This window comes from Leishmania major, chromosome 23 (genome assembly GCF_000002725.2).
Source record: "Leishmania major strain Friedlin complete genome, chromosome 23".
In the NCBI taxonomy this organism is placed as follows: Eukaryota; Euglenozoa; class Kinetoplastea; order Trypanosomatida; family Trypanosomatidae; genus Leishmania; species Leishmania major.
The window spans coordinates 410,222-636,006 of NC_007264.2; the positions used below are offsets into that span (position 1 = coordinate 410,222).

Consider the following 225,785-nt stretch of genomic DNA (forward strand, 5'->3'; position numbering starts at 1 on the left):
CCTGCAGACACGCACACAAGCACAAATTCGAAAGGCGACGGTAAGAAACCCTGCGTACCTGCGCGCGTGTCTGGGTGCGTGTTGGTCAGTGCTCCTTTTCGTTTTTTGTTTCCGTGGGGGTGCAATGACTTCTCACGAAAAGGACAGAGAGAAATGCACTAAGTGTGTGTGTGTGTGTGTGTAGCTCTGTTTGATTGGGTTGCAGGGGGAGAGAGGAGGGCGCACGCACGGGAAGCTGCATGAACAACAAGACCCACGCAACGACGGCTTCACGCACACACGCACAAGCGCGTGTATGCCCGCTTATGACCACAGCGAAAACAAAGGTGATGCTGGCACGCTGGAGAGAAGAAAAATGACACCACCCGCAAAGCCTGCACAGGGAGAGGGAGAAAGACAAGCCCACAGATAAGATGGCGAGTGAATATGGTGTCTGCGTGTTTGAGTGCGTCCCTATCGCCTTCCGTGTGCTATGGCTCGCCTCGATGTGCAAGGAGGGTTCACGTCAGCGGGTATACGTCAAGAAAGGAGGGTGGAATGTGTTCTTGGGCAAATCCGCCCGCGCATACGCACATGTGTACCTGCGCAGGTGCGCAAGAAGTACCCCCGGGAAAGGGAGTGGGGTGCACGCGCGTATGCGTTCGCGCAGTCGGGAGTGTTTTCACATGCGCACACGTGCGAGGGAAAACAGAAAGAAGAAGATGGGTGTTGCGAAGAGGGAGGATGAGGTGATGCGCATCGCGGGGAGGGGAAAACCAAGAGAGAGAGAACTAAGCATACACATAAGCATATATGTGTGTGCGTGTGCAGGTTTTGCATGGAGAAAGAAAATGAAGAGAGACATCACCCCGCTTGGGCACACGCACCCAGCGAAGGGGACGCCAATAAGCTTTTGTTTTTTTGGTTGTTGCTTCACTGAAGACGGAGGCGCATTACGCGCCATAAACACAAACAAGCATATATATATATATATATATATATATATAGCTAGAATACTCCTCGGTCACGCTCGTGGAGGAGAAATAGGAAAATGGGGAAGAGTCCAGCGGTGTGCCGCCATCGTGACAAACAGCGTCGCCCAGCTCCCTCCGCCAGAAGCGAATCGTCTTACTTTCCCTTCAACAGTGTGTCCCCCTCGTTCAGCTCCCCACCACCACCACCACCACCCTCACCGTTCGGAATTGTCCTGGACAGCACGTGGTGGTGCACCCTCCACTGCCCGCTTTCCATCAGCTGCAGCACACTGCTGTCGCGGCATCCCTTCATGAGCACGTCGAGCACGTCGTCGAACCACGCTATCGTCCCCGTACAGTACACGTACAGGTTGCGCTTCACAGCCTTACAGTCCCACGACTCGCCATTGTCAGCCTACAGCGTTGAGAAGGCAGCAGAAGAAGCCTTGTCCCGGTTCTCTGTCGTGTCCGTGCCGAGCCAGTGTGCCACCACAGTCGCTGCCTTGCTGGGCGCGGATTCGAGCGCACGGATAGTGAGGAGAGGAGAGGGGTTCGATAGGGAGAGGTACTTTGCGTTGGCGCATGTGTACGTGTGTGAACCACAACCAGCGCCAGAGCCAGTGGTCGTCGTCGGAGCTGTGACGATGAGGAAGAGGGCGGGCGATGAAGCGAAGGAAGCAGGGATGAAGGTGGTGGGGGATGGTCAACACACACGAAAAGTAGTGTACTCGACCGTGGAAGACGTGTAGGTGGTGCCAGGGGACGAGGAAGAAAGAAGGCACATGCATGGGATGGCAGAAACGGCGTGCGCGCACGGCACATTTTGCAAGGAGGCATCTTGCGGGAGCTGGTGAAGCGGAAGACAGAGTCTCCACCTGCACACCCCACAACCTTCACCAGCAAACCGTTGAATTTTTGTTCGTGTTGCTGCCCAGCACATGACATCGTGCATGTACCGGGCGACCATCAGTTTAAGGATTGTGGTTACGTTCATTACCATCGGTGCTCCCTTCATCACTTGCTCGCGTCTGTGCATCTGTGCGCGTGCGTGGATGGAAAAGAGTGTTGCACTTGCACTGCATATTCCTAGTGCTTCAGCTCTCTCATGAAGCACACACACAAAGGCAGGTCTTCTTCTTGCCAAGGATGGCTTGAACGACAAAATGTCGGAGGGGGAGGGCGGAGAGGGCGAAGACGGCAGAAAGCATATGCACTTCGGAAGCGAAAGAGAGAGCGAGGGGGAAATGCTGGTGCAGATGTGGAAGCACATTGCAAAACAAATGAAAAAAAAACTGATGAGACGTGCAGAAGGGAAATGACGGAGGCAACGCGCATAGCACTGTATAACAAGACTGCAATACGCGATGATCTTCGGAACAATCAACAACAAATAGCACAATAAGCAAAACATGTGACGTAAATACGAGGAGGAAGACACCATCATCATACGGGAGCAAGCGCTCATCTCTACACATTTCTATATATATATATACATATATATACGCGTGTGTCGGTGTGCATGTATGTATAGTTATAGCTGTATGTAGAGAGACATAAATTAGAAATATATATATATATTCAAAAGCAAGAAGACCCTTGATGTATGCCATGGGCTTATGAAAACACACATCCCCAGCCGAGGAGCACGTGCACGCACGCACGCAAAGATGGAAAGGGGCACCTTTGCAACGGAGCACATGCGTAAAATGTGCCAGCGAAGATAAGGAGAGAAGGACCACACGCGTCTCGTTGTTTTCGTTGCCCCGTTCTGTTTGGTCTTGTGTGTTGGTGCTGTTGTTTGCATCGGGGCGATGCAGAGCTGTCATCGGCACACGAGGCAAATAGCACCTCATCGCCGTCACGACAGAGATAGGTGTCGTGGCGGCGTCACGCAACGTCGAAAAGCCGCTCAAGGGAGAGAAAGCAAAACAGAGAAGTGAGCGTGCGCGGAAAAAACAGAGGTCATCACCGCCGAACGAGTGTTACGCAACTGCTTGCTCTGCGCGAGTGGGGCAAAGGTAGGAAAAGGCGCGTAGGTGTGCAGCTCTACCCGTCTGCATGCAGACACACGCCAAATATACATCCTCTGAACATGCCTACCAGGAAACCGACAGCGCGCGCGCGCGCGAGAGAGAGAGAGAGCGAGAGCGCTTAGGCGTGAAGAGCAGCAAACCGAAAGAGCCAGAAAAAGGTTCACAAGAAACCACGACAGAGGATTCAAACTTGATTAAAACAACAAGAGAGGGAGACGGGAAAGAAAAAGATGGCAAAGGGGAGTATAACATCGCACCTCCTCGCTCGGCCGTGTCGCCCTGCTGCATGTGAGCGCCAGTACGCGTGACCCGCTCTGTCCGATCCTCGTACCGAATTCGCCTGCAAGTCTTGTGACACGCTCTAGCCTCCCTCGCTTGGGCTCTTCAGAAAGGAAGCGACCGGATGCTGCTACATTGCGAGGACAAGTGCTGCTCACAGCAGAGATGAGGAAGTTTCCTGCTTGAGAGAATAAGTCAAGAGGAGGGCCGCGAGGCGAGGCATCGAGCCGCATCCCCTCATCACCACCCGGCAGATGAGACAACCACAAACCTCATAGGCGGAAAAGGTGACGGAAGCAGCGACACACGTACAGCATGGAAGCAAACGCGAAAACAAGGAAGCCGAACATACCTCTTTCACGCGTTCTCCCGCGCCCTCAGCGCGCCCACTTCGCTGCCCAGACAAGCGTGCGGCCAACGCCACGCTCGAGCCGCCACCCGCCCGCCGGCCTGCCACACGCCCCCATCGCCTCGTGCAATGCAGCCGTCGGCACACACGCGGTACAGCAATGCACCGACTCAGTCAGCCCAGCGCCGCCTCTGCCTCAAACTCTACCCAGCACCCGCCGCCGCGCAGGTCGCCGCGCAGCCGCTCCCATCGCGCCACCAGTCGCCACCCCACGTGGTGCAGCCCGTTCGGGGTGGCACTCCGGCCCCGCACCAGTGAGCAGTGCGAGGGCGGGGGGTGGCATACGCGCAAGTCACGCTGGCACGCTGCCCATCATGTGGATGGTACGGACGTGCGCGCTGTCGCAGGTCGCTCCGACGCACCGCCGTCCAGGGCCAGACTCTGCCACTACCGGAAGGTGGCGCGGCATCGGCAGGGGGTAGCGAGAGGATGGGGGGGCCGCATGGCTTCCCCACACACACACAGAGAGAGTACGGGGCTGCCGGTTCACGCGATACCACGCGCTGAGGTGTCCCCCGTGTCATGAGAGTTGCAGCTAGCAAGCAGAACAGTACAAGAAACTGCCAGGGCCGGACAGCGCAAAAGAGAACGCCGGCTCGTCGTTGATGTGGGAGAGCCTAGAGCACACACGCAGACTCCAGCACACAAAAAAATGCATGGCCACGCAAACATTCACAGAGATACACACACACATATACATATAGAGGGTCAAGAGAGACAGAGACACGAGATATACACGGCGTTCGTTGCTGCCCCTCCCCCTTCCCCCTTTCTGTCCTGTCCCCCGTGTAGAGAAAGATGGAAGTCGCACATGGGTGACGAGGGACTCGTCACTTAGTTCTTTGTTTCTGAAATAGACAAGCAAGCCAAGGGTCGAAAAGGTAAGCGGAAGATGACAAAAACAGAGAAAAGGAAGGAGTGCCTGCTGTCGGTAAAAGAAAGGTATGGGGAGTGGCAGCACGTGTGAGCGTGTGCGCGTGCGCTTGTGTCTGCGTGGAGTGGTGTATACAGCGCCCGAAGAGGGCCGGCCAGCCCTTCCTCGCGTACACGCACGCGGCAAAGCTGGACGGAGGCGCACCTCCCCCTTCCTCCCTTTTTTACATCGCTCGCCGGTCGGGTATCTATGGGGCTCATTTCACAAAACCCCCGGCCTCCCGCCCCCGCCCTTCTCTCTCCCCTGCCCAGGCCGAAGCGCGCATAGGCATGCGCACTAAACAGCTTTCGCCGTGCTGCCATGCGCGCCACGAGCGGCAGATCACGCCCACGTAAGACAAAAAAGGCCAACGCGGAAAGAGAAAGAGGGGTCAAGGTGTTCAGTGTGCGGGAGGGGGTGAAGGGGGAGGGGAGGGGGGTGTGAGATCAGTCGGAGTGTGCACCCGAAGAAGGACGAAAAAGAACAAGCAGAAGTAAGGCAAAATGTCATGCTGAATGCAAACGCGCATACAAAAAAATCCCACATACGCATACACATGCGCAGCATGAGGCGCATGACACATGCACATACATCTACATACAGACAGACACACACACACATAGATATATATATATATGTACATAAACATTGCACACGCACATGCAACACAAACTACAAGGCGCAAGAACGAAGCCGAGTGAGAGCGCACGCAGCTGAGCACGCGCCAGTGCGTGTAAGTCCATTCACGCACAAGCACACGCAGGCAACACAGCCGCACATACGCCCAGAGGGCGAGACAGAGAGCATGAAAGCCTGAGACGAGAGATGCGCGCACATGATCGCCACAGCCCATTCAGCCACATCAAGACAAGGAAGCAACCGGGAAAGAGGAAAACAAACAAACCAACAACACCGACACCAAGAGATGGGGCGGAGAGAACAACATGGGAGTACAGTCCACCACCAAGAGGTTCAAGTGAGTACATGAGGGAAGCAAGGACGACAAGGACAAGAGCACGCAAAAAGGGGCATCGGGCCAACACAACGAAGGGAAATATACACGAAACACATACGCACGCACACGCGCGCACGTGAGATAGGAAAATGTTTGAGGACGGGAGACAGAGAGAGAGGGGGAGGGGAGGGGGAGCGCGTGCAGGCACACACATACACGAACACAGAAGACTTACGCGGTCATACACGCAATTGACGTGCAGGTGTGCCCTGCACAGGCAGTTCGCAAAGACGGAGAGAAGGCAAAAGAGAGAGGGAGAGAGAACAGCAGCAGTAGCAGAGAAGCCATAAAGTGAGTAGAGGATAACAGCGAGACACTTAAAGAGAGAAGGACTCAACCGTCACAGATCTGTCGTAGGGACTCCATCTCAGACATGGACGACTCGCAAGGGGGCGAGAGAAACTGTGTCTTCCACGCAATCTCTACCCGCCCCCGCCCCCCCCCTTCCCCTCCGTCGCTCTCCTGCTCGACTTGACGGTTTATATGATCCCGCCACCTTACTGTTTGGGGAGGGGGAAGGGGGTCGAGAAAATGGGAGAAAGGGCGGGGCCCAAATGTAGATGAGGTGCATGACTCATGCTACCTAGGTCACTCGCACAGATGAACACGCATGCACGTGTTAGCATGGGGTGAGCGTGGGTGCAGGGATGTGGTGAGGCCCGAAAAGGCTCGCACGTCTGCTCAGAGGCGGACATCCTCTCTCGGCGGAGCACTCAGGTGAGGCGCAGCCCCGTGCAGAATCGGTGCATCGCGGTGGAAGCCGAGGGGTGAATCGGCGGCGCTGGTGACACACAGCTCGTCGGTTTGGGCGGAGCAAGGATTGTCGCCAGACGGCGTCGAATAGGGTAGGCAGGTGGTGGCACCTCCTGCCTTAGCGTCGACAGCGCTGTCCGAATTTGGCGAGATACGCTGACTTAAGCTCAGCTGCGAGTCAGCAGAAGTCTCCGACTCATTCGCCGGCGCTCCGGTGGCAGCAGCGACGGGCACAGAGATCGGCTTGCGTACGCGGTACCGCATCGGCCCCCTCGCGCGGCATTTAGCTTTGGCAGCGGCGGCCCTGTGCGCGAGTATTGCTGGTGCTGGCGGCATCGTCCTCGTTGCTACCCGCCGGCGGCGCGGTGGCTTTGTGCCGCTGTTCAGATGTCCCCTTCGTCAGCATACCGCTGGACGTGGCCGCGGCCAGCGGGTCATTGCAAGCCTCGTTGGGTTCCACAACGTCGCTGAGGCAAGCGCTCTTGCCAGTCGCATCTGTGCTCGATGCGCCGTGGCCATCCGACATAGCGAGCAAGCACGCCGCTTCTGAGTAGCCCGACTCCCGGCACGTGAACTACCCTTTGGCGGGGTCGAAAGACGCATTCTCAGGCGCGCCGCCCCGCTTCGCATCATCCATGGAATCCTCCCCGTCAACGCCAGGAGCCAGGACGCTGCGAATGTCTGCGAGACATTTCACATGCACGTGTCACGGGGCGATGCTTGCGTGCGAGAGCGTAGTGCGCTTCCTGTCGGCGCCGCCGCCGATGAACTGCGGGCAGCAGTAGCAGAAGCTTACCGTGATGATGATGGCGACAAGAGACGCGCCGATGATCAGGACTGACATGACAATGATGCCGACGATATCTTTGCTCAGCCGGACTCTGTAGTCGTAGCTGATGCTTGTTGTGGCGATCGAGCCGGGCGAGGCCTCGTAGGAGGCCGCCAACAGAATCGACTGGGATGCCGTTGCAGGTGGCCACTTCGTGTACCCCTCGACCGGACCGCCACCCGAGATGTAGAGGGCTTGTGTCGCGCTGTAGTTGGCCTGCAACAGCAGCGGTGCCACCTCCTCAGGCGACCACGGGTGATTAGAGATCACCGTTATGCCCTGCACAACACGGCAGAGCACCTGCAGTCCACCAACATTCACCGAATCATTCGGCAACGTCTTGGCGGAGGTAACAAAGGCCCTGTTCACGAAGATGCGACGATGCAGCTTGGCCTCAACCGCCTCCTCGATCGATTTCGAGACGGCATCGCGGCTTTTCTCCCACACTTGGCCCCACCTGTCGGCATCACCGCTGAACACGAGAAGGTAGTCGCCCGTTTCATTGGCCAACACCTCAAAGATTCTATCCGGGTCACTGTCGCTGTTGTCTTCGAATGGGTTACCGAGCGGCGGCGTCCGTGCATGCACCATGGTGGGAAGGAGGTCCGCGTAAGCCTTGAGACTCGGGTAGGTGTCCATCACGGTTTTCATGTACGTGTTAAACAAAGGCATCCTAGACTTCATCGCGAATGCTCTGAGGTCGGACGGCGTACTCGGCGTTACCTCGGCTCCGGGGAAAGCCCAGACGTTGTACGACACGTACCAGCTCGACACGTTCACTTGGTTTGTCAGCGGAGTTGTTTCGATCAGGAACTTCCTCACGGTAAAGTCCACGGCGCTCTGGATGTCCATTTGCAGTGGGTACATGAAGGCGTCGACGCTTAGAGCATTTTGGGCCATGAGCGTACCGAGAAGCACCTGCCAGAAAAAAGTCGACCCCGACACCGGCAGCAGCACCGGTCCGACGGCTCGCATGGACGGCGGCCCATCAGCTGCCAGCACCTCTATCGCTGCGTTGAACCCCACGGACTGGAAGATACTGTTGATGCTGCGAAGATTCGAGCTGCGCAGCGCCGAAAACACCTCTTCCTTGTTTAACTGTGTCACCGCAGAGAACTGAGCATATGCGCCGTAGGCCGGACCACCGGCCCACGCCTTCTGCGACTTCATGGGCTTCAGCGACGTCACGACGACTTCTGCTATGCTGTCGACAACTCGGATTGCAGAGACGAAATCCTCTTTCACCGCCTGAATCATGGCGAAGTGTGTCATCGGGTCGCTCACGATGGCATCCCACACCGACGTCGGCGCGCTCAGCCATGCGTTCGCTTGTATTTCGGCCTCTTTGGCACAAGCAGCGTGCATGCACAGAAACAGGAGAATCAAGGCGAAAAATCGGCGAAGCAGCAGCTGCGGCGGTCGCACCACGCAACCCCAACCACGTCGTTGGCCCGTCTTCATGATGGTCCGTGTGTGTGTGTGTGTGTGTGTGTGTGTGTGTGTGTATACTTCGCTTTGGTGGTGCGTTCTGCTTTGCGTCTCTGCTGCTACTGCGGCGGCGGCGGTGGCGGCGGCGGCGGGTCGTTTATATCAGCCAATCACGCCTGTCGGTGTGTGGGCGTGTCTCTGAGATGGCGTACAGGTGCAGAGCAATGCACAACACGCACAAAGCCAATACGAAAAACGAGGAGGAGGGAAGGACGCGTAAATAAGTATACGCCAAGCTAGCACGCAAGACGAAATCGTCTACTCGGCGTCCCACAGTGTTTCGTCGGCCTGACTGATGAAACGGCGGGAGTGATCGTGGATAGGAAGAGGGCTGTAAGTTGTCGCTGGTGTGCCGAAGAGGGGATTTGTGGTGCTTCCTCCTTCTCTTTCGTTCCGCGCCCCCGCATCGCCGCGTGAGGTACAGGGACGAGAACGCGCAGGTAGTGAAGTGGGAGCAAACACAAATGTTAAGCGAAGCAAACGTGTGCCGAAGTGGATAGCGTGCAGGGAGGTGGTGGTGGTGGGTAGAAGAGAGAAGACGAGGGGGTGGAGGAGATGAGGATGTAAGGCAGTACACGCCGACAAGGGGGAGAGCCATCCGGGTAGCATAGGAGCAGAGGTGTGCAGGCGTGCTTGATCGCGGCGACGGCGCGCACACATGGAAAGAGCGGAAGAGGAGACGATGAGTTCGCCACGCAACCATATTTGTTCGCGCTTCCGGCGTACTTTTTCGCTTCGCTCGATTCATTCGCATTTTTTTTCGGGGGGAGGGGGGAGGGAGGGGGCACTTCCCAGCCGAAGCCACGCAACGGGACGCGTGCGTCGTGAGAGCCGCAGCGGGGAAGGGGAGAGTAGAGCGAGGCGGTGGAGGAGCTAAAACGACGAAACAGTAACAGAAGACGGCGAAGTGAAAAATGTGCGGACGGGCCCCTGCCGTCGTCCCCCCGCTACAGTCCTCTCCTTCTTAGGCAGCAGCCGACAGCGCGCGCCTCGTTGAGCTGATCCGTATCATGCGCTCCAGCTCCCATAGGATCGTCTGCCGCTCCTCTCGCCTAAAACCGGCGATCTGAAGAATCGTCTCCTGATCGCCAGCGCCCCACCGCCACAGCTCTGCCATAGTGGGGAGCCGGTGAACGCGCAGGCGCATGTCCGCCTCCTCCAGAAGAGGCGTGAGCAGCGGCGGGTAGAGGAGTAAGCCCCCATCGTCATGGCGAGCGCGCTCAGGGTGATCGTGAGAATGCGAGTGCCGAGGTGGTGAAGTTCTCCTTGAACGCCCCATCGATGGCGTCCCCGTGCGATGGCCGCTTGCCGTCCGATGATGCGAGAGGCCATCGTGGTCTGAGCGGCGTGTTCGCGCACCATTCTCAACATCGGTGGTGACATCCTCGTGCACAGGCGAGTCCACCAAGCCGTTCTTGCCTTCCATATGAACGCGCGACGCGTCAGCGTCGCCTTTACGGAAGCCGTGCGCACAAGCGGCAGCCACGGCCGAATTCGCATAAGAGAACGCGCTATGCTCTGGGGCAAGAGACGGCAGTCGGGCGTGGTGCAGCGGCGCAGAATCAGCCTCGAACTCTCCCCCCCACCACCCTCCGCTGCCCCGTCGACGTGGTCGTTCAACTGCCACCGCTGGCCACGCTTCCTTGTCGTCGTCGTCGCCATCATTATCACCGCAGCTCGCGTCGGTCGAGGCGCACCCTATGGTCGAGCGTCACCTCTGTCTCTTCCTCTGCGCACACGGCCACGTCAGTGCCCGCCCACGACGTGCCTCTGCCGGTGCTTTCCCTTTTTGCCCATGCGCCTCTCGGGTCAACGCCCTCGACAAGCAGCCCCTCCTCGGCCTCTCCCACGCCCTGCAGCACCGCGTTCAGCCCTCGTACCGACGTCGTGTGCAGCGGCGCATGCTCCGCCCAATACAAGTGTCGCTCATCTGGGCGGAGAGGCAGCCCGGTGATGCGATGGGTGGAGTGCGGCTGCGCTGACCGCGCCGTCGCGCGCGCCCTGCGCTGCTGGGCAAGTCCGCTGAGCTTGTCGGCCCAAGCGAACGCTCCATTTCTGATCCGCCGCTTCGTCGGTACGGAGCTGGAGTTGGCTGGTGCATCCATCGAGGCGTGAGGGTCACCATCGCCGTGGCGGTAAGACACCACCCTTGCCGCTGCTCCCTGAACGGAAGGGGCGGTGCGAAAATGCCCCCGCGCAGCTTCCGCCGCTATGGACTGCAGATATACAGCCGGCACCTCATTTGGCTTTCGTGGCAGTCCCGATACGGGGTCGTACAGCTCACTGGGGCGCGAGGCTCTAACACGCAGCCGTGTTGCCGTGCGCGTCAGACTAGCGCCGCCACCGCGACCGCCGTCGTCTGCCCGCTCCACGATCGACTCCCTCAAGCCGCCTCGCACACGATCGTAGCAAGCGCTCAGCGGGCCATGCTGCAGCTGCGCCGGGTCAATACCCGTCTCGGCAGCTACGCCTTGTCTATACGCAACCAGCGCAGGTGCGGACGCGTGGTTGCTGGCTCCGTATATCAGAGAGCGCGGGACGGCATTGACAGCGCACTCGATGGCGTGTCGATCCGCCGCCGTCTGCGGCAGCGCCGCAAGACCATTCCAGTTCGTCTGCACTGGCACCGCCGTCCCCGCGCCGCGTCGTGGAACAGCGAAGCTGCAAGGGTGGTCGACGCTCTCCTGGTACACGCGAAGGCGGCATGTGGACGCAGCGGTGGTGTCTAACACGTTGCTGAGCGCCACGCGTCGTGATATCGCCTCCGCGTCACTGTCAGACGCTGTCTCTGTTGACGACGAGGTGGTACGCAAGGTACCCCGCGGTCGCATCGAGTCCACGGATGGAGACGTAGAGATGATGCCATGGAGAAGAGGATATCGAGAAGACATATATCCGGACTGCCGTCCAAGTCGGTGAACCGGAGCACACGCACTGCGAAGCCCGAGAGCAGCCCTCGAGCTCCCTGTCTCAGCATCGCCAAGGCGATACGCGCCAGGGTCTACAAACGCCAGCGGCGACGCACCCCCATCTGCCTCCTGCAGCTTGTTAGAAGAGGTGTTGAGGTGCGCCTGCAACCGGGCCGAGGGCGAACGAGGCCGTGGTGGACAGCCCTTGCTCGCGCTCCGCGCGCATGATCACAGCGGTGGCGGAGCCGGTGTCGATGGCGATGGCCGCCGGTACTCCTCGCCGAGGCCTCGCTTTGCCTGTCCTGTGTGAGGCATTGCATCGTCAGCGCCGGCCCTCCGCTGAAGCATGGAAGGGGAAAGATAGTGAGTCGCGCCTCTCACGAGAAGATCACCGTCTGCCTCTACTCATCTAGGCAACCACCACGGCGGCGTCGGATATCGCTGCCCGGCCCTGCCCAGGTGATGATGGTGAAGCTGTTCAGCTAGGTATGCCTCCGGTATAACCGCGTGCGCAGAGGATGACGGCACTTGTCGGTGCTGCCGTGAGGTTTTGGAGAGCGGCATTGAAGCTCTCGTACCCATACCAACCGACGAAGAGCTGTACATATGTGATACGGAAGTAGTACGCGACGGCCCCTCCGGTGATGCTGCCGCCGCTGTGTGCCGCTCCCGCCCTGCTGCCTGTTCACAATCGCGATCACGCGTAGGCCGCTGGATGCAGAGAAGGACAGCAGCGGGCGAGGATCGCCCATCTGTGACAGGGGAGTCTCTTTCCACGGGACGTTGTGAGTTCAGTGCAAAAGAAGGGAGCAGCTGCAAGGGACGGGGACACGGCGCACAGAGCATCATCCCGGCTGAAGCATCCGCGTAGCGTTTTTGATTCGGCAGGACGAAGATACGCCGGTATTAAATACGTGCGGTGCGGTGGAGGCCGGCGCCGCAGCGGGATGGGCCGCGCACGAGGCCACTGTGCTCTCGCAGCAGTCGACCCATGCGCCACTAGAGTGCGGGAAAGAGCGAGAAGGTGAAAAATCGGCAAGCACAGCAAGGAACGCCGTCGGCGACAGGGTGCCGAAAGCCGGAGAAGAAGAGGCCGCACAAAACCGTCCAGAGGTCTACACACAGACAAGAGACGCAAAAAGAAAATCCATAGCAAGCGGGGGCGCAGCAAGAGGCGGCTTGTGTGTATGTGTGTGTGTGCGTGCGTGCGTGCATCTCTGTATCCGTGAGTATATGCATATATATATATATATATATATATGTGTATGAGCGTTTCCTCGATGAAGTGCGTGTATATCTAAGGCATCTAGTCTAGTTGTGCACAAGCTGGAAAACAAGAAGAGTGCCTGCGTATGGGCGGGTGCACAGGCAGAGGGAGAGGGGGCACGCACCCACTCCTACAGGCTTCGACTTCAATGGAAAACGAACGCGCCACGTTTGGGCTAAGTCGAGGAGGGGGAAGTAGAGGGGTGAGCCAAGTGAAGGGTCACTCGCGAATAAAAGTGTGTGCTGTGGTGATATGTGCACGGTGTTGCTGGGCGTATCGGTTTCTAGTGGCGGGGGAACGCACACGTAGCCGGTGACGGCATCAAGGAGGCAAATCGAGAAAAAAAAATACGCAACACACACACACACACACATATATATATATATATATATATATATATATATATATATATATATATATATATATGTATATGTATGCATATGTGTATGTGTATATGTGTGCGTGTGTGCGTGTCAGGGATGCACAAAGGCGCAGCAGAAGGGAAGGAATGCGATATCACGGAAGTGTAAGCATAGCAGGAAGAAGACACGCGCGCGAGCGCGTGCCAAATCGAGTCTCCCTCGGCATATCTGTACTATCTAAAAGTGCACACGCACGAAAAAGCAACCGCGTAGCCAAGGAGAGGGGGATGAAAGGGGGGGGGGCGTTGTACAACAACAACACGCAACACCAGAAGCAGCTGATTGTTCCTGTCTTTCTCCTCAGGAGGGGTAGAAGAATGGGACAGAGGTGAGGCCGCCGTTGCCACCCCGCTCCACCCGTCCGCCACCGCCCCTCCCCGATCGCCCCTCCCCGATCGTCCCTCCACGTCAGAATATTTCATTTCGTCGGTGGAGACTCGGTGTGCAGCATGCCGCTCTGTGACGATATTGAAAACGCGTGCAGGCAACGGGCCTTCGCGTATCACATCTCCTCCAACCTTCGCGTTCTACTCCGAGCGCTCACTCGCGAACCGAACGACTCTCTCTCTGTCCGTCTCTCTCCCTTGTGCACCACAGCGTTGGAGAAGGACGGAAGAGCTCTTTCTCCTCCTCGGCGACGCCTGTCGCTCACCGCTGCTGTCGCGGCTCCATCATCTGCAGCTGCCGCAGGAGCTCCCTGTCATGCGGTTCCACTTCAGCCGGTCGCATATCCGGCTGCTGTGCGATAAAGCGAATGGGCCCGTCCCGAAGCGGGCGCGGCTCCTTGTCGATCGGCATGGAATACGTCGTCGCCTGCTCCATGCGCTCGAGAAACTCTTTCATGGCGCGCCCCGTCTCCTCAACCAGGTCCTGCGCCTCCGGTGTCTGCTCATCCAGTGCCGCAATCTCGGCAGCCGTTGCGACCATGTCGGCCTCGCTTGCCCCTTCCTCCACCATGTAAGACATGAGCCGGTAGCGATCCATCATGCGGTCGCACAGCTCGTAGCGGTGCGCGGCCTTGTAGAAGTTCGCCAGCGTAACGATGACCCGCACGTTGAACGGCTCTAGCTCCATCGCGCGGCGGGCAGCGATAATGGCGTCGCTAAGGTTTCGCTTTGGGTCTTCCTTGTGCATCAGCAGCGCTAGCGTCTCCCACGGCGCGGCGCACACCGGAAATTCAGCCATGGCTTCCATGCACAGCCGCCGCCCGAGTGCTGGCGAGTCGTGCGCGCGGTCGCTCACGTACTGGAAAAAGGCCTCGCGGTAGTTGGCGTCCTGGTCGTCGAGGACGTCTGGTGGCTCGCTGAGCCGGCTGCTCTCTGCCGGCAGCACCTCCTCGGCAACGTCTTTAGGGGCCGCAGCAGCACCGCGACTCGCGTTGGCTGCCTGAGGTAGCAGTGCCCCTGCCTCGGTAGCACATCCCTGCGCCTCCACCTCGGTTGTCGCAGTCGCCACGGGCCTCGTTGCAGAGGCACCGAGCATGCTGCTGCTCTCGGCATGCAACGACGACGGCGCAGACGATCTCAGAGCTACGCTCGACGACGCACACACACGAGCGCGGTAGACAGACGAGTTTGCCCGATAAAGTTGCATCAGCTGCTCGCAAATTTTGTAGCTCTCATGCACGCGGCCAGCGCTGCGAAGTGCAGAGTGCAACTTCACGAGCGTGAAGAAGTGAAATCGGGTCGACTCAGGTAGCATTTCATGAATGCGGCGCGCCATCAGAGCCTTCAGAAACGCGATCACGAGGGAGAGCGCAAACGTGCGAGCCGCCGGGGCAATGTCAGCCGAGTCGAAGCGCACGGCAAAGTGCTGCTCATCGACAGCGCGGAAGAGCGCTTCGAGCAGTCGACATGCGTAGTCGCGGTCGAGGACCCGCACAATGGGCCCCATCACTTCGATGAAAAACCGCGACGCGGCGCCCTCGCCGTCAGACGAACACTTCTGCGCGGCCGCCTCGACGATGAGATCAGACAAGAGGGACAGCGCCACCTCCACTGGGGCGACCGGAGGTAGCGTCGTGTAGGCTGGCGTTGACCTGCGGGCAGCACCCGTACCAGCCGTCGTCGCCACGGCGTCCGCGGGAGACACTGACGAGGATGGTGACGAAGATGATTGTTGCGGCGTTGACCTTGACGCCGCAGCAGCGTCCGGGCTCACTGCCGCGCAAGGCTCCTCGGCGCAATAGGCGTCCACAACCGGCACCTTATTGGACGCAGAGGCAGACTGCAGCCGTCCCTCCTCCACCGCCTTGGTGTACTCCTTGGCCAGGTAGTCCAGCAGCACGCGTATCCGCGGTACCCATCCCTCGATGCCCGTGTACAGCTCCAGCAGTGACTCCACGGCGTCCACGTTCGTGACATCGTCGGCCAAGATGTCGTAGAACATCCTCTCCGCCTCATCACACCGCTCCAGCCGGCGGTACGTGAGGCCCAAGAGGTAGCGCACGTGGTTCACATCAGCAGTCGTAATGATCGTCTTTTCAGGGATCAGCGCCTCAGGCGGCAGCTCCTCCGCCTCCACGGCCTGTGACAAGTATGCGTCATCCGTCTCGTGCGCAGGTGCCTGTGGCGTGTCGCGGCCCGGTCGCTCGATGACCTCCGTGCCGTCCGCGTGTGGAACCACGCGGTAAGCGGGTGTGCTGGGCACGTTGACCTGGAAAGCGTTCTCACGGTTCTGCAGGCGCTGCTGGCGTTGCTGCCACTTCAAGAGGAGAACCCGCTGCGTGCTCATCGGCTTCTCTACCTCCTGGCCGATCACCTCGAGAAGGGCACTTAGCTCCTCGCGCAGCGCGTCTGCCGCGTGCTGCAGGTCTGCCTGTGTGCTTGCCTTGCTTATCACCGTGTGCTTCAGCTCTTGAATGCGCAGAGTTGTGTAGCCAGGGTAGGCCAGCTCCTCCCGCTCCAGCAGCTCACGCTCGCGCTCCATCGCCTCCAATGTAGCGACTCCGACGCGGCTAACGCTGTCGTACCGCGGCATCGTCACGGGGTGCGCTCGAGGGTCTTGTATGTAGCCCGATGGCGTATCGGCGAGAGTGTTGCGTACGATGTTGCGCTCGTAGCAGACACGCGTGGCACGCAGCCACCCAGGGCCAAGACCAAGGCCGCCTCGTACATGTGCTGGCACTACATGGCCACTGCAAAGTCTGCGCGCGGCGTCGTACTGTGCGTTTCTGTGCTGCTTCACCGCTGATCGCGATGCCGCACTGCGACTTCGCTGCCGCAAACGTAGAAGAACGTCCACAAGTGAGGTCACGAGCAGAGACGGAGTTGGTGGTGACGATGATGCGGTTGCTTGTGCAACGGCGAGAGCGCTAGACCCTGTCATTGCTGGAAGCAAGGTGATGGATGCACCACGAGAGTAAAAGCGCGTGCGGAGCCGGTCGCTCATCGTCACGAAGGTAGTCGAGCAGGCACTGAACAGAGACGCTACACGCTGTGGCATCATAGAAGAACAAATGCATAGGGTGGGTGGGGGAGGGGGGATGAAAATGGGGTGAACGTGCGGGAGGACGGAGATGCACACCAGACTGGAAGAAATCGGTGACTCGCCAATGCCGACAGAAAGGTGAGACGCACCGGCATGGCGGGTGTGCAGAGGCGTTTGCAGCGGCAAGGCACATTCCATGTGCTACAGACATACGCGGGGGCCAAAGAGTTAGAGTCGAGGGGAAAAGAAGGAAGACGGGAGGAGCTGTTGAGGCACATGGGTGGAGTAGTTGGCTGATCCCCTGTGTTACTTGCGTCACGTACGTGCCCGGGCTCACAGGTGCACAATTCGCACGCCGCACTCTGTGCCTTGGTTAGGGGTCTTCGTATTGAATGCCGTCGTTGTCGCGTCATACCGCCAAAGGAAAGCGAGGGAGGAAGAAGGGAGGTGAGCCGAAAAGACGCTACGCACATGGCGCGCGTGTGCGGAGGAGCACCTAACGATAATACGAGCTGAGATGTGTAACGGCGGGGCTGGAATACACGAGGATCGGGTGCAAAACACATCAAGTGACACCCCCACCCCATCTTCTCCCCTTTCCTCGAGTGAAAAGGGAGGGGGAAAGCACCCACTAGAAACTTCCTCAGTGTTTTTCCTGGGTCCAACCTCTTTCCTGGTCCCTCCTCGGTCTACATGCTCAGCTTTGGTGGCTCGCTAACGGACAAGACCACCTTGCCGTGGCCGTGGTCCTCCGCGAGAAACCTATACGCTTTGGCCACCTCCTCCAGTGGGAAGGTGCGGTCCACGATTGTAGAGATGATGCGTTCGCTCATGTAGGGCACAATCTCGCGCTCGAAGGAGGTGACGAGGTCGGCCTTGTACTGGTCACTGCGGCAGTGCAGCTTGGAGAAGGTGATCTTCGCCTCCTCCCGAAAGAGCGGCAGGGCGTTCATGTGCACCAGCGCCCCACCCATAAAGGCAATGACAATGAGATGCCCGTTGGGGGCGAGCACTTGGGCATTCTCACTGAGGTACGTTCCACCAAAAACCGGATCGACAATCACGTTCACACTCTCCTCGCCGAAGAGGCGCTTCAGCTTCGGCGCAAAGGCCAAGCCAAGCTCGTCCGGCGTGCGGCTCAGCGTTACGCTGGCGTGCGCCCTGCACATGTCCAGCTTCTCCTCAGAGGAGGTCGTGATAGCGGTTGCTTTGAAGTACTTCTCCGTGATCTGTGCCAACGCGCTGCCGATGTCGCTGGCACCGGCGTGAATCAGCACGTTTTGTCCCCGCTTCACCTTTCCATGGCGATGAAGAATCTGCCACGCCCTGATGAACGCCTCTGGGATGGCGGCGGCCTCCGTGAAGGTGTAGCCCTGCGGCATCGCCATCACACAGCCCATGTGCGCCACGGCGTAGTCTGCGTAGCCACCACCGCGCAGCAGTGCCATAACCCGGTCGCCCTCCTTTACCCTACCTACCGCGTCCGAGCCTACCTGCTCTACAATACCTGCCACCTCCAGTCCTAAAAGTTCGTTCGCACCGTCAGGTGGCGCATAGTTGTCGAGCCGCTGCGACACACCTGCGCGATTCACGCCAGCTGCTATGACCTTAATAAGCACATCCGTTCCCTTCTTCACGACCGCCTTGGGGACCTCGCTGATGGACATTGTGTCGATGCCGCCGAGGCCCTTCAACGTCACTGCACGCATCATGGATTTCTCAACTAAAACGCCAGCGTCTCGTGGTGGTGGTGGTGGTGGTTGCGTGTGCGTGTGCGCGTGTCGGAGAGATAAGGACTCGCAGACAGCGACCGAGGGAAGGGGGGTTGACGGGAGGTTCGTCTGCTTATGGGCGCAGGCACTGACAGCGAAAACAGCAGAAAACAAATCAACTCGAAAGAACTGCGTACGTGTATAATCAGGGAGGATTATGTTGAGGAACGCATCGCATTTCTCTCATTAGCTGTGTGTGTGTGTGTGTGTGTGTGTGTGTGGACAGACAGAGAGGAAAACGGCGGAGGACAAGTATCGTATGTACACCTCTCCCTGTCCTCGCCGTTACACAAGCACGACCTCAGCGGAGCCAAAGAAGGACGAAAGCCACGGAGAAACAAGCACGGACGCGCCTACAAGCTTCCTTTACCTTCACGCGCTCTGCGTATTCAACGATGCATAACGTAGCGATCAGCTGCGTTGAGGGTAGTGTTACTCGCAAGAAGGCCTGTAGGGACCGAAGAGAGAGGTGATGATGATGAGCGCTCAGACAGAAGCGCAGTCAGGGAGTGGGGGAAGACAACGAAAAGCAGAGGCACACGTCGGCCGCTTGGAAACTGTGCGGTATGATGAGTTTATATGCGAACGTGTATTCTTCAGCGCTTCCGATGCAGACTTCTCTCTTCTCCTTTTTAAGGTGAGTACCTCCTCCCCTTCGCCAGCGTTCCGGACACAGAGAGAGCGCACAGGAAAAATGGAGCGAAAATGGAAGGCGGGAGAGAAGAGGAGTGCGTTGCACCGAGGCCATTAAGCGAGTCCACCTGTTCGTCGCAGTCCACCCGACTTCGAGGGGGCGGTGTCTGTGCAGTTGCGCCGCCTACACACCGAGAGGGCCATACCAGCAGGCATGGAGCGTGTCTTTCATGCAAGAGCATACATACGCGTGTATATGCTGGTGTCTGTGCACACAAACCGCCACGGAGTCACATGACTGTCAGCATCCTGTCTCACCAGATGGAGCCCTGAGGAAGTTCACACGGCAAGGGGGTACTCCCAACATACGGACGACACCACTCGCAAGACCGAAAGGGCGGCAAGGTCGCTGCGGCCCTTTCCCTGAAGACATCGACACTAGAACTCGCGCTCACAACAACGACAACGATGTCGTGTCCGTTACACATTATCTTCTCCGTCCTCAGCGCGCCCACTTCGCTGCCCAGACAAGCGTGCGGCCAACGCCACGCTCGAGCCGCCACCCGCCCGCCGGCCTGCCACACGCCCCCATCGCCTCGTGCAATGCAGCCGTCGGCACACACGCGGTACAGCAATGCACCGACTCAGTCAGCCCAGCGCCGCCTCTGCCTCAAACTCTACCCAGCACCCGCCGCCGCGCAGGTCGCCGCGCAGCCGCTCCCATCGCGCCACCAGTCGCCACCCCACGTGGTGCAGCCCGTTCGGGGTGGCACTCCGGCCCCGCACCAGTGGGCAGTGCGAGGGCGGGGGGTGGCATACGCGCAAGTCACGCTGGCACGCTGCCCATCATGTGGACGGTACGGACGTGTGCGCTGTCGCAGGTCGCTCCGACGCACCGCCGTCCAGGGCCAGACTCTGCCACTACCGGAAGGTGGCGCGGCATCGGCAGGGGGTAGCGAGAGGATGGGGGGAAGGGCTGTGGGGCTGCCCCACAGAGTGGGCACTGGTCCCTGATGCCGCACCAAGGTGGCCGGCAGCATCAGGCGGAAACGAAAAAGTGGTACGAAAAGAATGAAGAGAGGCACAGAGAGGTGCACACTCAAGTGCAGACACCCGCGCATGCATCCGTACGCACACACGAGTGCGTGCGGGCATGCTTGCGCTGGTGCAGGCCTCTGCCGTCCCCCCGGAAGCCGGAAAAGAGAAGCGACAGCGGGTGAGCAGTGGCAAATCGAAAACAGCGACGACAACACGCTCCCCGAGTGCACACACACGCGCGGGGGGGGGGGGGCTTTCGGGCCTTCCTCTCCGACCCACTCGGCCCCTTCGCGTGCTTCACCCGTTTCACGTAGCGCGACCACGGATTGGGGCTGCAGCGAGAAGAGCGGAAGGCACAAGGAGGGGGAGGGCGGAGGGGGACGGCGGAGTTGTCTAGCGGGCGATGGGATCTCCCCACAGCGTGTGCACCGGAGGGGCGGGCGGGCGGACCAGACGCGCAAACAGAAAGAAGACGCAAATCGTTCGGTGCGCGACACCGCCGACGAGGTCGAGCGCCACACAGGCGCAAGCCTTCGCGCGCAGAGCAGAAGGGTTCAGTGCCTCACCGTCGCCTTCAGCTTCCACATGGTACCGCCCACCATGTCCGCAGTCCCGTTGACCGAGAAGACGCGCAACGCTCGGTCGCCCTCGTCCGGGAAGACGCGGGAAGAGAAGGTGGCCTCGCCGTTGTTCACGAACACCTCAATCGACGAGCGGTCAATGAACACGTGCAGCTGCAGAAGCAAACCAATCGGCAGCTCGCAGGAGCGATACCCACTCAGCATGTGTTGCGGGTAGTGGCGGTTCAGCACCAGCCGTTTCGACTGCGCGTCCACGTACAGCTCCGCCCCTGAGCCGAGCCACAGCCCGTACTTCTCCGCCGTGCTCGTCTCCATGTTGAAGGCAATATCGAGCTCGTAGGCAGTGCAACTCTCCACAAGAAGCACGTCGGTGCTCTCCTGAATTCGCTGAGCGAGAATGGTGGCCTGCGCACACCGCAGCTGCAGCAGCTCCTTTGGCGGCACCATGCGAACACTGCCCGTGAATGGATCTAAAATCAGCTCCCGCGGCAGCGTCAGGCAGCCGCTCCAGCCGTGCCCGCGCGTTGGCATGGGGCTCTCCCACATGTCCATCCAGCCTATGATGAGCCGCCGCCCATCCTTGGTGAGCAGTGTCTGCGGTGCGTAGAAGTCATGGCCGCGATCGATCTCGCGGAAGCGCTGCGTCACGTCGAACGAGGCCAACCAGCGGGGTCCGCCAATGGCGTGACTACCGCTAGCGGTGCCCTTCGGCGAACCTGCTTCCCGCTCTGATAACGCCGCCGTCACCAATGACATGTTCCACGAGCCGAGCAGGTAGCCGCTCTGGAAGCGATTGCGGTAGGCGTAGTCGGCCTTCCGCATCCCCTGCGGCGAGTACAGGAAGACGTTCATCTGACCTAACCGAAACATGTCGGGGCACTCCCACATGAATACGTTCTTGTCCTCCGTCATCCCCAGCACCTGCCAGTTCGTGTCGTCCCACTTAAGCAGGTCTTCTGTGGTGAAGAGCAGCAGCTGGCCAAGGTCCTTCGTCACGTCACGGGCACCACACACCATCCACCACCGCCCATCCTGCTGCCACACCTTCGGGTCACGGAAGTGCACGTACCCCGGTGGCGGGCGCACGACGGCGCCGAGCTTCTCAAAGTTCACGCCGTCGCTGCTGACGGCGACGCACTGCTGCTGGTAAAACGATGCCCCGTCGCCCATGGTGCCGTTTCCGCTGCCTTTCTCACTCTCAGTGCGCCACGTGTGCCCGGTATAGAAGATGTATAGCTTATTGTTGTAGCTCACCGATGACCCGGAGAAGCAGCCATCATGGTCAAACAGCTCCCCTGGAGCAAGGGCGATGGGCTGGTGCTGCCAGTGCACAAGATCCTCGCTCGTCATGTGGCCCCAGTGCATTGGACCCCAGTTCTCACTGAAGGGGTTGTACTGGTAGAAAACATGATAGAAACCGTTGTGGTAGCAAAGGCCGCCTGGCACTCCCATCCACCCGGCCAAGGAGGCCATATGGTAGTCCGGGTACCACATCTTGTTCAGCAAACTCCATGCCTTCACGGCCGTGTGATCGGCTACCTTCAGCCGCTCCTCGTGCGACGCCTCCTGCTTTAGGTTCGCGATGCCGCTGCTAGTGGCGGTGGCCGTCGCCACAGCTGAAGCAGCTTGCATGAGAGAGGGAGATGGGGAGTCGATAAGAGAATGGGGGCACACCCTGGTGGCTGCGTCGTCCGCTGGGACGCGTTCCGACGCTCGCATGCGTCTCCTCGAAATGTCACGTCAGCACTCACGCACGGCGAGAAAGAGGAGATGCGAAAGTGGAAAGCACCACGAGAGAAGGACAGCGGCGAGGTGGAAGGGGAACGTACGATCACGTGGATTGGGCAACTCAGCCTTAAACAGCACACCGGTTTCTTCAGTTCTTCGAGCTCCTTTCCTTCTCTATGTATGTCGTTCGCATACCTTTGCGTCCCCCCCCTCAGCCTTCGTGTCTCGTCGTCGTCGTGTATGCCAGTGTGCTGCTGTTCCGGGGGAGCGAGGAAAAGAAGGCAGAAACGAAGGAGAAGGAATGAATATGGATGAGGGGTGGGGTGGGGCGACGATGTCGCTCGCTGTGACGTGAGCGCAAGCGTACAACAACACAACGAAGGAAGAAGACGCAGCACGCAAAACAAGATAACACACGGAAGAATCCCGTGAGAACGACGAGAAACGAAACGGAACAAGAAGAAGAGGCGCAAGACAACGTCAAGCGTACAGAGCCGTGTCACGCGGCACTTGCGACACAGCAGAGGATTCGCAACGACAGAAATCAAGAAAAAGGTTGGAGATACCCAGGGCACAGGACCTCAATCTCGAGGAATGGAAGGGTGGTGCAGGGGAAAAGAAGCGACGAGAGCACGAGGGATATGGCCACAAGACGCGCACGAAAAGAGAAGCACGAACCAGGGCAGGGGGGTGAGGGGAGAGAGGAAAAGGTCTGGATGCAAGCACTCACCAACACCAACACCCACACCCATACACACACATATACATAGATACAGATGCACACTTACAAACAGCGCAACAAGCAACCCCAGGAAGTGGAGGGGCAACCGAAAACGAAAAAAAAAAATCGGCCTCCGCTGTTCGTGGTGCGGCCACCGTAAACAGCGAGAGAGAGAGGGAGAGGGAGGGGAAGGGGGAAGGGGGAAGGAAGACGCTCGTTGCACTGGGAATGTGCCACTTTTTCTGTGCTTGTTTGCGCTTTGTGATTGACCTTCGTTCTCTCTATGATTTGTGTGTGTTGTGTGTGTGTGTGTGTGTTCTCCTGCGTGTGTGCTCTGCGGTGATGGCAGCAGTCGCTCGGAGATCGTGGGGGGGGGGGGGGCGATCGGATGCGGTTTCGTTTGGCCACGTTACTTTTTTTCCTTTTGGCTCGCTCTTTTCTGGTCGAGCGTCCTGGCAGAGAAGAAGAGCACCGCCCCGCCCCGCCCCGCCCCATCACCCCCACAAGACACCAACGATGATGATGAGAGCGGGAGAAGATGCAGGCACACCACAGATAGAGAGAGGGAGAGGCAGAGAGACAAGCACAAGGCACTGTCCCTCTGTGTGGGGCTTAAAGTAGTGTCTTTTTCTCCCGCGAGCGCTCGACGAAGGCAGAAGGAGCGTCACCGCGTGTCTGTGCGACTACAAGCAGTATGGCTCGTATGGGGGGTATGCGTGGGTGGTGAGATGGCCGAGGAGAGGGGGATGAGCGCGTCGAAGAAATGGGGATCGGGGGGTATGCCGCTGTAACCGCGCGTATGCAGAGCCGCGTGTATGTGCACACGCTTCTGTATGTCAAAACGTCGACGCCAACCAACAGGTCCAACTAAATATTGTGCGGCAAGGAGGAAGAGGCTTGTGAGCGCAAGGAAATCCGAAAGAGAGAGAGAGGGGCATGTGCGGGCTGACGCCGTATTCAGAATGGCTCGCTCGCGGCAGAGACCTTCGCTGGCAACGCGGGAGGGCGGCGGAGAAGGCTACGCTGTGCTACAGATGTAAGGCGTAGAGACCTTTTCGGTTGCTTTTTCACATGATACGTGCTAGCACGTTTTCTGAACATGAGGGCGTGTTCGAAGAAGAGCGCTTGTGCAAGGCGAAAAGGACAGGTAGGGGGGACGCGCGCGTGTGTGTGCGTGTGTGTACATGTGTGTGACCTGTCGAACAACAGAGAGGAAGGGAGAAAGGGACTCCAGCATGGTGATAAAAAAACCGCGCACCAGCCGATGCACGACGCTCACTCATCGCCTCTGCGGAGGATGCGCAACGGCGACAGACTCTGACAGAGAGAGAGAAAGAGAGAGCGAGCGAGACCCTGCGCGGTATGGAAAAGGACCGGAAGACACTCGAAAGAATACAAAAAAAAGTGAGAAGAAGAGGAGCACAGGTAGGAGTTGCTTTCTCCCGTGTCCTCAGCGCGCCCACTTCGCTGCCCAGACAAGCGTGCGGCCAACGCCACGCTCGAGCCGCCACCCGCCCGCCGGCCTGCCACACGCCCCCATCGCCTCGTGCAATGCAGCCGTCGGCACACACGCGGTACAGCAATGCACCGACTCAGTCAGCCCAGCGCCGCCTCTGCCTCAAACTCTACCCAGCACCCGCCGCCGCGCAGGTCGCCGCGCAGCCGCTCCCATCGCGCCACCAGTCGCCACCCCACGTGGTGCAGCCCGTTCGGGGTGGCACTCCGGCCCCGCACCAGTGGGCAGTGCGAGGGCGGGGGGTGGCATACGCGCAAGTCACGCTGGCACGCTGCCCATCATGTGGACGGTACGGACGTGTGCGCTGTCGCAGGTCGCTCCGACGCACCGCCGTCCAGGGCCAGACTCTGCCACTACCGGAAGGTGGCGCGGCATCGGCAGGGGGTAGCGAGAGGATGGGGGGAAGGGCTGTGGGGCTGCCCCACAGAGTGGGCACTGGTCCCTGATGCCGCACCAAGGTGGCCGGCAGCATCAGGCGGAAACGAAAAAGTGGTACGAAAAGAATGAAGAGAGGCACAGAGAGGTGCACACTCAAGTGCAGACACCCGCGCATGCATCCGTACGCACACACGAGTGCGTGCGGGCATGCTTGCGCTGGTGCAGGCCTCTGCCGTCCCCCCGGAAGCCGGAAAAGAGAAGCGACAGCGGGTGAGCAGTGGCAAATCGAAAACAGCGACGACAACACGCTCCCCGAGTGCACACACACGCGCGGGGGGGGGGGGGCTTTCGGGCCTTCCTCTCCGACCCACTCGGCCCCTTCGCGTGCTTCACCCGTTTCACGTAGCGCGACCACGGATTGGGGCTGCAGCGAGAAGAGCGGAAGGCACAAGGAGGGGGAGGGCGGAGGGGGACGGCGGAGTTGTCTAGCGGGCGATGGGATCTCCCCACAGCGTGTGCACCGGAGGGGCGGGCGGGCGGACCAGACGCGCAAACAGAAAGAAGACGCAAATCGTTCGGTGCGCGACACCGCCGACGAGGTCGAGCGCCACACAGGCGCAAGCCTTCGCGCGCAGAGCAGAAGGGTTCAGTGCCTCACCGTCGCCTTCAGCTTCCACATGGTACCGCCCACCATGTCCGCAGTCCCGTTGACCGAGAAGACGCGCAACGCTCGGTCGCCCTCGTCCGGGAAGACGCGGGAAGAGAAGGTGGCCTCGCCGTTGTTCACGAACACCTCAATCGACGAGCGGTCAATGAACACGTGCAGCTGCAGAAGCAAACCAATCGGCAGCTCGCAGGAGCGATACCCACTCAGCATGTGTTGCGGGTAGTGGCGGTTCAGCACCAGCCGTTTCGACTGCGCGTCCACGTACAGCTCCGCCCCTGAGCCGAGCCACAGCCCGTACTTCTCCGCCGTGCTCGTCTCCATGTTGAAGGCAATATCGAGCTCGTAGGCAGTGCAGTTCTCAAGGATCTGAGCATCGCTGTTATTCTCTACAAGAAGGCTAGGCACAATCATCATCTCGGGCGTACGCAGGCCGACCAGCTCACGCGCCGGCAGCATGCAAAGCTGCCCTGTCGCCTCATTATAGCTTAGCTCCCGCGGTAGCGTCAGGCAGCCGCTCCAGCCATACTGCTTTGTCGGCATGGGGCTCTCCCACATGTTGCACCACGCCATCAACATTCGCCTCTGGCCATCGGCGGCGAGGAACGTCTGTGCTGCGTAGAAGTCATGGCCGCGATCAAGCTCACGGAACTCCCGCTGCACCGTCCACGGACCGCCAGGCATCCACTGCCCGACGGTATACCCATTCTGGAAGCGATTGCGGTAGTTGTACTCGCTGGCCTTTTTTCCTTGAGGGCAAAAAAGAAGCAGCTTCATATCCTCGCGGCTGCCGATCGTGAAGTAATCGGGGCACTCCCACATGAACACGTTCTTGTCCTCCGTCATCCCCAGCACCTGCCAGTTCGTGTCGTCCCACTTAAGCAGGTCTTCTGTGGTGAAGAGCAGCAGCTGGCCAAGGTCCTTCGTCACGTCACGGGCACCACACACCATCCACCACCGCCCATCCTGCTGCCACACCTTCGGGTCACGGAAGTGCACGTACCCCGGTGGCGGGCGCACGACGGCGCCGAGCTTCTCAAAGTTCACGCCGTCGCTGCTGACGGCGACGCACTGCTGCTCAAAGATGGCGTCCGGGTTGCTTGGCGTCGCCGCGTCAAGCGCGAAGTGGCCCGTGTAGAAGACGTACATCCTGTCTTCGTGCACGACGGCGGTGCCAGAGAAGCAGCCGTTGCGATCGCACGCGTCGCCTGGTGCCAGCGCCACCTTTTCGTGCTGCCAGTGCACAAGATCCTCGCTCGTCATGTGGCCCCAGTGCATTGGACCCCACTCGGCACTGTACGGGTGGTACTGGTAGAAAACGTGGTAGTGATCGCGGAAGTGCACCAGCCCCGTCGGGTCGTTCATCCACCCCATGTACGGTGCAAGGTGGTATTCGGGATACCATGTCCAGTTGGTCGAGGAGTCCCGTCGGGCAGCGGCCTCCCGGTCCGCGGCCGCGAGCCGCTCGGCATGGGTGTCGCGCGGAGCGTAGGCTGGCGCGCGCTGCTGCGCTTGAGAGCTCATCGTCGTCCTGTCGCTCTTGCGGGCGCAGAGACGAAGGGAGCGGGGGCGGAGAAGTGCACCAAAAAGCGCGAGGAGACACCGGGCATGTGATGATGCCAATCTTGCACTGCGCTGATGGCCAGCAGCAGTTGGGCCAGCAGCAGCAGCAGTAGAGGACGTGTGGTGACAGACGCAGGTTACTGGCCAGGACGACGATGCGCGTGAGTGCGCGTCTTGTGCATCGACGCAAAGCAAAAGGAGTTGGAGCAGGGAATGGGGTCGCTGAGGAATTGTTGCGGTGATGGTAAAAACGGCCACCTTGCGGACTGTGCTGGTATGACGATGATCGTTCCTTTCCCGTATTTATTGTGGTATTTTTAGTTCTTTGAGCTCCAAGATGGGTGTGGCGTTCGCGGCTACACCGCCTCGTCCCAATTCGAATGCTGCCGCGTTGGTATCTTCCACGTGATCGAGCACATACAAACACGTGTATGTGTGTGTGTGTGTGTGTGTGCGTGTGTGCCCCTTGGGAAGGGAGGAGGAGTGCAGTGGGTAGATAGATGTTTCAGAAATGTGACTCGAGAGGCGCGCGAGACGAGCGGCAGCAGGGGGAGTGCCAAAGCACGAGCATTGGTGTTGAATAGGAGTTACGAGGGAGGGGCTCGGTGAAGCCTATTTCACACGCAGTGGCAGAGGCGGCGGCCACGTGAGCATGGGTACGTATTTGTGTGCACAACGGACAAGCTACGGGGAATGTTGCTCCTCTACGAGAGGATTGAGGATGCATACTCCTCGTCGTGGTGCGCGTGAGGCCCCCTCCCACTGTTACCTACACATATACATACGCTAGCGTGTATGTGTGTGTGAGTGTTCTAACTCTCCCCACTCCGCTAGGCACAAGCAGGCTTCATAAAAGGGCGCCCAACACTGTATGCATCGGCCTACCGGCCACCCCTCTGCGGCAGCGGAGGCAGAGGCATCTCAGCAAAGAAAGGTGACACGTTCGGGAAGTTTCGGGTCTGGAACGCGAACACCTTGTAGCTCTCTCCCATCTCCTCCTTGTCCATCAAGCGCCGGTAGTTCTGCAGCACTTTCATTGCTGTTTTCGTCTCCTCGTCCTTGATCACGTGCGCCAGCCGAATGTCAATGCCGTTCTCGAGCAGGAAGTCGTGCTGTGTCATCACGGGGAACCACTTGAGGTGCTGCCGCGCCACCTCCAGCCGTTCAAGGGCCCAACGCAACTGCCGAAAGCTCACCCAGCACGAGAGATCCACCTCGCCGGGCGACAGCAGCGGGTCGACGAAGCGGTGGCCACGGATTCCGCGCAGCGTGCTGTGCATGTGATCATCCTTGCCGTAGTCAATCAGCAAGCACGCAGCCTTCTGGCAGTCCATCATCTTTTTCATGAGCGTCTCTATCGTCTGCATCCCGACCGTGTTCACTTCGACACAGTCGCCGGTCTTGCCCTTGGTGCGAATGTCGTCAGGGATGAGATAGGCGGACATCGAGCCGGACGGGGCATGGACAAGGCGGAAGTGCGCCTCCGTGCCGGGGTCGGTGTCCACCTCCACACACGTCTCCACCCACCCGCGCTCGGTGTAGCGGAACTGGGCTACGGGTAGCGCATCAAAGTACTCATTTGCCATGAACACGGTTGGCTCGAGCGAAAAGGGCAGCGATTCCAGGTTCATCCACCACTTGATCTTGCCCTGAGCCGTCTGGAATTCGGCCAGAGCTCGCTTCTGCTCCTCGCGGCGCGCTGCACCAACCTCGACGAGGTGTATCTGCAGAAAGTGCAACAGATGCGGGTTCGAGTACTGAATCTGCTTCAGCATTGTCCTCATCAGGGTACCGCGGCCCGGCCCCATCTCCACAAGATGCAGCACGCGCGGTGTACCCATTTTCTGCCAGGCGTCCATCACCCACGCGGCAAGCACGTCGCCAAAGAACGGGATCTCCGCCGCGGTGATGAAGTCTGCCTTCTCGCTGCCAATCACGTTTTTCTTCGCCGCGTAGTAGCCGTACTGGGGGTGAGTCAGGCAGTCCTTGACGAACTGCGACATGGGGTAGTACCCCTGCGCGGTTATCTTGTTCACCAGCTCGTTGCACAGAGCCGTCTTGAACTCCTTCTTGTTGGCGGAGTTCACCGTGGCTCTGTCCGGAGTAGACAGATCACTCGCATGGAGGTTCATGGCGAGGCGGACCGGCGTGCTGCGGAGGAGGCCGGCGCGGTAGTGCCGCATGAAAGGTGCAGCAACAGAGGAGCCCGAGGATAAGGGGCCCATCGGCGTCGATACCCCACCAAGAACGGAAGCCGCGGCTGCTACTGAGGAGGGCCGCGCAAGACGCTGCTGCATCGCTCTAAATAAGGAGCGTGGAGACGGGTCCGTGCTGATCGCTGATGAGAGCTGTGACGCAACACAACGTCGCTAGTGGCCTGCGGCAGATGTCTCCGGTGCGCAAGCGCATGTGGCACAGCGCCTTCGCTGCAGACTTCAAGCGCGGGTGCAGGTCGGCGAAGAGACAGAGAGAGAGAAAGAAAAAGAGGGGGGCAGCGGCAGCAATAGAGGAGACGAGCAAAACGGTGCACGTCTTCGTTCTCTGCAGCTCGAGCAACGCGAGGGATGCCCAGACACAGACACACGCACACATAACATACAACCGCAACCAAAGAGAGTGAGAGAGAGAGAGAGGCGGGGTGTGCAGAGAGACTCCGCCCACCATCCGCGACCACGAAGAGGAGAAAGAGGGGGTGAGAGGCCAGTACGGGTGGCATCGCGACGGCACCGCAAAGAGGGAAGGATCGTGCTGACGAGAGGGCGATGTGGCACGTGGCTGCGTCGCTACACCCTCTCTCTCTCGCCGCCCGCTCATCGTCCTCGGCGCGCCGCAGCTGAGATCAGCTACTGAACACCTCGCGCATGGGCTTGGTGCCACCGTGAAATGCCTGTCCTTCCCTCGTCTTGCCCTCGCATGGTTGCTGTGTTCCCTTTTCCTTGTCCGCTTGCTTGATTCTGCTCTGTGCGTGCTGTGCGCTCCCTGAGGGGCTGGGCCGCCCATGTGCCCGTCTGTGGGCCGGTGTGCCTGCCTGTGTCTCCCTCGCCGTGTTTGCGCAGCTGGAGCGTGCCCTAACACCGAGGGAGGCGAGGAGAGATGGAAGGAAGGGGTGTGCATAGACGTCGGCTCGCGAGCATCGTGGGTGCAGCGAGCAGTAGCCCACCAGGACGAAAAAAGTTGACCGATGCGCTTCGCGCGTCCCTCACGCTCGCGCCCCGTTCACTGTCACAGCGGGGTGACATCCTCGACTTCGTCAAGCAGGTCATCGAGGAGTCGGTGCCGCGGCCGCTGCAGCTCTGCCTCGCACACCCACGGCGGCGCTGGCTCGTCGACATCAACCACAACCCTCTCTGTAAGCGTCCCCGGCACAGAGGTGATGGGCACGACACCCTTCCTGGGCGCAGGCGTGAAGCTGCTGCTCGACCGCAAAGCCTTATGCGAACCACCAGACGACCACGGGACCGAGTCAACCGACGCCATGGCAAGCGCCCCGCCTACGTCCTCAGTGCAGTAGCTGGGACTACCCGGTGTGCAAAGAGGCTCCAGCACCGACGGTGCCGCCTGCATCTCCAACGGAATCACATCATCCACTGCAGACGAACGCAAACAATGCGCTTCGTAGCCGTTCGAGGTCGCATCAGTGTAGCCGTCCCATGGGGGAGTCTGCAAGGCTGCACTCTCTCCCCTTACCGTATTCCTGCTGCTAGCCGTAGTGTTGGCAGATAAACTGCCCATGCTGAAGCGCAATCCGTGCTGCTCGTCATCGTCTGTTTCAGGCACACCGCCTAGCACCCTGGACTCAAGCGGCAGGTCGGGAAAGGCGTGGAAGGTCATCGGAGTCGGCGGCATCGACGCGGCCGTCATCATGGTACTCGGCGCGTAGCTGCAAGTGTCGGTCCTCGCGTTCACCGCCGCATGGCCAAAGCCCGCGCCCCATGCGAACGGCTCCAACGAGAATGAGGAGGCGGTGGTGGACGACAACGAAGGGTTCGAGCGAGACGCTGACGATGATGACGACGGTGACGAAGCTGACTGTGCTGAGGCCGAGGCAGAGGAGAAGGAGTGGCATGTCGCCGTAGCGAACACCGCAGACGAGGGAGACCAAGGAGACGCGATGCCTTCAGTGTCGACATGTCCTGGCCGCATAGCCCTTCCGGCGCGCCTCAACACATCGACTACTGTCGCCGTGGCAGGGAGGGCCTTCTCGCATCGGTCTTCGCTGGCAGGACACATGGTCGCGCCCAGATCGCAGGCGTGGCGCCGGCGCCGACGTCGGCGGCCGCCACCACGGCGGCTTGCCCCAACCTGGCTCTCAGCACCTCTTGCCTGCTCTGTCAGCTCTGTAGCCACCGAGTCCTCGATGGCCGGCAGCAGCAGTGGTTGCTGGGAGCTGCACAGCGCGGCGTTGTTCGACATGCGCCAGAGCAGCGCCGTCAGCATCGCGCTCACGCTAGCCGACAGATCTGAGGCGGCGGCGCTGAAGCTGGTGTTAGTGTAGCCAACCGGGACATCCTCCTCCGCGCGGGCGAGGTCGCGAAGATGATCTGGCGGACACACGCATACGCAGTGCGGCCAGCGGTACGCCCCGAGTCCACGGCTCTCTGGCACGCTCAGCGTAGCTGAAGGAGTGTGGGGAGAGGACGGGGATGTCAATGCATCAGCCCCTTGCCACTCTGGCAGTCGCAGCACACCCTCACTGCACACCAAGCACTTCGACCCGTACAAGCAAGAGAGCACGAGGGAGGTGACGTAGCCGCGACGGCTGAAGTACGCCCGCGGATCGACGCGGGCGAGTGTGTAGGGGGCCACGTTCACCGTACACGGCCAGTCCGACTCCTCCCATACCTGCGGCGCGTCATCCAGCACAGCGATGCTGCGCGGCTTCGGCAGGCGGTTGGGCCAGTCGCACCACGCCGGAGCGCGCCACGCGCGACGAGCCGCTGTCATTGCGGCGGCATCCAAAATGAACTGCACAACGCGCCGGGCGCCTTTGCGGCATCGTGCAATGCGCTCAGCCGTGCTCTTCGGTGCCGGCTTCTGCAACGGGACCAGGCGCGCGTGAGCTGAATTGGGCACGCTTGATGTTGCAGACCTGCTGTGGCCCGCTGGCATTCCTCCCACGGGACCAGCGAAACCGACGTCTGACGCCGCAGACGCCTCCTCATCCGTGCCGACGTCATCATGACGCCTTTCTGCGTCATCGCACCAGCGAAGCATCTCGTCCGCCGTCACCACGCTTGATCGCATGTCGGGGAAGAGTACTCTGTGCGGGTCGAGCACCTGGCGCAGAATGGCCTCGGTGCGGCTCCGCGTTGACTTTGTAACCAGCACTACCGGAATGTTCCACTGGGTGGCAACACGGTAGAGGAACTGGCGCACACCGGGACGCACGTACACGACATCGAGCAAGTAGCGGGCCGGAGGCGTCGCAGCCGCAGTCGCTGAAGTGGTGGCAGACTTCGCGGTGCTCGACCTGAGAGCATCTGCATCGGCGCTTGACGCAGATGACGTTTCTCGCGTGTCGCGGCTCGCAAAACTGCTGTAGCCGTGGCCGTATCCGCTCTTGGACGGCGAGTCCACTGCCGAAGCCGGCCCTAGTGCAGATGGGGAAGCAGCAGTGTATCTGACAGCGCCGCATTCTTCGTAGTGCACGATGCCAAGACTACGCCGCTGCGATGCGGTGCGGCGCATGAAGCACTGCAGCAAGCAGCCACTGGAGAGGGCAGAGGTGTCGCCCGTCGTAGCCTGTGCATGAGACAACAGGGGCTCAGGAGTGTGCGGAGGCCTCTGTCGTATGGCCGGCCGCAGCACACAATCGTCCTCGACAGCCTCGGTACGCCTGTGTGAAAAATGGAAAGTGCCGTTGCTGTGGAGGTGGTGTCCCCTGCTGTCCAGGTGCAACACGCCCTCCTGCTGCCCATCCGCCCCTCTCACCATCGACTCGGCAAGCTCCTCTGCCGTTAGCGGCGGTGCGTCGTTGCGGCCGAGTCGGAGCGGCGCGCCGGCGAAGCGCTCGGACGACGGCGTCGCCGGGTATCGGCGCCAGAGCACGCACGGGTTTTCAGCCCCCGCCACGCCTTCAGCAGCCGCCACGACGCGGCGTAGATGACGGAGGTGACGCTGCCGCTCGACAGCCGAGCGCTCCGTGATGGCGTTGTCGATGAGGGTGCGGTCCATGTCTACCAGCACCGCCTTCTCCTCTCGCAAGTGCCGCCATAGCGGTGCTATGTAGTGGGTGAAGCCAACCACGATGTAGACGCTGCGCTGCACCACCTCCTGTGGAGACGGCGCGTCCGCGGCCTCGGCGCCAGCACGATGCCGCTCTGTGCATCGCCTCGACGGCACCCCCTCGTCGTCCCCGTCGTCGTCACCGCTGTAGACGGCGTCCGAGGGTAAGCCAAAGCACGCACGTGGCCACGACCAAGGAGCCAGCGTGATCGCTGCGATCGGGCGGCCATGGGTATGGTCGACGAGAAGGCAGTCGAGGCACCGCGATCGGGCCAAACGGAACTCGCTCTTGAGCAGCTCGCAGCGCCACTGCTTGTGGTCATTGGCGGGAAGTTTCGGCCACCGCCACTTGGGCATGTGAGAAGAATCGGAGCGACGCACGTGATCCTGGTGGTGCGTGGCGCCGCTAATCCCTTCCGCACCGTGGGGCGCGCTGTCCTCCGTCGGCACCGCCATGGTCATCACAGCCTCGTCGTCACTCACGTCCGCCGGCGAGCTTCCAGCCTCCTCTTCGCGCGAGATGTCTCCTTGAGACCAGCAGACGATGCCGCACACGCCTAGGTGCCGATGGGTGTCAAAGGCGAAGGGGTTCCGTCCGTCACGGGAGAGCGTGCCGGCTGCAACACGAAAACTGCACCCTTGCGCCGCAGCAGCAGCAGCCATCCACGGGTTCACGGTCGTAATCCACGTCGATTTCGATGGCGTACCAGTCGTCGGTGTCACCGCCGCATCAGCACGCGGGTCGTGACCTACCTGGCCTGCATCTCCCTCCGAGCGCACGCCGGCTCCGTTCTGCGGCGCGGCGGATGCCGAGGTCGATGAAGGCGGTGGGGGACAGCGCTGATGAAGCACGTCGTGGTAACCCGTGTGGGCACGGCTCTCTCGCACGCCACACACCACCACCTCTGTGGCCTCGCGCAGAGCCTCAAAGAGAAGCGCTTTGCCACGCGCATTGACGGTCATGAGAGACGGCAAGCGCGGGAAGCTCTCACCTCCCTCATCACATTCCTCGGCGTCTTTTGCGAGAGGATCGTCCGCTTCCTCCTCCGTCGCGCCACTGCTCCCTGCCACCCTCGACCTGCGCTTCGTCTGCCGCTCGTCAGCGTGCGCGGCACGTCGACGCTTCCGCACCTTGGTACCCGCCCTCGGCGGCGCTTGCAGCGCCTCATCTGAAAGCGCAATAGTGCCGACCGTGCAGTGGAGCAGGCGAAGTGGAAGCTCGATAGCGTTTTTCGAGCTGACGCCGTCAGATGCGTTCATCGACGAGTCCGGCGACGACTGCGATGCTTCGCCTGGCACCGGCTTGTCGCTTGTTCGTGTGCCTGGTGCTGCACGACTCATCCCAGTCTGCACTCTCCTGGGAGCATCGACCCCTGTGGCGTAGCTGGCGAACGGTGCCGCTGGGTGCTGACGATCAGCTTCCACCAGCTCCTCCAGGGTCTCCGTGTTGCCGGCGCAGCTGTGAGAGGCAGACGGCGCGCTCCACTTCTCCCCCTCAGGGCGTTTGTGGCTTGACTGCCGCGTCCACGAGGGATCAATGTAAGCGCTTCGGTCCTGGCCGCGCAGACTCCAGAACTGCAGCCGTGCATACAGCTCCGCAGCAAACGCCATGTCCCCCTCTGATGGCTCCACCGCGGACGTGCCTGCAGCACACAACGCGTGTTGGCGATGACAAGACGATGTGCCTTTCGGCTCGGGGCCACTGTATTCCTTCGCAAAGTCATAGAGCTTGGACTCCTCGGGGTCCGGTGGCGAAGACACCACGACTTCCACCGGCAGCGCACCAGCATCTCCAACGGTGGCGGCCGCTTTATGTTGTGCTGCAGCAGCTTCAGCACCTGCCGCTCGAGCACGCGGGCAGGCAACGCCAAGCGGCGCATCTGTCGGCTCAGCTGCCCATGCGGATGGCAGCGTCGGAGAAAGATTCTTCTGCTCCATCTCAATCAGTGGAGCGCGAGGATGAGCAGCTTCACCATCACCGCCGCCGCTGCACCCGCCACCCACCCGCCTTTCGTGTCCACTCCCAGGCGGCAGTAGCACGCGTTGCTCGAAGTACGAGAAAGGAAAGTCCGCGTCTGCTGCGCAAGGCACGGAAGAGCGACCCGACAGCCCCTGCACGCTGTCCCCCAGCGGCGCACTCGGCCATTCCAGCGGCGTATCCAGCTGGCGTCGACGTGCGTGACTACGCTCAAAGAAACTGGGTGTCGCTGCTGTCGTGAACCACGGCGATGCCGCCGCCGCGGGCTCTGTAGCCTCGCCAAATTCGCTCGTGAGGTCCTGTGCCCCACAGCTGCAAAGGACCGAGTGCATAACGACAAAGGCTTGCGTGCTGCTGCTGCCAAAAACTCCTTCACCGTCTTCTGCCGTTGCATCTTCCTCCTCCGTGCTCCGCTCATCATCTCCGTCCGCGATGCGATCCGGATACGCTGCGGTGAACCCGTGGCGTTGCTGCAGACAACGGGCGCGATCAGCGGCGTCTGCATCCTGCGCGTCGTCATCGCTGTCACTGAAGGCGGCAACAAAGGAAGAAGAGGTGAGCGATGTGGAAGAGGAAGCCCGGCATGGCAGAAGCGCCGAGCCTGGCATGGGGTGTGTAGCGGAGGCGGTGCAGCGCGTCGCAAGGCCACCACCCACAGCATGCCGGCTGGATTCCGTGTGCAGGGGCTTGAGCGCAGATGCGCAGGAGAATTCGGCCTCAACGTCTTCCTCATCGGCAAGGGCGTCGTCTCCTGGAAAGACACTCGCCGTCCCTTGCAGCAGTGGTGACAGCGGTGAGCATGCTGGCATCGATTCCGCCCGTGCGGCGAGCGACTGGAGAGAAGCATCCGACACCAGGGCGGCACTGCTGCGCGCGTCGGCCCTGATCGGCTGTCGCAGTGCGGGGGCCAACGACGCTATGGTGGATGCCGTATATGCACGGCCTGGTGCAGCAGCAATGGCGCAGTCGGTGAAAGAGGCGTCCTGCGTCGCCGAAAGCGTCTGCGTAAATAACCGCTTCCCATGTGGCGAAGGGGCTTGCCGCGTCAGGGCGCGCGTCCGCAGACGTTCCTCGGCAGTCGACGACTGCAGCGCCGCAGCGCCGAGCGCTGCGCCACTCCACGCGGTGGACGCCGTCGCTTTCATCCCACCGGCCGCTGTCGAGAGGCGCAGCCGCATCGGCGAGTGCGGCTGTCCAGACAACGTGCATTGCACACTGCCGCTCGGAGGTGTCGATCTCGGGGACGAAGGCAACGAGTGCGTTGCCGCCTCCGACGGTGGCCTGCGTGACGGACCCGCTTCGGCGACGCGACCGCGCTCGCCAGTGCCGCTCTTCTCAGTGGCGTCACGCTTGAGTCGATGTGCGTCGTGTGCACTGAGAGCGCTGATCCCGCGTGCTGGCGACGGCAAAGTCAACTTGTCCATCCGTCGGCTGTGGGAACAAAAACGGGAAAGGGGGAGGTGGCGTCGGTGGCCCTCGGCGGTTGCAACCATCCCAGCCGTCGAGGAAGTGGAGGCGGAGGGCGGTGTCTGCGCATCGGTACCTGCAAGCCTCTCGGCCTCCCCTACCGCCTCATTCGATGTGCACGTCGTCGCATCTGCGTCAGCCGATAGACGTGACACGTGAGCGGGGTGCCGCTCTTCCTCCTCTTCAGTCGCTTCCGCCGATGCCTCGCTCCCCTCACACGCACCCCCGTCGCTCTCCGCGCCCGGCATCGCCTCTCGTAGCAGCGCCTCGGTGTCATGGCAGCGGACGAATATGAACTTGTGGTTGCCGAAGCACATGGCAGTGCAGGCGCAACCACCGATGGCACGCCGGGCGATAACCACGTAAAAGAGGCCGAAGTACTCCCGGGCCGGCGCTTCGCCGTCGACCCCCTCGGTCGCGCCCTCATCGGCTCTGCCCACTCCGCCGCGCACTTCTTGCCAAGCCCCTTTCCCATCTGGCGCGACGTGGAGCGGCACCGCCTGCTCATCGTCCCCGCTCCGGACGTGCTGGGCGAGCAGGACGCATCGCGACATGAGAGCGAAGGCGCAGTGCGTAGGATCGAACAACACGCACGCCTGTAAAAACGACTTTAAGGGCATCGGCACAGCGAGCGTGCAGTCGTCCAAGGGGTCGTGGGTGCTCAGCCCAGAGGAACTCCGACTGCCGTCAGTTGAGGCAGTCCGCCGTGCAGCTACACCGTCACTGTTGGTCCCCTCACTGCTTGCGGTGGCGGCGGCCCCGCCTCCATCAACGGTGGCAAAGGATGCAGGACCTCCCGCACCGACGGCGCCTCGCGCGGCAGCTGTGGTTGGCGGCAAAGGAACGCTGGACGCGCTGCCGTGCCCCATCGCCAGCGATGCCACGACGATGCCAGAGTCGCCACTACTGCTGCTGCGCCTCCCTGCGCCACGGGATGGGCCCGCCGCAATGCGAGCGCGGCCTAGCACATACCGCAGAAGCTGCACATCAGCAACCACCTGCACAGCAGCTTGGTGCTGAAGCGCGTGCTGGAGAGACCCGCCCCCCTGGGGGGCCGACGCGCTGCGGCAGCGCTGACGATAACCTTGGCGCAGCCACGTCTGCCGCGGGCCAGCGCTGCCACGGCGCACCGCAAACAGCCACGGCGAGAGCCATCGATACAGAACCACGTCGTGGTAGCTAGCCTCGACCGTGACTTGCAAGTATTGCTGATACAAGGCGTTGACGACGAGGCCGCGAATATACTCCACATGCTGCCCTGCCTTGTCCTCCGCCTCCTGCGCATCCAGCCACAGCTGTTGCAGAGTTCTTTGCACAAGCTGCCGGCGGCGCTTGTGGGCAACGCGGCTGTGGAGACCCCCACGACAACGATCAGAGGGCGACGGCAACGGTGGTGTCGCTGCTACGTCAGCTTGCAGGTGTTTGCTGGATGATGTAGGGGAGTCGACGCAAGGCAGGGCCGGTGCGCTGCCATCGCTGGGAGTGTTGGACGGCTGCTGCGACCTCCCCAGTCTCTGATCCGTCAGAGCCACGTCCGAGCTTGCAGCCGCTGGCGTCGCCTCTCGGGCCAGTCGGCGGCGCTTGTGTGAAGCGGCTGCCGAGTCGAAGAGTGCTGCAGCAACAGCGGGGGACGGTGACGATGCAGCAGCTGCTGCGGTGACTGGCACGGAGCTGCACCGCTTCTTTTTCTCTCCTGCTCGCCTTCGCGATGAGCGCCTCGACACCCTCATGAAAGCCCCGTAGCTTTCGCTGGCCTTCTTCGTCAACGATGATGCCCTCAAATGTGAAGTTTTGGTTCGCTTCCATTGATGAGCTGCCCACACCAGCGCGTGCTCATACCACGTTCGCGCAACTGCGGCTGCTGTCACCGCCTGCCAAGCCCCGACGAGCCGCCGCGAGAGATTCAGGATCGCCTTTGTGTAGTCCGGCAGGAGCGTCGTGGCACTGCTAAGCTCCGCGAGGACGTAGCTGAACACCTGCAGTCGGCGTGTGCTGAGCCGCAGCGGAGGGCCACGCTGCGCAGCACTCTGATCACGCTCTCCAAAGGTGTCGTGGCCACCACCGCCGTGACGTGGGCGGCGTGCAACGAGGACGCCATGGCCGGTGGAGTCAAAGGCGTGTGGAGAAAACGGCGAGGAGCGCGCCTCGCTGGAGAGATGCGCGGCAAGTGGGTAAGGTTCCATGTCACTCATCCGTGCATTGTCGTTGTCAGTGGATGACGCCAACCACCCGCTGTCTATCCCTGTACGGCTAACCCGACGGCGCCAAAGTTAGCAAGATGCACCAGAGAGTGTCTATAATGGTGCAGGTGGGAGGTGGTGTTGCTGTATGTGTGGTAATGCGAGAAAACGAGAGAGGAGGTGACGTGGGTGGGGTGGGGGTGGGGGTGGGGAGAGGCTGCTGCTTCTCCTATCCGTGCAGCGAGGAGCCAGCGGCCGCGCATGCAAGCTGTTCTCTCGCACCGCAAGTGTCTCCGCTCACGCAGCGCTCGGTTTTTCGTCTCTTTCTGCGTTGTCGCTCCCCCTCCTCCCTCTTGTCCCCTGTGTAGTCGGACATGCGCCACGTGGCTGCTCTCCTCATCATCTTTCGCCCTCATCAACGGCGCTTACGCCACCACACAGACAGCGGATGAGGAAGAAAGGAAGGGCTCATGGAGGAGGAGGGGCGTAGCGCACGGTCCGCGTGTGCCTCATCATCGCATGGAGGAGGGGTATCCTTCTTTTTCTTTTCATCTTCTCCAGCTCTGTACGCCCACATGCTACGCATGTACACACACACGCGCACACACAGACAGAAAACTACAGTTCGCGGCCAAACAGAAACAACAAGGACGAGAGAGAGAGAGAGAGAGCTCTCATTCATCAACGCTGCAAGCACCACTGTCACCACCACAACGGCGTACCCTGCGGCTCCCATCATCATCCACGAGAGCCGCCGCCGCACCTCACACTCACCTTCGCCATTTGATTTGTATCGAACACAACGCCTCAGCACACGCCACTACCGAGGCCCCGACCTCAGCCAACCTTAGACTGAGCGGAACATGTCCTCCAGCACATGCCGCTCGCCTTTGCGGCGCAGCAGCACCTCCTCCAGTCGCTCACGCATCGCAAGACGATGTTCGGCCGGCGCCTGTACACGTGCCGTCGCAGCCGCTACTGCTTCACCCACCTCTGCGGCCGTCATGCTGGGGTGTGGCGGGGGAGCAGTGAAAAGCAGCGGCGCCGTCGCAGGATTGGCGAGTTTCCTCGCGTTTCCAGCAGGGTCAGCTGCCGGGTCACCACGACCCGCCTTGCCGCCACCCTCCTCACTGTCGTCCTTTTCCAGCTTAAACGATATGTGGCGACGGCGTCGGCGGTGCGGCAACAGCGCACACTGCGGGTTGACATCCCCTGCCACAGCGACAGAGATCTCCCCGTCCGCAGCGTCCGCCAGCCGCCCGCTTCCTTCACTCTCCATCTCGGTTTTCACCTGCTTCCTCGGCGCAGACGACATTGCCCGCGCCCCACCACTGCCGCCGCTGATGAAGACACAATGCAAGTCCGTCGACTTCTGCGCCGGGCTTGGTGACGCCTTGCCGACCTCCTCTGTGTCACTATCGGCGCCGCCCTCGTCCTTCAAATCACACCTCGGAAAGGTCATCGGCGGGAACGACGCGCACGGGCTCGGCACTGCCTCCTCCCTCTCCTCCTCGCCGCTGTCACCCTGCGTGTCGTCTGCCGTCCGCGTCGTTGTGGTCCACTGCTGACTAAGCCGGGAGAGCGCTCCAGCCCGAAAGATACCCTGCAGCGCCGCCTCGCGCTCGTGCGCGGAGGAGTGGAGGTCGTAGCAGCCGGCCTGGACCACAGCCCGACCTAGGTCGTCCTTGGCCTCGTGGATGGCGACGATGTCGTGCTCGATGGCGTGGTCGATGATAAGGCGGAAGACGCGCACCTCCTTGCTCTGTCCCACTCGATAAACCCGCGAGAGCGCCTGCGCGTCCCGCTGCGGATTGTAGTCCACATCCAGCAGAAAAACGGTGTCCGCCGCCTGCAGGTTCAGCCCCGCACCGCCGGCAACTTTGCTGATCAGGAAGCAGCACGGTGTTGCCAGCGGCAGCGACGAGCCGTCCTCTTCATCGCCCCGGCCATCCGCGTTTGGTGATGGCCCGCCTGTCGTGTCGGTGCTGGCGCGCTGTCGGCTGTTGCGTCGCGGTCGAGAAGTTGCGGCGTCGCCTTCCGCATCACCGCCGCCGCCACCCGCTTCCTCCACCACGCCGTTTCCGTTGGCCACGGACCTGTTGAAGCCCCGTATGTTTGCCTCCCGCTGTTTGACCATGGTCCTGCCGTCCAGCCGCACGTACGGGATGCCGCGCATGCCGCACAGCGTCTCCACAATGTCCAAGATCAGCGTCCATCCGCAGACCACGAGGAGCTTGTGCTGTGTGCGCTGCAGGAAGCGCATCACGAAGTCCAGCACGAGCAGCTTTCCTGACGTGCACACCACCTCCTCATCCACGTGCAAGAACGACTGCGTTGTGTGCGGGTGCAACAGGATCTTGCGGTACTGGATATGTGGGTTACCCGAGAGAGTGCCGGCGTGGTGCTTCCGCTCCACCTCCTTCAGCTGCGCGCTCTGAAAGGGGAGCAGTGGGCACAACACAGCGTCGTCTCGGATGGGCGGCAGCGCCGTCTTCAGGATGCTCCTCTCACGCCGCAAGATGAACGGCATCGGAAGTCGATGAGCACGGCGGCACAGGAGGATGCGCAGCTCGCGATCCTCCAGCGCGCTCGACCGACTTGCGGCGAGCAGTGCGCTATCCAGCTGCTCAAACAACTCACTCGAGACGAACGTGTGCGGTGCCGGAAAGCGCAGGAGCACGGCAGCGCTCCATCGTGTTGGTCTGCAACGGTGTGCCCCGTCAAGACACGCCGCGACACAGAGTGCAGCCCGCACACCTTCTTGAAGAGGAAACTGCGAGCGCACTTGATCCGCTGGGCCTCATCAATGGCCACAACTTGCCAATCCACACGGCGGATCTGCCGCAGAGCCCCTCTGAGAGGCTTTGTCAGCATATCGTGGGGGATCACCACGACAGGGGTAGCGGGTGTGGCGCCGGAGGCGCCGCCGGGTGTCGGAGGCTGCTGCGTCAGTCGCTCAACGTGCGCGAGGAGCTCGCCCATGCGAGACTCCCGCTCCGAGCGTGGGCCGTTCAGCACGTAAACGGTAAAGCGCTCGGCAGCGTCGACGCCGCCTGGGCACGGTGACACTGCGGCAGCGGTGTGGCGCCGGCTAAAGCGCTGGAACTCGCTGGCCCAATGTGGAAGAGTACTGAGCGGGGCGATGATGAGCACAGGGCGAAAGGTGCGGAACTCTCTCTCCAGCTGGCGGTTCATCGGCAGCGAGAATGTGGGCACGTGTGGGTTCGAGGCCACCATTTGCGCGATGTCCGCTCTGCCGATCTGCATCGGCGGCCGAGGGGCCACAGTCTGCGCAGCCGCCGCGGCAGCAACAGCCATCGTCGCCGACAGGCTCTTGGGTGGCCGACCACGGCGTCGCTTGACGGGCAGCGCGGCAGCGACGCCAGCCGTCGCAGATGCGCGCGTCTCCTCGCGCTCCTTATCCTCCCTGCGTCGCCGCTTGTGCCCCGCCAAGGACTGCCACGGCACGCCATTAGCCCTGCCACAACTACCCGCATGAATGACGCCCTCGTCCCTGCCCTCCTCCAGCTGCCACAGCCATTGCTTCACCTGCTTCACAAGTTTTATGAAGCCACCACGCGCGCGCGGCTGCCAGCTCGGGTGTGGCGGCAGTGGACGCAGGCTCGACCGTTGCCGCAAGTGGCGCGGAAGCAGCGATAGAGTCTCCGTGAGCAACGCCCCTCATCAGCGGCTGAATGGTGCTGCTGCTCCTCTGTAGTCGCCCCTCCGTTCTCCTGGAGATGTACTCCCCTTTAGCCGTGGCTTCAGCACACCACGTCAGCCAAGACGGCATCTCACCTTCCTCGACGCTGCCGGCTTCCCTCGCCAGTGCACCGCTGCCTGTGGCTGTCACTGTCAGGCCTAGCGCCCGCTGGCACAGACGCGCGTGGCGCTGCTCGAGCTCCTCCAGTAAACCTTGTACTACCCTCTCCACCATATCCTTGTAGCAAGACAGGTACACGACTGTTTGGGCTGTCTTGCCAAGGCCCATGTCGTCAGCGAGGATGCCGCCCATATGCTCCACCGCGGTCAACCGCAGTAGCCACCGCACGCCCTCCTGCTGATACGGGAGCAGTTCGCCTGTAAAGGACTCGACGCGCCGGGTAGCATCGGCGATGACAGCCTCGAGGATAGCGGGCTGACGCGCGGCGAAGCCATCAGTGAAGTGGTGGTGGTGGTGGTGGTCTGCTACTGCATCGGCGGCGCGCACGCGCTGATCGGCGGAAGAGCTCTCCGATGGAAACGTCGGTTGAGACGCGTCTTTATATGCGGAAGCGAGATGCCGTCGCAGTGCCGCGTCGATGGACGCGACCACGCGCAGCACCTTCGCCTCCTCGTCCGACTTGCTTGGGTTGAGGCTCTGCAGGTAGGCCTCCTCGTCAGCGGCGATGTGGTCCTCGCCGAGAGCTGCTTTTGAAGGCGCCGATGGCGCAACTGCGTGGCCTTGGGCAAGGGTGCCGGATGGCGCCGGCGTGGCTGCGTCACTATCGGTGCCGGATAGCCCGAAAAGCAGCCGCATGCGCACCTCGTGTGCCTTCATGTACACTTGGTTGTGCACTTCGTGGCAGATGCGGCGCTGACGCTGCGCGCGCACGTCCTCCTTGCGCTGACGGAGTGCGAGCGCCGCTGCGGCGGCGCGTTGAGTCGAGATCTGGTGCATTACAGGCAACAATGCCGCCGCCTCCGTCGCACCCAGAGCTGCAGCTGACGCAGAAAGAGCAGGCGCGGCAACATCGGCGTAAAACGGAGACGTGAAGAGCGCAAGGCTGCGGCGAGACGCGACATTGAGTGGCGCAAGTGCCCGATCGGTCTGCTGCGCCACCCCAGTAGAATCGCCGCCGCTCGTGGCAATGCCCGCCCGTGCTTCAATCACGAACTCGGTCCTGGGTGGTGTGGATGCCGGGCAAGCCGCGATCGAGAGCTGCGCGGTGTGCACGCCATGGACGCTGTTCGCTGAGGCACGAGGTGCGCCGCCACCATTGGCGGTGGCCCGCGTGCTCGCATGAAGAGAGCTGCAGTTCCGTGTAACTCCGCACCATCGCACGCGCAACTGGGCCGCGGTCAGGCGTGCAGAACAGCCTGCCAAGCTCGAGCCATCTGCTGATTTCAAAGTGGCGCCAAAGCTGCCTGTCACGTGCACGGCTGCCTTCGGAGAAGACACGTGCAGCGCACGCCACGGCGAAGCTGAGTCCTTCGCGAACCAGATAGAAGGACCAGCTGTAGTGCTCGCCGCAGTCCAGTAGTCAATCGCCGCCTGCGCCTTAGAGAGCGGCGCGTCCGTGGGCCGAGCTCCGAGACGCGCGCGGCCGCCACCACCGTCGCCCCCACTGCCGCTGTTCACGTGCAGTGCAGCTTTCGAAGCGGAAGCAGAAGGTTCAAAGAACGAGTTCGTGCGGCACCCGCGTGCAGCAGTGGAGGCAGAGGATGAAGAGGTGGCAGCCAAGCTCAAGCGCCGAATAAATGGCGGCGGATCACCTGGCTTCGCGGACGTTGCCGAACTCGCCTCACAGGCGATTGAATAACCTGAAACCCGCGGCAAACCGCTCGTGGCGACACCGGTCGGGGATTGCGGTACAGAGCTCGTGCTGCTGCCTGAAGCGCCGCCATCCTCGCCGCTGGTGAGGCCCAAGAGCCGCGCCTGGCAACGAGTAAGCATCACACCGCAAACAGTAGCGTGAGAACAAGACGCGCCACTGCCGACCTCCCCGCTCGCCCACCCCACCGCTCACCTTTGAAAAAAGTGACTTGGGAGCAACGCAGTCCAGGCAGGGCTGCAGCGACAAGCTGTCAGGCACGGCGAGAAACCGGGCCTCACGGAGAACGAAAAGCACACGTCCGTGCGCGGCTGCGCTTGCGTGTGCGTGTAGTTTATGGATGTCGTTTCGCTTGGTCGGCGGTCCGCGTGCCCGTCCCAGGCTCAACCGGCCCCCCACTCCTCCAGGGACGCAAGACAAAGGTGGCAAGGGATACGGAGAGGGTAGTTGGTGCGTGCGCACGAGGCTTGCGTCCATGATCGATGTATGCCATGTGCGCCTGCACGTGTTCGAGGAGGCGCGGTGCACGTAAGCAGCAGAGAAGGGGAAAAGAAAGACGAAGCGCTGTGCAGCAGATAAACGCAGCTCCACGCACAGAGAGCGGCACGGCACCCCAGCCCCCGTTGCGAAGGAAGTAAAACGCACAACGCGGTGGGCAAAGGCACATGGCAAGCGTGCTGTCCACTTGCTAGCGTTGCCCCGCGTGCCACGGATGGATAGTTGGGATGAAAAGGAGCCATCCACAACACCGAGCGACGTCGACGCCGACCAAAGAAAAAAATGTTTGTCGGCTGAAACGCAGATGTACGCACGCGCACATCTTTCGCTCCTTCACGGGTGACTCCATGTTGAGAGAGGAGAAAGGGGGGGGGGCTTGAAGGAGCCTATATGATGCAGCTTCATTTCTTCACCGTACAAAGTTGAACCTGTGAACAGATACTGCTCCCCAATCATCCGCACCTTGCGGGCCGCACACGCATCGCCACGCACCAGACAGACACACCGACACGCACATGCATACGCATACCCACAAATTCAGGAAAGACTCTTGAGCAGCTCACTCAACTTTTCCGCCTCCTCACGTTGGCGCCGCACTTCCGCCTCGTCAGCGACGGCGTGCAACTTGCCGATGATCTCTCGCTTCACGCGCATGAGCTGGTACGCCGGCAACTCTTTGGACGTGTCGCATTCCATCAAGTTGAGCACCTCGCGTGCGTTCTCCTTCATTGTGCGCTCCTTCGCCCCGACTGCCGGCGGCAGTAGGACACCGCAAACAACGCTGAAGTACACCGTGACGCCGAGAATCACACCGATCATCGAGTTCGCCACGATGCTGTTCCGCTCCAGAAAGCGATCCAGCTGCACCTTACGCCGGTAGTACCGGTGATGACGGCGCAGTATGGGATCTAGAAGGTACCAGAAAGTGTAGGTGGCCCACTTCAGGGTGGCAGTGGTTTGGTGGCCAATGTCCGGGATGCGGGACCTCAGCGGCACGGATGAGCAAAACATTCTTGCTGTACTCTCTTTGTTGCACACCCAAGCACTCAAGCGCACCAAATCGTATGCACCGACAGCTATGTGTACGTGTGCACCTGGGTAGCTTGTAGGTAGGCACGGAGTGCCAGCCACGGAGGTGAAAGGATAGAGGAGAGAAAGAGAGGGGCCGGCGCGCTCCGCACCAAAGCCAAGCCGCAGTAGCTGTTGTTGTTGTCGGTGTCTCTCTGTGTGTGGATGTGAGCCACAAGACGCCGCTAAAACACCCCTTTGTCGCAACTGCGATTTGAGGTGGTGTTGTTTTGCGGCGCGACGACGCGAGTCTTGCTCAGGCCCAGCTGGTTCTCTCGTCGCGTGCACAGCCGTAGCAGTCACGCTGCGTGCGAAGACGTGAGATGGCGGACTGTGGCGATGATGGTGATGGACATGGCGGGCATAAAGTGATAAGCAAGCGGAGAACCGAAGATGAGAAGTAGGAGGAGAGAGGCAACAGCAGACAGCGTTGTAAGTGGGATGGGCGTGGACGCGCGACAGCACACGCATGGTGACCATTCGCCATGCAACGAAGTCAAGGGAACGCCAGAGAACCAGGGAGAGAGCCGCTGCCTTCATGACTCGGTCCACCACTGCTTTTTTTTTCGAGAGAGAGAGCGCGCGGTGTGTGTGTGCGTGTATGTGTATGTGTATGTGCATGTGTATGTATGTGTGTGTGTGTAGGGGAAAGGAGCTAGGAGACCACACGCCCATGCGCACGCGTGAGGACACGTAAAGGCCTACAGAAAGAGCACCAAGAGCGCAAGAAACGAAAGAAATCTGTGATCGCACAACGGTGCATCCTTCGCGTCTTAAGGCTTGTTGTGGCGCAGGAAGTCGACCAGAAGCTGCACACCAAAGCCCGTCACACCAGCCGGCTCGTAGCCCTTGGGCTTGTCTCCGACATCTGCAACGCCGGCGATATCGAGGTGCGCCCACTGCACCTCCGGCTCTACAAAGTTGGAGAGGAACGCGGCGGCGGTGCAGGAGCCGGCCTGCCGACCGGGAGCAGCGTTAATCAGATCGGCAATGCCGCCCTTCATCATGTCCTTGTGCTCGTCACCGATCGGCATCGGCCACAGCTCCTCCCCGCACTGAGTGCCGGCAGCCATTAGCGAATTCGCCAGCATCGCAGATGGCGAAAACAACCCGGCGCGGCGCGAGCCGAGACCGACAATAATGGCACCTGTGAGCGTGGCAAGGTCGATGATGCGGGTAGGCTTCTTATCGAGTGGTGCGTACTTCTGCACGTATGTGAGCACATCTGCCAGTACCAGGCGGCCCTCAGCATCAGTGTTGAGCACCTCCACCGTGAGCCCCTTGAGGCTAGTAATGATGGAGGAGGGGTGGTAGCTTTCGGGGCCGATGGCGTTCTCCACGAGTCCGACCGCGGCCACAACGTTGATGGGCAGCTGCAGTTTCGCGATCGCCTTGAGAGTGCAGAACGCGGTGGCCGCCCCCATCATGTCGCTGTGCATCGTCTCCATCGAGGTATAGGGCTTGATGTTCAGGCCGCCGCAGTCGAAGGTCACGCCCTTGCCCACGATGGCCGTCGTCGCGCTCGAGCGGGGATTGCCGATGTACTCCAGCACCACCAAGTACGGCTCATAGCGGGAGCCGCGGCCGACGTTGTACATGAGGTGCAAGCCCGCCTCCTCGAGCTGCTGTCCGCGCAGCACCTTGCGCACCTTGATGCCCTCCGGTATCATGTATTTCTTCGCCCACTCCGCATAGAACTCCGGCACACCTTCGTCCTCGCGCAGGTTGCCGAGGTTCCGCGCTTCGTTGACGCAGTGCCCGATCACCTCACCCGCGCGCACCGCCTGCGCATTGCTCGACGCCACGACAAGCTCCATCGGCGGCTGTGGAGCAGCGGGTGGCTTAGCCCGCGATTCCGCCCGCCTCGCGCGGGTTCTGCCCGTCTGTGCAGAATCCTTGGAGGCGAGGGTGCCCGATTTCAGGCGGTCGTACTGGTACGCCCCCGTCACCGCGAAGATGGCGGTTTTTTCCACCATCTCGTGGCTCTTCAGCCGCTGTGGCGGGTGGTACGGGTCTGTCATGGTAAAGACATCTTGCTTCGGCGGGTGCAGTGACACCCACGCGGCGTTGCACATCTTGGCTTTGCGCACGGCGGCCGTGACCGCGAGGCGGTAATCCCGCACCGTGGAGTGGGCCCCCATGCCAGCCACGAGCTCGGCAGGCTTTTCCGCAGCGCGCCTGGCCCCGGCTGCCTTTCGGCCACTCTTTCTCAGAACGCTCTCCGCTGTGGCCGGATCCTGCGCGGTCGTCCAGAGGGTCTGGAAGTCGACCTCCCCTGCCTTGCCGGTAAAGCCTGGTGGAATAGGGGCGCTAGCATCACCGGCCGCCGCTGCACACTCGGCGATGGTGAGAAAGTGCACATGAACTCCACGGCTCTTGGCGAGCTTGCCCTTGTTCACCGTCAGCTTCGACGTGGGGCCCACCGACAGCGACTGTGGGAGTGGGCCACGAGACAGCACGCGACGAAGCATAGCTTCAGGGGTGCACACAGAATACGCTGGGAATCCGAATCGGAAGCTGAGGCGAGCAGGGGAGGCGTGAAACCTCCGCGCGAACACGAAGCGAAGGCACACGCACACACTTACAACGAAATTAATAGTATCGACGCTGTATTCGTCTCACGCGGCACCAGCAGCCGGAGCAAATGAAGACAGAGAGGGGTAGGAAGGGAGGGGGCGATGGAGACTGTAGGACTGCTGCGTATGCGTGTGTGGCGATAGAGGGAGAGAGAAGGTAAGGTAAGGGAAGGGAAGGGAGTAGGGGAAGTGAAAGAGGAGAGGAGAGGCGACTGTGCGGATGTGGATGAGACGGAGAAGACAATCGCAGCAGGTGGGAAAGGAGGAAGAGAACTGGTCGGTATGTGACAATGAGTCTATGAATGAGTACCGTACCTCTGTGTGTGTGTGTGTGTGTGTGTGTGTGTGTCTATGGGAATACAGAGGTGTGCCGTGTTACGAAAGGAAAAAGTGGAGGAGGTTCAGCCACGGGCGTTCGTTTTCGCCTTCGCTATTTTCGCCGTTTGCAGCTCCGCTAGCCTTGTCTATGTGAGGAAAGTGATGAGGAATGCAGGTGTCTGTGTGCGTGCGGGCAGGTTGCTTGTCTGAGTACGCACATGTCCTTTCAAGCAAAGAGCGAGCGGCACTGCGTGAGAAATGGGCACGTGGAAAGTCACAGGGGGTGATGAACGAAGCAGTATCAAGTGCTACGTGTAGTCGTCTTCCCTTGGCGTCTTCAGCTGTGTTTGCTAGTCTCTCTGACATATACTCTGTGGACTCGATGGGAGGAGGAAATCCGTCGCGAGATCAGAACAACGAAAGGAGAAGACAGTGAGATTGAGAGCGGGGTGAGAGAACTGGCCTTTCCTTTTTCGAGGAAAGCTCTTGTGGCTGCAGCCCTGGTCGTTGTTCAAGGACGTGTGTATGTGTGTATGTGTGTGCAATGCGTAAACGCATGCATGTATACATATACATCCATATACATATGCACCTATTTATGTGTGTATTTCGGCTTGTGTGCGCGTGTTGGTTTCGATGGGCGTGTGTCCATAACCGAAAAGAACCGCAGCATCGATATAGATCTCTCTATCTACATACCTATATCGATAGAGAGAGAGAGAAAGAGAGAGCACACAATAGAATGAGAGATGGCCACGACACGCACAGGCACACAGACATATATATATATATATACTTTGCGTCGCTCGAGTGTCGGTGTTCGAGCCAGATACGCATGCGCGCAACCCAAGGTCCGAAGAAAAAAGAGTCAGGCACCAGAGAGACGCAAAGGAAAAAGGCAACAACACACCAGAATCCTTACAGTGTGGCCTTCTCGCAACACATGTGTGGGTTTGGGTCGCGTGCGCCGCACAACGCAGGCGGTTGCCGTCCCGGCGAAACACAGAAGCAACGCACGCCGAATGGCATTGTCCTTCTCCCCCCCCACACACACACACCACCACACACCACCACCACACACCACCACCACCCATTCCTCCTTCTCCAGCACACAAACACGCATGCTCGCAGGCGCATGCCGCGAAAGCGGCACTGAGACGCCATTAAGGAGGATCGCGATCTGCTTAGCTGCTGTTGAAGTAGAACCCGCGATGAAAGACGCCGCCGTAGCGGTATCCCAGCAATCTCCCACTACCCAAGCAGCTACCTCCCTGCGCGCCTCTGTCGCCGTACAAGGCTCCATCGCTGCCCTCGAATATTGGCAGGAAAATACGCGCCGTCACGTAGACCTGCTGCGTCTCCATGAGCGTCACGTGAATGTGCTTGCCAGGTTGATAGATGCAGGTGTGCGCACCGTCCCGATCGCCGACAATCGGGCTCGCATGGTCGTCTCTCTTGCCCCGCCGACTGCGCCCCTTGTCACTGTCGTGTGTGACGCCGCCGGCGCCGTCGCCCATGGGAGCAGCGCACGCCGGCGGGCTCACGTCGAACAACGCTGGCTCGGTGTCGTTCAGTGTGTAGGCGATGAGGCAGTTGGCTGGTGGGTCGTCAAAGATCAGCTGCAGCTCGCTGCACGACACGCAAATCACCGGCGGCGGAAGCAGCTGCTCAGGACGGATGTTGTACCGCTCGATCCGTCGGCGACTGAGCTTGCCGCGCTCAGTCGCCCCCCGGCTGCAGTCGTAGATGACTGGCACGCTGCGCACGCGATCTTCTGCGGCAGCTTCAGCGCGGTCACTGAGCCCCTCCGCAGCAGCAGCGCTGCTCATGACTGTCCACGCATGAATAGTGGCGACGCTGTCCGTCAGCGCGACAGGATTTCCGTCGTAAAGCTGCGCGCGCTGTCGACTAAACTTCACCTTGCGCCGCGCCTCGTCGACGAAGACGAGCTCGTAGAGCGTCTGCGTCTGTGGCGGGTTGTCCGATTCGTCAAAGTACAGCGTGGCACGGGTGGCGCGTAGCCGCATGGACGGCGTCGGCACCTGTGGGTCAAAGTACGAGAGCCCAGCAGGCCGCACCAGCAGCACAGCGCGAGAGATGGCGCTCACCCTGCCACTGGCCAGCCGCGAGCATGCCGAGATGGCAGCGGAGCAATCGCCGGACGCCGCAGCGGCAGCGTGCACGGCGATGGCCTGCACAATCACCTGAAGGCGCTGCGAGGGAAGCACCGACGGTGGCGGCAGACTCAGTCTAAACGGGGCCGTGTAGATCAGCGTGGGGTAGCTACCGTCAAGGCTGTACCGTAGCTGATCGGGCGACGTGCTCAGCTCGTGCGGTGTAATGACGATCTCTGTGGACGTGGTCACCTCTCCCCCGCTGGGGGAGATGACCGGTGGCAGCGGCACGTCACTGACGGCGTCCGCTGAGGGCTCCACCGTAGCGGAGGGGGCTTGCATATGCGCAGGCGGACTCACGTGCGAAGTCTGTCGAAGCTCATCCCTGTTAGCCTGTGCCCGCTCCGCCTGTCGCCGTGCAATGTCAATATCAATCGAGCTTGTGTTGTTGTTTGCTGAGCTACTCTCCGCGTACGTGAGCAGGGGCGGATTCGCCGGCGGTAGTGGCGGCGTCAGCCCACTTGATGGGGCCACCCCAGTCACCACGTAAGCAAACTTGTGCACGGCGCCGACTACCTTATCAACGGGGTGCACCGTGTGCGCCTGAATCATGTACAAGCCTGGTACACGAAACTCCAGCGGTGCCGTGTAGAGAAGAAAGTCGTTGTGGTAGTAGCCGTCGTTGCCCAGGATTTGGAAACTGCTGCAGTCAGACGGCAGACTGTCGCGCAGCCGATCGACGGTTACGAGAATGTCACAGGCATCCGTGTACACCCGCTCGGCACGGACGCGCAAGTAAACGACTAGAGGTGTAGGGAAGCTAGAGGCGCTAGCGGGCGGCGGTATCGCCTCCAGCTCCTCCCCAGCGTAACGCTCAAACCCGCGGTAAAACGCCGCCGCGGCGCTGCCGTGCAGAGCAACTGGGCTCAAAACAGAGCTCACGCCCTCGGTGCCCCACGCATCATTATTCGCGTATCGCTGCTGGCCATCAGTAAAAGACTTGAGGCAGAGGCGGCGCCTCAGTCGCGCGGCGCGCCGCCGACGCTGACGGAGAGACAAAAAGATGGTGAGGGAGACGACCACGACCAGCAGCACGGCACATGATACCCAGATGGCGATCGCGGTGCTCTTGTGCTCCACAGCCATTCTCGACAAGTACCTTGGTCTTCGTGTCTTTCTGCTTACCGTAATGTGTGGCGCTGCGGTGCTGGCATACGGTGGAGCAGCCCAGTGCGCTGTTGTGTGTGGCCCACACCTTCGCGTGAAGCAGATGGCGGTGCGCGGGTCAACGCGAAATCACTATGCGTATGCGGCTCCCGAGCGGTGCCTTTAAGTGGCCTTGAACCGTTTTATGTGATGCTCCTTTATGGGCTCTGTTGTTCTTTTAGCTGTGTCTATCACGCTCTATATCAGGGCCGATCTACTCACGCACACAGATGCAGACACACTCTGCAAGACTGCAGTGAAGTGTCTCAGTGTGTGTGTGTGTGTGTGTGTGTGTGTGTGTGTGTGTGTATCTGTGTCGATCGTGTGCGAGGTGCCGCAGCTCGCTGCAGTGCTTTAGGATCGCCAACGCAGCGCCTCTTTTCATCCACGAGCCTTCCCTTCTTGACTGCTTGCTCAACCCAAGGTCGGTATGCTCGAAAAGTGTGTCGGCGCTGGAGAGGACGGAGAGACGCTGGGGAAGGAGCGGTGGGACACCGGTGATGGCGCGAAGATCTATGAGAAAGCAGGTATATGTGTATATGTGTATGTGTGTGTGTGTGTGTGTGTGTGTGTGTGTGTGTCTATCAGTGCCTGTACGACCGCGTGAGGACGTCGTTAACGCGGATGCCACCGAAAAGAGCAGAAACAACGACGAGGAGAGAAGAGACAAGACGCGGGCACCGAAGCCACACGTGCCCGTGTGCTTCGTCTCTCGTATTGCGGTGCCCCTTTGCTTCCCGTGCCTTCGCGTGTGCTCCTCACGTCAGCAGATTCGTTGCGGGCGAATAATGTATCCGAGTGCCACGTGCTGCGCAGTAACGACACACGCACGCACGCACACAGAGGGAGAGAGAGAGGGAGAGAGAGCGACAGAGATACCACAACTCCACGTGCCTACCCTGCCCCTCCCCCGCCGCTCGTGGACGAGAATGCCCACAAACTGAAGTGGATACGAAGAAAATCGCGCCTTGAACAGGCAGCAGTCGCAGGCACGAGAGGGGCCCCACCCACCCTGGTGGTTGTGGCACCTACAAATGTATGTGTTCGTGTGTGTGTGTGTGGGGGGGGGGGGGGGGGCCGCCGAGGATGCGGCGTTGCCTTTGCCTTGTATGCGCGTGTGTGCCTTACACTTACGGCAGAGATAGGGGGAGGGAACTACGGTACCAAGCTCGCAGCTATCACAGAGCGGAAGGTAGAGAGAGAGAGAGAAAGGACAGGAGAACAAAACGGCGTGTGGAGGGTCAAGAGCGGGGGAGGCGCACGCGCGCGCACAAGCACGTTTTCAGGCAACGCGGCGTTTGATGAGCAGGGTGGATGGAAGAGGGCGTCAGTATTCAGCACTGAAAAAAAGGGCAATGGCGCCTCACCGGCCTGCTGAGGGTTCCGTCACTGCACCTCTCTTGCCGCCCCCGACGACGTTCCCCCGTCTGGGAGGGTATCGCGGAGGAGAAGCAACGAAACAGGTCTCGAGCATGTGTAATTGTGTGCGTTTTACACTAACATTCGGATTCACCAGGGCGCGTCGGCACGGTCTCGGCACACGGGGCCATCAATGGGGCGGCTGCCACTTCCTGTTGCAGATTTCGCAACGGCGCTCTCACTTCCGCTCCCTAGGCTATAGCTGCATTCTCGTCGTTTTCGCTGCGGTTCTAGTGGAGAAAAGGCTGAACCGCCGTCGGTTTTTTGAGCGCTGACCATAAGTGTCTCACGCGTGCGTATGTCTGTGGGTGGATGTGCGCTTGCCTAGCTGTTTTTGTGTGGGGGAGGGGGGAGGGGGGAGGGAGTGTGAGCGAGACGTAAAGGCTCGAATACAACCGCGAACGTACACGTGCACACTTAGTGCCTCCACTGCATCAAGATGCACATGATAGACCATCACAGCCACGAAGCAAGCAAAAAGAGGGAACCGAACAACGCGTCCCCCGGCCTTGCGACAGCGCATGCGCGCATGTGCGGCGTTCGGGCAAGAAGGCCAGCTCCAAACGACCAACGCGCGCAACGAACTGGGGTCCAACCACGCATGGTGCGCTGATGACGCGATTCTCAGACGCCAGCGTACCGCTTGCTTGACCGATGCGCTCGTGCACGCCGCAGCAACGTCTTCGCCGCCTCCACTCGCATGGCCTCCTCGGCAGCAAAAGTGTCCGTCTCGTCCTCGGCGTCTTGGTGGTCGCCGCGGTCGCCGACATCGCGCCTACCCGCAGCGTCTGCTCCACTTTGCCCCTGCTCTTCAGACGTCGAGTTCGCCGCGCTGCCAAGTGTGCTGAACGCTTGCCAGCGCCGCGCACCCCTCTCCGGCGTCCTGTTCGTGTGCAAGGGCTGGAGAAGCAGCAGGCGCCGCTTGCGAATGGAGATCACTTTCTCCTGCAGGGCCAACTTTTCGATCTGGCCACGCACAGCAGAGGAAAGGCCGATGTGGCTCGACAACAATGCGACACGCTCCTTCTCCTTGGCACTGTAGAGGCCGTCCGCCACACACGTGCATACAGCGTCGTAGATGAGCACTCGCGCAATGGAAGACGGAAACGCGGTAGCGGAAACGAAGGACATGATCGACTCCACTGCAGCCGCGTCATCCTCAGCCTCTTCGGCGCGACTGCGCGCAGCAGCGGCGGCGGCGGCGGCGGCCTCAGAGCCGAGGCGACCCAGTGCATCGCAGCCCTCAGGATCGCAAGCGGCGTCCCCCATCGAATGTCTATGGCTCCCGTCGCTGCAGCCTTGTAGAGGACGTTGCAGCGCCCTGCACTCGTCGTGCAGTGGTGATGGCGAAGACGCACAATACTCTGCGTAAATGGCCGCAGCCGTAGGGTCGTCACTGCTGGCATCGCCGTTGCCGCGTAACATGAGCGCCAGCACGGCCTGGTCCTCGGCCTCCTCCTCATCGACCGTTGAGGACTCGTCGTTGCCGCTGGCGTAGCGATCCATCGGGATGGCGTCGACAAACTGCAACAGCTCCAGCTTGGTCAAGTTGTCCTGTGACACCTTCGATGGCAGAAGGAGCTCGACGAGGCCGTGGATGTAGCGCCCCTCGCGTAGCTTGAGGCCATTCCCGGTGGCGCACAGTAAAATCGTCTTTACGTAGACGTACGGCATGCTGTACAAGCCCAGATTGGCACTGTACTTGGAGCCGTAAAGTGTCTCCACTAGAAAAGCACACCCCACAACCGGCGTGTAGCGGCTGCTGCGAGCCACGCGAGACAGCCTCAGCATCGAGCTCGTGCTAGAAGGGTACGGAAATGCAGACGCGACAGAGCAGGAGACGGCCGAGGAGGGGGGTGGTCGAAAATACTGTCGCGCCGCCACGCGCAAGAGGAGCACGCGCCGACAGCAGAAACAAAACAAAATCAGCAGGCAAGCGGCACACGGCTCTTCACGACAACAAAATATTCAAAACACAAGATACTTGCAGAAAGATGAAGGGAGGGAGGGAGGGAGGGAGGAAGGAAGGGATGGGGGGGGGGGGGGGCTGAGACAAGAGGCACCGTCTCTGATAAACATCCGATCTTCCTTGGGGATAATTCAGCGTGTGTGTGTGTGTGTGTGTGTGTGTGTGCGCCGCTCTGTCAGTAGGCAGATAACAGATGGGAGCTTGAAATACAACGGCAATAACCGAAAACAGAAAAAAAGACAAGGCTAAGGCGCCCGAATCACGAAGATGACATCGTGCGCTCTCGAGCACGGCCGCTTGATGCGGTCGGAGGTGCGAGGAAAGGAGGGAGGCGGCGGTAGTGCAGAACAGTTCCAAACCAAAGCGTGTGGACGCAGGGAAAGAGAAGCAAGTGTGAACGAGAAGATCGGAAGAGAAACAAGTCACAGGATCGTGTATATGCATGGTATGGGTTAGATGGTCTGTGCAAGAGCCGCTGTTAAGCAGAAAGCCTCGCTACCGTGCACTCTTGCTGTGCACCACGTCGCAGTGGATCTGCCGTTGCGTGCGGATAGCCACGGCGACGTGGGCGTACGGGAATGAGGCGCGGGGCGAGCGAGAGAGAGAAGATCGAGACCCTCTGCACCTCCATCGATATCTTTATCATGCCCCCTACTTCACCTTATGAGGGTGCCAACACACGCACACGCACAGCCGCGCCGCAAAGAAGAGGGCAGCGACACGACACAAGCGAATAGAAAAAGAGCACGCTGAGGATATCGATAATAAACATTACGAAGAGAGCCACCCCGCGCCATCACCATCTAGCTCCAGCACCAGCAGCATCATCAGCAAGACATCTTCCTTCGGTTTGTTTTCTGTTTGCATTTATTAGACCAAACTCGCTGATTTAAAAGAACGATGACGAAAAGGGTAACTCAGGGAAACAGACAAGCGTGCTCGAGGGCACGTGGGTAGGGGTAGGTAGCAGTCGCTTCTCTCCGCAGTGACTGACTTGGCGGTACAGCCCTCCTCCAGTCAGGTCGTCCGTGAGCGTAGCCACTCGTCTGCACGTGCAACACAGCTGCATTGGCATGCACTCTAGCAGAGGAAAAGGCAGCTCCGTGGCGTGTCGTCCTCCCGCGTGGCAAGCTTCCGCCCCTGTGAGCATCTCATTGTCGTATCTTTGTACGGCCGATCACCGGGCCACCCGACGGCAGCCCTGCCTTCCGATTTTTTTGAGGGCTTTGTTGCGGCTGGCTCTGCTCCTCGGCGCGGAGAGGGCTGTCAGGATTCTCTTCAGCCCGTTAGTGCCTCTGCTGCGGAGTCCGCCCTTCACCTCTCAAGCCGTGCAAGACGGCGTCTGAATCCGCCTGATACCGGACTCGGTGTACCCAACATGCTCGACAGCGGCGGTCTCTGTCGGGGTGGTGACTGGTGAAGCGATGAGCCGAAACACTCATTCTGTTGAGCTGGCGTGTCGTCTACAGAAAGAGAAGGGAGGAGAGACGGCACGGAGCGAGAGGGGCGTGTGTGCATTGTAACTGCCCTGCTGTGCGAGTAAAGAATAGCACAGACGCCAGAGGCCATGCAGGCAAGGAGGGGGCGGGTTGCTGGATGACGAAACCGCAACACATCGTGGCCCTATCCCTCGGCCCTACGGAAACGCCATGACGCGTCGTCTTGACGGCTGCCACTTGCTCAGTCTGTAAACAAGCCCAGCAGTGTGTGAACGATCTGTGACGTCTCTCATCTTCAGCGGAGATTTGAAATACAAGAGGGCAGAAACACGGGTTGGCGGGATGCCGGCCGTCAACCTGCAAGCAGCATTGACAAGGGGGAGATGTGCACCATCTAGTGCCTCTTCGAGATACGTTCGCTGCCCTGCATCTGTTGGTGTCTCGCCTTGGTGCTGCCTCAGAGAAGAGCCTCCACACCCCAAACTCAACTTTACAACTCGCACGCAGCAGAAAGAGAGAGTTAGCCAAGAGACGGAGAGTGCGTGAAGAGCGGGAGTGGTGGCAGCGGAACCCGTCACGCGCTCAACGGGGAGGGCTGCGAATGGGAAGACAAATACACAATGGTAAAAGCAGAACAAGATAAGAGAGAGGAGACAATGTCTTTGCCCTGTGTGTGTGTGTGTGTGTGTGTGTGTGTGCACTTGTGCGCACGTGAGACACGGGGGATGCGCACGCAGTAGGCGAACCTCGTTGATAGCGGCATCAATGAGATATTTGGCAGTGCGCAACATCCTAATCCCACTTCAGCGGCACGGTGGAGGACAAGGACTTGCTGCCGTCCATGTGCCCAGCCGGCATCGCACAAAAACCCGCATCCGAAGCCTGGTGCAGCACCACCTCTCGCTCACGGCTGCGAAAGCGGCTTTGCAAGCGGCTGCACTGCGGGGTGTCTGAGACGTCGATCGTTGCCACTATCTCGCGGTAGTAGCCGACAATGCAGTCGAGGAAGATGTCTGTCGTCGAGGAGCAGAACTCCTGCGACACGACCATGACGTGCTCGTACAGCTGATCAAAGGCCTCGAGCTCTGTCTTGTACAAACTCTCCTTTTCGTTGCGCTCTTTGACGGCCTTCGCGTAGCGCTTGCTCGACGAGAGGTCCTTGCCCTGGTCCACCGCCGCCCGTTCGCGCCGCGACACTTGCCTGGCGACTTTAGTGAAATGGGCCATGCTACGCATCGTCTTCCTACCCTGCTTCAGAACGCGCTCTGCCGTCAACACCATCCTGTCCAGCTCGACCGTGATCCTTTCGTGAATGGCGGTGCGGCTTGTGACGCACACACCGGCCTTGATGTCATCCATGGCCTCACAGAAAGTCTGAAAACCCTTGTAGGACTCATCAGCGAACTCGCGGTCAATCCTGGAGCGGCTGATAGAGGCCTGCTCGCGCCCCGCCGCCTGGCCCTGGATGCACGAGTTTGTTCCCCCGGAGCCGCCGTGTTTCAGGCATGCGCACACGTTTGAGTAGCCCGTGCCGACGTCGCGGAGGTGCTGCGGGGTGACCTCCATGGTCATGACGGCGGTCGCGACGTTCTTCTTGAGCATCATGTACGACAGCTTCAGCTTCTTTGTGGTTTCGTAGCGGTACATGAACTCGGAGTGGACGCCTCTGTCATCCGCATTCGATCGGTCGGCGCTGCTGTTCGTATTACCCATGGCGTCCGCTTTGTGTGTGTGTGTGTGTGTGTGTATGTGTGCGTGCGTACGTTCTGGTTTACGGAGAGAGCAAGAGGAAGGAAAAGGACCTGCAGCAACGCTGTCCATTAAATGAAAGGTGGAGAGGAGAAGGGGTGAAGAACGGCGTCGTCGGTGGGACATACACAGAGAGAGGAAGATGGAGGTGGAAAGGGAGTAGCTGTGTGTGTATGTGTGCGTGTGCACCCCAGATTCTGAGTATCCGAACCCTCATCTTGATGTGGGGAGGCTAGGTGGGGGGAGGGGGGCATACCAAGGAAGCTACCGCGCGTTGAAGCGTTGGCGGGCCACACATGTGCGAAAGCTATTCTCTTCCGTCATCCCCCTCCTTCAACGACGCTCGGTCGTCGTCACTCTGTCACACTCTCCGAGATCTGAAGAGCAGAAAGAGAACAGAAGGGGCAAGGAGCTGGATAAGCTGCGCGTGTACGCATCGCCGCCACCGTGCCGCAGCAGTCAAAAGAGGGCGGTGGTTGAGCAGACGCGGAGAATCGAGCGGAGCGGTTCAGACGCCCTGGCAGCGAGGCATCCTTGCTCACTTGTGCTGTTCGCTTGGCGTGTGTGCGCGTGTCTTCTGGCTGCATGACCGCCTCCCTCTCTCTCTCTCCAACTCGTTGGCGCGCCGCAGTAATCTCTGTCCCCTACAACAACATCGCAGACACATCTCGGCGTCGCATCCGTCCTGCGGCCACGATGTCGCAGAGTGGGCGACTAGAAACGAGCAAGCAGAGCAGAGCAGCGAGGTGGCCACGCGAGGAGAGCAACCACAAAAGGAGAAGGCGACTCCGAGAGAGAGAGAGAGATGGAGGAGAGGCTGGCCAACCGCGAGAACAAGGAGCATGCGCGTGCGGCACGCGACGCCATTGTAGAAAGAAAGTAGGCAATGAAGGTGGAGAGAGGGGGAGGGGGAGAGGGGAGAGAGTACAAAACGACGTAAGAGGCCACACACACGCGTAGGTGTGGCGGAAGGTACAAGAGGACGAGAAGGAAATGGGGCAAGAGCGAGGTTGGGGGCGTTGAAAACCCCAAAGAACACAGAGAGCTCGAGTGCGTGCATGAGGCCTGGCGGAGAGAAGACGCCGATAACGGAGCATACGCATACACAGACCGCTCCAGCATCCAGACAGGGGGAAGGGAAGGTGATAGAAAAGAGGAGAAGGGTGCGAAACCATCGAATGTAAAAGGGTCTCCGCAAGAGACATTACAAGAAAGAGGCGGTCAGAGGCGAAAACGAGGCATATTTCACACGCACACATGCACACAAACGACGCCTCGCAACGCTTTAGACGAGGAGGTGGTGACGAGCAACACGAAACAAAAAAATGGTTGCCTCCGCTGAGTAGCAATATATATATATATATACAAGGTGGCACGAGAAAGGAAGGAGGCGAAGCCATTCATGTGTGTGTGTGTGTGTGTGTGTGTGTGTGTGTGTGTGTGTGTGTGTGTGTGTTTAAAAAAGAAAGACGGAGCCACGAGAAGCGCACAGACGACCAAAGAAATGCACAGGCTGGCAGACATGCGCAGCGGCGGAGGCTGGCCCTGTGCGCCGGTAAGGAAGTTGGATGCACGGCATACAGTCGAGCAAGACAGTGCAAAGCAGAGAAACGCAGACAAACACATACTTGAGCCATGACAAGCAACGCCATGACGTACGCGGAGAGATCAAGAGAACACAAACACACCCACACACGCGTAATCACTCGCGCACTTACCAGCTCTGCGTTTACGCAAAAGACTCTGCGCATGCGGTCACATTCCTCACCTCGATGTCTCTGCGGCCATAGACGTTACGCGGAACTGCATGGCCGCACTTGTGAGTCCTCCCATGCATGCGTGCCTAGCGCAAACGGCTGAGGTGTCGGTGTAGGGCTGTCCAGTCCATAGCTGGTAGATAAGCGTTGCGAGCGCCCCGACACCCCACCGGCCTCGGAACAGAGTCCGTCGTTGCGCCATTGGCACGGAGCATCCCCGCTGCAACCTGTCAGTTCCATCTGGAAGTGTGCCAAGCTGACAGGTGCAGAGTCGCGCTGAGGATGCTGCTTCAAGTTGTGTAGCTGCTGTGGCGGCGGGCAATGGTAATGTGCGGCATGATAGCCGTGAATGCTGCTCTCCAATGCCTCCTGAGACTGCGTGCTCGTGCTCCTCGACATGGTGTCCTCGTCCGGCGGTGCAGAGGCGGTGCCTGGCAGCGGCACTCCTCTCGCAGCAGCAACAACTTTGGTGGTCTTGTGCTTCTTCCGGTCGCGGCGTGAGCGCTGCTGCGTCGAGGGATTAGCAACAGAGGTCGTCGCTGCCGACGTGCGCGGTGCCACTTTCCGTGAGATGCTGCTCTCGCTCACGTCGAGAGGGAACAACGCAACGGGTTTCAGGGACAAGAGCGATGTGCGCCTGCACGAGTCGGCGACGAGTTGATCGTCAAAAGGCGCCGCGGATCGTGCCACGTCGAGTCCGAACATGGCCGCCTGAGCAGCCGGCACCTCTGAGCGGCCCAATGGCCGTTCCATCGGCCTCTCCTCGCTGTATTGGGCGGGCGGCGGCGCTGGGGCAAGGCAAGCTGCAGGCGGTGCACCGGCCGCCGTGTTGTCGTCGTCAAACTGTGCGTGGCCGAGGCTAAGTTCAACCCTTGTGCGCGAGTTGGTCGTATCACAAACACTACCTCGGCGGCCACCGGTCTTTACCACCCATGCAGCTGGTGCTGCATTCCCGGCTGGACAGGTCTGTTTCGCGGCGTCTGTGGTCGTGCCTGGCGACCCACATGAAGCGTGGAGGCCGATGGCTAGCGGTTTGACGTACGGCACCGGCGCAGCATCGACGCGTCGCACGGCAGCAGGGAAGGACGGAGGCTGCAGAGGCGACGGCGCGGCCGGCTCTGCTGCCGAATACGAGTGACTTGCTGCTCTGCAGATTGCTGCGCTGCCGAATGTGGCTCTCAACGGCGTCTGGTTGGAGATGAGCTGCCGCTCCGGCGTTTCACTGAGTGTTTGGCAGGGCTCACTGCTCCCGCGGCTGTCTTCGCCAAGTGCGCGCGCCGTCGGCGGTGCGCCCTCGACATACAGAGCCGCTTGGCGGCGGTTCTGGTAATAGCTAGTGAAGTTGTGCGAGGAGCCGCAGCAGCTGGACTTGGCTGGTGTTCCCTTGCCAGGCGTAGCGCCGACGCCTCTCTTCACCGGTGTTACATTGCTGCTGTTGAGCACGTCAACGTTTTGCGCTCTCAGTCGACAGCCGAGCTGATCCTCCGGCGCGATGCCCAGGAGATCGCTGAGCTTCTCGCCGCTGTCCAGCATCTTCTGGATGGCCTCCGCGCCGTTTGGGGCTAGGCAACCGAGCACCTTCAGAATGTGCGACAGGTACACCGTGTTCATGTCCAGGAAGTCATCCATCGTGTGACCCGCCACGTACAGCTGGCGTTGCATGAGCGACTCGTACTCGGTGTCAAAGGTTCGCAGTTTGGCCTCGTAGGCTTGATCGTGCTTCCGCATCCTCTCCGACTGCCTCACGTAGAGCTTGCTCTCCGTCAAGGGCCGGCCCTTGCGGATGTACTTTGCCTCTTTTCTACTAACGACCTTCCTGCAGGAGGTGGCCTTCTTGAGCTCCGCCTTCACATCATCGCCAAGGTCGCGTGTCCTTTGTGCCATTTTCAGTACATCGTGCAGCCGCGTCATCACCGTTCGATGCACCGATTTATTATAAGACAAGAACTGCTCGCCATTCTTGATGTTCATCATCTCAGCGGAGAAGAGCGTGGCCGCATTCTGCAAGTTGGCCCCGTAGCTCTCGACAAGCTGTCTATTAAAAGAGATGTAGCAGTCCTGATCCGCCCGGCTGTGCGGGTTCGTGTTGTTGACGCACTGCGCGACTTCATGATAGCTCTGGCCAACGAGCGAGAGGCAGCTGGCCACCTCGCGCATTGCCTGTGTCGTGCGGGTAATATACACACCGAACTGCTTCAGCGCTCTTGCGATCAGCTTCACCCGCTCATGGCGCAGCGCAAAGTCGTAGTTGCTGTTGGCTGGTGATGGGCTCTTCGTGTTGAGCATGTCGTGACCAGGGCCTAAACAAAAGCAAGAAGATGTTTGGATAGTATCCGGTGTAGAGCCCGACGCTTACGGCCAGGCACAGCCACACCACGACTAGCACCCGAAGGGTGCCCGACGGAGAGGGGCAGACGAGAGAAGATACAGGCAGCCCCTGTCCTTCTCCTTTTTTTCCGCTGCGCAGGCTCACGTCTTCTCTGCGACAAGCTGCCACACAAAGCTAACGCCCAACCTCCCTCTCCCTGTGCCTCTTGCTATGCGTACACGCGACGAGAAAACAAATGAGCGATCCGCCACCGCAATGCCGCCGCTTGCACGCCGCTCTTCTGCCGTTGTCCGTGTCGCGCGGCGTAGGAGAGCTGCTGCAGAGCGGATATGTAGTCTGGTGACGATGCGTGCAGACACAGACGCACACACGCGCGGTGTTCACGTCGTCGAGAGGGCGACAGCGAGGGGGGAGGGGGGGGGGGGGGCAAAATAAATGTAAGCAGTTGATGAATGAGTATGGGCGGCACCCGTCGCAGCATGTCGGAGATGTTCGCGGCGCGGGAGCCCCTGCAAATGGCCAGCAGACAGAGCCGAGAATGGGCAAGTCAAGGCTGCGGTGCGGAGGCAGCGGTTGTGGGGAGCAGGTGAGCGGCAACGAAAGCGAGAGCGAGAGAGAGAGAGAGAGTGAGACATACATATGAAGAGACGGATATGGAACAAGAGAAAAAGAGCGCGTGAGCGCGAATGGGGTGCATACGCACGCTCACGCGAGCATGCACACATGCAGCTCGCATGTCGCATCGACACCAACCCGGAGAAATCACATCTACAGGCATAGTAATAAAGCAGGAAGTTCGTCACGTGACACGCAGTTACGGAAAGAAAGCTAACACGCGCACTGCCCTGTGTGTGCGCACCCGTACTCACACCCCCTCCTCCCTCCAGCGCTCAGCGCACAGTGGCAAGAATCGGGGAGAAGGACAGTCGAGACGAGCGGGGTCTACCGATCAAATAGACAACGCAAAGAAGAACACAGGAACAGGCTGCTGCACTGTTGCCGCCCGCCTCATTCCATGAACAGTGGGACCTTCTACACAGCCCTCACCCTATTTGTTCTATTTTTTTCGCCCTTTACAGAAAATACGGCTGCGTGGCAAAGTGCAGCGCCACGCGTGCTCGATGGCAGCCTTATCGCTTGTGTTTTTTTTTCAATCTTGTTCATCGGTCCTGATGATGCCGAAGTCCACCTCCGCGCGTGATATCCGGGTCTGGTAAGAGCTCTGTGAGGAAGGCAAAAGCCTGCAAAGCTTTGCCTCAGGCACGGCTGGCGGACCCTTGATGTTGACTGAGAGGCCCGTGCTGGCGCTGTGCGGAAGAGACCTGCGGTCACGATCACGTTCGAGCCGGCTAACTGCATAATGTGCCCATACCTCGGCAAACTTGGGCATCCGCTTACCTTTTTCTTTTGGATGCCTTCGTTGCGTTGCGGTGATGTGGAACGTAATGCTAGACTGAACCTCCGCTTTATGAAGTGGGTCGTACAACGTGACATGTTATTGGTGGGCGCGATGCCCTTGGCATAGCCGTGGTGCAACAGAGGCAAGTGTTCTGCGGTCGCATGCGTACATACTTGTCAACTGGTCAGAACGACGTGCTACACAGAAAAACAGCTTGCATATATACATATATATATGCGTGTAGGTGGGTGTGTGTACGTGCGTGCATGCGCGTGCTTCACACTTGGCGCTGGCGCACCCGCTCAGTACAGTCGGGAAAAAAAGAAGAAAAAAGCAAGAAGGGAAAACTAGAGGAAGCAACGAAGCGCACAACGCTTTGAAACGTCATGGCTCAGGAGAGAGCATGAGCTGGAGCCCTCAGAGGCACAGATAGAGACACACCAAAGAGAGAGAGGGGGGAGAGAGTGCGATAGAGATAAGGGAGAAGGTCGGCAGGCGAGGAAAAGGCAAACATGCGAAGACACGACCATAAACAAGAGAAAGGCAGAGAACCAGCTAAAAAAAAAAAAGAAGGAGGGCGTGCGTGTGCGTGTGTGTCCTACTTCGACTATTGTGCAACCCGACATTTCGTGTTGATAAGACTCGTGGCCGACCACGCATATATGTGTGTGTGTGTGTTTTTCGGTCTCCTCTTCGGGGGCGTGTTGCTCCGCTTCGTGGATGGAGCCGACGCACCATTACGGCAAATCCGCATATGCATCTACACACATGGAAGGGGGAGGAGGCATCGGTGCGCGCGTACCACAGTGCGTCTATCACGAACCACAATACATCGTGTGCCGCGGGAGCTGCTGCTGCAACTCGCGTCCCTCCTCAAGCCTGCATTGCCTTGGATAGGTGCGAGTAGTACTTTGAAGAGTGCGTTTGCATGCCATGGACGACTTGCAAGAGGATTCGAGTGCGCCTCTGCAGCAGTTCCATGAACTCGGCTCTGAGTTCTCTTTCACCGGTGTCCACCTGCACCTTCAAGGCATCGCGATCGGACAGCTTGTGGGAGTACTTCTCATTGGTCGCAATGCCCTGATTCTTCTTGGCCAGCTTCATCTCCATCGTGTCCACCTCGCTGCGTTTTTTGTTGTACTTGGCGACGAGGTCATCATGCTTTGACCTAGACTTCTCAATTTTCTTGAGGATCTCCTTGAGCTCGTCGACAGCCGAGGAAACCTCGCGCGTAAAATCGCTCATGTAAGCAGCGAAGGGGTATTCTGCGCCGTTGAATGCGGCCGAATCCGAAAGCCGCCCTGACTTGTTGTGGCCAAATGATGCACCAGCAGAGGAGCCGGCCATGTGCCGATCCACTGACGTGCAGAACCTGTCGACTCTGGTGACAGCGTCCTCGCTCTCCTCCCCCTGCGAGAGCTCACGGATGGCGATGGCCACGGCCTCCAAGGAGGAGTCCAACGCCTTTACGGCGGTGAGGTACTTCCTCGACGCGGAGTCGTAGCTGGCGCAAGCATGCGTGAGCTTCTTGATGAGAACCTTATGCTCATCTGGCGGGGATGACTTTGGCATTTTCTCGCGCGGGGTGAAATCCTTCGCTGCGACTTTGTTTTCTGTCTGCTAGCGTTTTCGACTCTACGAGAAGAGAGGCTTCAGCGATGTCTGCGCGTGCGTGCGCGTCCCTGCCTCCAAAGGGGGTGCCGGCGAGATAGAAAGAGAGAGAGAGAGAGAGACGGAAAGACGGGGAGACGCACAGGGGCACAAGACACAAATAACAAAACAGGAAAGATGGAAAAGACGGAAAAGGACAGAGCAGCGGCGGCGAACAGCGCGATAGAAAAACACAAAATGAAAAGGGATGCACAGACTCACGATAAGGAACGGGGGAGGAAGAGAGGTGGCGGAGCGCTTTGTGTGTGCGTGTGCGTGTGTGGAGGGGGAAGAAGGAGGTCTTGGCAGGGGTCGGAGAATCCCAAAGCGAAGGGGGACGGTAAGGAAGAGCGAAGGAGAGAAGCGTGGAAACGTATCCGGGTACGAAGCAGCGAACGGAGAGGGCGAAGAAGAGAAAGCTGTCGTCTCCTGTGGTGTGCGCACATGTGGTGCTGTATATAGCTGTGCGTTCACGTTGTGTGGATGCGAGAGAGCACACAAAGACGTAGGAGAGAGAAGAGTGAGGGAGAGCTCAAGCGTACGTTGGCGAGAGAAGAAAGGCGACGAGTGAGATCCGAGGCCGCCTCGAAGACCATGTGCGGAGACGCCCTGTTGCACAATGTGCACAGCGTCCCCCCCCCCCCAGTGAGTAAGCTGCTTGCGGCAGCTCTCCCCCATCGCGGATTTATACTGCCCCTCCTCATCCTCTTACAGGTGGAAGGAGCAGTTGGGCGAATGGAGTCAGCAGAGAGAGAGAGACACACACAAAGGAAGCGATGAGCACTTCTTTTCTGCCCACCTCTCTCTCGCTTTCTTCGCTGCGCTCCATCAAACGTCGACTCGCATGATGGATTTGATGTGAATGCTGCGACCTTTCGCTGGTGGCTGCGCACCGATCTTGCATCTCGGGCAAGGGTGGGGTTGGGGGAAGTTTTTGTTGTTTTTAGGGGGTGAAGTGTGAGTGGGGAGCAGCGCGTGCGTGCGTGCGTGGGCGTGTGTGAACGCGAAGGCGCACAGCTGTGAACCCTGTGATCATCGTGAAAGGGCAAAGAGACGAGCAAGCGAAGGAGTGGGGGCGACAGGATGTGAACCGAGCCGACAAGACGCGTCCTGCTTGATTTTTATGATACTTTTTTTTGGTGCGTAACACGCACACGCACAGCCTCGCCAAGGCACCAAAACCGAAAAAGCATATATATATACCGCACCGTCGCGTAGTTGCAGTGGGCACGCATGCTTAGTCCGTAACACACCCCTACGCGTGGGCAAAACGCGTCCATCGCAAGACCTCAAAGCCCGTTGCTTCGTTCTTGTTATTTTTTTGTGTTTGTGCGACGTCGTCCAACAGCAAAACCACAACCAAATATGAAATGAATACCCCCGGCCACCACGGCATACAAACCTACAAGACGACAACGAAAGTACCACAGGCGCACACCCAGAGAGACAGGACACAGTCGAAGTCGACAGAGACACACACGTTTTCGTTGTTGAGGAGGAGGAGGGGGACCGCCTTGATCGACGCCCTCTTCGCAGAAAACGGAAAACGACAAGACGAATTCAGTAACAATAAAAAGAGAGCAGCAGCAGCAGCAGCTGTGCGAGCACAGACACTGACGACTATGCACTCCTGCAAACCTATATCCAAAAAGCACACACACACACACACAGACGCGCGCTGACTATTATTCATCTCTCGCCACCGCCACCGATAAGGGAAAAGAAGAGGCACACGAGCCCCCACGCACACGCACACACAAAGAAGAATGAGGAGGAGGAAAACATCATCGACCAAAAGATAAAGACCACCGAACATCACCGCGTCCCTCACCGATGAAACAAAGTCGAAAAGAGCGCATACACGAGCCATATAGTCGTGCACGACACGGGCCGAACACAGGCACACACGTGGGAAGAGAGAGGGCGGCAGAGACCAAGGCGCAAGGCGGAGCGACAGGAACGGTTCAGGACGAAAAGATCTCCAGTGCGGCGTCGACAACCCTATTACACTCAGACAAAAAAAAAGCGAAAGCGAAGAGGGCAACAAGCGACGGACAACGCGTACACAGATGAACCGGCAAACACGCACGCGCACTAGGCTGATCTGTTCTTTCCATTCAACTACTTAAGGAGGAAACGAAGAAGGGACGAAAAGAGAGAGAGAGAGAGAACAGGAAGGGAGGAGGAGATGAGGAGGAGGGGTTCGGCACACACACACACACACATCCAAGCGCACCCGCGGACGCATTCTTCGAGCTGAAAGAGCTGCTCGAAGAAGGGAACAGTTTAAAAACTTAAAAGGAAGAGAGACCAAGACAGACCTAAAAGAGGTGGAGGCCAGAGAGCGAGAGGGAAACGCCCCAGACACTACACACACACACTACACACACACAACATACACACACACAACGCTAACACAAGGCAACAAGGAAGGCAGAACGCACGCGCATGCATACCGCAAAAAAAAGGAAAGAGGTGGAGATCACAAGCGATAAAAGGAAACACGACGACGAAGAAAAGAAGAGTGGTGACGAGACGAACAAAACGCAAGACACAGACACGACGCGCAGACACGAACACGCATACGACGCACAGAAGCGCGCGTAACCACTTTCTTTTTCGAATCATGCAGAATAAAGTCACCAAAGAAGGAGAAGGAGGCCCGCCCGAGAGCAAGCAGCCGAAAGGAGCGGGAAGAACAGGAGCGAGGAAAACAAGAAAGAGAAGTAAAAACGGGGTCGTCCTGCAGAGACACAAACAAAATGCAGCGTCTAAAGGACGCGCACGCACCTCCACGTTCGTCCCTCCCATGAAGTGCGTGCGTGCTGTGCGTGAATGCATGGGGGAGGGAGGGGGAGGGTATGACGACGCCGTAGCTAAGGTGAAAGGACGAGAAGACGATGGAAAGGGCTACATATATATGTATATATATATATGTGTGTGTATAGAAAGACAGACAAGGGCAAGGGTGCACCAGGAGGCACTTGGCCAAGTGAACACGAAGCAGCGGAGAAAAGAAGCGCACATGCACACATACGCAGAGACGCATGCGTGAGACGGAAGAGCGCCGTGCTGTTGAAGCCCGTGCCTGCCCACACAGAGGCGCAGGCAAGGCAGGCAAGTAGGCAGGCAGGGACTCACGACTCCCCTACAACTCTTCTCGCTCTGCCACCCTTGATGGCTAAGAGGAAAGACTTGGGGAAGGATAGAGGGAGATGGGAAAAGGGGGAGGGGCCAAAACGTGGAGCGAGGGAGAAAACAAAAAAAAAAGCTGCTGTCGCCCCCCCCCTCCAACACACACACGCCGCTCAGCTCGATGGTGAAGATTGCTGCTGTTGCTGCTGCTGCTGCTTCTTTCCTCGCGTGTTTCGGGAGCGGCGCTTGTTGGAGGTGCCCTTCCTATCGCCGCCACTGCCGCTGCCCGCATCTTTCGCCCCGGCGTAAGCCACATTAGGGTCCGAGGCACCGGACTTGCTTGCCAACGGACTTCGTGTTGTCGTGTTGCCCGTCTCGTTCTCTTTCTTGCTGCCAGGCGCGATCGCACCGCCAGATGGTGCCGCGGCAGCCTGAGCAGCAGCAGCGGAGGCGGCGTTGGTAGTGTTGAAAGCAGCGCCACCAGCAACGCTGCTGCTGCTCAGACTGCCGTTGCCGTTTGCATTGGCGCCGTCCTTCCCATTGCTACCGCCGCGGCCGCCGGTGTTGCTGTTCTGCGCTGCCGAGGAGCGTGCGCGCCTGTTGTTGCTGTTGCTGCCACCACCACCGCTATTTGGGGCGGATGAAACGGGCTCCTTACCACTCCCGCCCCCACGCTGCTGATGCTGGCGCTGGTTGCTGTTGCTGCCGTTACCACCGTCCCCCGCACCAGTGCCTGCGCCGGCGTTTCTGCGGCTATTAGCTCGCACGCCGCTAGCGCCGATGGCCGTAGCAGCCGCGGTGGCAGGGTTCACAACTCCCGCTGCGGCGCTGGCTGCGTAATTTGCCGTTGCGATGCCAGAATGTTTCGCTATCTTTGCGAAGGGGTTACGCTCGGCGCCACCGCTGCCGCTGGAGCTGAGGTTGGCGCTCCCTCCACTCGCAGCGTTGGCAGTCATGGCGATGTTGCCCTGCGCCAAGAGCTGCACCGGTGACGGAGCGGCACCGACAGAAGAGTTTCCAGAGAAGCCCATGTTCTTGGCCGCCGCAGCCGTGCCCGATAAGCTTGTGAAGCCGTCAAGCCGCCGTTGCTCCTTCTCCAGCTTCGCCACCAGGACTTTCTTCACTGTAACTGCCTCGCCCGACGTGAGTGTTAGTAACAGGCTTTCCTCGGCACCGTTGACGCCAGCTGTCGCGGTGCGCGGCCGCGGTGGTGAGCTGGGTGCCGTCGCTGGCCACTCGACATCACCCGTGTGCCCGCACACTAACGGAATGAAGTATGGATGCTTAGGAGAAATGTCGAGCACTGGCAACGGGCACTCCACGGGCTCCTGCACTCCCGGGCGGCCAGGAGCCGGTCCGGTCGACGTGAGCGACGTAGCTGTGGCAGCGCGGGTCAGGGTGCCGGTGGCGCCACTGTACATGTACTGGTGAAGAAAGTAAGCAGAGAGGGTAAAGTCCGCTGCCAGCATCAGTGTCACGACCACCGGCAGCGGACGCTGCGGCTGCTCAGATCCCTCCGCTGACTTTGCTGGTCTCGTGGTCGTGCCCTCCCGCAGCTGCTGCAGCTTCTCCTGAATGTTATCCTCCTTAATGTGGCGGTTTTGCCGCAGCGACAGCTCGATCTCGCGCTCCCCGTCAACAGTGGTGTGCAGGATCTGGATGAACTCCGCCCACTCCTGGTCCGTCAGCGACTTTTGAGGTGGGTAGTACTGGATAACAACGTCCAAATCCATTATGTCAAGCGACGTCAGCGCGTCCCATGCAACGAGGGTGACAACGACAGGGGAGGAGTACGGCAACGACGACGACGCCGCCGCCGCGGCCGGCAAGACCCGCTCCGCCGCCTCGCAGCTCTGCAGGTACGCCGCGTGGCACTGTTGCTGAGCGCCTAGGCTGTCCATGCGCCGGCTAAACAAAACGCTGTTCGAGGCCGACGCCGACACCGTCGACGCGGTTGGCGCCTCCTTCGACATACCCCAGCTCGCGATCAAAGCGCTCAGCTGCGCCACCTCCTTGTTGTGCGTGAGCAACAGCACACGGTGGAAGAGGCCGCTGCGGTCCGTCACGATGCGGCGCAGCTGCGCCTCCTTGTCAGCCTGGCTCTGTGATAGGACGAGGCGTATCCCCAGAGACTCGGCTGGTGAGCTAAGCCCCTCATGCGGGTGCGGCATAAGGGCAACGGCCAAGGGGCTGATGTACGTGGAGGGCTGGATTTGGTAGTACCGACGGCTGCGCCGGCTGAAGCACTGCCGCAGCGTTGCAGGCAGGTGAGAAACGGGTCCACGGCAGACCCACATGTAGTGGGGGTGCAGGTGCGCCGCTGGCACGTAGCGCGGGTTCTGCCGCAGTGCCGCTGCGTACAGAATGTGGTGCACCTCGCGCCACTGCTGCACCGCCTTGTCGACGCCTATCGGAGAGGTGACACTGGCCCCTCCCATCTCCTCCACCACGATCGATGCAACGTGGGGGTGCACCCGCCGCATTTCAGGACTCGGCGAGGGCTCAGCTGCCGCTGCAGCACCAGCGCTGGCTGCATCGCTTGTCGATTCGGCAGCAGCCGAGGCTGTGCCGCTGCCGGCAACAGCGACATCCACGCCAGCGCTCAGTAGCGCACTCAAGTTCCACCTCAGAAACCCTTGTGCGGTTGTGACGATGATGGAGACCAGGTGCGGCCGCTCACCCGCTGAGGTCGTTTTCTTGGCGGTGCCGCTGATGTCGCCACCCTCTTCATGCTTGCTGGCGTCGCTAGCAGCAGCCGGCGCACCGCTGACTTCGGGATTTGCCGTGCCTTTCTCCGTTGCCGGCGTAGAGGGCGACAACACGAGGGATGCGGGGGGCTTGTCGCCGACCTGTAGCACAGCATTCAAACGCAGCCTGCAGGCCTCACCGAGAGACTTGCACATTCGGTGCAGTTCCACCGCACTCGCCTCCGTCTCGGCGACAATGATCGACACCTCCGGTGCCCAGTTACGCGCGGCGAGTGGCAACTGCTGAACGCGCCCATCCGCATCCGCGCGGACATGGGCACTGCTGTCGCTGCTGCTGCTGCCACCGTCCGTGCTCGGCTCCTGAGTGGCACTCAGGAGGCAGTGCAGCGTGTACAAGACAAGAAGTGAGCGGCACTCACTAAGCGCCGCCTCGGTACGGTAGAGGGGCACAGCCTTGTCGTTGTTAGTGCCTCCGGTGCCCGGAGATGAAGCCCTGTTGTCGCCTGCCGGCTGCTGCGGCGTTTTCGAAGAGGATTCTGCTGCTGCTTGCGAGGCGTTGACTCTAACATTTGTGTTGTGGACCCAAACGGCAGCGGCACTGCCCACCTGGCGAGTGCCCGTGGCGCAGCGCCCATCTACGATAACGTCGGCAAAGTCGAGCGCTGTCCGCCGCAGCACCCGAATGAGCAGCGGTGTCGGCGTGATGACCTGCCCATCAGCCTCCACAGCGCTGAGCAGCTTCGCGTGCAGCGGTATCCCCGCCTCGGCGAAGGTAGATGGAGGGGCAACCATGCTCATGACGACAACGATGTGAACAGTAGACGGAGAAGACAGTCCAGGCCAGTCACTCACGTGTGGTCGACGTCGATGGCGACCTCCTCTTTTCGTCTCCTCCCCTTCACCTAGGTAAACAACAAGAAGAAAGATACGCACTGGCAAGCCTTCCCCACTCGCCTCGTTTCTCAGATCGGAAAAGACCACACAGGCACACACATACAAAACGCGACAGGCAAGCGAGACGGGGGAGGAGGGCTGTGCGGTGCGGTGGATGGACGTGGCAACAGGGAGAACGAAAAACGGAGGAAAGGAGCCGAACAGTAAAAGAGGGGGAAGGTGAGGGCGTACGTGCGCGGAAGCCAAGCCGAGAAGACGAACGTACACGGGCACACCCACGCACGCTCATACACCCAAAACACACACACACACAAAACAAAAAGGAAACACGAAGAAATGCAAAACGCCTGAAACCAGCAAAAGAGTAGAACAAGAAGAGAAGGGACAAGGCAGGAGAACGAAACGCTGCAACACACAACAGAGAGAGATTCTGCGTGTGTGCGTGGGTGTGCGAGATAAATGGGCAGATCTGCACGGATACCAGTCACCGCTTCGCCCAGAAGCAGACACACGCCCACAGCGAAAGAGAGAGCCACGCGAGCACAGATACACGAGAAGTCAAGCGCAGCACATGAAACGAACGCACAGAGATAGTGGGAGAACGATCGAGATACAGGCAGGGGTTGGAAGTCTTCACACGACAGTGCAGCAAGAGATTAGTGTCTTCTTCGGCTGCGGTTTTGACTTTTCTTCGTCTCTTGCGTGGTGCACGCGTACCTGATGCGTGCCCCACCCCTTTCTTCTTAATTATTAGTGGTTACACGCTCACGAGGAAGAAAGGAAAACGTCTTGTGAGAGCGAAGGAAAAAGGAAGGGGAGAAGAAGAGACAGCAACTCCACCTCTTTGTTTGACGAATCCGTTTCGCAGAGGCACAAGCACAAGCACACGCACGAAAGCGGATAGAGGAGAGCAGAAGGGAGGGGGAGGGACTCACGCTGATGGAGCTGTACACGTGTTGCTTTTCGCTCGCGTTGCTTCGTTGCTTCGTTGCTCCTCAGCGTCACGTAGAGGTTGGTGGGTGTATTGTGTTGCGTCACTAATGCGGAAGCGCGCACGCGGCTTGATAAAGAAGGATCTTCAGCTTTACCCTCTCGACCTCTTCCTCTTGCCCTTGCCGCTCCTGCTGATGTGTGGCACGGTCCACCGACAACAGGCGCAACCCGAAACGAGAAGAGGGCGATGAGGTGGTAGTGAAGGGAGGGGCCAGTCGGTCGCTTTTGTGTGGAGCGATCCGACAGCGACGGTTAACGTTGGGGAAGGGGAGGGGGGGGGGGCAGAACGCGCTACCGCGGGCCTCAGATAGGGCGCAGAGAGCGCACAGCCACTGTGGAAGCGCCTTACCCTTTGTGCGTGCGTGCGTGCGTTCTTTTCTCGCTGCGTCTCTCTCTCTCTCTCTCTTTCGCAGGCTTCGATTGCGCGCGTGCCGTAGCGATGCTTTCGGCGCCTTATCGTCTTTGTTTGTTGCGCTGCTCTCACCGGTGCGGAACGCGGGGCTTCGCTACTGATAGCGGTCACAGCGTCTCCTTCAACCACCTTTCTATGCTGGGGTATGTGTGTAAGCGCGCGGAATGTGGTGTGGCTGGAGGCAGGTCGCGCGTGTGCAAAACGAGATGGCGACAACGCCGATGAAATGGAAGGGGGTGGGGGCGAAAGAGAAAAAGGCGAGAGCTTCCACGTGGCCGTCTCACCGTCTTTGGCGAAAATGAACTGAACAAGGGGGGGCAAGAGTGTCTGCGCCGCAACGAGCGCAGAAGTCGCTTTCAGGTAGACTAGCAGCGGCTAGCGCACCCACTCGGCGCGGGCAATGGGGAAGGCGAGAGAGCGAGAGAGCACGCGATCAAGCGCAAAGCCGGCCGGGAAGGAGGCGAAGCGCCACAGCAGATTCCGCGCCCACACGGAGAGCCAAAGGCAGGGGAAGGGGATGAAGGAGAAAGGAAGGTTGGAGGAGGGAGGGAGAGGGGAAGAATGGCGAGCGGAGGGGGCAGAATACGTCAGCCAAAAGAACACAGAGAAGAAGGAATAGAGGGAGCTCCGACTCCTATGCTACGTGTGATCTTCTGTGTGTTGCGTCGGTGCAGAGCAGGGGCGGGGTGGCAGAGAGGACACCAACCCACGATAGGACGCGAAGAGGGAGAGAGGGCAGGTATTGTATCCATGTAGGTTGCAGGCGGAAATAGCGAGGAGGCGGTGGTGTTGAAGAGTTGAAGAGCGCTCGAAAGCGGGTGCGATGGGGCAAGCTGTGCATGCAACCAGCTGTGCAAAGTGCAGGAGGGAGGTAGCACGCAGTACCTAGGCTGCAGCCGCAGCAGATGGCGTGAGGCAGGGGCCGCTGCCTCAAGCGCCACCTTTGAGCAGTGAAGAAAGGGATTAGTTCGGGAGGGAGAAGTGCGGGAGGGAAAAGGGGAAGCGGTCCAGAGAGATAAGTAGAGAGGCGTACGGGTGCTATGCGCCTACGCACACACGCACACAGAGAGAGCTGGCCGTGTTTCGACGTCTTCGACAACAGCACACCGTGTCTCTCGTGTCCGCCCCCTCCGCAGGAAGTTCTTGCTCTTCACCACCGCCTGCAGCTCTGCCTTGACCGCCCCCTCCCCTCTACCCCCATCACCCCTTTTTTTCGCGCTCAGTTATGCAGCCAAGATGCTTCCTCCTAATATGAAGTAGTGGCCGTTCGCTTCTCTGCACACATTTTGTTGCTTCGATTTCTGAGTTTGATGTTCTCCGTATGCTAAGGCTCAAAGGTGACTTATTTCTCTTGTCTTGCATGTCGTTTCCTTCCGCTAGACATCCTGTTCCGTCTGCGCCCTCCTCTGACCTGAGTCTTCCGGTTTTCCTTTTTTGTTGCCCGCAACCACCTCCGAAAATGCATACAAGCATGTCATTCTTCAGACCTTTCATGGCAAAGGCACGCGTCGTCTATCATGCGCGCAGGAAGCTAGTGCACGTCGACTGAGTGGTTGAAAAAAGTGTGTAAGCACAGATATGGTGAGCTTTTTCTCTTCCTCCACGTGTCCGTCCACTGTGTCGCACAATATGAGGCGGTAGTCGACTCGACCCTTCGGCCTGCCACAGGCCCATCGCGTGGTGCAAAGTAGCGGTACACACGCGCTGCCTCGCACCCCGCCCACCCGCCTCCCAGGTCGCATCACAGTCGCTCCCATCGTGCCGGTTGCCACCCCTGGTGCATCCCTCGCGATGGCACAGGCTCCCCAGCAGCAGGCAGTGCGACGGCCCGGCGCGGGATAGCTCGAGTCACGCTGACACGCTGCCCACCCACATGGGTGGCACAGACGCGTGCGCTGTCGCAGGCCGCTCCGACGCACCGCCGTCCAGGACCCGACCGCCGATATCCGTGGCGATGAAGCGCTCTGACGTCCCCCCAGCTCGTAGGTGCTTGCCCCTGCCACCGCCAGAGGTGGTGTGGCATTGGCGGGGCGTGCATGGGGGCTGCGCGGCTTCCCCACACACAGAGTGGGGGCACTGGACCCTGAGACACCACGCTGAGGTGGGCTCCGTCATCAGGGAAGACATGGAGAGTATGACGAACACAAAGACGATTGCCGAGAGGAAGACGCTTTGCGCGCGTCGGAGAAAGGTGGACGTGTCCGCACTTCCGCTGGGAAGCCAGGGGCCGGCGTCAGGCGAGAGACGTCCAACTGCAACATAGAGGGGAGGAGGTTTCGGGTGTGTAAAGGCGAGAAGGACGCGAGTTTGGAAAAGAAGAAAAAAACAAAGACGTGGAGGAGTCCCCTGAAAACAGAAATCAGGGTAGCGACGGCGACGCTACGGGAGAACCAATCACAAGAGCGACCCCGATAAAGAGCCGCACGAAAAAAAAACTGACAAAAAAGGGAATCGAGTCGTAAAAGCACGCACACCCAACAACGGAGAGAAAAACGCCTCACATCAGTGTCGGATGAGAATGGAAGCTACACGTGCACAGAAAGTCCTACGCAGAGAAAGAGGCACACCAGAGCGCATGGGGAACATCACCCTCTACGCGAACAACAATACAATAATAATAAATTTCAAAATGAAAAAGTAACACTAATAAATTTCGCTCCCATACGCCCGTACACCCGTACACAAAGAATAAATAAACGAAAGGGGGGAACGGAAAAGAGGAGCTAAATAAAGCGTACAAAAGCACAGACCGCCCACTAGCATCGCCACCGCCCACCAGCATCCCTACCATCCTTCTACGGAAACCAGCGCAGGTATCGCGCCACGGTGTGTTGGAGAGAAAAGCCCGGAATCCCTGAACAAGCCACAAGCGTAACGACACACACACACACATATATATATATACATATGTGTGTGTGTATGTATGTATGCGTGCATACATACACAGACATATACGCGCACAACCATTCTCTATCGACTCGCTAACGCGTGCGATGTAGCGCTACTCCGGATATCATGGGCAGGTGTCACACATAAAACGCGTTGCAGAGAGGAAAAGAGAAGATGCAGCAAGTGGATGAGCGGGTGGAAGGATGTGGTGTGGGGGCGGGTGGATCGCAAACACACAACAGTAAGCACACATGCGCGACGTCCGCGGAAGCTTGCCGCTGTCCATGTCCGTGTGCAGGGGTATGCGTGCCTGTGGGGCTTGGGGGAGGCTCTAAGGGGCGGAAAGTAGAGAGAGAAGGAAACAATCAATGACCTGCGTGTGAGAGTGTTTTCCGTGTTGTTGAGGGGGTGGCGGAGGCCCACTACCTCCACACAGACGTGTGGCGTGTATATACAGATCCGAAGAGATGCTACCATCGAATGCAGGGGCGGGGAGGGGGAGTATGCGTGTATGTATATATACATCTTTGGAGAAAGACATGAAACGAGGAAGTTTGGGAAACTGTAGAAGAGGCCGGGGGTGTGTGGAAGGGAGGTGTCGTTGCTTGGGTGTATGTGTGTATGTGTGCTTTCCCCCTAACGCTGTTCTTCTTTTCTTCTCCTTTTTTCCTCGCAATGTACATGTGCACGCGTGCCATGCGTTCTAGTGTGAAGCTGCGCGTGTCTGTGAGTGGGTGTATGTATGTATGGAGGATAGCCAAGGCATTTGCAGATAGTGGTCAAGGCGAGGCCAGGGACCTACCGCCCACTCTCTTACCCTGTACCCCCACCACCGCCTCCAGCGCACGCACAGAGAGAGAGGCAAAGCACGCCTCCGTCACACACAGTGCGAAGTAAACACAACGAAAGAAGTAAGAAAAAAAAAGGAGAGGAAGAGATACAGGAAGAGACGTTCATCTGTGCGTGCCGAGAAACAAACAAAACGAGAGAGAAGGTACAAGGCATGGGAAGAAAGGCTGCGGAGGAGGGGGGAGGGACGGTGGTCATTTGGGGTGTGGGGGGAGAGAAGGAAAGAGATATGTAGGCAGCACTAGGCTACGACAAGCCGAAACAACAGGAAACAAGCAGAGACATCATGTGGAGGACGACAACGTGAGCGATGTAGGTTGTGTGTGCGCGTGCGTGTATTTACATGGGTGGGCAGTGGGATCGTATGGAGGGGGAAGGGGCGTGTTTCAAGCGGTGCGAGGCGTGCCCAAAGCAAAAGCAGATGCGAGTACAAGAGAGAGACGTGTACCGACACATACACACATGCGCAAGATTGTTGCACCTCCAGTCTGCAAGTGAAGATCAGAATGAATAGCGATCAATGCACAAGAGAACTAGGTGTGTAGCGCTCAACCGCTGCAGCTGATGTGGTTTTCGGTGTCGTCGGTGATATGCTGGCCCTCCTCCTCGACCTTCTGCTCCCATTCCTCCCGCTTTTCGTCCGCCTGTCTTTCCATATCATCCGACTCGTTCTTGGGGTCCACCTCGAACTTTTCCTGCTTCTCCTCCATGTCCTCCGCCTCAGCGCACTTTGCCTCGCCGTCCGTTGCCTCGACGCCCTCCGCCTCGGTGCACTTTGCCTCACCGTCCGTTGCCTCGACGCCCTCCGCCTCGGCGCACTTTGCCTCGCCGTCCGTTGCCTCGACGTCCTTTGCCGCGTCGGCCTTATCGCACGGCTGCTCCTTCGACTTCGCCTCTACATTGGCGTCGTTGAAAGACTTCTCTCCCTCCTGGTAGTTCTTCTCACCCTCATGCACATCGTCCTTGGGAGCCGCATCAGGCTTAGCGCAGAAAGAGCCCATGATTATGATAATGCGGGCTGGCTGTTGATTGTTTGTGTGTATCACGGACGGTTATTTGCTTGAAGTGAACCGCGGTGCGAGACGGCGAACTTTGCTTGCTGAGTAGTGTCGAGGGAGGGTAAAAAGAAGAAGATTGTGGTCTCACGTTTGTGTTGTCTGCTTTTTCGTGGGTGAGTGGGTCGTTCGGCTTTGATGGGAAGGGAGGGGACCAGTTGATGTGCGCTCAACGGTGTACCAAACAAAAAACAGAGGGATGACCAGCAGGAAGAGAGGCAGTGAGAGGCAGGCGTGCAAGACGACCGGAAGCGGCGGCAGTGCGCACTAGCAGCGAGCGAGTGATCCACAGAGAAAGAAAAACGCAAGTGAAAGCGGCGGGCGATGAGGGGAGGGCGACAGACGCCACCGCACTCGCGTAGCAAGGCAGATGAGTCGAACTCAGAGACATAGCTACCCAAGTGGCTTTTCATGCTCCCTTCCCCGTCCTAGCAACTTCCACCACCACATCCTCATCAATGATCTCCGGGGCCTCACTGTGGTGAAGTAATCCGTGCACACTCGCTCGCCAATGGAACACATGAGAATGTGCATGATCGCGCTTCCGCTGCCATGCGACTGTGTCCATTTTTCTTTCGGCAGAAAAAAAGAGAAAACAGCTGCGCTCTCCGTCAGACAGCAAAGGAAAGGGAGGATGCCGAGAGCACTAGCGGATGCCCTTGCGTCGTTTATAAAGCTTCATTGACGCTGTTGTTTCAACTTCATACGATTGCCGGCAAACTTGATCGAGAGATTCTTTTTTTCCAAAATAAGCATTTTCGAATCAAGGGCTTTCATTGCCACGGAAGTTGACATGCAAGCCCCTGCAGCACAACACACATACACACGGACACAGAGAGAGGCTGGTCTTTGACAAGATAGCCGACCTGCTATTTCTTTTTGACCTCGCCTCCTCCTCATCGATGGCGTGGTACAAGGTCAGACTCTACGCATGCATGCAGACCCCGTAAAACCTCCCCCCCAAAAAAAAAGCGCAAGAGTGAGAAGGGGGCGAGCGCAAACGGGAGCGCAGCCGCACTCCGCTTCTCTCTCTCTCTCTGCACCTTTCCATGAAGCCGTGCAGGTGTATGCCATCCTGTCACTGTATCCATATATATATATATATATATGTGTGTGTGTGGCGGTGTATTGGCGCGAGGTGCACAGCACACCAACGACGGAAAGGGTGTCAAAAAAAAAAGGGGGTAGAGGGGTGGAGGGGAGGGGGAAACGGAAAAACAAAACCAAAAAGAGAAACCCCTGTTTACCCTTCTTTTTTCTTTCGTCCGTGTCTGTCTGTCTGTGTGTGTCTGTGTAGACGAGCACTACAGTTGTAAGTATGATGTGCGGTATGTACGCCCACCATATGTTTTGTATGTACATGTGTCGCTGTGGTTTCGTGTTCACGTGCGTGTAAGTGCGTGTGCGAGATGTAAAATAGACATCCTGTTGGAAAGCCACGGCTGAAGAACGAAAAGAGTGGAGACGCGTATATATATATATATGTATATATACATGGGAGCACATACAAAATCAAGCCTATAAGCCACGGAAAGAACGAAGAGAAAGGTGCGAGAGCCCATCACGCTACACGGACACATATACCAAAAACCGGGAAGCTGAAGAAAAAGATGCACGAAAGAAAGGAAGGGGGAGGGGAGATGTCCAGGCACCGCCTCCACGTCCGCCCCAGTTCGCTCGTCAGCTTGTGAGAGAACGGTTGTTGCTGTAGGACCATAGTACCTGTACGTGCATGTGTGTGTGGTGTCTTTAACTATAGTGCCCACATTAAAACCGCTTGGAAAGAGCGAAAGGGAAACGGTGCTCCGCCTTCCCCCATCCAAAAACGAAAAAAAAACTCCCCCTTCCGAGCATCTCCCGCTGGCCGGAATGCCTCTATCCCTCCGAGTTACTCCGCTACCGTGCACACCAGCCGACCTCTCCCTTTTCGGTGGCATTTTCTCCCGTGTGAAAACCCGAGTTTCGCAGCGGCGTTGACTGCGTAGCGAATGCGCGGCGGCTTCTCAGCCGCACCGCCTTTTCCTTCATCGCCTGCTCACCGTGGCCCTCTCACGTGGCCCACCGTCCGCACGCGCCTTCTTCGCCGACACCATCGACACCACAGCACACATTTCCGCAGCTGCCGCCCGAGCGCCACGACAGAAAGAAAAATGGAGAGCACCGTAGAGAGAAGAGAACACAGCTCGCCTCGAGAACACCGAGATAGCGAGACCCACGACCGGCAAACACGATGTACACCACCACTGGAACCCCGGTACCCGAGAGCGGGAAATCACACACCTCTCACGAGACACACACGGAGATAGAGGTGGAGAGGTGGGCAGGGAAGAGGATATGCGCGTGTATAGAGGCAATCGAAAAGAAACAAGAAACAAAGACCGTCCACGCAGGGGCAGCGAGCGTGAAGCTAGAACCGGCGATCACAGCACACACAGAGACAGGGCCTGGCATGGCCACAGTTGCGTAGCAGCAGCCCAGGTACCAAACTCCCGGCAGTGACCGCGCACGCACCGACGACGTCTACGGCTCGCCCAGCCCAGCCCATACCGCACACTCGGAGGCGCAGAGGGGAGGGCAAGCCAAGAAAGCTGGCAGTGGTCAGGAGGTGCAGCCACAGCAACCCCGTGCAGGCATCAGCCACTGTGTGGGGGAGAGAGACAAAGCGGGAGAGACACACGCAGTCCACATGCGAGGATGCACGAGCGGCGGGGTGCAGAGCACGGCTCGCACACAAGCCCGGACGCAGCCCACTAGTTGCCGGCAGCGTGCTCCTTCGGCTGATCATCGTTACCATCCTCATTGCCCTTGCCTCCCTCTCCCACGTTGTCTCCATCTTCGCTCTTCTTCTGCACATCCCCGTCGTTCTTCGGCGCATGGCCATCCTCCTTCGGGGCATGGTCATCGTTCTTCGGCGCATGGCCATCCTCCTTCGGGGCATGGTCATCGTTCTTCGGCGCATGGCCATCCTCCTTCGGGGCATGGTCATCGTTCTTCGGCGCATGGCCATCCTCCTTCGGGGCATGGTCATCGTTCTTCGGCGCATGGCCATCCTCCTTCGGGCCACCGTCGTCGTTCTTCCCTGTATGGCCATCCTCCTTCGGGCAACGGTCTTCGTTGTTCGGCGTGAAGCCATCATCCTTCGGGTCATATTCGTTGGTCCGACCGCCGGCGCTCTTCCGGGAGCCACTCGCATTCCCTCCCTGGTTGGTCTCATTGGTACTCTTGATCTTATCCGCACTTTTCTGGGGCTCCTTTGCGGAGTCCTTCGTGCAAGAGCTTCCCATGGTGTATAAGCGGGGGAGATAGATAACTGTTTAGAGGGGGAGGGAGTAGTGAAAGGGTGGGTGGAGCGCGACTATGGATATAAGCGAGTCGAGTCAAGCGTGCGCGGGCGCTGAGGGTGGCGGGGTGCACACGAGAAGGGGGTCGAATAGTCTAAGCGGGCTGTAGAGGGGCGTATAGGCGAGCCTGTAACGGGGAAAGTCTGCGATGGTGCACGTCAGCGAAGGTTGTGAGGCAGGGGGGACGGCAAAGAGCAGCAGCAGATAGCAGTGTAGGCCACAGAGTGAAGCACGCGGTATGATCGAAGGTTTATAAGCAGAAGCGCAGTGGCCAGGCAACGAGGCCAGCGCCGCTCTTGGCATCGACGGCGCGGACCTACCCACGAGCTCACGCGCGAGAGGCTCAGCCCGGCAAGCAGCCGGAAGAAGACGTTGCCCTGCATGATGGGGCAGTGGGGCGCGTTCGGGCGCACACCTCGTTCTCCCAGCGTCTAGGCGTGCCAGCCACTAAGTCGCACCACGCCGCGCACACGTCCGCGTGTGTGCGTGTGCGCGCTCCCTGCGTCGGCGCGCTTCTTTTTCCGCTTTCCCTTTTCTACGGCGCAGTACAGCATTGCCGCCACGGCAGACTCGTGTGCAGAGACGAGGGCAGCCGCGGGGGCCGACAGACACGGGAAGAGAGAGGCGCACAGACAGACACACGCCGCACCTCATCCCAGCACGCCGCGGCCGCCGCTCGCTGCCTTCAAAATAACAAAATGAAAGGGAGCGACAAACACGCGCAAGGAACAAAGAAAGAAGGGGGAGAGCCCAAGAAGAGACTCACTTGAAAGACAGAAAAGACAGAGCGAGATCATAAGCAAGGAGAGAGGCGGAGTGACGGAGGAAAGAGGGCGTCCCTCAAATCGGGAAGGCCAAGCGTGCATCGTGTCGAAGCCGGATACAACGCCCACACGGCAACAAACACACACACGCAGAGAGACGACCCGAGCGGCTCTTTTCTTCGTACTACACGCATGCGTGTAGTACAAATACAGCCGAGCAAACACCATGCAGAGAAGTGAGCAGAAAGCAAGGGAAAAGACTCGAGGGGAGAGAGACACGCACTAGAGGGGGCGGCAGCGGCAGCGCGATAAGCTAGTAAGAGAGGTGCTCGCTCCGGCATATGAAGGTAGTGGTGGAGAGGTGGGCAGGGAAGAGGATATGCGCGTGTATAGAGGCAATCGAAAAGAAACAAGAAACAAAGACCGTCCACGCAGGGGCAGCGAGCGTGAAGCTAGAACCGGCGATCACAGCACACACAGAGACAGGGCCTGGCATGGCCACAGTTGCGTAGCAGCAGCCCAGGTACCAAACTCCCGGCAGTGACCGCGCACGCACCGACGACGTCTACGGCTCGCCCAGCCCAGCCCATACCGCACACTCGGAGGCGCAGAGGGGAGGGCAAGCCAAGAAAGCTGGCAGTGGTCAGGAGGTGCAGCCACAGCAACCCCGTGCAGGCATCAGCCACTGTGTGGGGGAGAGAGACAAAGCGGGAGAGACACACGCAGTCCACATGCGAGGATGCACGAGCGGCGGGGTGCAGAGCACGGCTCGCACACAAGCCCGGACGCAGCCCACTAGTTGCCGGCAGCGTGCTCCTTCGGCTGATCATCGTTACCATCCTCATTGCCCTTGCCTCCCTCTCCCACGTTGTCTCCATCTTCGCTCTTCTTCTGCACATCCCCGTCGTTCTGCTGCACAAGGACGCCGTCCTTCTCATCGCTTCGAGTGGTCGTATCGATGTTACCCGCACTTTTCTGGGGCTCCTTTGCGGAGTCCTTCGTGCAAGAGCTTCCCATGGTGTATAAGCGGGGGAGATAGATAACTGTTTAGAGGGGGAGGGAGTAGTGAAAGGGTGGGTGGAGCGCGACTATGGATATAAGCGAGTCGAGTCAAGCGTGCGCGGGCGCTGAGGGTGGCGGGGTGCACACGAGAAGGGGGTCGAATAGTCTAAGCGGGCTGTAGAGGGGCGTATAGGCGAGCCTGTAACGGGGAAAGTCTGCGATGGTGCACGTCAGCGAAGGTTGTGAGGCAGGGGGGACGGCAAAGAGCAGCAGCAGATAGCAGTGTAGGCCACAGAGTGAAGCACGCGGTATGATCGAAGGTTTATAAGCAGAAGCGCAGTGGCCAGGCAACGAGGCCAGCGCCGCTCTTGGCATCGACGGCGCGGACCTACCCACGAGCTCACGCGCGAGAGGCTCAGCCCGGCAAGCAGCCGGAAGAAGACGTTGCCCTGCATGATGGGGCAGTGGGGCGCGTTCGGGCGCACACCTCGTTCTCCCAGCGTCTAGGCGTGCCAGCCACTAAGTCGCACCACGCCGCGCACACGTCCGCGTGTGTGCGTGTGCGCGCTCCCTGCGTCGGCGCACTTCTTTTTCCGCTTTCCCTTTTCTACGGCGCAGTACAGCATTGCCGCCACGGCAGACTCGTGTGCAGAGACGAGGGCAGCCGCGGGGGCCGACAGACACGGGAAGAGAGAGGCGCACAGACAGACACACGCCGCACCTCATCTCAGCACGCCGCGGCCGCCGCGCGTCACCACCGTCACAGAGAACGGCGAAGGGACTGTGGGGCAGAGGAGGGACTGACGCACAAACAACGGGCATCAAGAAAAGCAAACACAGAAGGCAATACAGCGATCTCTAGCACGAGAGAGAGCGCGAAAAACGAGAGAAGAGCAAAATACAACAAAAAAGTACAACGGCGACCAGTGCATGGCAAATTCTCACCAGGCAGGTCGGCGGCACGGCGTGTGTGGTTTGTATGCCCACATACACGCCACCGCACAAAATGCGCAGAGGCAAGCACAAAAGATGGAGACATGTGCACCACGCGTGCCCCCTCCATACAGAGCAGATGGAGTTCCTCCAATACTGCGCTACGGATAGACGAGACGCCACCGTACCCATGGTGCAGGCCTTGGGAAAGGAGGGAAGTAACCCTCGACATATAGCGGATGATCATAAACAACAAGGGACATACACAAACTCATAAAGAGAGGAGGATAGATAGAGAAAAGCACGCCGTGCAGTGACAGCGGTGGAAGCCGTGTGCGTGGGCCATGTCAGCGTACACATACAGACGCATAGGCGAGGGTGGCGTGTACGGGAAAAAGGCGTATGTAGACAGTGGTGCAGGCAGGACAGCGGTGCTGGCGGGGTCCACCAAGGACGCCCCACCCCCCGAGTCTAAATCCAAGGCACTCAGAGAGTACAACAAGGGACACAGGCGGGAGAGGTGCAGCATCGACACACACACACACAGTGGAGGTAGAGAGGGGTTGCACCGCAGAGGACGCCGCGAGAAGGGGAAGCACACCACGAAGATAGAGGAGTTGTCCGTGCGTGTGTGTGTGTGTGTGTGTGTGTGTGTCTGCCAGCATGCGACGGCGTCCCGCAGACCGCACCGTCGCTGCATCAGAAGTTACGAAATAAATACAGGACACAAAAGGTGTATAGGCAGGATGCGTTACGAGCCACCGCTTAGCTTGTCCTTGATGCTCTCAACCGTGCTGCTCACTGCGTCACGGACCTCTGCAGCCTTGTTCCCCACATCGTCCTTCAGCTCCTGGATCTTGTCGTGCACATTGTCCTTCGCCTCCGCCGCGGCGTTTTTCATCTGGTCCCTTGTCTCCTGGTCCATCTTGGTCTGCGCGGATCGATCTTGAGGCGCTGCTTGTGTGTGGGTGTGGGTGTGGGTGTGTGTGTGTGTGTGTGTGTGTGTATGTGAAGGGCAGAGCGTCCAGAGGAAGTGAGAGCTCCAAAAGAGATGTCAGTGAGAGACCGCGTATGCCGAGGCGACGTCTGCGTCATATACGTACACATTACATGTATATATACATCACCGGAAACACCCACACGTGGAAACGGAGCAAAGCAGAATGGAGGTGAGCGGCAGAAATTCGCATGCAAGGACCACACCGACAAAAGAAAGGACGCAGAAGCAGCGCTCAGGCACATCCCCCGGAACAGAATGTAGGACGCGCCACGTACACAAAGACGCGGCCGCCAGCCAATGCGTAGAGCAAGTCGGCTACCAGCACAGCTACCGCGCATCCCTCAGCAGCACGGCACGTGGGAGCAGTGGGGCGCGTTCGGGCGCACACCTCGTTCTCCCAGCGTCTAGGCGTGCCAGCCACTAAGTCGCACCACGCCGCGCACACGTCCGCGTGTGTGCGTGTGCGCGCTCCCTGCGTCGGCGCACTTCTTTTTCCGCTTTCCCTTTTCTACGGCGCAGTACAGCATTGCCGCCACGGCAGACTCGTGTGCAGAGGCGAGGGCAGCCGCGGGGGCCGACAGACACGGGAAGAGAGAGGCGCACAGACAGACACACGCCGCACCTCATCCCAGCACGCCGCGGCCGCCGCTCGCTGCCTTCAAAATAACAAAATGAAAGGGAGCGACAAACACGCGCAAGGAACAAAGAAAGAAGGGGGAGAGCCCAAGAAGAGACTCACTTGAAAGACAGAAAAGACAGAGCGAGATCATAAGCAAGGAGAGAGGCGGAGTGACGGAGGAAAGAGGGCGTCCCTCAAATCGGGAAGGCCAAGCGTGCATCGTGTCGAAGCCGGATACAACGCCCACACGGCAACAAACACACACACGCAGAGAGACGACCCGAGCGGCTCTTTTCTTCGTACTACACGCATGCGTGTAGTACAAATACAGCCGAGCAAACACCATGCAGAGAAGTGAGCAGAAAGCAAGGGAAAAGACTCGAGGGGAGAGAGACACGCACTAGAGGGGGCGGCAGCGGCAGCGCGATAAGCTAGTAAGAGAGGTGCTCGCTCCGGCATATGAAGGTAGTGGTGGAGAGGTGGGCAGGGAAGAGGATATGCGCGTGTATAGAGGCAATCGAAAAGAAACAAGAAACAAAGACCGTCCACGCAGGGGCAGCGAGCGTGAAGCTAGAACCGGCGATCACAGCACACACAGAGACAGGGCCTGGCATGGCCACAGTTGCGTAGCAGCAGCCCAGGTACCAAACTCCCGGCAGTGACCGCGCACGCACCGACGACGTCTACGGCTCGCCCAGCCCAGCCCATACCGCACACTCGGAGGCGCAGAGGGGAGGGCAAGCCAAGAAAGCTGGCAGTGGTCAGGAGGTGCAGCCACAGCAACCCCGTGCAGGCATCAGCCACTGTGTGGGGGAGAGAGACAAAGCGGGAGAGACACACGCAGTCCACATGCGAGGATGCACGAGCGGCGGGGTGCAGAGCACGGCTCGCACACAAGCCCGGACGCAGCCCACTAGTTGCCGGCAGCGTGCTCCTTCGGCTGATCATCGTTACCATCCTCATTGCCCTTGCCTCCCTCTCCCACGTTGTCTCCATCTTCGCTCTTCTTCTGCACATCCCCGTCGTTCTGCTGCACAAGGACGCCGTCCTTCTCATCGCTTCGAGTGGTCGTATCGATGTTACCCGCACTTTTCTGGGGCTCCTTTGCGGAGTCCTTCGTGCAAGAGCTTCCCATGGTGTATAAGCGGGGGAGATAGATAACTGTTTAGAGGGGGAGGGAGTAGTGAAAGGGTGGGTGGAGCGCGACTATGGATATAAGCGAGTCGAGTCAAGCGTGCGCGGGCGCTGAGGGTGGCGGGGTGCACACGAGAAGGGGGTCGAATAGTCTAAGCGGGCTGTAGAGGGGCGTATAGGCGAGCCTGTAACGGGGAAAGTCTGCGATGGTGCACGTCAGCGAAGGTTGTGAGGCAGGGGGGACGGCAAAGAGCAGCAGCAGATAGCAGTGTAGGCCACAGAGTGAAGCACGCGGTATGATCGAAGGTTTATAAGCAGAAGCGCAGTGGCCAGGCAACGAGGCCAGCGCCGCTCTTGGCATCGACGGCGCGGACCTACCCACGAGCTCACGCGCGAGAGGCTCAGCCCGGCAAGCAGCCGGAAGAAGACGTTGCCCTGCATGATGGGGCAGTGGGGCGCGTTCGGGCGCACACCTCGTTCTCCCAGCGTCTAGGCGTGCCAGCCACTAAGTCGCACCACGCCGCGCACACGTCCGCGTGTGTGCGTGTGCGCGCTCCCTGCGTCGGCGCGCTTCTTTTTCCGCTTTCCCTTTTCTACGGCGCAGTACAGCATTGCCGCCACGGCAGACTCGTGTGCAGAGACGAGGGCAGCCGCGGGGGCCGACAGACACGGGAAGAGAGAGGCGCACAGACAGACACACGCCGCACCTCATCCCAGCACGCCGCGGCCGCCGCTCGCTGCCTTCAAAATAACAAAATGAAAGGGAGCGACAAACACGCGCAAGGAACAAAGAAAGAAGGGGGAGAGCCCAAGAAGAGACTCACTTGAAAGACAGAAAAGACAGAGCGAGATCATAAGCAAGGAGAGAGGCGGAGTGACGGAGGAAAGAGGGCGTCCCTCAAATCGGGAAGGCCAAGCGTGCATCGTGTCGAAGCCGGATACAACGCCCACACGGCAACAAACACACACACGCAGAGAGACGACCCGAGCGGCTCTTTTCTTCGTACTACACGCATGCGTGTAGTACAAATACAGCCGAGCAAACACCATGCAGAGAAGTGAGCAGAAAGCAAGGGAAAAGACTCGAGGGGAGAGAGACACGCACTAGAGGGGGCGGCAGCGGCAGCGCGATAAGCTAGTAAGAGAGGTGCTCGCTCCGGCATATGAAGGTAGTGGTGGAGAGGTGGGCAGGGAAGAGGATATGCGCGTGTATAGAGGCAATCGAAAAGAAACAAGAAACAAAGACCGTCCACGCAGGGGCAGCGAGCGTGAAGCTAGAACCGGCGATCACAGCACACACAGAGACAGGGCCTGGCATGGCCACAGTTGCGTAGCAGCAGCCCAGGTACCAAACTCCCGGCAGTGACCGCGCACGCACCGACGACGTCTACGGCTCGCCCAGCCCAGCCCATACCGCACACTCGGAGGCGCAGAGGGGAGGGCAAGCCAAGAAAGCTGGCAGTGGTCAGGAGGTGCAGCCACAGCAACCCCGTGCAGGCATCAGCCACTGTGTGGGGGAGAGAGACAAAGCGGGAGAGACACACGCAGTCCACATGCGAGGATGCACGAGCGGCGGGGTGCAGAGCACGGCTCGCACACAAGCCCGGACGCAGCCCACTAGTTGCCGGCAGCGTGCTCCTTCGGCTGATCATCGTTACCATCCTCATTGCCCTTGCCTCCCTCTCCCACGTTGTCTCCATCTTCGCTCTTCTTCTGCACATCCCCGTCGTTCTTCGGCGCATGGCCATCCTCCTTCGGGGCATGGTCATCGTTCTTCGGCGCATGGCCATCCTCCTTCGGGGCATGGTCATCGTTCTTCGGCGCATGGCCATCCTCCTTCGGGGCATGGTCATCGTTCTTCGGCGCATGGCCATCCTCCTTCGGGGCATGGTCATCGTTCTTCGGCGCATGGCCATCCTCCTTCGGGCCACCGTCGTCGTTCTTCCCTGTATGGCCATCCTCCTTCGGGCAACGGTCTTCGTTGTTCGGCGTGAAGCCATCATCCTTCGGGTCATATTCGTTGGTCCGACCGCCGGCGCTCTTCCGGGAGCCACTCGCATTCCCTCCCTGGTTGGTCTCATTGGTACTCTTGATCTTATCCGCACTTTTCTGGGGCTCCTTTGCGGAGTCCTTCGTGCAAGAGCTTCCCATGGTGTATAAGCGGGGGAGATAGATAACTGTTTAGAGGGGGAGGGAGTAGTGAAAGGGTGGGTGGAGCGCGACTATGGATATAAGCGAGTCGAGTCAAGCGTGCGCGGGCGCTGAGGGTGGCGGGGTGCACACGAGAAGGGGGTCGAATAGTCTAAGCGGGCTGTAGAGGGGCGTATAGGCGAGCCTGTAACGGGGAAAGTCTGCGATGGTGCACGTCAGCGAAGGTTGTGAGGCAGGGGGGACGGCAAAGAGCAGCAGCAGATAGCAGTGTAGGCCACAGAGTGAAGCACGCGGTATGATCGAAGGTTTATAAGCAGAAGCGCAGTGGCCAGGCAACGAGGCCAGCGCCGCTCTTGGCATCGACGGCGCGGACCTACCCACGAGCTCACGCGCGAGAGGCTCAGCCCGGCAAGCAGCCGGAAGAAGACGTTGCCCTGCATGATGGGGCAGTGGGGCGCGTTCGGGCGCACACCTCGTTCTCCCAGCGTCTAGGCGTGCCAGCCACTAAGTCGCACCACGCCGCGCACACGTCCGCGTGTGTGCGTGTGCGCGCTCCCTGCGTCGGCGCACTTCTTTTTCCGCTTTCCCTTTTCTACGGCGCAGTACAGCATTGCCGCCACGGCAGACTCGTGTGCAGAGACGAGGGCAGCCGCGGGGGCCGACAGACACGGGAAGAGAGAGGCGCACAGACAGACACACGCCGCACCTCATCTCAGCACGCCGCGGCCGCCGCGCGTCACCACCGTCACAGAGAACGGCGAAGGGACTGTGGGGCAGAGGAGGGACTGACGCACAAACAACGGGCATCAAGAAAAGCAAACACAGAAGGCAATACAGCGATCTCTAGCACGAGAGAGAGCGCGAAAAACGAGAGAAGAGCAAAATACAACAAAAAAGTACAACGGCGACCAGTGCATGGCAAATTCTCACCAGGCAGGTCGGCGGCACGGCGTGTGTGGTTTGTATGCCCACATACACGCCACCGCACAAAATGCGCAGAGGCAAGCACAAAAGATGGAGACATGTGCACCACGCGTGCCCCCTCCATACAGAGCAGATGGAGTTCCTCCAATACTGCGCTACGGATAGACGAGACGCCACCGTACCCATGGTGCAGGCCTTGGGAAAGGAGGGAAGTAACCCTCGACATATAGCGGATGATCATAAACAACAAGGGACATACACAAACTCATAAAGAGAGGAGGATAGATAGAGAAAAGCACGCCGTGCAGTGACAGCGGTGGAAGCCGTGTGCGTGGGCCATGTCAGCGTACACATACAGACGCATAGGCGAGGGTGGCGTGTACGGGAAAAAGGCGTATGTAGACAGTGGTGCAGGCAGGACAGCGGTGCTGGCGGGGTCCACCAAGGACGCCCCACCCCCCGAGTCTAAATCCAAGGCACTCAGAGAGTACAACAAGGGACACAGGCGGGAGAGGTGCAGCATCGACACACACACACACAGTGGAGGTAGAGAGGGGTTGCACCGCAGAGGACGCCGCGAGAAGGGGAAGCACACCACGAAGATAGAGGAGTTGTCCGTGCGTGTGTGTGTGTGTGTGTGTGTGTGTGTCTGCCAGCATGCGACGGCGTCCCGCAGACCGCACCGTCGCTGCATCAGAAGTTACGAAATAAATACAGGACACAAAAGGTGTATAGGCAGGATGCGTTACGAGCCACCGCTTAGCTTGTCCTTGATGCTCTCAACCGTGCTGCTCACTGCGTCACGGACCTCTGCAGCCTTGTTCCCCACATCGTCCTTCAGCTCCTGGATCTTGTCGTGCACATTGTCCTTCGCCTCCGCCGCGGCGTTTTTCATCTGGTCCCTTGTCTCCTGGTCCATCTTGGTCTGCGCGGATCGATCTTGAGGCGCTGCTTGTGTGTGGGTGTGGGTGTGGGTGTGTGTGTGTGTGTGTGTGTGTGTATGTGAAGGGCAGAGCGTCCAGAGGAAGTGAGAGCTCCAAAAGAGATGTCAGTGAGAGACCGCGTATGCCGAGGCGACGTCTGCGTCATATACGTACACATTACATGTATATATACATCACCGGAAACACCCACACGTGGAAACGGAGCAAAGCAGAATGGAGGTGAGCGGCAGAAATTCGCATGCAAGGACCACACCGACAAAAGAAAGGACGCAGAAGCAGCGCTCAGGCACATCCCCCGGAACAGAATGTAGGACGCGCCACGTACACAAAGACGCGGCCGCCAGCCAATGCGTAGAGCAAGTCGGCTACCAGCACAGCTACCGCGCATCCCTCAGCAGCACGGCACGTGGGAGCAGTGGGGCGCGTTCGGGCGCACACCTCGTTCTCCCAGCGTCTAGGCGTGCCAGCCACTAAGTCGCACCACGCCGCGCACACGTCCGCGTGTGTGCGTGTGCGCGCTCCCTGCGTCGGCGCACTTCTTTTTCCGCTTTCCCTTTTCTACGGCGCAGTACAGCATTGCCGCCACGGCAGACTCGTGTGCAGAGACGAGGGCAGCCGCGGGGGCCGACAGACACGGGAAGAGAGAGGCGCACAGACAGACACACGCCGCACCTCATCCCAGCACGCCGCGGCCGCCGCGCGTCACCACCGTCACAGAGAACGGCGAAGGGACTGTGGGGCAGAGGAGGGACTGACGCACAAACAACGGGCATCAAGAAAAGCAAACACAGAAGGCAATACAGCGATCTCTAGCACGAGAGAGAGCGCGAAAAACGAGAGAAGAGCAAAATACAACAAAAAAGTACAACGGCGACCAGTGCATGGCAAATTCTCACCAGGCAGGTCGGCGGCACGGCGTGTGTGGTTTGTATGCCCACATACACGCCACCGCACAAAATGCGCAGAGGCAAGCACAAAAGATGGAGACATGTGCACCACGCGTGCCCCCTCCATACAGAGCAGATGGAGTTCCTCCAATACTGCGCTACGGATAGACGAGACGCCACCGTACCCATGGTGCAGGCCTTGGGAAAGGAGGGAAGTAACCCTCGACATATAGCGGATGATCATAAACAACAAGGGACATACACAAACTCATAAAGAGAGGAGGATAGATAGAGAAAAGCACGCCGTGCAGTGACAGCGGTGGAAGCCGTGTGCGTGGGCCATGTCAGCGTACACATACAGACGCATAGGCGAGGGTGGCGTGTACGGGAAAAAGGCGTATGTAGACAGTGGTGCAGGCAGGACAGCGGTGCTGGCGGGGTCCACCAAGGACGCCCCACCCCCCGAGTCTAAATCCAAGGCACTCAGAGAGTACAACAAGGGACACAGGCGGGAGAGGTGCAGCATCGACACACACACACACAGTGGAGGTAGAGAGGGGTTGCACCGCAGAGGACGCCGCGAGAAGGGGAAGCACACCACGAAGATAGAGGAGTTGTCCGTGCGTGTGTGTGTGTGTGTGTGTGTGTGTGTCTGCCAGCATGCGACGGCGTCCCGCAGACCGCACCGTCGCTGCATCAGAAGTTACGAAATAAATACAGGACACAAAAGGTGTATAGGCAGGATGCGTTACGAGCCACCGCTTAGCTTGTCCTTGATGCTCTCAACCGTGCTGCTCACTGCGTCACGGACCTCTGCAGCCTTGTTCCCCACATCGTCCTTCAGCTCCTGGATCTTGTCGTGCACATTGTCCTTCGCCTCCGCCGCGGCGTTTTTCATCTGGTCCCTTGTCTCCTGGTCCATCTTGGTCTGCGCGGATCGATCTTGAGGCGCTGCTTGTGTGTGGGTGTGGGTGTGGGTGTGTGTGTGTGTGTGTGTATGTGAAGGGCAGAGCGTCCAGAGGAAGTGAGAGCTCCAAAAGAGATGTCAGTGAGAGACCGCGTATGCCGAGGCGACGTCTGCGTCATATACGTACACATTACATGTATATATACATCACCGGAAACACCCACACGCGGAAACGGAGCAAAGCAGAATGGAGGTGAGCGGCAGAAATTCGCATGCAAGGACCACACCGACAAAAGAAAGGACGCAGAAGCAGCGCTCAGGCACATCCCCCGGAACAGAATGTAGGACGCGCCACGTACACAAAGACGCGGCCGCCAGCCAATGCGTAGAGCAAGTCGGCTACCAGCACAGCTACCGCGCATCCCTCAGCAGCACGGCACGTGGGAGCAGTGGGGCGCGTTCGGGCGCACACCTCGTTCTCCCAGCGTCTAGGCGTGCCAGCCACTAAGTCGCACCACGCCGCGCACACGTCCGCGTGTGTGCGTGTGCGCGCTCCCTGCGTCGGCGCACTTCTTTTTCCGCTTTCCCTTTTCTACGGCGCAGTACAGCATTGCCGCCACGGCAGACTCGTGTGCAGAGGCGAGGGCAGCCGCGGGGGCCGACAGACACGGGAAGAGAGAGGCGCACAGACAGACACACGCCGCACCTCATCCCAGCACGCCGCGGCCGCCGCTCGCTGCCTTCAAAATAACAAAATGAAAGGGAGCGACAAACACGCGCAAGGAACAAAGAAAGAAGGGGGAGAGCCCAAGAAGAGACTCACTTGAAAGACAGAAAAGACAGAGCGAGATCATAAGCAAGGAGAGAGGCGGAGTGACGGAGGAAAGAGGGCGTCCCTCAAATCGGGAAGGCCAAGCGTGCATCGTGTCGAAGCCGGATACAACGCCCACACGGCAACAAACACACACACGCAGAGAGACGACCCGAGCGGCTCTTTTCTTCGTACTACACGCATGCGTGTAGTACAAATACAGCCGAGCAAACACCATGCAGAGAAGTGAGCAGAAAGCAAGGGAAAAGACTCGAGGGGAGAGAGACACGCACTAGAGGGGGCGGCAGCGGCAGCGCGATAAGCTAGTAAGAGAGGTGCTCGCTCCGGCATATGAAGGTAGTGGTGGAGAGGTGGGCAGGGAAGAGGATATGCGCGTGTATAGAGGCAATCGAAAAGAAACAAGAAACAAAGACCGTCCACGCAGGGGCAGCGAGCGTGAAGCTAGAACCGGCGATCACAGCACACACAGAGACAGGGCCTGGCATGGCCACAGTTGCGTAGCAGCAGCCCAGGTACCAAACTCCCGGCAGTGACCGCGCACGCACCGACGACGTCTACGGCTCGCCCAGCCCAGCCCATACCGCACACTCGGAGGCGCAGAGGGGAGGGCAAGCCAAGAAAGCTGGCAGTGGTCAGGAGGTGCAGCCACAGCAACCCCGTGCAGGCATCAGCCACTGTGTGGGGGAGAGAGACAAAGCGGGAGAGACACACGCAGTCCACATGCGAGGATGCACGAGCGGCGGGGTGCAGAGCACGGCTCGCACACAAGCCCGGACGCAGCCCACTAGTTGCCGGCAGCGTGCTCCTTCGGCTGATCATCGTTACCATCCTCATTGCCCTTGCCTCCCTCTCCCACGTTGTCTCCATCTTCGCTCTTCTTCTGCACATCCCCGTCGTTCTGCTGCACAAGGACGCCGTCCTTCTCATCGCTTCGAGTGGTCGTATCGATGTTACCCGCACTTTTCTGGGGCTCCTTTGCGGAGTCCTTCGTGCAAGAGCTTCCCATGGTGTATAAGCGGGGGAGATAGATAACTGTTTAGAGGGGGAGGGAGTAGTGAAAGGGTGGGTGGAGCGCGACTATGGATATAAGCGAGTCGAGTCAAGCGTGCGCGGGCGCTGAGGGTGGCGGGGTGCACACGAGAAGGGGGTCGAATAGTCTAAGCGGGCTGTAGAGGGGCGTATAGGCGAGCCTGTAACGGGGAAAGTCTGCGATGGTGCACGTCAGCGACGGTTGTGCGTCAGGGGGCAAGAAGGATAAGAGCAGATATAGATTATAGCGCGCGTGAAAGATTGTGGAATCTTGAAGTGAAGCGAATCGCGGGTAGGAGGTTTCAGATGCGAAGCGCTTTGTGTCTGCGAGAGGAACGGTACGGGGAGTACGCAGCCAAGTAAAGGCGTAGAATGAGCGAGGCGCGTTAACGAAGACAACATGTGAACACGCGTGCGCATCGAGAAGGGTGGTGGTAAGAGGGAGAGAAAGTGATGGATTACGAGAAGGAGAGCTAGTGGGCAGAAAGAGAGCCGGAGACACTGCACATGTGAAAATGAGGCTTCGCACGGTGAGCATCTCCCAACGAGAGAAGTCGACGTGCACACAGACATACACACACACGCATAGATCCCTATACGCACACACACACACACATATATATAGATATATATGCGTGTAAATATCGATCGATGCTCAACTCTTTCGCAACGGGAGAGGCGCAAGAGTAGTCATATCAGCAGCTCGCATATGTAAAGGCCAAGGATACAAGGAATAGTGTACATGATGCCAAGCACCAAACGGCGCAGATTGCATGTATGCAAAGACAGAGTGGGGGCAGAAGGAAAGAGATGAGCGCGCGGGTCATGTCTCCGCTCGTGCATTTTTCTCGTCGCGCTGGGCTTTGTGTTTATATGATGTTCGGGTGCCCCTAATCAAGGAGGATATAGGCGGCTCTGCGCAGGCGTGCGTGTGCTACGTGGCCAGCGTACGGATGCGCGTGCGTGCGTGCGTCTGTCTCTGTGTGTGCGATCACGGAGATGAAACACGGTATTCAAGGGAGGAGTGCAGTCGCACAGAGGGCAAGATAAACAGAGGAGGGGGCGGGACACGTTGGGGCGGGTGGGAAGGGCCAACAAAATTGATAAAAGCCGAGAAAAAACGCGAAAGAGCGGAGCACGTGACAGCGCGTGAGGAGGGAGTTACGCCATCTCGCACAACGCATGCGCCTCACACATGCGCACTGTCTCACCCTGAGTCAGCTGGAGGATCACAAGATGACGCCGAAATAGATGGGAGGATGCGCTGTGCCGGTGACCGACGCGGACTTTGAGAGACACCTATGCGTGCTCATGAGGACTTACGAAGGCTGCTCTTCTGCACCGATGCGCTCTGCGTCGCTATCAAATGGGTGCATATGCACCCCTGCTCGACCCCAAACGCCATGGCGACGCTTCCGCCGTCTCCGCCGCTGTTGTTCTGTCGGCTTGGCTTGAGGTGGTGGCTCGAGCCGTTGTTATCGATCCGCTCCGCTGGATTGGCACCGGTGCTGGAGAGGCGCTGTCTGGTGAACTGAATCGCCTGCGTCGATAGCCGCTGCTAAACGGCTCGGATGGGGCCGCAGGAACGAGGCGTCTTCCAGGTTGGGCTGCTGGGACTGTCTGTGGCAGGGGAAGAGGTGGTGCTCCTCCCGGCCCCTGTGGAGGAAGGCAACGCTGCACGAAGCAGCCGTCATTGGCTTTCCAGCCACCGTCTGCGGATGCCTCATATCGCGTCTGCAATGCGGGCGCGAAGGGCCGCCCTGGTTGCGCCGCGTATGGGTTGGTGTCGGTTTGGGCTGCTACGACTCGGTCATGACGTCGCTGCAGCGCGTGACGCCAAATCTGAGTTACGCCGCCTTCTTCGCTTGGCGTAACGCGGAGCACAGTGGAAGATGCGGTCGTGTGGCCTTGCGGGCCCGAGGCGTTCAACTCTCTGTGAGTGTCATGCACTGGATCATACATCCCTCGTCGCTGGTAAGACGCAGAAAAAGCGCGACCGCTTCCCCTCGCGCGTGTCGAGGTGCCACCGCCGCCCTCGCGGCGCAGTTGCAGGTCGGCTGCGTAATGCAACAAAGGAATGTCCGTGGCAGAGATGGGCTGCCAGTCGGGGCGAGGCGTACCTCGCAGCCGCTTCGGGGAATAATGCAGGTCAGCCGCGTACCCCGCTGCTGTGGCGTCGCCGCTGCAGTCATCTGCACCGCCAAGGCTTCCTATGGAATCCTCCAGCACAAGCGGCACACCTCCGTAGGACGTGGTGCGCACGGCCGGCAGCAGCGAGGCTGGAGCGGTGCGCGACGCTTCGGCGATCGAGAGCGGCGGATAAGGGTGTCCACGCAGCAGTGGAGGGGCTGTAGCAAGCTCCGGGGTCATCGGGTACGGTGCCGCCACAGCACCGTACCGACAGCCGTGGGAGAGCCGTTTTCTCGTGGCTGCCTTTAGTACTCGCTCACCGGCAAACTGCTCAGCCGGCTTAAATCGCGAGAGCTGCTGCACGCGCTTCTTGTGAACCGTGGTGTACCATGTGTCGAGCTCCTTGGCGGTGCGCAGGCTTGGCGACACGGAAATGAGATGCAAGAGAAGCCTCTCATTTTCTTGCGCGATTTGCCGCTGCCGCATCTGGCGATGGCGCAAACGGTGCTCCGTCTGTTTCTCGATGTTGTCGAAGCGGCAGACCTGCGCAGAGGTCGGGACGAGGTTCATATTGCGTCCTTTGCGCGCCATGTCGTCACTGGCGAGGAGAAGCTGATGCAGTATCTTCACATTCTGAGCATAGATTTGAGCCTCATCGTGCCGCACTTGCTGGGCGTAGCGGTCGGCGTAGAGCTGTCTGTAGTGGTCCGTGGTGGGGTCACCTGGTTGCTGAAAATCTACGTCAGGCGCATCCTGAATCGTGTGGGAGGGACTTAGACGTACCGCGGCCAGCCGCTGCATGTGCCACAAGTGTGCCAGCCCCGCCTCTTGCTCCGAGGTGGCGTAGTAGTGCTGCCGTAAGTTCTGACGCCCCTTAGCCGACGTGTGGGCCGCTGGACGTGGCATCTTTCGCTGTCGAAGACTGCGAATCGTGTCGATGAGGGTGGCAGGATTTCTCTTCAATGGGTAAGTAAAGAAAGATGGAGTGATTATGCGGGAAGCTGCATGTCTGTCGGCTGCGCCAGTCTTCGTGTTCCGCTCTTGCTGTTTGGTGTGCGCCCAAGTCGAACACGTCGCAGCTTCGACTCAGAGTGGTAATGACCTACGCACGCACACCACCCCAGTGTCCCTCAAAGCCACAGCCGCTACGACAGCTTGGCTGCGGCGCTCAAAGAAGGCGAGAAAGGCGGGGACGAGCGTCCACGCGTGAGTGAGGGAGCAAGTGTGCGTAGCTGGGCGCCAGCGAGAGAGAAAAGAGGTCTGCGAGAACGTGCGCGCGTGCGAGTAGAGAGACCGTCACGGAACCTTGCGAGAGAAGAGGGAGAGGGGGCAATGAAGCTCGTAGTCATCGCGAATAAACACCGGCGTGTGGGTGTGTGTTTGGGTGTGGGGTGGGTGGCGGTGAGGGTAGCAGAGAGAAGCAACGGTTGGCATGGGTGTCAAAAGTGGGGAGGCCGTGAAAAGACACGCCAGTGATACGTAAACACAAATCGAGCGTGTATTAGGAAAAAAACAAGGAATGAAAAGGCGGCCTAGCGCTGCGCCGTCACGCCGGATATCTCTTCCTGGGTGCATCAGACAGCGTGCATCACACAGAGGAGCACTTGCCCAGATCCAGAGGCCAGCGAGCGCCTCGGCAGCGCCCAGAACCCCCCACAGCAGTCCGTCCCAGCGACAGGAGGAGTGGGGAAGTGGAGAGTGGAGATGATGGAGATGCGATGTGGCAAGTGGTGCTGTTTCTGTTTTGTTGGTTTTGTCATCGCTGACCAATGCCTTATGACCGTGCCTGCGACTGTGTGCTCGTGCGATACTGACGGTGCACTGCAATCGCAGGCATGCAGGCATTGGCCCTTCTTCGTCGTGCAGATCGGACCGCCTTTGAGGCTACAGAGCGTCCGAGGCAGGAAGATGACAAGCTGAGTAACGTGTTACCCTAGCGCCGCTCATCCATCAGGGATGGCACACACACACACACACACATACACCAAGCACAAAGACTCAGGGACACGGGTCGGCATACAGGTGCCCACGCGTGCATGTAACAAGCGGAGCACACGCGCAACCAGAATAAAGAAAGGGCCGGAAGCGGAGCAGGCAAGAGAGGACAAAACGAAGGCTGGCACAATTGAGTGGTGCGGCAGCGTGCGTGAGCACATCATGCGCGGCAAGAATAATGTGCACCGCACAAATTTATCGCTGATCAAAGCCGGGTTGCTTACGATGCTCCGAAATCAGTTGCAGGCGTACATCGACTGCAGAGACGCCAGCACATTGGCCCTTAGCGCTGTCAATGACACAGTCGTGTCAAGCCTGTCGTGCGTTGGTGTCAGAAGGGGAGAAGTACTGGCTGCAGCGACTGATTCAGGTGATGACGTCGCCTCTCTTGACGCCACTTCCAGTAGCGTCCGCCGCAGCCACGCCTCGTGCAAGGCGTCCACCTCGAAGCACAGCACCCACGTCGGCTGCAGTGACACTGAGGGCGAAGTTTCGGCCGGCGTGTCTCCAGTACACGCACCCGTGCTCCAGCTCACAGCATCCAGATCGTGTGGGGCTGCGGTGTAGCACACCATAACCACCACTGTCGCCGAGTCCTCCGCCTCGGAGGCTCCAGGCAACAGAGCGTGCGAAAATGGTGCGTAAGCGCTCAGTGGCGGCGGTTGCCTGGAGGGTGACACCGCAGCGGCTGGCGTTGTGGTGCCGCCGTTCTTTAGCCGGCCGTCTTGATAATATGAGGCCGCATCCTCCAGCAGAATCCGGGAGACATCTTGCGCTGCCCGCATTTGCGCTTGGAGTCTGTGCCAGTGGCCGTCGGTCGTCAGTGCGATAGGATCATGCGCTGCAGTCTTCGGAGCAGCCGCTCGCTTGTCCGCCTCTGCGGCATTGCTTCGCGCTTGTGGTATCCCAAGCGCAGGCTTGCGCGCACTTCGACACAACGCCACCCTGAGCTTGTCCATGGGCGACTGCGAAGTTGTCGATTGAAAGGCAGCGGGCGCCGTCACAGGTTTTCCGTCCTTTTCGATTGCCGGGCTCATGCTGATGTGCAAGGACGAGGAGATGGGCAGGTACTCCCACAGCGTGCACGCTGGTGGCCGTGCTGCGGCAGGCGTGTCGCTATTCTCTTGTTCTTGGGTGAGGTACGTGGTGGATGAGACATTGGCGAGAGCATCAGTGTTGGCCGTAGCACCAGCCGCATCCGTTTGGTGCGCATTCAGTCGGCTGCACAGAGCAGCCGTGCGCACTGGCACGAGTGGATTGCTCGGCATACCGGCGGACTGCCAGCCCTGAGAAAGGTCTGCCTGACACGCCTTTAGCTGTGCCTGAAAGGATGGCTTCCTTGACGGTGCAGCCTTGGGTGCTGAAGTCGCAGCTGCTGACGCAGTGGTTGCCACTAGCTTCGAGGCGGGTGGTCGCGGAGGCGCTGCCTGGATGTCCGGCGATTTGGGGTCTGCCTCCCTTGCACTCTCCTCATGCGCATCCCCGCGCTGCCGTGGATTGTCCGCATCGCGGCTGGTGTCATCCTTGCTGGACGCCTCTTTTCCCAGGCCACTGAAAAACGGATTCTGACCGGCATCGTGCGCTTCCTGGGCGCGCACTCCGTCCTCAGTCCCGCTGGCGTTTTGCACTGAGATGGTTACGGCATAGCCGGTGGACAGGACGCGCAGGAACGAAGGCAGCAAAGGCGCACTGAATCTCGCCGGTGTGCCTTGCTCCGATGGTGCTGTGAGTGCCGATATCGCGCCTGCCTTTAAGCACTGCCGCAAGTGCTCTGCCAGCATCTCCCGCAGTTGCTCCTCCACCTGGAAGCTTCGCTGGCGCAGTGTGCGCCCTAGACGCATCGTCCATTGTCGAACCTCCACAGTGGATGTCACCTCCTCGCCCCCTAACGCCGCACTGCCGACAGCTGTGGAAGGCGATTTCGAGTACCGGTGACACCGCCGCCGCCACCATCCCTTCAGCCACCCAAGGTGTGATGACCGCGCATTTGAGAACCCCGAGGCGACTCTCGATGCGAAGCGCGCCGTTGCCGCTGGCGAGGCTGCTGGCCCTGGTTGATGTCGGGAGGGTGCGGGAGGCGCGTATGAAGCAACGGCCACAGCAGCCGGGGAGCTTGGACTCGGAGCCGGCGCTGTTTTCTCTGGTGTACCGTTACGCTCCAGGAAGGTGGTGGTTGAGAGCGGGCTACGGTTAGTGGGGACGCTGGTGGAGCCTGACGGGAGCGGACCAGGCTCTTCCTCTTCCATGACGTCATGCGCGCCGTGCTGCGCGTGCAGCAACTGGACATAGAGACGCCGCACGGCGTGATGGGCGTCTGCGCTCATTCGATACCCTCGGAAACACACGGGTGGCGCTTCTCTGAAGAAGGCACGGGGAAGCAAACGGCGGTGGTGGTCTTGACCGTGGCGTTGTGCATACTTCCCTTCCCTCGTGCACTTGTGTGTGTGTGCGCGTGTGTGTGTGGTGTAAAGATGTGTCAGTGTGTGCACCTAAAAGAGAGGTGGAGACATTGTGTCGAGCAGCGTTTGCACGGAACGAAAACAAACACGACAAGAAAGCATGAAAACATGTGTAAGATACCGTCTTCATCGGCTGCGCGTCAACAACCCTAAAGCAAGAGAAAGTGGGGACGCAAAGACACACAAGCACACATACACACACGTGCCTAGCGCGGTTCACGCACACGCGAAACAAGCGCACAGCTCTCTCCTGAGCGCGAAAGGCAGTCGCCTTTTACCACACTTCATGTGTTTGTGCAGTGTTGCGTAGTGTCGCTGCTGGTTCCTCTTTGGCCTTCTCGTACACATGCATGTGCGTGCTCATGCAGGGTCTAGCTGTGATGTGAAGTGAGCGCGGAAGTGTGCATGGTTGACCGCTTGCTGTTAGCTGATGAGGATGTTCCTGCTGCTTTGGTAGCGGTGATGGGCACCGTTTCACACATCCCCGAACAGGTCGACCCGCATCGGCGGAACAGTTGGACAGGCCGCCTCTCACTGGTACTGCCACACCTGCTCTACGCCGCCGCTCGGCGAGACGACAAAATGCACGGGTTGATCGTACGTGTCGGCAGGAATGCGCGACGGCATGGAGGTATCGGAGACACCGATGGCCCGTGCAGACGTACCCGTCGTAGAAGAACGCAGGACCTGATCATCGAAGGCAAGGGCCATGACATCCCACTGCGGAACAGGCACGCCGGAGGCGGCGAGAGGGGGTGCGTCCACTGCGACTCCCACACTCCGTGCCGCATCCCCCTCTGCCTGACCTCCAACACGGGATGGGACGGAGTCAGCGGGGAGCCTACAGCGATGAACACTGCCGTGGTAGTCGAGAAAGCGGTCGTAGAAGCCGCCGCCCTTGCCGAGGCGGGAACCGGTCCGCACGTCAAAGAGCACGCCAGGTGCGAGTACGAGCATAGACACGTCGTCAAGGCTGCCTAAGGCGTGCGCGGCTCCCTCGTCAACGGCGGGGCTCAGACGGGTGCTCGGGTCCTCACTGTCATCGCGGTACTCGAGAAGGCCCGATGGCCGATACCCAGCCGCGTGGGGCTCTGGGAACAGACGTGCGTATGCATCGCAGAGAACCATGTGACGATGATGGCCATGGCAGCTGGCGAGCATGGCGTGGTCGTCCTCGTCATCGCCCTTAACTCCTTCCAAAGTGGATGGCGAATGCAGGGGGGCTGACATGCCGATAGCGGACGGACGTGAAGGCCCAAGTAGCCAGGGCTCCAAGAGAGAGGCCTTAAACTCGCGGATGTTGTACGCACCTTGTGGGGCAAAGGCTGTGTTAAGGTCACGTTCATCCAGCACTTCGACGAAGACCATCGCACTCTTGAGAGTGCGCGGCGCGGGATGTTGTGGCGGTAAGAGATCCGACATAACTGATGATGACGCTGGTTGTGGTGTCAGCTCCACAGAAAGCACAGCCGCAGCCCCGGCCGTCGACAAGGCAGTCATCGTTTCTGGGAGCACGACAGGGGTCAAGATGTGAATGTTCTGCTCATGCGCGATTGGCCATAAACGTTGCATGAGCGGCACAGGATCCACTTCGAAGTACAGCGGCAGATACGCCAGCACGAGCAGCGGCGGTGGAGAAAGTCGAGCGGGCAGCGGTGCACCCTGGCTCTCTGCCACCCTCAAGGACGACGACGACGTTCCGCGAGCGGCAGAGGTCGCGCTCGGCCGGTAGCGCGCGAGAATGTATTCGTAGACATGATCGCAAATCTGTTGCGACGCAGCAGTCACCTGCGCTGGCTCCGACTTGGCCCACCTCCGCAGGCGGAGCAGCTGCTCCTTACGGAGTACCTTCTTGATGTGCGCAATGGGGATGGGTTGCATCACGGAATCATGAGGCACGTGAGAGAAGAATGATGAGAGAGAGGAAGGGCGGAGCCGGCGCGCACGGCACGAGGAGACAGCGAAGGAGAAAAGAGCCCATACGAAGAGGCGAAGGGAAGGTGGTAGAGAAAGGAGGCGTGTGAAGAAGCGCCCGTGAGAGCACTCTTATCACCACCCCCCTCCCCTCGTTGACCAGCGAACAGGACAGCGCACCGTCCCCCCTCCCACCCACCCTGCTCAGTGCGCCACCATAAGAAGGCCATGAGGCGAGCAGGGCGCACGCACGCACGCGTGCAGCGAGAGCAAGAAGGACGAAAAAAGAGGTGGCGGACGAGGTGATGTATTAGAGCAAGCCAAGGAGAGCCACAAAGCGAGGGGAAGAAGTGCGCCGCGCATGGCAGGAAGGGAGGGAGAGGGAGTGAAATGGAAAGCGGGAAAGGGGGAGGAGCGAAAAGCAGCAATGGCCAGCAGCGCTGCTGGCCAAGTGCCCCATCTAAACACACACGTGTGAAAAGAGGGGGGACCTGCCTGGACGTGCGATCGCGCAACGCGAGTGCCTTCGGATGGAGTGTCGGTCGCTGTTGTTGTGTTTACGGCGGGGAGAGGGTTCTTCGTGCTCATCTGCCTGTGTGTCAGCACTCCACATGTTGCGAAGTGAGCAGAAAAAGTGACGCACACAGAGAAGCAGTACAAGATACACGCGCCACACAGACGTTCCTCAGATGCGTCACAAGCCGGCCGTCGACGAGGAATCGGCGGCTGCGGTGTACTGGGCAAACAGGGGACGCAGTGCATCCGTCTCTGCCTGCATGGCAGCCGGTGTCCGAGGCGGACGTCGCCGCTGCTCCGCCTCGTCCGCCTCCGGCTCCCCTGCCAGCCTCCCTTGGGGGTCGAAGGGGATGACATGCACGTGCAGATGTTCCACCGTCTGCCCCGCCAGCGAGCCTTGCTGCACAGCAATGCTGTAGTTCCCGACAGGCGGTACAGCAGGGGTGGCGGAGGAAGCAGCACCGCCTTCACTGTAGCGCTGACGACGCAGATGCTCAAGGACCTGAATAGTGCACTGCATCACGCGGCCCCAGTCGTCTACCTCCTCCTCTGTGAGTCCGTGTATCGTGCTAATGCAGCGGATGGGCACCACCATGAGATGGTTCGGCGCGATGGGCTTCAGGTTCACGAGCACGCAGAAGTGCTGGGAACAATACGGGATGCTCACGGCAGCCGAAATGGAGAAGGGATAGAAAGTGAAGCGATACCCGTCTTTGATTTCGGGAATAATGGTGGAAGGGGTGGTGTTTGCGACTGAGGCGGCCGCGTAGGCATGCATCTGACGGAGGTTCTCAGCGGCATGCGCCTGTGCATCTGGCTTGGATGCCAACCGGTCCCGCTGCAACTTCTCCGCTGTTGTGGCGGCAGCGAGTGCTGTGTCTTCAGCGGTCAACAGCCCCGCCGACGCCTCCTCCGGCGACTGCGCAGGCTTCTGTTGCAGAGCCCTGACAAGGGCCGTAAAGACATCAGGCACCGCTCCGCCTTCGCCCGCCTCCGCGGCCGTGGTCGATGGCGCAGGAGCGAGGTGGTAGCGCTGCAGCTGGTGGTAGATCATGTTGTTCGGGGTGAAGTCGCCGGGCACCCGCTCCACAATGTGCCAGTATGCGTGGTTGTTGTTGGCTGCGGGCTCATCAGCGCTGGCGTGCGTGTCTGCCGTCGTTGAGCAGAGCTCTGCTGTGTCCCCAGGGGAGGAGAAGTTAAAGCTTGCGCCTGGATGGGTGAGGCGGCGGCTCATCCGCAGCAGAGCGGACCAGTCGGCAGGCAGTAGCGAGGTAAGGCGGAAGACAGGCGCGGATGCAAAAGGGGAAGATGAGCCCTGCGCCAGATGTTCGTAATGGCGACGGTATGTTTCATAGCTGGCACAGCTGTTCACGGCGGAAACAACATAGTGCACGCCCTTCGTGGTCACCGCAACCGACAGCGGTACTTTCGCCGAGCGCATCGCTTTCGCGACTGCTGAGACCTGGGGAGCTCGACGTTGTGGCAGTGCGCGTATGGATGTGAGAGCGAGGTGTGGGTGTGGGTGTGTGGCCCTTTCAGGTGGAGCGGCCGACCGCAACCCACAGCCTTGGCCCAAATGTTGATGCAAAACAACACCTGACCGTGCCACACGGTTGCAGTGACAGTGTGAGCGGGGGGAAGGGCAGAAAAAAAAGGGGGTCAACACAAAATGAGTGGAAGGTGCGCAGAGTGAGAGAAAGTGATGGCAGCGGTCGATGGAGAGGAGAGCTGACCAAGAACGGTGGGGGCTCGGCGTGCATTCAGGCGCGAAAAAGCCAGCACACACACGGCATTCGCCGAGACGGTAGCGCTAGGTAGCTCGGTCGACTTTCTTTTGCGGTTCGCCTATTCCCGTGCGCCGCGGTGATGTATGCACGCATGCGCGTCTGCACATCTGAATCCCTGTGTGCTCGTCTTTTTCTCTGAGTGTGTGTGTGCAGCTGTGCGCCTGCTTTGCGAGTATCGCTGTGACCCGCTCACCCTCGCTCGGCGTGGTACGTGACACGTATGCTGAGGTGCGCCTAAGCCGCCGTCGCCTTGTCTGACGCCCGCTTCTCCTCCTCCAGTGTGCGCAGCACGGCCACAAGCTGCTCCCCGCTCAGAATGCTCGTGCTGCGGCCACGCAAGGCAGGAGGCACGAGCACCATCACGAACACAAACGGGGGAGGGACAGCAAAGGAGACGGCAGCGCGCAAGGCACGTGCGTCGCAGACCGCTGCCGTATCGGCCTTGGACCCGGAAGCAGTGGTGGTGATGGCGGCCGAGCTCTGCTTTCCACGGACCACCGGTCGTCTACCCTGTCCACGACCCCGGTCCTGACAGGCGCTCTTTGAGTTGTAGAACTGAACCGTTCTCTCGACCCACTGCCGCGCCTGTCGCTCTGCTTGGTCCAGCGCCGCCGAGACCTTCGCCTCCGGAAGGGTGTCTGTCGGAGAAGATGAGCCGAAGAGGACGCGCCGGTCCACTGGGTAGCACGCGTCGCGAAGCAGGGAATACGGGCTAGTGCGCAGAGATGAAGCTATCGGCGACAGGTGTGCGTGTCTGCCGTCTGTGCCTTGGCAGGTGGCCCCGTCGCGTTCGGCGCACGGCACTACCGCGGGTTGCGGAGTGTTCAAGGATGTTAGCGGCGGAGGTGTCGTCGTGCTGGTGTCCTCTGCAGCGCCGCCCGTGACGTCGAACGTCACGACACCGACGCGATCTGCCTTCCAGTAGCCGTTACCTCCGCTGGTGGTGCCGTTGTGCTTGTCGCCGACGTCCCTGTACAGTACCTCCTCCAGCGCCCGCATCCCCTCCAGCAGCACCCTACCCTGCTCGACACGGTCTTCATAGTAGAAGACGCGCGCCGGTCGGTGGTACTGAATCAAGGAGAAAAATCGGTTCAGTTTGTACTTGACGGTGCCGGCCGTCTCACTCGGCTTCAGCAAGACGTCCTCCACCTCCTTGTCGAGTCCAGCCTGCTGCAGCAGCGTCCAGATTCGGTCGTAGTACTTCACGTCCCGGCCAGTGAGCACATAGATGAGTGGCATGTCCACCGTCGCGGCCGCTGGTTGTGTGCCGACGTTGGGGCGGCGCTCCTTCGTCAAAGAGTTGCGGGTCTTGACAATGGCGCGCATGTGTGCAAGAATGGGCTCCACAAACCACGTCGCCTCAGCCGGCCGCTCCGGCACTGCCGGTGGCGACAGCGTCGAAAGACTCTGATACCACCCTAGGCCGCCGGAGGACACGGGGCAGCGTAGTTCGCCGTGCAGCCTTTTTGCTGCGGCGGCTGCATCCTCGGCGCCGAGATCGCCCGAGGTGACAAGGGCGGCGGCAAGCGCATTCGGGTCGGCCACCGGAGAGAAGAAGATCGTGCCGTCGAAGTCGAAGATGTGCAACTCCACCATGAGGGCCACCAGAAGGTTGCAAAGGGGAGAAGGGAAGGAGGAGGAGGGGTGGGAAAAACACAAGCGAAGGCAGGCACAGACTCGCGAGCACATAACACTCAGCGACACTGACACACCGCACGCTACACAACTACGGCACTCGAGTACTCACTGCGTGTCTGGCGATGTGCAAGAGATAAGGTGATATGATGGAGGCGCAGAACAACAAAAAAAAGAAATGCAAACCCGAAAGTACTTAAAAGGGGCGAGGAATGACCATGGGGAAGAGAGAAGGGGAGATGAGTGCATGGACGGTATCGGGGTGGTGCAAAAGCCAGCACCGCGGAGGAAAGGATATGCACGCCACGGCTTTGATGAGCTTCGCCAGCCACAGTCCTCCCCACTCAGCCCCCACACCAGCGTGTGAATGCACGCGAGACAGAAGAAGCAGAGTATCTCACATAAAGGCGTGTGTGTGTGTGTGTGTGTGCATGTGTGTGACTTAAGCGGGCGATGATAACTTCGATTGTGTATACCCGTACATAGGTACAACGCAAAAAAAAAAAAAACAGTCGAAGGCACCGACCCTCTTCCGGGGCCGAAAAGGCGCTGCTCCGAGTCTCGCACACCACGTTACCTCACCCGATGTCGGCCCCACAAAGTGCTCTGGAGGATCGTGGGAGGGAGTGAAGACCCAAAGGACAAGGCCGGGGAAGATAAAACGGGAGAAAGGCAGAACAGAGAAACGGCGTTCCGACTGGAGGCGTCGGTGCTCATTCGCAGGCGAGTGGGCAGAGGTGTGCACGCGCGCGCCCTGTTCCCCTGTGGGTACATACGCAGAAGGTGAAGAGAAGAAACCACGACGTCGCCTTCTCCCGCGCCATCTTCATGCAGCCTCCCTCCCCCCTCCTCCCTCCTTAGATATCAGCACAGCTCCTCGCGTCGTCTGCGGTGATACGCAGTCCTTCCAGGGCCGCCGAGGACGTCATTAGGGACTCGATCCACGCAGCACGACCCTCCGCCGTCGCCCAGCTCCGCCGAACCTCTGCAGAGGGCGACACCTTTGCAAAGGACATGCCCACAAGCTTCTCCTGAATGCTCTGCTGCACGCGCTGAAACCCGATCGAGGCCAAGCACGCCGTCCATTCGCTCATCCAGTTGCGACGCCGCGGACCCTGCGTGCGCGTGCTCACAATAACAAGCAGCCCGCCTTCCTTGAGCGCCAGGAAAGCATGGATGCACGCCAAGAAACGCAAGCGCGGGGTGGGGATGTAGGAAAGGAGAAGACAGAAGAAAACGGCGTCGTAGCTTTCTAGCCGCACAGCCGTCGCTGCAAGCGAGCGTTGCGCCGCGTTGCCCGCACTGCCTTCACGTGAGTCGCAGGGGTGCAATCCGGAGTTTCCACCCCCGTCTGCGAGGCTGCTGGCTGGGCGCTGCCGCTGATAGCGGACACGGCCCTCCTCCGCCGTGCCGAATGCTACACCGGTACTGCACCCGCGCACCGCTTCGTCCGTCTCCGGCTCTTCAGCGAAAAACTCCATCTGCAGCCAATCCGCCCGCCACACACACGGTGATGGGACACCGTTCGAGCCAGTGTCGCATCCCGCGGCTCCCTGATAGGGCGCAAGATCCATGGACGTTACATGCAGAGGTACCGGTGCAAGAGGCGCAGCACGACTCAAGATCGTGCCGAAAAAGGGACCGTAGCATGAGCCAACATCCAGAGTCCACAGCGGTGCAGGCGCTGACGTCGGCGTCGGGTGAGGCGCACCGCGTGTGTAGTGCAGCGCAGTAGCCCACGCCGTGTGCTCACTTCGGCGCCACGTCGACTCCTCCACGATGGCGCGTGCGTCCACATCCGCGTCGATGAGCTGCCGCGCTGCACACACCGCCGTTGTCGACCCACCACTTGAGTCAGTACTCGAGGACGAGCAAGAGAAGCTGCCAGCCCTCGACTTCTTTGGCGCAATGCTGCAGCTGTCGTCCCGGGATGGTGTGCAGACGCTGATCAGTTGTCCCACCTCCGCTTCCGTCGCCATGCGACCATATCGCTGAAAGAAGAGCCTGCGAAGCGGCTTCACGACTCGTGCAAACACCCCAGGTAGTTGACGGAAGCGCGTCTGCTCGACGCACACCCTGAAGCATGGCGGGGAGGGCGACTGCGCAGCCGCCGAAGGTCGGCAATCAGCGGCGTGGGGCGCGCCGTCTGCAGTTCCCTCCCCGCAACCCTCCGTCTCTGCCTCGCCGAGGTAGTAGGAAGCGATGCTCTGCAGGCAGTAGCCAAGGCGGTCACTGTAGTGACGAGAATGGGTGTCGGACATCGTCGCAGTTACCGTAGCTGGCATTGCCTCGCCTATCACCACAGCAGAGGGAGGCGTTTGTACCCCGCCTGCCGTGTCGCTACTTCGCTTGCGCTTTTCGCCAAGACGTGGTGCGGTGGATTCGAACGCTCCTGCGCGGCCGCCGTGCGCTCCAGGCTCGACCCTTGCACGGCCACTGTCATCCGCTCCACCGCTGTGCCCCGCCAGAGGTGTCGCAGATGGATTCCAGTACAGCGTTGCGAGATGATGCATCGCCTCAGCATAGGCGGAGAGCCGCTGCGCGGCCGCCTCGCCTGTCAGCGTACACCGCCACGCTTTCAACTCCTCCCGGTACGACGGTGGCGGCGCGGAGGCAGTAAGACAAGACAAAGCGCCCATGGCGGTCACCGCAGTGCCACTGCCACTGACACCGGACTGCACGGCTGCCTGCAGGTATCGATGCTGCTCCTTGATGAGAGATGCCCAGACGAGGTGCTCTGTCGAGACAGCTTCGCTCTGCGATGTTGAGGTCAATGCAGGCGCTTGAGAAGGCGACTCGGGCAGGGGTGCGTGCGAGAGCGACTCATGATCCCCACCGGCCCCGTTTCTTGCATGCTGCAACTTTTCCGACGACATTAGGCGCAACCCTCAAATGAAGCTAGCGGCACTGCGAGAACGGGGGAGGAAGGAAAGACAGCACACTCGCGCGGCCCGGCAACACCGTCTCTCTGGCTATGCTCGGGCAATGCTTCGTTGACACGTGCGTGTGACGCGCGCGCGTGAGTATAGGAATGCGTTTCAAGAAGGGGAAAACACAAAGCGAGCCAGTGAACGCGTGCAAGTGCGGTGTGCTTTCGAGATACGAGAGCGCGTGCATACACAGCACAAAATCCATCCTGCGCCGCCCCCCCCCGTTCTTGTTGATCCTCCAACGGAGTCGTGCGAAGCGCTTTGTGGGAGGAGAGATGTGCAGGGCATCCGCACTGAGTTGACAGGAGGAGGTACACGCACCGCCATGCCCTCGCGTCTGCTCTTGACGGCGACCAGAAATATAATCATAATACAAGTAAGAGAGGAGGGAGAGCACCCTTGCAGCCCTTGCTGCTGGCCAGTGGGAGAGAAGCAGCCCGCCTCCCCCACCTTTGCGAGTCCGCTCTCGCCATCTTCACTTCGTTTTCTTCGTTAAGCAGCAGGTGTCTTGGGGTTGATGAAGACTTGCCCATGAACGAAAGCCACGCCGTCGAAGCATGCCCACTGGCTAGGACATCCCAGAGAAGGGCACACACGCAGACATACAGGCACAGACACAAAGAAGGGCACAAGACACACAAGACGCAGCAGCCACAGCGCGCATCTTACCTGAAGGACACACAAGTACAGACAGACTGCACATTAAGAAGAAAGCGACGGGATAAGAGAGAGAGAGAGAGAGACGCGGAGAGAGAAACGAAGGAAAATCACCATGGAGCAGCAGCAGCAGAAGTCGTGGCAAATGGATCAGCTGGCACGCGTGGGTGCTCGTGCGAGCGGGGTGTGCAAAGGAGAAGAGGGGGGCTGGGGAGAGAGGTGATGCAGCCTAGCCATGCTCATCCTTCCAGAAACCACGAAGCAAGAGAGAATGCAACGGGAAATAACAATGAGCAAAGACAGCCGCACCCGTTTCCAGTGCTTGGCGTGACCTATGCATCCCCTTCTCTGGATTTTCGCTGGCTTCTCCCCTGCAGCCACGATTCAAGAGGCATGGGGTGCATGTCTCCCGCCCACCCCAAAAGCTGTGCCCACGCGCTCAAGCAAACGACGACATCCCTGAGGAAGCAATATAAGACAACAAGACCATCGCAACGAAAGAGAGAGGGAGGGGGGGGGGGCACAGATAAGATACAGATACGTATGCACGGCAATGGACAAAGGAGCAAAGGAAAAGGGAAGGCAAAAGCGGTCTGTCACACACGCACATCTTTTCTGTCTACGCGCAGGTACCGCTATACCCCAAAGCCACCCTAAACCGTTCCACCTCTCCCGTCTACGGTGCCGTCAGCAGCAGCACTACAACAACAACGCACACACACACACACACACACCATACAGACACCCTAGCAGTCCATATAGTCACCCTCTTCAAAGGAGTCGCAGATGACCTCCACGGATGGCTTATCCAACAGCCGCTGAATCGCGTCCTGCATCATGATGGACCCGCACACGTTGATGACCTTGAGAGACGGGCAGTCGGCCAGCCGATTCACGTCTGTCACATTCGTCATCTTCAGATCAAGCTCCTCCAGCGTAGCGCACTCCGTCAGCATCTCCACACCCTCGTTGGTCACAGCCGTGCGCCCACACAGGATGCGGCGTATTTTCGGGCACTGATGAAAGGCGTTGATGCTAGAGATGTACAGACACCCAGTGAGCACCACCGTATCGAGCTCTGGCGACTCTTCCAGGTGAATCAAGGTGTAGTCCGTGAGCGCCGTGTTCGTCGCGTCGAGAACGCGCAGGTGTTCCATATTTTTGAGAAACGTGATGTTGTTGAGGTCGGTCGCGGCGCAGCGGAACATTTCGAGTTGGGTGCACTGCGCCACGCACTCGATGTCCTGCAGTACGTTCAGCCGCGACACATCGAGGAAGCGGAGTTTCTTCAGGCTTCCCAGCGCGGACAGGTCGGCGATTTCCTCACAGCCGTCCAGCGACAAGTGCTCCAGGTTCTTACCCAACGACGTCGTAAGTGTATTCAACGTCATCGAGTGGAGCGGCGTCTCGGACATGAGCAACGTCGTCAGCGACTCCAGCGCCTCTTTAGGTATCTGCGTGAGGGCAGTGTCAATGAAGGTCGCGGTGAGATCGAGAGTGCGCAAGTTGGAGCTGAGGTCACTAAAAAAGGCGGAAGATGTGTCATCGTATACACCGCAGCTTTCCACGTGCACATCCACCAATGAGGCACATGTCTCGGAGTCAATCGCGTTCAGGTTGGAGAGCTTGCTGCAGGACCGCAGTGTCAACTTCTTGAGGTTCGAGAGGTGCAGCCCCGAGACTCCGTCCGGCTCCACAGGGCAGAAGACGATCGTGAGAGATTCGAGGCTTTTGATGCGACTGGCATCCCCGACGGACGTGACGCCGCGGCAGGAGACCAGCTCCAGCTCCCTCAAGTTTGTCAACGCGCCAAGGGGCTCGAAGAAAGAGTTCTCCACGGGAGCGTGATGCAGCACGAGGCGCGACAGCCCATTGGCGACTAGGGCATGATAGCGGCCCAGCAGCTTAGCGCTGTGGGTGCGGAACTTGCGACCGATAGAAGAGATAGAGTACAGGGAGTAGTTGCTGCGTCCCTGTTCGTCTTCCTGGGCGTTGAAGATGATGCACTGACCGTAGCGGGAGACCATGATTTCCTTGTGTGGTGCCCATGGGCTCTGCGGGCTCTGCACAGCGCTGCGAAACGGTCGCGAGACGCACCGCATGGCTGTCAGGGTGCGTCGGTTGTACGGCATGTAGCGCATCACCTCGTGAAGGGTTTCCTTGTCCGGAATCTCACCCGTGAAGGGTGTCCCGCTGCTTTGAGAGAGCATCGGCCGGTGTCGCGAAGGTGTCAGACGAGGGAGAAGATCGCTTGAAGTACAAGACGGAGAAACATACACACGCGCGCGCGAAAAGGGGGAAGGGGGAGAAACAAAAGGGTCCACGAGATGGGCAGTGCTGCAGCACGGGGAAGGCTGTGGAAGGAGGATGTGTCAAGAAGCCAAACAAGGAAGAGCGAGGAGTGAACATATATATATATATGTACGCGTGTGTAAACGAAGGACTCTATATACGTCTATAAATCTGCGACCCTGCGCGATAAGATGGAGATAGAAAAGGTATAGGAGGGCAGCAGTGCGGCAACGTGGCAGTACGCGGCGTGCGTTTGGGGTGAGCACCCCCCCCAGAGTGGACGCAGTGGAGCGCAACAAGGAAGATTGATCGGTGTGATGGACCCGCCTCACCACGTACAGACGCACACACACACACACGTATGTGGACCCTTGCACGCCAAATGTGAGAAAATGCAGCAGAGGACAGAAAGCCAACTACAAGAAAATATATATTAAAAGCTGAATAGTGGGAGCAGGAACCAGAGAGAAGAGGAGAGACGAAGGGGAAGAGGAGGAGAGTTAGCAGCACCAGTGCCGCCGTATGAGCGGATGCGAAGCGCGGGAGCAGCAGTGCGCGCCCCTGGTCCTCAGTCGTTTCATTTTACCAGACACACACTCACACAAGACTGCGTAGTTTGCGTGAATGGGTTGCCCAGTGCAACAGAAAGCGAGAGAAAGAAAGAGACAAGCATACTCATACAGGGTAGTGGGAGAGAACTCAGAGAAAGAGATGGGGAAGGACGTCCAGACGCGTAGGCGGAAACGGGAGAAACAAGCAAGCAGAACGTCGGCTGTTGCCGCCACACATATAATTGCCTCATCTCCTGTCAAACGAAGAGCTGATCGGGTATGTGTTGCCGCTGCTCTGCTGCTCCTGCTACGGAAGCTGTCGCTTGAGCACAAAAAAAACAGCATGAACGAAGAGCACGCGAGAAACCGACCAAAAAGAATCTACAGAAGCCGATTCAAACAGATGAGAGAGATGCAAGAAAGACTCCTCGTTGCGTCTAAATGTCGCGGCACCACCCACAACTGCCGTCGCACATACGCCCGTGAAGGCCGGGAGGTGAAGAGTTCCTCCACGGAGGAAGAGAGCATCGTTAAACAAACCCGGCGAGAAAGCTCAAATGCAAAACCCGTCGATGATGGACACACGTACACGCGCACAGGGACACACGAGCACGCGGGTCTTGCATCGTAAGCGTAGAGCCTTCCGAACGTGCAAACGCACGTTGGCAATACGGGAAACACCACGAATGTGAGGAGTTCGTCGAATAGATATATGCACATACATACATATATATATATAGTATACACACACGCAGGCAGGCTCCAAGAGAGAAAGCGTGCGCCGTCGTCTAGTGTTGCGGAGCGGCGCAGTAGTCTCGCGGGCACGGATGCTTCACGGAAGTCGGGGTAGCTGAGAGCTCTTGTGCACAAACGCCGAGAGCGCCTCTTCGCAGAGGTCGAACAAGCAGGCTGCGCGCACAACGCAAGGATCGTTAAATTTCGCATATACCGCCAAGCTCGCATTTCACAGGCCTACCAGGGCTGGGTACACGTCCAGCGATGTCGATAATTGCTTCGACCGGCACTGAAAGCTCAACAGAGAAATCCTGGTAGAACGGCTCTTGGCGTTACCGATACGGTGCAGGACCTCTGGTGTCACCGCCATGGCAACGGCGCGGCGCCCTGCTCACATTCTCCAGCGTGGGTATACTTGTAGTGGTGGCCCATGTGGCCTCCATGGTCTGTAAGTATGAGGAGTGTGTTGAGGGGGCCCTCGGAGAAGCGCAGCTTCACGCGCAGGTCATTGAAGAGGGTCGAGGTGTCGGAGAGAGGCAGCATGGCGCCGCGCGTGCCCGCGTGGCTCCCGATCATGCGCATTTCTTTGAAGCAGTCCTTTCTGTAGCTGCCCCCTCCCCCCTTCCCCCTTCCCCGGTGCGGCGCCGCTATCGCCATCCTTGGTGGGCCCGAAGCGACGCGCCGGTGCATGCGCGGCGGCAGTCGCTGAGCTGTTTTGCAAGCAAGCGCTCCGTGTTGTCCAATGTGTGCTCACACACCGCCTCGCCTGCCATGTAGTGAGGCACGATGCTGCAAGGGCCGCGAGAGTTACCTGACAGTTCGGAGTACCCCCGCTGCCAGAAGGGCGTGTAGAAATAGCGGTCCACACCCGTCACCCGCCCACCCGCGTCGCTGCTAGGTACCCGTGTGGTCCATCAGGTACTCGAAAACGCCGTGGCAGCAGGCCGACGTGAAGGGGGGCTCTCAGATCATCCCCGCACATGTGCGTTGCCAGCGTAAGTACGCTACTGTTCATGAAGGACACGTTCGGGAACTTGACCTCGGTGCTGATGCCGATGGAAGCGGCTGAGATCCCAGCGAGGAACAGCACAAGGTCGGCTGCGGTATTCACCCCCCCCACACACACACACACACCGAAGTGGCGCGGCCCCCTTCGCCGCCGCCGTTGTGTGAGCAGAGGTACTCATGCGATGGAGCACGATCAGGGAACCCGAGAACTTGGGCGAAGAGCGGCACAGCTCCTGTCGACTGGCGCCGTCGTGCACCCGAATAAGCACATCGCTAGCCTGCCTCCCCGCCCCTGCGACGCAGTCCGCGGGGTGTCGGCCGTCCTCGTACTCGCGCTTCCAGTGAGGTACACACGTCACTGCCTCGCCCCGAGCGAGAGCGGTGTACGTGTTCAACAGCGAGTCGCCCGCCGGCCACAGGTGGTACTCTTCGTGATCCCTTGCTGCGCAGCAGACCTTGTACACCGAAGAGCAGTTGAGCGGCGCACGCAGCACATCCTCCAGCGGCACCTTGGGCCTCCGCTCTCGCACGTTTCTGTCCAGCCGTGCATGCGGGTCACAACGCGCTGCTACCAATGTCGAGGGATGCAGCTCCACCGCCGTGATCGGCTCGGATTTGGGGGTTGCGGTGAACCACAGCGCCGCGCGTGCCGTCCTCCAACGGTGTCTCACTGTCACCATCCCTCTTCCTTTCGCCTGACACATCTACCCCAACACTGCAAGTCGCGCACCGGCGCGTGCCCCGTTCGCCGGGGCAGGTGCGCCACAGGTGTGGGCAGCTGCCACTAGAAAACGACGTACGATAGCGTCCTGCGTGCGAGCACCGCAAGCGTTGCTGAGTGGAGCTCCGAAAAGTAAAGAAACGAGATGGAGTGACGCCGCACCAGCGGTGAGAGCGGCATTAGGAAGCCCCCACGTCAGCACAGATGCCACCACGCAGAGGACAACAAAAGGCTCGGCATGCCAGCACGTGTGGACGGACCCGCCCCGACGCCTGAACAAGCATCCCTCGCAGCAGTTAATACAAGACCAAGCGCATGTATTACTCGTTCCCCGCCTGCCAGTAAATCGATAAGTACTGCAGAGAAAAGGACAGAGAGAGGAGGCGATCCAATAGGAGATCGGAGACCAAGTAAAAGTGGACGCAGAACAGCTGACCCTGCACTCTTCCACGAGTATATTGATGAGTCAGCCTACGTACGCGTGTGCGTATGTCCGCGACTAGGCCCACTCCTGGATTCTGATCCCACATGTAGCAGAGCCGGTGTACGTCTGCAAAGACAAGGCGGTAAGTGTACCGTTACGCATGAGTTTGGTGCTGCTTTTCACCTTCCTCCTCGGGGTTTGACTCCTTTCCGCTTGTACCCTCAAGTGCTAGATGTCGCGCGTGTGTCTGCCTACGCGAAACGATCATTAGGTGAGAGAAGTTGTCGGAAGAAAGACGGGTAGATAGACTCGCAGACCGCAGAGGGGCAAACGAAAAAAAAAAGAAGGCAACCCTGAAGCAGGGCAAAGGGAAGAGCAGCTGAGACACCAGAGCTGGTGCACACCGGTGCATAGACGCGTCACTGCGCTAGGAGGAGGAGTCGAAATGCTTGCCGGGTGTGCAATATGCCCTGTGCAGCGCGGCGGAGACCAGCAGTTGTTGTCTGTTTTTCGTTACATTGCCATATTGCTCGATCTCTGATTTTTTTTCATCTGAGCTCTGTTTCCCGTTTCCGCCCTTGCAGCAGGCACCATAGCGGAGGGGCGGGGTGGGGTGGCACGGAAGGTGCCGCCCAGCAGGTACAGCAGCCACATCGCTATTCCATCTCGCCCTCTCTCTCTTCCGATGGAGAAAGAAAAGGTGGAGGGAGGGGAGGGGGGCACAACGAGGAGACTGGGATGGTTTGCTGGGGGTCGAAAATAGTGGTTGCCTTCTTTCGCCTTTTATGTCAGTGGCAGCGATAGAAAGCCGCGCTGAAGAAGACCTTGAAAAGGAGAAATCGAGAGAGAGAGAGAGAGAGGGAGGGAAAGGAAGAGGACAGAGACACAGAGACGGAGACAGAGGAAGAGGGGGCAAGGCAGGGTATTACCGCGTCTCTGAAAAGGACAAAAATACAGTTTTGCAATAGTAAAAAAAAAAGAACGAAAGGAGTGAGGGGAGGATAGTGATGTCCACCAGACAGTGATAGTGACGGTACGCAGCGACAGCAACATTAGAGAAGACACGACGACAACACGCATACACACAGATAAACGAGCACACACACACACACATGCACACATGAAGACTGCAACGCGTGGAGAAAAAAGCGGGCAGACGGCGAATCGATAGATCTTTCCGAAGCGCCGCGCGGCAGACAAAACACAGTGAAGAAGACGCAAGAGCAAACGGCGAAGAAAATAATAGAATGCTTGCGCAAGACACAGGGGAGGCAACGCAACGACACGCGTCATGGACAACGGGCAATGGAAAAGGCAAAAGGCGAAAATGAAAAAGAGGAGGAAACCGCAATACCAGAGGGGCTCTTAGCTGGAAGAGAGGTACGTATATGCATGACATGTAACCTATACGTACTTGCACAGGAAGGCGTGCACACGCACCGGCCTGCTCGTGAGAGAGCGGCACAGGAAAGCGAATACATGTGCAAACAAAGGCTGACCAAACATAGAGAACAACGCCCAAGCGATACAGACGCACACACACACACACACACAACATAATGGACAGCGGACGACGGCAACCTACATGCAGAGGAGCTACGCAGGGTCCAGCCAGCGCTCCCATGGTGCCTGAGGAGCCAGGTGGGAGCAGAGCCACAGCAAGCGATGAAAGGCTGCCTGGGTGAGATGAGACTCATTCCACCCCATTAGGCGGCTCGTGCGCAGCTGCTTATTCATCACCTCACTATCAAGGTCGTCGTTCACGGTGATAAACAGCGGCGACATCGACGCGCGCCAAGCCGTCGGCGCAGACCCATTTGCCTCATTGTTAGCGAAGTGCTCCAGACGAGAGAGAATGATCGCAAGGCGCTGAAAGTCCTCCACAATAAAGAATCGAAACGTCAGGTCAGTCGTGGAGACGTGGTGATGTACATCCAGCACCAAAGACTCCACCCGTGACGCGTCTACAGAACCGCGATTCCGGCAGCCACTGATCATTTCGCGGCTCACCTTCTGGGGTGCGCTTGCGGTTCTCTCTGATAAGAGCGTGCGCACCACCTGAGACGGCTTGTAGAGTCGTTGCGGCGCTGACGCCAACACGGAGGTGACTGTTCGCTGCACGCTGCCACTGCGGCGAAAGAGGCGGTTATGCGCCGTCTTCGTCAGCGATGCCGGCACAGTGGCAATCCTGCGCAGCCATTTTTCCTCGTAGGAGCTCCAGCGCGCGAGCATATCGCTGTGCTGCAGCCGTATCGCTTGGCTGCCTCCCTCGAGCGGGTGACCAGGGCAGGAGGTATTGCGCCTCCGCCGCCACTTACGGGTCGTGAGGGGACGCATGTGTCGCAGCGAGGCAACACATCGCTCGTCACTCTGGCACCAAAGCGCCGCCGTACGTGCACGGCGCATCGCCAAGGCAAACGGCTCGTAGATGTGAGTGGGGGAAAAGTTGTTCATGCTGCGTAGATACGCTCTGCGCATCTCCTTTACCGTCTCGGCGAAGCCATTTATGGGGTCGTCCAACATCGTCTGTAGCACTTCGCGATCAACCACACGAGGCATATGAGCGTACTCCACCGACGGAACGATCCCGGGCAGCTCTTCCTGAATGTAATAGCGAGCGAGGCGGTTCAGGACATTATTGCTATTCAGCTCAGGCTTGGAAAACTGCGCTGGTCTGCACAAGGAGCGCAGCGTTCGGTCCACCAGCCTCCCTGTAGGCAGCTTATCCTCCAGCTCGGCGCACCACGACTGGGGAACGAGCCACGCTCCTATGCCTGCCAGAGTTGACCTGGATGGGGGTCGCACATAGCCGTCACTGTTAAAGATAGTCTCAAATAGAAGCGGGACTCGTTTCTCGTCACTGTACGGCTGAGCTGTCCTCCTGTCACACGCAACATTTGCCTGCTGCAGGTGGGCCATCTCCAACATCTGGCGCGGCGGCGACAGAGGGCGGAACAGGTCGAAGAACGACAACTGGCGACCAACTATCATATCATTGTTGAAGTAGAAAAAAAAGCGCGAGATGCCCGGAATGCGATGCAGCCCGGACTCTATCACGTTCGAGTTCAGCGTCGGCAGCACCCACGCTGCCTCCTCAGCGCTGAACATATCCGCATGCATCACCACGCGCAGCTCCGGGAACCTCTCCGTGTCAAGCCACGCAGGCACCTGGTCCTTGTCAGACAACACAAGGTACACGCGCCGCACCAGCGACACAACACCATCCGCCGCTCCAGCGTCGCTCATGTTCACCTGGTACCCAAGCTCGCCCAGCCGCCGCACGTCCGCAGCGTGGCGGTGGTGGTACTGCGCAAGCGCGTCGCTCGCAAGCACGAACTCGCGCAGCGACCGCAGCGAGTACCGCAGCTCCTCCCAGTCGCGGTACCGCCGCTGCTCGAACCGCACGTGCCGCGCCTCAAGGTTGCGCCAGAACGACGGCGCCCTCGGGTTCACGAACGTGTACACAACGTCCAGCTGCATCGGCGTCGCAACGCGCGTCGCGCTGTCCACGGTCCACAGCGTCGCGTTGTGCGCAGCGAAGAAGTCGTAGTACGCGCTCCTCGGCCCCTCGTGCGGCGACGCCACGTACGACGCCGCCACGCGCAGGAACTCCCGCTCCACGCCGCCGCCCCCGGCCGTCGCGTCGCTGTAGCAGAACCGCTCATCAGCATCGTTCGGCGAGTACAGCATCAGCACAGTGCTATCCACAGGCGTCTCAGTAAAGCTGCTCTCGTCGACTCCTAGAGCAGCGTGTGCTCCACATGCTGCCTCTGTGATACTCCCGCGAGCGGCATTACCTCCTCCCCAGCCTACTGAGGACGAGATTCCGGTGCGGCACAAGACCACAACTACAAGGAGCAACACACTCAGTAGAGCAATCCAGAGGCGGCTCTGTCGCTGCTGATGCCGCGTTGCATTCTTGGACGGCGACGACCCCAATAAGGTCGAAGGCGCGCCGCTGGAGCTCATGACGAACGCCCCGATCCGAAGCTGCGGATGGAGAGAAGGAGCGACAAGCAAACAGCAAAACGGTGAATCAGCGCTCCCTGCGCCAGTGAAGCGGCGAACACGAGAACGCCCACGCAGACGAAAAGGAGGATGTGTGTCGAAGGAGGGCACCCAGTGGAGGGGGAAAAAGCGAGAGCTACAGCAGGCTCCGCGAGGTGTGAAGAGACGTTGCACTCCTGCGCTCACACACTCACACGGAAGACAACAACTAGCACGCAAAAAGAGAAACGAAGAAACAAACGGAAGGCCAGGGCTACGACAACACACTGGCAATACGCGCAACGTCAAGTTACCCTAGCGAGGAGGTGCCGTAGGGGAGGGGCTTGAGCGAAAAGAAGAGAGAACAGCAGGCAAGCGCGCCGCTTCCCATTGGGTCTTTCAGGTGAGCCAAACAGATCAGCCACAGAACGCGATGAGAGAGGAAGGGGTGATGATGACGGCTCGCAACGATCGAACGGTGGATGTGGAGATATGAGGACGAGGCTAACCAGAAAAACAAAAACATATACAAACCGAATGAACAATGCGCTGCTTTCCACACAGCGACAGGTGCGCGGAAGGAGAGGCGGGATCGCCTCCAAAGGAGGGGGAGCAGAGAAGGGAGAAGAAGCACTGTAATGAGAACAAACGCGGCGTAACGACACAAGGAGAGAAACCAGCCGGCAAGAATCAGTTGCGCACGTAACCTTCTCCGCATCTCAACTGTATACACGTTTTCTGTTCTTTCATGTATCCTGTGACGATGCCTCCACCACCGCTGCAATTTTTTTGTTCGCCTCTACTTTTCAATCGATTCGTTTTCATGTAAAAAATACGCTAAACTCGACCCTTCGGCCTGCCACAGGCCCATCGCGTGGTGCAAAGTAGCGGTACACACGCGCTGCCTCGCACCCCGCCCACCCGCCTCCCAGGTCGCATCACAGTCGCTCCCATCGTGCCGGTTGCCACCCCTGGTGCATCCCTCGCGATGGCACAGGCTCCCCAGCAGCAGGCAGTGCGACGGCCCGGCGCGGGATAGCTCGAGTCACGCTGACACGCTGCCCACCCACATGTGTGGCACAGACGCGTGCGCTGTCGCAGGCCGCTCCGACGCACCGCCGTCCAGGACCCGACCGCCGATATCCGTGGCGATGAAGCGCTCTGACGTCCCCCCAGCTCGTAGGTGCTTGCCCCTGCCACCGCCAGAGGTGGTGTGGCATTGGCGGGGCGTACATGGGGGCTGCGCGGCTTCCCCACACACAGAGTGGGGGCACTGGGCCCTGAGACACCACGCACCGAGAGGGGCGTGTCCCTCGCCATCAGGCCAGAGAAGCAGGACCAATCAAAATGATTCGGGGGTAGCGCTGTGCGAGCAAACGAAAATACGAAAAGGAAAGGGACAGGAATGTCGCCATCGTGGCAAATACAGAGAGGGGAAAACTTCGCTGTTGTTGGTAGCGTGGTGCAAAGGCGGGCAGTCGCCCTTTTATCGCTGTCGCCTCTACAACGCTCACCAGATCCACGCTGGAATGGGCTTCCTATCCCTTCGCTGCACCCGCCACCCACAGGTATTAAGTTCCCACGGCGCCGGCGGTGCGTTCTGGATCGCTATGCTCAGAAGCCTGTGAAACGCTATCCGGACCTCTGTGTGGTTGGCGTCGTCTAAAGTGTTGTCGTTGTAGCCCATGAGCAGCGGATGCTTCAGTCACTCTTACCTTCGGAACGCAGCAAGCAGCAGAGCCCTCATTTCGCTATCAATCATCTCGAACAGAAACGTCTCGTCGCGCCGCGTGTGGTGGAACATGTCGTATAGCACGCTGTAGTAGTGGTCGTCGCCCCTCGCCGCCCACAACGCCAACTCGCTGCCGCACGCGTCGCCAGTCCCCACCTCAGGGATCGCGTACAGCCTCTTCAGTGCTGCAAGCCGCCGGCTCGGCCGCACCGGCTGCACCGGCTGCACCGCACCGCGCACCCACCAGTACCCAAGATCCACGGCAAAGTCCGGCCGCGGCAGCTGTACGCCCCAAGTGTCGCCGTACAGCGCGCCAAACATCGACATGTCCGCGCCGCCGCTAGACAGACGCCACGACACACGTCGAGCAGCGTCCATCGAGTCGCTGAGAACATTCGCAGCCCGCCAAGACTCGATCGTGTCGCGCACGTCCGTGAACGCGTTGGCCGGCGCGGCGCGCCACACAGGGGTCCACAGCTGCCGCTCCATCCCACGCATCATCGCCACCTCAAAGACCGCATACTCATCGATGGGGGAGTACGGGTGCATCTCGCCTTCGTACGCGGCGCGGGTTTTGGTGAAGTCGAAGAGCTCCACCTCATTCAAACCCCGGTACACCTCAACGTCCACCAGCTGCGGGCTATGGGCATACACAAATGAGAGTCCGATGCCTTCGAGACGAATCGACGATAAATTGTAGTAGTAATGGCTACTCACACCGCGTCCACGCGGCGTCACGCCATAGTGCGGGTCGGGCAAAGCAAGCACCCTCGTCGTCGCCCATGAGGGCAAGAGGACTGCCTTTGCCGGCCACTCGCCACTGCGCCCCTTCGAGTTCAGAGCGGGGAGCACCTGCTCAAGCATGCAGCTCCTGACTTCCTCGCGGGCACGCATGACTTGCATTCGCTCCGAGCTGGTCATTTCTCCCTTCGCCCCCATGTACTTCGTGTCGCTGTGGAGCACCGGCTCCAGCAGCAATGCAGCGCGCCCGGTCCCATTAGACGCGAGCGAAGCGTTTGTCGACCCCTCGCTGTCCCGACTGAGATTGTACACGTGTAGACTCTGGCGCGGCGGCGACAGAGGGCGGAACAGGTCGAAGAACGACAACTGGCGACCAACTATCATATCATTGTTGAAGTAGAAAAAAAAGCGCGAGATGCCCGGAATGCGATGCAGCCCGGACTCTATCACGTTCGAGTTCAGCGTCGGCAGCACCCACGCTGCCTCCTCAGCGCTGAACATATCCGCATGCATCACCACGCGCAGCTCCGGGAACCTCTCCGTGTCAAGCCACGCAGGCACCTGGTCCTTGTCAGACAACACAAGGTACACGCGCCGCACCAGCGACACAACACCATCCGCCGCTCCAGCGTCGCTCATGTTCACCTGGTACCCAAGCTCGCCCAGCCGCCGCACGTCCGCAGCGTGGCGGTGGTGGTACTGCGCAAGCGCGTCGCTCGCAAGCACGAACTCGCGCAGCGACCGCAGCGAGTACCGCAGCTCCTCCCAGTCGCGGTACCGCCGCTGCTCGAACCGCACGTGCCGCGCCTCAAGGTTGCGCCAGAACGACGGCGCCCTCGGGTTCACGAACGTGTACACAACGTCCAGCTGCATCGGCGTCGCAACGCGCGTCGCGCTGTCCACGGTCCACAGCGTCGCGTTGTGCGCAGCGAAGAAGTCGTAGTACGCGCTCCTCGGCCCCTCGTGCGGCGACGCCACGTACGACGCCGCCACGCGCAGGAACTCCCGCTCCACGCCGCCGCCCCCGGCCGTCGCGTCGCTGTAGCAGAACCGCTCATCAGCATTGTCCGGCGAGTACAGCATCAGCACAGTGCTATCCACCGGCGCCTCAGCGAAACCTCTGCGACTGTAACATAACGCATAATCTGCGCATTGGCGTTCATAGTTAAGAGCATCGATTCTGGCCGAGGTGACCGCTGACGAAAGGGGTCCGTTGGCGTTATATGAAATAGAGCTGCGGAGATGAAGACGGTCCTAAGAGAGGTGAGGGAGCACCTATGACGGGGCAGAGCTGGTTTCGCAAGGGAAACACTGGCGCCTCTCCTCCACTACTTCGTCGTGGCTGTCGATCAACGACCGCGTTGTGCATATCGACGGGGCAGAGGGGCGCATGACCTTCGTCGAACAGGGTGCTCTCGCACGATCACCGGGAGTCAGGAGAAGCAATCGAAACAAAAAAGAGAGAGAGAAAGACGGTAAAGCGGTCGAAAAGGAAGGCAAATGTGATAAAGTACTTTCAACGAAAAAAAAGAGAGGTGGACAGGGGAAGAGGTATGCGTACGCACCTGTAGACATACATATACATAGGTATGTATGCAGTGGTGCGAGGCAAACACATGGTCGAGGCAAGCAGTGGGTGCCTGAAGAGGCACTCGACAGGAAAAATATCACCAGGAATCATACAAGCCCGTCATTAGAGACGAAAACGCCGCCGAGATAACGAGGATAGGGTGGCAAAGGAAACGCCACTCGCACTGTGGGACGAGTGACAAGAAGCTCTGCCCAAGAAGGAGGCCCAATGAAGAGTCTCACAAGGTGAGACGGGCACAAAGATGGGTAAGGAGTGATATTGTCAAACGATGCAGAAGGCATGAGTCGACGGTGTTGGATCGGCCAGTAGATGGTGCGGGCATCTGTACGGTTGCGTCTTGCTTGCCTTTGTACACTGTTGCTCTACACTGTAGAAGATGTAAGGAAAAAGGAAAGGGCAGTTGGTGAGAGCCCCGCTTGCCTCTCTTTGACGATGAGAGGCCGCACGAGTTGAAGGCAACAAGAGCACACATACATACACTCAGTCTCGGTCAGAGAGCTTAAATGCACCGAAAGTGGTCGCGCGCGCGTCTCTCTCTGTCCAAAGAACGAGTAGAACAAGGCCAGGCGAGAGAGATAAGAGAGAGGGGGATTTGTTGGGGGTCTGAACGACGACACGGGTAGCCGCGTTTGGTCGATTTGCTGTCTTCTCTCTCCAGTGAAGGGTTCACGCGCAGGATGGCACCTCTTCACTGTCGTGCAGAGGAACACAAAAGACGCAAGAGGAGAAGGGCGAGGAAGGCGAGAACAAAGAGACTGAGAGAACAAACGGAAGTGCGGAAGCATCAAAATACGATGGCAGGAGGCAGATACAGAAAAGCCCGCCTACTACTTTCCTCGAAGGTGGCCGTTGAGCAGAGTACCGTTTTTCTGTATATTCGGATGCGTCTTGCCCCGCTATGCTGCTGGCCTTCCCTTCATGCTGACCGCACTTGTTTGTGCTGCCGAGTTTGAACGAGGAATGCGATGGTCATTCACCGCGACGTTGCGTGTTCATGAATCCATTGTATGCCTCTCACACAGAGTGCACTCGGAGAGGAAATACATGCTCTGTTACGTGCGACACGCATCCTCATACATGGCTTCGAAAGCCGATCTCTCTCGTCCAAGTCTGCGGTGTTTGAGTCACGATAACAGGAGCCCTGGTCCCATCGATCCAACACTTACCCCAACGCCACAAGGGAAGGAGAGGAAGTGCATTAGCGCGTCAGAGCACGTGTAAGTGAGCGAAGAGGGGAGATGTCGTAGAGAAAGACTGCAGGATGCAGCTGAGCGCATTATAGTTTGTCATGAGCGCGCACACGTCACAGGAAAGGAGGGCCGAGCGCGAAGTAGGATGCTGCCTTTCCTTCTCTCGGTATCAAGCAGGATGAAGCAGCTCCACGAGGTCACGCAGAAGCGGTGGTATTGGTTTGCCTTGACTCCCGGCCGATTGCAGTGCTCGCGTCACAACAGCGTCCACCGTTGCATACTGCTGTGCCAAGCGATCTCTCTCCTCCAGCAGCTCCCCTAGCTCCTCCAGAGAGAGAGTTTCACGGCCCTCTCGACCAAGACTGGTGTCCTGGTCGTACTTGGCTGCTGCTACACTGAGCGCACGGTCAGTCTCTCCTTCACTTGATCGGTGCGTGAGGTGGTAGTTGTGGCGCTCCTGTGCGTAGAGCACTTGCCTCTCCAGTTCCTCCACTTCATCGCGCAAGTGCGCGAGGGTTGAGCGGAAAACTTGAGGAACGGCGATGGTGCCACGCGTGTAGTGTGCATGAACAGTCCTTTCACGAAGAACCTCTTGGGCAGACTCCGACACATAACCTTTCGCGGGATCAGTTGCCGGTGTTGCACGCGCTGAGGTTGAGCTAGTCCTGATACCTGCGTCTGGTAAGCCGCCTCTGGACGAGGTATGCGCGGCTTCGGGGCCGCCGTTGGGGCCGATGGGTGTGCGAAATGGCGACTTACTGTCCCGCGCCGAATCGCCGCGATCGCGGTGTGTTCTCTCTCGCGAAGATGCACCAGGCGGGCTGCGGGCTGCGTGCAGCCAGCGAGGTGTCGTACTGTTTTCTTCCTTCATGAGGTCAATCTTGTCTTCGTGCGGTTGGGCCAACCCTCGGGCTCCCCGACGATCATTGCTGCTTGCCTGGCGACTGCGCAGCCGCACTGTGCGGTTCAGCTTGACACCCTCTACGGTGCCTGCTACAACTCCTGCCTTCTTCTCCAGTGCCTTTTTCGAGTACTGTGCCAGTACCTTTGACATGAACAAGTACAACCACCGCAGCAGTACCACGTGGTCCTGCAACTTCCCGGTGGCAAGCCGATTTGCATCCACCGTGTTCCGGTGCTCGGCGGGTACGCACTCCTGCAACATGTCCTGCAGGAGTCTCATGTTGTGAAAACATACTTCACGTACAGAGACTGAATCACGTGACGGATCAGCGTTTTCGCAGACAGCTGCTGTGGCGGACCAGTCCAACTTTGCCAGGTACACGTGCGCCTGGTCTGCGCGGCTCTTCGCAACGGGGGCCTCAGACGACTGTGTTGCTGCGCAGTTCTGGGCTGCGCGGTTTACTGCAGCCTCGACAATGGTGCAGTACGCCGCCCCATCGCGGAGCGACTCCACCGCAGGATAGTCTGCATCGCACAACTTGTTCAGCCATTGAAGTAGCTCCTTACGACCACTGAGGGCTGCAGATCTAGCGGACATGTTCCGTCGTGGCCCACGCTCTATGTAGTACTCCTAAGCTAATCGTTTCCGATGTGTCTACGCTTTGCATGCATGCGTGGACATGTGTCTCCGAGCAGAAGGGGGTGAGGGGTCTATGTGTGTACGTATATCTGCGCCAACAGAGACGCTGCGCAACTGACAGAGGATGCCGCTCGAGAGATGACCACAAATCATCATTAAAGAGGGAGCTAGGAGAAAGGGTATTCGCGCGCCACGAGTACCATGTGCCGCTCGGCTAGATAGACTGGTGGGCAGCGCGAGAGAGTATTCCTTTTCGATAGTGTGCGTGTGCGCCTTATACACGGCGACACAGCAAGACAGACGTCTCTCCCTCTCGCGAATGCTCGGGGAAAATCGCGTCGGATGGAATGTGCCAAAGCGAGGCGAGCAATGCGTCGTGTTGGTCCCTTCCTTTTTGCCTCCCAAGATGCACCGCCGCAAGCTACGCTGAGCAATGCAGTTCTTGTCGGAACCCTGTGCGCTGTCCGCTCTCATTCAACGAGGTGGCGGCACCACACAAGAAAGCAACAAACAAATAGAAAAGAAAGCAGGCAGGGACAGCAACGTCAAACCGAAAAAAAGTGCAAAAAGAGAACGGGGACAAAAACATACGTCGCGACACTAATGCAGGAGTTCAAAGGCAGAAACGACAGGCAAGAAAACTCACACACATCGATAGCAAGATGCGAGGAGAAGTAGAGCAAGGGGAACGGAAATGAAGAGGACCAGTCAACCTGGACACTATGCCCGTAGCTACGTCAACGCACGCACAAACACAAGCCTGTAACACACCAGCATCTTCACAACACGGAGAAGCGGGTTTCCTCTTTTTCTTTTCAGTCCCCATTTCCTCGCCTCCTCCTCCCCCCATCTCTAACCTACAAGACAGCGGAAAGACAAATACACACCAAAGGGTGAGGATGCAAGCGCGAGGATGAGGGAAGGGTGGATGTCAGATTAGCAGAGCGCTACGCCGCAAGCGCGCAAACACTACACGCCAGAGACGCACAAAGAACAGCTGAAGCAGTACAAGGAGGAGTACAACAACAGCAAAGAGTCGCCGCAATCGCACTCGCGCACGCGCACGTCCTCAGTACTATGGAAAGGCCGAGCGCTGCTGTCTAATGTTCAACGTCGCATCATACCTGTGTAAGAGCACACTCTTGCCTGATGGCGAGGGACACGCCCCTCTCGGTGCGTGGTGTCTCAGGGCCCAGTGCCCCCACTCTGTGTGGGGGGAAGCCGCGCAGCCCCCACCCACCCCCGCCAATGCCACACCACCTCTGGTGGTGGCAGGGGCAAGCACCTACGAGCTGGGGGGACGTCAGAGCGCTTCATCGCCACGGATATCGGCGGTCGGGTCCTGGACGGCGGTGCGTCGGAGCGGCCTGCGACAGCGCACGCGTCTGTGCCACCCATGTGGATGGGCAGCGTGTCAGCGTGACCCGAGCTATCCCGCGCCGGGCTGTCGCACTGCCTGCTGGCACGGAGAGCCTGGGTCCCGCGCCGAGGGTCGCGCCACGCGATGAGGGCCTGTGAGAGGGCGACTGGAGTGTAACTCATGTTGGACGGCACAGAATGGACACGTGGAGGAGAAAAAGAGCGCACGCTCGCTTTACGCAAAAGGATCGAACCCCGCCTCGAAGTCATCTTCTGACCGGGATCCGTGCGACCGGGGGCCCTTGGAGCCACCTGCTGGCTGCAGTTGTTGGTCTTCGGAGCGGGGCAACGAGAAGTACATGCCCCAAGAAGTCTGTTGCGCATAAGGCAGGAACATGCTATTGGGAGGCGTGGTCGGCCTCATCGCATGGCCGAGATTGGCAATCTGGGGTGACACGTTGGGATCGGGGAAGCGAGCAGAGGGGTGCAATGCGGGTGAAGCAGAAAATGGCTGGCGGTCGCCGTCGTGCCTTGTGGATGGAGAGGCAGCGATTGCCGCAGGGGCCCCGAAAAGCGCTTCTAAAGAGGTTGGCGGAAGGGGCAGCGGCGGTCCTGCCGCAGGAGCAGGGATCTGTGGTGCGGGGTGATCACACTCAACAGCAGACTCGCAATGGACGCCTTCCATCGAGGTCGACGTACCGGCACCCGAGGAGGACGACGAGGAGGAAGTAGTGCTCGGACGAGATGTAGAAGAAGACCGCTCCTCTGACACGTCTTCGCGGCCCGGCGACAGCGATGAAGCTGCAGCAGACTTTCCAGCCCGTCCGTCAGATGACTCGGCTGGAGACGCGGCTTCGTCGAGCTCAGCTTCGAGGACGGCAGGGTCCAGCTCTTGCTTTTCTTGAGAGGCACCACCTCGGCGGCTTTGCTGCTGTCCATCAGCACCACAAGGCGACGGCGACACACTGGCCGTGGACGAGGCCTCCGTTGCTGCGACTTCACTGCCTGCACGCTGGCTTTCGCCGCAGCCCGCCTCGCGGTCCTCCCCGCCGCCATTGATGTCACGGTCTCCTGGCGAGGCGACCATCCCATCCTCGGCCTCGATCGGCTCCGTTACCATTTCCAACCCGCCCTTCGCCATCTCTTTCTCCAGTTGTGCGAGGAACTCCGCCTCTTCTCCCGCCGTGACCTCCAACAGCGAGGTGGAGTTCAGCGTACCGTTATCATGCGCCATCGAGCTGTCATCCTCGGAATCATCTGAGAGCCGCTCCTCCCTCCGAGCATCATCCTCCTTATCTTGGCGAGCGCTCTCGGAAACTGACGACTCAGCTTGGCGAGGTTCTGAGGATAAATTCACACCGGCGCTCGCGTCCCCGTCGCCGCTCGTCGCAGTCAAGCTTTGGGGATGCTCCTCCTTAAGAGAGTCCTGAAACGGTGATGTATCGGTGACAGCTTCTGCGGTGCACAGAGGCAGTGGAACTGCGTCGTCACCAGGGGCTTCGGTGACCATGAAAACTGCCTTCTCAGCGTCATCGTGAGATGGCGCGACCATCGACCCGCTGTCCTCATCCATCCTGTCTTCCTGAATTCCGTCGTTTACGCTGCCGACGGCGTTCCGTGGGCTTCGCACCACTCCCTGCTTATTCGAAAAGATATCAGGCGGGATATAAGAAATCACGTCCACCTGTCCCACAATTCCGGCCATCCCGTGCATGACCTCTTCTCTGTCCGCACTGTCAGTGTGAAACGACGACGACGTGATCTGCGTTTGCGTAGGTAGGGAAAAGGGCTGCGGTGGGGCTGGGTGCAAAGAGGTTTGGTCCCTGCTGCCAGCCCCCACTACCTCTGCCCCGTCGCAGGCGTCTGTGTCGGCTTGGCAAGTTGTGAGGAGCTCACCCCCAGTCCTTGATGCAGTTGAGTCGTCGTAGAGATGAGGCGTTACTGCTTGAGGAAACGATCGCTGCAACTGCGGCGGGAACCGAGCTGCATCAAGCGCCATCTTCACCTCCTCCAGATCCCGTGCAATCTCAGCATCCATGCAGCCTTCTACTGACACCGCCGCCTCCTCGGAGCCAGAGCTGTTCAATCGAAAGCCCTTGATAGACTCTGTGTGATACTTCAAAACAGTGCCATATGCTTCCAAGGCCATGAGCGCCGTGTGTAATGCTTTGCCTTTCCACAGTTTTGTGGAAATATGTGACAAATTCGTGTCGGGTGAGTCTGCGTCTGCAGCGCCTGCCATCGCCATCCCTTCCGACTCCGTTGCGTCCCCTACGACCACCTTCTCCGCCTCTCTTGTGCTGACCAGCTGTGCTTCGAGGTCGACGACGCGCGTCTGCAACGCGTCCACAACCTTCTTCAAGTCAGTTGTCTCGCGAAGCAGCTGAGCCTCACGCGCCTCCAGTACGCCGGTAGAGAGCCGGACGGTGGCAGCGTGCATGCCGACAAAGAGTTGCAGCTCTTCCTCAACAGCCTCCACACAGATGTTCGAACGTTCGTGTTTTTCGAGCCACATAAGCTCATCGAGAGGGCTGAAAGAGACCAATGAAGCCCCCGAGGTAGCCTGCCGCCCATGACACTCATGTGAGAAGACATTCTCTCGCTCGTTGGCCCACGCTGTAGTAGTGTCGTCCGCAGTGTCCAAGCCGTCAGAAGAGTCAACGAAGCGCAGTGAATGCGAACCTATTGGCACTGCCGTGAGACAACGTTCTACAGGGGATGGTGACCCGCGGCGGCGCAAGCTGCCTCTCTCCTCCTCCTCTTCTCTGTTTGGCCAGGACACAAAGGAGTGAATGCGTGATGGATGCGCCGTAACAGAGGACTTTAGAGATGTCTCCTCGTGCAGTTTTCGTAGTCGGTGGATCTCTTTTCGCTGCTTTTCCAGCTGACTGTTCATTGAAACGAAGAGCTCCGCTCGGTTCCGCTCCATTTCATCAAAGCTGCGCTGCCGATCCGCCTCAAACGCCTCCATCTGGGCAAATTGCTCCTCGTATAAATGTATCCGATCTAGTAGCTCCCTTTCGTGCGCGTCCGGGTTGCGCACGCGTATCGGACGAAGCGATCGGAAGGCGAAGCGCGAGTGCGACTGCGTTGTTGCAATGCTGGACGCTGTCTGTGCTGAAGGAGCTACCCCGCCAATCATGCCCTGCTTTCCGTCGCGCGCAAGTGGCGACACGCAGGGCGCGGGGCCAGTCGAGAGGTACGAAACACGGCGATCGGGCTGCTGCGAGTAGGCGTCGACGGTCGCGGTTGGTCCTCTGGACGGCGGCTCTCGCGCGAGTCCGTGTTGGGGCGCCGAGGCAGCCCGTACTTGTGGCACATCCTCTGCGAACGCGAACGACCGCTCCAGCGAGTCAGAGGGCTGCACAGCTGCCGCCGCCGCCGCTACAAGCGACTTTCGAGCCCGCGCGTACTCGCGTGTCATCTCCTCCATCTCTGCCTCCAGCACCATGGACTCCCTTTTAAGAGCCTCGTTCTCCTCCCTCAGCGCAGCCTTCTCACACTCTACCGCCCTGATCATCCGCTGCAGCTTCTCGCCATGGCCGGCCATGGTAGAGATGCGAAGCTGCAACCGTTCAACCTCCTGCTGAAGACCAGCTACGTGATCATCGGAGTGCTCACTGCGACATGCCAGTGCTTGACTCATGCGCACCTTTTCCTCCTGGTCGTGCTGAGAGACAATGGCGGAGTAGAACGCATTCACCTCCATCAGCTCTCGCACCTTCTTTTCCAGTTTAGCTATCTCCTCCATCTTGCCGGCAATGGCAGCGGCGGCGGCGTTTTGCGACTTCACTTGTGCCAGCGCGCTCTCCGTATTAACCTTGAGAGGTGTGGGTGTAAGAGCGGGTGAGCGACCCCCGTCGCCGTTTCCGACCGTTTCGAGCGGTTGGAGCGTCTCAGGCGTGTACTCGCCACCTCCTGCATTGGCAGAGGGGTGCGACTTCCCTTTTCCATGTTCGGCCGTTCGGCCGCGCTGGACTACAGTGGTGGCGCTAGCCGGTACTACGCTGGACGAAGGTGACTCCACAGAGCGCATTTCCTCCATCTGTTTGATTAGGGTGCTGATGGTTTCCTCGTCACTCGCCGACTTCTCTGTAAGTCTGTCGCTCTGCATGCGAAGCTCGCGAATCTCAGCGTTCTTTTCGTGGATGAAGGCCTGAAGACCACTAACTTGCGACTCCAACTCGTGCACTCGCTCTTGCTCGCGCTGCAGCTGTGGATGCATGCGGCGAATAAAGTCGACGAGCTGCTCCCTCGTCGCCGTTTCAACGTTAATATGCTTCATGGCTGCGTTCGCCGTGACTGAGCATGCCAGTGCTCCTTTTCTGTAATGTACACTGTGTGTTTTCCTACCAGTTGTGTGCTTCTGCCCCTTTGTTTTCGCCCAGCGGTATAGAGAGTAGAGAAAAGGGAAAAGGAAAGGTGGAGCGCTGAACCATTCCCCTCCGTATGTACACTAACTTCGAGCAGCAGACCCCACAACCGCCGCCGGGAGATTCAAATAACGCTCTTTCCTTCAACGCGTCCACCATGCCGCGCAACATCAGCCCCACTGCACTCGACCCTTCGGCCTGCCACAGGCCCATCGCGTGGTGCAAAGTAGCGGTACACACGCGCTGCGGCAGTGCGCCGGGCTCAGTCATCTGCGAGCACGGCCGCTGCCTCGCACCCCGCCCACCCGCCTCCCAGGTCGCATCACAGTCGCTCCCATCGTGCCGGTTGCCACCCCTGGTGCATCCCTCGCGATGGCACAGGCTCCCCAGCAGCAGGCAGTGCGACGGCCCGGCGCGGGATAGCTCGAGTCACGCTGACACGCTGCCCACCCACATGGGTGGCACAGACGCGTGCGCTGTCGCAGGCCGCTCCGACGCACCGCCGTCCAGGACCCGACCGCCGATATCCGTGGCGATGAAGCGCTCTGACGTCCCCCCAGCTCGTAGGTGCTTGCCCCTGCCACCGCCAGAGGTGGTGTGGCATTGGCGGGGGTGGGTGGGGGCTGCGCGGCTTCCCCCCACACAGAGTGGGGGCACTGGGCCCTGAGACACCACGCACCGAGAGGGGCGTGTCCCTCGTCATTAGGGATCACAACAGGAGTGAGGAAGGCGGAAAAGCAGTGAACGTCAACCCAAAAGGGCGCCTGAAATAGTGATGAACAAAACTCAGTTTAAGTAGTGCCCATCAAAGGGCATGTGGAGCTGCAGATCATACCTCACATACCACAGATCCACTCCTGGTCATGGTCACCGTTGCACGCGGGACCAGAAAACGCGTGTACCGACCACCCGCAGTGCGGCTCCCTTTTAGGGAGGAGGCGCATGCAGTCATCCTCACCCCACCATTATCCCGAAGAACTTCGAGTGATCCAGCCATCCTTACCAGGCTTGGTAGTCGTGCCCGTGCACAACGAACTGCAGGAGTGATGTTGCGTGATTTTCTCGGAGCAGTCACTGCCGTTGAAAAGGCCGTCAGTGTGGCTTGGCAAAATCGAAGCATCCACACTGATGGTGATAGGCCCCTTGAACGCGGCGGCATCCATCAAAGCCTCTTGGCTGATAGCTGGACGCAGAGCGACATCCTGGCTACTTTGATCGCGCTCAAGCTTTGGCACGCACCTGTCTTACCGTGGAATGCCGATTATGGATACGCCCACTCCTCATTGATGTCACGCGCGTGCGCCAGATATTGATAGGCCAGAGATTCAACGACGCCCCAGAAGGCTCCTACGCCGCCGCAGTGGCGGGTTCGGCGGGCAAACCGTCATCTGCTCCCGGCCGAGCATGTGCAGCTTACCCACCGCGATGCTCCACAGAGATCCCGTCGCTTCTACCGCCAAATATGCCCAACAGCTGCCGCAGTGTCCCTAATTCTTGACAGCGGTCAGAACGGGCGGCATATGCGAGCCGCAGTTCACTTGTTGGGGAAGGGGGTGAGAGGCGCGAAGGTAGGACCGCTGCAGCGACAGAAACTACCGAGTGGCCTTCAGCATCAGCAGCTGAGAACATTTAAGCGCGGCAATCTCGGCATCTGCCCAGTTCGACATCTCGTTGATGCCACGCCGGAGCAATATGTAGCCCTCGTTGTTGAACTACTCCACTTCATGAGTGCGGCGCTCAAAAATCTTGAGACGCATCAATTACTTCTTCGCACTATATTGATATCTGAACCGGTGAATATTGGCTTCAAGATGGATGTCGTAGAGCACTCCATCGGCGCGGAAAAACATGGCTAGAGACGAAAAAGGTCCCAAAAGTATGGAGAAGCCATTTTTCCAATCTGACGGTGATGAAGCACGAAAGAAGTGACGTGCATTGTATGCTCAAGAAACAAAGAGGGAAAGTCGTAAAAGGCGGACAGAGTTGATGCAAGGAATACTCAAAGAGGAAATCGAAGAGGGCTTGGTATTGCATCAGTGCCCTCACCTCAGATACACTTGGATAAGCGAGAGGCGCCAAGAGAGTTCTGGACGCGGCGAAACGGTACAAGTTACGTTGGACTACAAAAGCGCAAAGCTTCTTCTCAAGCAGGAGAGTCTCTTTTTTGACGGCGGAAAGCAGGCTCATTGCTCTGTCAGTGCTCTCACAGTCCACTGAACCTTGCAGAGCACCTCAAAAAAAAAAAGCCAATCTAAAAAGCGCGAAAAAAATCTACTTTGCAATGCCTCACGATGTGGCCTGCAGAATCGAGAGAGCTGCCAGCAGCTCGTCCAGTTGAACCTGAAAACGCTTGATTTGTGTGTTTTTCTGCTCCAGCAGTAAATCGGTCTTCTCCTTTTGAATCTTCATCTCCAGTTCGGCTACGCGCTTCATTTCCAGAAGCTCGTGCGTCTTTTCTTCCTCTTTTTGACAATACCGCTTCTCCAAAAAGCAGAGCCTCTCCCCAATGGCAATCAGGGAGGCATCATATCCTTTTTCTTCGACAATTCGAGAGAGTCTCGATGCCAAGCTATCTCCTCTATCTGCCTTTGAGCACTTCGAAATCTCTAGCAGCTGAGTTTGATGACTAGCTTCAAGGCGACTCAGCTCCTCATTATGGGCAGAACGCAGGGTCTGTATTTGAAGAGCGAAATTGGTTTTCATCTCGGCAAGTCTAGCATCCCACTCAGCGTGGATGCTGTCGAGTTTGCTCTGAAGCGTGATGTTCCGTTGCTTGTGTTCGCATATTTCTGCGCGGAGTCGCTCAATGACGGAGTGAAGGTGTGTAATTTCAAGCTCATGAGAGCCAGGCGCCTTAAGAGCCTGCCCGCCGGGTTTGTCGGCCTTGTCGGTCACGTCTGTGTGGTGCTTGGGTTCAGTGGCTAGCTTCTGCACCGGTTGGGCACTTTCTACGGCTAACGAAACAGAGGCACCTCCAAGTGCACGACGAAGGTCGAGGTTCTCCCTTTCGAGAGTGCTAATACGTTTTTGCAGCTCGGGATCATCCTTGGGGACTTCCAAACGCTGCCGCAACTCAGCAACGGTACTTTGATAGCGCTCACACACTTTCTTTGCTTCCGCACGGAGCTCTTCCATTGCTCTCTTAGTGAACTCGTCCTTTTCTAGCAAGGCTTTCTCTAAGAGACGAATTCGAGTCTCTTGCTTCTTAAGGCGCTGTGCGTTGGCACTGCCCGCCTGGCAGCTGCTCATAAGTTCCCTAATGCCCCCTTTCTTCTGCTGCAGAGCCGATTCCAAATCCCGCACTTGTGTTCGCAGGCTGTCCACTTCGCGCAACAAGTTGCTCTCTCGGCTATGTGAGACCTTCCTCTCAGACTCTAAGCGGGTAACCTCTGAGTGCAATGCATCGATGGTGCTTTTCTGAATGCTGTGAATACGTTGAGACTCACGCAACTTCGCCACTATATCTTCGCTCCTGCCTTGCTGTTCCCTCACCACAGCCACATTAGTGATTTCGGCGCTGCCGACAAGACTGGGAGTATCGCTCTTAGACTGAGCCAGATCGTTCCTCTCTTGTAGCAGTAGAGCACATCGCCTTTTTTCCGTCTCCAAATTGGTTTGAAGCTCTTCGACTTGTGCTTGCAGATTCACGATCTTGGCAGAGTCATTTGCTGTATGCATGTTTGATCGTACCGCAAAGTCCTGCTGTGCACTAAGAAGCAAGCTGTGCTTTGCTTCTAGGTGCTCGAAATCATGCTCCAGCTGCTTGCATCGACTGAGAATCTCCTTCTTCTCTCTCAGGAGTGATTCGTTGTCCCGCTGTAGAGTGGCAATTATCTTTTCCTGAGTTTCCATTTCCTTTCGTACAGCATCGAAGCTGCCGTGAGCCATTGCGCTGGTGAAATACGAGCTTTCCGTGGGCCCTGTAGAGGGCTTCAGAGCTGCCTCACTTGTGGCGCTCGCCTTCTCCGCACCAGCTGCGGGTGCGGGAGCTAAGTCTGATGAACGCTTACGTCCTGAAGCAGATAAAATCTCACTTCCTATAGAGGAAGTAGATGCGTTTTTCACATTGCTATCCATGACGTCTAGCAGTTCATTTGTAGAATCTACAGCTGCGGTAGAAGAGCTTGGTGCAGTCATTACAATTCTGACCTTTCGGAGGACCTTAACAAGCATATGAAAAAAAAGGGGGAAACTCAAAGATCGTTTTTCTTCAAAGCGGACAAAAACATTATTGTTAAACGCGCCAAACTTTTATCGAAGAAGGCGGAAAACTTGGCGTAAGGGATGCTAATCACCTTGAGGCAACTGTGGGTTGAAGGCGATTTCGTCGAGGATCAAAGCAGATCATCGCTTTGTAGCGTTCGAATGTTGATGGTGACTATTTTTGTTCTTTCTTTGCTCGTCATTCGGTTTCATGTTGGGGGATTCTGCAGACGGAGCCTGAGTGCTGCAAGATAGGAAAGTTACCACGTACAAGCTAAACAGAGAACCAAACATGGCAAGTGGAGAGGCAAGGTCACAGTCGTACTGCTTGGTAGATGCGACAAGCTAATTCGAAGAAGTCTAAATACTCAATACTACTCGTGGGAAGTATGTCTTTCCAGACGAGCCTTTTGTACAAATCTTAGGTAGTTATGAAGTGCGGTCACTTCACGCTCAGGATGGCACTCCTCGCTTGCCCTGGCCAGCACCTGCGTCACCACAGTGGGATTGGAAACCAGCTTCGACAAGTACTGCACTTCGCCTACAATGCGTTGCTTTTCTGTTGAAGCATCGCGCACTTCACTCTCAAGGTTTTTGATTGACAACCGCAGACACCTGAGTTTCTCTTGTTGCGCTCTTTCTTTGGAAACCAAAGAATGATACTCTTGCTCAGCTGCTACAATACGCTCTGCTTCCGATTTTTCGTTTTCTGCCCACTCCACAAGCAGCGCACACAGCTGCTTGTAGCTACCGACATCTCTGTCAAGAAGTCCCTGCTCCGATGCGCATTCTTGTGCTTTTCGATGCAGTTCCTGAAGAGCTCTCGCTTTTGCACTCATCAGACTGTTAGCATCATCCGCGGCTTCTCTAGAGCGCTGTGAAAATGCCTCCACAGAGCAGCGGCAAGCTGCTGTTTGCAAGCTTAGGTTTCTCACCTTTTCTAGGAGAGCTGCAGCGCCTTCATCAACGGCAACCTTTTTCTTTCTCAGACGATCGCTGGATTGCTGCAGCTCGTGAAGTCCTTGATTTATGCTCGCGACAAGAGGCTCATCTTTTTCATCCGCAATCAGAAGAGTAGCTTCATCCGAAAACGGCAGAGGTGTCATGCTTTCCGCTGTGGCACGCACTGCCTCCGCTTCCTCAGTTAGGTCCCTCCAGCGCTTCCGGATCGCAAGAAGCATTTTTTCTGTATCGGCGACAGTATTCCTCAACGCTGATTCACGAACATAAGATCTCTCTTCGCCGGCACTGAAGCGCTGAAGTTCGCATGGAGAGCCATCAGAACCCCTTTTAATTAATGAGCCTAGCACTAAATCGTGCAAGCACACGACCGTACGCCACAGACGCAACAAGTGCAGTAATTCACCATCGCATTGATTTTCCTGCACCTCAGCACGGCAATCACCACTGGTGGGCTCCTCCACTTTTTCGCTGGCTGCCAAAACACCGGAGAGCACCTTGGACACAGACCGCAGGTCAGCCTCCACAGAAGTAAAGCAGCGCTTTTTCGCTTCTACAAACTGCTGGTAGCGCTGCAGACACTCTGCTTCCACCTGCTCTTCTTCACCAGCACTTTTGAGAGCCCGCACTACTTCATCGTTGGTTGGAGAATGCGCTGAGAAAATACCAGCTAGGCACTTAGCGCTCGCCACTGATGAGATCAGCTGCTGCTCTTGGCTACTCCTCTTTGCAGAATCTTCTTGTATTTTAGACAAAGTAATTTGAATGCTCTCGTGAACAGAGGCTAGCTCATTTTTCGCGGGAGTGGTAGACATATTATTACGTGGCTCTGCGTGGCATCCGATATGAACCCGCGAAAGAAGGGAGGCAGAAAGAAGTTCAAGACGGAAGCGCCAACGACGTGAAAGGCACCAATTCATAGCAGCTAAGTCTGCCTGTGCACCCAATCATTTGCTCTACCTGATGAGCAATGCAGCGGCAAAGAAGATAATTAGCGAGGTCATCGGCTTCAAGAAGCTGTTTGCGCACTTCAAGCCTTGGCGTGCCTACCCTCTTTGAGCTCGAAGCTGTGCTTTCAGGTGCTTCACCCGCAGCCCCCCCCCCCCTCCACCTTCCCTTCGGATGGCCTACTGATGCGCAGATCCCCTCGGCATGGGTGACTGTAAGATTTTGCTGGCACCATTTAACCATGTTCACGTAAAAAGCGTAACGTTCAGCGTAAACAGCATCACCCCGCTGCACCATCCACAGCATGTGCAGAAATCTGCGGGAGCTGCCCAAAGCTACCCACAAGCTCCTTTACAGTAAAGCGGCACCCCTTTCCATATTCCCACCGGCCATGGTATCAGCCCGTAACACTCCTACAGCCTTCGTAATCTTTCACTTGCTCCCCCCCCTTTGTCGACCGGAAAAAGCTGAGAAGACAGCATAGCCAAAACCCGCGCCGTAGTCAGTGAGTCTCCCAGCTCCGTCTGCCTCTTCTAGAGTACATCTTTTCAAGAGACGAGACTAGCGACCGCACACGCCTAGCTGAAATTTTCAAAAAAACGCGTGCTTGCTCCTTTTAGTGATTTCACACGGTTCTTTGCGCACTGTATAGCCTTTTCCTACTCGAGAAAACCCCTATATCGCATAACAAACACAAGCCGAAACCCGACTTCACCTAAAGAGGAAACTAGAGAGCCGCAGAAAACAAACTGTTGACGGCCCCACCCCCAGGCGAGCGCCGCCCCCACACCTTCACAATACAAAACCCTATGAAAAACACAAATTTCTCATTTTATTTAAAGCTGCTGCCAGCCTTTTCTCCGCAGCCACTTCTCTGCGGTGGCTTTCCCCCTATAAGTTTTGCAGCGCATCCGCAAGGTAGACACAAGGCACCCCACGATGAACGGGTGCGGCGATGCTTTCCCAGGCCGAAATCGAAGCGGATAACTACTAACGGATTTCCGCGCACCCCAAAAAGATTCGCTGGAAAAACAGAAGCCCAACACGCGTTTGCCTCCTCATATCTTCCTTGACCTCGAAATGCCTACCAGCTTCCGCTGATTTTTTTTGTGGCGGGCGCAGCATTCTTAGAATATTTATGAGCAAAGTAAGGGGAAAAGTATGTGGAAGCAAACCCCGGCGCTTTTCTTATCGCATTGTTTGTTCCGTCTTAGGAGACGCTTCGGGTATTTAAGAAAGGCGGCCAACGGCTGACCGCCATCGATCCCGAAGCCGCTGAAACAAGCCGGCGGCTCCAGCATCCCTGGATGAATCTCTAATTTCCGGAAAAGCGGAAAAAACACAAATAAAGAGAGGATAGAAGTTGCAAAAAAAAGGACGTGCATTTGAAAGTTTCCTCCACAACAGCAGCGCCTAGCATTTTTTGCCATTCTGGCCAACTATGTCGCCAAGCGAATTTTTCTTCCCATACTCTTTTGCTTCGGGTTTTAAAAGGAAAACCAGAGATGGAAAAACAAGTACTAAGGGTGACGCCCGATCCTGTTTGCACATTCGCGTATGCTTGGGCGAATATGGTTCCCGTGTGTGTGTGGGGGGGGGCGCTTTTTGTTTAGAGACACCGCCGGACACGACCAGCGCTTTGGAAGAATGCCGCTTTTGTTCATTTTTGAGAGAAAGTACACGGGCAAATCGTTTTTAACAAAGGCCCGCTTTGTTGCGCATTTTTTAACCCTGGCGGAAAGGTCCTCCCCCTCCCCCCGGCTTCTTTGAGGCGTTTATACACATTTTGGGGCGGCCGGGGTAATCGGCCACTTTCTGGCCTCGTGAAGGGTGCGGGTCTGTGGCGCCATGCGGCGCACTGGGTGGAAGAGGTTGGGGGGCATTCCCTCAGATCCAGCCTGCGGGAATGGGGCTGCCCCCTGGAAAAAGGCCGTGGGCCACCCCGATGCGACGAAAGAAAGTTACGTATTGTCCCGCTTGCGCGTTGGCGCCGTTGGAAGCTGTAGAAAAGGGGTCGCCATAGCTTTTTATTTTTGGCCGCTGCCGTTGCGCCCCGGAAACCCGGCGTATGGTCTAATCTTTTTTTCCTTGCGCCTACATTTTTTCTTGGGAGAAGGCGCTGCTTGATCTGCGTGCTGTGGGGGTCGGTTTGCCGCTCCTTGTAACCCGGGCGGCCTTGGCGGGGGCGCGGGCCGGTTTTCTTTTCCACCGGGGTTCCGGGGCCGCGCTGGTTTGGGGACCGGGGCTGGCCCCGGGCGGAAAATTTGCCCGAGACGGAAACAGGGGTACGCCACCGAAACGAAAAGAAACCGCAGAGAGCCAGCAACCCGCAGGCCGCCGAGCGCCGGAGGGAATTCCAGGAACGCATCAAAGGAAACAGCGCTTGCTTTGTCGTTGCTTCTGTTGGGGGTCTTATTTCTGCTTCGCTTTTCTAGCTTTTTAGGAGGCCCCTTTTTTTTGGAAAAGGGGGAAAGACGGTGTGTGGAGTGGAACCTGTGCACCCGGGTTGGTGTTTGTCATCTCGCGGTGGGCCTCGGTGGGTGCCATTGTTTTTGGGGGGCGGGGCGCCAAAGGCCTGCGCCTATGGGCGTGGTTTCTGGGGCGTGGGCGAGCCCTTGGCCTTCCCGGGGGATACCGGTGGAAGCACTGGCCCGCCGAGCGGCAGGGCGCCGCGTGCTTTTTAACCCTGCATTTTGAGGGCTCTGGAATGATGTGGGGTGTGCTGTTGGTTGTTGCTGCTGCCGATGTCGTTTTTACGCATTGTCCACGAGAAGCCTGCAGCTCACAGAAACAGCGACCCGGCCTGCCAGGCCACAAGGGCAAAGGCCTCTTTGTCTTGAAAACGCCTTGCTTGCTGCTTGCAAAAAAGGGTGCTGCCAAGCAACCGTCTAAACGGATAATTTTCTCTTGCCGCTACCGATCGCTAATGGCACGCGTTGCGCCGGGATTTCGGGGTTCGCCAAGCCTTTCCTTCGGAGCCTATCGCAAAGGGGGGGGGCTTTCGCCCAAGAGCCCCTGTCCGGCGATTCCGTTCGTCAAAACCAACGGCCGCCCTTGCTTGTGCTAAAATAATTTTTCAGCCCACCAAATTTTACGGTTTAGGGCAACCGTGGGGTGTCGGCCTTTGACAAAAGGCAAAAGGCGCATCGGTAAAAAAGACGACCAGACAATTACATCTTTCGTTTGTGTGCGCGACAAGGTCGAGGGGCTTTTGCACGAGCAAAAAAATGAAAACAAAGATGCGGCTGGGCAATATTTTCAGTAGCAAAGCTATCCTCTGGCGTCGCTTCTTTCCTTTCCCCGAGGGGATGGGGAGGCGGCAGAGGCGAGGCGCCATTATCACTAAAGCGAAAGCGTTTTCGAGGTGCTACAGGGAGTTGTGTTTATCGCATCCTCAAGCCCTGGTATCAACTACACTAAATCCCTTCCATGGCGTTCGCCACATTTTCGGCCGAACAGGGGGCCCCATCAAGGGGGACGTGTTGCATCGGAAAAGGTGCCAAATCAGCTTTTCAATTTCGCGAGTCGCATTTTTGGCCTTTTCAATACGAAACACCGCTGTGAGCAGCGCCAAAACGCGCTTCCTTTACGAGAGAAACAAGTTTTTTTCTGGTTGCCTTCGTTTGGAACCGTCGGGAAGCCGCTGTAGTGGAAATGGGCCCCCTGGCGGGCTAGGCGGCACATTGCTTTGCACGAGCTCCTTGCTCTCTTTCTGGCATTGAAACAGGCCACTACGTGCAGCTCATTGTGGGTGGTACGCGGAGAAAACTTCTCTTGCGCTTTCCATTCTGCAATCACGCTTGTGATGTCATAGTTTTACTATTGCTTCTGCGATTATGGGGGATTGGGGGGTGGCGGGGGGGGGCGCTTCTCCAGGCGCGTGGTGTCCCAGGGCCCAGTGCCCCCACTCTGTGTGTGGGGAAGCCGCGCAGCCCCCATATACGCCCCGCCAATGCCACACCACCTCTGGCGGTGGCAGGGGCAAGCGCCTACGAGCTGGGGGGACGTCAGAGCGCTTCATCGCCACGGATATCGGCGGTCGGGTCCTGGACGGCGGTGCGTCGGAGCGGCCTGCGACAGCGCACGCGTCTGTGCCACACATGTGGGTGGGCAGCGTGTCAGCGTGACTCGAGCTATCCCGCGCCGGGCCGTCGCACTGCCTGCTGCTGGGGAGCCTGTGCCATCGCGAGGGATGCACCAGGGGTGGCAACCGGCACGATGGGAGCGACTGTGATGCGACCTGGGAGGCGGGTGGGCGGGGTGCGAGGCAGCGGCCGTGCTCGCAGATGACTGAGCCCGGCGCACTGCCGCAGCGCGTGTGTACCGCTACTTTGCACCACGCGATGGGCCTGTGGCAGGCCGAAGGGTCGAGTGCAGTGGGGCTGATGTCGCACGGCCGAATATACTGGGTAGAGAGGAGAGGACAGTGGTGTGGGCACGCGGTCGGGATGCTAAGGCGAGTGTGTCTCAAGCCGTCCAAAAGAAAAATGAGCAAACGATGAAGGGAAATGCGAGATGGGGAGTCATAGCCAAGGGATGGGAAAGGGATTTATGTGACGCATTGCTGATTTGAGGTCTACATTTCGTGTTTAGAACAGAGATAAATGTCGCTTTGTGTGAGTAACTGGGGACATAGTTGAACGTTTTTGTCTTTACCCGACCGACTGGCTGTTACAGGGCCTTTTTGTCACTGTCGCGTCTGTTTTAACTGGTGATCGATAGCACAGGCGAGGCTGAGTGCCTGTGAGGATGGACCTGCTTTGCGCGGAGCCGAACCCTACGAGAGGAGAGCGTGAAGCTGTTGGAGACGGGGTGATGGATATGAGGTCTGTGCAAAGCAACAATGTGGTTTTGTGTCGTTGCAGGTCCGCGCTCTCGTAGCTATCTGCTATGTTTTGACAAGTATTCTTCTAAAGCGACCATTCCTGCTCTCGTCGCTGTTGAGGCTGAGCCGATGAGGTGTTGTTGTCTTACGGGGATTAAAAAGCCTTTGTAAAAAGGTTAGTAGGGAGGCCGCGAGGTGGGGATGCAGTAACTGCCGCAAGCACAGGTAGTATCGTCACAAGCTCATCAAAATGTTCAAACTCATGCCTGCGGACACCGTTTCGTCGCGGTTCTGCCACGTCTAGAATTGTTGCGTATGTGTTGTCTGGTAGACACTCAAATACTCTCACATTCCCCCCTTTCTGCTCTCTCATTAATTTAACTTACCAGTGTCACTAAAGGAGAAATGGGAAGTCCTTACGAATATCAGCCGGAGGTGAAGTGGTACCACGTCCTGTGGGACATGCGGAACAAGCAGTTCCGGCAGTGGTATCTCAAGAAAAAGTACCGCGACATGCGTATCGCGTACAAGTATGAGAGTCATATTTTGTACCAAAAGGCAGGGATGGGCTTTCTGATGGCGGCCGTTTTCATGTCGATTTTTAGCTCCGATCTGGCAGTCGCGGTCTTTCGGTGGCCCACAGAGGACCCCAATGAGCTGTTGAAGAGCCAAGTGTGGCAGAAGTATCACAATCAGTTGAACGAGCGCAAGGAGTATGCAGACAAGCTTCTCCAAGACTCCAACTACATTCACAGGAAGAACAACCCTGGTGAGTAGCTTAATTCCACACATTTCCATACGGTAGATCTCACACACGTATAGCACGATGAGTGCTTTGGCCCTTGAAAGAAAAAAAAACCCTCGAAATGTTGCAAATGCACCCAGCTACTGCGTTTTCGGTCCTCTACAGAAGGGCTGAGGTGCGAGTGTGCTCTCCGCAACCCTGATAGATGCATTACAGTCCGTAAAGCAGCTGATGACTCATGCGACAACCACCCTTTGCTACTTCCGCTTATCACTCTTCTTTCTCTAGATTCGGTTTGCTTCCCGACTTCAGCAACAATGTCTGTCTCGCGATTCCGCCACTCCACAGGGCACGTGGCGAAGCCTCAGCGCCACCTTCTAAACGTGACATCGTCTACTGCCTTATGGGACGGTAGCAACACCATTTCATGCAACGATAAATTCGTTGCGGTGCCGTGGCAAACCTTTGGCGGAACTGCAGTCTTCAAGCATGATACCTTCGGACGACTTGCGCCAAACCCTCCTCTTGTACTTGGTCAAAAGGGTCAAATCATCGACGTCAAGTTCGACCCTTTTAACGACCAAAAGCTGTTCACCGCCAGCGAGGATGGCAGCATCTTTGGCTGGGGTATCCCAGCAGAGGGACTTCAATCCAACATATTATCGCCACTAGTGGAGCTGAAGGGACACAACAAAAAGTGTGGTATCATCTCATTCCACCCCAGTGCAAATGGTGTTTTGGCCTCAGCAGGTGTTGACCGTGTCATCAAGGTGTGGGATGTGGAGAGAGGCACCGCCGTTAACACCATCAGCAGCCTTTCCGACTACGCCACTGGACTAGAGTGGAATCTACGAGGGTCTCTTTTCTGCGTAGCCTCTCGCGACAAAACGCTTCGAGTAATCGATCCTCGTGACTGCACAGTGGTGTCATCGGTGGAAAGCCACGCCAGTGCCCGCTCGCAGCGGTGCATCTGGTGTAAGCGAAAGGACACAATCATGACACTCGGCTGCAGCAAGAGCCAGCAGCGTCAAATAAAGCTGTGGGATACGCGGAAAATGGAAAGCCCCTACTCAGTCACTGAACTCGATCAGTCGAGCGCTGCATTCATACCAATGTATGACGAGGATTTGAATCTGCTAATCCTCGGCAGCAAGGGCGAAAACAACGTGAAGTGTTTTGAGTTGATGAATGAAGGCCTCACATTCAGTTATGAGGTGAACTCGAACGATCCTATGAAGGGTTTGTGCATGATGCCGAAGTGGTCACTGGACGTCAAGAAGTGTGAATTCGGCCGTCTGTACCAGCTGACATATCACAGTCTTTTCACAATCGAGATGCTGCTTCCTAGGAAGCAATCTTGCACTGAGTTTCAAGGAGATGTGTTCCCTTCCACATTTGCGGACCACTCTGCAATGTCTGCAGATGAGTTCTTCAGGGGTGCTAACGCCGATCCTCGTGAATACGACTTGTCTGGTATGTTTGATGGTCACTCACCGCGCCTGATGGGAGGAAGCACACCTTCCCCAGAGAAGCTTCCTGTGGCAGTGCAAGCTGCAAAGCCACTGATGGAGGCGCCGAAGGGAGAGACAACCACAGGGCGCGAGAAATCTAGTGTCTCTGTCCCGGAGTCATCCGAAGCAACTTCAGCCCCAAGCGATGACAAGACTGAAAAGCACGCGGATCCATGCGCCGACATGACGCAGCGAGATATTTTAGATAAACAGAGGCGCCTCCAAGAGCTATCGGAAAAGGTACGCACTTGCCACCATGAGATTTCAGCTCTTCGAAAAGCACTTCACGAAAAAGAAGCGGAGATGCTGCAAGTGCTAGAGGATATTCAGTCGATATAATGCACCACACAGCTTGTATCATAGACGGCGTCCGAAATGATCCCCATAGTCTTTTTGCTGTTGTTTCCTTCAGTCAATCTGATGTGCTTTCGCAAGCGAAAAAAATGAAGGTAGATTATACAACCCCAATATACTGATGCACTCTCATTTTCTCAGTGTGTAGGCTTTCTAATGATGGGTTACCCCTCTCGGTGCGTGGTGTCTCAGGGCCCAGTGCCCCCACTCTGTGTGGGGGGAAGCCGCGCAGCTCCCACCCACCCCCGCCAATGCCACACCACCTCTGGCGGTGGCAGGGGCAAGCACCTACGAGCTGGGGGGACGTCAGAGCGCTTCATCGCCACGGATATCGGCGGTCGGGTCCTGGACGGCGGTGCGTCGGAGCGGCCTGCGACAGCGCACGCGTCTGTGCCACCCATGTGGGTGGGCAGCGTGTCAGCGTGACTCGAGCTATCCCGCGCCGGGCCGTCGCACTGCCTGCTGCTGGGGAGCCTGTGCCATCGCGAGGGATGCACCAGGGGTGGCAACCGGCACGATGGGAGCGACTGTGATGCGACCTGGGAGGCGGGTGGGCGGGGTGCGAGGCAGCGGCCGTGCTCGCAGATGACCGAGCCCGGCGCACTGCCGCAGCGCGTGTGTACCGCTACTTTGCACCACGCGATGGGCCTGTGGCAGGCCGAAGGGTCGAGTGCAGTGGGGCTGATGTTGCGCGGCATGGTGGATGCATTGACAAGAAAATAAACTTCGTGAGATCTTGTTGACTGATCGAGCCAGCGGGAAGTTGGAAATGAACTAGATGTCGATTCCTCGATGTTGCTTGCCTGCGTCTTTAATCGAATCCCCTATCTCCGTGTGCGCGTCTTTTCTTGCTACGATTCATGCGTCATTATGGTCGGGTGCGCTCTTCAGTATATATTTTCGAGAAGAGGTTAGTTGCCTGTAAAGCGAGACAGAATGAAACAGCTCTTGAGCCCCAAGACAGCCCGACACTCACGCCTTTTTCGGCTGGCAAACAGGCTGGCAGGACAGAAAGGGGCGCCTGAAAGTGATGGGGAGCGGCTCTCATGGGTGAACTCCCACGTAAAGCGTACTCAAGATATGGAGCTTTCGAGGGAGGAGGAAGCGTTGCGCGAACGCATAATGCCTTTAGAAGTAGGTGATAATGCAGTAGTTAGCAACAGCCAGGCAACGCACGGGAATCTTTTCCATTTTCGCGAGTACCCAATGTATCCTGGAGAGTATGTTCCTGCTGGCCACAACACCCTTTCGTCACTGAGAGACGAGCTGCGAAGCGATTTGACTGCACAATCTCTCAAGGAGGCGTGGATGCGCGTCAGCGGGGGAATGTACTTCAAATCGATTGATGACTACTACGCCTCTGTGGACGGGTTAGATCAGGAGCAACTGGGTGAGATTGTGTCAGCCTTACTCCCGGACTTGCGCAAGTATGAGGCACAGGCGCTGGTGACCAAGGTTCTCGAGTCACTTAGCAAGCCGGCCGATTCCCCCTCGCGTCAGCTGAGCAGGACGATCACTGCAGATGCGGTCGGCCTAGATAACGCACCTGGTCATTACACAAACTTCCTCGAATGGATGGGCCGCATGACAGAAACAAAGGCGTTCAAAACGGAGCACGCTCTTTTCGAGTTTAGCCGGCGGAAATTCAATCGCGAGGATGTGCGCGTAATGTTTGAAAACTACAACCTGATGAGCAAGGCCACTCTCGAGGCCGACAGCACCGATAGCTACAGTCACTTCTACACTGTGCTTCACGACTTTTCGCGTAAGGTCGCCGGCGAAGATACACGGCATCAGATAGGTGTGCGTATCGACCCAGCCGAGGTGGATCCCGAAACAGGTATTGCAGTTGGTCACGGCCGCGCAGATGGGCAGAAGTACATGTTCACAGCTCTGATCCGAGAGAACCGTGATCACAACGGTTCTGTCACTCTTCTCGGAAAGCCACTTTCTGTTGCATTCGATGATAAGTCCTGGCTGATGGAAATGGTGCTAATGCCATTCGATGAGGCAAAGCTGGACTTCCGCGACTTTGACGTGAACCTTATCTCCGAAGGCAAGGCGATGCCTTCTTTTGCAAATGAGATCGCTGCTTTTGCTTGCAGGATGGCGGTGGCCAATGCGATAACGAAGCTTCTTCCGCTAGCACGCATTCCTTTGAAAAAGGCTGGCTTGCTCTCTGTCGATCGCCGAAGGGAGCCAGGTCAATTCCCAGGTTTCGTGGACGGAAAGAAGAACAAGAGAAAGTTTGCGAAGCGTTAGGATCGTAGGCGTCTTGTTAGTTGTAATTCCGTTCAAGACCAATGCAAAGCAAACAGATACGCATGATAGCGAGGGGCGCTTTACGCCACACCCTGCTGCTTGTCGCTCTACCGCGACACTGGGGTCTTTATGGTGTATCCATGGTGTTCCAGACCCGCGGCGTTGCAGGTGCCCTGGGGCGCCACTGCGCGTTCAATGCCGTACCTCCTCTGTCCTCGCCTTGTCCCCCACCTGATTCATCTTCCTACTCTCCTCTTTTCCTTGCGCGCACCGCCGCCGTGTACCGTCACCGCGACCACGCCTCATGTGGGGGCACGGAAGTGGACAAAGCTGCCGCGACTGCGCTTAGAAACTCGTTGTCACGCCCCGCGTGTGGGTTTCTTCGTGGACACCGGAGCCTTGCCATGATCTCTCTCATGCTGCTGGCTGCGCTGCTGTGGGGCGTGACGAACCCGCTGCTGAAGCACTACAGCCGAGGGATGGCGAGCAGCGGGTCCGCGAAGGATGACGCGCTGTTTCTTGTGCGACGGCCGAAGTACCTGGTTGCACAGGCTGTGAACCTAAGTGGCTCCGTCGTGTTTTTTCACTCGCTGCGCGAGGTGGACGTGTCGGTTGGCTCGATTGTGGTGAACTCGCTTGCATTCGTTATCACTGTTCTGATGAGTGTGTTGGTTCTGCGCGAGGGTCTGTTGCGCGCGCGGACCACTGCGGGGTGCCTTCTGGTGATGGTGGGGACTGCGCTGTGTACCTACTCGTCCAGCGCGAGCTGAGGGTGCGTCCGCTAGGCCGCCCGTGACCTTTGATCAGATGTTCCGGCTTTTGACGGCACTGCTTGTGTGGTTGTGTGCGTGTTTTGCGAATATGTGCATGGGTCAGCGGAGCGCAGGCGACCGGTGAGCGGTGCCGCTGGCCGGATGTGCATGTGAATGCGTACTATACAATGAGTGGCGTTCTGGCCTTAGAGCAAACAGTCCTGAAAGCAACCCCATGTTAGGCATGTGATGTTGTAGATGCTTTTCTGGCCGCTTCTGTCGCTCTCTCTTTCTTGGCGCGCAGGCTCACCCCGTAATCAGAAAGGCAGCCGGTGGGCGATGCTGGCGTTATGTGCATCTCTGCTGCCCTTGGGTCACACGTGGGTGCGCGGTGCGATGTGTCACGCACGCCTGCTTTCCTGCAGCCGATGCACAGATGCTCCTCCGCTTCTGTTTTCTCGCTCCTTTTCGAGGCCTTTTCCACTGTGTTGCCTGCGGCTGTACCCTGTACCCCATCCCCGCCTGTTCGCGTCTGCCGTTCGTCCGATACACACCCCCGTTCATATCCTCCTCTCCAGGCTTTCTTGCGTTTTCGGCACTCCGCATTCACCCTCGTCACTGATCCCGCAGGTTTCACAATGCGGCAGGTGTTGTTTTTGCTGCTGCTGGCCGGGCTGCTCCTGTGCATGCCGGCGCTTGTTACTGCTGCGCCGGATATGAAGCTTGTGATGGTTCAGCTGATACACCGGCACGGAGCCCGCACGGCGGAGCCGAGCTACAACAAGACCCAGATCTGCGGCGACACCCCCTGCGGGTACCTTACGTGGTCTGGGATCGAGATGCTCAGCAAGACGGGCGCGTTCCTGCGGAGCCGCTACAACACGGATGCCTCCGTTGTGTCTGAGCCCATGTTCCCCTCAGAGGACTACGACTTGGATGTCGCATTCAGCCGCTCGACCGATGTGCTGCGGACGCTACAGAGCGCCGAGTCGTTCCTGCGCGGCTTCTTTCCGAACTTGACGTCCCTGTACCCCGCTATTCACACGGCGCCAGAGCAAGATGACTACATTCTGTACACGAACTACGTACCGCAATTCCAGTTTTATTGGAGCCTGGATATGGCGGGCGTGCGTGCTGTTTGCAACCCGGTTGTGGATCGGAACTTCCCTGACTTCAACACGCTGACGACGATTGCGCAGGAGGTGTACAGTGAGGGGTACTGCAGCAATTTCACGCGGCGCACTGATTGTGCCTTTACGCTGTTTGATATCGCAGTTTCCAAGGAAGCCATCGGAGAACTAGACAATTATCCGAAGTTGAAGACCAACCGTGACAAGCTGACTCAGGTGGCCCGTGAGCACTTTGCGAGGCAGTACGTGTACAACCGCAGCGACACCCGGTGCTTTCAGCAAGGGAGCTCTGGGCAGCCGATTCTTCAAGAGTTCGTGAAGAACATCGGCGCGGCGATGGCGGGCAGCAGCAGGTACAAGCTGTACCACTACAGCGCTCACGACACGACGCTGAGCCGAATCGCGTGCTCGCTGCAGGACACGGCCGACGACGGGCTGCTGCCGCCCTTTGCGCAGACGCTCGTTTTGGAGCTGCTGCAGAGCCTTTCAGACTCGTCGTACCATGTGCGCGTGCTCCGCGGACACACCGGACAGAGTCCCGCATCTGGCTTCGAGTTCGCGTGGGAGCCGGACTGGCAGCTGAAGTGCATGAGCGCGTCTGGGCAGCTGTACAACGCGAGCGGGAACAGGTGCTCCGTGGCTGACTTCACGCGGTTTGTGCAGTGGAGTGCTGCTCCGGTAGGGTCGATGGGGTACTGCTACCTGGACGAGAAGTACCGGCAGCTGCGCAACTGTCCGGAGGGTGGGATCGAGGCCGGTGAGGCGTGGCAGGCGCTGTCGAGCGGATGCCAGTACTACCGAAAGCGGTGCCCGTCGTACTCGTGCGACGCTGGGTACATGCTGGACCGTTTGTCGTTGCAGTGCGTATGTGTTGCCCCTTCATGCCTCCCGACGTTCAGCACTGCTGCGCCAGGGTTGCCGGATGGCAGTCCTCACGGCGCGGCGAACAATACACCTGCAAGACCCTCCGAGCTGAGTGCCGGCGGCACGGCTGCCGTGGCGATGGGAACCTTCTGCATCGGGGCTCTTCTCGCTGCTTTTGTCACCGCTGCGGTGCTCCTCTGCTGCAAGCATCGCAAACCCCCCCCTTCTCCGAGGTGTGAAAGCTGCAAGGAGAGGCACGTGGGTGTTCACTGACGCTGGAGGATCCATCGCGTGTCTTTGGTTTCCCTTCCGCTCCCATGAGCGACATGGTAATGCCTCCAAGCAGCAAACACGACAGCGGACAAATGTCTGCTGTCCAGTAAAAATAGGCCGCCTCGCAAGGGCCAAGCGAGACTTCAAAACGCTACTCATTTGTAACTCCGAGGTCCACCCTCTTCTTTGGTTGGCTTCCACGGTTCGAGTGTTGGTGTGGCTCACTGGCCTCTCTCTGAAGAAGAAAAAAACACGCGACACGGCGCCAGGCCAACCACTTGCCACGCGGGAGCCTTCGCAAGGTTTAGATGAGCGTGCCGAGAGGCTCACTCACCTTTCTTTGCCGTTCTCCTATTCCTCTGGTCGATAGCGAAAGAGTACAGCATAAAAGACGGCGAACGGAGGTCAAAAAATGAACCATCCCCCAAAAGCAAGACGACGGGCGAGCTCAAACCCGCACGGAGGTCCCTCGCTTCGTTTCGTTTTTTTTTTAAACTCTCATTTGTGAGGTGGAGCTCGCTGCGCTGTTTTTTTTCTTCGTTTCTCCCTTCTCTCGTTTCTCTTGTTGCTGACCCCTGCATGATGATTTGTACTAACTCTGTTCTCTCTCTCTCGTTGGGCGAGGTTTCGCCTTGCAGAAGGAAGTGCTGTAAGAAGTATTCCTTTTTTTATCCTCCACGTGTCCATTCTGTGCCGTCCAACATGAGTTACACTCCAGTCGCTCCCATCGTGCCGGTTGCCACCCCTGGTGCATCCCTCGCGATGGCACAGGCTCCCCAGCAGCAGGCAGTGCGACGGCCCGGCGCGGGATAGCTCGAGTCACGCTGACACGCTGCCCATCCACATGGGTGGCACAGACGCGTGCGCTGTCGCAGGCCGCTCCGACGCACCGCCGTCCAGGACCCGACCGCCGATATCCGTGGCGATGAAGCGCTCTGACGTCCCCCCAGCTCGTAGGTGCTTGCCCCTGCCACCGCCAGAGGTGGTGTGGCATTGGCGGGGCGTACATGGGGGCTGCGCGGCTTCCCCCCACACAGAGTGGGGGCAGTGGGCTCTGATACGAAGCTGAGGTTCGTCCCCCGTCATCAAGGTGGGCTTAAGAGCTGAAAGGAGAGGGAAGAGGTTTCCTCTTGGTGCGGTGCAGGGGTCAAGGGAAGCGGTGGAAGTAGTTTTCACTCAGCGCCGGAGTCGTACATGTTCGTTGTTTTTTCGGTTTTGTTAGCGTGTCTGTGTGCTTGTTGCGCTCTTGTGTTTGTTGATGCTCGGGAGCACCGTCAGGCAGAACGCAGAGAAGAAAAGGACAGCGGCAACGGAGATGCAAGTGAAAGATGCGATCCGGGATCGTCCATTGACTCATGTGCGTATGCGTGTACGATCGGGGCACACGACTAAGAGACACCACGCAGTATTCGTACTTCTCGCATGCTGCCGAGGGGGATAGCGCTTCACTGGAGGATACTTCTTACGATCGTACGCGGAGGGCCAACGTTGAGGCACTAGTGGGCAGTCAGGCGGGGGAAAGGGACAGAATCGAATCGATTGTGGTTGCCATCGAGGGACGCTGTTACTGTCGCTGTCATTGCCGGTGCTTTTCCATGTACCTCGTGTGGACTCTCTTTCTGAGGGTTTCCCGCATCATACTGATCTCATCCTTTCAAACATACATCCCGGCTTCTTTTTTTTTTCATACATCCGCGCAAAACGAACGAAAGGGGCCAATCACTTGAGGGCTCGGCACCTAGCACAGTATTTTCCAAAAAAATCTAAAACCGAGGGGGAAATTCCTGTACCGCGGGTGCTGTGCATCGTCTGCTCTTGCTTGGCATCGGCCGTTACCCTTGTGTGGCGCCCGCGAGTAACGGAATGAAGCGGATTGTGGCACCGAGGCGATGGTCCGCCATAAACCGTGTTGAGCATCCTCCGCTTATGCCGAAGCAGCTCTTGCAGAGCGTCTGCGGCGGGCTGCGGTGGCTCGAGTCTAAGAGCCTCGCTGAGTTTTTGGCAAAACGCGCCATCGAAGAAGGGTTCCCCTGTACGAAGAAGCAGCAGAGGATTTTTGATGCGCGACCGCCATCATCGCGTCCAGCGCTTCGCAAGAGCCGACTGCACAAAAAGTGTCCGGCGCGCCGTTCTGGAGGGGATGTGCAACGGACCGAGGGTAGTCTGGAGGCGCCGCGCACGACAGGTGCCAGTGGCGCCCTCGTCTCTTCCGGCGCAGCGCTTGCTTTGAATTCGTCTGCCTTCGATGCTCTGGTGCCACTGGCCAAGCGGAAGCGGCTCGTTTCGTATGACGTTTTGGACTGTACATTCGGCTCTGGCTTTCACACCGGTGTGGTGCTCGAGAACGGTCGGCCGTACACGCGAGTTGTTGCGATGGACTGCGACGTGGAGGCGACGGTGAGCGCGCGCGAGATCGTTGATGAGTTCGGCGCGGACCGGTTTCGATTCTACGCGCGTCCCATGTCTGAGGCCAAGGCCATGTTTGGCGAGCGTTCCTTCGATGCCGTTATGATCGACCCTGGCCCGTCGTCAACTCAACTGGAGAACCCCGAGCGAGGGTTTCTTCTGAATGATGAAAGCGACCATGCACTCGACATGCGCTACGGGCCCACGCATGGGCTCGGGGCGCTGGAGTACCTCAACACGGTACCGCAGCATGCCCTGTCCGGCGCCCTCGCTTCCTACGAACTTCTGACTCCTCAGCAGTCCATGAAGTTGGCTAGAGCCATTCGGCAACGGCGCCCCTTCGATGGTGCGCAGCGCGTGCTGGAGGCAGTGGAAGAGGCGGGTAACGAGCTCCCTGAGGAGGGATGGGGGACTCAGGGCAGTCGACGGAAGACTTCGATGTCATGGAACTTCATGACATCGTTAAGATGCATCGTGAATCACGAGCGCCACGAGCTGAGCGAGGCCCTGCAGAACGCGCTGCTGCTCCTGCGCACTGACGGCCGACTTGTTGTCTTTTCTCGTCTCCCGTGGGAGGAGAAGCTCATCTCCACCACTATCAGTCAGCACCCGCACGCTCTGCTAAGTTACTCGGAGGCTATTCCCATCGAGGATGTGCAGGAGCACGGCCACTCACGCCACACAAAGATGTGGATTGTCACTCGCACCCAAGGCTCCTCGTACGTGCTCAAGAACAGTCAGACACTCACAGGGGAGGCGGTGCAGGAGAGCTCGATGCGGTGGATGAGCGGCCTCTTCGCTGGTCAAACGTTTGGGTTCCCGGCGAATAACTTCACATTTGAGAACAAGGATGGGAAGGACTGGGCCGCAGTGCGCAGAAACAAGAACTCGCCACCGTTCGACAGCGATGATGACCCTAGAGGCTAAGGCACGCGGAGCGTAAGGGGAGTGTGGTGGGGGGGGGGCCACACATGCAAAGTGGAGCGGGGTTGTGGGGAGGGGAAGAAGGCGAGGGCGTGTCCTGTGCGCTGAGAGCTGGACTTCTGCACGTCGTGCGTTTCGTTCGTGACGGAGTTGCCAATCCAATTACACCGCCCCACCCCAGCAACGAAGCCCTCTACTCGCGGGAGTATGTTTCTCGGCCCCCCTTCCTCCTCGCGCTCACTCGTCGGAGCGATGAGGACGTACGACTGCATGCCGTCATCATCCCCATTCTGCTGTTTTGCGTTCGCCTTAGGTTTGGTGTGCCACACTCACAGATACGGACAAACGCGTTGATGAGCATGAATTGTGCGAACACCAGTTTCTTTTCCGCCTTTTTCACAAGTGTTTGCACTACTGGCAACGCCACCACCCATACATCCGCGCGTCCGTGCGAGGCATGCCGCGTGCGTGTATGCTTGCTGCAGCAGTGACCAGGTGGAAGGGTAAGAGGAAGGAGTGGGGCAGGGGTATGTTGTTAACGCACAAGCACTCGTGCAGCATCTTCTCCCGAGAAGTCACGTGCAGCCGACGACTTTTCACGCGCACGTTTCATTGCTGTCGATTTCATCTTCTTCTCTGCTCCCCTTTCCGATGCTCCTCTGCTTGCTGCTGTTGAAACACCCTCTCGCGCCCACATAAACGCATGCGCACAGACACCCACACGCCCACTCGCGCTTGTTGCGTTTTGCACGAAGGGAACACAGGTGTCTGTCCCTCCTTGGCTTTCGCATCAGGCGTCCGCGCCGTCTTTTTTTAGTTTGCCGTGCACAGGAAGGTACAAAGGCGGTGCTTTGGCAGTCGTATCGCCAAGCTTCTCCGCGTTGAGACACTTCGCGCGCGCCGGCAAGGGCCGCACTCCCGGTCCTTCGTGTGTGGTTTGTTTGGTTGTTTGTTTGTTCGCCCCATCTTCAGTATGCTTCCTGCTGCCGAAAATACTGCGTTTCTCTATTTATTCATTCAGCTGCTATCTTCTCCACGATGAGGCCGGCGGGGACGCTTGCATCGTTCCTGGAGCGCTGCAGCGCCAGAAAACGTGGTCGTGGCTGCGTAGTCCTCACCGGCGCGGGTTGCAGCACAGAGAGTGGCATCCCGGACTATCGCGGGCCCAACGGCCAGTACCACCGCGCCGATTTCGTGCTGCTGACTTTTCAGAAGTTTATGCGCGACGACAATGAGAAACGACGCTACTGGGCTCGCAGCATGCTTGGGTACTCGACCATGTGCGGCGCCTCCTGCAATGCCGCTCACATGGCGCTGCAGGCTTTCACCAAGTCCGGGGCTGTGGCACACATCCTCACTCAAAACGTCGACGGGCTGCACCACCTCGCTACGTATGGCGGCGTCGGTGATGCAGAGGAGGAGCACTACTACAAGTACACCACAAGTGATGCGCCGCTGAAGGAGTTGCACGGCAACATTCACAACGTCATCTGCACGTCCTGCGGCTTTTTCATGCCGCGCGCGCGGCTGCAGCGGGAACTGCGAGAAAGGAATCCGGGTTTTTATGAGCAGTACGGGGCAGACGTGTCGCGTACGCGGCCGGACGGCGACTACAGTGCGCCAACGGAGGCCGTGAATGCGATGCATCTTGTCATGTGCCCCCGGTGCAACGGCTTCTTCAAGCCGCATGTCGTTCTGTTCGGTGAGAACGTGCCGAAGCCAATTGTGGAAGCCACGATGAGCCTTGTGCGCGACAAGGCTTCCTGTCTGCTGTGCCTCGGCACCTCCCTGCAGGTGTACAGCGCCTATCGGTACGTCTTACAGGCAAACCAGTTGGGGATTCCGGTGGCCATCGTCAACGCTGGAACGACGCGAGGCGACGCCATTGCTGACCTCAAACTCGATGTGGAGAGTGTCGGAAGCGTGTTGGCGGAGACGGCGCATGAAATGCTTGGCGTGCCGGCGTCCATGTTCTTCCGCCGCAAGACGATTCAACTCTAGCTGCTCCATCGCACAAGTTGTGAAGGGTGCAACGATCGCTTTTTGACTTGGCGTCTCCGCGTACGCCTCTCCAAACGCCGTTTCTCCCTCTCTCCTCTTGCTTTTTTTTTGTTTGCACCCGGATGACGGTAGGGGCGGGGGGAGCACACACAAACACACCCCTCTCGGTGCGTGGTGTCTCAGGGCCCACTGCCCCCACTCTGTGTGTGTGTGTGGGGGGGGGGGAAGCCGCGCAGCCCCCATGTACGCCCCGCCAATGCCACACCACCTCTGGCGGTGGCAGGGGCAAGCACCTACGAGCTGGGGGGACGTCAGAGCGCTTCATCGCCACGGATATCGGCGGTCGGGTCCTGGACGGCGGTGCGTCGGAGCGGCCTGCGACAGCGCACGCGTCTGTGCCACCCATGTGGGTGGGCAGCGTGTCAGCGTGACTCGAGCTATCCCGCGCCGGGCTGTCGCACTGCCTGCTGGCGCGGAGAGCCTGGGTCCCGCGCCGAGGGTCGCGCCACGCGATGAGGGCCTGTGAGAGGGCGACTGGAGTGTAACTCGTGTTGGACGGCACAGAATGGACACGTGGAGGAGAAAAAAAAGGAACACCTTTTTCTGCATCTTTGCTGCGCGTTGCTCTTCATTTTTCTCCCAGTGCACCGTTGCGCTTGGCACACACAACTTATTTTCAGTGGGAAGAATGAGCACTGCAGCCAGGCTTTACTGCATGCGTGACTGCAAAGGAACGTCGATAATGTGAGGAGCTCATGTGCGGGTGTTTGCGTTTGCTGTGGCTGCCCTTCGCTGAGCGTGAGTCTGGAAGCGTCTCCGCTTCTGTAGCTTTCGACTCTCGCACTGGCATGACTTTTTTCTGCGTTTCTTCTCCGGGGCTCTATGGGTTGTGTCGATGTGCAGCATCGATGGAGGGGTGCCGTCCGTGTAAGCGAGACAGTACAGGAGCGAAACTTTTCTCTGCCCCCTTTCTGCTTCTTAGCTTCATGCTGACGACACAAGGCACCCCGTCTCCCTCCTGCACAGACCCTGATGCGTACGCAGCGGCTTTCGGTAAAGGCCTTCATCTCTCTCACCTGCTCGATCCCTTCCTCTGTTTCTCACGATGAGACGTACTCCCACACGTGCTCCGCCAGCTCAAACGTAAAGCTTCGCATCGCTCACTTTCTGCACTTTATTCCGCCGTCTTGCGTCGTGACTCCGCGCACTATAGATTGCTGTTTAGCGTCTCCACTGCCTCACACTCGTTTTCTCCGGTGCCAGTGCCGCTGAAAGACAACGCCGAAAGGAGTGCACAACACACACACACACACACACACACAAACTAGCGTTTCTTCGCGCTTCCTATTCCCATCTTGAGCTGCTCGTCTCTTGTACTCTAACCTCCCCTTCCTGAAAGGCAAGCAATCAACAATGAACGGGCAGCAACCGGTGATTGTGATGAACCAGCGCGTGGAGCGCGAGTCTGGACGCAAGGCGCAGATGAGCAACATCGAGGCAGCCAAGACGGTCGCTAGTCTCATCAGCAGCACGCTGGGTCCGTGTGCCATGCTGAAGATGATCATAGACCCCATGGGCGGCACAGTTCTGACGAACGATGGCAACTGCATCCTGCGCGAGATCGACGTAGTGCACCCCGCGGCGAAGCACATGCTGGAACTCGCCCGCGCTCAGGACGAGGAAGTGGGTGACGGGACGACCTCAGTGATTATTCTGACGGGCGAGATTCTCAGTCTGGCGCAGCCGTTGCTGGAGCGCAACATCCATCCGCTCAAGATTGTGAAGGGCTTCACCCAAGCGCTGTCCGATGCGCTGGCGGCGGTGGAGAAGATTGCCACCTCAATCGATCCCGAGAACAAGGAGCAGCTGGAGGATGTAGTGCGCGCCTGCCTTGGCACCAAGTTCAACTCCCGCGAGGAGGAGCTGATGTGCCGCATGGCCGTTGATGCAACGCTGCGTGTGGTGCAGGTGAACCCCATCACTGGAGTCAAGGACATCGACATCAAGCGCTACGCCAAAGTGGAGAAGATTCCTGGCGGCTCCATTACGGACAGCGTTGTGCTGGATGGCGTCATGTTCAATAAGGACCACATTCACTCGAAGATGCGCCGCTTCATCGAGAGCCCGCGCATCCTCTTGTTGGATTGCCCGCTTGAGTACAAGAAGCCGGAGACGACCATCAACGTGGAGGTGACCAAGGACACCGACTGGGAGGCTCTGCTGAAACAGGAGGAGGACTACGTCCGCTCTATCTGCAATGTCATCATTTCCTTCAAGCCGGATGTAGTAATTACGGAGAAGGGCGCCTCTGACTTGGCGGCGCACTTCCTGTACAAGGCTGGCATCACCTGCATCCGCCGCCTTCGCAAGACAGACAACAACCGCATAGCCCGTGCCACCAGCGCCACCATCGTTAGCCGCGTGGAGGAGCTGACGCAGGAGCACATTGGCAAGGCGGGCTTATTTGAAATCAAGAAAATCGGCGATGAGTACTTCACCTTCATCACTGGCTGCCCAGGGGGCTCTGCGTGCAGTATTCTGCTTCGTGGCGCCAGCAAGGACACGCTGAATGAGATGGAGCGCAACCTGCATGATGCCATGTGCGTAGCGCGCAACATCATCCTCGAGCCGCGCATCGTCTACGGCGCTGCGTCGTGCGAGATGTCTGTCTCCTCCACCCTCATGGCAAAGGCCAAGTCCATTGGCGGCGTGGAGCAGGCTGCGTACCAGGCGGTGGCGATGGCGCTGGAGGTGGTGCCGCGCATTCTGACGAGCAACTGCGGCGCCAACGTGATTCGTGTGGTCACGGATCTCCGAGCACGCCACACGAACCCGGAGGGGTGGTACTGGGGCATCGACGGCCACAGCGGGCACATTGTTGATGTGCGCACCATCAAGGTTATCGAGCCCGCTGCGGTGAAGGTTCAGGCGCTGAAGACTGCGATCGAGGCGGCATCCATGATTCTGCGCGTCGACGACGTTGTGTCCGGTACCAAGCTCCGCGAAGAGAAGCCGACCGCGAAGCCGCAACAGCAGGATGAGGACCCCGATGGGGCTGCAGAGCCGTAAGACGGAATACCTAGGGAAGCGGGAAAAGGACAACACCGAGAGAGGCAGAGGGGTAAGGAGACAGGCATGGCGCCGTAAGTGGGACGTTCATCTGCGTTCCATCTGCTCCCTCCTCTCTCTCTGTTCTTTCTCTCCATGCGTGTTCCACGCAGACGCATCAGTGTTTTATAATTGGAAGTTGTGCCAAGCGGAGCGGGTCATGCGCGTTGATGTTGTGGGCACTTGTTTGTGATTGTGTGTGTGTGCCGTGAAGCAGATTAAACGAGGAGAGGCAGAAGAAAAAAAAGGGATAGCGTTGCTGGACAGGCGTCGGGGTAGAAAGGGCTGGCCAGGGACACGTTGCAGGCAAAAAGAGAGGAGGAGGGGGAAGGCCACAGTGCAAAACCTTTGTGCGCGTGTGTGCATCACTTCCACTTTAGCGTGAGTGCCTTGTTTCTGCCGCTCCCTAACCTTCTACGCAAGCCAGGAACACAGAAGAAAAATGAGAAACGATAGCGCGCCGGGACGCCACACATCCACCGACTCCCACCCCTTCCCGTGCGCACGCGAACACCCACAACCGTAGATGACTACGGGAGAACAAGGAATGACTAGCCTGGAATCTATATAGAGGTGTGTGTTGCCTGGACGCTTTGCCCCCCCCCCCCCCCCCCCCCACGCCCAGTCCGTGCCACCAAATGATGTGCGTGAGAGCTTGGAAAGAAAAGTGCGCACCCACGTCTGCACACCTAGATGCATGATTGCACGAACTGTACGTTGTCGCTTGGGTGAGTGCCTCTCTTTATCTGGCATCCATCGCTCTTCGGAGAATCGCGCGGCGTCGTTGCCAACTCGGCGCCGTACAGCTGTAGGGTGAGGGGGGAGGGGAGGGCGTATTGAAGCGAATAGCGGGGTGAAGACCTTTCATTTTCATCATCCCTTCTTCTTGTTTCGGGCTCCTCAATGCACCATCATGCCTTTGCGTGCGTGCATGCGAGTGTGCGCTGACTTCGACAACGCGAAAGGGAAACAACAACAGCTGCACCAGGGAGAGAGAGAACGAGATGAAGGCGGGTGGCGGAGTGGAAGGCGGTGGGAGGGGGCCGCTGACGGCGCGATGTGTTCAACGGAATAGCGTCTGGCGTTAGCCCGTGGCCGTACCACGTTCTTCTCCGTTGTTTGCTGGCTTTGTGTTGTCCATCTGTGTGCTGTGTAAGTAACGGAAAAGGAGCAAAGGCAAAATGCATGTTTGTGGGTCTTGTCCGTGTCCATCTCCCAACCTCAAGTAACGGGGGGAGAGCCGAAAGGCGAAAAGGGAACAAGTAGAAAAACGTATGCACACACCCTCACAACGAGATCCAGCACCGGACGTCTAGGCAGGCGGGTGAAACAGGCGCGAGCCTGCTGGGCCGAATGCGGCTTACACACAGGACTCAGCCGTTCCTTCTTCATTCGAGAGCGCCCGAAGGCGCGTCGACGGCGGATGGCGGAAAGGTGATTAGGAACGGGGAGTAGTTGCCGCCCCTGTCACCTTTTGTTGTGAGGAGACAAAGATGGGCAAACATACAAGCGCAAATATGGAGAGGAGGACACTATGGAAAAGAATGCGTTTTGGCGCTCCAGCGCGCCACCTCTCCGTCTCCTTGACCATCACCCCCCCCCCCCCAAGGCTTGAAGTCCGCACCGAACTCCCTCTCTATGGTTATGTTGCTTCGCTCTTCTTCTGCTGTTGCTTCTCATTCCTTCGTCCTCCTTCCGTTTGTGTACATTGGCACTTTTATGGAAGCGGCACCAACACACCCCTCCCCATCTCGAAAGTGTGTACCAGCTCGGCTAACTGAAGCGTGTCGGCAGGCCAGCGCATCTGACCAGGGTCCTTGGGAGCGGCACTTGCGTGGATGCATCAAGCGCTTCTGTGTTTGTTTTGCTTGCGCTAGCGGACCATGCTTCGTTTGACCAGCTGGTGCCTGGGGGGAGCCGTTTCCCGCGCCGCCGCCGCCGCCGCCAAGCAACGAGGCCGAAAGCCGCGCTCCAGGTCTGCTCGAGGTCGCCCGCCCTCCAATCCGGGAAGGAAAGCCGTTAGCAGAAGCTCGACACCGAAGGCGACACGTGGGCGGTCTAGTTCCCAAGGCCGTGGCCGTGGCCGTGGCCAGAGCCGTGGCCGGGGTCGCCCTTCTCTCGCCTCTTCTCCAAGCCGGTCGGCCAAGGATGCTGCGAAGCCCGCGCCCCCAGTAAAGGCAAAGGCGACCGCCTCCGCGAGTTACACGGATGAGAGCAAGTACGCCTCGGCGCGGCCAGCGTATATGTCAGCAGAGCGCGAGCAGGAGGTTCTGCAGATGGCGGAGCGGATGCAGACGAAGGACACATCGACCGAGGTGCCTGTCGCGTCGTTCGCATACGAAATCCTCAAGGCGCACCCGTCGGTGCGGGACATGGGCCTGCGTGAGCGCATGGACTTCTTGCTCAAGCGCTGGAACCGGCTCAGCAAAGCTCAGAAGCTAGACTACGTGAATGACCCCTTGCGCGGGCTACTGTGAGAATGGGTGCCGGTGCGGTTTGTGTGCGGGGCGCGTGCTGGAGGCACAAGTCGCTCTTGCTGTGGTGGTGGTGGTGGTTATAGCACAACACATACTCTCTTCACCATTGCTGCCCCACTTCCCCTTCCCCGTCCTCCTCGTGCTCCTTCCGCTTCTGGTTTTGCCTCTCGTATCGCCGCACCCTCTACTGGGCTGCTGCATCATCCATTATTATCGAGTGATGCTCTGTGTGGTGTGTCTGTGTCCGTGGGGGAGGCGTTTGCGTGTCTTTTTTTTTCCACGTCCGTGAGGTCTCTCTCTCTTTCTACGGCTGGCAGGCTTGCCTAATAGCAACGACGGCACACATACACGAAGGGAAAAAGGGAAGCCAAAGGAAGTGGTTGATGGGTGCTGTTGACTGAGGACTGATACCAGGAAACAGACGCCCCCCCTCCTTTCCTCCCTCTCCGACATGGAAGGAGCCATTGTAGCTTAGGAACATTGGAAAAAGAAGGTACAATGGCGCAATGAGAACGATGGTTGTTGGCTGTGGTGCGCCGCCAACTCAGTGGTGTCTCTCAACGGGCGTATGCCCATCGTTCTTCACCCTTCTTTCAGTGCGGCGCGTGTCGCACGTGCCCATGCGCGCTCTGTTTGAACGTTTTACATGTAATCCGTTGCCTAGACATTTGGGGAGAAGAGGCCGGAAGCAGCACCTATGTCTCTCCTCCTCACACGTATCTGCACACTGCTGCTTCTCTCTCCGTCTGGCGATGCATGAAAAATATGGCGCGCTGCTTCTCCATTCCAATGCGTGAACTCATTGCTCTCTACAAGAAAGAAATATCAGAGGTGCTACGGTCATCGAAGCGCCTGCGTGTGTGCCTCTGCATTATCCTGGCGCGCTTGCACGATGGCAAGTAGTGTACCTGTTTACATGAGCTCGACGCGTCCTGCACTGCGACGAGCACACGTGTCTCTTACCCTCTGCGCGGCGCATCGCAGTGCGCATGTCGACGGGTGCGGTTTGCTGGTCTGCAGGCGCAGCGTTGGGGCGCATCACTTTAGTGACACTGTCACCGTAGCGCGGCGGCACGTCAACGAGCGACCCTTTCAAGAGCTTCCAGACGATGTCTCTCAGGGCGAGGCATACGCCGTGGCGCGGGACGCGCTGCTGCAGCTGAACGTTATGCTCCGCCGCGGCATCGAGCCAGATGTGCTCATGTACACGTCGCTCATCTCCACCATGGGTCGTGCTGGCCTTGAGTGGCAGGCCTACAAGCTCTTCTCTCGCATGATCGAGCAGAACATTCAGCCGCTGCCCGAGACGTACGTGGCATTGCGCGATGCCACCTCGAGGCAGCGCGTGGCTCTGCGGGAGCAAATCCAAACCAAAATTGAGGAGGCAGTGGACGTGTTCCCGGAAGAGCTGGCCAGGGCAGAGCGTGAGCGGCAGAGAGAAGAAGACCGACGCTGCATCGCCAAGTTCAACGAGTACATGCGTGGGGTGCTGCCCGCCACAACTTCGAGTGCGCCAGTGTCAGCGCCGTCGCTGGCTGCCGGAGGTGCTGTACCCGAAGCTGAAGGGACACCGTCTGGGGATTGCGCTGGTGCACCCCCAGGCGCGTCCAAAACAGGTGCAGCCTCATCCAGCGGCACCATCGCCACCATGCACATCCGAAATCCCACAGATGCATGGAACACGACACAGATGGCACAAGATGTGCGCAGCCATGCGCAATCCACAGCAAAGGGCAACACTGCTGTTGAGCTGCGCGTGTCTCTTGAACGTATGGACGAGGAGGAGCTGCGTATCTATCTGGCCGCGCAGCGCCAGTACCGTCACGGCACAAAGACGCAGCTTATCGATCGCGTCCTGAAAACCGTGAGTGCAAGCTCGATTCGTGCCATGCTGGACCGCCGGTGCCACTATTTTCGCTCTGTGGAGCAAATCCTAGCCGCCGACCTGCGGCAGCTGAACATGTCGGAGCCCTCAGATACCACGCCGGTGTCGAACGCAGACGCCGGCGCCCGTGCAGATGCCGCGCAGGACCGAACCCTGGGGAACGCGGAGAAGGATTCTTTGACACCGGAGGTTCTCTACGCCCCGTGGGGCATCCTGCGAAAGCCTCAGCGCCGCTGCAAAGAGCCGGCGGTGTCTCGCAACGCGGAGCGGCTGGAGCGCGTTCGCTTGTCTGAGCCAGAGTTGCTTCTTATTCACAGCAAGGCGGGGACGAACGACCTGGATGAGCTGCCAGAGTCCTTGCTCCGGCGCTACGCTTACCAGTTTCAGCTGCGCTGGCGCCGCAAGGAGGGGGCGGCGTCACTCCTGCAAGCGGTGCAGTGGCACGTGACCACGTACGTGGGAAGCGCGCTGCAGAATGGAGGCGAGGGGGCAGGTGCAGGCGATGTGCTCGCGTCTCCGGCACCTACGCCACCGATTCGTTTGCAGAAAGAGGCGGAGGGTATGCGGGAGACACTCGAGAACTACGAAGCGTTTCGCGTGATCGCGCAGCGCACGAACAATCTACAAGTGGTCGATAGCAAGGAGATCAATCGACACCTGCAACACGTGCGCCAGGATGCCGTGCGGCGCGAGCGCAAGATGGAGAACGCGCTCCGTCGAGAGCGACACGTAATGGAGGCGGCCGGGATCGCTGCGTCCGCCAAGTCCTTCACGCCAACACCCACAGAGAATGGTGGAGAGATGCAGGTACTCGGCGTCGCCGCGGGGACGCCTCTTGGCGGCGCCGGCCAAGACGTCGTGCTGGAACCCACCTCCTCACAGTCGTCAGCGTTGGTGGAGTCGCAGAGCCACTGCAGTGGCGGTGAGGCGACTGGTAAAGGAGAGGACGGGGCTACTGCGAGCGAGCTGCCGCCGTGGGCGCTGTTCGAGGAGGAGGACGAGTTCAACTTGTCCTCTGGTCACTTTGGTGACCCCGAGGTGGGCCGATTCCAGGAGCTGAGCGACTCGAGGATGCAGGTGTTGCCGTCCCGCACCGCTCAGGCGCGATGGTCCGTCGACCGTCAGCTGCTCCCCACCTCACTCAAGGATGTTGTGCAGGAGGCGGAGCTGGAGCAGCAGCGGAGGCGCGAGGCGATCGAGAAGGAGTACGAGCGTCGCCTGCAGTACACCCGGTACCGCAAGTGGGACAGCATGATCTCCAAAGCTCAGCAGAAGAGGCGACGGCAGGCGCAGGACGACAGCGAAGAGGAGGAGGAGGGGGCGGGAGTTGCGGTGAAGCCACTGCCGGCCAAGCGCCGACTCGCACAGCTGCTGCGCAAAGGTCGGGATAGGCAGAAGGTGTCTGCCGCAGTGCTGGCCAAGTACAACCGCAGTCTGTAAAAGGGCGCTACACGGCTCCGCTGCACGCACACGCAGAGACGCCTTCTTTCTCCCCGTTATCATGTTCATCTCTGTTGTGTGGGAGAGTGTCGAGCATCCGGCGGCGGCGCCACGCTCTTTGCTGGCTGCTGTCCCATCCTTTTTCTTCTTTGCCGGGCTCACGGAAGGGGACCGACATACCAGGCAAGGAGAGGGGGCAAGGAGGATCAGCGCGATGTGTCGATGGGGCGTCAGTGGGGTGGCGGGTGATCGCACTTGCAGCGACTCGTAGCTGTGAGCCGATGGCCCGTCGAACAACAACAATAATGAGGCTGACGCTCCCTTTTGCCCTCTTCCCGTGTGTGCGCGCGTGTGGATGAGGGATGGCATGCCTGGTGACGGCACAGATGTCGCGTCCCCGCGTCATTATCTTGTACCGGATTATCCCCAGTAACACGGCGCCGATAGCGGTGCTTCTTGTGCTTGCTGTGCTGCATACACCCACTCACCTGCACGCGCACGTCCGAGATCCTCTTTCCTCCTTGACGCGTAGCTGATTTCCATAAGCCACGTAAGGCGCCACGAAAACACTTCAACTATTATTGTCGTCACACAAAGGCGTGCTGAGGGCGGCGGTGGGGTAGCTTCCGACCCCCCCCCCTCCCCCCACATATGCGCACACATACGCGCAGATGCAGATGCGCGTGGTCAGGTGCGCCGTGGTTGTGTGAGTGTTCCAGCGACTCCACAAATGGCGTTGTCTTCGGTTCCATCTACCGAATTCTTCTCTATGCCCGTTGTGCACACTCTTTCCGCTTTCCTTCTTCATTGAAGGAGGCGAGGGGAAGGGGGCCGCTGCAGCATGCCGGGTTGCCTCGCCAGGCTGTACCACCCCATCCACGCTTCAATACTTTCTCAAACCGCTCATCTCCATCTCTCTTTCTCGTGTGTACATCTCCGTTGCCGGCTCAACTCTGTTGTTCTGTGTTGCATATCTCCGCGCATTATGACAGAGCTTCCTTCCTATCTGCGTTTCCCCTTTTTAGCCCCGTGTGCATGCGTGCTCTGCGCTCCGGAAGCACGCCGGGTTGGAGGTGCTGCTCGTCAGCTCTGCATCAACAGTGTCTGCGCCCCCTCTTCATCTCCTGGGCACCTGGCGAACGCGCAAACTCATTGAGAGGGCCGGTAGCTATGCTGCTGCTGCTGCTGCCGCCCCCCTCCCCCTTCACATACACGCACGCAGTCGACTCGTTCCGGGCGCACGAGCCACCGTCTCTCTCTTTCGCCGTCACCCTTTTCACCTCATAGACTAGAAGCACACACCTCCTCACCCAGCCAACACCGTCGGCGGCATTTGCTGTGCCATGGCCCACAGTTCCACGGCTACGCGATCCGCGCGACCACCTGGCACGGACTGGCAAGACTCCTACTTCACGCTAGAGGAGCGCTATCGGCGGCTGCAGAAGCGGTTCCATGCCCAGGAACAGGAGCTAAAGTTGATGAAAGTTGCGCAACGAAAGAAGGACGCCCCGTCTACAGGCCCATCCTTGTCTTCCGTTTCCGCGCGGCGCCTGCCACAGCCCGCACTTCGCTCTGAGCCCCGCTATACGGAGGCGTCGCAGCGCAATGTGGAGGTCTCTGGACCGAGCTCTCCGCGGTGCTTTCCAACCCCGCAGAATGGCAACAGCGGTAGTGCGCCTGCTCACACCTCGCTGGGAATTTCGGCCTTGCCGAATCGATGGGTGGACTACCAAATCAGCCGCGCAGACTCTATCAACGACTCCCAGCAGCCGTCGCCACCACAGGCTGCTTTGTACGCCCAGCCTTCATCGTCGCCAAATCAGCCGCCTGTACAGCAGCAGCCGCAGCCGCATGGAGTGGAGGAGTACATCGCGGTGCCCTCTGCGGCTGCTCCCCAGGCGGCTCGGGTGGCCGCCATCGCCGAGGCGAGCGCGTGGGGCGAGGCAGGTGCACTGCCCGATCCAGCCATGGTGTGGGGCACCGACGGCCGCAGTAGCATGCAAAATTACGTGGTGGCTAGCGCTCTCTACCACGCCAACGAGGAGCTCCGCCGCAAGCTTAACGAGTCCGTGACGGCGCTGCAAACTCTTCAGCAAGAGCTGGGGTGCAGTCGTGCGCAGCACGCGGCGTTGCAGACGCGGCTGGAGAACGTGTCTGCGCAGCTTCACCAGCTCGTGCGTGAGCGCGACCTGTCATCGCAGAAGTACACCAACGCGAGCCACACCATAGCGGACCTCGAGCGCACCCTGCGTGACCGCATCAGTGAGGAGGAAAAGATTCGGTTTTCATTGGAGAGCCAAATAACGGAGCTGCGCAGCCGCCTCGTAGTGGGGGCAGACAGCAACGAGTTGTTGCAGAAGGACGTGCGTAGCTTGCTGTCCGAGACGCGGGACCGAACGGCGGAGGTGATGAAGCTGCGCTCGAACCTGGCGCTGGCCGAGTCCGCTCTGTCGTCGCAGAGGCATGTGAACGAGAACATGCTGGTGGAGCTGAAAAGTCTGAGCACCCAGCTTGTGGAGGAGCGCAAGCGACTCATCACGGTGACACGCGAAGCACATCTTTCCTCTCTCAGCGGGACGCGTGTGGAGGATCTAGAGCAGCAGCTGCAGCGTGTGCAGGAGGAACGCAATGCCATTGAGCGGGAGCACATCAAACTCATGTCGGATTTTGTGCACATCACTGAGGACGCCCTGGGGCACGCTCGAGAAGAGGTGCGGAGGGACGTAGCGGACTGGAAGGCGGCCGCCACCCACTGGGAGCAGGTGTCCCAGCTGCTTTACAAGGACATCGCTGAGCGCACCCAGCAGCACCTGCAGTGTCGTGCCGAATGTGAGGAGGCTCAGGGCCAGCGCGACGCAGCGGAGTTGCAGGTGCGTTCACTGAAGGGGGAGGTGGCCCTGCTCACCGCAAAGCTTGACGTGGTGTGGCCCAGCCACGCGACGGACGCGAAGGACTTGACGGCGGAGGAGATACTCAACGTCTTTGGTCGAAAAGATCGCGCGGGCATTTTCTTGTTCGACGAGCGCCGCCGCCGCCGAGCTGCAGCGCTTCGCCGCAGCGGAGCCAACGATGGCGAGGCGACTGGCGCGTCTGCCACGGGGGAGACCGCCGCCGCCGCTGAAGAGGATGATGGCGGCGGCGGTGAGAATGCTGGCTTTGACCTGGCGGCGGCAGTGCTCGGCGATCTCCCAGCTGACCCGACGACCGTCGCCTGCCAATTGCAGGAGCTTCACGAGGCGAACGCGGCGCTCATCTCTGAAGTGCACCAGCTGCGGCTCACAAACGACTTGCTGCAGGACCGACTGGATAGGCTTACGGGGAGACAGAAGGAAGAGCAGGCCCGCGTGGCCGCGGCAGAGGTGTCACTGCAGCAGCGAGAGAGGGCGGGGCACCAGTTGCTAGAGAAACAGCTGGACCGCGTGGCCTTCCTTGAGGCGCAGGTGAGGTCATTACGCGGCTATCATGTCCCCGCGAACGCCCCCATTGGCGAGGTCGGTGAGAACGAGAACATCTTTGAGCTGTACCTTGGCCAGCTCGTCGCTGCCGAGGTGCCGGAGGGGATCGAGGTGCCGGAGATGTTCTCCACCATGTTCTGCTCTGCTGACTTCTTGGTGCATGAGACGGTCACCACTGGCACTGTGCGCGGCTTCAACGGCTTCTTCGAGGTGACCGCATCGTTCTGCGTGTCGATGGACGCGCTCCTATTCTACTACCTGCACACGCGCCAACTACTGATTCAGCTGCACCGCGTTCGTAATGCAGAGGAGGCAGCCGCCATGACGCTAGCCGCAGCGGCCGGAGCGGGTGACGAGGAGACGCACCTCTCAGCGACAGACGCTGTTGACACCGGGACTACGCACAGCGCGCACGGTGCCAGCTCCAGCGGTAGCATGCACCCATGCCTTCGCATGGCCGAGCATATGTTCGAGACAATCGCGGAGGGTCAGGTGAGCCTGGCCGACATTGTGCTGCGGGAGGACTGCCTCCAATCCAACCGCCCAACGCTGAAGGGCCACGTGCACCTGGTCACACCTGCAGGCCGGCACCTCGCCTCCGTCGAGTTCCGCCTGACGGCGCGGCGTCCCTACTCGGCCGACTTTGTGCGACTCGTGGAAAAATCGGTGGCAACCGCCATCGCCGAGGGTGCCGCTGCCGCCTCCGGCAAGGAGGCAGGCGACGAGCATGACGCGTCGTCGCACCTGCTCGACTGGATGCGGACTACCGCCAGCACTTCACTGGGCGCCGCCGAGCATCGGCGGCAAGAGTCTGGCCAGGGGCCGACGCTGACCCCGCGCCACACGCGTAGCGCCGCGAAGACCACCTCCACCGACCCCCACCTCCACACTCGCCACAGTCGACTGCAGCTGGTGCCGGTTGCCTCTGCCGACGGGGACACGTCATCGACCGCTTCGTCCTTCTTCATCCAACAGCAGTCGCGCATGGCGGGCACCGCTGGGGCGCTAGTGGTGCACCTTCCCCCGCCTTCGCCGCCGCCACGACAGCGTTGGCCAAGCGCGTCCTCGCGGGGTAGAAGGGAAGGAAGCGACGTGCAGGCTGCTCGTCACAGAGGTGGCGGCTCGCCGTTCAGCAGCCGAGCCGACCACGACTCCGACATGGAGCGCAGCCCTGTCTCCGCCTCTTTCATGCACGTTGATCGCTCGCTTCTGTCGGCGCAGCCGGTGGTTGGAGGGAGCGGCGGCGAAGGCTCGAGGGTGATGCGGTCAGCCATTCAATGTCTCTGGGTAGATGTGGAGCGGCTGGAGCTGCCGGCCGACCTGCCACCGCCCATCCCGCGGCTGTCCTGCTACTTTCGTGTCGAAGCAGCCGACGTCGAGGTGTGGCTCGACGCGCCACCGACGCCGCGCTACACGTGGGAGTATACGCTTGACGTTCGAGACGGCAGAGTCGGCGCCTACGGTGCATCGCTGCCGGTACGTTCCGTCACGCAGCTCGCCTCTGTCCTGCGCGAGCCGCTTGTCGTTTTCCTGCTCGACGCCGACGCCATGGAGTCCACGAGCGCTGCTGCCGTCACCGATCCGTGCGTGTGGGCCATGGCTGTGTGCGAGTGGGCACAAGTGGTGCATCGACCCAATGAGCCGCAGTCCTTCGCCTTACCGCTTCTGCGGCGCGATCAGTCCGTTGTACACGGGGCGGTGCTGCGGCTATCCCTGACCGCCTCCACCATCGGCGCGCGTTCGAGCCCGCCACACGCAGAGCCATCGCCCTCGCAGCTGCACACCACTGGGTTGAATACCAGAAGCCCGCCTTTCATACCACCACCCCCGATGTCGCCGCCGCCGCCACCGCTACCAGAGGAACTGTCGCCGCCGAGGGACCTCTCTATGGAGGAGGAGTTGCTGAGGCTCGAATACAAGGATCGCACCGGGCGCAGCTTCGTGTAAGATGGGGCGCGCGCACCAGTTCTCCGTCTTTGCTCTTCCCAACCACTTTTCTGTGTCTGAGCCTGCCCCCTTCTCACCGCTTCTTCATCTACCCATGCCCATGCTCTTCGACTTTACTAGAATCGCGAACAAGGTGCAGCAACCGATGAGCACGACGAAAGGAAAAACATATGCGAAACAAGCCAGACCTCCGCTTCCTTCCCCCGCAGCCGGATGCGAGAAATCCATCAGCTATGGCGGCCTCACCGCCCATCGCGACAGCATGTAGGTTGCTGATTGCGTTTTTCCCTTGTCCCCCATCGGATGCGCGTCTGTTGGCCTCTCTCTCTCTCTCTCGCTCTGTGTTGCCTTTCTCTTACCTTCGGCTGCTTGCCTTCCACCATTCTGTTGTGTACGTTCACACACACACACACCATTTTTTTGTGTGGGCGGCTACCCGCTGCTGCTGCTGCTGCTGCTTCTCTCCTCGTTCCTTCTTGACGCTTGCGGGTGGTCGTGTACACGAGCGTGTGGCGAAGACAGGGTAGCAAACTATGATAACACGCCGCCACACCCGTACACGAACTCTCTTTCTCGCCACCGACAACCGCAACTGGCCTCTTGTGAGGAGGACATGATATTGAGTTGCGCTCCAGATGGTATTACATGTAGCATAGAAGGTGTGCTTATTTCGCTTTATCTGCGTGCACTTCGCTCTCCTCTAAGGGGTCGACCTCCGGCGTGGGATGAAGCCTCTTCGAATCAAGAAACGAGAGAGCGCCGGCACACCCGCTGAAGACGAGGCACTGACTGGCTTGACTTCCTCCGCCTCTTCTGTGGCGGCAGGCAGTCTTGCCCCTCGCCATGTGCCATCACCGCCGGCGGTGAAAGGAGGGCGTTTGCCGGCGCATCCGGGGCATGACTCCGGCCCTTCACCTGCCGCTGCCACTCCTGCGCCGACCGCAAAAGTCTCCGCGGCTGTGAAGTTTTCGTCAGAGCTCGACAACGCGGCCGTGGAGGCGTACTTGGAGTACTTGACACATCCGCACATGAGCTGGGAGAGTGCCTCACGTCATGTGGCGCACTGCCGCGAGGTCATCGAGGAGCACCGCAATTCCATTTACGCCCGTTCTCTTGCCATGTTGCGCCGCTCGTCGTTCGCCTCCACGATCGGCAGCGAGGGCGGAGACCTAGATGCGCTAGAGACAAGTACAACCTCCTCCGTTGCCTCCGCGCCCGCCGGGTTCCCGCGCACCGCGCCAAACGGCAGCAATAAAGCAACAGGAACCTTGCGTAAGGGTCGGCTTGGGGATGCAGGGTCACCCCTGCTGCCCTCCGACGCGGCAGAGCCGTTAGCCATTGTGGCGCACTCCTCGGCTGCGGTCAGCAGCAGCCACAGCGCAGACTCGGCAAGTTGCACCTCCACCGGGACCGGGCAGCGAGCGCCGTCGAACAAGGGGCGCTTGCTGCGTGGGCCAGCGCTGGCGGGGCCACCGCGGCCACATCGCACATCATCGTCCGCTACGGCACCGGCTGCGGTGGGTGAGAGTGTGCTCGGCGTTGGCGGCGCGAAGCTGCTGGGTGGCAGCGGCAGTGTGTTCTTGGTCAACGGTCGCAGCTCAGCAGTGACCAGCCGTACGGCATCGCGCGACAGTACCGACAGGCTGCCCCCCGTAGCCCCGCAAGGGGGTGGGGAGAGCCTGATCCATTGCAAGAGGACTGGCGGCGCGCGTGCGGCGGTTCCATCCCCTCAACCGAAGCACCGGTTGAAGTAGACAACCACCGAGCTGTGGACGGTCGCACGGTGCCCCGTGCGATTCTCTTACGTGAGTGCGGCGTCATAGGCACGTGATGGGCCTTCTGTGCTTCTTTTTCGCCTGAGGCGGTCGCTCCGTGAGAGACCAGCGCGGACGGCGGTGCGGGTGTGTTGTGTGTGCGTGCCCGACGACATCGTTGCCTGTCCGTTCGCGATCAGTTCCCGTTTCTCCCTCTGTTCTTTCTTCCAAGACCCCCTTCCAAGGTCTATCCTACCATGCACGCACGGACACGCAGTGCATAATGTTCGTGGAGCTCACGCTGTCACAGGGTGTGTCGCGTCACCGCGTTCATCGGTGTGGCCTGCTTGCCGATCGCTGCCACATGCGCCATCGTTTTCTGGTTCGTTCGTCGTGCGTTGCGTCTCGCATGTTACGCTACTGGGATTCTCGTTGAAGGGGTTGCAGGGACAAGGCATACGCACGCACGCACGCGCACACACCCAAGGGGAGAGCCGGGGCGGGTGAGTGGCGGGTAGGTGGTGCAGGCGCAGCCGCATTCGTCATCTCCGCTGCAGTGGTCAGACAGGAAATCGGCATGGCTTCCTGCACCCTTGGCTGATGTACACGTGCGTGTGTGATGCGGTGTGTGCTTTGTATTGACCCCCTCCCAACGCCCCGAAGGGCAAGCAAGTGCGCAAACTGAAGGCACAGCCCCAACACACACGCGAGAGGTACAACGGCTCTCCAGCGCCACAGGCGAAGCGAGACTGTGAACGAAAACGGAAGATGGAGCGCCGTCAACGGAGATATATCGTGTGTGTGTGTGTGACGGAACTGAACTACACCTCCTTCTACATTGGCTCTCTCACATACACGCCAACGTGCACACATACTCATGGGCTCTGGCTCTGCCAGCAGATGGCACTTTTTCACGGCTCGACTCTCTCTCATCGGTCCCTCACTTCGCCTCTCTTTACTTCACTTGCTCACGTTGCGGCTATCCTTGCCGACTCGCCTCTTTTTTCCTTCTTGTTAAATGCCCCCCCCCCCCCAACCCCCCCGGCTGCTTTACCGCGCCAGCATTGGACTACGCTACACGCATGCCAGCATAAGCACGTGGGGCGCATACGCAGAGATCACATTCGACCCGGACATATCCACCTGTACGCGCACACACGCACCCGCGCGTGTGTGCGCGTGTGCGTTTTCCCACTTCTCTCTCTCTTTTTCTCTTGCAGTCTACGCGTGCGCGTGACCGACGCGTCGTTGTCGGGCTTTGGGGTGGGGCGCCCCGCACTCTTTTCGTGTTTTCGTCTTGTCTCTCCCTGATTTCGACGCGGACGGTGCTGAGGGAGAGAAGAGGAGTCGGCGCTGATCATCTTCCCTCTTTCACACCGCGCTGTTAGCCCGGTGCCCATCATCCCTCACTCGCTTCTCCCTCAGTGCTGGTGTGTGTGTGTGCGCGCGCATTGACGGTCTTTCTCTGGTATTTTCATCACTCCCCTCTTTAATAGAGGCACACACACACACACACACACACAACGAAGCGACATCCAACAGAAAGGCGTCTGGCACAAAACCATGGCGACGGCAGGCATGCACAAGGAGGCGCTGGAGCTGCTCCAGCAGTACGCGGTCGATTTGAAGGACTTCCCTAAGGCCCGTGAACGCTACACCACCGTCATAGAGAAGGAGCTCGTCCCACTTGCCCAGGAAGAGGACAACGCCGATGTGCTTGCGGCTACGAGGGCTGCGCGGGAGCAGGTGCGCGCGGCCTGGGAAGAGTACATCGCTTCTGTCCAGCAGTACTTCAACCGCGTTGTCCGGTCCACCATCCGCGACCTGCTGGATCCTGGAAGCTCCTTCATCCCAGTCTCGACCGTCACCTTCGCCAGCGAAACCCTGCTGATGACAAGCTCAAAGGATCGCTCGGAGCTGAATACAGGCCCTCTCGCCACTGCCACCGCGGTGGGCAGTGCCGAATCGGGGCGGCTGTTGCCGAGCGCGAATTCAGCGAACGTTCCCGCGGTGGGCAACAGCGGCGGCGTCGGCGGCGATGCCGTAGCCCAGCTGAGCAGACGCGCTGAGCGCATGAGCGATTTTTGCGCCGTATGTGAAAAGTGGTACGTGAACAGCGAGGTGCTGTTCGAACTACCGGAGCCGCAGGCGCTGGCTGCCCTTGCGGCGTCTGCTTTAGCATCCGTGAGTCGCCTTCTTCGCCTGCTGGGCATGCGAATGGCGTACGTTTGCGCGGGCAACAGCCTCTTCTTGTGCAGGTTCATCGAGGATGGGGAGGCCGTGCGCTGGGCCGCCTTCTGCGGTGACCGTGGATTGAACGCAGAGGTGGATGCGCTGCTGTCACTCATGGAACGCTTGATGCAGCTCAACATCGCCGACCCGAAGGCCTACCCGCGGGTGCCGTTTGGCTGGCTCTATCGGCTAAGCTCCCTCTTGGAGCACCCGGACTCGGTTGCCAGCGCCTCGCCAAAGCGGCGCAGCGTCGCCGTCCGCATCGCTCTTCAGCTTCTCCGCCACCGACCGGACCAAGCAACGGCGGCAGGACTTCACAGTGTTCTCCTGAACGCGTGCATTGAGCCGAACGGCTGCGTCACCCCGGACGAGGCGCAGCAGGTGGTGCAGACATTCCTGAACCTCTTCGACGCCCCCAGCACACGCCAGTACCTCAAGCCGACGGATCTGCGCACCATCTTCGCGCCTTTCCTGTCCACCGCCAAGTCCGGCGGCACGGACCTCTTGACAATGCAGAACAACGCCAAGGAGCTCATCGTGACTATCTTTTCTAACTGTGTCGGAAGCTTGTGGATCAGCTCCGAGGTGACGGAGCTGCGCTCCATCATTGATGTCCTGCACCTACCGGGGTCGCTCGACACGAAGATGGTCATCATCACACTTTTCAACGAGCTGCTCACGCGCCTCGCTCCACATCGCGGGATCGTTCCCATGGACACCTGGAAGGGCTTTGAGGAGGACCGCCTGCGCAAGGCCGCCCGCGATGCTGAGGAGCAGGCCATGGAGGCGAACGACAGCGGCGGTGACGTGTGCAACGACACACAGTACCTGAACAACAACAGTTTCATGTGCGACTTGGCGCTGACCGACGCCACCGGCGACGCGGCGCTTTTCGACGACTTCATTCCGACAACGAAGGCTCTTGGCTACCACGTCATGGACCCCTTGCTGGGCCGCGTTCTCGTCTGCCTTAACTACCACGGACTGCCCTACGCCCTCACGCAGCTTATGCAGAATGTGAACAAGAACCGAGTCGTCACGACAGCCGCCTCGAGCCTCTTGCAAGACATCTTCGTGCTGATGGACACGGTGCTGCCGCAGGTGATCGTCTTCAAGCTGCACGAGGCCTTCAACAAAGCCGTTGGTCGCCTCGCCAACGACGGCAGCCTGTTTGTTGGCGGTCTCACTTCGCAGCTCTTCCGCAGCTATAAGAAGAACAGCGGCATCGGCGGCGGTGCTAGCATGATCCCGACCAGCACGACGCAGATGCCGAACACTACCCTGAACACACCCGGCACGCTGGACGTCGACGACCCGACTTTCGCCACGATGCTGCGTGATTGCAAGGTGGATCGAATGAAGGGCTGCCAGATGTGGAACTTCGACATCTTAGTGACCCTGGTGCAGGGCCCACTGCACCTTTCACGGCGATTCCGCGCTGCGCGAGAGCTGATGGAGAGTCTCGTGCTCTTCTTTACACCGTCGTCACACTCCAGCACGCCGCAGATTTGTTCTACCTTCAGCACACAGCCGCCCGACACGGTATCCCCGCAGATGTGCATGGTGGGAGTGGAGCTGATCGATCTTATACTGAGCTCTCGCGACGGTGCGGCGCTGCTGGAGCACATGGGCTTCGTCGCGGCCGTGGCGGCGATGCTGAAGGAGGTGCGAATCGGCAAGCCCGTCATACTGCGGCGTGCTGTGGTCAACACATGTATCGGGCGGTCGCTGCTACGCATAACTGGTCGCCTGTCCGCGCACGCGAATGGCCTGCTGCTCATGCGAGACCACGGCATCTTCTCGCTCGTGGACAGCATGTTCTCGAAGCTGAAGGGCCCCCGGCTAGAGAGCCCGACCGAAGAGGATACCCTCCAGGACGTGTGCTACCAGCTCCTGCAGTATTTGTACCTTGGCGCGGTGCCCAACTACGGTGTCTGCAAAGACATCCGGCAAACTTTCCGCGCGGCGCTGGGCAACCCGAGCAACACGATCCGCCTCTGCGCGGCGCAGCAGCTGAAGAAAGCAGTCTGGCGCGACCTGTCCACTTCCATGAAATGGGGCATCGAAACGCTCCTGCAGGCGCTGCACGACGACTTCTTCAGTGTCATCGAAAGCGCCTTTAAGTTGCTGCTGAGCATCTGCCTCTGCTCCGACGAGGGCCTCGACTACTTGATCGAGTGCTTTCCAACAGTGCTAATGGAGAGCGAGATGATCCTCAGCCATGCGAAGCAGCTGCGGCTCAACGTGCTGCTCTACCGGATCGCCAGTCGTCCGTCGGGCTTTCGCTTTCTTCAATGCTACGGCTGGCTGGAGAAGGAGCTGCGCCGGTGGGAGGAGTCCGAGTCGGTGCGGTACACCATTATGCTAGAGCGCCTGCAGTCCTACGACGACAGTGCTGCGGTTGCGGGGGGGCCGGGCGGTGCGGGCGGTGTGCTCATGTCCTCCACCAGCGATCCGTCGTGCCGGCACGCCCACTCCTACTCGGACACCCTTGGTGGCATGTACGGCCGCATGACGGGCAATACAGCGTATCTGCCGCTTCTGACCACCACGGACGCCTCCAGCACAAAGTTCTTCCCCGTGCACTTCGCCTCCGTCTTGTGTAGCTCGGTTGAAGGCTGTGCGATGTTCAAGCACAGTAAGCTGTGGACACGCTCTGTGCAACGCTTGCTGGAGCAGCCGCTGCCGCCGGATATTGTCTACGACGATTCCCTCAGCGACGAGGACGACTTGCTGTCGGAGAACAGCAGCGACGGCGAGTTTGGCTTGACGACCGACGCTGCGCGGTACATGCGTCAGCAGCAGCAATCCCAGCAGCGGCAGCAGCAGGTGCACCCGAGCACGAACACGGCCTACTGCAGCGGCGGCGTAGGGGGCGCGTCTGTTCCAGCCCTTGGCGCCCTCGCCAGCTCTTCGAGTGTGCCGCGCTACAGCGTTGCGGGCGACGGCCCGGGCAACTCCCTGAGCGTTGCCCGGGTGCGCGATGGGCTGCGCGGCGGGCCGGGCACCTCCCTCGGCAGCAACAACGCCGGGGGTGGCGTGAATGGCAACACCAGCACGGCCGCTGCGAACGGCAGTGGTGGCTTCTGTGGCTTCGGCGTTGCTGATCAGTCGAGCATCGCTACCGCGAAGGAGATCGAGACGCTCAAGAAGGGCTACCTGTCTGCGCCGTCATCGAAGATTATTTCAGCCTCGCGCTTCTGCAAATCGTCCGGACAGTCCTTCTCCCTGGACTGCGTGGGCGACATCGTGGCCTTGAAGGACGCCATTTTGTGCGTTGCCGAGGTCGGCTCGACGGAGGTGGGTTACGGCATGCTGCTCTCGGTGCCTGGCCTGCAGCGGCGCTTCATCGCCCTCTCTCGCTTCGCTTCCACGATCTCTGTGCGCTGCATGGGACTTCTGGGGAGCGCGATTCTGGCTCGCTCGCGGCGTGGCGGCGACGACCTCGTGAAGAAAGGGTACTCGGTGCTGCTGAACCCGAATGCGTACGTCAGCGCCGAGGGCATCCCGTACTCGGTGTCCTTTGCCCAAATGAAGCCGTCCAAGTGGGTCTCCATCGCGTGCATGGCGGCACCCAACAACACGACGGCCCGCCACGCTCACGCGGACTCCATTGCACCCCCCAACACTCAGGAAGTACCGCAGCGCATCCTGGAAAACTTGTACGCCTTATCAAACCCGGTCAGCTGCGAAAACGCCAAGAAGACGTTGTACAAGATCATGAAGAGGAAGCCCCAGCTCTTTCTCCAACCGCAGGTGCGCCGCCTCTGCCTGGAAATTTCCTTCACCTACCGGATGCACTACAAGGAGCGCCGCTTTCTCGCCGACTTGCTGGAGAATGCTCAGCTGACCGATAGGACTCCCACCGACCCAAAGCCGCCGCGGATGCAAGCCCTCAGGCCCTCTTCCTAGCTCGAAAGAGAAGGTAGGAGAGACAGCCGGGGGATGTAGAGGGGGCGGGGGCGGGGGCTCGTTTCTGCACCTGTGCCCGCACGTGTGTCTCTATGGCCGCGTCTTTCTCGCGTGTGTGTGTGTGTGTGTGTGCCCTTCCGGTACCCTTTAGTCTCCATGTAGATTTGTGCCCCGCCTACCGCCGCCTCGTATTGTGGGGGCAGGGTTGCTGCCGAGCAAGACCGGCTTCCATGACTTGTGCCTGCTCTCTGTCTCTCTGTTTCTCGTGCGTCTGTGTGAATCGAATACGCCCCCCCCCCCCCCACGCCTCCTTTTTTGTTTCGGTTTGCTACTTGCCAGTGCTTTGCTGTGGTATGTAGGTGTGGGAGCATGCATGCGCCTGCTTCGGTGTGCCTGGCACCTTTATCGCGCGCGCGCGCTCTCCCTCCATGATGCCTGTGCGCATGTCGGCGTGTGCCGTGGACTCATCAGCGTTCTCGTGACCCAAACCGAAAGGACGAACATCGCGGTCTCCGCCTTCTCTTTCACGCGTGTGCGCGTGTGTGCGTTTGTGTGCGGGCCGACGTCACAGATCACGCAGGCCCACCACTGCCGTTTGTGGCGACCCCTTTTCTACACAACCAAAGGGGAAAGCGCACGCACACGAAAAATGCACCAGAACAATTCGACTCCGCGCCGCCGCAGCAGAAGGACGAAGAGGGCTTCGGTGGTGCATCGGTACTTGGTCTTCGCGACTTGAGTCCCACTCTCCTATCTCCCTCTCTCTCGCTTCTTCCCTCCAGTGATACCTCTCTCTCAATATGCCGCGTGCAGCTCACCAGGCACACGCGTCAAGAAGCATCAGCGTCGCCTCTTCTTCCTCATCTGCGCAGTCTTCCAGCAACGAGCTCGATAGTCACCGGGCTACGCCGAAGCGTGAACTTGCCTCTGGTTCTCGCTCTGCAAGGAAAGCAGCCACGCTGCCGCCGGCGTCATCAGAGGCGATTCAAGTGACAAGGATGACGGCTGACGTCACCGAGGGAGCGGCGGCATCGATGCCGCACGCGCCCAGCAAAGGCGTCTCAACGGAGTCCGAAAAGCGTCGCCAGAGGACGTTCTTCTTGGGCGAGTCGGAGCAGTTCGCCTTCGACTTTGGCGGTGCTGTGACGGAGATCGCTGACACCGTCTTTGAGGCCGACGCAGCGCAGCGGGCAGCACAACGGGTGAAGGAGCTAGAGGATACTACCGCTCGTGTCCAGGCCGCGTCTGCTTCGCACGCCACCACGGCCCCACGGCTGCTGACACTAGAGGAGGTGAATGCGTATGCGGCAGAAGCCATGCAACAGGGCCCGCGGCGCTTCCTGACTCTGGCCAAGGCAGGGTCACGCAAGCGGGCCGCCACAACGACGTCCTCTGCCGATGCGCCGCAGGATGAGTCGGCGTCCGTCAACTCCGCGCCATCAACCCCTCAGCGAGCGGGAGATGAGAATGGTGCCACCCTAGCAGAGGCTATTCTACAGTTCCAGGCAGCCTTGCGTCGATACGAGGCGGACCTCTGGCGTGCGCATAAGCAGCGCCGTGAGGAGGAAGCGCGGCAGCGCAGCAAGAACACGCGCAGCCAACACGCGTAGCTGCGTCTCCGCGGCCTCTTCGAGGAGCGCGCTGGGCTGCCGCGCTTTCTTTGCTCGGCCTTTCGTTTTTTTCTTTTCTCCTGCGATTCACGTGCAGAAGCGGACGAGGTCGAGGAGGGAGGGCAGAGAGGGAGCGACTCCGTAAGTGCCACCGTGGTACACGCCCCTCTCCCCCTCTCCTCACAGTCTTGTGGAAAAGCACCTTCTCACGCGATTAACAAGGGACCGAAGGTGCGGCACGGTTGCTTCTCTCGTAACACACACACACACACACACACACACACACACACACACACACAAAGATGCCGAGGAACACAGAGAGTCGAAGGCGAGGCATAGCACCGACCGTGGACGTGCTGGCGAGAGCGAGCGAGCGTGACATGATAGTGCCCGCAGGCGCGGCGTGCCAGGTAACGCGTACCGCAGCAGGTGGAGCCTGTGGCATTATCGCTCCATAGTCCGGCATACTCTTACCACCCCTACCCCCACTACACTGCCATCTCCTCTCTCTTTGGTCTTTTTCGCTCGATTTGTGGGCGACGGCAGGGGAGAGGCGCGGTGAAATGGCGGTGAAGAAGGTCATGAAGGCCCATCGAAAAGGCGGAGGCACCCGCGCCTGCGATGCACAGGGCCTGCACTGTCCCTTGTATCTCTCTGTCTGCTTGTCTGTGTGCACCAGGGGGCCGAGCGGAGGAACGCATACAACGATGCATCTCTTCTCTTGCACACATGCGAGATGAACACACAGAGGCGATTCCCCTCATCTTTTTGCCCATCTCTGCGGAGGCGCATCCTGCGACACAGAGGCACGCCCGCGACCCAGTGACACTCCTCTCTCTCGCGCTCTTCTTCCCTCTCCCCTCTCGCCACCACTTCCTGCTGCTCTTCCCAGTTTTCTAGTTTGCTTTTTCCTTTTCTGTGACCTTCTTCGATTTCACGACATGGACGTCGCCATGGCTCTATACGGCAGGGTGATCGGTGCGTTGCGCCGTCACCAAGACGTGGCTATCGGCGCGATAATCCTGACTCTCGTGCTGTGCGTATGCGTGCCGCTGCTGGTGGTGGTGCCCGAGTCACGGCCGTACGGTGCCACCTTCATTGCGTGGGGGCTTGCGTTCGCCTTGCGTGCGTGGCGGTGCTTGCCGCGAGAGAGGGTGCACATGTGCAGGGCCGCGCATCGCTTGGCCGACGCTAAGATGCGGCAACGCGGCGTGGGCAAGGTACTGATGCCCTACACGGGGGCGTCTCGCTTGATGCCCGTGGCGAGCTACAGCCGAGGCAATCGACTGCCGAGCTGCTCGTCGACGGAGGCAACGACGAGGTGTCACGGGTTTCTGGCGATTGGAAGCCGCTCGCCGACCCCCACTCACCAGGCACGGGTGGACATGGGGGATAATGACATCACTGCCAACAGCAGTGGCAAGACGAGTGGCGCCGCTGCTGGGTCGGCCCCATCGTCCTGTGATCTGTTCCTGTCGGCATCTGCGCTGGAGTCTTCAGCCCAGTTTCTTGCGCTGACTCACGTGGCTTCGCGCCAGGAGCCCTCTTCGTCGATCACCGATCGCAACGCCGCTTCCGTAACACCGTCCGGGAGTCGAAGTGCCAGCGGCAGACGCGCACCGAGGCGTTCACACGAGCCGTTCACATGCATGTCCCGCGCCTGTGCCTTGGACTTCACGACCCTGTCAGAGCACGGCAGCGAGGTACCCTCAGTCGAACCCGCCTCGCTGTCGGCGATGCAGCCAACGACAAGCTCCTCGTCTCGCATGCACGGATGCACAGGCGCCGCGATGACCACGGTGTCGTTGCCGCAGACACCGGTGGTGAGCGGTGCCGTCCAGTCCCCGGCGTGGCTCCCCGCCGAGCTCGCGCGCACCTTTTCGGACTCGAAGACGCCGCTGTCAGTGTGCTCGCAGCCGTCGAAGGTGGGGCCGTCTTACTCGCAGATGGACACACTGTCACCGCCGACGTACGAGGAGGCGGTGCTGTCCTCCTCACGCAGCTCGTCGTCCCCGCGGATCGCGGTGCTGAGCACGACGATGCGGTCGCAGCGCCTCTCTCCAGCAGTGGCACGTGACGGTGCTCCCTGAGGCATGCTAGTCGGTGTTCTCCGCATTCTTTAATGGTTTTGTTCGTGGGTTTCCTTTTCTCCTTGTACCCTCCTCTCTCTCCCTCTCTGTCTCTGCTTCCGACACGCTCCTTTGACTGCCCACCATTTCATCCTGCTTTCTGCTCTCTCCCCTCTTCCCAACACGCACGCATCTGCGCACGAGTACCGCGTTCAGTCAACGCCGGCAGCTCACCCGCGCGTGTGTGCTCTGTTTTACGAGGACCATTCTCTTGATTACGGGCACCCGCTGCGGAACGCGCGACGGAGCGTGCGATGTGTGGAGCAGGACATCAGCATCGTCGCTTGCTTCCTATGCCTCGATCGCTCTCTCTCTCTCTCTCTCTCACGCACGCACGCACGCACGCACGCACGCACACACGCGTGTTCTGCAGCGGGCGACCCCTTCCTCCCCACCCTCCTACTTTATCGCTTCTTTCTCTCTGTCTTTGGGCCGCCTCTGCGGGCGGCACTTCTCTTTTCGTCTCTGTTCTCGCTATGCCTTATTCGATCCGACAGAGACGTGGCAGGCTGCGACGAACGTGCAGCAGCAGTCATAATGTATGGAAGAGGCGGCGACGGCGTGCTTTCTCTGCTTTCTGGAGAAAATCGCAGATGAACTCCACGTGAAGGAGAGAGAGAGAGAGAACGGGATGGAGGGGGACGAGGCCGGCCAGGACGTGACGCGACGCCAACGCCTGCCCTCTGTTCCCTCCCGCCGACTTGCTTTGCTCTCCTGCGTTCTCACCTTTTGAGGGTCACGGGAGGGTAGCGGGCGTGTCGTCTCGGCCCCCAGGTGCACGCAGCTTCCTGTAGGTGTTACTGGGTGCAGCTTTCGTTGCCTGTGTTCTTTCGTGCTGCCGCTGTTGTGGCGTGCATGCAAGAGAAGAGGCGGGAGGGGGTGGGGTGGATTGGGGACGTCCTCAGCCTTCTTTCGCCCCCTCATCCCAATCCTTCATGCCGTTTTCAATTCCTCATCTCGCTTTCCTCACGTCCGCATCCTTGAGACCTTCGCGCACGCACGCACACGCGCTGTTTCAGCGACGCTCTAACTGTTGATCTGTATTTTTTTTCACAGAGACAACGTTGCACTCTCTTCCTGCCGCTGCTGGTGCTGCCGGTGCTGCTCGTATTTTCCTTCATTCGCCTACTCTCCCGTCCCACTCGCTCCTTCATCAAACATGCACCTCTTGGGCTTGGAGCTGTGGTGTTGCCGGTGCAACCGCTACCTCATCATTGACACCATCATCTCTGTCGTGGTAGTGTGTGTGTGTGTGCCGGTGTTCATCATTGTCAGCGCAGCCCGTGTGTACACCGGAATCCTCTTGGGTGTTGCTGTCATTGCCTTGTGCAGGCTCTGGAGGTTTCTGCCGTCGCACAAGCGATGGGTGGAGCAGCAGGCATGCAAGATGGCGGCCAAGCTTGTGGCGGAGAGGCGCATCGTGCGGCCACCAACGCAGTTGCCATGGTTGCCACCTGAAGACCCGTCGACTGGCCGAAAGGACGCTGTGGTGTCGCCGGTCTATTACCCCTGCGCCGCACCTTCCTCGACCCCTTTCTGCAGCTATTGCTGCGGTGCTCCCGTGTCTGGATACGACGTCCCATCACTTCCATCTCCTTTCACGGATAGTGGGCACCTGCCTTGCAGAGGCTACACAGTGCCGCCTCCGACGCCACCCCCCCCGCCGCCGCTGACGATGCGCTCGTCCTTCTCGTCCCCACGTTTTCCATCGCCTTCTGACCCGCTGGGCCATTCCCCCTGCTCGCTGCTGCTCCTGCCTCCCTCATCGCTGCCTCAGCAGCAGGTAGGCGACCACACTAAGTTCGAACGCAACGGATCCCCCTCGCTCTATCATTGTGTCTCCATGACATCGCGCGCATCTTCTGGGCGGCACAGCTCCGTGGCCGCCATCGCAGGTGAGGGTGACTCCAGGGCAGAGTCGATGCGTTCCTTACCGGCTTCACCCGTGCCACTGGCGCTGCAGGACGCCTCTTACGCCAGTCTCGAAGCAAAATCGCTCGCGGCGAATGCACCCCGCTCGCGTCAGGGGTCGCACTACCTGCTCAGCGGTGCTTCGCCCTCGTCTGTGTTTCTTTCCCAGGGCGGTGGCGCATCGCTCAGCGGTAGCAGTCATCACCTCCGTCGCCAGTGGAGTCGCTCTGCCTCTCCGCCTTAGTCCTTCTTCGGAGAGCGACCCCTGTGGCAGGGGCAGCCGTCGGCCTCCCCGTCCCGATCTCCCATTCCGGCATCCCCTGCGCTGCACCACGTCTGAGGGGGCAAGGGTGTTTCAAGCCGCATCGCAGCGCTTTAGCGTACTTACCTATCGTGTCTGGGGAGACCCTCCTTCCCCCCTCCCCCCACCCACGTGCACAGCTCACGGCTAATCTTTCTCAGCCTGCCTCTCTCCAAAGAGGTACCCAAGTGGCCTCACCGTTTCCTCCGCTCCCTTCGTCAGGGCCTGCTCCGTCTCTGCTTTCCAACTTGTATTTTGTTTCGTTGTTATTCGTCTTATTCTCTCCCTCCCTCCCTCCCCCCTCTCCCTCTCCCTCTCCTGCCCAACCGCTGGGCGCGGCGGCGGAGTGGCGAGAGGGCGGCTTCCCGCTATCCCGCGTTCTTTACGGATCCCCCTCCCTTTTGGCCTATTCCCTTCTCCCCCTCCTGCGCGTGTTGCCGTCACGGTGCACGTCTGCGCTGGCACGGCGCTCGTGTCTGTTCGTTGAGGGCGCTCTTTGTGTCACCCCAACAGTGGGGGTGGGGCCGGTGATGGGTGGCGTCGGCTCGATTTTGCACCCTCTGCTCTTGTCCCGCACGACGGGGCACAGCAACACACAGGCTGCTGCCTCATCGGGGCGAGAGAGAAGGAAGTGCGGCACATAAACGTCTTTCTGCTTTTTTTTTTGCGTGCGTGTGTGCGCGTGCGTGCAGAGATGCATGCGTGTCTCTGATTTCGACTTTGGCAGCGTCAAGCTCCCGTGTAGCGGGACCTCGGGCTTGGCATTTGTCGTTTTCGCCCAAGGGCGACGGCTGGCAATCACTCCATTTCTGTGGTCGCGCACGGGCACAGTGCACACTAAGCGCACCCCTCACGTAACAGTGTATGTCCTTCCCACACCATGATCGACTTCCATCTTGTACCTCCAGACCTAATGCGTGAAAACGATATAGGTGTGCCAGGGGCCCAACAGCGACGATATGTATGTGGATGGGCTTGTCCACCCACCCCTCTCTTCCGTCCTTCCTAATCATTTCGCGCTGTCTCAGTGGCCCCGATTGCATCCCTCCGCTGTTGCGGCGAGGATGCGGCTAATGTTGTGGTTGCAGTTGTGGCTGTGCTGTGCGTAGACGTGTGCCTGTGTACGCTGCACTCCAAGCCTGCCTAGCACTCCACTAGCTGCAGCGATACCCCCACAACGACCGTCTCCTTCGTCTGTTGTTGTGGAGGTCTCTTCATGCAGACATGCACCAGAGAGAGAGGGAGAGGAAGAGGAGAAACCGTCGTTGTGCACCTCACACATACCACACCCCCTCCTCCGCAAACCCACGAGGACAAATTGGGCTTGCTGAAGAGGGAGTGCGGCGATGGCGCGGCTGAGTCAACTCAGAAGTACCACCATAACGCGCGCATGTCTCTTACTCGAATCTACATTGCCTCTGCACCATTCTCTGGTGTTGCCTCTGTGGGACTTCTCACCCCTCTGCCTCTTATTTCTCTCGCATGTGCCACCAGCCCATATTTTCTCCGCTGTGCGTCTCGCGACACTGTGTGTGCGCTCTCCTCCCCTCCCCTCCACCGGCAGCCAAAGTGTGGCATCTGCCGCCAAGTACACCGACACACACACACACACACACACACACATACGTATATAGCTACAGGCCATTGCAGCGTCACGCATACACACGCAGAGTTATAGAAGACGCAGATCGCCGCCTCCAAACAAGCCACCCCCTTCCCCAAGCCCTTCTCTCTCTTTCTGTACCGCTAGTTTACCGTTTGCCGCTGTGTGCGCGTGTGTCTGCGCGTACGTGGGTGCGCTGGCGGGCAAGACGAGGAGGGCGTCCCACCGACGTATTGAGCACGAGGGGGGGGAGGGGAGGGGAGGACTCGAAAGACAAGTAAACCGGCCCTGCCCGTGAAAGTGCACCGACCTACCGTTGGAGGCACGTCAGGGTTGGGCAACGAAGAGCGGAACCACAAACAGCCCCGGTAGCTGCCCATAACGCACACGCACGCAGAGAAGTGTAGCACACCCGTTTGTTTTCTTTTCTCTATCATAGACAACCACCCCTCCCTCCCTCCCTTGCTTTCCCCGGCAGCAGCGGATACGCACGCACGCACGCACGCACATACGTGAAAGGTGTTGCCCTCTGCTCTCATCGGCGCCACTCCCCCTTTTGTGGAAGGCGAAGGAGCGACGGAATAGCCGGAGAAGAAGCGCTCACATACTTGTGCGGCAAGTCTCAGACAGCTTCACTCCCTCCTCCTCCTGCTCCTCTCCGCACACATTCTGCATCTATCATGGGAATCAAAGGTCTCTGGCAGGCCCTGCGCGAGTACGTCGACGATGGGCATCTGTCTCAGTTTCGCGGCCAGCGCGTGGCGGTCGACATGTATGTGTGGCTGCACCGGTGTATACATCGCTCTGTGCGCATCCGCACTGAGTCGGTCGTCGCCTTCTTCGACGCCAAGTATAGCGGCACCCTGAACAACACAGAGCCAGACTCGTTAGACGGCGGAGGTGATGCCGTGGCGTGTGCGTCACCGTCGCCGGCGCCGTTGTCCCTCGACGACGTCCTGGTCATCGATGATCAATTTTTGACACTCGTGGTGGACAAGGTGTCAGCGCTTCAGCGCTTCGGTGTTATTCCCGTTTGCGTCTTCGATGGCGCAGCAATGCCGATGAAAGGCGGCACCGACGAGGAGCGACAGCGGCGGCGTGTAGAGGCCTTTCAAGGGGCACTGATAAAGCTGGAGAGACTCTACTGCGATGCGCGTCGTCGTCGCGGGTACACAGCGGAGGGCCACGCGACTGGTACGCGCATCACGCTTCCGAGAGACTCGCGCCCCTATGAGGAGGCTGTTCAGCTGCTGGAGAAGGCTGTTGACATCTCCACAGAGCTGGCACACGCCGTCATCCAGGTGTTGAAGGAGGAGCGCCATGTGGAGTGCATCGTCGCGCCGTACGAGGCGGATGCGCAGCTGGCCTACCTGTGCCGTGAGGGGTACGTCGCAGCAGCGGCGTCGGAGGACTCTGACTTGATTGCGTACTACTGCCCCTGCGTCATCTCCAAACTTGACACCTTCTCAGGCAAGTGCGAAGTGCTGCAGCCACCGCTGTGCGCACCGCACTTCTTCCGGCGTATGGCCGCAACGAGCGCCACCGCCTCCTCCGCTGCCGCGCTGCTGCTGAGGTCCGCCACCGTCAACCGACGCGCCGCAGCCGACGACGATGCGATTGGCCACCGGCGTGATTGCGTGAACAGCGCCCACGCCCACATGCGAGCCGCTGCGCTCCAGTCTCTCCAGCGACCACATAACTCCGTCAACGGGGTGGCCGACGTGAACTCGGGCGAGGGTACCACTAGCGCCTCCATCGCCGCAACCGCAAGCGCATTCACTTACGAATCCTTTCTGCTTGGCTGCATCTTGAGTGGGTGCGACTATGTGCCCAACCTGCGCTCCATCGGGGTCAAGAAGGCGTTCAAGCTGGTCGCGCACGCCACATCGCTGCGGCAATGCTTCACCACCCTGGAGCGTGAATTCGGATTTCCAGCGGACGAGCTGAGGCGCTATCGGCACCGGATCTTGGAAGCCTTTTACTGCTTCGCACATCACCTCGTGTACTCACCCCTCACCCAGGAGATCGTGACGTACCATCCCCTGCCCAGCTCCGACAGCGGCGTCACCGCTGTGCTCAAAACGCAACTGGTCGGCGAGGTGTGGTGTGCGCAGATGGCGCAGGAGGTGTGTGTACAGTGCCTCAAGGACCCGTGCACCCTACAGCTCTATGAAGGCGTGTATCAGCCATGCGTCACGCAGTACCTGCAGAGGACGAGGCGCGGGCAGACCTCACTGAGGGCGTACACCGGCTTCCACGAGATGTCGTCGAACCGCGTTGTGGTGCACCTGGAGAAGCAGCGCCGAGACGGATCGGCTATATCGCAGCGCAGTCCTGACAAGGCTAGCTTCGGCGCACCATTGAAGAAGCAGCGCGTTGCCTCCGGATTTATCGGCAGCAGCGCGGCACCGCCACAGTCGTCGTCCTCGTCGCAACAGCAAGCAGGAATGGTGGTTGTTCGATCGCGATTCTTTATGGTGCGCGGGCGCACTGCTGTGTGCGAGCATTGGTCCACCAGCGAGACGGACAGCGACGGTGATGCGGATAGCGGCGGGTCGGGGGTGCACATGTTGGTGCCCGGGCGGGCGTCTCTCTGCCCAGCAGAGCCGGTGACCGACACCAGCACCGGTGGCCACAGCCCTTTTGCTTCGTTGGCGCACCGTTCCTCATCGCCGGCGTCGCTCTCGACCACGAAGGCGGCGAACGGTAGTCTCACTGACGACTCGGCCAACGGGGTCGGGGCCGCCGCGGCCAACACGTCGTGTCGCACAGCCGGCATAACGGTAGAGGAAGGGATGCAGGAGATGAGGGATGGTTGCAGCCCCAGCGACGCTGCTCAGCTCGATGATACCGCCGAGAACTTGTCCAACTCTTGGATGGACGTTGGTGGCGCATCTGCGAGCGCAGCATCTCTGCTCTGCGCAACTGCTTCAACTCTCTCCATGAGGGACTCAGAGAGCAGGAGGGATGAGGAATGCGAGGTGGAGGGCGAGCACAGGGCAGCGCGCACGCAGGTGGGAAGGGAAGAGCTGCGAAAAATCTGCTGCATGGCAGAGACCCGAGACGTTGAGCCAAACACGTACGAAATTGCTGAAGGCACCGGTGCGACGGCGGGGGCTGTAGGAACGCATGCCGCATCGCCTGCGCCGCCGCCACCGCGCTGCGCTTGCCCGTTCGGCTATTGGCAGTGCAACCGTGCACACTCCGTTTTCGAGTCTTGCTTTCTCGGGCGGCAGTGGAGCCGCGATGAGGGGCCGCCGCCGCGACCGCTCCCCCCGGAGCAGCCGACGGCACGCATGCCCGCCTCGGCGAAAGGCTCTTCAACGGCGCCGCCGCAGTCTTCGCCAGTGAGTCCTCTGCAGCGATCAGCGATGTCGCCGGTGGGCAAAGTCGCTAGTGGGTACGTGCCGCGCGCATTTCGCCCTCCGCGCTCCACCGCGGCTGCCTTGGCTGCGACCCTCTCCGCCTCCGGCAATTCGCCGCCGGTGCCTCTGAAGGACTGCGACATGAAGCCCAAGGCCGAGGACTTGGCCATGCTTCGGTCATCTTCAAAGGCGGAGCTCTTGACAACTGCACCGCTCACATCGCTACCCTCGTTGATGTCGCCATCGTCTCCGACGGATGGGGACCCGGCGAGCAGTGCAGCACCACGGCCGCTGCCGTCTCACGCACCGGCAGTACGCATGGGAATCTTCGAGAAGATGTTGTTCAAGAAGACATAGCGGCGCACCTGCAGGTGCCCCGACATCAGCGAGAATTTCGCAGAGTCTGCCTTTGGGAAAGAGGGGAGGGGGAGCGGAGGATGCAGACACGGACACACCCGCACACTACTTTATCTTCCCTTTCACTTCGTTGAGTACGTGCCCCCACTCCCTCTCCCTGTGCATGTCTGCGCCCAGAACAACACATGCACGATATAAGCTGTCTGTGTCTGCGTGCAGTCTCCTCATAGAAGTACTACCGTTTTTTTCGATTGTGGGTGTCTTCCGACGTAGTTTCTGGTTTGCGGCGGCGACGGTGGCGTGTGGAAGGTGAGGGATGACTTTGAATTCTTGTGGAGTCCGCAGTTTGTGTTGGTGGCGGTGATGACATTAGCTAAGCGAGTAGTGCACCTGTCGCGCTCGCTCTCGCGCAGGCGCATGCGTGCACAAGCTGCCTTTGGGCCCTCTTGCAGCTGTCTCGATCATCTCGTTGTGCCTTGTATGAGTGTGGTATCGGCACCGTGTGCGACAGACACGCGCACACCGACACACCTCACTCGGTTAGGATGATGCGATTCGGCCCCGTTTCCAGGCTGGCGCAGCCTTGCGTGAAGTACCGAGAGAGTAAAGTACCATGAGGAAAGAGCATGCGTGCGCGCGCTTGATTTTCGGGAATGTGTGCTCTGCGCAGTCAATGAAGAGAGGCCCCTCTTCACTGAATGGTGGGTTGCTCATCCCTGCCCCTTTACACAAGGGCATGCGCACAGGAGGAGGGCGCGGTGGCGCACAGCTGTGCCCGCACACATGCACAGACACAGCAACCCACACGTAGGCCAGCCACATCTTTATCTCTCTCCTCGAAGCACAGATGCCCTTAGCCCCCCTTCTCCTTCCACAAACACACCGCAGCGCGTGGCATCACAGGGCCCATCAGCCCCCCCTCCACGACCTATCCCATGCCGAATGCCAGAGCCAACCTCTGGTGGTGACGGGGCCCAGCACCCACGACGCAGGGGAGTCAGAGCGGTGTGTCGCTACGGATGTCGGCGGTCGGGTCCTGGACGGCGGTGCGTCGGAGCGGCCTGCGACCGTGAACACCTTTGTCCCATCCACATGCTAGAAAATGTATCAAAGCGACTCGAGCGTGTCCCACACACAAGGCCCTCGCACTGCATCCTGGTGTGGGGAGCATGCGTACTACCTCGAGGGGGTCGCCACCTGGGGTGGCGACCGGCACGATAGGAGTGACTGCGAGGCGACCTGCGAGGCGTGGGGTTCGCAGAGTATGCGGCAGCGGCCATGCTCTCAGATGACCGAGTCGGCGCACCGCTGTGCCGCTTGCCTACGGCTGCTTTGCGCCACGCCCTGGGGGCCTTCAACGGGCCGAGGGGTGGAGTGGAGTACCACCTCCTGTTGTACGGCACAGTGGACGGACACATGCTGAAGAATGAAGAGAAGACGTCTGCATGTCGTTCGCTCTCGCTCTCCCTCTCTGTGCATCGATGCGGTCGAGCCTTATTTCTTCTCCGTTGTCTTGCACCTTCGTGGCCCTCGCCCTTCCCCAAATTACCATGCGAGCTTTCCCGAACTGCTTATCGTCACCGGACTGAAGGGTGCCGAGTCGTTAGAACAAGCGGCACAGCCGTCCTTGCACCTCCGCCCCTCTCTTAATTCCCTGCCGCCATCACTGCAACGCCTCTACACCTTTCCGCTTCACGATTCACCGCTTGCCAGGGATGTGAGGTGGAGCATGTGCAGGTGTGTCCAGGCGGAGACGGCTGCCTGCACACTCGCTCACTCAGTCTCTGTAGGCGCCTCCCCACTCTCCTCGCTGCCTTTCCGTGCTTATCGCTGTTGTGTGTCCGTGTGCTGGCGTCTTTTGGGCGTCTCCGATGAGGCCTGCTGAGCGACAAGCGGCGCGGACCATCTTTTTCCTCTACTGAAGGCCCAAACTGGCCTAGAGAGAGAGAGAGAGAGATGGAGGCTCGCGCTTGTGCGCATGCACGTGTGCGTCTTTATGCCGTGTGTCTCCATGTCTCTCTTCCTCTTGGCCCATGTGCCACCACCTCTGCACTGCTCTGGTGTCTTTCCCTGATGGACGTCTCTCTGCGGGAGGATGCTGCGACGGAGCGGTGCGGGCGCCTTCGTTCTCGCTGATTGTGCCTTTCTTCTGTGTCCCTCTCCGCCTCTACTTCGTGTGTTGGGTGCATGTCGATGCGCGATTCATGGCTTGTGTACGGATGCGTACAACAACACCAAACTCAGACACAGGGGCTGCTCCCTCTGTCTTTGGGCGACTGGGACACGGCGCCGGAGTCTGCGAGTGTGCTGATGAACACCGCCGCTCTCCCTGCCCTCTCTCACACACACACACACATAGACACACGCAGAGGGACTCCTTGCGCTCAGAACTAGATTAGCACACGCAGTAGGATAGAAGCGACAACTCCTGCGCGGTTCGAGGCCACACCGAGAGCAGTTGAAGCCAAGGCAGCCCCAGAAGGCTTTGGCGAATTGCGGGAGCACACGCGAGAGAAACGAGAAGAGAGGTGGACAGCGTAACAAGAACCACTGGTTGTGTTTGGCACCTCACGCATCTCTGTGTGATTCCTCGTAGGCATTGCGTATGCATGCGCACCTGCTCCAGACAGCGCGCACTCAAAGTGTTTCACCCGTGTGCTGCTGCTGAGGGCCGCCCCGATGCGACTGTGTCGCCCAGCACTTTTTTCGCCGGCTACTGCGGCTCACCCCATCCTCGGCTCCCTGCGGCGGCACCGTGGATGCGGGCTGTGTGGTGGCACGGTGGACGCAGTGTGTTGGCGTAGTAGCGCCCGTGCATCTGGCCAAGGGTACCGTCCGCCCTCCAACGGCTCTTTCGCGGAGCCGACGTTGGCGACGCCTGTGCAGCCGGATGGCAGCAGCAAAGTCTCTGCGTCCGCAATTTCCGCACCATCCGCAGCGACCTCATCGTCCATCATCGGCGATGCATCTGCACGTGCGAAGGGTTGCCCGCACCGCGCTGCCTCTGCTGCTGATGTGCTCCTCTCGCTGAACCACACGCAGCGTCTCCTGCGCCGGCTGCCAGTGGGTGCATCCCGCTTTCTCTTCCACTACAACGAGCTACCCTCCAACATACGTGACAAGATGCCGCTGGTAGTGCAGCAGCAGCATCAGCATAGGGCCCAGGGGAGCTCGAAGGAACAGGGACACACCGCCAATGCTGCGGCGCCAACACCAGTATCAGCGCCCGAACGGGGTACGTTGGCGTCGGCGGAGACCCCAACTACTGGTGACGCGCCTGGGCGTCGCTCAGGCACCGCTGACTACTCGCGCCTGCTCACCCTGGCTCAGCCTCAGCTGACCGCGTCAGAGGCGACCCTCTTCGCCCTCTTCAGAGGCGCGCAGAAGGAGCGACAACTCGTGAGGCAGCAGCGGCTCAAGGAGTGGCAGAAGCGGTTCGTCATGGAGGGGGGTGGGCGGCGGTCGAGCGCCACGCCAATACTTGCACCGCCCCTCGTCACTGACCCGTTTCTCCACCTACGCGGCTTGGAGGAGCCGTGCCTGCTCATCCCCGACACGCGCGGCACTTCCGTGTCCCTCGGATTGGCAGCCGACTTGCATTCCACCACCGACGCTCCGACTTACCCTACATCCGCGAGAGCGACTCCCGACGCGGCCATCATGGACGGCTTCCATCTTGGTCTCACGTGCATCTCCACTGACTACCGAACAGACTACGCAAGTCTCCCCCTGTACTACGTGCTCGGTGTTCCGACGGCGCTACTCAGCCTTCTGCGGCCGAGTCCCTCGGCCGGCAAGCATGAGTTTCACGAAAGTAAAATCAGGGATGGGGTGATCGACAGCGGCGCGTGCACGTGGCGCAATCGATGCCAGGCGCCGGTGGATCTCTCCCGGTGGCTAGTGTTTGACATAGCCACGTCGCAGGTGCTGCTGCGGCGTCGCGGCGTGCCGCGCACAGATGAGCCACCGGTGCCCCGCTGCGTATCCGCGCTGGAGACACAGGTCTTTCTCGCACACACGTACAACTTTGACCCCAGGAGCGCTTACGAGGCGGCGGTTCTTCAGGCACGAGTGCCGGCTCAGCCATCAGCACCGACTGCAGGATGCCGCGCATCAGCAAGCGCGGTGGGACTGTCCACGATGAGGATGACGTCGCCGCCACTCTACACTCTCTTCTTCTTCACGGTGGCGCGAGGCCAGACGACGACCAACTCCGGCGTCTCTCCCATCGACGCAGGGCTTCTCTACCCGACGTGCTTCTCCAGCTACATGTCGGAGGTGCCGACGACACAGCAGCTGGCAGCGGAAACGGCGGCAGCCGCACAGCGACTTTGCTTGCACCATGCCGACACTTCTAAGCCCCCCATGCTGCAGTCGTCCGTCACGGGTTCCGGCGCTGCGGACAACTCTTCCTTCTTTGTGTCGATGTCCGGCAAGCGGCTGCGTGCGTATGCCGGCGCCTCTTCGTCTACATCCGCGAATCTATGGACGGCGCAGCTGCAGAGTCGGAAGCTCGGAGCCATGGGCGACCCCGCTGCCGAGCCTTCCCCATCGCCTTTCGCGAAGCAGGCGGCGCAGATGACGATAACGTATAGAGCAGAGACGGAATCCTCTGCTCCCAGGGACCAGGACGGGCGAGGCTTGTGTCGGCAAATCACGGCGCGCCAGGAGATGGCTGAAAGTTTTCGCATGTGGCGGGAGGCCGTGGCTACCCGCGTGCCTTCGCCACCCCTGCGTACCTCCACCAGTGCGGCAGCAGTTGCAGGGAACAGCGGCTGCTCACGGACACCGCCACCGATGACGAATGGGCAGCAGCGTCTACCAGCACCATCACCTCATCCAGAGCATCCACCGCAGAGGAGCAAGCCGACAGACTCCGCGCCCTTGTCGCCTGCATCACGTGAGCAAGGAAGGGAGGAGAACCACCGATCGCGACTGGAGGAACAGCTCGATACGGAGGGCGCAGCGCTCATGTCTGATGGCGGAGCCTTCACCCAAGAGTGGAGCACTGGCTTCCGCTTCGGTCGAGTGGCCATCGAGGTGGCAGTGCCACTGCTCTTTCCAATGCCGGCAGTGATGGCAGACGCAGCGGCGGCACCCAGCCCTCTGCCACCAGTGCCTCGGGGGGCGCAGGCGAGCGGCACCGATGCGGTCATAGATGCACCCGTACGTGTCATAGACGCGCCTTTGGCGGACGCTCTGTGGCGTGCTCTCTACACACCCGCAGCCGCCACCTCGGCGTCACCACCGACTCCGTCGACGCCCTTCAGCTCACCTCCCTCGTTCTTCTCTACTACACCTGACGCCGCCGCTGCCGAGGCAGTCATGACCGCCATCCTCCCCACGGCGGAGGAGCGCCTCATGCTTGCCCGTGAAAGGGTACTGCTACCGTTCCTGCTGCATCAGCCGCGGTGGGTGCTGCCGGGGGGCGACTCGCTTCGTGCGCTTCCTTCCTCGTCGTCAAGGGTGTCAGACACCGACGACGGTCCACGGGCTGCCCGTGAGCGCAACAGGCCACCCCCAGTGAATGTGTGCCCGTCCCTTTGGCGTCTTCATGAGCTGGAGCAGTTGTGCGGCTGGCGGCGCTATCGCTTGCCATTCAACGACGTCTTCGGCAGTTTCTCACGTCTGCTTATCCACGATCTTTACATCATGATCGGTCGACGGACACGGGCGATGCTGCCGGGCTCCACCTCTGCAGCGACTGCCAGGGCGGAGCAGGCGGACAGGCCGCAGGCACCGCTGTCCCCACTTGTTCTGCTCAACGACGCCGCGTATGTGGAGAGGGTGCTGCTGCCGGCGATGCGGTGCTTTTCGGCCAACACGTGCACGTGGGCGGACAGCGGCCTCTGCGTCTACCGATCTCCGTACGAGGTGCTGCGCACCGAGAGGCGCTACGTGATCGAAGGCGGCTTTGCCGCGAGCAAGAAGCCTAGCACTCCATCATCGTCATGTGTCGCACCGCCGCAGTGGCGCTCGCAGGCGTCGTGCGATGGCGAGCCGGCGGACTCGCCGGCGGAAACCGCGTCGGAAGTCGCGCTGCACCACCGGCAGCTGTCGCTCTGGCTGCAGCAGCTGCAGCGCGTCCCACACGAGCTCCTCAGACGGTGGCTGGCGGAGTGCCACGGCCGCACGTCTTTGGACCCAGCACTGGACGCTCGAGTGAGGATGAGGACCGGCGGGGTGCCAGCAGCGTGTCTCGTGTTCTTCGTCGGCTCATGCTCCAGTGCAGCGTCGACGCTGTCGTCACGCCCCTCACGAGCTCCGTACGGCGGCGACGATGACGATCTCAGAGACAGCGGCGCAGTTGCCGCTTCGGCCGAGGCAGTAGAGAAAGGTCTTCAGCGCCTTCTCTCTCTCACCCCCGATCGCATTGCTGTAGTCCCGCTGTTGGATTTCGTGGTGTGGGGCGCGCTGTGCTCCGACTTCTCCGCCGCCTCCGTGCAACACCTCACACACGCCGCGGATAGGTGTCGTGCGGCGCTTGACGCCCCCGCAGATGGCTTGGCGGCGGTGAAGTACTGCGTGCGCTACCCTCAGCACCTTTGCTGTAACGGCGGCCGAGGAACGACAGTGGCACTTCTACGCTGAGCGGCGTGACTGCAGTGACGCTGACGTGTGCGTGGATGACTTTGAGTGTTCACATTTTCAGAATGGCATAACAAAGAGCATCAGGTAACAGGGGATTCACGGAGATGCTTTTTCGCACCACCTTCGCGGACTTCCCAGATTGCCACACGCTTGCGCATTGGAGAGCCCACGTCTGCAAGCACCCTCGTACTGTTGCCTTGCAGACTCTGCCCACAACTTGTCTTCCGTATGCCTACGCTGTGACTTCTCCGTCACCCCAGGAAGGTGGGGGAGAGGGAGGGGGCATCGCCCCCCCCCCCCTTCCCCGTGCGGCGGGTCGTTTTTGCTGTCCTGCACGCGCACTGGCAGAGGCGCACACGTAGCGACAGGAGCCTTTCTTTTCTGCGCATCCTCCCTCCACTGCGTCTCTCGCTCCCGATGGACTTCTCTCCTTGTACAATGACTGCACTGCACAAGATCTCTTGCGCGCAGACACATACACACACACACACATCAACGCCTCTAAGACGACGACTGGATCCGCAAAGCATAGGTAAGTGTCACTCTTCTCTGCTTTTTTTTTGTATAAGTGTGTTTTTTTCTTTGGCAGATTGGAGCACTTGCACCTCCTTGTCGAGCGTCTCCGCTTGCCGTGCTGCAAACCGTAAACAGCGCGCCAGTGGAGGAGAGGACTCCGTTGTGGAAAAAAAAAACCAGAAGAACCGAGAAGGTGGGCAAGAGCAACACCGCGAGACAACGGTTTTGGTGGCTGTGGTTGTGGTGGAAGCGGTTGTGCGTGAGGCGCAGGCGAGCCATTGCCTCTCCTCTTGTTCTTCGCACTCGCTCGCACACGTGCGCTTCACTTGCACGCAGCCGTACTTGACTCGCCGTTCCATCCCTTCTGGTTCCCATCTCGAGACTTTTTGCGTCCACCCCCTCACCTTCTGTGACGTCCAGGCACTGCAAAGCCTATCCACCCGCAGAACGACAAAGCAAGTGGGCGCGTAAAGATACGAATTTCCCACTCCTCCCAGACAACAAACACCCACACAGACACAAAGACGACGCTGTAACATACGTGCATAATAAGGTCATCACAACCCCCTCCCCTCCCCTCCCCCTGTGTATCTCTCCCCCCGTGTATCTCTCCCCGCCCCAATTCACGAACGCTTTCTGTGACACTTTTCTTTTAGTTCTATTTCTCTGTCTTTTACATCTTTTCTCTGTTTCTGTTTGTGTGGTGTACCCCCGCCTCCGCCCTCCCTCCCTTCCCACCTTCGTTTGGCGAACTCTGGCTTGCTCCTACCTTTCCCCCTCCTCTCACCTCACCACCACCACCACTACCGCACACACACACACACACACACACACACCTCGGGCATTTCAGTACGTGCGTGTGCACAGCGGAATCAGCTGCTCGTCACGGGCACATTTGCCCGCCTCTCCTTCGTTCTTTCCCTTCATTTCTTCTTTGAGGGGAGCGGTGCGGGTGTCTTCTGCTTTCTGCGGAACTTATCGAAGCGTTTTCCGAGGGGTATCCTGGTTGAGCCTAACGAGAGCGAAGGGGGTCCGCCCGCACATTCACAGCGGAGCTCAGCGGGCGGGACGCGAAGGGGGAAGAGGGAAGACACCCCTTTGAATCCGTCGACGGCATCATTTCTCGTCGTCGTTTTCTCTCGCTCTCTCGTTCTCGTTCTCCCATTCTCTCGTGCCCTACCCACACGCCGCAGTGCAACCATTCTGCTCCCCTCTCTGGCTCTCTGCCCCTCTGCGAACCCGCTTCTCCCGAAGCCAAAGGAGCGGGGAGGGACAACGGGCGGCCATCATTGTTGACAGTCCGCCGCCCCCCTCTTCGCCCTCCACTCACTTCGAAGTGCGTCTTTACTTTCCGCTCTTCTGTGTCGTTTCGTTGGAGTAAAGGCCCCCCCCCCCACCCCGCCCGCTTTCTCCCATACCAAAGAATCAATAGAAAGAGGTGTTGGGGACACCGTTGGTGCGTGTGCTTGTGTGTGCGCAGCCGTGTAATCGGCACCGCCTCATACACTCACATCTGTTCCCCCCTCCACTCCCCACCGTTTCCTTTTCACACCTCGACACCTTTTCGTTTTGATGTATGCGACTCCTGTGACTTATATAAATATATATGTATATATGTAAATATATACATTTACATTTGCATTTCGTTTTTTGTAGCGTCTTCTCATTGCGTGTGCCTCTTCTTTGCTTTAGCATTGGTTCTGTCACTTCAATTCATTCACGTTCTCTTCGTTGCTGCCGTTGTTGGCGTTGTTGCTGCTGTCTTTCCTCTCCGCCCCTCCATTCGTTCCATTTCCTTCGTTCTTTCGCTCTCTCTCTCTCTGTGGGCGTGTATGCGCGTGTGGGCAACAGTGCACATCTGCTGTTTATCGCTAGCGCTCCCGTGAGCCTACCTCTCTCTTTCTCTGTCACTTTGGTCCACTCAGACGCGCGGCAACTGTCGCAGCCACACGAACTCGACCTTGACTATAATTCTCATTGACGCCAATCTTCCAGCGACGATACAACACATTGACGGACAGAAGGTGGCGCGCTTCTTCGCTTGTGTGCCTTTGTTGCCTCCCCGTGTGCCTTTTCTATTTGTTCTCTCTTGCGTGTTTGGGCGGTTATTGCGGCTGCCCTCCACTACGATCCTCCTGCCTGCCTGCCTGCACCCTTCTTCTCTTCAACGTTGGTGCTAGGTTTACCCCCACAGGTTATGTGCTTTGGGGGAGGGGGGGAGGAGGCATCTCGTATGATTGGGCATTCCACTGTGTTACTTTTTTTGCTTTTGTGGGCGTCGTGCGCGTCACTGCACGCGTGGTGCGGGGACTCTCTCCTTTCCTTTCTCTTGTACGCTTGCCTATCCGCATCATCTGCGCCACAACGATAGGCCCCCCCCCCCCCCCCCCGCCCGCCCTCCTCCTTCCCTTCCGCCGCTTCTACAGCGGCCTCATCTTTTCCTTGCTCAGTGTCACTTTCTTCTTCCTTTTCTGTCTTCACACCGTTAGTGCTACTGTCGTGTGTGTGTGTGTGTGTGTGTGTGTGTGCCACCCTTTCCACTCCGCCCTCCCTCGCACCACCGCGCCACCATCTTTCCTCGCGTGTCTGTCTGCCCGACTACCGCTGTCGCTTTTTCCTTCCCCTTTTTTTTTTCGTTTTTTTTTTTCCTGTTTGCTTTGTGATCGCGTCAGCGGGTGCTCATCTGCCGCTGTTGCGCGTCTCCACTCCTCTCGCTCTCTTGGCGTCATCGTCCTTGCCGCCCCAATCTTCGGCTACCAGCGCCTCGAGAAGCATCCCTTCCTCCCCCCGAAAGCCCTCGTCCCTCAAGAGAGCGAAGCGCGGCGTGTGCGCAGACGTTTGTACACCTCAGCAGACACCTCGATTCGTCCGCCCGTTCCCCCCGAGACGCACACACGTGCACAGCTGCGTGTCTCACTGTGCATGGGTTGGGCTGCACGGCTGTGACCAGTAGACGATTCTCACCAGCGCCACCATCTTTGTCGACTTCGACGGAACTGCACATCCACCGTGCTCGGCGCTACAGAGGACCACAGCGGTGATACTGCCACGCGCGGAGTGTGGCCAAAGACGGCGCACAGTGACGATACACGTGAAAACGGCTGCGCCAGGGGTCACTCCTATTGCCTTGGGTTTCCACATCGACAGACTCGTTCTCCGACAGCGCCTTCATTACCGCAGGAGAGGTTGGAAGCGGGCCCTTATCCATCTGCCGCCGTTTCGTACACTGCCAGCGTGGTAGGGCATACCTTTCGGATTCGCAGGGGCACGAGAGCCAATTCGAGGCACCAATGCACGAAGCACTACTAAGTCTTCACAGCTCGCCAGAGAGCCTTTTGTCGGCTGATCGGAGATTCTGCTCCACCGCAGATAGAAGCATACGTCGCAGCACCCCGCAGGCGTTGCAACCGCCTCCGCCGTCTCGCTTACCGAGGCGGGCAACCTCTTCACCACTCACATCGCCGTCGACCACGGCGGCGATAGAAAGCACCAGCAGAGCAGCACGGCATCGCGGCGCACCGCAAGGCTCCACTTTCTATTCCGTCGCTGCCATGAACACACAGACGCAAGAAGCACTCGTCACGTCGCACCTGCGCACGCCAGATCCGCGTGATAGTAGTACCCTCGATCGCAGCCAGTGCCAGAGCGTAGACCTGCCGCCCAAGCAGCGGGGCAGCGTGCGGAAGCGGAGAGGCGGGGGTGGTATGGCCTCAGAGGCCTCCTTTCGGTGCTTCCGCACCGGGCCAGGCGCCACGCTAGCTAAGGCGGCCGGCATCACCCGCAGCGCCATTGCATCGGATGAGGGGGACCGCAGTAGTGTGAGCGGACCCGGCGGACCGAGCAGCAGAAACGACACCCCGCTGATCATCGACTACTCCTCTAGTCCTCTCACGCTGGCGGTCAACAGTGCGAACGCGAACAATGCCATCAAAAACGCAAGCAGCGCTACGAGCGTGGACAGCGTTTCGATCAGCAAGCCTGTACGTCTCAGCTTGACTCCACCGACGCCGCTTGTCGAAATGGCACCCGTTTCAGCTTCTTCGAACACCGCACAGTCGAAGACGTCATCGAGTTCTTCAGTGGTGCAGCCAGAGGTTGTGGCCACGCCGCTATTCCTGATGCGCCAAGCCCCGCTAAAGTCGCCTACCGGAGTGTCGCGCCACCGCAGTAGCCGCTCCCGGCAGGATTCATGTGCGTCTCTTTCCGCAGCGTCCACCGTCTCCGTAGAGGACCCGAGTTGCTCGCACTGCAGCCGCCGCGCGAGCTCCGCGTGCTCGTCTTGCACGGACACGGGAGTGAGCGGCTTTCCCAGGCCGGCGTTCAATCGCCGCGTGCACTTCTTGTTAGGTGATCCTGCCGGAGGTGGTCTCGCAGCCGCTGAGGGCCTGACGGCGTCTCTGCGGTGCAGCGATGAAGCCGGAGCGCGGCTTCTGCTGTGCCCATCGACCTCCTCGATTGCGGTGCCGACGCCGTCGGATGCCGATCAAAGGCCGGCGTTCTCCGCGAATAGCAGCAGTAATAGCAAGTCCGTCCTGAGCGCGTCATCTGAGTCTCTCCATGGGCATCTGCAGCTCGGCCCCTCCTTCGGTGGGGCGGCGACGCGCCCGGCGTTGTCTTCGCTGTCGCTCAACCGGTCGTCGACACCGCTTGTTCAGAGCGGTGGCGCCTCGGTGTTCTCGTTGCACCTCCACAAGAAAGATGGGCGCATCGAGGCGACGCCATCCTTCGCCCCGGCCAAAAGCCCGGGCAGCAGTGGCATGAGGGCCACCGAGGTTGGTGGTGTGTGCTTCCATTCTGCTGTCTCCGCGACGACGGCGTCTGCGACGCGTATCGCTTCCTCGCGGAGCAGTACCTCGGGAACCCACGCGACTGCAACCTATCAGCCGGGCCAACCGCTGCCCAAGCCCGCGCTGAAGCAGGTCTCTCGATACAGCGAAGGCTGGAGCGCCGCCGACAGTCGCACGGGTTCGAAACTCGTGAACGAAGGCAGCGATCGATGGTCGTGGTGGCGGTCTAACGCAGCGGCGGGTGCTGGCACGACAGCATCCGGGTCCCCTGGGCCGCTGTCCTTGACGAGTGTGGTGGACCGGCGCTTCACCAGCTACTTGCAAGGAGCGCTTATTTCTCGGCAGCGGCATCGCGTGAACGCCGCTGAGGAGGCGTCCGCAACGGCAGGGAGAGCGGCGGTCGCCGGAGGGGTTGCCGCGAGGTCGCCAACGGCGCCCTCTTCAGTGCGAACTCCGGGCAGTCGTGGCAGAAGGGCCGAGCTACTAGTGAGGTTGTGGCTTGTGAAGTGGTCACTGGTGGGCATGGTGGTGCTCGCGGCATTCTTCTTTATCTTGATCGAGCTCGTCGCGGACTGACTTCTTCCTCACTTGAAGGGTGGAGTCGGGTGGGTGCGAGGCATGCCGGTGTTGTCATGGTCTGTATCACGGCGGCGAGGCGGCTGTTGTGGCGGGGTGCGGCCACGCAACGAGCATGACTTTGCCAGCTTCTTCACCTCCCCTTCAACTTTTCGCTCCAGTGCGTGTATGCGCGTTGTAGCCCCGCGTGCCGCCCCTTCTGCCGTTCCCCCTCTCCCCACAACCACGACCGCTTCCTCTTCTTCAGGACCACCGTCATACATATTTTCGTGTTGCGCCTGCGTGGTTGTGCGTGTGTGTGTGTGCGTGCGTGTCTCTCTCTCGGCTTTTCCACTCATCTCCATTTTTTCTGCTTTGCGTGCTCTGGATATCGTTGTTGCTGTGATTACTTGTGGGTGATGGAAGCAGAACTGTGCTCAGCTCGTGCGAGGAGGGAGAGCGGACGGGTTGGGAAGTGGACAGCGGCATTTGTGCGGTGCGTGGAGGGGCGAGATCGGGGACGTGGACGAGATCACTTTTATGGGGCGGTAATACACGGTATGTCAGCACCTCCCTCCGGCTCTATTTTCTTCCTTTGTTTTCGTTATCGCGGCTGTACTCGCTGCCATCAACGCCAACAGATTAGACGTGCCGCACAGCCGCTGGATCAACGCACTTTCGTCGCTTTGCCTTTGTGATTGCTTGTTTTCTTTTCTGTCTTCTTCCCTTTCACACCCACATCGGAGTAGTGCCGTGGTCTTCAAGTTTAGCTGTCGTGTTGGCAGCCGCCCGTCATCAGCCCTTGCGAGGCTCTGCGGCCCTTTTAGGAGTAACCGAGTCGGTTGTCGGCCGCCACACGCGGAATCAGACCGGAGGCTACTCGAATATGTGAGGGGTTGTAAGGAGCGGTTCGCATCAGCGGTCGAATCTGAAGCTCGTGCCGCACTGCCTTCTTCGCTCCTCTTCTTTCATCCCTCCCTTCCCCCATCACAGCGCCAGCGTATCTTGTTCTGTTCTCTCTCTCACGGACGGGGTACGGTGGTAGGCGCGTGTGTTGGCGATGCGTCTGCGATTGTGTGGCTGCGTACCCATGTGTGTGCGTGTGCGCCACACTGCAGCTCAGGTTTCCGTTAAGTGACTGCAAGGGCAAAGCGTGACGACAGACAGAGAGAGAGAGAGAGAGAGAGCAGCGCGCCGGAGAGTCTCTTCCCCTCTCCAAATCTAATCAAGAGGCGCTTGCCCGGCCACTGCACTGGGCATGTTGTGCAGACGCCACACTATTCCTTCGCCGCCGCCCCAAGGAGCCGCTCGCGCGAGTCTGCGAGCGTCGACATCCGCTGCGCCTTCTCCGATAGTCGTTTGCGTCGAGACACTTCTCACACATTTTTGATCGGCAAGCCAACGCGCTGTTTTGTGTGTCTCTCGGGCATGTGCTTGCGCGTTTCTCCGTGTTCCCATGTAGCGCTCGACCTCCCCTCCCCTCCCCTCCCCTCCCCTTTCCATGGCTCTCTGATTCTTCGGCGGCGCCGATGGCACACACACACACACACACACACACACACCGTATGCGCACGAAAGCAAACGCATCCGGCACATCTGCATCCTTTCCATCATCATCATTTCTCTCGTCTGTTTTCTCTTTTTTCATTCTACTCCACGTTGTCCTTACAGAAATTTTGTTTTCTTTGTCAGCCGCCGCCCCGCCCCCTCATCCGTCCATCCCGTTGCATGTGAGAGTCTTTACCCTCCCGTCCACCCACCCACCACTGTACGTCGGCTCGTGCGTTTCTGTGACGAACTCGCCCCCTCACTTGGCGTTCCTTCTCCATTGGTGAGCCCTCTCACGGGTCTCTCGGATAACGCGGGAACCATATAGGCGCCCTCTGGACACTGCAGCCGCAACGTTTGACACGCTCACGTCGCTTCACTGCTGGCGTGTGCCTCCGCGCGCGCACACACACGCACAGACTCAACCGACCTTGCGCATCGCCCGCACATTTTGAGGTGCATGTATATGTACACCTATATACTGTCTTCTCAAGTCTTTTCTTCGCTGTCTTGCTTTCCGATCGGAAGACATCGTCACTCCGCTGTACAGTGCCGCCGCCAAGCCACCCGAGACTTTCGAGACGCTTCATCGACGTACGCCGCTCTTATCCTTGAGGTGTTGCTTCCCCGAACCACGGCTTTGTTCTTGTCTGCACCCTCCTGAACGGGACAGCCTTCCATGATACAACCACCACCTTACGCGCACCGGCTCATTCGAAAGCATGGACTTCGCCTTTCGCCTGTTCACCTCCGTCATCCCGGTGGACCGAGAGAAGATGACGCATCAGATGCTTGTCTTCTGGCTCATCCTCACCAGTGGCGGCGTCTCCATGTACCTGCTCTTCGCCTCCATCTCCTACTTCACTTACTTTCGCAAGTTGAAGCGACAGTTCTTTCCCAAGACGATCGATCCGGACGATGCTCGCGAGCTGCATGAGCAGGTGCGGCAAGAAATTTGGATTGCGGTGTGCTCGATCCCGTTCATGGCGTTTTTGATGATGCCGGCGGTCACCTTCTCGCACCGTGGGTATAGCAAGCTGTACTACAACATCTCCGACTACGGTTGGGCGTACTTCCTGATGTCGCCTGTGCTGTTCTTCGCCTTCACGGACTTCATGGTGTACTGCTTCCACCGTGGGCTGCACCATCCGATAATCTACAAACACGTGCACAAGCTGCACCACACATACAAGTACACAACGCCCTTCTCGTCGCACGCCTTTAACCCTGTTGACGGCTTCGGTCAGGGCGTTCCGTACTACGTCTTCGTCTACTTATTTCCCCTCCACAACATTCTCTTCCTTGTACTATTCTTGGCGGTGAACTTCTGGACGATCTCGATCCACGACCAGGTTGACTTTGGTGGGCACTTTATCAACACAACTGGCCATCACACGATCCACCACGAGCTGTCCAACTGCGACTACGGCCAGTACACGACTGTATGGGACCGCCTGGGTGGGTCGTACCGCCCTGCCGAGCAGACGCATCAACTATCGTCCCTGCTGCACGCTGGCGATCCCAAGTATGTGGACCCCGTGTACGAGTCATATCACGAGAAGAAGGGCTTCCTGGCAGGTCGGTTCAAGGAGGAGGCCGCTGCGCGTCGCTCAAAGAAGGTCGGCGCATAAGAGAAGGATCGGTCACCTTATTGAGCACGCATGCGCTATAGTGACATATATGTATTTCTTGTACTTTTCGTTTTACGTTTCCGAGATGGGTTTCGAACACCGTCACGCTCACGCCCACACCATTCCTGCGCCTTGACTGGTTATGTCCTCGTATGCCGTCGGTCGTTAATGGAAGACGGAGGGGCATGCGTGTGGGGCAGTCGCGCGCGAATGGGCGCATGCGTCTCTGGGCGTGCTCTCTTGTGCTTCTCTAGTATTTCTTGTGTGTGTGTGCGTGCGGCTCAGCCGCCATCTTGTCTTTTCCTTCCTTTCTTCTCCTTTACAGCCGCTACAACATCAGTAACAGCTAGCGAATGACAACCAGTGTTGGCGAGAGCGCAAAAACTGAAGGGCGTGGAAGGGAGGGAATAGTGGACTGTCAGATAAGTCGAAGACGATGCGGGTTTCGGTGGACCTGGTGTGCATCTCTCTCTCTTTGACCTGCCTGCAGGCGAGTGCCGCGTGCTCTGAGCGTGTCCCCTCCTTTTCACGCATTCCTTTCATCTCCTCCTCTTTGTTTGCATGTTGCTCTGTGTGTGTGCGTGTGCGAGTAAGTACGTAGGAAAAGGGAGGAGGGGGAGGCGTACGCCAGCTGGCACGCATGTGCCACGCACACCCCACCCTCGCTTCGTGGGCGTGAGAAGAGACACTTCAGCTATCCCCCCCCCCCCCCCCCCGACCGCCACCGCCACCGCCACCGCTGCCTCCATCCCGCCCCGTACACACACACACACACACACAGACACACGCACGATTTCCTTTCGTATGTTCGTCGTTGTTTTCATCTTTTTTTGCTCTAACTGCTGTTTTGCCTCAACGGTCTTTCCCTTCGTCCTTCGCTCTGCTCCGCTCCAGACCCCCTCCCCCCTCTCCCCACCGCCTCTGTCTCTGGCTCTTCTGTCGTGCTTTGCTCCGCCCTGCCTGCTCTTCGGGCCTCCCTACTCTGCTGAGGGGTACGATACTTTATAGAGGGAGGGGGCGGTGGTGGGAGGCCATATGAGAGCTGTGCCAGCGCTTCGAGAGTGAGCATCCGCGTTGATTACCGTCAGCTGCACACACTACATTCCCCTGTGCCTCTGCTTTCTTCTTCTCGTCACTGTGTCCCCCATTTCGCGTCTCGTGTGCCAGCATCGTGTCTCCTGCCCCAACCCCCTTTCCTCTACCTTTTTCTTTGTCGAGGTTGCACATGCAGGGCGAGCACTCTTGTGCGTTTTCACAGACAGGCCTTCGGCATCTTTCCAGAACCGAACGACGAAGAAGAGGAAGGGCGCGCAGGTGAAGGGCAGCGGCGTACATATGAGCTCGGCCTTAACAGTGGCAGACTACGCTGCGCCTGCCTTCCTTTCGTTTTCTTCCGCTCCCTGTGTGTGTGTGTGGGGGGGGGGGAGTGCAGGCGTTACCATCGCCCTCGCGTTGTGCTTCCCTTTTTCTTTTCGTCTCGCCGATGTCGTGGCGGGCGAGTGACGGCGATGTCCTCCTCCCTTCCCCCTCCTCCACACACCGAAGAAATGCCGATAACACACCAACTTATATGTAAGGAGGGAGGGAGGAGGAGGACCCATGCAGACATGACATATAACAATAAATACGCACACACACACACATACACGCACACACGCGCATACGCACGCAAGAAAGAGATAAGAACGTGTGCACAGACGCGCAGGGAGGGCGAGAGGGAAGGGGCGAGGGCACTCCTCCTCCTCCTCCCATCACTGCGGCGTCTGTATCCTCATCGAGCTCAGTATACCTGTCTTCTTTTTTGGAGAGGCGTATGCCACGTGCAGTGCGCACGATGGACTGAGCGGAGTGTGTGTGTGTGGGGGGGGGGGAGGCGGCATTGTGTCACTGCTGCTGCACTACCGCCTTCTCACCTCTATGCCTCTCTTACACCCCTCCTCTAGTTTTTTTTCTGTGTGCGTATGAGAGGGCGACGTGCGCCTTGGGCCTTTCGCCAGTTGACTGCTGCTGCTGCATCTCTCGCTCTCTTTCTCTTACTCTGCCACCTCTTCCCTCCTTCTCCCACCCTCTTCACTGGGTTTCCCACACCCACGCACTCACGGGCGCGTATGGGCCCCCTTCCTCCCTCCCCCCGCGTTCATGAACGTCCGCGCAGCTCTTCTTTCTCTTTTTTTTTGTATTGTCCCATCTTGGCGGTGCAGTGCGCTCCCACCACCGCACGCACACGGCACCGCACGCAAGCACTGTGGAGAGGTGTACGCGTGTCTCTTTCACCTGTCGCTTCACTGCTCACTCTCTCTCTCAAGCGTGCATACTCTTCGCCTTTGTTTTTATTTGCTGGATCTGCGCTTGTGCGCCCACCACATTTTCCGTGGTTGGGTGTGAGTGCCCGTCTGTCTGTATGCCTACACGTATTGCCGTCCGTGTAGTGGCAGCAGCAGCAGCAGGTCCACGAGGACACACGCAGCCATCCACTATTATAGAACGCGGGTTGGAAGAGAGGCGTGCAGTGCGGGCTGCAAACTGGTTGATCTCACTTTCGCTACACTGCAGAGAAATCAACGTGAAGCGGCAATCGAGAAGGCAGGGGCATTCGCGCCTTGCTGTGCAGTGCCGTGACGTATCGCAGGTCGGAGGCGACGATTCAGGAGAGGCAGAAAGTTGAGCAACCGTGCGTTGCCTACTCGCTTTCTCGTGTCGCGTCTCCTCGTGTAACCCACCCACGAACGCACCCATCATCAGCCGCTCGGCGAGAGCGAAAGCAAGAGCTCACGACACGGCCCCTTCCCCCTTTTCCTCCTCTCTCTTCGCTCGTTGGTTTCCCTGTCTTCTCTCTGCGCCCGCGCAAGGGGCGACTGAGACACCCAACAGACGCAGACGCATGTGCGCCGGCGTGTGTTGGGTGCGCAGTCCTCCTTTGCATTCGATCTTGTGCTGCCAGCTTTGGCGCGCGCGTGCGCATGACTGCGGCGTACGCGCTGTCAGACTCTCCTCTCGCCCTTCTCCTCCTCCTCGGCCACAGGGTCCCTCTTTTGTTTTTTTGCGCCTTGGCTCACTTGTGGCCGTTAGATTGCCAAGGGCTGCCGCTCACGGCCACACTGCACTGCACCCCTGCCTCCCTCTCTTCGCCACCCCTGGAAGCTAAAGATGGCGATGACAGAGGCGAATCAGGACTGCGTGCAGTGGGTGGAGCGGCGCCTACAGGACACCCTCGGATGTACCATAGCCAGCGAGCTCACCGATCACCACTACTTTCTGATCAATGAGTTCCTCATGGGTGAAGACGCGCAGTACCGTGTGCTGTTCGCTTACTACGCCGAACCCGCCGTGACGGCTGCTCACCAGCGGCGCGCAGCTGGGGGCTGTCGCGCCTTCTTCAATAACGGCAGCAGTGCCAAAAATTTCAAGCTGAGTTCCCGGCGGCAGACGAAGGGCAGCGACATAGGCCTCAACCGCAGCCACCCCGTCAGCGATGACGAGGACTGTGTTGACGGCACTGCCGCGTCCTCGTACTTCGCCTTCGCCGGCGCCGGCGGTAGCCGAGCCTCGAATGGAAGCGACTTGGTCGTTTCGAGCGGACCGCAGCCCCCTCAGTTGCAGATCGTCGCTGGCTTTCCTGAGCTCGCCCTCCGCGGCAACTTGCCCGGTGCTAGCACGGACGTGCTTTACTTTGTACGCCTCGACGCTGAAAAGCCTTTGCTGCGCGAGACGCTGGAGAACTACGTCATGTGGGGCACGCTCCGAGGCAACTACCTGCTGGACAGCTTCCTGCGCACCGTGCGCCAGACGATTCTGCCGACGTTCTTACATAACCAGTGGCCGACGAGCATCAAGAAGGATGTGCACACGGCGCTGCACCGCTTCATGGCAACTGTGGTCGAGGACGTGAACAGCTTGAAGGGACAAACAGTGCTCTACGTGCCAGGTGACCTGGCCGCCGGCGCCAAGAGCGACACGTACGCGGACCACGAACTCGTGCAGCGCTACGAGGCTACGGTGATCCACTGGACACGGCAGATCAAGGCTGTCGTCAGCCAGCGCGACACGACCAACACCGACGACGAAGGCCATGCCGGCCCGCTGGAGGAGATTCAGTACTGGCGGGCGCGGGCGAGAGACTTGGGCAGCATTCGCTTGCAGCTGAACCGTGACGATGTGGCGGCTGTCGTGAAGGTGCTGAAGGACGCGAAATCTTTCTATTATCTCGAACCCTTTCTCGGCCTTCGCACCGACATTGAACGCGGGACCGAGGAGGCGTACGACAACCTGCGCTACCTGTGCACGCTCATCGAGCCCTGTAAGCGTCTTGCCACGGCGGAGCTGCGCGATATCCCACTCTTGGTGCAGGACATCCTCAAGAATGTGCAGCTTATTTTGATCTTCTCCAAGTTCTACAAGAAGGAGCACATCACACGGCTGCTGCGCATAGTGTCGAGCGAGATCATCGGCAGGTGCAGCAGCCGCATCAACGTGCGTGCCATCTTCGCCGGCGACGTCGCAGACGGCATGAAGGCGCTGGAGGAGAGTATGGTCGCTGGTGAGGCGTGGCTGACGGAGTGCCGTCGCATGCTGGTCGCTACCCGGCGCCGCTTTCGCGTTGAGAAAGGCGAGAAGCTGGAGCTTGACGAGTCGTTCCTGAACGAGATGGACGGATTCGTGCGCCACCGCTGCCAAAACCTCCGCGAGATCTGCCTCAGCCAGCTCCAGTTCGGCTTCACTGGCACGGCGGATGGCGAGTCCGGCGGGAACGGGGCGGTGTCCATGTCGATTGCGCGCTGCAGCAACGCCGTCGCCTCCTATCGCGGCATGAGCCGCCGAACCAAGTTGTCGGGGCTTGTGCGGGAACAGATTCCTGCCGGCGCCCCGCTTAGCGTACCGGAGCTGGACGGCGTGATACGGCCGCCGGCCAGCCTCTTCGAAGGCAAGCTACCCATCTTCCGTGGCAATAAGGGCCCAGAGCTGGAGTCGCAGCTGATGGACATCCAGCGTGCCTTCAAGGCTAAAATGGAGGTGCTACGCCATTTCACGTACAACGTGCTCGATGTCAAGGCGACACAGTGGGTGGACGACTACCGTGCCCTCAAGACAGACATCGACAACTTCGCGGTAATGATGCGTCAGATCATCACTGCCGCCTTTGACGCGGTGGCGACGGTGTCGATGGGGTCTGAGGTGATCGAGGCCTTCACCCTCATCAGCAAGAGCGAGGAGCTCCTCATGCAGCTCGACCGCAACACCGACCGCGTCTTCCGTCTCTTCACGCAGCACATCAAGTCTGTGCGGGCTGACGTGCAGCGCTACTTTGGCCGCGTGCCACCTCTCTTCTACCGCCACCCGCCGCTCTCTGGTCAGGCGGCGTGGGCTGCCAACCGCTTGAGCTTTATCACGTGCGCGCACGACGCGCTGCGCCGCTGTTACGCCTTGCCGAGCTCCCCTGAGAAGGATGAGGCGATGCACCTGTACGACCGACTCGACCGCACGCTGCGCGAGATGGTGCGCAAGGAGTACGTCCAGTGGACGTCCGAGGTGCCAGCGAAGCCGGCGGAGCTGCTGGATGCCTACCTTCTCGTGCAGCGGCCTGGCACCGGCATAGACCTCGAGCATCCGCCACTCTACGACGTGAACTTCCCGATTAACCTGCTGCTGCTCTTTTCTGAGGCGCACAACTGGCAGCGGATGGGGGAAACGGTGCCGCCGGAGGTGGCGGAGATGTGCACCCGCGAGGAGCGGCTGCGCCTCTACCGCGAAAACGTGTCGATGGCGGTGCGCCTGCACAACGCCTCAGTGCGCTCGCTGAGCAACGCGGAGCTGCGCCTGTTTTCGCTGCGCATCGAGGCGATGGATGCGAAGTACGTGCCGGGGCTCAACAAGCTGTGCTGGAACTCGCAGGGCATTGTAGAGTACTTTGTGCGCGAGTGCCGCGTCCAGGCGGACCGGGTACAGGCTATCGTCGATGACTTCAAGTTCTGCGGCACCTTTATCGACTACCACTGCGGCCTCATCGCTGAAACGCTCTCCGTGCTGGTGGAGAAGAAGGTGATCTACACCCCTGAGGCGTTCGTCGAAAAGCAGAATGCCTATCGAGCCGCCGTGGTACAGAAGGTGAGGAAGATACACGAGCTCATGGTGCAGAAACTGTACACCGTCTTCCAGTACTTCCGAGAGGACTACATGATGAGCGAGACGGTGCGCGTCGAGTGGCACGATTACATGGAGCGGGTGGACGTCAAAGTGGAGGAGGCTCTGCGGATGATGGTGAAGCGGTCGTTGCTGACGGTGGAGCGGGTGCTGCCGCAGGACAGCAGCGAGGATCGGCTGGACGAGCGCGTGTTCCGGCTGAGCGTCATGATCAGCGTGGCGGCGGATCAGAAGCCGGTCATCCACGCCACGCCATCGGTGCAGGAGCTGTCGCAGCTCGTGAACGACGTCTGCAAGGCCATCATCGGCGTCGTTCGAGGCTTGCCACGGCTGGAGGAGTCGCTGCAGCAGCGTGTCTCCAGCGAGACGGAGGCGTTGCTGACCGAGAACAACACAGTAGCCGTCACCTACGCTCACCCCGGCGGCGCCACGTCGCTGGCGCTGCGCGGCTCCTACTACGAGTACATGACGAGGGACCAGGACACGATTCTAACCCTGGGCCGCATTCAGGAAGCCTTCATGAGCATCTCCGAGAAGGTACGCGACAAGCTGAACCAGACCTGGCAGCTGCACCAATCCTCCACGACGGACAACCTGTGGACGACGCAGCGGCAGGATCGACGTATCAAGCAGGGCTGGAAGCTCGAGGACTACCGCATCAACATGGACCACGTGGCCCAGCGCCGCGAGGGTATCGAGAAGCAGGAGGTGTTCTCCGACGTGCTCTTCTTGCAGCTGGACTTCACGAAGATGAAGGAGACGTTCCGGGCACAGTGTCAGTTTGTGATTCAGCACTACCACGGCCTACTGTACGCCGAGGTGAAGCAGGAGCTCGACAACACGTACGACTCCTTCAACTTCACGACGGAGGCCCTCTCTCGCGAGCCGAAGACGCTTGACCAGCTGGGCGAGATGATGCGGCAATGCACCGTCGCTCTCGATGCACTGCCGTCGGTGGAGGGCCAGTTCGACATGCTCTCGCAGAAGTTCGCCCTCATTACGAGCGAGGCGTACAACTTTGGCAGCGTCGATCCTGCGGATGTCACGCGGTGCGAGGAGCTGCCGGAGGCGTTCGTGAAGTACACGCAACAGCTGCAGGCGATCCGCAAGCAGCTTGACGTATACAAGGAGCAGTTCCGAGTGGAAGTGGAGACAGAGCTGCGCACGCTGGCCTCGAAGAGCTTCGCGCTGTACCAGCAGGTGCGTGACGAGGCGCCGACGTCGTGGGCCCTGACCACGGCGGCAGCCTTTGGGCAGCTGGAGACGCTGGAGCGGAAGGCGGTGTCGCTCCGCGAGCTGGAAAAGAGCCTGCAGCAGGGCATCGAAATCTTTGCGCTGGAGAAGCCGCCGCTGGACGACTTGGTGAAGGCGGAGGCGCAGCTGAAGGTGCTGCGCCGGCTGTGGACGCTGGTGAGGAGCTGGCGCACTTTTACGCACACGTGGAAGCACATGTACTTTATGAAGCTGAACAGTGAGCGCATGCTGGACGACATCGAGGACACCAGGCGTGAGGTTCTGCAGCTGCGCAAGGAGATGGAGCAGATGGACGTGTGGCTGCGGCTGAAGGACGACATCGACCTCATCAAGAAGATCCTGCCAATCATCGACGACTTGCGCACGCCAGCCATCCGCCCCCGTCACTGGGAGCAGCTCAAGGTGCAGCTGGATACGGCTTTTGAGCTGGAGGATGAGACGTCGTTCTGCCTGCAGCGGCTGATGGAGGCGCATGTGGAGATGCAGGCCGAGTTCATCAGCAACATGGCCATCGCCGCCCGCGAGGAGCTGAAGATCGAGACAGACATCGAGAAGATCGCGCTTGTCTGGGAGGAGACGTGCTTCACGATTGAGCCGCACCAGGGCTACCACAAGATCGCTGCCGTCGAGGACATCAACACGGTCCTGACGGAGCACCTCATGATGCTGAGCTCCATGAAGATGTCCCGCTTCGTCGACAGCTTCCGCCCGCGCGTGGTGATGTGGGAGAAGCACTTGTCGCAGGTGGCGGACACGATCGAGGGGCTACTCTCGGTGCAGACCAAGTGGATGTACCTCGAGAGCATCTTCATTGGCAGTGAGGATATCAAGCGCAAGCTCGTGGCCGAGTCGAAGAAGTTCGACTCCATTCACGCGCATTGGCTCTCCATCATCGCCCGCCTTGTCAGCGATCCGAACGTAGTCCGCAGCACGCGTCGTGACAACCTGCTGGAGCAGCTGAACAGCATGAACTCCGACCTCGAGCTGATCCAGCGCAGCCTGGAGGGATTTCTGGAGGACCGCCGCCGCTGCTTTCCGCGCTTTTACTTTCTCTCGAACGACGACCTGCTGGAGATCCTCGGGCACACCAAGGACCCGGAGAAGGTGCAGCCGCACCTGCGCAAGTGCTTCGAGGGGCTCTACCGGCTGGCGCTGAAGGAGGGCCGCAACAACCGCGTCTTTGCCGGGGGCATGTCCGCCGTCGATGGTGAGGAGGTGCCGTTCAGCCCGCCGCTGCAGGTGGACGGCCTGCCTGTGGAGGTTTGGCTACACCGCGTCGAGGTCAAGATGCGCGATACAATAAAGTCGTGCCTGAACACAACTCTGAAAGACCTGCAGGACAACGTTTACATCCCGCGGCGGCCCATCAACCGCGAAAAGCTTCGGCAGTGGGTGGAGCAGCATGAAGGGCAGGCGCTCATCACGGCTGCATGCATGAACTGGACCTTCCAGACGGAGGTCGCCATCGCGGAGTACGGCGACCTGCACCAAAACGGCCTCAGCCTCGCCCGCCGAAAGCCCTCGCCGCTCTACAAGGTGTACAAGAAGTGGAAGAGCCTCATCCGAAAATACTGCCAGATGGTGCGCGAGCCGCAGTCTCGGCTGCAGCGCAACAAGCTCGTGGCGCTTGTCACCATCGAGGTGCACTCTCGCGACATCCTACGCCACCTCCTTGCCCACCGCGTGCACCTGCTGGAGGACTTTGAGTGGACGCGGCAGCTGCGCTTCTACCAGGAAAACGCAGGGTCGACCAGTGAAGTCGCGAGCGAGGCGGGCATGAGCGACGCCGGCGCCGTCATCACTGCAGGCGCCGGCGAGCCAACGTGCGTGGTACGTCAGACCAGCGCGGTGGTGCGGTACGACTACGAGTACCTTGGCAACAGTGGCCGTCTTGTGGTGACGGGGCTGACTGATCGTGCCTACATGACGCTGACAACGGCCCTGCAGCTGTTCCGTGGCGGACTGCCGCAGGGCCCGGCTGGCACGGGCAAGACGGAGACGGTGAAGGACTTGGGCAAGGCGATTGGCAAGTACGTGATGGTCTTCAACTGCTCCGATGGCCTCGACTACCGCTCCGTCGGCCGCATGCTGAGCGGCATCGCGCAAACTGGCGCGTGGTCGTGCTTCGATGAGTTCAACCGTATCGAGGTGGAGGTGCTCTCGGTTGTGGCGCAGCAGATCATGTCCATCTTGTCGGCCGTGTCAGAGCAGAAACGCCACTTCCTCTTCGAAGGAACGGAGATCCCGCTGAATGTGAACTGTGGGCTCTTCGTCACCATGAACCCCGGCTACGCCGGCCGCTCTGAGCTGCCGGACAACCTAAAGGCACTGCTCCGGCCCATTTCCATGATGGTGCCGGACTTTACGCTCATCTGCGAGATCACGCTACTATCGGAGGGCTTTGAGGAGTCGGAGTCGTTGTCGAAGAAGGTGTCCATCCTCTATGAGCTGATGGAAAAGCAGCTGTCGAAGCAGGACCACTACGACTTCTCCCTACGCAACATCAAGGCGGTGCTGGTGCAGGCCGGCAACTTGAAGCGCGAGAACTTCCCGGGCACGGAGCAGCAGCTCTGCCTCAAGGCCATGAAAGATATGAATCTGCCCAAGTTTGTGAAGGAGGACGTGCCGCTGTTTCTCAGCATGCTCGGCGACTTGTTTCCGGGTGTGTCGCCTCAAGGGGCCGGGCTGGAAGAGCTGCGGGCGGCGACAGTCGATGAGTTGGAGGCGGAGAAGCTGCAGGTAAGCGAGCATATCATCACGAAGTGTTTGCACCTTTGGGACACCCTGCACACCCGCCACGGCGTGATGGTGGTCGGTCGCACCGCATCTGGCAAGACCATCACCTGGAAAACGCTAGCGGGGGCGCTGCGGCGACTGAAGGAGGCCGGCGTGGACGGCCCGTACGAGGCGGTGCGCGTCTCGCTGCTGAACCCCAAGTCGGTGACGCTGGACGAGCTGTACGGCAGCTACAATCAAGCGACGCGCGAGTGGAAGGACGGCATCCTGTCCGATCTCATGCGCCAGATCTGCCGCGACGCGACGGACCCCAACTACAAGTGGCTGCTGTTTGATGGCCCTGTTGACACGCTGTGGATTGAGAGCATGAACACTGTGCTGGACGACAACAGGATGCTGACGCTGAACTCCGGCGAGCGTATCAACATGAACCCGACCGTGCGCATGCTGTTCGAGGTGCAGGACCTGTCTCAGGCGTCGCCGGCCACGGTGTCCCGGTGCGGCATGGTCTACTTCAGCGTCGAGGATCTCACCTGGAGGCCCTTCGTGAGCACGTGGCTGCAGTTGCGCCGCGACTTCGAGGTGGCCATGAACGCACCCAAGCCAGACAGCACCATCAGCGAGCTGCAGACGTTCGTGGATGAGGCGCTGACTCGTGCGTTGCAGTTCAAGCGCAGCGAGTGCGTTGACCTGATCCCGACGACGGAGTTCAACACGATTCGCTCCTTTACCACGATGCTGGACGCGTTGGCGAATACCGAGGCTGCCCCGGTGATGCCTGGTGGCACGCACTACCAAGCGGCGCAGGCGGGCGAGAACTACTTGCCGCAGCTCCGCATGATGGCGATGTTTTGCCTCATCTGGGCTGTGGGCGGCAGCCTGACAGCCGACTCCCGCCGCAAGCTCGACGCCTTTGTGCGAGAGATGGACTCCTCCTTCCCTTCGATGGAGACCGTCTTCGAGTACTTCCCGGACCTGTCGTCGCTGCGCTGGGTCGGGTGGGAGGAGCACCCGGACGTGCAGAAGCCGTTCGCGCCGCCGTCGGACACGCCGTACTACGAACAGATCGTTCCCACGGTGGACGTGATTCGGTACTCGTACATCGTCTCGCAACTCGTGCTCAGCAGCGTCCAGCTGGTGCTCGTTGGCACCACCGGCACAGGCAAGTCGCTCATTGCGAACCAGGTGCTGCACGATCTCCCTGCCGACATGTACGTCGCGACACACCTTCACTTCTCTGCTCAGACGACGGCGAAGAACGTGCAGGACATCATCGAGGGCCGTATGGAGCACACCTCGAAGAAGGTGTGCAACCCGCCGGGCGGGCGCCGGATGGTGTGCTTGATTGAGGACCTGAACATGCCAGCCAAGGAGATCTTCGGTGCGCAGCCGCCGCTCGAGCTGCTGCGGCAGTGGATGGACAACGGCTTCTGGTACGACCGCACGACACGCTCCAAGCGGCTCGTGAATGACATGCAGCTGCTGTGCTGCATGACCTATGGCCGCCCCGACATCACGGAGCGGCTGCTGAGCAAGCTGAACGTGTTCAACGTGGCGTTTCCAGCGGAGTCCGTGGTGGTGAGGATCTACTCTGCCATCCTGGGCCACCGTTTTACCCCCTACGCCGACCTCAAGGGCTACGTTGACGCGATTGTGCGTGCCACCATCGAGGTGTACATGAAGGTCTCTAACGATCTCCTGCCCATTCCAAGCAAGTCGCACTACCTCTTCACCCTTCGCGACCTCAGCAAGGTGTTCCAGGGTATCTACGGCTGCTACCTGGAAGGAATCACGAGTAAGGAGCACCTCGTGGCGTTGTGGGTGCACGAGTCCCAGCGCGTCTTCTCGGACCGGATGAACGATCCGGCCGACAAGGTGTGGTTCCGGCAGCTGCTCAACGACAAGCTGAACAACGTGTTCCAAACAAAGTGGGCGAACATGCTCAAGGCGCGCGGGAAGGACTCGCGAGGCCAGGCCTTGTCGGAGAGCGAGAGCCCGATCTTCGTCGATTTCCTAGACGGAGAACAGGACGAGATGGCGAAGTACAAGCTGGTGCCGTCGATGGAGCAGCTGCGGCAGATTGTGGAGGAGGGACTTGAGAACTACAACACCGAGCCTGGCGCGCGGCCGATGAACCTTGTCTTCTTCGCAGACGCACTCGAGCATCTGTGCCGTATTCACCGCGTGCTGCGCCAGCCGCAGGGCAATGCGCTGCTGGTGGGTCTCGGCGGCAGCGGCCGCAACTCGCTGAGCCGACTCGCCACGTACCTCGCCGGGTACTCGATGTTCACCATCGAGATTCACAAGAAGTACGACCAGGAGCGCTTCCACGAGGATCTGCGCACTCTCTACAAGGCGTGCGGTGTGAAGCGGCAGCAGAAGGTGTTCTACATCGCCGACACGCAGCTTGTCGACTCGTCGTTCCTCGAGGACCTTAACAACATGCTCTCCGCCGGAGAGGTGCCCAATTTGTTCGCCAAGGACGACCTGCAGCAGATCAACGACGACGTGCACAAGCTGGCTCTTCTGAGCGGGTGCCGCGATTCGCCTGATGAGCTGTACAACTTCTTTGTCCGACAAGCCCGTCAGCATCTCCACCTCGTCATCGCCATGTCTCCTGCCCACAAGCTCTTCCGGGTGCGCCTGCGCCAGTTCCCAGCGTTGGTGTCGTGCACGTCGATCGACTGGTACTACGCATGGCCGAACACGGCGCTCAAGGAGGTGGGTCTGCGCTACTTGCGTGACTCGCGCGACGATTCCGCGGAGTCGGACGAGCTGCTGGAGACGATCAGCGATCTCTTCGTCTTTCTGCACGACACGACGAACCAGAGGGCGGAGCAGATGCGGGTGCAGATCCGCCGGCACACGTACGTGACGCCGTCCTCGTTTATCGACCTCGTCCGCGGATTCCGCTCGATGCTGCACAGCAAGCGTATCGACATTATTGAGCAGCGCGACAAGCTCGCCAACGGTATGTCGAAGCTGGAGGAGACGAAGGTGACGGTGAGCGAGATGCGCGAGGCTCTCAAGGTGCAGGACGAACGGCTGCAGGCCAAGTCGGCCGAAGTGAGCAAGGCCACAGAGAGCATCCAAGCGCGCCAGCACATCGCCGAGGAGCAGCAGACTCTCGTGGCGTCCGAGAAGGTGAAAATCGAGCAGACAAAGCGATCCGCCTTGGCGGACCAGGCCGAGGCGCAGGCCGATCTCGACCGAGCCATGCCCACCCTGCTGGAGGCTCAGGCGGCGCTGGACAAGCTGGACAAGAGCGACATCAACGAGGTGAAGTCGTACAAGACGCCTGCCGTGATGATTCGCACGGTGATGGAGGCGGTGCAGACCGCGCTGCACCGCAAGCTCGACTGGGACGAGGCGAAGAAGTCGCTGAGCGAACCCAAGTTCATTGACATGCTCAAGACGTACCACGAGACGCACGACATGACGGATCAGAAGCTGCTCAACGCGCTGGAGAAGTACGTGAAGCGCAACGACTTTACGCCGGCGGCGGCGAGCGCCGTGTCGAAGGCGGCGGGTGGGCTGTGCCAGTGGGTGATTGCGATCCACAAGTACGGCAACATCTACAAGGAGGTGCATCCGAAGATTGTGAAGAACGAGAACGCGCAGCAGAAGGTGCGGGCGCAGGAGGAGATGCTGCGCCAGAAGGAGGAGAAGCTGCAGAGGATCGTGGACGAGGTGCGCCAGCTCGAGACGGACCTGCAGGCAAACATCGCCGAAAAGAACCGCCTCATGGCCGAGGCGCGTGCGACGCAGGACAAGCTGAACAAGGCCCAGATCATCGTCGACGGTCTTGAGGGCGAGCGGGGGCGGTGGACCGAGTCGATCGCGCGCTTCGAGTTAGACTTGGAAAACATCAACGGCGAGACACTCCTGGCCTGCGCATTCATGTGCTACTGCGGGGCCTTCACAGCCGAGTACCGGCAGCTGCTGTGGCAGAGCTGGATGAAGGAGGTGCGGCGGGTGCAGCTGCCGCTGAACCGAGACTACGACTTCGTCAACTTCCTCGCTGACCCGACGGAGGTGCTTGACTGGCAGCAGGCCGGGCTTCCAGGCGACGAGTTCAGCAGGGAGAACGGCGCCGTGGTCGTCTTCGGTCCTCGCTATCCTCTCATGATTGACCCGCAGCAGCAGGCCATCAAGTGGGTGAAGCGGATGGAGCGCGACAACGGTCTCAAGGTCATTGACCCGAAGCAGCCGGACTTCCAGAAGACGGTCGAGTACGCGATTCAGTTCGGCTGCCCGCTGCTGCTGCAGGACGTACTGGAGGAGATCGACCCCCTGCTCGACCCCATCATGTCCCGCTCCTTCATCATGAAGGGCAAGCGTAAGCTCGTGAAGGTCGGCGACAACTACGTCGAGTTCAAGGAGGGCTTCAAACTATACATTACCACCCGCCTGCCGAACCCGCACTACACCCCGGAGACATGCACGAAGGTGTGCCTGCTGAACTTCGCGGTCAAGGAGCAGGGGCTGGAGGAGCAGCTGCTGAAGATTGTGGTGGAAAAGGAGAAGCCGGAGCTGGAGCACGAGAACGAGCAGCTCATCCTCCACACCGCCGCGGCCAAGAAAGAAATGAAGCAGTTGGAGGAGGACATCCTCGACTTGCTCTCCACCTCCCAGGTGTCGCTCCTCGAGAACAAGCGGCTGATCGAGACGCTGCAGACGGCCAAGGTGACGGCGGCGAACATCCAGAACCAGCTGCAGGTGGCAGAGACGACATCTGTGAAGATTCGCGAGGCCCGCGAGGAGTACCGTGAGTGCGCACGGCGTGCCTCGTTGCTGTTCTTTGTCCTTGCCGACCTCGGCGCCATCGACAGCATGTACCAGTTTGCCCTCGACTCCTACATTCAACTGTTCCAGACGAGTATACGGCGCTCGTCGGAGAAGATCGTGTCTCACGAAATGGAGGAGCGCATCAAGACGTTGAACGAGTGGCACACGGCCGCCGTGTACACGAACACGTGCCGCGGCTTGTTTGAGCACCACAAGCTGCTCTTTGCCTTTCACATGACGATGCGCATCCTGCAGACGCAGGGGTTGGTGAACATCGAGGAGTACGTCTTCATGATGCGCGGGGCGCAGATGCTGGACAAACAAAGCCGCTTGCCAAACCCCGCAAGCGCGTGGCTCTCCGAGCGTGCGTGGGACCACGTTTTGGAGCTGGAGCGGCTGAGCGCCTTCCACGGCATCGCTGCGCACTTTGAGCAGAGGCCCGATGAGTGGCGCGCGTGGTACCTCCTGGAGCGACCCGAGGAGGCTCTGCTGCCGGAGGAGTGGGAGACGCGGTGCGGTGGCAATGCGCTGCAGCGCATGATCTTCACGCGCTGCCTGCGCCCTGACCGACTCATCTTTATGGTTTACGAGTTCATTGAGGAGCAGCTCGGCAGCCAATTTGTGGACCCGCCTGTGTTCAATCTCAAGGACACTTTTGATGAGAGCACCAACACAATTCCGCTCATCTTTGTGCTCTCCAACGGCGTGGACCCGACGAAACAGCTGCAGTCGCTGGCGCAGCGCGAGGGCCGTGAGCTGAAGGTGCTAGCGCTCGGGCAGGGCCAGGGTGACAACGCCAAGCGTGCCCTGCAAGAGTACAGCCAAACGGGTGGGTGGGTCTTCCTCGCCAACTGCCACCTAATGGTGTCATGGCTGGTGGAGTTGGAGAAGATCATCGACGCAATCTTTGAGCAGAATCCGCATCGCGACTTCAGGCTCTGGCTGAGCTCCGTGCCGACGCCGCAGTTCCCGATTGGCGTGCTGCAGCGCTCCATCAAGATGACAACGGAGCCGCCGAAGGGGATCAAGGCGAACATGCTGCGCCTGTACAACACGTTCAGTGAGGATGACCTGGCGACCCGCAGCGCTGAACACCCCCTCATCTACCGCAACCTTCTCTACGCGCTGTGCTTCTTCCATAGCGTGCTGCTGGAGCGGCGCAAGTACGGCACTCTCGGCTACAACGTTCTCTACGACTTTACGTCCTCCGACTTTGACGTCTCGGAGAACATCATTCAGCTGTATATTGGTCACATGCACTCCGATGCCGTCGAGGACGTTCCGTTCGTCACCATCCGCTACCTCATCGCAGAGGCCTCGTACGGTGGCCGCGTCACGGACGACTGGGATCGGCGCGTGCTGAACACGTACATGGCACAGTACATGTGCCCGGACGCCATCACGCAGAGTCGCTACCCCCTCGCAGCAGCTGACGAATACTGCATCCCGGAAGACTGCAACACGCTTCTGGCGTACAAGAATCACTGCAGCCAGCTTCCCATCACCGACCCACCGGAGGCCTTCGGGCAGCATGCGAACGCCGACATCGCCAGTCGAATCGCAGAGTCAACGGCGTTGCTAGACTGCCTTATCAGCGTGAACACCTCGTTAGTGCGCGACGGCGGCGGAAGCAGCGGCGGCAGCGCGCAGGCGGTCACGCAGGAAGATCGCTGTCTCGAGATCCTGGCCTCCATCGAGGAGCCGAGCAAGGCCGCCACGCCGAACCTGCTCGACTATACCGCCATCTACGAGTCAACCGAGGGAGACCGCGACAACGCCCTCAGCACATGCCTTCTACAGGAGGTGCAGCGCTACAACGCGCTCTTGAAGACGATTCACCGGCAGAAGGCGGAACTGCGCCGCGCCGTGAAGGGCGAGATCGTCATGTCGGAGCAGCTGGAGGCCATTTTTAACGCGCTGCTGCTCGGCCGCGTGCCGCCGCCGTGGATGAGCGCCTACCCGAGTCTGAAGCCACTGGCGAGCTGGGCGGTGGACCTCGTCGAGCGCGTGGATCAGATGCGGCTGTGGAGTCAGCGCACGCCGACGGTGTTCTGGCTCTCAGGCTTCACATACCCCACCGGCTTTCTCAAGAGCCTGCAGCAGCAGCAGGCGCGTCGGGACCAGATCTCGATCGACCAGTACGACTGGGAGTACGCCATCCTGCCGAGCGAGGAGCGCGCCATTGCCCATCGGCCAAAGAAGGGCGCGTACGTGCGCGGAATCTTTCTTGAGGGCGCCGGGTGGAACGGGGAGGCGAACACGCTCTGTGAGCCGAAGCCGATGGAGCTGATTGTGTCGATGCCGGTGATCCACTTCAAGCCTAAGCTCCGCTCGGGCAAGGCAAAGTTGGCGAGCGTGTACGAGTGTCCCTTGTACATGTACCCGATCCGCACCGGCACCCGTGAACGTCCCTCCTACGTTGTTGCGGTGGACCTGGAGTCGGGCGACGCGGTGCCAGAGACGTACACGAAGCGTGGTACGGCGCTGCTGCTCTCCACAGACGAGTAGCGATAAGGACTGCGTGTCCGTTTCTACTTAAGGCTTTTGTTTTTTTTGTTTGTTTTGTGGGGCTGATGCGGTGGACACCGTGGATGCATGGCTGCCGGTGTGCAGGCGCCCATCCATGTGCGCATAGGCGGTTGCCTGTCTCGAGGCAGTGTATGCGTGAGCTAGCAGTCGCTTTTCTTCTCCGCATAGACGGCAATCTATTAGTGCGAGAAGACTGTGCTGCTGACCGCGCGCCATCGCTCTTATCGCGCTCATCGCTGGCAGTGTGCACGTTGCGGGGTGAAGCCACCGGCAAGGAGGTGACGGAAGGGTGAGGGGAGGCCGTCGGCGTAGCACCAGTGCGTGTTTTGGTGCTCACTCTCCTTCTCTCGGCTTTCTCTTCGTGCCTGTGGCCTCATCGCCTCCCTCTTTTCGCTTCTTACCATTGCCGCTGTGTGTGTCTGCGCGCCTGGACTGGTGTCTCTCGGGCATGGGTGCGTGTCTGCTGTATATGTGTGGCGTGTGGTGTCTGTGCTCTGTGTAGCGAAAGGAGGCGTGCGCCTCCTCAGCGCTGAGCACCTCTCTTGCCTCTTTTGCCCGCACGAAGGAAGGCGATGCGCACAGACATCAGCAACTCCGAGCGAGCGAGCGAGAGGCGCTTTCATCATAGAGGAACCGATCCGATGATCTTGCCGTGATCACTTCGATGTACAGATCCCTCCTTCATGTTATTTTCCTTGTCGCGTGGACGCCCCACGTGTGCCTTCTCCGGTATGTACACGAAATGCAGGCGTGCGCGTGAGTCCGCACGCCTCGCTCATCTTTTTCGGTCTTCATGCTGATCCTCCCTTAAAACGAAACGAAAAAAAAACGCCTTCAAGGCCAAGCTCAGCGTGCTTGTGTGCGTGTGTGTGTGTGTGTGTGTGGAGGGGGGGGGGAGGCTCTGAGCACGCGCGCCTCGAGCCCGCATAGATGTCCGTCAGAGGCGTCCCCAGTGAGGGTGTTTGCCGTACCTCTTGTGCACCGCCCCTCTGCCTTCTCTTTCCCTTGCGCTCCACCGCGTTGCTGCTGCTCATATGCATCGCAAAACCGCCGCTTGCTTGACAGGGGGCCTCATGCCGGCACGTGTTGGCCGCGGCGTGCTGGAGAAGGTCAGGCGCCACCGACCTCCTAGTGAGGCACAAGCTGAACCCGCGCGCTTCCTGTCATGATCCGCTCCCGCATTTCACGCTCTGTTTCGTCGGGCTGCTCTTTACCATCTCTCTCTCTC

At 59.4% G+C, this 225,785-nt stretch overlaps 58 protein-coding genes, 2 non-coding genes and 2 pseudogenes across 60 annotated transcripts, besides 2 other annotated features; 21 read left to right on the plus strand and 41 right to left on the minus strand.

The window, feature by feature from the left end:
* Nucleotides 1-7,061: 7,061 nt before the first annotated feature.
* LMJF_23_0840 (hypothetical protein) lies at nt 7,062-8,645 on the minus strand (the record flags this gene model as incomplete). The annotated part of the gene is made up of 1 exon (XM_001683367.1): nt 7,062-8,645. One exon carries the CDS (start codon nt 8,643-8,645, stop codon nt 7,062-7,064), a length of 1,584 nt encoding a protein of 527 aa, XP_001683419.1.
* Nucleotides 8,646-9,683: 1,038 nt separating this feature from the next.
* LMJF_23_0845 lies at nt 9,684-11,809 on the minus strand (annotated as a pseudogene).
* Nucleotides 9,684-11,809: a sequence feature.
* A 2,109-nt stretch (nt 11,810-13,918) lies between these two features.
* LMJF_23_0850 (conserved hypothetical protein) lies at nt 13,919-16,249 on the minus strand (the record flags this gene model as incomplete). The annotated part of the gene is made up of 1 exon (XM_001683368.1): nt 13,919-16,249. One exon carries the CDS (start codon nt 16,247-16,249, stop codon nt 13,919-13,921), a length of 2,331 nt encoding a protein of 776 aa, XP_001683420.1.
* Nucleotides 16,250-17,388: 1,139 nt separating this feature from the next.
* On the minus strand, nt 17,389-18,411 carry LMJF_23_0860 (quinone oxidoreductase-like protein; the record flags this gene model as incomplete). Its single annotated transcript, XM_001683369.1, has 1 exon — nt 17,389-18,411. The coding sequence occupies one exon, from the start codon at nt 18,409-18,411 to the stop codon at nt 17,389-17,391; it is 1,023 nt and encodes a 340-aa protein (XP_001683421.1).
* Nucleotides 18,412-20,696: 2,285 nt separating this feature from the next.
* On the minus strand, nt 20,697-22,355 carry LMJF_23_0870 (beta-fructosidase-like protein; the record flags this gene model as incomplete). The annotated part of the gene is made up of 1 exon (XM_001683370.1): nt 20,697-22,355. The coding sequence occupies one exon, from the start codon at nt 22,353-22,355 to the stop codon at nt 20,697-20,699; it is 1,659 nt and encodes a 552-aa protein (XP_001683422.1).
* A 3,357-nt stretch (nt 22,356-25,712) lies between these two features.
* On the minus strand, nt 25,713-27,254 carry LMJF_23_0880 (beta-fructosidase-like protein; the record flags this gene model as incomplete). Its single annotated transcript, XM_001683371.1, has 1 exon — nt 25,713-27,254. One exon carries the CDS (start codon nt 27,252-27,254, stop codon nt 25,713-25,715), a length of 1,542 nt encoding a protein of 513 aa, XP_001683423.1.
* A 920-nt stretch (nt 27,255-28,174) lies between these two features.
* Nucleotides 28,175-29,518, minus strand: LMJF_23_0890 (conserved hypothetical protein; the record flags this gene model as incomplete). The annotated part of the gene is made up of 1 exon (XM_001683372.1): nt 28,175-29,518. One exon carries the CDS (start codon nt 29,516-29,518, stop codon nt 28,175-28,177), a length of 1,344 nt encoding a protein of 447 aa, XP_001683424.1.
* Nucleotides 29,519-30,515: 997 nt separating this feature from the next.
* On the minus strand, nt 30,516-39,146 carry LMJF_23_0900 (conserved hypothetical protein; the record flags this gene model as incomplete). The annotated part of the gene is made up of 1 exon (XM_001683373.1): nt 30,516-39,146. One exon carries the CDS (start codon nt 39,144-39,146, stop codon nt 30,516-30,518), a length of 8,631 nt encoding a protein of 2,876 aa, XP_001683425.1.
* Nucleotides 39,147-39,990: 844 nt separating this feature from the next.
* LMJF_23_0910 lies at nt 39,991-43,803 on the minus strand (annotated as a pseudogene).
* Nucleotides 39,991-43,803: a sequence feature.
* Nucleotides 43,804-45,712: 1,909 nt separating this feature from the next.
* LMJF_23_0940 (conserved hypothetical protein) lies at nt 45,713-46,186 on the minus strand (the record flags this gene model as incomplete). The annotated part of the gene is made up of 1 exon (XM_001683377.1): nt 45,713-46,186. One exon carries the CDS (start codon nt 46,184-46,186, stop codon nt 45,713-45,715), a length of 474 nt encoding a protein of 157 aa, XP_001683429.1.
* Nucleotides 46,187-47,016: 830 nt separating this feature from the next.
* On the minus strand, nt 47,017-48,714 carry LAP (cytosolic leucyl aminopeptidase; the record flags this gene model as incomplete). The annotated part of the gene is made up of 1 exon (XM_001683378.1): nt 47,017-48,714. One exon carries the CDS (start codon nt 48,712-48,714, stop codon nt 47,017-47,019), a length of 1,698 nt encoding a protein of 565 aa, XP_001683430.1.
* A 1,607-nt stretch (nt 48,715-50,321) lies between these two features.
* LMJF_23_0960 (conserved hypothetical protein) lies at nt 50,322-52,397 on the minus strand (the record flags this gene model as incomplete). Its single annotated transcript, XM_001683379.1, has 1 exon — nt 50,322-52,397. The coding sequence occupies one exon, from the start codon at nt 52,395-52,397 to the stop codon at nt 50,322-50,324; it is 2,076 nt and encodes a 691-aa protein (XP_001683431.1).
* A 2,103-nt stretch (nt 52,398-54,500) lies between these two features.
* LMJF_23_0970 (conserved hypothetical protein) lies at nt 54,501-55,667 on the minus strand (the record flags this gene model as incomplete). The annotated part of the gene is made up of 1 exon (XM_001683380.1): nt 54,501-55,667. One exon carries the CDS (start codon nt 55,665-55,667, stop codon nt 54,501-54,503), a length of 1,167 nt encoding a protein of 388 aa, XP_001683432.1.
* A 2,409-nt stretch (nt 55,668-58,076) lies between these two features.
* LMJF_23_0980 (hypothetical protein) lies at nt 58,077-59,105 on the minus strand (the record flags this gene model as incomplete). The annotated part of the gene is made up of 1 exon (XM_001683381.1): nt 58,077-59,105. The coding sequence occupies one exon, from the start codon at nt 59,103-59,105 to the stop codon at nt 58,077-58,079; it is 1,029 nt and encodes a 342-aa protein (XP_001683433.1).
* A 1,721-nt stretch (nt 59,106-60,826) lies between these two features.
* Nucleotides 60,827-63,076, minus strand: LMJF_23_0990 (conserved hypothetical protein; the record flags this gene model as incomplete). Its single annotated transcript, XM_001683382.1, has 1 exon — nt 60,827-63,076. The coding sequence occupies one exon, from the start codon at nt 63,074-63,076 to the stop codon at nt 60,827-60,829; it is 2,250 nt and encodes a 749-aa protein (XP_001683434.1).
* A 2,315-nt stretch (nt 63,077-65,391) lies between these two features.
* LMJF_23_1000 (hypothetical protein) lies at nt 65,392-66,090 on the minus strand (the record flags this gene model as incomplete). Its single annotated transcript, XM_001683383.1, has 1 exon — nt 65,392-66,090. The coding sequence occupies one exon, from the start codon at nt 66,088-66,090 to the stop codon at nt 65,392-65,394; it is 699 nt and encodes a 232-aa protein (XP_001683435.1).
* Nucleotides 66,091-69,476: 3,386 nt separating this feature from the next.
* On the minus strand, nt 69,477-72,809 carry LMJF_23_1010 (conserved hypothetical protein; the record flags this gene model as incomplete). The annotated part of the gene is made up of 1 exon (XM_001683384.1): nt 69,477-72,809. The coding sequence occupies one exon, from the start codon at nt 72,807-72,809 to the stop codon at nt 69,477-69,479; it is 3,333 nt and encodes a 1,110-aa protein (XP_001683436.1).
* A 5,787-nt stretch (nt 72,810-78,596) lies between these two features.
* On the minus strand, nt 78,597-79,049 carry LMJF_23_1020 (hypothetical protein; the record flags this gene model as incomplete). The annotated part of the gene is made up of 1 exon (XM_001683385.1): nt 78,597-79,049. The coding sequence occupies one exon, from the start codon at nt 79,047-79,049 to the stop codon at nt 78,597-78,599; it is 453 nt and encodes a 150-aa protein (XP_001683437.1).
* Nucleotides 79,050-81,853: 2,804 nt separating this feature from the next.
* HASPB1 (hydrophilic acylated surface protein b) lies at nt 81,854-82,387 on the minus strand (the record flags this gene model as incomplete). Its single annotated transcript, XM_001683386.1, has 1 exon — nt 81,854-82,387. One exon carries the CDS (start codon nt 82,385-82,387, stop codon nt 81,854-81,856), a length of 534 nt encoding a protein of 177 aa, XP_001683438.1.
* A 1,616-nt stretch (nt 82,388-84,003) lies between these two features.
* On the minus strand, nt 84,004-84,225 carry HASPA1 (hydrophilic acylated surface protein a; the record flags this gene model as incomplete). The annotated part of the gene is made up of 1 exon (XM_001683387.1): nt 84,004-84,225. The coding sequence occupies one exon, from the start codon at nt 84,223-84,225 to the stop codon at nt 84,004-84,006; it is 222 nt and encodes a 73-aa protein (XP_001683439.1).
* A 1,669-nt stretch (nt 84,226-85,894) lies between these two features.
* Nucleotides 85,895-86,068, minus strand: SHERP (small hydrophilic endoplasmic reticulum-associated protein (sherp); the record flags this gene model as incomplete). The annotated part of the gene is made up of 1 exon (XM_001683388.1): nt 85,895-86,068. One exon carries the CDS (start codon nt 86,066-86,068, stop codon nt 85,895-85,897), a length of 174 nt encoding a protein of 57 aa, XP_001683440.1.
* Nucleotides 86,069-87,675: 1,607 nt separating this feature from the next.
* Nucleotides 87,676-87,897, minus strand: HASPA2 (hydrophilic acylated surface protein a; the record flags this gene model as incomplete). Its single annotated transcript, XM_001683389.1, has 1 exon — nt 87,676-87,897. The coding sequence occupies one exon, from the start codon at nt 87,895-87,897 to the stop codon at nt 87,676-87,678; it is 222 nt and encodes a 73-aa protein (XP_001683441.1).
* Nucleotides 87,898-89,513: 1,616 nt separating this feature from the next.
* On the minus strand, nt 89,514-90,047 carry HASPB2 (hydrophilic acylated surface protein b; the record flags this gene model as incomplete). The annotated part of the gene is made up of 1 exon (XM_001683390.1): nt 89,514-90,047. One exon carries the CDS (start codon nt 90,045-90,047, stop codon nt 89,514-89,516), a length of 534 nt encoding a protein of 177 aa, XP_001683442.1.
* Nucleotides 90,048-91,312: 1,265 nt separating this feature from the next.
* LMJF_23_1075 (hypothetical protein) lies at nt 91,313-91,630 on the minus strand (the record flags this gene model as incomplete). The annotated part of the gene is made up of 1 exon (XM_003721749.1): nt 91,313-91,630. One exon carries the CDS (start codon nt 91,628-91,630, stop codon nt 91,313-91,315), a length of 318 nt encoding a protein of 105 aa, XP_003721797.1.
* An 86-nt stretch (nt 91,631-91,716) lies between these two features.
* Nucleotides 91,717-91,890, minus strand: SHERP1 (small hydrophilic endoplasmic reticulum-associated protein (sherp); the record flags this gene model as incomplete). Its single annotated transcript, XM_001683391.1, has 1 exon — nt 91,717-91,890. One exon carries the CDS (start codon nt 91,888-91,890, stop codon nt 91,717-91,719), a length of 174 nt encoding a protein of 57 aa, XP_001683443.1.
* Nucleotides 91,891-93,146: 1,256 nt separating this feature from the next.
* LMJF_23_1084 (hypothetical protein) lies at nt 93,147-93,464 on the minus strand (the record flags this gene model as incomplete). Its single annotated transcript, XM_003721750.1, has 1 exon — nt 93,147-93,464. The coding sequence occupies one exon, from the start codon at nt 93,462-93,464 to the stop codon at nt 93,147-93,149; it is 318 nt and encodes a 105-aa protein (XP_003721798.1).
* Nucleotides 93,465-93,550: 86 nt separating this feature from the next.
* On the minus strand, nt 93,551-93,724 carry SHERP2 (small hydrophilic endoplasmic reticulum-associated protein (sherp); the record flags this gene model as incomplete). Its single annotated transcript, XM_001683392.1, has 1 exon — nt 93,551-93,724. The coding sequence occupies one exon, from the start codon at nt 93,722-93,724 to the stop codon at nt 93,551-93,553; it is 174 nt and encodes a 57-aa protein (XP_001683444.1).
* Nucleotides 93,725-95,325: 1,601 nt separating this feature from the next.
* On the minus strand, nt 95,326-95,547 carry HASPA2 (hydrophilic acylated surface protein a; the record flags this gene model as incomplete). The annotated part of the gene is made up of 1 exon (XM_001683393.1): nt 95,326-95,547. The coding sequence occupies one exon, from the start codon at nt 95,545-95,547 to the stop codon at nt 95,326-95,328; it is 222 nt and encodes a 73-aa protein (XP_001683445.1).
* Nucleotides 95,548-96,932: 1,385 nt separating this feature from the next.
* LMJF_23_1025 (conserved hypothetical protein) lies at nt 96,933-98,606 on the minus strand (the record flags this gene model as incomplete). The annotated part of the gene is made up of 1 exon (XM_001683394.1): nt 96,933-98,606. One exon carries the CDS (start codon nt 98,604-98,606, stop codon nt 96,933-96,935), a length of 1,674 nt encoding a protein of 557 aa, XP_001683446.1.
* Nucleotides 98,607-99,931: 1,325 nt separating this feature from the next.
* Nucleotides 99,932-102,019, minus strand: LMJF_23_1035 (hypothetical protein; the record flags this gene model as incomplete). The annotated part of the gene is made up of 1 exon (XM_001683395.1): nt 99,932-102,019. One exon carries the CDS (start codon nt 102,017-102,019, stop codon nt 99,932-99,934), a length of 2,088 nt encoding a protein of 695 aa, XP_001683447.1.
* A 666-nt stretch (nt 102,020-102,685) lies between these two features.
* LMJF_23_1045 (conserved hypothetical protein) lies at nt 102,686-104,035 on the minus strand (the record flags this gene model as incomplete). Its single annotated transcript, XM_001683396.1, has 1 exon — nt 102,686-104,035. The coding sequence occupies one exon, from the start codon at nt 104,033-104,035 to the stop codon at nt 102,686-102,688; it is 1,350 nt and encodes a 449-aa protein (XP_001683448.1).
* A 727-nt stretch (nt 104,036-104,762) lies between these two features.
* LMJF_23_1055 (conserved hypothetical protein) lies at nt 104,763-105,818 on the minus strand (the record flags this gene model as incomplete). The annotated part of the gene is made up of 1 exon (XM_001683397.1): nt 104,763-105,818. The coding sequence occupies one exon, from the start codon at nt 105,816-105,818 to the stop codon at nt 104,763-104,765; it is 1,056 nt and encodes a 351-aa protein (XP_001683449.1).
* A 787-nt stretch (nt 105,819-106,605) lies between these two features.
* LMJF_23_1065 (conserved hypothetical protein) lies at nt 106,606-108,060 on the minus strand (the record flags this gene model as incomplete). Its single annotated transcript, XM_001683398.1, has 1 exon — nt 106,606-108,060. One exon carries the CDS (start codon nt 108,058-108,060, stop codon nt 106,606-106,608), a length of 1,455 nt encoding a protein of 484 aa, XP_001683450.1.
* Nucleotides 108,061-108,863: 803 nt separating this feature from the next.
* LMJF_23_1090 (conserved hypothetical protein) lies at nt 108,864-110,882 on the minus strand (the record flags this gene model as incomplete). Its single annotated transcript, XM_001683399.1, has 1 exon — nt 108,864-110,882. The coding sequence occupies one exon, from the start codon at nt 110,880-110,882 to the stop codon at nt 108,864-108,866; it is 2,019 nt and encodes a 672-aa protein (XP_001683451.1).
* A 1,457-nt stretch (nt 110,883-112,339) lies between these two features.
* On the minus strand, nt 112,340-113,803 carry LMJF_23_1100 (conserved hypothetical protein; the record flags this gene model as incomplete). The annotated part of the gene is made up of 1 exon (XM_001683400.1): nt 112,340-113,803. One exon carries the CDS (start codon nt 113,801-113,803, stop codon nt 112,340-112,342), a length of 1,464 nt encoding a protein of 487 aa, XP_001683452.1.
* A 5,117-nt stretch (nt 113,804-118,920) lies between these two features.
* LMJF_23_1110 (hypothetical protein) lies at nt 118,921-121,014 on the minus strand (the record flags this gene model as incomplete). Its single annotated transcript, XM_001683401.1, has 1 exon — nt 118,921-121,014. The coding sequence occupies one exon, from the start codon at nt 121,012-121,014 to the stop codon at nt 118,921-118,923; it is 2,094 nt and encodes a 697-aa protein (XP_001683453.1).
* Nucleotides 121,015-123,022: 2,008 nt separating this feature from the next.
* On the minus strand, nt 123,023-124,867 carry LMJF_23_1120 (hypothetical protein; the record flags this gene model as incomplete). Its single annotated transcript, XM_001683402.1, has 1 exon — nt 123,023-124,867. One exon carries the CDS (start codon nt 124,865-124,867, stop codon nt 123,023-123,025), a length of 1,845 nt encoding a protein of 614 aa, XP_001683454.1.
* Nucleotides 124,868-126,734: 1,867 nt separating this feature from the next.
* Nucleotides 126,735-128,066, minus strand: LMJF_23_1130 (conserved hypothetical protein; the record flags this gene model as incomplete). The annotated part of the gene is made up of 1 exon (XM_001683403.1): nt 126,735-128,066. One exon carries the CDS (start codon nt 128,064-128,066, stop codon nt 126,735-126,737), a length of 1,332 nt encoding a protein of 443 aa, XP_001683455.1.
* Nucleotides 128,067-129,702: 1,636 nt separating this feature from the next.
* Nucleotides 129,703-133,752, minus strand: LMJF_23_1140 (conserved hypothetical protein; the record flags this gene model as incomplete). The annotated part of the gene is made up of 1 exon (XM_001683404.1): nt 129,703-133,752. The coding sequence occupies one exon, from the start codon at nt 133,750-133,752 to the stop codon at nt 129,703-129,705; it is 4,050 nt and encodes a 1,349-aa protein (XP_001683456.1).
* A 2,374-nt stretch (nt 133,753-136,126) lies between these two features.
* Nucleotides 136,127-138,013, minus strand: LMJF_23_1150 (conserved hypothetical protein; the record flags this gene model as incomplete). The annotated part of the gene is made up of 1 exon (XM_001683405.1): nt 136,127-138,013. One exon carries the CDS (start codon nt 138,011-138,013, stop codon nt 136,127-136,129), a length of 1,887 nt encoding a protein of 628 aa, XP_001683457.1.
* Nucleotides 138,014-138,417: 404 nt separating this feature from the next.
* LMJF_23_1155 (hypothetical protein) lies at nt 138,418-139,923 on the minus strand (the record flags this gene model as incomplete). The annotated part of the gene is made up of 1 exon (XM_001683406.1): nt 138,418-139,923. The coding sequence occupies one exon, from the start codon at nt 139,921-139,923 to the stop codon at nt 138,418-138,420; it is 1,506 nt and encodes a 501-aa protein (XP_001683458.1).
* Nucleotides 139,924-145,181: 5,258 nt separating this feature from the next.
* Nucleotides 145,182-145,553, plus strand: LMJF_23_1160 (conserved hypothetical protein; the record flags this gene model as incomplete). The annotated part of the gene is made up of 1 exon (XM_001683407.1): nt 145,182-145,553. One exon carries the CDS (start codon nt 145,182-145,184, stop codon nt 145,551-145,553), a length of 372 nt encoding a protein of 123 aa, XP_001683459.1.
* Nucleotides 145,554-145,838: 285 nt separating this feature from the next.
* On the plus strand, nt 145,839-147,371 carry CRN12 (putative coronin; the record flags this gene model as incomplete). The annotated part of the gene is made up of 1 exon (XM_001683408.1): nt 145,839-147,371. One exon carries the CDS (start codon nt 145,839-145,841, stop codon nt 147,369-147,371), a length of 1,533 nt encoding a protein of 510 aa, XP_001683460.1.
* A 1,221-nt stretch (nt 147,372-148,592) lies between these two features.
* LMJF_23_1190 (conserved hypothetical protein) lies at nt 148,593-149,648 on the plus strand (the record flags this gene model as incomplete). The annotated part of the gene is made up of 1 exon (XM_001683409.1): nt 148,593-149,648. One exon carries the CDS (start codon nt 148,593-148,595, stop codon nt 149,646-149,648), a length of 1,056 nt encoding a protein of 351 aa, XP_001683461.1.
* A 404-nt stretch (nt 149,649-150,052) lies between these two features.
* On the plus strand, nt 150,053-150,418 carry LMJF_23_1180 (conserved hypothetical protein; the record flags this gene model as incomplete). The annotated part of the gene is made up of 1 exon (XM_001683410.1): nt 150,053-150,418. One exon carries the CDS (start codon nt 150,053-150,055, stop codon nt 150,416-150,418), a length of 366 nt encoding a protein of 121 aa, XP_001683462.1.
* A 620-nt stretch (nt 150,419-151,038) lies between these two features.
* Nucleotides 151,039-152,667, plus strand: MBAP2 (membrane-bound acid phosphatase 2; the record flags this gene model as incomplete). The annotated part of the gene is made up of 1 exon (XM_001683411.1): nt 151,039-152,667. The coding sequence occupies one exon, from the start codon at nt 151,039-151,041 to the stop codon at nt 152,665-152,667; it is 1,629 nt and encodes a 542-aa protein (XP_001683463.1).
* Nucleotides 152,668-154,530: 1,863 nt separating this feature from the next.
* Nucleotides 154,531-156,000, plus strand: LMJF_23_1200 (S-adenosyl-methyltransferase mraW-like protein; the record flags this gene model as incomplete). The annotated part of the gene is made up of 1 exon (XM_001683412.1): nt 154,531-156,000. One exon carries the CDS (start codon nt 154,531-154,533, stop codon nt 155,998-156,000), a length of 1,470 nt encoding a protein of 489 aa, XP_001683464.1.
* A 1,035-nt stretch (nt 156,001-157,035) lies between these two features.
* On the plus strand, nt 157,036-157,998 carry LMJF_23_1210 (sir2-family protein-like protein; the record flags this gene model as incomplete). The annotated part of the gene is made up of 1 exon (XM_001683413.1): nt 157,036-157,998. The coding sequence occupies one exon, from the start codon at nt 157,036-157,038 to the stop codon at nt 157,996-157,998; it is 963 nt and encodes a 320-aa protein (XP_001683465.1).
* A 1,413-nt stretch (nt 157,999-159,411) lies between these two features.
* LMJF_23_1220 (putative T-complex protein 1, gamma subunit) lies at nt 159,412-161,067 on the plus strand (the record flags this gene model as incomplete). The annotated part of the gene is made up of 1 exon (XM_001683414.1): nt 159,412-161,067. One exon carries the CDS (start codon nt 159,412-159,414, stop codon nt 161,065-161,067), a length of 1,656 nt encoding a protein of 551 aa, XP_001683466.1.
* A 2,282-nt stretch (nt 161,068-163,349) lies between these two features.
* LMJF_23_1230 (conserved hypothetical protein) lies at nt 163,350-163,583 on the plus strand (the record flags this gene model as incomplete). The annotated part of the gene is made up of 1 exon (XM_001683415.1): nt 163,350-163,583. The coding sequence occupies one exon, from the start codon at nt 163,350-163,352 to the stop codon at nt 163,581-163,583; it is 234 nt and encodes a 77-aa protein (XP_001683467.1).
* A 1,168-nt stretch (nt 163,584-164,751) lies between these two features.
* On the plus strand, nt 164,752-166,908 carry LMJF_23_1240 (conserved hypothetical protein; the record flags this gene model as incomplete). Its single annotated transcript, XM_001683416.1, has 1 exon — nt 164,752-166,908. One exon carries the CDS (start codon nt 164,752-164,754, stop codon nt 166,906-166,908), a length of 2,157 nt encoding a protein of 718 aa, XP_001683468.1.
* A 1,343-nt stretch (nt 166,909-168,251) lies between these two features.
* LMJF_23_1250 (conserved hypothetical protein) lies at nt 168,252-172,310 on the plus strand (the record flags this gene model as incomplete). The annotated part of the gene is made up of 1 exon (XM_001683417.1): nt 168,252-172,310. One exon carries the CDS (start codon nt 168,252-168,254, stop codon nt 172,308-172,310), a length of 4,059 nt encoding a protein of 1,352 aa, XP_001683469.1.
* Nucleotides 172,311-173,035: 725 nt separating this feature from the next.
* LMJF_23_ncRNA1 lies at nt 173,036-174,061 on the plus strand. The gene has a single exon (XR_002460436.1). It is a non-coding gene (non-coding RNA).
* A 1,566-nt stretch (nt 174,062-175,627) lies between these two features.
* LMJF_23_1260 (conserved hypothetical protein) lies at nt 175,628-180,208 on the plus strand (the record flags this gene model as incomplete). The annotated part of the gene is made up of 1 exon (XM_001683418.1): nt 175,628-180,208. The coding sequence occupies one exon, from the start codon at nt 175,628-175,630 to the stop codon at nt 180,206-180,208; it is 4,581 nt and encodes a 1,526-aa protein (XP_001683470.1).
* An 800-nt stretch (nt 180,209-181,008) lies between these two features.
* On the plus strand, nt 181,009-181,818 carry LMJF_23_1263 (conserved hypothetical protein; the record flags this gene model as incomplete). Its single annotated transcript, XM_001683419.1, has 1 exon — nt 181,009-181,818. The coding sequence occupies one exon, from the start codon at nt 181,009-181,011 to the stop codon at nt 181,816-181,818; it is 810 nt and encodes a 269-aa protein (XP_001683471.1).
* Nucleotides 181,819-182,759: 941 nt separating this feature from the next.
* LMJF_23_1267 (hypothetical protein) lies at nt 182,760-183,908 on the plus strand (the record flags this gene model as incomplete). Its single annotated transcript, XM_001683420.1, has 1 exon — nt 182,760-183,908. One exon carries the CDS (start codon nt 182,760-182,762, stop codon nt 183,906-183,908), a length of 1,149 nt encoding a protein of 382 aa, XP_001683472.1.
* Nucleotides 183,909-185,106: 1,198 nt separating this feature from the next.
* On the plus strand, nt 185,107-186,099 carry LMJF_23_ncRNA2. The gene has a single exon (XR_002460437.1). It is a non-coding gene (non-coding RNA).
* A 2,343-nt stretch (nt 186,100-188,442) lies between these two features.
* LMJF_23_1270 (conserved hypothetical protein) lies at nt 188,443-191,484 on the plus strand (the record flags this gene model as incomplete). The annotated part of the gene is made up of 1 exon (XM_001683421.1): nt 188,443-191,484. One exon carries the CDS (start codon nt 188,443-188,445, stop codon nt 191,482-191,484), a length of 3,042 nt encoding a protein of 1,013 aa, XP_001683473.1.
* Nucleotides 191,485-194,607: 3,123 nt separating this feature from the next.
* On the plus strand, nt 194,608-198,075 carry LMJF_23_1280 (conserved hypothetical protein; the record flags this gene model as incomplete). Its single annotated transcript, XM_001683422.1, has 1 exon — nt 194,608-198,075. One exon carries the CDS (start codon nt 194,608-194,610, stop codon nt 198,073-198,075), a length of 3,468 nt encoding a protein of 1,155 aa, XP_001683474.1.
* Nucleotides 198,076-201,881: 3,806 nt separating this feature from the next.
* Nucleotides 201,882-203,954, plus strand: LMJF_23_1290 (hypothetical protein; the record flags this gene model as incomplete). The annotated part of the gene is made up of 1 exon (XM_001683423.1): nt 201,882-203,954. One exon carries the CDS (start codon nt 201,882-201,884, stop codon nt 203,952-203,954), a length of 2,073 nt encoding a protein of 690 aa, XP_001683475.1.
* Nucleotides 203,955-206,203: 2,249 nt separating this feature from the next.
* LMJF_23_1300 (lathosterol oxidase-like protein) lies at nt 206,204-207,112 on the plus strand (the record flags this gene model as incomplete). Its single annotated transcript, XM_001683424.1, has 1 exon — nt 206,204-207,112. One exon carries the CDS (start codon nt 206,204-206,206, stop codon nt 207,110-207,112), a length of 909 nt encoding a protein of 302 aa, XP_001683476.1.
* Nucleotides 207,113-210,259: 3,147 nt separating this feature from the next.
* Nucleotides 210,260-224,536, plus strand: LMJF_23_1310 (putative dynein heavy chain; the record flags this gene model as incomplete). The annotated part of the gene is made up of 1 exon (XM_001683425.1): nt 210,260-224,536. One exon carries the CDS (start codon nt 210,260-210,262, stop codon nt 224,534-224,536), a length of 14,277 nt encoding a protein of 4,758 aa, XP_001683477.1.
* Nucleotides 224,537-225,785: the final 1,249 nt, after the last annotated feature.